Consider the following 288358-nt stretch of genomic DNA (forward strand, 5'->3'; position numbering starts at 1 on the left):
TGTTCCTATCCAACCTGTTGTGTATCAGAGTCAAAGCCAGCAGAGGAGCAAGTCCCAAGCCCATTATCGAGATGTGATTTATGTTTTTTTTCAAATGCATGAAATCGGGGAAGAAGGTATGAAAGAGGGTTTAAGTGAAGCCATGTTCTAAAGTTTGTGAATATTGAAAACAGCTGAAAAAGCAAGTTGACTATGTACTAAATTGCATACACACTTGGAATTAAGTATAAAAACACTGTTCTGCAGAGGACGTGGTTCAGCAGCAGCAATTCTGCTTTGCATGCCGAAAGTCCCAGGTCCGGTTCGCTGTATCTCCAGTGAAAAGGATAGGGCAGTAGCTGTTGTGAGAGACCTCTGCCTGAGACCCTGAAGAGTTGGCCTAAGTCTGAGTAAACAAACTGATTTTGGCAGACCAAGTATAGGGCAGCTTCAAGTATACATGTTGCTCCACATTACAACACAAACAAGAACAGGTCCTGCCTGAAGGCGATTCTAACCTAAAGTATGATGTGGGATTGCCTGTAGGTGTGACTGAAAATATACTTCCGATACCTGACAAATTTCCAATATGATTTTAGTTTTCATAGTATACTGAAAGTTGTGCAACCAAAGTGCTCATATTCCCCATGAGACGATATCCATCGTGGTGTTCCGTCAAAACAGTTACGTGTATGTTTCATCGGATAGTATAGAGGTATAATTTCCTGTAAGCTACAAAGTACCTTCTGCGGGACAAGCTACAAGTTTATGAGATCGGAACGATCCAACATTCTGTCGTCTCTTACAGTAGAGATGATGGCAAATGCACCACTTTTTCATTTAAATCAATTGGAAAGAAGGTTTTTAAAAGGCTGGATCACGCCCGCTGAATATTCTTTTCTTCACTACTGAGCACGCATGTCTCTGTTCTCGTGGGCAAAGCCAGTTGAGTGGCTACGCCTACTCCTCCTATAACATAACACGGGCTTTGTGACTTCATAAAGGTAAGCGCTCTAGCCCCGCCCAGCGCGACTTCACCCTATAAAAGCCCCTCCCGCGCCGCCTCCACTCCAGAGGAGGCTCCAGCAAGGGGGCGAGGAGGGAGCTTCGGCGCAGCCTGCGAGCGAAAGAAAAGGTTGGGGCGCTTTCAGAGCGATGGAGACGGGCAGCGATTCCGATAGCTTGGAGCGCCCCCTCGTGGCCCGTGGCTGGAGGGGCTTGGAGATAATGGAAGAAAGTCGAGTAATGGGAGCAGAGGCTCCCTGCCCTCGCTGGCCAGTGTGGTCAAAGGGTAGCAGCCTGAGATGGCTGACTCGGCCAAAAAAAGGGGGTGGCACCTTCTGAGACGGAATCGTGGCCGTGTACAAGAAGGTTTCAGGCGGCATAAGGTGGAAGAACCCCCCCCTCCCCCAATGCCCTTCGTGTTTCTCATTGGCAGATTCCCGTGTGTCCCTTCCTTACGGGAATCGGATGCGGGGACGGGAAGAGAGAAGACTGGAATCCAGTCCATCGTTACTTGATACTTTAAAATGATTACAGCCGCTTGTCAAAAGACTGTTCTTAGGATAAGGTCTTTCAGACTTCTAAAGAGCTTAGTAAATCACAACGTTCCAGAAATAACTTCAGGTTATGGTTTAATGAGTAAAATAAGGGGAAGATGTTTGACTTGTCTTGGCTACCAAGGGTTTGTTCACCCAGGAAAGTTGACAGTACTTTGAAGTATGAAAGGGCACGTGTCCTTCTACAGCGAATTTCTCCTGGAGTGTATTGAAGCAGTCATTAAGCATTGAAACTTTGGCTTTGACATTGTAATGGAAACTTAAGCAAGATGTGCATATATAGAACTAAACTACAGATTTAGGAAACTCAGACAAATGGGTGGGAACACTACATTGGTCAAAGCTTCAATGTCAAAATTCCTTATGCCCACCTCATTTCAAGACTTCAGATTCTTCAAACTATTAGAAGGTCCCAAATTCTTACTTTCTGCTTGTTCTGGGCTTTTTTCATTCCCTTTGGAAGTGGTGACTAACAGTAAAAAGTCCAGTAGCACCTTTAAGACTAACCAACTTTATTGAGGCATAAGCTTTCGAGAACCACAACTCTCTTTGTCAGTTCTCATCTGACGAAGAGAGCTGTGGTTCTCAAAAGCTTATGCCTCAATAAAGTTGGTTAGTCTTAAAGGTGCTATTGGACTTTTCACTATTTTGCAACTACAGACTAACGCTGCTAACTCCTCTGGATCAGTGACTAACAGTGGCACCCTAGACAGAATTACATCCTTTTCAAACTATGGACTTCAGTGGGTTTAGAAGGGTGTAATCAGGAGTGGTCTTTGTGAGGCTGAGACCCTGGCCCAAAGTCCAGAAAGGGCCCCCAGAATCACTGTAACTCCACTTCTGACCCCCTTTTCCGGGGCCAAGCAAGGGGTGGTTCTCTCTGCATGTGAAGTGGGCAGGAGCTGTCATTTACCTGCGAATGTCATTTGGCATCTGAACTCACTCCACTCTCCAATATATAAGGCCAGATGGACTCACATTCTGGCTGTATCTGAAGAAGTGAGCTATGACTTATAACAGTTCATACCCTACCACAAATTTTGTTAGTCGTATAGGTGCTACTGGACTGTTGCTCTTTTCTACTGCTACAGACAGACTGACACGATCACCTATCTTGATCTATTATACATTGTGACTAAAACCGTATCTTAAAAAGCATGTCACCCTTTCCAAAAAAATTAAATTTTTCATTGGTGGTTTTTTTTTTGGCTCCCCAAAATTTCCAAATTTTATTGGAAAAACTGAGGGGGGGATGTCCTGTGTGGAAAAAAAAGAATTCTGACTTTTTTCTGGCTTCTAATCTCTAAATGCAAATGATGCTATGGAAATTGACAGAAAAACTGGGATTCTCCATTGTGGAAAAGAGCTAAATTCTGTTGAAATAGACGAATGGGTAACCAAGTTTATAGCATATGATGCACAGTTCTGCCAGTGTGTTAAAATTGGCAACTCAGTAGTTTTCAGCACCCCTGGGTTTTATTGTCTTTAATTTTTTTACAAGCATTATTATACCAATAAAAACATCTACACTTAAAACTCAGAATCTGTTTGAATATAACATTGAAACCACATTTGATTTTTTAATTTCAGCTTGTGCATTTGTTGCTATTGGAACATAAAATTAAAATGGAGTGTTCCTTAAATTTTGTATACTCAACATAAATCAAAATCAATGTATTAAATCAAATCATGCTCTACTTAGAGTAGCCGAATTTTTTTTCTGAAAAGTAGTTCCAATTTTTATTTTGATGGAAAATCCACATTACTAAGCCCATGGAAATAAATGAGTTTAGACTGGAGTACCTTTGCATATAGCATACATTGGCACTGTCAACCTAACATACTGCTGTCCTCCAAAATCAAGCTCATATGTAGATGCTATCTGTGTACGTGCTGTATTGTTGTAAAGTACTGTCCCAAGTCCAAATATAAGCCAGGGCAACACCGTGGTTTTAGACTAGGATGTGGGAGATTCCAAATCCCTGTGATGCCATGGAATCCTGCTGGGCAACCTTGGGCCAGTCACACACACACTCACCCTAACCTACCTCTCAGTGTAGTTGTGAGGATGAAATGGAGGAGAGAAGAATGATGTAAGCTACTTTGGGTCCCCATTGGGGGGAAAGGCAGGGTGTACATGAAGATAAATAACAACAGAAGAGCAGTTACATCCTTCTAAGTTCACTGAAGTCAAGGGTGTAACTCTGCTTAAGATGGCACTGACAGGAAGCAATCATTTGTTATTATATTAGATTTTAGACTCGACTCTGATGTGCTCAGAACATAAGGCGCAACGGTTAACGACAGAAATAAGCTGAAATAAGTGGTGTTCATTTTTTTTCTCTTTGTAGTTGTGAAATTGCCATTTCGTCTTCAATTGACAATGATGCCTACCGGAAAGCCCAGGATGGTTGTTCCTTATGGCCTCAAGACTCTACTGGAAGGAGTGAGCAGAGCAGTTCTCAAAACCAGTCCCGGCAACATCACTGAGTTTGCTGCTCTCTATTTTAGGGAGCTGATCGTTTTTCGAGAAGGTTTGCTTTTTGCTTCTTTTATTCTAAATATTGTTCAGTAAAGCATTTGCACTTGTTGGGCCATTGGCAGCAACGGAACTGTACCCATGTAAATTGCTAGGCAACCTGCCCCGTATAGATGATAGAAATCTGGCATCAGCAATTAATTTAATTAGCCTTCTCCACCTTTTTTCCCCCCAGAACATCCTAATTTGGACATTAAAGATCTGGTTAGAGAATTTCATCTCTCTAGAGGTAAGCTACCCAAGGCCTGGTTATTAAAAGATGAGAGGCTTGTTACCTGAAAGTAATCTGGAGTACTCTGTACAAAATGGGCGTTGTGCTTCACCAAACCTGCCCTCGATGCTAGTGCTGAGGCAAGGATAGTTTTGGCCACATAATTTCTACACCACTCCAGTTTGTTGCAAAACAAAGATCCATCATGTACCACTTTCGCTCTGAATTTTGATTGTTTTAGGTTGCATCGTAAAAGTTCTAGGTGATGCTTTGATTCGAGCAAATTGGATTGCTGAAAGTTAAAAGCTTTCTAGTCGTGCTTAACGCTTTCAGACATGATTCACTGGCAATGACTCTCAGTCAAGGAGTGCAGGCAGACTAAAGCCTTATATTGTAAGCCTCCAAATATATCTGAAAATATACTCAGACAGTAGCTTAAACAAAATTCTATTCCCCACATTTTGATATTTGTGGCCCTAATTAAATATATAACAATGGAAATTTTGCAACACCTTGGGATTTAACTACTGAGCAGTTGGTTAGTTCATCAGCATTGTACTCAGATATGAGGCATTGCACAAGATAGAAGTATTCTAACATAGAGTTTCTACAGATTAACCATGTTGAAGAAGGTGAATACACTGTCATTTGTTTAATCCCTGCACAAAGTGGAAGGGACTGTGGCTCAGTGGAAGAGCCTCTGCTTTGCATGCAGATGGTCCCAGGTTCAACCCCTGGCATCACCAGAGGCCCTGTAGAGCCACTGCCAGTCTGAGTAGACTGTGTTGCCTGTGATGGGCCAAGGATCTGATTCAGTGTAAGGAAGATTCAAGTGCGGCTGTTTTTCCTCTGTTCTCCATAACTCCTTTATTCCTTGTCTGTTCTGCATGGGAATGCAAGGGTGCCTTTACTTCCATGCTCTAGCTTATGAGACCTTCTATTTGCCTACCATTACTTGCCATTACTCCCTAGTAAACCATAAAATCGTGATGCTACGAAGTGACTGATTTTTCTAGTCCTCCTTTCCTCTCAAAAATCTTGCACAGAAGATATTGGTCTTTTCAATAAAAATTCAAATGGATGATGAAAAAAATAGAGTATAATTAAGGAACAGTCTTTTTCACACCATCATCCTGGAGCATGTACTGGTACCCTAACAGTCATTCTCTCACCTGTGGGCAAATTTTGTTAGCAGTTTTCTTGCAGGCCAAAACATTACTTTTTGAGCATTCTAGCCTTGTTAACAAGTTACAGTGAATGTATGTACATACTGCGTGCATGGCCTTACATCTGTTTGTGAAAAAGAGCCAATGCACATTCACTTTACAGATGAAGCCAGGGACCAGTTCCTGGATAAATGTGTCAGCTAAACATGCATTAAATGTAACATCGACATTACTTGTGTCCGGGGTCAGCAGCCCAGCCCCCGGACTTGCTGGCAGACAGCGGCAGGGGGCAGCCGGGAGACAGCAGTTCAGCTGCTCTGTCTGGCAAACAGAGCCAGACCCTGCCTACTCCAGGGGGAAGGGGCAAAAGGCCAAAGCCTCAGAAGGCTGGAGGGAGCAGGGAGAAGCCAGCTAGTCCCACCCACCATGGGGGAGAAAGGGGGCTAAGCAGGCTAGAGGAAAAGGGCCAAGGCAAGGGGAACAGGGACACAGCAACAGCCCAGACAGAGCCCTTACCTTCCAAGGAGGAGAAGCAGCCACCACAGCCCAGAGCCACACCCTGGCTAGAGGACAGCAGCCTGGCTCAGGAGGTGCTAGGAGCCAAGCCCCTCCAGGTGGAGCTGCCACAGGCATTCTGGGGGAGGAGATGGGTAGCCCCTCCCAGCATCAATGAACAGGCAGCACAGAAGCTGGTCAGGGCAGCTCCTCGCGAGCAAGGCCAGACAGGCTCAGCAGCACAAAAGCTGGCCAGGGCAGCTCCTCGCGAGCAAGGCCAGGCAGGCTCAGCAGCACAGAAGCCGGCTGGGGCAGCTCCTCGTGAGCAAGGCCAAAGAGACCTCAGCTGGGGATGGCTCGCATTCAACCCCACCCTGCCAGCAAGGCAAGGAAGCCTAGAAGGAGGGCAGGGCGGGGAAAGGAAGCCCTATATAAGGTGGCTAGGAAGAGCTCTGAGGTGGTGGGTGTGAGTGAGGAGTGATGATGTGGAGTGAGAGCAGTAGGATGCAAGGGTGGTGGCTTGGAGGAGAGTTCTGGAAGGAGGAGATGAAGGAGGATGCAGAGGGTAAGCAGGCCAGGTTGAGCAGGCCAGCGAGTGGACTGAGAGGGAGTCTGGGTGAGGTATACCGCCCCTCCTTCCACAGAGCAGGGTCCTGCAGAGTCCCTGGCCCCCCTGTGACGTCAGGAGCAGACTGCCCAGTGCCACGCCCAGCGGCAGCTGCGGCAAGCCCTGACAAGTTGGTGGCCCGTACGGGGAAGGTCGTTCCAACGCAGGCGCCAGGCGAGGGGATGCATCCCAATGCCACTACAGAGCTCAGACCATGGCTAGAGGCACACCTGGATGAGGTGTGGAGGAAGCTGGAGGCAACCTTCCAAGCAGCTCAGGTGAAGCTAGCACAGGCGGTGGAACACCAGATACAAGCCTGCGCCCCCACAGCCACTCCACCAGTGGTATGCGCATTCGCGTGGGAAATTAACCCACCAGCCGGCAAGGCGGTGCAGGGGCTGTGCGCCACCGTGAGAATAGGACGGCAGACCCTACAAGCCCTATTGGACTCAGGGAGCGCAGTATCAGCAATTCGTTCCCAACTTATCCCAGCTGACACCCCAGTGCATCGCTGGGTCCCGGTGACAGACGTGATGGGCCGCACCCAGCCGTACCCTATGGTCTGGATCACAGTGGAATACCTGGGAGCGCTCCGCCGCCTGGAAGTGGCCAAGGTAGCCCACTTACCGCTCCCTATGCTGCTGGGGAGAGATGCCCCGGGGTTCTCCAGGCTACTTAGGGAGGCAGCCGAGGGACTGGCAAACCCACAGGTTGCCCCAGCGCTGCAAGTAGAGGAGGCCCCCGACCCGGATGAGGGTCCCTCTACCAGACCAGGAGCAGGCCCGCAGGCCAAGGAACCAGCGGAACCCCTGGCCGACCGCCACTTCTGCGAGGCCCAAGGGGCAGATGAGTCCTTACAGCGCTTGCGGGAGACAGCAGCTCGTGAAGAGGACCGAGTGCAGGATGAGCGGAGGTCCCAACGGCTTCCCCGCATTGAGAAGCAAGGAGGGGTGTGGGTCCGCCTAGCCCGTGCCCCAAACGGCCAGGGAGAGATCCGCCAGCTACTGGTGCCGGCAGCTTACCGGGCAGAAGTCCTCCGCACGGCCCATGAACACGCTTGGGCCGGGCATCTGGGGCACCACAAGACCCTGAAGAAGATCCTCGAGCAGTTCTTCTGGCCCTCTGTGAACGCGGACGTGAAGGCCCACTGCCGCTCGTGCCCCACCTGTCAGCGGGTGGCAGCCCGGCGCCCACCAAAGGCCCCCCTCTCCCCGCTGCCCGTCATGGAGACGCCCTTCCAGCGCATCGCGATGGACTTTATCGGCCCACTGCCACGCACGCCCCGGGGCCACCGCTTTGCCCTGGTGATTGTGGACTATGCTACACGATTCCCTGAGGTCATCCCGCTTAAGACGATGCAGACCCCGGGGATGATACGAGCCCTGTCCAAGCTTTTTGCCATGGTGGGACTGCCTGATGAAATCTTGACAGACCGGGGGGGGCCGTTCCGGGCCAAAGCCATGCGTCAACTCTGCCAGAATTTGGGGATCCGGCAGGTGTTCACCTCGGCATATCACCCTCAGACTGACGGTTTGGCAGAGCGTCTGAACCAGACCGTCAAGGAAGCCTTGAGGAAGATGACACGGGACAAGCCTCGACAGTGGGACCTATACATCGACCCCCTCATGTTCGCCCTTAGGGAGACCCCGCAGGCGTCCACTGGCTTTAGCCCCTTTGAACTGCTGTACGGGCGCAAGCCGCGGGGGATGCTCTCTCGGCTGGCGGAACAGTGGGGTCCCCGCACCAGCAGCCCTGCTCCCCCCATACCGGAGTACATGAGCCAGCTCCGTGGGCGGGTGCAGCAGTCCCAGGCTGAGGCCAACCGCCAGCTCACCCACGCCCAGACAAAGCAGAAGGCGGCCTATGACCGGGGCGCAAGGATGAGGACCTTCCAAGTCGGAGAGAAGGTCCTGGTACACCACTCGGTGTTCCCACGGGAGGAGGGGGACCCATGGAGGGGCCCTTACCAAATTCGGAGGGTGCTGGGCCCCACCACCTATGAGCTGCAGTGCGGGCCAGGCCGACGCCGACGGAGAACCCTGCACGTGAACCTGCTCAAGCGGTGGCATGAGCGGCCAGAGGATGGGTGCGCCTTGGCCGAAGACCCCTTAGACCTCCCAGACAGCGAGCTGCCATGGACCGCTGACGCCCCGGAGTTCGAGGAGCCGAAGGTGGATCCACAGCTCAACCCTGCACAGAAGGCCCAGCTACAGGCCCTGTGGAAGCAAGCGCCCGGGGTCTTTTCAAGACGCCCCGGGGTCACGAACCTGGTGCACCATGCCATCCCCACCCAGCCGGGGCAATCTGCACGGGCAACCTGGCGACCCATCCCCCGGAAGCAGTGGGAGGCGGTGGATTGGGAGACGGAGGAAATGCTGCGCCTGGGGGTGATTGAACCGTCCCGAAGTGAATGGCGCAGCCCCATCGTGTTGGTGCCAAAGCCAGACGGGTCGACTCGCTTCTGCATTGACTACCGGGAACTGAACAAAGTGGCCAAGTTCGACGCATACCCCATGCCGCGGGCGGACGTCCTAGTGGGGCAACTGGGGCCGGCCCGGTACTTGTCCGCCCTCGACCTGACGAAAGGGTACTGGCAGGTACCAGTGCGCCTGGAGGACCGGGAGAAGACGGCCTTTGCCACCCCCCGGGGCCTCTTCCAGTTCCGCCGCATGCCCTTTGGCCTCCACGGGGCAGCGGCTACCTTCCAGCGGCTGGTGGATCAAGTCCTGGGGGACTGTCGGGACTTTGCAATGGCTTACATTGATGACATCGTCATCTTCAGTCCCGACTGGCCCTCCCACCTACAGCACCTGGAGAAAGTCCTCACCGCACTCCAGAAGGCAGGGCTGAAGGCCAACCCCAAGAAGAGCCACTTGGGATTCCAGGAGCTCAAGTACCTGGGATTTGTCATCGGAGGTGGACAGATCCGACCCCCGCCTGAAAAGGTGGCCTCCATAGGGGATGTGCCCCAACCACAGACCAAGCGTCAGCTCAGGAGGTTTCTGGGGCTTCTTGGCTACTACGGGCGCTTCATCCCCCATTTTGCGACCCGCTCAGCCCCCCTGACGGACTGTCTGAAGAAGGGCAGCCCTAGTCGCCTCGGCTGGACGCCGGAGCGGGAGGCTGCCTTCCAGGACTTACGCACTGCACTATCGGACACCACCAAGCTCTGGAATCCGGACTTTGAGAAACCCTTCGTACTGGCAACTGACGCATCGGCCTCAGGCCTGGGGGCGGTCCTGATGCAGGAGCAAGATGGAGGGAGGGTGCCCGTCTTGTTCCTGAGCCGCAAGCTCCAGCCAGCAGAGCAGAAGTATGCCACCATTGAGAGGGAGGCCCTTGCCATCAAATGGGCCGTGGGGGCTTTGCGGTATTATCTGGCGAATAACCCCTTTACATTGGTGACAGACCATGCACCCCTCCAATGGATGCACCGGATGAAAGAGCACAACCCTCGCATCCTGAGGTGGTACCTGTCTCTACTGCCATACCGGTTCACCATTACCTACCGCCGGGGGACCAGCCATAGGGATGCGGACTTCATGTCACGGCTCTTCGAGCCAGACCCCCCCGAGCCAACGTCCAGGCTAAGAGGGGGGGTGTGTCCGGGGTCAGCAGCCCAGCCCCCGGACTTGCTGGCAGACAGCGGCAGGGGGCAGCCGGGAGACAGCAGTTCAGCTGCTCTGTCTGGCAAACAGAGCCAGACCCTGCCTACTCCAGGGGGAAGGGGCAAAAGGCCAAAGCCTCAGAAGGCTGGAGGGAGCAGGGAGAAGCCAGCTAGTCCCACCCACCATGGGGGAGAAAGGGGGCTAAGCAGGCTAGAGGAAAAGGGCCAAGGCAAGGGGAACAGGGACACAGCAACAGCCCAGACAGAGCCCTTACCTTCCAAGGAGGAGAAGCAGCCACCACAGCCCAGAGCCACACCCTGGCTAGAGGACAGCAGCCTGGCTCAGGAGGTGCTAGGAGCCAAGCCCCTCCAGGTGGAGCTGCCACAGGCATTCTGGGGGAGGAGATGGGTAGCCCCTCCCAGCATCAATGAACAGGCAGCACAGAAGCTGGTCAGGGCAGCTCCTCGCGAGCAAGGCCAGACAGGCTCAGCAGCACAAAAGCTGGCCAGGGCAGCTCCTCGCGAGCAAGGCCAGGCAGGCTCAGCAGCACAGAAGCCGGCTGGGGCAGCTCCTCGTGAGCAAGGCCAAAGAGACCTCAGCTGGGGATGGCTCGCATTCAACCCCACCCTGCCAGCAAGGCAAGGAAGCCTAGAAGGAGGGCAGGGCGGGGAAAGGAAGCCCTATATAAGGTGGCTAGGAAGAGCTCTGAGGTGGTGGGTGTGAATGAGGAGTGATGATGTGGAGTGAGAGCAGTAGGATGCAAGGGTGGTGGCTTGGAGGAGAGTTCTGGAAGGAGGAGATGAAGGAGGATGCAGAGGGTAAGCAGGCCAGGTTGAGCAGGCCAGCGAGTGGACTGAGAGGGAGTCTGGGTGAGGTATACCGCCCCTCCTTCCACAGAGCAGGGTCCTGCAGAGTCCCTGGCCCCCCTGTGACGTCAGGAGCAGACTGCCCAGTGCCACGCCCAGCGGCAGCTGCGGCAAGCCCTGACAACTTGACACGTGTATAAAGAAAAATCAAGTGTACATTGTATACCTATTGTACAAACATTCACTAACTTGTGAACAGACCACTCCTCTCAGTTACATGCCTTTGCCTTTTATAATCTGGACTTTCATAAATAATAATATAATAACATTCGATTTATATACCGCCCTTCAGGACAACTTAATGCCCACTCAGAGTGGTTTACAAAGTATGTCATCCCCACAACAAAACACCCTGTGAGGTGGGTGGGGCTGAGAAAGCTCTAGAGAGCCATGACTAGCCCAAGGTCACCCAGCTGGCTCCAAGTGGGGAATCAAACCTGGCTCTCCAGATTAGAGTCCCCTGCTCTTAACCACTACATCAAACTAGCTCTCAGTTAAAGCAGTAAACTAACATTTCTTCTTTCCTTCTGTCGAGATGTGCTTCACTGTCCTTCCCCATATGTTCACTTCTTCTCTTTGTCTTTAATAATGCTGCTTAATTTAAAGAATATCTGCACAGAGCACACTGCGACATTATTTTAATGTTGTGAAAATAGATATGTGGGAAATATTACATGGTGGGGGAGGGCATGGCGGGTAAGCAGTTAGTCTACCCAGTTTGCTCCTTTGCCTTAATTAGCTAGGCTTGATCTTTAGCTTTCACATTCAGCTGATGGATTAAAACACCTGACACCCCCACCCCTAAAGTTCACTTCAGGCTTGTGCAGGAAGCAGTTATCGTAGAAAGGCTAGGATGGTGGTCTCCTCATGACAAAACCATTCTGTGTAGTGACTCACTATGAGAGTTGGAGGATGCTCTCCATTCTGTTATATCCCTCAAATGTGTTACCATAACACAAAGGAACCCCAAATGTGTGTGTGTTTTGGGGGGCAGCAGTAATTAATTTAAAAACAACAATTTTGTGTATACTAACCCTCAAGTCCACAGGGCATGTGTCTGAGGCTTATGCAAAGTGATGGTTGAAGAAATGGTGGGACTTGAAGATGTTTGTAGGAATGGAAAGGATTTTGTCAGGGACAGATTTACTGGGAGGTGTGCAAATATCTCTTCCCAGTATCTTTCTAAAATGAAACTGGGCACAGGGACCTAATTTGGGATGGGTCTGACAGTGGAATCACCCTTCCTTTTTGCATGATTTTGCCTGTCAAGCCAGATTTCCCACCCCTTCCATTAGCAATGAAAGAGGGAAAATGTTGTAGAGAAAATGCCTGTCTTTTTTCCTGTTCCAAAGCTAATAATAGTCCAGGGTGGGAACTTTGTTTCAATCAGCAAAACTATGCTGAGGGATTCTCCTCCCACTCTCCTCCCACCATGGCCCTAATCTGATTTATGACGTGGCATGGCTGCTGTTTTCCATTAAAAATTGCGAGGAAGATTCATTCATGGATTTCTTAGGACTATGTTTAATTTTAATTAATTAACCATGTTTAATTAACCATGTTAAATAATTTACTGTGTTTAATTTGGCCTTTAGTTGCAGCTACAGTGTATAGGAATCCAGTATATCAAAAAAGTGGTGTTCAGTAGGTATTTATGTAAGGAATTTTAAAGAAAATGGTTAGTGTTGTTTGGTCAATAATGATTAGTTCTGCCATCTTGCTCACAATTCATCCTGTCTTGTATTGGAGATGGTGGTTGCAGAGAAGGATACACTTCATATAATTTTTGGCTGCATGCATATTAATTTGTAAGAAGGCCGCACATGGCCAGTTGTTACAGATAACCATCTCTTCAGTTACTACTATTAACAACAACATTTGATTTATATACCACCCTTCAGGATGACTTAACACCCACTCAGAGTGGTTTATGAAGTATGTTATTATTATCCACAACAAAACACCCTGTGAGGTGGGTGGGGCTGAGAGAGCTAGAAGCTGTGACAGACCCAAGGTCACCCAGCTGGCTTCAAGGGGAGGAGTGAGGAATCAAACCTGGTTCTCCAGATTAGAGTCCCGGGCTCTACACCACTACACCAAACTGGCTCTCGCTATTGCACCTTGTCAGAGGTGGTATTCAGTGATTCTGAGGTTCTGAACAAAAGTCCAGGCTGAGACCTCAGAGCACTGCCACCCTACCACCACCAACCCCCAACTGGTCCAAGAAAGGAGCAGCCCTTGACTTTAAATCAGCTGCTTAAGCTCCAGATGGGGGTGGGTGGGTATAAGCGGGTGACAAGACCTTGTTTTTCTTTTTCACCCTCTTTCGAGGGTTGAGGCCAAGGGCAGTTGCCCCTGCTCCTTGAAATTATAAGTAGCCATTGTGTGGCACTTGGAACCACCTATAGGTTCACAAGCAAGATATGGCCCTATGTTAGCTGGTTGGTCCCATTGTCCAAGGATCAGAGCATGAAACGTCCTGTGTAGATTTGGAGGAAGCCCAGTGCTTTTAACCAATAGTCCGTTTGTCTCGACTTGCCTTTGACTTCCTTTGCATTTGCTGTCTTGCAGTAGAGGGATGGGCTGAAGGTGCAGGAACAGCTGCAGCCCATGGGCCACCCAAAAGGGCAGATGTCGGAGATGCGTATAGGCCAGACTTAGATGGAATGGCTCCCATGTCTGAGGAACCCAAAAGGAAGGAGAAATCGACTGACACCGAAGAGGACCAAATCAATGAAGAACCTGCACATGAACTGAGCACCAAGACTACCCAATACCCATCAAACCATGAAGACCTTGTAGATAAAGCTGGGGATGAGAAGGCACGTGAACTTGCCTATGTCCCAGCTGATCCTGCCCAGCTAGCAGCACAGATGCTAGGTAACATTGATTCTGTTGCTTATGAAGCTGAATTGAAGGATGTGGCTATCTCTGTGCAGACCCTTCCTGCATTATCCCACAGCGCTGAGGATGTTGCTGCTGCACCAGCAGAAACTGCTGCTGCTGTTGAAGAAGAACCACCTGCCCCAGAAGCAGCACCTGTAGAAGCAGCACCTGCAGCTTCTGCACAGTCTGTCATAGCTGAGTCAGCCAATCGGAGTCAGACCTCCGTTGCTGGGGAGGTAGTTACCTCGGGCAGTCAGGCAGAGCTACCACCTGCTGATATAGTAGAGGAAGCTTCCTCAGACCCCTTGCAGGAAGAACAACCGCCCCCGGCACCACCACCACTTCCTCCTGATAAAGACCCTTTGCAGGCTGAAAGTTGTCCAAGTGAAATTGAGGTCACCTCAGACCTACAGCTCACACCCATGTGTGTCGAGGATCCCGATGCTGGTGGAGAGGCCCCACCTTACATAGAGCAGTTTCCACAACAAATAGTAATTCCTTTCATAGACAATGTAGCATGTCTTTTTGATCCACTAACAGCATCACTAAACACAGGTCAGTTTACATGTACTAGTATTCTAGATCCATCTGCAGATGATGCAGAATGTGACCATGACAGAATGGATGCTACAGAGCAACTGAGACCAACTGACCCAGGTTTTATTATGTCAGGTAAGAAAGTCTAGATATTTCTGAATCCTACATATATTGTATTGTGATCATACTGTAGTTCCATAACTAATGAACTGTGGTCCAGCTCCTCAAATGTGCTTGTGCTGATCAGAGCCCAGCTGAAACCAATGGGGCTGATGCCAGCAGAGGGCCTTGAGGACTGGAGACATAGTTATTTAAATGCAAGTACCCATAGCAATGCAGCATTGAGCTAAATCATTGGTCACTCTTGCTTTACAGTGTCTTCGACACTTTGCTAGCTAGAATGGGCATGTGTGGAATTATTCCCTGTAGGTTGCTTCCAGGTGAGTGGCTGTGAGCAAGCCAGATAACGTGCCTTGCTTGAATGCTGTCTGGCCCAGTTTCCTGCGGAAACCTTAAGTCCTTTGTATTGTTTCCTACAATGAAGTTGTTAGGGCAAGACAGCACTTAAGAAAGGAGTTGTGATGAGCTGCAGTGTTTGTTTTGGCTTTCCCAGAAACTGTTATTAGCCTTCTCACAGTAGATCACTCATCTTGAATCAGAATTGCATACCTGCTCATGCCAGCTAGAAGAGTGTGTGTTGTGTGGAACTGTAAACATTTTTTTAATGAAGTATCTTTCTGCCATGGCATTAATATGGGGTTTTGCATTTAAAATAAATGGTGGTGGTTGCCTGCGTTGTCCCATTAAATCCAGTCTCCTGCAGATTGTCTACAGAAAGTGGCCTAAGCACTTGTTGCTGATATGCACAGAATTCTGTGCTGCAAGAGGCCTGGCGTGCTTTCATGATGTGATGCTGTGTTTTCTCTCTCCGCTTCCTCTGTAACAAGTTCATAGCCAACCTCCTGTTCTCATCTGCAGCAGCTCTCTTCCACTGACTTGATCTGAATTTACCCTGTTATTGCCATAATGCTCTTAGGGTCACATCCCATTAGAAAGGCAGGTAGTTAAGAGATGAAAGCATGTTGGAGAGGATGTGGAAGGGGAAATGTAATTCAAAAGGTATTGGCATGGCTGGGCAGGAGGAACAAGGCTGCAGCAGTAGAAGCAAGTCTCTTGTGGTTGAGGAGATAGTTTTCCATTCCTCATTTTGGGGCACTCCTAACAGTAGATGAAACTTTATCCTGGTGGCCTAAATGTTAAACATCCCAGAAGCACTTGAAGATACAAGAGCCCAACACTAGCCCTCTAGCCCAACTCTAGCTATTCTGTTTTGTGTCTAGTGCTTTGATTTGAGAATTTTACAAAGCTGGTCATTGAGTCTTGGAAGCCATTCCCCTCTCCCCTCTTAACTATCCTTATTCTGACACAGCAGTGAGACGACAACGAAGCAAAGTTGCCCGTGGCCGCTCCATTTTGAATGGGCTAAAAAAAAATCTCACTTGTTCTACCTGTCCTATTTATGGAGTTTCTTGGGTTCTGAATCTCTTCTGTTTGGAGAATGCAAGCCATGAACTTCATTGTGAGGGGGAAAAATCAGAGCCATACCACATATTCAGCAAAATAGGGCCTTAGAAAAGCACATTTTCAATCATAACTCCAGCTTTGCTACCACTGCAGTGACACTGCTAGTCCTTTTAGCCATACCAAGCTCCTACCTTTTGCCTTTACAGATTCTCTCTCTCACATGCTTTCTTGCAGCATTAAATTGTATGTAAGGCTGTACAATATGACTACAGTTCATAGCTCCTAGCAGATGGTCATTCATGCCAGCAAATTTTCTTTAAATTTTTATTTTATAGCAATGGCAACAAGCGAACCAGGACAACCACCACCACCATATTCTAATGTATGGACTCTCTATTGTCTAACTGATTTGAAACAACAAGGTCGTAAGTCACCTCCACCACCCCTTCCAACTATGGAAACTGGTGCTCCTGTTTCCCAGGCAGCCCTATTTATATCTAGTGGTAAGGATCAGCCACAGTATCTACAGCCACAGATGATACAAGGTCAACCACCAAAAGCATCCTCTCCAACTTATGTGATGATGGAAGATGGGAAGAAGGGAAATGCACCACCTTTCATTTTAGTGGGCTCTTCTGTTCAGAATAAACAGGACTGGAAACCCATCCCTGGCCATACAGTCCTTACACAGCCGGATACTGGTGGTACCGTGAGAAGGTTTGCTACAATACCTGTACCGGTCGCCAGGCCAGCAGATCCAAAAGTGGCCAATCCCAATTTTAACTCAGCACAGGATAGTGGTAGACCTCCAACTCCAGTTTTTCTTTCAGTTGCCATACCACTGGAAGATGTAATGACTGGGAAGAAGGGCTCGGGAGCTGGAGATAAGGCACCATTTGCAGGAAGCTATGGTATAGCTGGAGAGATAACATTTACTACTGCCTCAGTACGCAGAACAGAATAGTAAGAAGGTAGGTAGATTAATTTATGCATACTTATGATCCTGGTTGAGAAGCTCTGCTTTAAGTAAAGATTCATGCTTAACAATAAAGCTACTCTGAAATGGGTATTCTGTAGCAGGTTAAATTTTTGGTAATCTGGAACAACCTCTCTAGAAATTACAGGTTTCGTATCTAAGGTGCAATCCAGTGGAACATGTGTAATGGCCAGTTGTTCCTAGAATGTTGAGTATTTCATGATTCTGCCTTTTTCACAAGCAGCACAAAGTAGATCGACTTCTGAGAAATTGCTTTGAAATTTGCAACCCTCTTGCCCAAGTCTGCTGGCATTTTTGTTATCAGGGATCAGTATGGTCTCGAATGTAGATGAAGGGTCACACAATACTTTCTGTGACTTGCATTAAAAAATCCCCCCCCAAGCTACTATTACATTTGAAGAGTGGAAGTAAGAGTCTTCAGTAAAACTGAAACTGTAGCATAAGCTGTAGGTTTTCTAAAGATATTTTGAAAGAGAAAATGTCACTCTTTGGTTCCTTTGGACTTAGGGCTTTCTGTGAGAACAATTTGAAATGCAAGCTGTAGAACCATCATCTTCTCATATTTAGGTTTTATATAAAAGAATACATTGTTGCTATTATATAGAGTGGTTTTGCTAGAGTAACCACAAAGGATCATAAAAGTAGAATGAAAAATATTGTATTGGATGGGAAATTCTAAAATGCTGGTGCCTTTAAACGGCACAGTGATTTCAAAACTCACTGCTGTGCTCCTGCTAGCTGCTTCAGGCGAGTCAAAAGCAGCAAATAAGGCCAAGACTGTTGCAAAGAGATCAGAGCTGCTGCTGCCTGAATGCAGTCTTCCATGGATGGTGTGCCTCCCCTGCAGAAACGTTATAATCATCACTGGGATGACAGTCAGTCCTAGGGCATTTTTCGAGGCAGAATGCCACAGAACAGCATTCTGGCAGCTCTTTAAAATACCCATGTGACTGGTGTCACGTGGGTATTTTAAAAATGGCATATTTTGGCCATTTTTGGCCTGGATCAGGCCCAAAACGGCCTGGATTGCGCAGCTGCCAGATAGGGAAGGGTTCCCCCACCTGGCACCGGTCCATTCGTGGCTGTTTCGGCCCCGATTCAGGCTGTTTGGGACCCTAAATAGGCACAAAATGGCCTGGAACGTTCCAGGCCGTTTTGGCCCCAATCTGGCCTATTTTGGCCATTTAGGGCACAAAACGGCCTGGATCAGAGCTGAAATGGCCAGGATTGTACGGGTGCACTCCCTCACCTGATAGTGGCCCGATCCTGGCTGTTTTTGGCCCTTTTCGGCCATTTTGGGCCCAATTCAGGCCCAAAAAGGCCAGCATCGGGCCCCTGCCAGGTGGAGGAAGACTCCTCCACTCAGAAACAGTCCACGCCTGGTCATTTTGGGCCCCTTTTGGCCATGATCAGGTCTATGCCAGGCAGAGGAAGACTCCCCCACCCAGCAGCGGCCCAATCTTGGCCATTTTGAGTCCCTTTTGGCCACATTGGGCCCTGAAATGGCCGGGATTGGGCCTCTGCTGGGTAGGGGAACACTCCCCCACCCAGCAGTGGCCCAATCCTGGCCATTTTGGGCATCTTTTGGCCATTTTGGGCCCAATTCAGGCCCCAAATTGCCAGGATCAGGCCCCAAACAGCCAGGATCAGGCCACTGCCTGGTGGGGGAGTGCTCTCCCGTGTGGCAGCAGCCCAATCTGGGCCTTTTCTGGTCCATTTTGGCCCAAAATGGCCCAGATCCGTTCACTGCCAGGTGGGGGAGTGCTCCCCCCGTGGCAGAGGAGCCCATTCCGGGCTGAATCAGATCGCACAGGAGCGCTCCCAGGGAGGCCACACCTGCATGATGACATCACTTCCTGGAAGTGATGTCATCATGCAGTCCTGGGAGCACGTGCACACTGCACGCGCATACATGTATTGAGAGGCACACCACCTCCTCCTGGGAGTGGCCCCGGAGGAAAGTTTCCCCACCTCTTTCCCCAGAAAAAAAAGCCCTGGTCAGTCACATTTCTTACTGTAATGATCCACTGAAGGTGACCAAGTGTTTGAGTAGCTTACATGTAGTGCAACAAACAAGGGGGTTGATCTGGTCTTGCTATTGGAACAAAGACAAACACACATGGCCATTTGGAATCCTTTCTAACTCAGTGGAGTTGAATTGGACCCTTCCTGAATCCAACACAGAAATCTTATACTGTACATAAACAATAGGCTTCAGACAGTAGCATTCTTTTTGCTGTATGTTACTATTGTGAAGGTTAAGTTTTAGTGAAGAAAAGACAGTATTTAAATTTCACTGAGCTGTTTTTCCCACCCAGATTGAGAAGAGGTGCTGTCTGAATTTCACTCCACGATGGAACCTGCATCTTTAATAAGAAATTGATTAACTAATACAAGCAGTCAATAAAGCAATGTCAGCAATCTGAATCAAAATGCACTTTTTTTCTCAAAAAATTTACTGGTGTAATACAGATTTTTAAGATTTTAAGCAGGGTGGCTAAATCCTTGGCCCAAAGTTTAAAATAAATTGGTCGGGATGACATAATTAATTCCTCCTCCCAAGTATTTTCCTTGGCAGAAGTTCGATTTTCAGTAATTTATCAGAATAATCAGAAGGTTTATAGAAAATGTGACTAAAGGTCTTAAGTGTATACATTGTGAAACAACACACACCCAATTATTAATTTCTGTAGCTATGAGAATAAAGCTCTAGGAGGCTTTTAGAAACATAGAGGGGCATTTTAAAAGGTTGTATAAGAATGACACAAAAGCATGTTTTAATTTATAGAGGACAAGGAATAGAACTTGATAGGACTGGCTGCTAGAAGCCAACTAATAGGTTAGAGCTTTTCAGTCCCACTTTAAGTACCAGTATATTCAGGATGGAACTAAAGAACATTGAATGCTGCTTGTTTCCCCATGTATAAATGATGAAAGTTTCTTTCTATTCCTCAAGTGAGGAAAATATTCACAATTGCAGAAAGAACTTCCTGCTATAGCCAGTGGAAGATGCGGGGCAGGGGGAAATTCTCATTGAACGTTCTGCGCTCCTCTAGCCAGAGTTTTTCTTCCTTATTAATGGTTTGATTCTTTTTTTTTACCACCCCCAAGTTAGAAAGGGAATAGATTTCCCTCCCCATAAATAGTGTATGTTTCTTTGCTAGAGAGTGAGGGAGAGATGATGAAACAAAGCCCACTGTTCTTAAGCATGTAGCTGCTTAGGTGCCCTCCGTCCAATGCCCTTCAAATATCTGTGAAAACTTGATTGTAGGAAGTTCAAAGGGAAATCTGTTTTATGTTGACATCCAGAGTGGCAAGATTTAGGGAAGTTTAAAACTTCACAACCATCTGAAGAACTGTGACAAAGTGGAAGAAAATGAAGAGCACAGTGGGGGAAAGAGCACATTAAGAATCAATGCGGCTGACTGTTGTCTGAATGCACAGTTGGTGTGATGCTCTGGAAAATTTAAAAGACGGTCTACTTCCAAGAGGGGATCCCTGATACCTATAACTAGTTGCTTTGTGGGCAAGACACATCTTGAGGTCCCCTTGTGTGATTCTAGCCTCTTCCATATGAGGCATCAAAAGCCTTTAGCTCATGTGCTCCTCAAGACCTGGTGCCTCAAGTCAAGCCCCTCTCCAGGGATGACTGAACTGCTTCCTTAAGCACTGTAAGCCAGAGTCACTGCATGCCTCATATCCCACAAGCCACTTCAGGAGGAATATGAAACGAGGGGACTGGAGATTCAAGTTGTAAGTAACACTATAGTAACTTCACCATGAAGTTGGTTTTCTTCTCATCTGTATGGCAAGTTTGGAATGGAAGATCCTCTGCCACACAGTCTGCATGGACTTGCTATATATACACAAATATCTTCAGTGCTGAATAGTTTCTAGAATGTTTTCTAGCATGCCAAGGAACAGGGGCAAGCCTTCATGCCAAGCATGAAGTGAGATACTCTTCCCCTTTCTGCGATCTATGTTGCTTTGGAAAGAAGGTCCTTGTGGTGGCTGTCGATAACAGCGTAAACTTACTCAGGCATTTTATTTGGATTTTGGATCAGGTTAGGGAAGGAAACTTGTTTTAGTGAAATAAATATGTACCTTGTGAAGGGTCCATCAATTCTATGACCAGAATCTTTGTGAGGTAAAATTGCAACCCAGAACCTGAGTGTAAGCCTGTAAGCTCTGGTTAAAAGGTTATATTGGACCTTAAATGCTGAAGAACCCTGGATCCATTATCCTCTAAGTGTTAGTGTTTGGTTAACTAAAGCTCAGTTCAATGAATTAACTTATAAGGGGAGAGATGTATAACCTTTGGGGAATGCAGCTGACAGACAGTTGTATATGTTGTTCAGTTCAATCTGTGTCTTATTTGTTAAGTCAAAATAGCTGTGGGAAGTAGGTTATATTTACCTCACCATTAATTACCATATTATTCATGTAGGGTCACAAATACCTTTAGGGAACACAAAGCTTACACACTACCAACCAGTTAAATAAAGCTCATGTTTCCCCTTTTTCTGGGCCAAAGTGTGAGATTTGGACAGCCCTAAGTCCAGAGGCAGTTTACCTCAGAAGCCCTCCTCGTCTCTCTTTTCTCTTCCTCCAACACCCTCCTCATTGCCACCACAATTGCCTTTACACAAAATGGCTGCAACTAATTACTAATTCAAGAATGAACATTAGATTTCAACAAACCTCACTGTAGGAAGAATAATTCTGTACCCATTTTGCAAAGGGGTGATACTCCCAGTATAATTAAGGAACTGCAGTACAGAGACAGTGTAAAGTCTTTATTTAATAGCAATTAAATTACTCAGATAACACTATACTTCCAAACATCAATTAAATTATACAAGAGCAGCAAGCCCTAAGGAATTGACTCGGTTTTATACAAATATATAATTCCATAAAGTTTAATGTACCCCAAACAAAGGGGTAAATCGGCTGTGTACAGTAGTCTCAGAGCTGCCTTACTGGCTTTGAAATGCACAACACTTCCTTCTGGAACATTTACTGGTGGCAACCAGTGCCCCAAGTGCAGTAGAATCCCTTTGCTTAGGAGCATTCCCCCCTCTCCACCCACTTCTGACAGTGCTCAGCATCACTCTCCTAGTGCGTTAGATTAAAAAATACTTCATCTTAGTTCAACTTAAACTTATAAAGATTTAAATGGCTCTTAATTCCTTAGAGATACAAGCATGGTAATAAAACATGAAAGAGCAAATTCAAAAACACTGCACTAAACATGGAATAGATACGGCTGAATAATGTTACCAGTTTATCCTATTTCATATATCAAGGAAAGAGGGGAAGGGTGGCTGGTGCAGGGCCAGTAACATTTCCAGACTCATTATCCATAATCCAGTATTTTATGAAATAATGGAACATCACCTTCAGAAAGTTAAGTCTTCCCAAGAATGACCACTTTTCGTCTAGCTTCATGCCAACGTGGTATTGCATTTGATGAATGTGCTTTTGGTATTTGTCTCATAAGAAATCTCAAATTTCTATTATGCCAACAAAGATATCACTGACCTAAAAGTGTTTCATTTCCCGATGACCAAATATTTTTTGTATTGCTTCCTTCAGCAAACGTGGCTAAGGCTTTCCCAAGTACAGCACCCATAATTGATTTTTGTTAAATACATACGTATATATTACTTAATATAGGGAGATAATATAGGGAAATAATTCCTCCCAAAGAACAATCTTGTGCCACCACAGCTGCTGTAGAAGCTGCTTAATGGTATATTTAGTTAAAAGTCAGTTTTTTCTAAGTATAGGAATAAGGGAAAACACTGAAAACTGATTAAGACTTATCTGTATTAGCCTCAGGCTTCCCCAATGCATTTTAATAAATATCAGGCAAGTTAAAGTAGTTTCTGTCCCAGTAGTTCCCAGAGTAAATCCAATCATGTCCTCCAGTGTAGGGATTAGGGCCTTGATGGAACCACCTGAAAGGGAGAAAAAAGGGAACACATTTAGAAAGAGGATAGACTGTTCAAGAGATATGCCAAATGCTGCATGCTCTATCTTGCACGTCTGACTTTTCAAATTGAAAAACTAGAAATTCTGCACCCTTATCCTCATCATGTCTCTACTAAGGAAGACTTAACTGAACTACTCAGTTTCTTCTAGTCACTACTTCTGATTGTATTCAGCCAAAACAAATGGCAAAGAAACAGAAAAGAAAGGAAAATGACATTTAGTTTTCATTGGAAGGGGCAAAACCATTTAAGTTCCATTTCAAGAAGCTTATAGCCAAGGAAGGCTGCAGATTTGGGAAGTGGGTTGCCTCTTCACCACTATCTACTCTCTCGCCCAGAGAACAGACAGGTGACAAGTAGGTCTAGGGTCACTCCTTGTGTGGTGTCCCATCTCACAGCAGTCCTTAATATTAGACTTATAAATAAACTAAAAAGTCATTGACATACAATGGAAACTGTCAGATATTATTTTTAATACTAGCAACAAAGCCCGTTATGGGAAAAAATACAACGGGCTCTAGAAAGGAGAGGGCGAGCAGGCGGGCATTCTCTCCTCCATTGTCACTGATCCCGGCTGGATGAAGGCAGGGGTGGGCACTGCCGCCGAGTGAAGGGGCAGGCCCTGCAGCCTGATCCCAGCTGGGTGAAGGCGGTCGGTGGGAACTGTCACCTGCTCCCCTCCTGATCCTAGCTGGGTGAAGGTGGATGGTGGGTATTGCCCCCTACTCCGCGTCTGATCCCAGCTGGATGAAGGGCAGGGGGTGGGCATTGCTGCCTGCTCCGTGCCTGATTTCGGCCTAGGATTCCTGCTGTGGCATGCTCTCTGGAGGTCTGGCTGCCTCATCTGGCCTCCCCTCCACAGCAGCACCCTCTGGGGGTGCACCAGGGTAGGAAGTGAGTTGTCTTGAATACACTTAGCCTTTTATATAGTAGGATATTTACTATTCAGGTATTCATCACCTTTGCAATTAGGTTGAATTGTAACAGAAAAGCATCAATATGTTCTGATTTGTACCTATCAACTCCTCCCCTAGTGAAGCATTCTTGCATATATAGCCAGAGAGTCAGATGAGTGGTTTGGATCCAGTGACTCACAGTTCTATTGTAAGCAGATCTTTCCTGCATTCCCCTCCCCTGCAAGCCACTTCCAACCCCAAGAAAGTTGACTCCCAGGGTCATGACACTTGCATGGTGTAATAGCCATGCCAGTCACTACACTACACTGAGAAAGGAAATTCAGGCAAATCACTTCCTCCTCTCTCAGTAAAGTGCCACAGATAGAAGAGGCATGAAGGAAGACTGTGCTTCCCTTCCCCCACTGTAATCTATCCACATGGCCATTATTCCACAGGAGGCCCATGACACCAGGGTCAGAACTGGATGCTGGGGGTGGGGAGGGGAAGATCCATGTTTGTCACTGCCTGAAGGAATCACTGGCTCCAGCCCAGTATCTAACCATACCTTGTTGTGGCAAACACAGACGTTGCCTGGATGAAGCCATGTACACAAGACCCTAGGAGATGAGTCATCATATGGAGACGTCTCTCTGTTTATTTAAAATAAAGAACTATCTGGCAGTCTACAAATAATATGGTTGTAGGGGAAATGACATGCTTCTGTTCTCCTTTTGAGATGCATCCTGAAATCTTGCATATCAATATACATGCAATGTCTACTTAACAGAAGTGGTGCAAATTTACAGCACCATTTAGAAAAGAGAAAAAGCAGAACAGTAATTTCAGCTGACTTTTAAAAACTATGCCAGAATTTTGAGAAGATGACCGAATTCACTGTTTATAGGAACTGGGCACAACTCTAAACCTTAAACACAAAGTCAAGCATGTCAGGAAAGCAAGCAAAATATGTATTAGAAAGGATCAAACCTGGGAGACTGGGCCACTGGTTGACTTTGAAAAAAGACAAAACAAAAATGCAACTTACAGTGACAAAAAGACATTTGAATTAGAACACATCAATGCTAAAGGATTCTCATGGCACAACCGAGGGAAACAACAAAGATGGTTAGCCTACTTTTATAACTAGCTAATTTCCTCCACTATGTGCCTTATTTAAATTCTGCTGTAAAGCCATGGGGAGGGAAGGATTGTTGGGGTCAAACTTCCCCTCCCCTTCCAAGGAGGGATCTAATCTAATTTCAGAGCAAGCTATGCTTTGTCATTATGGCATTACTAACAAAATACGTCAACCGAAATTAAACCATGTGCTTATGAACACATGAAGCTAAGTTCTACTGACTCTGACCATTGGTCTATTAAGGTCAGTATTGTTTACTCAGACCAGGAGTGTCTCTCCACCAAGGCTTCAGGTCTTTCACATCATCTACTAACTGACCCTTTAACTAAAACGCTGGGGGCTGAACCTGGGACCTTCTGTAGACCAAGCAGATGCTCTAACGTTGAGCCACACCTCTTCCCTCAGGAGTCTGCTCTGAACTCCTGCTTTAACAGGAAAACAGAAGAGTATTTTCCCTCCTTGGATGTAATGACAGGATGTAGTTTGCCACAAAAGCAGAAATATTGATCAGAAGCAAGAAGGTGTGGGAACCTAAGGATTCCTCCCATTCATTCACAGTTTGCCACGACATCTGATCCAAGCCAATGATTCTTTTAATCTCAAACAAAGTAGAACCTTCAGAAGATTCATTCCTGATTTTTAGTTACTGGATTACTGAAAGACACCCTGATAAGTAACCACAGAAGGAAGAGATGCCCCCTTCAAAAGGACATTTCAAATCCCCACATGATATATTGTCGAAGGCTTTCACGGCCGGAGAACGATGGTTGTTGTGGATTTTCCAGGCTGTATTGCCGTGGTCTTGGCATTGTAGTTCCTGACGTTTCGCCAGCAGCTGTGGCTGGCATCTTCAGAGGTGCAGCACCAAAAGACAGAGATCTCTGTGTCACCAAGACCACGGCAATACAGCCCGGAAAACCCACAACAACCACCCCACATGATACTTTTTTTTTTTAAAGAAGTGGAGGGTTCTCAGGCAACTGCCTAATGTAATATCAAATAAGTAAATGAATGTTGTTCATTTGTTTTCAACTTCACAATACTCCAGATTATCAGTAATTTAGGACAGAGTATTGGGACAGACTCAGTTTAAAATGAAACAAAACCAACTCCACAACCTTAAAATCACAACCTCTGCAAAAAGAGGCAATGAAACATGGAAACTTGGAGGCATCTTCCCAAGCAAAGGAAAATAAATCTTTCCCCAGCAGTTCAGTCTGCTAACTTGTTGCATGCTTGAGCCTTTGCCAAGTATTAGCCTGATGGTGACCAAGGAGCCCAGGACACTAACAGTCAAGCATTCATGTTTCCAAATGAATGAATAATGTGCCATTGTTCTAGCTGCCCACTGAGTTTCCCCCTAAAAGATGCTTTTTGCCGTACAGTCACCAGTGCAAATTTTGTGTCTGTCATTTAAAAACCAACCATCTGCTTAGATTTCTTGTTCAACAGCTGAAAGTACTTTTTTCGCTTACGAGCAGCTCATGTTGCACCATTTCAGAGTACATTTTTATTGCAAAGACAGATAAGTTGGTTTCCAAAAGGAATAGCTTAAGAGCCTCGTGACACTGACATCAACTTTTAAGTACAGAAAAAATTTGGCCCATCACATTCTTTGTACAATAAGGCCAGGGTCACTTGGGTGCATTAACCTCCAGACTGCTGCATGCAATTAGAACAACATGTTGAAATGAAAGAATGGTTGAAGAAAACAACGCTGCCAAAAAATATATATATATATATAAGCTACTTCCAAAAGGATGACATGAAGAATTAATAATGAACTAAAACTGAATGTTTGAACAGCTATTAGGGATGCACATAAAAATCTCGTGTTGGTTTTCTTATTAATTATTTTGCTATCTTAATCAATTTAGTAGCTATTTCTATTCGACTCAATAGAAAACACCCAATTATGATTAAATTGTCAGAAACTACACCCATCCACCCCTCCCCCTTTTCAGGCAGATAGTATCATGGGTCTCCATTTTACCACACATTCAAAGTCTCCCTCAGAAACACAGTGAGGAACACAGAGAACATAGTGAGGGAGGGGTGTTTCCTCTGTTCCTTCTTGCTACTGGGATCCTGATGGGGACGGTTGTGGTGTCTATTTTTAAATAAGCTGTGAGGAGCACTAAAACTTAGATGTCCACATAACACCCTGTGCTAGGTTCACTCATGTCAGTATTTTTGTTCTGTTCTGTGGCTAACTTAATTTACTTCCAGGTATCCACTGAAGAACCAACTGGCTTGCCAGGAGAAATTCAAATGCTTCAGAAAACAGAGCACAGCAAAATAAGATGTGGGATGGCACAGGCTTTTCTTTCCTTCACCTGAATGCTCTATTACTATGTCTTTGTAAACTTATATTCATTTACCCCATGACATTGTTTATGGAAATATTCTTGACACTGTATGGAAATGCTTGCCCTTGTCCTTGCCACTGATTGTACTAATCTCACACTATGTAATCCGCCTTGAGTCTCAGTGAGAAAGATGGAATATAAATAAATAAATAAATGTTTTGTCACATGACAAAAGAATACATCCACCCCTCAATTCCACAAGCGAAGACATGCTGTTGACAGAAATGCCAGTCAAGGATTACATGGTGCTGTGGGAGCACTGGGCAGCTCTCTTGGGTGGATGATGCCCATGCCCGGCAGTAAGTCAGCAAATATGAGATTCTCATCCTTTCCTGCTTATAGTGGATATGCCTGGCCAGGAGGAAATGAGCATCTGCATGTGAGATTTTACGGATGTTTTCCGAATTTCCCCAAAGCTGTTTAGTGAAACTGAAGCAAGTTCTCAGTCTGAAAAAGGTAATGTAAATATTTTAAAAATCTGAAAAATTATCTAGAGCAAAGATGTAACTGTAAGTTAGTGTGTAAAGCACATACTGTACTACGTTGACTTAAAACAAAGCAGTGGAATCCTATCCATGTGTCCTAAATCATTTGTATAGGATTCAGGCTTAGTACTCAATACAGAGAAGGCAACAATTTGGTATGAATTGCTGAGTGCACAAAAAAAATAAAGCTGATACGTTAGTTTGTACCTACTTCTTGCTTCTTTTCAGTTTTCCACCATCTTTCTACTTTCTCACATAAAATTTCATGCTTGTTAACTAAGGTGTTGCATGTGTGCACATGTGTATTACTTGGAAGAATCAAGTGTTCAAACATGGTAATTACTGCTGAAACAAAGAGCTGCACAGAGGCCAAGTTACTCCACAAATTAAAAAAAACAAAATGCAGGATCAAACAATATTAACTAAATGGTGCAAAGAAATGTGCTTTTCACAAGCTTGTGTCCAACTCTGCCATTATTAACAGAGCATTGCTAGAGTGATGTAAATTATTACCTTTCTTTTCCCCAAACCTACCTGAACTGTGAATAGCAGTTCTGAGTTTTCATTGGGAAGTCTCAAAAGTCAGATGTATCTGTAAGCTTGTGTGTACTCCCCCCCACCCCCCACCATCAACTTATCTCTCTCCTAAAGACTAGGGGTCAATGCTGACTCTAAGGCCTGATGAACTTTTAAATATGTGAACAAATTCTAGTGAGGCAATAACAATCAAAGCAAGCAGAACTCCTTCCCACTTTTATCCCAGTAGCTTGAGCTACTTGTTAATGTTAAGGACTACAGTAAGTTATTCCTGACAGAAAATTATGAACATTTTTCAGTCTCAATTATTTTGATATAGTTTCATTAGCTAAACCTGAACTTCCTCTTCAGCTGTTAACATCTTAAACAAGACATTAAAGCAATATGCTGACATGTTAAGATCACCTAGAGTGTTTAGTATCTGTTACACAAAAGCTTCACCCCACTTTACTTTACTGACCTCGTCTTCCAGTCTTCTTCTGACTTAGACCTGTTTTTACGGGCAGTTCTTTGTTTTTCTTCAAGCCTTTTCTTTTCTTCACTAGCTAAATCTAACAAAGAGTTAGAAAAATATGATCTGTTAAATTATAATATGAATTGAAGAATGAGTAGCAGAAATACTGAGAAACCAGCTGTAGCCACACATTTTTAAGCTGGTTTGTTTGCAACAAGCATTATTCTAAGAATTCTATTCCATTTACGAACTAGATAGTAACTAGATTAGCTCACTGCTGAAATCACTGAAATATGATTTCAGCAGTGAGCTGAAATATGTCTTCTTGTGTTCTTGAAATCACAGGTTGAAATATGTCTTCTTGTGTTCTTGAAATCACAGGTTGGGCTAGGCAAGTATAATCAGTAGCAAACACATAAAAGATGCATTAAACTAAGATTTTCCAGTGTCTGCAATATTTTAAACATATAATTTGCTCCTGAAATTTTAGAGTAGTTTTCTTGCTCTCAGTCTCTTATGGACATACAATTTTATTGGACAAATGTAGTTCAATTATGAATCACTTCTAAATTTATTCAAGCAATCTATTAGTGAAGGCAAGTTCATAATGAATAAAAAAACAAGTTGGAACACACACACTAAGCATGACAGCATCCTTCATTCAAGCAAGCATAAAGATATGATTTCCAACATTTTCTACTTCGCTACAGGCAAATGTATACTGGACGAACCTTTGTGAAGGTTATTGTAAAATATGCTTTACAAAACACACCTACACAAGAAGATACGCCCTGTAAAATGCCGCCATTGGATATAGATATTTTATAGTCATTATTGCATATACATATATTTTATACAGGAATACATATGTTACCTATTTCACCATTTTCCATTGCTCTTATATCTGGCCGTAATCTGCAGTCAGTTTTAGGAATAATACTTTCCATTTCTTTATCCAATTCATTCAAAGCCATTGCAAAGGTGGTGAAGTTGTACATCTAAATAAATTAATACAACAAAACCATGTTTTACAAATATTCTTTTGTTTTATTATGGAGTATCAACTGTTAGTAGGCATTTATGCTCAGAGGAAATAACAAATTGAGTTTCTGAGGGACCAGTCTTGGGACATTTTTATTCAATGTTTTCATTAGAGTGCCCTTGGAAACAAAAGCAGGAAGCTTACGAAATTTGCTCATAACAATAAGTTAACAAAGAGTCCTCTGAAATGAAGAGAAAGACTAAGATAGTGTGCAAGCTGAACAAGAAGACATTAAGGACTGGAGTAAAGAAAACTGAACAAACTTAATAAGCATAAAGGTGTGTATTATATATTTGTGTCACTGGTTAGGGGTTCCTCAACTGGAAATGAAAGACAAGGGAACATGATAGGACTTGATTTCACAAGATTACTACCTGCTGCTAACAAGATAACAAGTCTTCATTAGCAGGAATAGTTAACTTTTGCTCAGGGTGGGGACATCCAGTTTTGACCCTCCATATTCAAGGAGGTTTAATTTAACTAGGAGGTTTAATTTAACTAGCGCACACACTTAATTTCATTTATATACCACATTTCTAGTGAATGCGAACCCGAAGTGGTGTATAGCCTTCTCCCCTGGCTGAGAGTGCGTGACTGACTCAAGGTCACCCAGCAAGCTTCCCTGGCAGACTGCAGATTCAAATGTGGCTCTCCCAGATCCTAGTCTGACATGCTAACCATTACACCAAATGGATCTCCAAAAGCAACCAATACAGTACTAATGCAACTTGAACAGGCGCTGCAGTAGATATCTAGTAAGGATTATCTGGACTGAAAATTATAGTCATTGATTCCTGAATCTACAAACTCATGTGAAAATCCCAACAGAACAGAAAGCCATTGACAGAGCTGCCATAGGCTAGGTTCCTGATGTTGCTGCAACAGAGAAGTGATTCCGTTCTTTAGCTGCATTCAATATGGCTACACGGGCACTCTTGTGAGACAATGAGAGCAGAACCACAAGTGACAAAAGGCACAGGTTGGACACTTGTCAGCTTCCCTCAAGTTTTGATGGGAAATGTAGGCAGCTTGGTGGAATGTTGGACAAATGACAGTTGAAAAGTCCATTGGACAGCAGTCAGAGAGTCAAGCTGCAAGACCAGGATGCCTACATTTCCCATCAACACTTGAGGGAAGCAGACAAGTGTCCAATCTGTGCCTTTTGTCACTTGTGGTCCCGCTCTGAGTCACAATCACTTGAGAAATTACTAGGGAATGAAGGAGTTTTATTTATTTATTTATTTGCTTTATCTGTACCCTACCTTTCTCCCCAATGGGAACCCAAAGTGGTGTACATCGTTTTCCTCTCCTCCATTTTATCCTCATAGCAACCCTGGTCGAATCCACATTACTCATTCTAAGTCGCATGTTCCCCGCATTCCCCACGCAATCCCGAGTGCTGGTCACATTACCTCATTAAACAGACGCATTTCATTCGCATTTCTCCCGAATATGTGGTCACAGGTTTTCAACGGGAGTTTCACGGTGGCTGTGAACGGGCCAATGCGCAATTTACGCGGTTTTTTTTTTAAACCCCCCCCTTCCTGTCTCTCCGGCCGTTCCGAGAATTCCTATTGGCTGATTCAACTTGCAAGTGCTCCGTAGTCTGCAAAAGACTGTTTTTGACTTCATAGCATTGGATTTATTGATTATGCTGTTTCTGAATCAAATCTGGTAGTTTGAAAAATCATTTTGGGGTGAATCCATCCTCAGAATGGACTCGTGAAACTTCCTTTTTAACTGTTTTTTATTTTTTTAATTTTATATTACTGTAATATTGAAATTGTCCTGCATAGGAAATGCCCCCACATGCTTCCAAATTTCCAAAAAAGAAACGGGAGAGAGCCATCAGTGCTGTCAGTGGGGGAAAGAGAGGCATCATTATCTTCTATGATGTTTCTTTATAAGGCAAGATCGAAATAATGGAAAAGTGCGCTAAAAAAAAAATGGGTGGGGAAAAAAGGTCCCGCCCAAAAAAGCAGTTTTCGAGCGGCCGTGTGACCGGAGGGACGCGCAAGAAAGACGGATTGGAAGCAGGAATGTGAACGAAGAGGAAAAAATCGCGGATTGGAGGCAAATGGAAGATATCCGATAAACATGTGGGTAATGGGTGAATGTGGATTCGACCCCTGAGAGGTAGGTAAGGCTGAGAGTGTGTGACTGGCAAAGATCATCCAGTTAGCTTCCATGGCAGAGTAGGGATTTGAACCTGGTCTCCCCCATCCTAGTCTGACTCTCTAAACTACACCACAGCAGCTCCATTTAGTATACTTCTCTTGATCTCTTCCCTACATGCCGGACTTCAGAGATGCTACATAATTTGCTATAAGGTATTCCCAGCATTACTTCCTTAATGGTCTAGTAGTGCACTAGAAAGAACTCTTCTTAGCAGGTCAATTTAGATATTCTCAAGAGATATCCAAATGGTAGCAGCTGGTTATCAGTGCTTTACAGGGAAACCTTGGTCTAAGGGAGTTCCCAGCAAGGCAAGTCACCTTTCCCCTTCCTACTGTAATAAATTGGTAATAAAGGCAAGACCTGGATCAATGATAATAAATAACACACTTCGTAAACTGCTCTGAGTGGGGCTTTAAGTTGTCCTGAAGGGTGGTATATAAATCGAATGTTGTTGTGATGGTTGTTATTATTATTATCTTTGTATTCCCTCCCCCACCTTTCTCCAAAGCACTAATACATAATTGTTAGGGTGTTTCAGCTTTATGAGGAGACTGACAAATTGACAAAACAGATTTCCTTTTTACCATGGTTCTCTCTTACCTGTGTTGAGTTTGAAGGCCTTGGAGCTATCCTCCATAACAAAACACTTCCGGGAATAACACACACAGTTTCAGAATCTGGCAAAGGCATCTCATCTGGTTCATCTGAACCACCCATCTACAAGAAATATAGGCAACAACCCTGTCTTGAATAAGGAACACTTCAAAAAGCTCACAGATGGAAAAAACTCGCTTTACAAAACCCCAAGTATTTGAAAAGTTAAGTATACAGTAACAGATAAACCATTAGATCAACCAAAGCGTTTTCACACAGCCACGCGCCTAGAATTTCATGCGAAACTCATGGCATAAAAGTTCCCAGCATTCCCAGCATGATCCCGTTTAATGGCCCTTTTTCTGACATCATCGGGCCATTAAAGGGGATCGTGCAGGGAGATCATGCCATGAGTTTGCGTGATCTCCCGGGGCACGTGTGAAAACAGCCTTTCTCATTATTCCCCCTTCTGCAGCAAGAAACCCCTCTGTCTAAAGAAACATGCCAAAATATACACTTCCAGTATTTGAAAGGGTAGATTTCTCAAAGAAAAAAAAATCCAAATAAAATTAATAATTCCAAAGTAACTTCAGACAGCATGTCAGTCTAAAATTCTAAGATAGGACATTTGTATACCCTAACATATATCCAATTAAACTCACTCCTTCACATATTCTTAAAGCATAGGAAAAAATACTTTAGAACACTGTTTAAAATGATTATAATATAAAACAAATATGGTACTAAACAGTGAACTAATCAAAGTACTGACTTTAGTTCATCTGCAATTTCTGCTACACTTACAACTGCAGTATTCACTTTGAAAACTGGAAATGTAAATGTAAAAAACCCACTCACTAATATAATCAAGCTGTATGGGGAAAAAACACCATTTTCTACATTGGCAAGAAGAAAGATAGATAGAAAAGTGATTTTTTCTAAAATTTCCAGATAATGCTTGGGTTTCAAGCTACTGGTTAAAGAAGCAGCTACTGATGTTCTATTCTACATTTTCTTGTGGCCTGAGCTGGTATCTCCAAACCAAAGAAAAAGGTCTGACGTTAAAGTAGTCATGTTATGTATTTGGATCTAAAATAACAACATCCACCTGTATAGCCAGATTACAAGAATTAGATAACTGGTATACACAAGTTATGTTTTTCATTTCTTCACCACTTTCTCCCATGGGCTCCCCTCAGGTGCTCTCTTAAGGACAGCGGAGAATCTCCAGGGCTTTTCCATACTTCTGATAATAAAATACTGAAAACTGCATTGCAAAGTAGCAATGATGTGAATAGGGCATTTAGAAGGAAAACATATTCTGAAGTCATAAAATAAAAGGACAGAAGAATCGGTATGACATGAAGCTATAACCCATTAAAGACATAATCCTGTCCAAATTAAGAACATAAAGCACATTTGAAATCAATTTTTTCCCAATGAAATCAACAGAAAATCCTTTAATGTTATCTGGATTCTATCTTAAGCTTCAAGAAGTCTTTCAAAGGTATGAATTATGCTGATCAACCCAGTATCAGGCATAGTCTCTTGACAGTTTGAAAAATGCCACATTTTTACAGAAAATAATTCCATGAACTATTCAAGATAGCCAATGTCTCCCATTTATGCTGTTGGAAGGGGAAAGACTAATTGCTAACGTAAAGAATTTGTCTACTGAAGGAATTTGTGAAGGTGCATCTCACAGCGATACGGGATGTGCCTATGAAACCTCAGCGGGGAGGAACATTGGGGACTTTGAGGGAAATTTGGGAAAAACCTGAAGGTCATAGAAGTGCTTTGAGATCTTACAGAATAAAGAGTACAATCAGCAAAACATACTGGCCTTGCAACATGGTATTCATGCCTTTTGTACAGCATACCTTTTGCATTTCATGAAAGTAACTGGTCATTATTTGGAAATATACACAATTTCAAGCAACAAATAATGTCAAAAGGTTAGAGATGTTGGGTTCAACATGTGAATTTTCTCAGGTGTGAGAAAATTAAAATGAAAATGTAGAGCAAGAAGCTGTGGATTTCATCTTGACATGCATTTCTAACTTGAACTAGCTACTGTTTCCAAAGATACACTGACTCATACCCAACCATCTGGGCACAGAAGACATACTCAATTTCCCCACATTCCTCTGTTCCTGTAGCCTTTCTAATGTTCAGAAATATAATTCCTGGGGTTGTAGGACCCACATGGCTGGAGCATGGTGGGACAAGGGTATGAAAATGCCCTCTCTCTCAATGTACTTGTAGAAGAGGGAGGACGATAATTTCGCTCCCTTGTCTAGCCTCCTGCCCCACATGGCTATCCCTCCACGTGGCTCCCATGAGCCTAGAAATGATCTTTCTGGGGGTTGCAATGGGCTGGAGGGGAACATGGGAAGTTTTTGCATTCTGAGCACAGATTATGGAAATCTGAGTGATCAAAAAGCATGTTAGCCACGATATAGAGTGTGGATATAACAAAGAAAAATAATTTCACCTCAGTAGAAAACAAACAGCAAAAGAGTGATATGTGCAGCAAACTGAAACAACAGTATCATGTGATACTATTGTTTTTTGCACACAAGTTTTTTTTTTCATGAGCCAAAGGCAGACTTCTCATACTAGAAGGGAACCCTCAAATCCAACTCCACAACACCACATTTTCCAGATATTTTAGTTATATGAACCCCTACAGTGCAATGCATTGCAAGAAAACCCTTCTGCACTCTCCTATTCCTATCACTCAGACTTCAATTCATCAACTAGAATAAACCTTACTAAATAAAATAGTAGAAGAGAAGGTCCCTACAGAACAGAGCACTAAAAAGTCAACAGTGACCTCCCCCCAATTGCTCTGTCTTTTAAAACAATACCTGCTTATTGTTTTTTTTATCTTCGGTGTTTTTCTTGTCATTTTTTTTGTAAGCTTCAAATGTAGCAAGGTCAATACTGTACAAACAATCAGTCCATTTTCCATAGAGTGCACATAGTTTCTTTTTGCTGTTAGAAAAGAGATTTAAGGAAAAAGTCTTTTTTGACTTATTCTAGTATTCAGTTTCAAGCTCTATACAAAATTTTAAAACATTGAAAAACAATCAGCACCTCAAGTTGAATACACATGAAACTGCCTTATACAGAATCAGTCTACTGATTGAACCTTGGACCTTCTGCATGCAAAGCATGTGTTCCAGAACTGAGCCACGGTCCCCAACCCGAAAGCCCCTCTTCCCTTGTATATGCACACTTCAGAAAGGAGTTTTTTACCTTTTGTCCTGAATGTAGCCCTCAACTTTGTGTAATTCCTTCCCAAAAAGGCCACATGGTTTGAAATTTAACACACACTTTTCACCAGTCCTGTAGAAGAAGCATTATATTTCAGCTCCCTTGCAGTGCAGTTTTTCTTCCAATATTTGACTTAATTGTAGAAATCAAGCTCTAACCTCTTTAGCATTTAGCAAAATAAATGCAATGCCTCTGCCTTTTGGAGACAGGATGCTAAACAGTCAATTTTGGGTTGGTCAGTGGACTTCACTTCCATGACGATCCTCTCTGCTATCAGCACTGACAAGCCTAACAACTATTTTCATTGCTTTTAATTCCCCATCCTTCTTGTCCCATATTGTAGTAAGAGCTACATGAGGGTTTAAAAGGTCATTTAACAGGAATGAAAACAGTTGCTTTTCTGCCAGAAAATGTCCTCTGCATACTCCCTTACCAAATGTGTTGCCTATGTCACTAGAAACCATCACCTTTGTCCACTGGAAAGAGGCAAAATGGGAACATGGTTTAACTTACAGGTATGAAATTCTCCATGTCTCTACTACTTTTTCAGGCAAATAGATCAAGAGCATCTAGCTCCCCCTGCCCCCCAGCACTTGGTCACAGATATTCTGTGCAAAATTAGTTGTTAGAATTTTTTTAAAAAACTATTCCCTAGAAAGATCTAGCAGAAGTAGCAATCCCGAAACTTAATTATGCAAATTTATGCATGCCACTGTCCAACACAGAAGGAATAACCATCTTTACCAGTCAGAAAACAGGAATGTATAAAGTATGATATACCTTGCAGAGGGAAAACTTGATAACTGAGGACACAGAATTTTATTGTCTAGCATACCTAAGTCCCCATTATTTTAAATTAACACTTACTGTTTTCATCATAGCACAAACAAAATATAGTTAACTGAGAGGACTTTCCTCTTTTAATGGCATGAGTAGTTTTTCAGGTTTCCTACTAAGGCAGAACTTTACAAAAGAGCTGAAGAACCCAGGCTGAGATAAATGGGATAATGGTCAAAGGAGGAGGAGAGCTCTTCTCAAAGTTAAGGTCCTGGATTAGAAAACCAGACAACAGCTCTCTGCCCTTTCCAGCCATTGGAGAAGAGGAGAACGATGTAAATGGCTTTGGAGCCCCATTGGGGTGAAAGTCAGGATATAAATGAAGTAAAATAAAATAAAATAAGATTTGTACCAGCATGAATGGCAAATTAGCTCAGTTCATGTCACCTGCAGATGCCAAATCCTTCTAAAGGCATGTTTTACTTATTACATCAGAGTACCCACTTAATGTGTGTGTTATAGGTAGCACATGCTCTACTTGCAAAGGAACAAGAAGAAGCTTACTTGTGATTGGTTATTTCCATATTGCCATACTGCTCAATCCACAGCTTGCCAACAATAATGTTATGCACACAGCAAGTAGGATTTGTCCATGTATATGCTTCATTGTGTCTGAAGAGAAAGAACTATCAACACCAGCTGTATAGTTTTGCACATTCAGAAAACCATTTATAAATGACACTAACAGAACCTGCTTTTGTAAAAGACATAATGATCCCAGATGTAAATTTGTTCTGCCATCGTAATATATTAAGGAACACAGAATGCTCCGGTCACATAGCCCAAAGAGAAACCAAAAGAAATGTTTTTTATGTACTCCTTAACATAGCAATTCCAGTGCATTCATTTGCTGACAGAATGGTGATATTTTTGAAGGGAGAAAGCAGGTTTTTTAAAATTATAGTTACTTTATACAGCCATGCCCACACACCTCTAATACAGTCAAAATACTCTACAACAGCCAAAACACATGGAAGGGTCTGACAAACTTACTCAAGAAGTTTCAGAGTTATTATCCCCTTCGGCTCTGCTTCAACACTCTTCCCCCAGAATTTAAGCTTAGGATAAATGGAACCATGAAACACAAAGTCGTTATTCAGTCCTTCAGCATAAAAAGCACTGACTGGTGGGTGATGACTAACTTGTTCCGAGATGAGTCTGAATCCAAGATCTTCTCTAAACGGGGGGTGGGGGGGGGAGAGAACAGTGAAGTGATTAAAAAGAAGGTATGCCATATTTTGTACAATACAGGAATAATTGGCTTTCATAAATCTCTTCCTATTACAGGATATACAGTTAGCAACGTTGGAGATACTTTTATGCTAACAGAGCTTTGAATTGTATGAAACAAATAGTAAGTTCAATGTTAAATAAACAATTTAACTGTAGTTTTATCAATTTGTGACTCAAATATCTTAGCGCACAACAACATCATTCGATTTATATTCTGCCCTTCAGGACAGCTTAACGTCCATTCAGAGCGGTTTACAAAGTGTATTATTATTATCCCCACAAAATCACCCCATGAGGTGGATGGGGCTGAGAGAGCTCTGGAAGAGCTGCGACTGACCCAAGGTCACCCAGCTGGCTTCAAGTGGAGGACTGAGGAATCAAACCCAGTTCACCAGATTAGAGTCCTGCCACTCTTAACCACTAGACCAAACTGGCACCCAACAAATTATGCATGGACTAGTTTCTCTTAGCCAGTACATGTCCAATGAGAAATATTCGTATTAGGTAAACTAGTCAGTTAAGTCCATTAAAGGTTTATTACCTAACAAGTTCATACGTCTCTCCGAGTAATGGGTTGAATGGCTTTCCTGTACGTTCCCACTGAGATGCAACAGCAGAGACAGCAAAGGCAGCTACACACTGTTGAAAAAGTGATTTATATACATTATTTATACTAGCTTAAAATAGCAGACTTTAATATTTTTCCCATGTCTTCTGAAGCATTAAACTTGCACAGAGCAGGCAAACATTCAAATAGTGCAGTAAGCATGTATTTACAAGGGAGAAAAGTGCCATATCGCCATTATTTAAAGCTAATGCAGAATGTCAGATAATTAGTATATCTTACCGCCATAACAACAGTTAATTTTATTTTCAGCAAAAGAGTTTGGCTGAGATTCACAAGAGTATCCTAGATGCTTTAAAAATAAGCAGTTCTCCCATTTTTCTGTTTATGGTAAACAGTTATCACATTCACTTCTTTAGCACTGAGTACCTGCATTCTTTCAACTGGATCAGAAAGAGCGCTGGCTTTGTGAATTAAGTACGTATGCTCCATATATTCTGTCAGTCGCTGTAGGAAACTCAGAGGTTCATTAAAAATGACTGGCATAGTTATCTTGGACAGCTCCTAGAAGAATTTTAAAAGCAGTATTAATACACTGTAGTGCATTATCAAGATTGTGACTTGTTTTTCTCTGCTATATAGTAAAGCTAGCCTACTGGCAGCAGAACAAAATAGTGATATGCAGAAAACCAAAATACTTTTTAAACAAAAAGCTGCTCGTTAAGCTGAAAAGTGAATATAATGCAATTACAACACTAGATGTGGACCCAAGTTCAAATCTCCACTCAGCCATGAAGCTCACAGTCAATGAGTCACTCAGTCTAGCTTACCTTGATGATAAAATGTGGGGGAGGGGTGAAAGAGAAACCATTGTGCTCCTTGCAGAGGAATGGAATAAAAGTGTAGTAAAATAAATAAAACTTAAACAACATTGGTAAGACACAGGGTCATGCTAGAAAGAGATGGGAGACTGGTGATTAGTCACTTGTCAGGTTTTGACCTACAGTAATAAGTCACAGCTTGTTCTTTATATGAATGTTCTTTATATGATTGCTTTGAAAAATGAATACAAAAGGATCATCAATATCATCCATGGCTGAGTGGTAGGGCATGTGCTGTTCATAATTAACCAGACTGATTCACAGCGACTAACAACGAGAGTACAGTTTGTCGCACAAAATGATAATATGAATAATAATATATACTTATTTGGTATATTAGTTGGTATATCCAACTGATTTGGTATAAAGCTGACATGACAATAGGTGTATAGCCTGTTTAGGATGGGACTGCAATCCATCTCAAACAGCAGGTTTCAAATTCGGGAGTGGGTCTGAATTGCATTCCCTGGATAAAAAAGGGCAGAGGTGCCTAGCTGTGGCTGTTTCTGGAGGAAACAGACTTCATCTCTATCCCACATGCCTTAGCAACATCCAAATTTGATTACTGTAATGTGATCTATATAGAACTGGATTTGAAGACAGTTCAGCAATGTTAACTAGTTCAGAAAACTTTAACTAGGGTTGTCAAAATGAATATGTCAAGCCAATATTACACCAACTACATGGTCTTCTAGTTAAATTTCCAGGCTCAAGTCAATGTACTAGTTTTGACTTTTAAAGCCCTTAACAGATTTGGTCCAACATCCATGAAAGACTGCTTCTGCCTCCGTTAGCCAAGATAGCTTTCACAGGAAATGGCACAGGTGAATTTAACTGAGACCCATGCAAAAAATTTTGGGCAGTTAGCCCTACTCTATTGAACTCCTTTCCCTAGAAGCTTCATTTAGCTCCTTCATTAGAGGCCTACTGCTGTCTGTTTAAAAACTCATTTCAGAAAGACTGAGTAGGATTGATGCATCATCTCTGGGTTTTATCTAAACTGGTTACACTCACTGTTGGCTTTTACAGAAATTTCTTTTTTTGTTATAGTTTTTTATCATTATATTGTAGTGTTCTTATTTATAAGCTGCCTTGAGCATTTTGTCCATAGAAAGGTAACCTAAAAGTTACATAAATATGTAATACACACACACTCAAATATGTAACTTAATAGTATGTAACTTAAATTAAGCCTCAAGGATACTGGAGAGGGGCCATAGCTCAGTGGCAGAGCATCTGTTCGGCATGCAGAAGGTCCCAAGTTCAATCCCCAGCATCTCCCATTAAGAGGATCAGGTAGTAGGTGATGTGAAAGGCCTCTGCCTGAGACCCTGGAGGGCCAATACTGACCATGACAGACCAATAGTCTGATTCAGTGTAAGGCAGCTTTATATGTTCATGTGATCACAAATTTTCTCTGGGCTAGACATCATCCCACAGGTGGATACATTATCCCCTTTACCCTGAAAAACAGAGTAACTAGAGACATATACATTGTCCGTGTTGGGCTCTTCTGGAAGCCTCTTGTCTCCTTTTTCAAATTGAGTGCATTAGGGTCTACCCATGTTAAACTGGATTGTGTTCCTCCTGCAATTTCTGCAGTTACAGACCTATGGTGCATAATGATAATGTCAATCTGACAAATTTTCACATACTAAATTAACATTGCGGCCAATCCTGACTTTAAAATTGGGAAGAAATCTTTTCTATGAAGAGCTTGGACAGACAGGGGGGATGTTTACTTTGCATGAATTTACAGGTTACGTGGATGGGATATCTGGAAACCTTTTATGGATGCTAATGTGTAGATTTCTCATTATTGTTGTCATGTGTTTATTTCTATTATGTGTGAGGCTTTTTTATTCTTTTCAAATAAAATAACTTTTTTTAAAAAATTGGAGACTGGAGCTATGAACAGATATGTAAAAAAAATTGAACTCAACCAAATAAACAAGGGATTTAAAACTCCCCCAAATAACAGAAACAACACTGGTAACTTTGAGCAATGACTGCCCTCGATGGCTGTTGCTAGGCAACCACAACTGTATTGCTAGCCTCCAAGCTTGGTTTCTGTCAGTTAAAGGCAGGAGGACAGGGCAGGGCTCTTTCCAAGGCTCTTTTGTCCTGTGAGGAAGCACTCATTGTGGCTAGGGCCAGCAGCATCCACCAGGCTACTTGCCACCATGTGACTTCCATGACTCACTCATGCTCAGTTGTTTGCTACCACTCAGCAGCAGCCTTTCCACTAAAGCCAATGTGGTGTAGTGGTTAGAGTTTCAGTTTAGGATCTGAGAGATTCAAACCCCTGCTCTTCCCTGGAAGCTCACTAGTCACACACTCTCAGCCTAACCTACCTCACAGGGTTGTTGAGAGGATAAAATGGAGGAAAGGAGAATAATGTAAGCTGCTTTGGGTCCCAATTGTGAAGAAAGGCTGTAAATGAAGTAAATAAATAATAAATATAGCTGTATATGGGGGGGGGGGCAGATAAAAGGTAGGTTTCTTGGTAAGTGGGAAGGAGTGAAGGAAGCAGGGAAAGGTGAAGATGTAGGGGTTGGCAAGGGAAGAGAAAAAGGAAATGGTGTGGGAAGGGTGATAGAGGAGAAAGTGAGGTACATCCTGCGAGTTCTTGTGGGTTTCCTACTGCACAACTGGCCCAGCTGCCAGTACTGTGCAGTTTTCTCAAGGAGAGGGTGCCAAGAGTAGGGAAGAGGGAACAATGAGGACAAGAGGGGCAGATAAAAGCAGGTTGGCTAGTGAGTGAAAAGGAGAGAAGAAAGAAGGAAAAGGGGAGAGGCTGTGGGAGTTTTCAGGGAAGCAAAAGAGTAAATAGTGGGGGAGGGGAAGCAAGATGCCTCTCACAAATCCTTGCAGGTCCCAAAGTTGTGAATATCTAAATTGGGATTTCCATTTCACAGGTCATGCTCTTAGCCGTCATCATCCATTACGAGATACCAACACCTTTTAAATGTTTCAAAATAAAATTTATTGGTGTTCAAATGAAGACTTAGGGAATTCATAAGATAACTCAAAAAAGAAGTGGTGGGGGAAAGGTATACAAATGCTCATTAGTTATAGCACTGCAGCACCATCATGTCTGCCATCTTGTTTGAGCACAGAATAAGTTCTAGTATAATCTTACTATAGCTGGATAGAACGCAATGAAAGCAGAATGTGCATAATAGCTAGTATCACCAGCTTCATGTGGCAATGATTCATTACCCAAGAAAATGATCTTTGATATGACCTAGTTTCACTTTTAGTTATTTTTCTATACATACGAGGACTGGAGTCATGCCTAGATATCTAGTTTAGAATAACAAAAAAAGGAACTTGGGCCACACTTTAGCCTAGATTCTCTTACTAAGACGACTTCTGTACTTTGCGTAAACATTTTTTCCAGAGAATCTGTAAAGTCTTCCCTTTATTAATCACACTTTCTTCGGTAAAGAAAATCAAGTTCCCAAATGAGATGTCTGTGACTTGTACAGATTTCTAAGTGAATCATAGAAAAGGAAAGGATTTCACAAGGCAGTGAAGCTTGTGCTGCTTTGTATAACACACACCACACACGCACACACACACCACACACACCCTTTATTTCAGAGGTTCTTACATATTCATCACCAGTCCCAGCCTTTTATATAAAAAAGAACTGTCTGCATCACATCATGCAGCATCTTTAAAAGACAGATTGTACGTATGCAGATCTTTATCATAAGCCATGAGTCACCTACCATTCCGATGCACTTTCTTAAGATGCTCCAAATACTGAAATCATTTCTTGAAAACATTGGAGAGGGCAAGCTTGTTCTAGATTGATAAGCAGCGGAAGGGAAAAAGATGAAAACATATCAGTCCTGAATAATAAGTTTCCAGATTTCTCAAGGATTTGTAGAGGTTCATACACTGATGGAGCTAACCTCTGAACAAAATTCTAGCTACATTACTCGGAACAGTCCACCATTCCCTTCTGTAGTCCACAATGCTCTAAGGAAATAGTTTGTCTGAATCCACAAGCCACAGCAACACACCTCATTGCAAATCCTCAAAATGTGCTAAGCAGTAAATTTAGAGCAAGGAACTAAAAAACAGCTGCAGTGAAAAAAGTAGTTTTATACTGCCCCTATGTGTTTTGCTGCAGCTTCTTCAGGGGGCTCTGTATAATAATATCAGATACTTTCCACAGAAGTAGTTTCTCTGAATAAAACTTTTTCCACTGTACCACTATTATTTTGTTTCTTGCTCCATACTTGGTGCCGCTTTCTTTTCTGGCAGTGGTAAATTCAGACACCCCATTTTGCCAGGAGTGCTGTCACACACGGCAACAAAGAGTAAAAGAAGGTAAGCAGATTGATGGGTTGACCCTCTCAATTTAATTTTAGTTTTGGCTTTATGAAAGAAAGGTCTATTTTAAATTTTACATAAACAACTGAGGGAGGGGGGGGAGTCATTTAAAATAAACTGTAAAAAAGGGCATCACATTATCCTAAGTAGTATTTAAGGCTCCCTCCACCGCCCAAAGCTATGGCCAAGCAAAATTCAATTTATAAAGCAACATTTGAAACATACAATGCAATGGCAAAAAGCATAATGATAATTTCTGAAGAGCAACAGGAATGTCTGCCTTTTTAATGCTAGTAGCATGATAACTGTAATGGGGAGCCTATCTTCAGGGTGGGGGGAGAAAGTCTCTTCACTTTCCTAATCAACAGCTACTGTTTGTCATATCTAAATGGAATGATGAAATTGACTAGTCTGGATCACAAGTAGGTGTTGCTCTACTCAAATTCACATCGACGGAAAAAAGTTATTGAGTGACACCGAAAAGGTAGTCTTTGTAGACTTTACCCCACCACATTTAGCCCCTTTTCTTTCATCTTTTTTTAAAAAATGAAAGCTCTAAAACCAGTTGTAAAACTAAAAGAGGTGATTTTGATTTGACAAGTGCTATCCAATAGGTTCCCACAACAGTCATATCAGAAGAAGGCAGATATTGTAGCGGTACTAGACAAGTCCCTGGAAGCTAACGGCAAGCTTCTGAGGATACTGCTCAAAGCAAAGAAACCTGCAAAAAAAGCCTGACTAAAGACGATAATGGAACAGAAAAAAATGAACATGCATGCCATGGGCAACAGTACCACCTCCAACCCTCCGTCATCTATACACAGTCTGCATCTCTGTGACTTAACTACAGAATCTACTCATTTCGCCCAAGATATAGTTGTTTCAGCAGCACACTTTTTAAAAAAATCACAAAAAGCAAGCCACAGGTCAATAAAAATCATTTTCAGTCTTGAATCCAGGTATGCTATCCCAGGTCAAATTCTCTTCTTCCTGTCAAGTGCATTAAGGTGAATTCAGGCAAATTACTTCTTTACTTTAACCTACATGAGAGTTAATTGTAGGAATAAAATTGAGGCAAGAAAGCCTAAGTCTAAAAGCATCCGAAGTGCATGATACAGTGGGAATGAATGAACTGGTATTTTAGCTAATACCAGTTTTGTAAAGTATAGTATTTCCATGTCAAACCAATGTGAGGCCACTGAATAGCCAACAAAACAAGCAATGCATCAGAAAACAATATAAGTTTATTCAAAAACAGAGGGACATAATTTCAAGCCAGTTGGACAGTCATATGGTTTTGTACATATATCTATTCCAAGTACAATTCTCTCATTGTTACTGGGGAATCTCAGTTAAAATTCTATAATAATAATTTATAGTAGTACTAATAGTTCTTCTAGAATAGTAATTTTTTTTAAAAAATCTCTACCATATATTGAAGAATTTTATAAATTGTTTACTAGCTAATGATGATTACTGATTTTCTCCCACATAAATACTTCAAGAACAAATATGGTGTGGTAGTTAAAGTGTTGGTCTAGCATCTGGGAGACCTAGGTTCAAATCCCCATTATCTAACTAAACCTTTTACCTGGAGATGCTAAAGATGGAAGTAGGATCATCTACATGAAAAGCAGATGCTCTGGAACAAAGCTATGTTAGATAACATCAGGGGTGGTGCCAGGTTTTCTGGCACCTGAGGCCAGATAACCTGCACCCGGGGGCAGCTTCAGGGGCATTTCTGCCCCCATGTGCACACGCGCAGAGCATGCGCAGACCCAGACTGCATGATGACATCACTGAACGTGACATCATCATGCAGGGTGTGCTGCTGCGAGCCGGCCACTCCATTGGTGAGGCAGGCAGCTGGGACGGCGGGTGGGTGGCCTCCCACCCTCCTGTTCAGTTGCCCCGCACTGCCCCGACCATCTGCCATGCCTGGCTGGCCCGTAGCTGTGTGTTGGTGGTGGCAGCAGCAGCAGCTGGGAGGCTGCCTGCTCAGTTGCCCCATGCCGCTGCTGCCAGCACACACTCCTGGCCAGGCACAGCAAGCAGCTTCCAAGCCCTCCCGTTCAGCTACCAGTGCTGCCGCCGCCAGCCTTGCGGCTCACGCCCCGCACCCGGTCAGCGCTCGAGGCAGCTGCCAGCACCGCCTCAAAGGATGCGCTGCCCCTGGATAACATACACTGCAATCCTAAGAAGAATTACTCCAGTCTAAGCCCTTTGAATTTAATACATGCCCATCTAAAAAATAAATCTCTTCCAGAAGCAAATCTAGTTTGTTATCTCAGACTACATTTAAAGTTATAACCCAGATTGTTCCCATTCTTTGAGCTAGGCCTCTGGTCCCTGTGACATGTGCATACACCAACTTTCTAGATTTACCCTGCCACTCCATAGAACTAAAGAGATTCAACCTAAGGAATGAAAACTTTGGGGGGAACTGTATTGCAGTGTACCCTCCAGAGTCTTTATTCCTTAAAGGAATAAAGTTTGTTGTAGTGGTTATGAGCGCAGGACTCTAATCTGGAGAACTGGGTTTCAGTCCCCTCTCTTCCACTTGAAGCCAGCTGGGTGACCTTGGGTCAGTCACAGCTTCTAGGAGCTCTCTCAGCCCCACCCACCTCACAGGGTGATTGTTGTTGTGGGGATAATGATAACATACTTTGTAAACTGCTCTGAGTGGGTGTTAAGTCATTCTGAAGGGCGGTATATAAACTGAATGTTATTATTAATGTTATTATGTGAAGCCCTGTGTCACACAAATTCAAGTAACAGTATCTGCAGATTAACTGGGAACTTATCACCACCATCTATCCTGTAGAAGTAATCAGCAAACAGTTCCACAATGCCATGTGGAAGTGTTCAGTGCTCCATACTGTCATTGGAATCCTGCCTTCCTAAAAGAGACCTTCAGTAAACAATTCATTTATCCTTTCTAAGCCTTGCCAACTATCTCATGTTCTACTGAAACGTTTTTCTTCCTCTCTTCTCTAACTGGGTTGTTTTTTGGTAATGCCCACCCAACTGTGTATAACGCCTTGGGGTCCTTATTTTGGGTGGAATGGTGGCATATAAACACTTTAAATAAATGAGTAAATAGGAGCATCATCCTACCAGGAGTCAGAGGCCAATAATTCCTATACTAGCAATTTTCTCAGACATCCTGGTTTAGCAGTAGTTTGGGCTTGCAGCTATACAAAGAACGCTGACAGTTAATTTTCTACATCACTGTGCATCATGCATGTTCAAATGTTAATGTTTCATTATTTGAAATTTCACACACACACACGCAACAGGACAGAAGCCAAATCACCGACCCAAGAGCTCAGAGGCAGAAGGTGTAAGAGAAGTTTGTTTTTTTCAACCAAGTTTAAATTGTATGAGAATGAAGAGGAAAGAATCCACTGCACTCTGACAATAATGACAGCAACTGGTAACTAATTACATTTAAAATGGTATATTTTTATAAGACCAAGATAAACATGTTTCTAGCAAGTTGCTTGAATTTAATAGCCACATTTTTGGGAGGAGAGCGGCTGTTTTTCATGCTGTGTGAGACAAGGACACATCTACACTACATATTTGAAACTAAGTCAACCACCATGACTTTCTCTAAAGAACTGTGTGAAAATACTGAGACTTCCTTATTCAGCTTCCTGGGTAGAAGCGACCATAGTTAAACAGGGTTAAACATGCAGTGTAGATGCGCTATAAATACTGACTGTAAAAGTTATTTTAAATAAACTTTCTTCCCACCCACTCCCCTTTAGAGTTTCTACATATTTTGGAAGTGGTGATCCCTTCATGGGGTAGGCCTGTATCCAGTTTACATTTTGAATCCACGTGACAGGAATGCCTCTTTATTAGGGCTAATGTCCAGTCAGGAAATCTGAAAAAGAATTCACAAGTAAGACAAAAATTCTCCATTTCAGAAACAACTTGTATGACACTGAGCCTCCTTAAACAAATGACTCTATACATTCATTTTAAACTGATTACTAGCATTATAGCATCAATTATTGTTTTAAAATTAATGTTTAATAAATATCAAAAACAATTTAAGACTTAAGAAACTGAAACTGAAAATTGACATGGTAGCCAGCTATAAGCCTACTGGTTTCAGTGAAAGAGTAATAGGAAAATAGTACTATTTTACTAAAAATAATAGTACTAATAGTACTATTTTCTTAAAAATAGTATTTTTAAGACGTGGCTTCAGGTTCAATGAACACTTTCTTCATGAGTTATTTACAATAGACAAACTGAAGCTAGCATTTCGGCCCAATAATGCTTGGGGAGTTCATACAGCTTTTATCAATACAATTTAGAAAACAGACGCATATGTTTCTCTAAGAATAAAGTTCTAATTATCATGACTTTATTACTGTACTAAGTATCAAGATTTTATAGCAGTTCTTTCCACCTTTTAAAATTTTTAAAGTATTGTTCTAACCTTCAAAACTGCCCAGGAGAATTCAAGTGCTTTGGGAACCCATTTTTTTTTTAAATCAACATTCATGAACATCATATTAATGAAGACATTGCTGTTTAAGCTGTATGAAGTGCTCACCCCAATGTTTTGGTTTACAGGCCATGCAAAGAATCAGGAAGTCTCTTGCTTGAACGTCACCTCAGCCATACATTTACTAAGTGCTTTAAGCAAGTTACTCTCAACCTTAGGCCTCCCTCTGCAAAATAGTAAGAATAACATCAAACTACCTTTTGGTGGTGCTGTCAAATCACAGCTGACTTATGGCAATCCCTAGTAGGGTTTTCAAGGCAAGAGACTAACAGAGGAGATTTGCCACTGCCTAACCCTATATAGCTTCTGAGGTCTGACAAAGATCAGGCTTGCTTGGGCTAGTCAGATTAGGGTAAACTACCTTTTAGGGTTGTTGTAAGGATCACAATGTCATAATGTATGTGAAATTACATATTGCAAGTATCATCAGCTTCTGAGTATTACTACATATCTACAGAAAAGTGCATGTTCATCAACACCTAGGGTTAGGAGTTTTTAACAAAAATCCTTATCTGTATTTTTTAAAATCCCACCAGAGCTTCCTTTTACTCATACCTTAACTAAGCCAGATCAATGATCCATGGCCTACAAACAAGTCACGTGTTAGCTTCTATTCCATCTGCATGAGTTCATCATATCATATAATGGCCAATTTTTCATACGCTTCTGGCATTCTTTGCCGTTTCAAATCATGCACTCTTCAAGAGTATGTGTGTAAAGTCGAGAACACTACATTTCCAGAGCTGAAAAACACTGTATCTTAGCAATGAATATTAACAGTCCAGGTCAACCCCCTTTAAAAGAGAATACACAATTCTTCATATAACATTTGATGGTTATATCTACAGTTTCAGGTAGTTTGCATTTTATTAACCTTTAAAAAACTAAGTTACTGTATTTTGCATGGTTTACTGGTAAGCTTCTTTGGGTGTGCTACAAGTCAAAAGGAGTCTTAGAAATTAAATATATAAATAATATATGAAGCTGGCTTATTGCTTTACCTTCTGGTTTTTAAAACTGAGTGTATACAAGGACATTCACACATTATTAATGTCATATGGCTGAGATACCTGGCAGCCCACTAGGTATGCATATGTTTTTCCCCAAGTCCATCTATAGGAATGTATAGTTTTATACTGATTCTGTGGCCAGGCCTCCCACTCACAATTTGGGCAATGAAATTCCATTCCACTCCTTCCTTACCCATCCGGGACCAGTTTTAGTACTGTGCATTTCATCCTTTGGTATCAAAACTTCTAACAACCTTTTTATCTCCATCCAGCTTTAAGGTACTATAAGAAAGGCCCAGAGGTCTCCATACAGCAAACCCTTTCCACCAAACATTCTGTAAAACTTAAGCAGCTAGGTGCAATTTCACATACACAGTGTAGTACTTCAGAAACTAAACCTCTACTCAAATATGACTGATTCCCCCCAAGCCAGAGTCAATTAGCACCCTTCTAGGGGCTTCCCATATTTGACTCTTCCTCTTGCTCCCTTCCACTGCTGTGAGCAGGAATAAATTGAATGACTGTCAATCATTTGATGGTGACTATGCGGTACAACAACACTACATAAACAGAAATTAAGTGGGAGGGAAAAGGTGTGAGAAGGAAAAGGCATGCTCATTCCATTCACAATTTGTAAGGCAGGTGACTGCTGTTTAAGCAAAGGCAAACAAACTATCTTCTGGAAGTGTTAAAATAGAATGGAATTACAAGCCAGAAGGGCATGTCTGTCCTAGCTCCAATCACATAGATCAATATCAATGGGAGGAGAAGCTACCAAAAGCAGTGCTGCCACCATCTACTACAACTTCCTTCTATACCAAGAAGAAAAAAAGGTGAGGGCACTAGCTCACAAAATTAGAAGAACAGAAGTGATGAAAATGGCTTGTGTCCTAATAAAGCACCAAAGGAAAGCTAATTTTCCCCATGTTTCCTCCCCCACCCCAGGAATTCTCTCTGACCCCAAAAAACATATCCAGGGTTGTGAAACACACATGGGCAAAAAAGGACTCAAAGATTGGGGGCTGAAGTGAGCAGAGGAAGGGGAGTAAAATATTTCTCTTCTGTGAGGAGAGCTGCAGTGACAGAAAAGCAACATGGGATGATCTGCCCCCTTCACCTCATTGCTCAGTCAGTGCAACTCCACTCACAAAAAAGAAAGAGGTGGTGGCAATTTCCCTTGCCTTCCTCTGCTCACTGCAGCTCTTGACATGCACAGCTGATTGTCCATGTGGATCTCTTGACCCCAAGAATAATATTCTGGGAATCAAAATGGACTGCAGGCTGGGAAAAGAATGCAGGGAAAATCTGTATATCTCCTATTGGCGTTTTGTAAGATACAAGCTAACCTTTGCAGACCCAGGTTAACATAATGTGCAGGGCAGACAAACTGATATCCCTCCAGTTATTATGGGTTTAACAAGCATCTCTGGAAGTTTCCTCTACAGTTTGTAAAAAAATATTTAACGTTCCCCATGTTAGTGTTATTATCAACCTTGATTGCTCGAATTGTTTACTCCAGTTATTAACCCATTTCAGCATGATTAATGTACCAATTTAATTAAGTTACATTGCTATACTATGCAGAGTCACACCCTTCTAAGTCAATAGGCTTGGAAGTCAATTGAAGTCAATAGGCTTGGAGGAGTCTGCTTAGGACTGCAGTGGAATTATGTAATGGAAACAGTGGAGAGAATGCACTCCAGAAATATCTGAAGTTCCTTCACAATCTTCTTGTAAACTTCAAGGTAGTTTCTTAATTTGGCTTTAAAAATACGGTGACACGGAGACAAGTCCCACAACATATACTGCATAGATAGGCATATTTTATTCCCCTCCCTGATCATCATCTAGAAATGAACACAGAGTTAAGCCTGAATATAATGTGGCCCTCCTGGTGAGCAGAACAAGCTGCTTGGGCTGGGGACCGAGTTTGCTGCCCCAGATGAAAAAAGGCAGCTGCTTCTTCCCAAGCATCTGAGGATTTGCTGTGGTGGGCAGAGCCGAAGGGCATATAAGCCTGCTCCACCTCTCCAGGATGCAGCCTTCCCCTTTGCTCGGCCCACCCACCTTCCCCATGGCAGTGCAGGATTAGCTGGTTGCTGTTTTCAGGGCCAGGTAGGAATTTTTTCTCCTCTCCTTACTGGTACACAGGGATGGAGTTTTTGCCTACCTTGCACTGCTGGTTTGATTAACTGTTATGGTGGTGCTGTAAATAGTTGGTCATTGGCAGGATAGGATGGGAAATGAGTGGGATGGTGACCCCCTTGGCACATTCCCATTGGTGAGGAATTGGAATCTGTCAGGAGCAGCTGGTAAGATTCACGGCAGCCAGTTACAAGGGCAAGACTGCCTGGTGGGACCCCTGGACATGTCCGCCCCCTCCAGGCTCCACGGCAGTGGGGGGTTGGAGCTTTAAAGGGGAACCAGTTGACTAGCTGCTGGGTACCAGCCATCCTTTGGAGGGCTCACCCCTGGGGCAGCAGAGGCTTGCCCAGGCAGGTCAAAGCGGAGGTCCGGTGCGACCCCAGGGCTTGACCTGCACTGCTAGTTAGATCTCTTGCTGTATTCCCAGTTCATGTTGGAAATAATAAAGTGACCCAAAGTTTATACCCAAGTACTGTTTCTGCTTTTTTACTTTGACTGGAGGGGGGGCAAAGCATGTGAACCCATCAGCAAATATAAAAATCAGATTAAATTCCCATTCAACTCCCAAAGACACTGCTCCTGTGATGCTCTTAGCAGAAAAGTCATATACAAAACATTTCCAATCCCAAGCATTGATCAGCGTTTTTTGATATACAATATTAATGCAACTGAAGTTCAAGTGTTTTAATAACAATTTATTCACAACTTTAACCACAAAAGTATGTTCACTTTGAAGTATTGTAGTGTTATGCCAGATAAGAAAGGTACCACAAAACATGCACAAAATGTGTGCTCACCCCCACATAATAAATACATTAAAAGCAAGCCCTGGTACATTTTAAATATATTAAAAACAAGTCCCAACAATTAAAAAAGCCTCAACCAAAAACAATGACTACAACATGGTCCATGCACATTTGTTACATCTGTAGCATAGCTGTATGAAAAGATAAGCAAACAGTGTCAACAATCCCAAGACAACCCTGAAAGCTACATCCCATGAGACAGTTTGCTCCATGGCAGAATTTAGATTGGGTTTCCCACAGAGGACTGACAATGTGCATCAATTTATTTGCAGACATGACATCCCAAAGTGTCACCAAGGTGCCAGCTAACAGGTCAGATATTACAATACAGTTCACAAAAATACTTGATCCTTAATATAATATATGTTAAGTGCATGTGTACTTTTTTTTCAAAAGTGTGCCACTGCTGTGTTTAAGAATGCTACCATAAAAATCCATTTAAAAAATTGGCCAAACTTACACTTTGGCACACATCAGTGAACACAGAGGATAAAAAGAGGGCTGCAAGTAAATGGGGCAAAACTGGAGACAGGAAGAGCTGGTGATCAAAAAGGCTAATGAGAGACATCTGTAGTGGAAAGCAATGAAATACCAGGGGACTAAGGGAACACATAAGAGCTCAGAGGCTCTAGTCACCTCTTGTTTACAATTTTGGCAATATAGTTTTACAACAAGCCTTGTGGAAACCAGCCAAATTTCTGTTTGTTTCCTTTGCTTGAAACTATCTTGAGCTCATTGTTATCTAGCATAAGAGTACTGCAGACATTTGACAGAGGATCCTAACAATTCTTCTGTCAATATTGTGCAGACTAGAAGCAGAGCAAAACTACATTATGGGTTTTAAAATAATATATAAGAAGGTGGTAGGGAACTTGAACAAAAAAATCCAACCAATTTGATTAACTAACAAACAGAGCTGAGAAAATTTTGAAAGCTTAGTCATTTAAAAAGTTGATGATGCCTAAACTTTTTCAGCTCAACCACAATTATTGCTGAAGCAATGAGCCTCTTCAATCTCCCTACACAAGCAACTATAATCATATTTCGCTTTGAACAGAATGTGTTCACATTAGATTGCCCGTGGCATGGCTTGACACAATATATATGATAAAAGGAATTCATTTAAAGTTCTTCTAGTCTTACAAATTTCCCATATTCACCACCAACAACAATGAATGAGGTCACCATCTATATGCAGAGCAACAAGTGCCATTTATAGATTACATTGAAACCATGTTTAAATTGGGAAGCAACATATTAAGTTGTCCCTGCACTGAAACTTGAGAAATGAGGTATTTGTTACATGTAATTGAGGATCTATTCTCCTCCTTTACATGTAAAAAGTTAAAGAATAGATGGTGGATAATTAGAAAACTTGTCTAAAAATTGACAGAACTTTTTGCTTTTAATGCTTCTGATTAAATTTGAAATATATATTGAAAAATATCTAGTTAGTAGCCATGCAGAGAAATAACAATAATGCTAAGGAGATCAAGTTACTGGAAACTAAAAAAAGCAGCAAGAGGCACACATTAAAAAAACATGAAGAAACAAGAAACCAGTATTGATTTCCATGAGACAAATTTGAATGACTTAAAACATGCACTTTTAAGAATTCATGTACTAAATTTGCACCATAGAGCAATCACAATGTTGTAGTTAACTTTTAAAAAAAGTAATGTTAACAAAAGAAATATGTTAACATTAATGGACTGTCACTCTATCCTTATATTCAACAGAAAAGGTGCAAGCATCCACAATTATCTTTGGGGCACACCGGATGGATTTTGTCTCACTTGGTTATAAAGGTTACAGTCCACACATAGGCAACTAAGCAAAATCCTACCTGTGTGTTTTGATGCCATTTGACAAAGCCTCTCCACTGTTACAGCCTTTTTCTTCAGACATGTCAGATGTTATAGTATCACTAGAATCCACACTGTCTTCTAATGAATAAGTTGTCACAGTTTCAAATCCACTCAGTGATTTTTCAGATTCCGAATCTACAAGACATGTGAACATCAATGAGCAAACCTCAAGGCTAGTCCTTCACAGACTGATGAACACCTTTCTCATACACAGCTCTGAAACCCAAGTAGCCTCCGCTGTACCAATGGCAGCATTTGTGCAGTGAATGCTTAGTGCTAGTGGAGACAGAATCTCTGGCGGGACATGAATGAGCAAGTTGTTAAGCACCAAGGACTGGGAAAGATAGGCAAGGTACCAAGGAAACACTTTCACTCACAACTCAGGGCCAGTGAAAATACAATCCCTTAATCATGGCAATATAGTTTAATAATAAGAACATCATGGTTAAGGGATCAGAAACAGGCTCAGAGGACAGCATGGTCACTACTCCCATTCCCTCCCTCTTCAAATCCTGCTGGCCTTTAAATGTGGTTTTCAGTTACAGCAACACTGCTAGCATTCACACTAACCATTTTAACTAGGATTTGAAACATGTACAGGATTGGGCTGCAAATTCAGGCTATAAACCATATCCCTCAAAGCAAGACAAGCATATGCCTTCCTCATTGCTTAAGATGCAAACCTATCACATTTTCTAACAATCCCAAAGCTGTTCATAAAATAGCAAAAGGGGGCTACCCAAAGACCTAGTAAATATTTCTATATAATCAAGACACTTTCCTAATATTTTTATATTGAATTTTTATATTGTTTTACTGAATTTTTATGGATAATTGTGTGTAATTATGTTTATTGTGTTTTGAATGTTGTGATCTGCCGCCCACTTGTGGGGAGGGCAGAATAGAAATCTAATAAAATAAATAAATGTGAATATTATTTTGAGTCTGCACAATTCTCTAGGTTAAATCATAGAGTTCTGGGGGGATCCTAGAGTATTACTCTGATTTGATGACATCACTTCCAGATTTGCATTTGAAGTGATGCTGTGCATTGGTACAACACTGAAGAGATTGTCCCTGACTCTTAAATTTTCTCATCATCTTGCCAGCTGTGTCAATTATGAGGGAAGATAGGTAGGAAAAAGAAGAAAAAGCCAGGAATGGGGGGAATTGGCCTGATCATATTTGTAGTAGCTTGTAGCATCCTGTAGAGAGCAGGAATTTAGCTTGGGGATGTGTACTGTAAAGTGCCAGGAGGGTACACCTTGTTACTCTGGTGCAGCCAAAACAATAATGAGACATGTGGCGAAATAAAATGATTATTACATAATCTTTTGTTATTCACAGTCCACTTCATCAGATACAGGAATTTAAGAAGTGGCAGTAAGGTGTAGATATCCCAGCCCTAATTCCCTACCTCCTAGCCCTTTGAAGCCAAAAAACACTGGATTTATTAGGATTGGAAAAAAAAGAAAGAGAGAAAAAGAAGAAAAAAGTGCTTCCTCAAACGTAGACTCATTGAGGGGATAAAAGTACAAAGGGGGCAAAAATCTGTAAAACTTTTAAGTATCCAAAACAAGAGATAAAAATAGAGTAAAGGGTTATGTCTCACGAGAACACATTCCCTTACTCCCAAAGTCTACATACAGCTTAGTATAAAATATCTTCACCTTAACAAGTACTATTCAGGCTTGTGGCAACACTACCTGCTTCCTACTTACCTAGCCCCAATGCATCTTTGTTTTCAAAGAAATGGTGTCGGTACTCCTATATAAGGTTGCACCAATTTCCACCTATTCCTCCTAAGGACTTGGGAGAGCCTCCCAAAAAGCCGCTGGTACTCAGTACTGGTAAGTACCACTACAAAAAAAGCTGGCCTTAAGACCTAAATCTCAGAAATAACTGCTATGGAGAAACTCAGCAACAATCACAATAATGACTGTGCTTATATACCGCTCTTCCAGACAGATTGGTGGCCCACTCAGAGTGGTGAATAAAACCACTGTTACTATTTCCACAATACAGCTGAGGAGTTGGGGGAGAGAGGAGTGGCTTACCCAAGGTTATCTACTGAGCTCATACAGTAGTGGGATTCAAACCGGAAGAGTGCTGATTTACAGCCCAACCAACTTCCAGGCATCCTATTTGGACTATGGAAATCCACCACCATCTTCTGTAGAAGGTAAGCTGCTGGTGGTAGGAGAATATGCAGGCTTTCCTTATGATGTGTGCAGCTTATACTACAAACAAGCTTGACCAATCAAAAGAAGCAGGTCAAAGTTTTTAGCCAGCTGAACAAGCTTCTCTATTTTGCATGTCCAAATTTACAGGTTAATTCTGAAACACAGGAAGCTGTTTGGGGAAATGTTTAGGCAACAAAACTTATGGCCATAGAAAACCTCTGCAGATGGACATCCCAAACTGATAGGAGCTCTACTTTTCAGAAGCACCTCCTGCTCTGAAGAAAGATTGTAAATAGATTACTCTCGTCCACTTAAGGAAGAGAGATGCAAGAATAAGGTGACTCACAGAATTTCAAATGTTAACATATACAAGCGGCCTAAGTTACTTCATCCCCCAGAGCTGTGCTTGCATAAATGTTTTTTTGGTTCTAACTGGTCTGTAATTATTTTGGTATCCTAATTCAAGATCTTTTTTATTAAAAGGAAGCTAGCTCCACTGTCACCCAGTTATTCTTTTTGGCCCAAGCATTACAATTCCAGAGTGCTATATGCATCATTCCAAGTTTGGTTTTACACTGAAATATGAAGAACTAGATTTCTCCACGAACAGCAGCAATAAGTTAGAAGATTTATGATTAAATTTACAGTGCAATCCTAAGAAAGTAACTCTACTCTAAGCTCACTGAAATCACTGGGCTTAGACTGGAGTAACTCTGCTTAGGTTTGCACTGCAAAAGTGCCAAACATGCTTTATCAGGGCAGCTTGTGATGTATTTTAAGACACAGCTATGCACATCACTGTCTTATGATGCATACCGATATAATATCAAAGACTAACAATACAATCTTAAGCAGAGTTAGAGAACCCTGTTTAGGACTGCACTGTAAAGCAACCTCCCACCCTCCTATTTTGCTTTCTTTATTTTGTTAAAAAAAAAGAATGAGTTCCAGAATGTTACTACATTTCTTTCCACTGAGAAATGTGTTTATTAATGTTTTTGTGTTTTCTCTTTGTTTCAGACTTAACAACAAACCAGATTTAGTTATTATGAGGATTTTGAGCTTACATCTTTTTTTGCATCCCTCACATACAGTTCCATTTTCATGTCAAGCTACAGTTTTCTGTCCAAACTGACAAACTGTGCTTTCTGTTTTCCTTACAAAATAGGAAATGAGAATCTGAAATCCTGGTTTGCAGGCAATGTGCAAAACATGGTTTTCCAGTTGAGACAGAGCAATATACTACACAGTTGGCCATGCAAAGATCTCATTTAAATTACGGGACAAGAGAACATACCATTCATGCAAGCTCATTCACACAGTGGCAAATTATGGTTTGTCATTGTCTCCAAATGATACCTTTGGTTACAGGTGGAACATAGAAGCCCTTTTTTGTCTTTTGGATTGTTCTGATAGACTTCAGATTAACGTTTGGCATATTGAGAAAAGAAATTATCAACAAACCTGGAGGCTGCCATTCCGAGTGCAGCCTCCTTCATAAAACTTTCTCACAGAAGAAACAGCATAAAGATATACAGCAGGTTCATCAGTTAGATTGAAACAAAACAGCCTCCTCTTGATCTCTGATTCTGGTGATATTGCTTTATGATGCAAGGGAGCAAAAAGTATCTCCATCATTTGGTTAGTTAAAGCATAAAAACCTCCAAAAGGGAAGCCCAACTCACATTTCTTTCTGCTTAAACAAATCCACAAATAGTCATCTCCTCCTACCAATCCATCCAATGCGAAAAGGAGAGCATGTACCTTTCAACTCCGGTCTGCTCTTTAGATAACACTAAGAGACTAACTCCTTGTTTATAGGTTCAGAGCTCCAAATCATTACTTGTCAATCCTAAAATGACTTTGGAAATCCTAACCACCTGAATTGTTCCACTGGTAAAAAGTCTTTGAATACCCAGCCTATTTAACCTAATCCACTTCAATTTAGTAATGCAATTCAGCAACTATGTTGTGTTTTAAACAGGTTTTTTACACTGGGTGTTTGTATATTATCATAACCCATCCAGAACCTGCTCCAGCCTTTGTCTGACACTCCACACAAATTGTGCATAACTGCCAATAGCATGTGTCCCCATCTGCAATTAATAGATGGCAGAGAGAGAGAGAGAGAGAGAGAGAGAGAGAGAGAGAGAGAGAGAGAGAGAGAGAGAGAGAGAGAGAGAGAGCGCACAATGAAACAGCAGCAACCCAGGAATAAATATGGCTCTTGGGAGTTATTAGGCAACACAGAATATAAACCAAGGTTCACATACTTAGTCTTTATATAATTGAAAGCTCCAGCCTTTTCTATCTGAAACGTCTTATAAAGTTGCATGAACTCCTTTTGAAATTAAGCCCAAGACTATAGATCCACGCCTTTGGATTGGCCCCTTTACTATGCAATCCTAAACAGAATTACATCCTTAAAGCTATTGGGCTTAGAAGGGTCAATCTTCACCCCCAGTCAAAATTTATAACACCCTTCTTGGCTCATTCTTCACTGTTTCTGCCCCCGCCCCCCAGTACTCCATCAAAATATAGCTAGGAACTTCCTTCGGATAGGGACTTTTGCTTGAAATGATTGTGCTTTGATGGTAACAAACTGGACAAGACTGTTCCTCGATTTTCTTTTTAAAACTCACATCCCACCTGGCTTTCAGTGCCACACACACTCACCCGAAACAGCATCATAGAACTGTTCCTCGCTAAGGATGCTCAAAGGTGGTGATCCTTTGACTAGTGACTGCTCTAATTCATGGTGCTCAGTGGCTAGTGTTTCCAGGGCTTCAGATAAGATCTTGTTTTTCTCTTGCTCATGCTCCAGTTTCAGATTCCTCACCTGTAAGTAGAAGCATGGATGAATAAAATTTCATATCTCTCAAGAACGTTAGACTCAAAACTATTTCAATGATAGGCTCCAGTTTGCAGCTGAAAGATGTCAATAAGTCTTTAGAAGTTGATTATGAGCACCTACCATGTTCTTTTCTTACCTTGTACTTTTGTCTTCCCATTTTAAAGTGTCAAAAAAGTACACAGAACAGCTTTAAAGAAAATGAGTGGCTTCAGCATTATGAATTTATTTTATTTAAAGGCCACATAAGATTACAATGCAGTTAATACTACCTTTGTATAATTCATAAGATGGCCGATATGAACTTGAGACCACAGCACAACTAAGGCATTTTAAACATGAGAATTCAGCAGCAACTTAAACAATAATGTATTCACTGTGGCATAAACAGTTAATGTATTTGAACCTCCTAGAATTAAAAACTTTTCAGCAGTATCACAAACCAACCCAGCTAGGAAGATTAAACATTGCAACATTTTGCCACAATAAATAATTTGTGATCCAGTAAGTATTGACCATGACTTCTTTGATTACAGCAGTTTTTGTTCACCAAAAGCAAACACATGGGGAGAACCTTAACTCTGGAACAGATGGTTTACCAGTTCTGGATGACAGGAAAGCCAATTCCAGGTGTCCTGTTGTTCGACCCTAAATTAACCCTAAAACTTACCTGTTTTGTCCAACCTAATAGAGGATAAGAGTCCATGGCTTCACAAACACAATAGAGCATACATTTGGGTTTGTAACACCATAGAAAAATCTACAATTATACCATATGTGTTTTATACACCCATCTTGTAACACACAAGTATCCTTCTTTTAAAACACAATGACTTTTCACGAATATTTCTAATTTTCAAAGACCAGCACACTACAAGACAATGATTTGAGAGGTATTTATAATCCAAAATCTTGCAGAACTAAACTCTGAAATTCCCCTTGTCACATTTCAACCCAAACTTAAAAGCAAATTCAATCTAGGATTTGCTAATTAAAATTTTATTGTTACAGATGTAAGACAAATATTTTAAATTATAAATGTTATATAATTCCCTCATTGAAAGACATCACTCAATGCAAGTCCTAAAATAAAATTCAATATGATGCAATATTAAAAACAACCACTAGTGTAATACACAAAGTAATTAAAACAGTTAACTGGACACTCAGCCTAAAAAAAAAGGAAATCAACAAAAATATCATCTATAATAAGTATATAAATAATGAGAATATTAAAAGAGTGAATATCAGAAAAAGTTAAAACAAATAACATAATACTGCTAGTCAAAAAGACACAAAAATAAGCCTTAGCTTGCTTCCAGATCACTAAAATACTTAACCCTTAATGAACAAATGTATAGTCTTCACAAAATAAAAACCATGTTAAGAAAGTTAAATCAGATTATAGCTATTAAGTCTTGGGAGGTACTACAATGTCAAAGAGGAGCCTCTCTGCTCCAGTAGCAGAGGGTGGATAAATAAATATGTAATATAACTACACACACAAAATTAAAACTTGCTCTTCAATGTATAAGGGAGAAAATCACATAATATTTTTTCCAAAGTCACATAATATTTTTTCCAAAGTCAAACATAATAAATATGATACAAGTGACCTACTGTATTAATTACTAAAGCACATTATTAATATTTAGGTTTATTAGCTAAGTATCATTGTAGTAAACTGTTTGGAGCGCAGATCAGCACTCGAATTCCTCTTCTGCCATGAGCTCAGTAGGTGGCCTTGGGTAAACCACTCCTCTCAGCCCCAACCGCCAGCAGTATTGTAGGGATAATAATAACACTGACTTTGTTCACTGCTCTGAGTGGTATATAAATACAGTCATTATTACTGATATTTGATTTTCTTTTCATGGAGAAAAGGACCTACAGTTCTGCATACTTGGTTCTATACTGAACTACTGTGCTTGATTTCTAGTAAGTCAGAAAGTGTAGTCCTATGCAGATTTACTCTCATTTAAGCCTTAGACTAGAGTAACTATGCATATGATTGCATTTTAGTGTTGCATTTTAATCCACATTTTATTTCACAGTTGCCTCACTTCTTTTCTAAGCAGATAGCAAGTAGAAAATGCATATAGGCTGGATCACCAGAGGCTTCCCATTATGTGTTAAAGACAAGAAACTGCAAGGAAAATATTTTCCCCATCTTTACTTATCTTTTGCAGTCTTGAAAAACTATTCCCCGCCCCCACACACACAATCCATTACAGGAGTGAAAGTGCTTTCGGCTTACACAAACCAAAGTCATCTTGGGATCAAACTATATCTGTACTGGAAGTTACTTGCACATGTGGTCTTAACAATGGCAAATAAAAGTAGGGATATTCTTGCATACCTGTAAAATTTGCATATCTAGAATCACCATCTCAGCAGCCCAACCCACTGCATATTAATGAAAGCTCTTCTCTACTTGTTATATGCTGTATTTATTTACTATGCAATAACTTTTCCTGCCCTGGGATTCCAAACAAAAAGACATTACAGTCACTTTACTAACAATTTCCTTTAAAGAGAGCCAGAGAGAAGAGGAGAAACCAGTACTTAACTGAATATTCAAACTCATAATGGAGCTGGTCTTAATTAATATAGAACACCCACAACTCAAATACATTCAGCAACACTAGTAACTACTGAATTATGGTCCTCGATTTCTAGTAAGCAACAAGAAAAGAATCTAGTGTGCTTGTGTCTGGTCTCCCACTCCGCACAGACAGGTCATCTGTACAGAACTGGAGTACATGTGTGTTTACTATAATGTGACTAGGGCTAAAGTTAAACCAGACATGAAGGTTCTGTAGCACCAGTTTTTCAAAGTAGTTATCAGGTATGCAGGGCCCTGATTTTGAATTCTGACTGTGGCACAAGAGCAAAAAGGGCTTAAAGGTGACCTGAAATGACCCTAGGGTGTGCTATTTGTACTATCTGGAAAATTTCTATATACTAAGTACTGAAATGAGGAGCTTAGATCCAATAACATAGTTAATTCTGACTTAAGAGCAAGATTTAGGTCCAGTAGCATCTTATAGGCCAACTAGATTTCCAGGATGTGAGTTTCTGAGAATCAAAGCTACCTTTGTCAGATGAAAGTGTCTGAAAAAGGGAGCTTTGACTCTCAAAAGCTCATGACCTGGAAATCTTATTGGTCTCTAAGATGCTACTGGGCCTGAATCTTGCTCTTCTAACTACATATCAACTACATACCACCTGAAAAAAATCTGACATAAGTGCATTAGGATGCAGCGAGAAAGAAACGCTCCCCTAAAGATGGTGGTTTGGGAGGACTAGAAGCCTTCCAAGAACTATGATTTCCACTTGAATTACAAACAGAAAAAAAAATCAGCTAAACAGAAAAGGCAGATTTTACACTTAAATTTATTTACATACTTTCCTTGAAAAGATAACATTAGCTCAAGCTGTGATTTGAGGTAACATGAATAAGCCTTCAGTTTCTATTTCTCCCCTCCCCTTGCATGCTTTGATTCCTACTGCACTTCACAGCAAGCTATAGTTTGCCAATAAATCAGAACTGGAAACCTGGGTTTTCTGAGAACAGCAGTACAGGAGGGAATTGGAGTTAAGTTGCAGATTATTATTCAAATCAATTATGAATATTCAACAATTTAAAAGTCTAAGGTCATGAAAGAATGAATTCATACTAGAGCTTCTGAATGGTTGTTTTTTAAAAGGTGAAAGCTACAATTTTGAATGGAGGGCCCACTGTTTCCTTTTCTCTTACAGGGGGATGCTGTAATTCTTAATTAAAACTTGTTCTGAATCTGACAGCCAACGTTAATTTCAAGATAAAAATGGCTCTTGAAAGAATGGGCAATAATTGTAATTTAGTATTTAATTGGATTGCTTCTGTTCATAAAAAGCTATCCCCTAGTCTCTCAGATATTGGTCAAGCAGCTCAGTTTTTATCATGTTCAATGTGTTCTAGTTGAATCTCACATTGCTGTTTACGAAGATCTGTACCAAGGGCCAGCTCACACAAACAAGAGCACTTTTTCTTCAGACACTTACGTTGATACGTGATCACTGGGAATATCTCATTTTGATGACTGTGGATCTCCTTCTTAAACACATTTGGACTGCGGCTATGGCTATGGCTGTTCTCATGTAAGATCTCATGTGTATATCCAAGTATGTAATTGCATGGCAAAAATAAATGCTACTTCTTTGCTCTGACCAGGCCCTAAATCTGTTTTCTACAATTCAGTTAATCCCTATTATTGCCCATGCTACGCCTGTTTGAATCTCATGGAGTTCAAGATATTTATCTGCAATAGTTAAACAGCAAGGATATTAATTCCAGTATTAAATACTCAAAAACTAAATTTCTAATACTCCATACTTCTAATACTCCATACTTTAACTTATCAATGTGGATTATTTACAAGAGCTGGTAATAACAATAACTGTTCTCATATACTGCTCTTCTAAACAGATTAGTATCCCACTCAGAGAGGTGAACAAAGTCAATGTTATTATCCCTACAATACTACTGGGAAGCTGGGGCTGAGGGGAGTGGCTTCCCCAAGGCTACCAACTGAGCTCACGGCAGTAGTGGGATTCAAACCAGCAAAGGGCTGATTCACAGTTCAAACCACTATATTATCAGATCTAGCCATTATTTTGACATCTGGTTGTTTGGTTTAATATTCAAGAAGGTCAGACGGACTACAGGAAGGCAACGAGGACAATAACCAGTGAGCAAGTTACCAGAAAGGACTGCATCTGTCTTTCCCAAGTGCTGTTTAAACCGATCACAATTCTAGCTCACTGGCTTGAGAGGATGACTTAGGTTTGATTCTATACAAGTAGCAATGGCTTTTGTTTGCTTGCTATTCTGCTATTTTGTGGACTGCAAGTTCTAGGTACTCAGCAAATACTGAATCTTCTGGCATATAGGAGGCAGCAGTGCAGTAGGGAGAACATGTGGCAATGGCAGTTTTTCCCAGTAGAAATTACTTCTCCACCCACCCCCTAGCTATTCATTCCTCTAGATAAAGTATGGTACGCATTCCCCTGTTCAACCTTAAAGAAAGGGGGGAGGGGAGGAATGTACAATTAAGTGAGGAGATCTAAACCTTGCCCCTTCCTGCAATCACTGCCCATGTTTCTGTTCAGCCATGTTCAATTTCTCAACCAGCTGAAAAACACAGAGAAACCATAGTTTCATTCTAGAGATTGACGTTTGGGGTGGGGGGAATCCATTAGGAAAAGAACTATAGTAACCAAAAGCCAGTACTCTGTGCTCCCATGCCTCCCAGAGATTATGATGTTATAAAAGAGATGTTCTTGCAAGTTTACAACACTCAAAACTGCTTCACAGCTGATACCCAATATCTGGGGGCCACAACAAATAGGTCTAATATAAAACAACCCACTAATCTGGGATGGTTGTACCCTACTTGCTTTCATCCTCTCAAAGTTTTATTACAGTCTACAGAATAGCCAAGGTAAGCTAGAAATTTTTAATGGCACTTGAGACATTTCTATACTACCTTGCAATAACTCTTGCAAGGCCTTCCAGTGTACTGGAAACACTAGTCTCTGTTTAAAACAGTGGAGGAAAGAAATCTGCTGAAGGCAACATTCAAGAAAGAAAAGAGAGAGACCAGTACATAGCTATGCAAAATATTTGAAAAGAAGTTGTTTGTACAGAGCATTAACATGCAGCTGCGCTTTATACCATTTCCTAAGCTAGAAAATTGGGCATAGAGCATGGATTTCACTATTAGAGCAGAACAATTTAGAAATCCCATCTTGTCCAGATTTTCTAAGCTCTTGCGGGCTTGAGCAGGCTGACTCTTAGCTACTTTCTTCTTTTAGGCTGGGCAAAGCTGCCCTCAACATTCTGTGTTCTTGAAGCATTTTCAGTCCTTATCAGCCTGTGGTGGTTTTGGGGGAAGGGGGGGTCCTTTTGTTTTAGGTTCATTTATATTTTTCCTCATACCTAAGGTGTCCTCACTGTGCATAGAGATCTTAGTTGTGGGTGGCCCCACAGTGCAGTACTTGTCACCCACACAGAGGCCAAACAGTTAACTATTAGATATATGTTGCTGTTGATGGCATATATTTTAATTAATAAACAGAATATGCCACTGTAAAAATACTGTTTTGTACACTGAATTAAAAGGCCCCATCACAAGATAAATTTCACTGATCACTTTCAAACAGGAAGTCTGCTTTTTGCACACTTAAACTGTAATATGCGACAAATGCACGTCTGTTGCATTATACATAAATACTGGGGGATCATTTGCAACTTATCGTGACCTGCCATACGTACACATTAATATATTAGGTTTGAATGGCACATGTGATGGGATATGGTAGACATGATTTTCTACAGTGAAGTATATACATGTAGAGAATTCATGTATAAAGTGAGACAGACTTGCAAGCAAAACAATCAAGCTGAATCAGACCAAAGATTAATCTCTTCCAGCATCTTACATTCAAGAGTGGACAGCAAGACCCTTGAGAAGACCCCAAGCAGCGTCTGAAGGCAGCAGTCCACCCCTGCTGTTTGTCTTGGCCAGCAACTGGCATTCATTATAATTATAATATACCATTATAATTAATACCATTATAATTTAAGCATCATAGCTATCAAGAGACCCAGCATTTAAAAATACTTAAACAGGTGGTATAGTTAGAAGTCACTAACACACTTCTGCTTAAAGGGAGTTGCCAAACAACACCAATTAAAACTGTAGATCAAGAACTACGGAACGCTGCAACACAAGAAGTTGCAAGCCAGTCATTACTTCCCACAACCTTCTTTAAAAGCTCAGAACTGATTAACAGGACCTTAGTTCCACAAGACCAATAGTTAGAAATTATTCTCATGGATGCTCCGGTATAAGCACATTTTTCTATGAAGTACCCCTAGTGTCCCTGGGATTTGCTTTCAAAGGATATTGGTTTGTTAAGATTTCATTTTGTTCAAATTACATCAATAATTTATCATACTTTTTTTAAACCTTTCCTCCAAGGAGCTCAGAGCAGCATAAACCATCCATATTAATTTTCAATCTTTTAGTTTTAAGTACATCAAAGTCTTCTTTCACATCTTGGACATTTCAAGGATCAATGTTAAGGCCCTGTTTATATACACTGAGTTTTTAAAGCTTTGCAAACTTGTAATTCTGGTGTCTAGCATCAATTCACCCAATGAGATAGCTTATCCAAATCTATGCACTTGCTACAGTTGAAAAATTATGTTGACTTAAAAAAACCAGCTTTAGAATATTTTCCACTTGAAAAAAGATGAGTAATATTAACTATGGCAATAAAACTACATTTAAATGCCAATGAAGCAATTTCATCTTTTGTCAGTAATTTCTACTGAAGCTTAATTTGCAAGTGAAAAATCTGGTTTAAAATAGTCTCTAAAAAAACAAACCAAAAAAACCCTACCCAACATATTTAGTCATCACAACGGGCTTTTCAAGTTGTACTCCCAATTGGCGAAAGAGCAAATGCAAAGGTTTTCCTTATCCCAATGTCAAAAGAGGGGAGGGAAGCTATTAACTTTCTGATAGTGACACAAAGTTCCGTCTAAGTATCAAAATATCAATATTAGTGAGAGTGGCTAGGTTAGGAAACAGCTCCGGTGGATTCTTACAGTAAACAGAGGAATTAAAGCCTTGCCTTGCCCTGTCTTCTGGCACTGGTACCAAATTCCCTTCTGTCCTTTCCTCCCTCCAGCTCTTCCGCTTGAAGAGCGCTTCCCCTCATGCAACCACACACGCATCCCTCACCTCCGCGTAGACCCACCTCCCGCCCCGGTCGCTCCTCACCTTGACTGACCACGCGCAGTGCAGAGCAGCTGCTCCTCCGCGCCCAACGCTGCCCCGTCCGAGGCAACTGCTGACCTCGTGCGCAGCGCTGCAAGGTCTCCGCGGCAGCCTCCGTCACCTCCTCCTTTTGCCCGGCGGCTCCAAAGCGCACCCGCCGCCGCCGCCGCCGCCGCCGCCTTTCAGCAGCAGCTGCTGCTGCTGCACCAGCACCTCTGCAAGGCTTATCGCGAGAGCCAAACTGGTCCCTCAGGCCAGCCGCAGGCTCGCCGCTCTCAGGCGGGAGGGAGTTTCAGCAGGCGTGCTGCGTCCCAGCTTGCGTTTTCGGCGTTAAACCCTAATCCAAAAACGGGGAGGAGGGGAGGCGGCGATGCAATAGAAAGCAGCGCCGTCGAAGGTGCCTGCCTGCGCTTGGACCATACTGGGGTTGCCAACTGTATCTTTAGCCCTTTTACACAGTAAAACCTTCACATCTTTCCGAGCAGTCAACGGTACCCGCGGAGCTGGAAAAGGGCGAAAGGACAGGAGGAAATCTGGCACAACGGACCCTGGAGGGCGAGGAGCCACCGAATGCATCAAGAAACGAGACCCCCAGAACTCTGCTGGAGTTGCTATCCTGCACTCCAACTGAACTTATTACCAACTGCGACCTTCCTGCTGGGTCCTAAAGACACAAACTTCCACACAGCAAGCCACATCTTTGCCCAGTATAATACTGAGTATGTTGGTTTATACTCTTAATAACAAGGTCACATTTAGCTACCGATTTTCACCCTAACCCAAATACTGAAACTTACTTGGTATCAATGTCATCTCTCCCCAACCCACCCCATTTTTGGTAGGAATTCTGTGCCTAATTTCAGCCAGGCTGAAATTCAGCAACAAATTTTCTCATTCCTGCATTTCTTGACCACAAAATGCTGCTCTTATTGAATTAACTCCAACCTCAAAGTTCTTAGGCACAGATGCCCAATCAGAAAGAATGTTGCAGTGTCCACTTCTCTTTAAAATTAGAAAGATGTAAACATAAGTCACACAAGCAGATGCTCAGAAAGCAGGGTATTGACATGATCAGCTCCCAGTTCTATATTCTGTCAGCAGTGCTGTACACACACAACCCCACCACTTGGGTAGACTGAAATTCCACTCAACTGCAGCAATGAGAACACTTGAACTCCATTCCAATAAAGGTGCTCTGAATTACATGTGAAGTACCAATCACCACCACACCAGCCCCCAAGAATGTGTGCCATAGCATTAATACTTCTGATATAATCTGATGCACATGTTGAAAAGGGATTCAAATGCTGATAAAATTGATGTTCAGTAGCAGTCACATCACTTGGAGAATACCCGAACTGGGCCAGGCATGGACAAGCCACAATACTGCCCCTCCCCAGTTTGAGTTCTACAAAGAGAAGCCCTGCCTCACCAACTTTGTGTTTTTCAAAAAGGGGTTAACAAATATATGGATAAGGATGATCTGGCAGCCATTAAATAGAATTTCCAAAAAGCTTTTGCCAAAGTCCCTCGCTGAAGGCTCCAGAATAAACTTAGTAATAAGAGGATGGTTCCTCTTGAGGATTACTCATAAGAAACAGAAAACAAAGGGCAGCAGTAACTAGTCAACTCTACAATGGATGAAGGAATCAGTGATGTCCCCAAAGGATCTATACTGAGACTGGTGCTATTTATCAGTAAGTGACCTGGAACTGGGAGGTGAGCAGTGAAATGAACAAGTTTGCAGTTGTTACCAAATTATTCAGGATGCTTAAAGCTGGATTGTAAAGGACATCAAACGGATCTCTCCCAAATGGGTGAGTGGGCAACCTGACAAATTAGGTTCAGTGTAAAGTGATGCACACTGGGGCAAAAAATCCTAACTTTACATAAATTGACCGTGTTCAAACTGGCAGTGACTGACAAGAAAGAATTCCTGGGATTGTAATGAAAAGTTGAATGAAAAGGCTGACTGAATGGGGGACTTACACAGTTCCTATAATCTGTCTCTTACTCAGTTCATATAATCTGAATACAATTACATTCTCCAACAAACATCTGGAAGCATATTTCATATCCTTTTTCATTAATTAATAAAACATACAAACAAACTCATTTTTTAAAAAATATATAAAACTGCAAGTGTAATTTTTTCTATTAGCACATGGTTTGTGCATTCAGGAACCAGCTACTTACCTGAAAATGCTATAAGGTGTTTTTGCAAACATGACCAGCAATGCTGTTTGCAAGGAATCAGGGAACAATGTCAATGTGTGTCCAACACAGATTTAAATAGCCAAACCCATTAACTGTTGCACTTTATTGTTCTAATAACTGTTCTCCATACATTAGAAACTCAGTATAATGGGTACAAAACAGCAAACACAGAATTACAGAGCTGACTGAAAGGTGGGAACAAAACTGACAAAAAATTCATCTGTATGCACATGATATAATGCCTCACTACACTAGTGTATGGAGAACAATTTTACTAATTCAATGTCATCCAAAATATCCAGAATTAAGGTCTAATTTAAACTTCAAAACACAGCATGCTAACCACCCTAGAAAAAATCAGCATATCTTGATCTCTATCCCACATACAAGCAACCTGGCTGGATCGATCAAATGGTCTATATAGTCCAGCAATCTCCCCCAGTCTCCTAATGGCCAACGAGACCTCTACACAGCCTATAAATAGTGGATAGAGGTCAAAGCATTCCTCTGTTGTTACTCCCTGCAAAACGGCAGAGGTATGCTGCCTTTGAAAACAGGTTCTGTCTAGCCATCAGGGCAAACAATCAAAGAACTTTTTCTTTTGTCTATTGAGCTTTCCAAGCCATCTAATGAAGCAGCTACCATTTCATCTTGTAGTAACCCACCACACAGCCTTACTGCTCAAAATTAATTTTGTATAATATTGGACTACTCAATGGGATCTTGAATTTTGCAGTCTCCGAGCACCTCATTTGATACTTGGCTTTAGGCTATTTCCAAACCAGTACTCTTCTTAGCTATATTTCATCGTTTCATGCCAAAAGACTGAGGAAGACTCTCTTTCCTCCATCCAGTACTAATTTTCCTTTAAATAATCATTCACTACTAAGTTATAACAACTCATTTGGAGTATACACTTACTCAAAACAGGCTGTTTACATATGTATTTTTCTCAGTTACTTATGAAGGCCAGAAACATTCTTAAAGTTTAAGCATGCACAACTTCACCCCACACAATTCTTCACAAACCCAAGCATGTTGGCCAAGATATAAATTAACATTTTCATCTCCCAAGACATTTCTCAGAGTCTACAATGGGTTCACTGTGCTGGCTGCATTATCATGTAACTGGTGCGGCGAGTCACGATCAACACAAGCTTCCTCATTTGCAAATATAAGTTGCTAAGGAAAAACAAAGCTCAGAAGAGATCTACTATCCACAAAAATACTATCAGTCACTCATAACTTGATTTTAATGCAATCTTTATACAAGTACAAATTTTTGCAACTTTTCAGTACCATAATAACTTGACATTTTATTATAGCCTTCAATTATATTACATTCTGCACAGAAACGGATAGTAGTTACTGTTACCAATCATGGCAAAGCGGGGGACCATGGGGCCAGCACAGACAAAAGCTATGTGGGACAGGAGCGGTAGCAGGAGAGAATTAGGTGAAATTGAGTGAAAAACCTGACTGGATTCAATGCCAACGGCTTAAGCAAGGATACACCAGAATTTCAATATCTGAAGCCTGGAGATACATGTGGTCCCAACTGATAAGAGAAAAGCAACCACAACCAACTCTACTAGAATTTATAACCCAGGGCTGAACCTAGAGAAAGGCTCATATCCAAACTCTGATCTTGTAATTTTCCTAGATAATACCTGCCACTGTTCTGACTGTGCATGCCACAGACAATATACCTACTCCTTCTTGCTTAGTGAAGAGTTTGAGGCAGGTATTCAGGGCTTCACAAGTTTCTCTTGATGTTTCGGAGACCACTTCAGCTTTCTTGAGAAATGAAATGGGCATTCCTTTAAAGGAAAAAAGTAAGATAGAAGACACATTTGGTTTATCAGTTTCTTCCAACTTCTACTTATACATTTTAGCATATGTAAGTTAAATTGCCTATAGTTAAAGTGCATCACAGTCGAGCAAAGCAGAGAGTCATAACCTGTCAAAGCTTTCACAGTCTAAAAACTGCAGGGGAAAAGTTTTATATCTGTTGCTTGAGAGGCAAAAGGCATTACAAACTGGAGAAGAAACTAGTTCCCTCTAATAAAGGCTATATAAGATCTCAGACAGGAGATCATGGTTCACAGAGAAGTATAATCTGTGATTAAACAGCAGCAGGAGACTCAGGATTATGACAGGTCACCCTATTGAATAATATCACAGGACACAACAGAACTGCTGCTACAAGCAAGAATAGCACTCTTTGTTTTTGTGTCCTTCTGAAAGTCATTTTTTCTGAGCTGTTTTTTAAAATCCCAAATGGTGAATATTTTCAAATATTCATTACTGGGGTGAGAGATTAGGTTTTCCTGAAAAAAAAACCTGTCCTGTTTCCTCAAATAATTAAATATTTGAGAAATTCAATCATTTTGCCCTTTCCCTTGTGTTTCTTGTTACTCTAGATAGTGAGCTATCAGGGCAGAGATTTTTTTTAACCTTTGAAAAATTATTATTAATTAAATAAATTAGGAGAAAAATCAGGGTATAAATCTCTAAATAAATAAATAAAATTCTGTCACAATATAATGGAATTAACTATAGTGGCATAAACAGTCTAGAAAGGTGTCTTTTGGAGATAACTGGGCAGGCAGAGTAGCAGCAGCTCCTTATTTATAAAAAAACTGGGAAACTAATTTTTTTGCCAGCTTGATAAAAACAAAACCAACCAGTTTTTGAAAGCAGCAAAATAGTTTCTTACTAATTAAAAGTTACCTTGAGAAGTGTCATAGGACTTGATCAACGAGACAAAACTAGAAATCTCTTTATCTAGTCTTTGTTGACATGTCTGTGCTTTCTGAGGAAAAAAATTGAGTTATTATCATGCTATGCAAAAAGCTTCATACCCGAAAAGTAAGAATTCTTTGGTTTTCTTCAAGTGGAAATAGGAAACTGTTTTAACAAGAATTACATGATAATAAAATTTACACTGAAAAAGATAGCAGCTTACATGTAATGTATTTGGATAATTTATTTTATTATTGTTTATTGTATGTTGATTTTAGAATTATTGTTTTCTTGTTTTTATTGATTTTAACTGTTGTTCACCGCCTAGAGCCCCTGAGGATGGGCGGTTTATAAATTGAAATAATAATAATAATAATAATACATATGAACAATTCTTCTGAATATTACCAATTGCCATGTGAGTTTTCTTTTACCAAAAAGATGCACAGTCTGATTTGAAAACTTAAATCTGTCCTATACAGAGTCAGACCATTAGTTTATCTTTTTAAATTTTTTTTTTTTTTATTTTTCAGTATACTACACAACACTACAATAACACTACACAAGACTATCACAAGGGAAGGGAAGAGATGAAGAAAAAGGGAAGGGACCATTAGTTTATCAAGGTCAATATTGTCTACTCTGACTGGCATCTGATCTCCAAGGTCTCAGGCAAGGACTTTCACATTACCTAATACCCAAAAAATTTAGCAGGAGACCTTCTGCATGCAAGTTGTACATTTAAAGCATATATCAACTATATTTTGACTGAAGTGTGTTTCATAAATTCCTTGGATAGTTATCTCCTTAATTTTTGCTATTTAAGAGTCTTTTCTTTTTACCAAAGGATAAATGAGGAACTTCTTATTCAGCCAAACAGCCTATACCAGTTATTACATTTCCTATCTGACAGTGCCATGAAACTGAAAAGCTAGCACACTCTTCTGGATGCAGGTTGGTGCATGAAATGTGCCAAACCCATTTGCATTTCTCCTAAGGCATGATCACTTCCTTTGCAATACTAGCTAATTGAAGTTAATTCTGAATTTACCATACTGATCATTCTTAGCTTTTTATTAAACACTTTTATCTATATATGCCTTACTTCTTTTCCCACACAATTCCTTCATATTAGAGGCATATTGGAACATGCACATGACATCAATTTCTGAACTGAAGCTCTCTATTGTCAAAAGTATGTCTCCCATTTACAGAAGCACAATTGTTTCAAGGTGACACAGCTGATACTCAAATATCACAGCATAAATTTTTTAGGAACTGATGAAGCAAGATAGACTCAGAGCAAAATTATTCACTAGTTGCCCTAAAAATGAGCAATATGCAATAAAGGTTTCTCCTGAAACCATTTGCAACAGTACAACATGTAGAACTACAAGCCAAGCACAGAATTGGGGCATATTCAGTTCTGTGTACATTATATATAGTTGTGTACACAAGTGTGTGCACTGAATTATTTGTGAAATAGAAAGAAGGGGCTGGTCAGGAAGAGGACAGAGCGGACAACAGGAAGTAAAGTGGTATAGGATTAATCTAAGACTAACAGAGAAAGAGTCATACACACAGCAATAGATGTACTATAATACCTTTTACCAGAACCTCTCTCCTTGGTTGTCAGAACTTTCTATAGGCCCTCTTCGGCTCACTGATTGACTAACTTTGCGGATCAGATGGGAAACTAGCTTTTCATATCTGAGAGATCAGATATGCACATCATCTTTGTGTAATGCGTTCATTCATTGCAACATCAAATCACCATTAAATGTTTGGATTAGGTTGTTCTTTCATCTCAATTCAACACCTAGACAACTCATTGTAAGCGCAGAAAGAGCACTTGATCCAGTCTTTAGAACATGTTTCTTAGTCTCTTCATGTACACAAATTCACTCTTTACTTTTTCCAGGAGAAGGAACACATTTGAGAAAGGGCAGCTCAGTTTCCATATCAATGGACTTAGCTTCTTTCATGCTAGACAATAACTGGATAATATAAATTCAGATACTTTGTACTATTGCCAAGGGATGTGCAAGTCCAGCACTTATGATGCCCAGCAGCTGACAGAACTCCATCACAGCTTGATAGGAAGCAGAAAATCAGGACAGAACAGTTTATAAACTTCTCCACAACCTTGTTCTAGGTCTCTGCTTCCACCACTACAACTGTGAAAGAAAACCTGTTTCCTTTCCCCCCCTTAAAGTTGTTTTGCTGTTACTAGCTGGTTTAAATAAAATCACAAGGGGCTGTTATCAGTAATTATAGCCCACTGAACTCATGAATGAAGTTAGCACAAAGTGATGAATCATCTCAAGAATATATTGAAAATTCTAAGGTTATTTGGAAGTTTAAACTGATGTAAGTAAGGTGTTTCTTCAACTTTGCCATTTGCTTCTATAGTATATATGCACAAGTAAAAATACCTATTAGAATTTAGAAATAATATTTAGTTGTACATGATCAAATTATAAGGATTAAAGAGTTCCTTTCTCCTAAACTGATAAAACTCATAGGACAAGCATTTCACATTTTTACCATCAATTTCTCTCTTCTACTATTTACTTACTTACTCAAGCTTTTATGCAATTGAAAAACAGTCTTTGGGAACCTAGTTCTAGAGGCAAATACCAGCCAAACTCCCTCTCCTGGTTAGAAGCAGGAAAAAAACGTCACCCATTTACTATCATTCCCTTGCTCTTCATATTTTCTTTAAATGCAACATTCTTTCTGCTAAGGACATACACAGGCTACATAGCATTTTTATTTAGGTAGTTAGCTGAAGGACTTCAGAGCGTTGAAAGAAAGAGTTAAAAGTGGAAAAATGATGGCATAGAAAGCAAACGTTAATTAAGATGTTTTAGATTAAATCCCCTCATGAGAGCACTTCTATGCCTCTAGAATTTAATTTAGAATTTAAGTAGCCATGCCTGGGGATCTACATTTTAAAGACGTTTGACACAACCCTCTGTTAAATTGAGCCAGAGAACCATATCCAGGAAAGAGATTTTTAACCCCATACTGTTTCCACAGGCTTGTCCTCCACTTCCCATCTGGCATTTGCATATACCAGTTGTGGAAGGCAACACAATCTAGACTGAGAAATAAGCACCACAAATCTAGAGAGATCAGCATCACAAGAAAAGACTTTCTCTTCCAGAAGTCCCTCTCCTCCAGGGACACTTCCCTGGCCTTTAATTGGTGAGGAACAGCGAGGATGATTTAAACTTCAACACACACAGCCATGAGAAATCCCGATCACAGATTTCCCCATCACATCTAATTTGTTTCTTACAATCATTCTATTCTTATTTGTGGAACTCCATTCATCTTAGAAAACTGGTGTGTGTGGGTTGGTACGGGGTGGCCAGAGAGGAACTACAGCAAAGGACATGCTATGTTTGTGAGGAACATATCCTGTGATACCAAGGAGATATCTATCAATATAAACAAGCATGTACATGAGACTGGAATGATGGTGTTCTGTAAAAAGGTAAATATGGTCTTTTTGTTTTGTTCAAGGTGATGACTCAAGTGGAGATTATTTAATCTACAGTATATGCAATCTCTCTCATCTTTGGAAGGTGACACTATTCAGCCTGTGAGATGCAGATAAAAACAGACTATGTTTACAGTTTTACACTTACATAGAATGATCAAAGAACTGTGAGATGGTTGATGGTAAAAATGCTTGTAGATAGAGTTGCTTTCTGCACATTTAATACAGTACTCTGGTTTAGTACTCTGTGTTTCCAGCATGCTCTGCCTATGCATTTGATACAAATATGGCAATTAAGTTTCCATAGTGCTCTCTCTTATCTAACAGAAATTAATGCTACTTCTAGACTTCTCAACACTTGGAAGTGGGGAGCACTTTAATATAATAAAGAGGTAATAAGAAGGGGTCTAGTGTAATGAAGTGGCTAGAGCATTGTACTAAGACTTGGTAGACCCAGGTTTAAATCTCCACTTGGCCATAAAGCACATTGGTTAACTTTGGGGTAGTCGTTCCCTCTGAGTTTCACTTCCCTCGCAGGGCTGTTGTGAGGATAAAATGGAGGACGAGAAAAACCATGCATTGTGCCCTACACTCCTTGAATGTAAAATAGGATAAAAATTTGATAGAGATAATATCCAGCATTCACATTTGTGCCCCCACTTAGGGTAAACTGAAGCATTTGAATATTTTAATGGAAGGGCTCCACACATTTTGGCTAGGCTCTCTGCAGGTTATATATTCTCTCTCCTGAATCCTCAGAGAGCTCAGAGAACAAAGTTGTATTTGCCTTTGATCTGAACGTTTTGCAGACAGTTGCAGTAACACTTAATGGCTGTTACGTATTATAAATGTCTAATAAGAAGGGAGAGAAGTTGCTCCTCTTTCTCTCTAACAGAGAACTGAGGAGGAGGAGGGGGGAAGGAAGAAAAGGAGCAGGTTCTCTCTTGGGAACAGACTTTTGCAGAAAGGATAACCAATGCCTTCCTGCTGCCATCACTGCCTCCTACAGAAGTCCAAAAGGAAGGTAGGGGAAAAAAAGTTCCCTTCTCTGGCATCCCTCAAGTTCTCTATGGAAGGAGAGGCAGTTTCTTTTTCTCCTCCTGTTTGTGCTTTCTGCCAAAGGGTAACTCATGCAAGGAAAGGCACCTCTTTTCTGTCTTAGAAAACGGTGGGAGGCAAGGAGACATACCCTATCTCCCATAAACAGGGCTTTTGCTAGAAGAGAAAAGAGCACTTACTGCTGACAAGCACATTTAGAGAATCTTCTTTTAGTGGACAGATCCACATTATGTAATTCTTTATCCTGCAGAGAGCCTTGAGAGTTCTATACACCATGAGAATAAGAAGGCTGCTACTACTCATACTTACTTTAAGTGAATCTTGCAACTCAGCAACTGATACTGGATCATCCTCTTCATCATTGTCACTCAACTGTTCCTGACTACAGTAGTGTGTGCTGTATGCTGAATGGTCTTCTATAGCCTGTACCCAGTTCTGGGGAGGGGGGGGGGTCAGAAAGGGAGAGAAAAATACAGTTTTACTTCTCTTTAATATGCAGCATGCTAGGCTGAAAATGAACCAGTCCCTATCTAGACTACAGTGGCCAAGAGACAACTAGAAGGAGTTTGTGATGAGTCAAAGAACAGCAGATGGCCAAATAGAGTTGGATTGTACAAGAATGGCATTTTTTCTTGGTCATGCATTATAACAGAAAATGCAGGATTCAGCTAACTATTATTACTACTAATCACTGATAAAACCATCATGAATTTGTCTATCTCATCTTAAAGACTAACACCTAAGCCATTACTATATCTTAAGGCAATGAATGCCGTAAATGAATTATGGTGGTGTGAAGCAACATTTGTCTATCTAGACTTCCAAGAAAGTCTTAAGACAAAGGAGCAGATGTCCAAGCACATCCTACTATATAAAAGGATAACCATGTTCCAGATAACTCACTTCCTATCCTGGTGCGCTTCCAGAGGGCGCTGCCATGGATGGAAGCCCAGAAGAGGCAGCCCATCCCTCCAAGAGCGTGCTGCGGCGGAAAGCCCAGGTCAGGATCAGGTGTGGAGCAGGGGGCGATACCTGCCCTCCCGACTTCACCTAGCTGGGATCAGGAGCAGGTGGCAATGCCCACCCCCCACCATCACCCAGCTGGGACCAGGAGCGGAGCAGGTAGCAATGGCCACCCCCCTTCACCCAGCTGGGATCTGGAGCAGAGCAGGTGGCAATGCCCGTCCCCCTTCACCCAGCTGGAAGCAGGTGGCAATACACACACCCCACCTTCACCCAGCTGGGATCAGGCGCAGAGCAGGTGGCAATGCCTGCCCCTGCCTTCACCCAGCTGGGATCAGGAGTGGAGCAGGTGGCAATGCCTGCCTGCTCACTCTCCCCTTCCTAGATCCTGTTGTATTTTTTCCCACAATGGGCTTTGTTACTAGTGGTAGATATTTCTTTAATAGAACTTGTGGATTATGAACAGGCTATACTCTTGAGTATATTCACCTGTGAAGACCTATTTCCTGATTTCACTTGTAAAGATTTGTCCCTCACAGCCATTTTCTGAAACATCAGCTTTGATTACGCATGCATCAATGATCATATGATGCACTAAACTGTTAACCTTCCTAGCAAATGGCTAGCTGAGGTTACGGTGAAATTAAGAATACTAGGAGGAAATGTTTGAGGGAGAATCTGAAGAGTAAAGTCTTATTTCAAGGCAATTCCATTTGTGTTGCTTTAAGTTTTTGCATAGAAGTAAAGATATTTAGCACTAAGAGAGAGTTGATTAGCCAGGCAGTGGCTTGGTTCAGACATAATGCCATTCTATACTTTGGTGCTAGATGAACAAGCTTGGGGGGAACCTCAGGTTTGCACACTCTCCTTTCTCCCCACGCACCACATATTGTTCCAAGTTTGCAGCCATGTTGGTCTGCAGCAGAACGTGGCATAACTGAGATGGTATAACTAGTGTTGTTAGGTCCAATGTTTTTTTTTTTTTGCACCAGACCTAACACCACCAGTGACACCATCTCAGGTTCATTTGCTTGTTTATCTTTCAACGTTAAATACACTACCAAGTGTTGGCAATGCCCTTCCACTCTCTACATTGGACCAACAGGTCAGTCTCTATGCAAAGTAAATGGACATAAATCTGACATTAAAAATCACAACACTCAAAAACTAGTGGGATAACATTTTAATCTTCCAGGACATTCCATTGCTGACCTAACAGCGGCAGTCCTCAAACAAAGATGCTTCAAGTGCAGATTACACGAGACTGTTGAACTTGAGTTCATTCAGATGTTCAGAACAATGGAAACTGCCCTCCCCCCATGCTGAAGAAAGACATTGGATTCTCACTTCCGGAATGGCGTGGCGGCGTCACAGCAGCTGAGTTTACAAGCTCAGTGCCGTGATCTTCCTGACTCCTTGGGACTCAAGGATTTGGACCCCCAAGACCCCCCATGGAGAGGGGGGGCAGGCCAGAGCAAGGTGGAGGGGCTCATGGAGTCTGGCAACCCCTGTTGGAGCCCTCACACTGGTTCGAAGGCAAGGACCGAGGGAGAAGCCTAATATGGCTCGCAAGCTACGAACTCCGAGATTTTAAATAAGCGAAAATAAAGCGGAGATTCCTGACAAGATATAAGTAAAGACAATTGAAAGACCGAAAAAGAATGATTCTACCTGACATCTCTCCAAGTAAGAGAATTGTTTATGGCTTTACGAGGGCTAGCCAGCTTGACGAGGGGGGCTTTATTATCCCCCAGAGAGGCAGCTGCTTTATAAACCAGGAGACTGTCACTGAAGAGTAATTGCAAGGAGAGGTTTCCTGGGGGAGAGCTGGGGAGCAAAAAATTCAGAACTATAAGCAGCAAGAGCAAAGGAGCTTTTAACTAGTTTTAAGAGACCTTTGATTGAACATTTGAAAGTGAGTGGATAAAATGGCGCTCTCTGAAGAGATATTGTTAAAGCTGCAGCAAATCTCTAAGCTGATGGATGACGTATTAAGAAAAGCAGATGAGACGTTTGGATTGAAAACAGACAAGGGCACCGTGTTAGACGCCAAATTAGAAGAAAACTTTGATGGGACAGATTTGAAAGAAAACTGGAGGAGAAACAACAACAAAATGGAGGAGAAAACCAGTCTTTTTCTGTGAAAGTACGAAAGGTGAAGAAGGGGGAGAAGCGTGGAAAGAAAGCTGTGAGGAAGAGATCTAGTGTATTTCCTCTGTATGAAGCAAAAAGCGCACAACATACTTCAATTAAGAAACACATCATAAAGATAAAGACAATCAGAGACATAACAATGTATTCATCGACACCTTCCAGGAATGCTTAGAAGGCAAGAAGAGCCGCTTATGGTTCATCATCGGAAAGAAAGAGTTGCAATACTATTCTAGAGGGAGAAAGAAGAAGAAAGAAGATGGAACTTAAATTATGATCCTGGGGCTCTGACAAATAAGGAGGGTATATGGGATATATTGCGATTTATATATGTTCTGAATTCTACTTAAATTGCTTTGATATAAAAACCTAGAGAATCGGGAAAGAAACTAGACTCATGTGCCCCTTTTTGCTTTATGAACCTCAGCATAGACCTAATATAACTCTATATGTTTTTTTTTCCTTTTTAACCTGTTAGACATTGTTTATGTTTTGCTACTGGATTAGAAGGAGTGTGGCAAATGGGTTCTTAGAGTTTTCTACTCTCCTTATTTTTCTTCTTATTTTCCATCTGCGAGAGCTCTTTTCTTTCCTTTAAATAAAAGTATTGTAGGAAAGAAGGAGCTATAATACTATTTCTAGAGGGAGAGAGAAGAGGAACAAAAATGAAACGTAAAGTATGACCCGGTAAATGGGTCTTGGGTGTCTCTTATTTCCCCTCTTACTTCTTACGTTCTTTATTAGAATTTTTTTTATTTCTTTAAATAAAAGTATAAGAATGATCTTGAGATAAGATAGCTTCCAGGTCTAACAGGGGAAACACTAGGGAGGTAGAGGGAACCTCATAAATGTGTTAAATTTTAAAACCTAAACTATTGGTTAAGCTAAGTCTGCCTATACATTTGTTTTGTTTTTCTTCTGCCTTTTCACAATGAAAACACAAGTACTAAATCTCAGATGGCTTGAGATCTGATATATGAAAGATCGAGGGTAGGCTGTTATAAAAATCTCATTGTATACTTCTCTCCTTTAAGAAAATATTTAGTTAATGACATATATAAATAATGGGACTAACAATAGAATGTAATGATGTGGATGTTCACTTCTTTTTTCTGTTTCTCTTTTCTTCTCTGCTTCTGGCATGGCTAAGGGCTTAGTACCCTAGGCTTAACAACTAAAGGACTGTAATGTGCCTTAAGAAGATGCTCATTTAAAATATAAATAATTGTAAGAAATGAGAAACTGAATAGGTGGGTAAAAAAGAGCAAGGAAAAAATCCTTGGAGAGATCTAAATGGACTGTGTACTGTACAAAGAGAGAAAGAAGGGGGAGTTCAGTTTCCTTTTCTATGGATTGATGTCTGTATTGCAAATTTTCTGAAATATTGATCATATAATGACTATCTTGTACACGAATCTGATACTAAGTTGTTTTCTTTTTATTTTTTTTGAAAAACCTAATAAAATTTATATTAAAAAAAAGAAAGACATCGGATTCTTATTTCACCAGAGATGCTAATTTCTGCTCTAATCCAAACTGCATTGTAACATTGTACCTTTACATTCTGACTCCCTGCTTTATTTACCCCTCCCACCTCCTGTGTGTGTATGTGTCGTCAAGTCACAACTGACTTACGGCAACCTCAGCAAGAAACTGTCAAGGCAAGCGAAAAGCAGAAGCGGTTTGCCAATGCCTTCCTCTACAGAGTCTTCCTTGGTGGTTGCCCATCCTGCTTACCTTCTGAGACCTGATTAGATTGGGCTATACTGTACTGCCTTCCCTCCTCCTGACTGGAATATAAAGGCTCAGGGATCTCCACTCCTCCTTGTATCTAAAGAAGAGACCTCTGACTCCGCAAAAACCTTGTTTGTGTCTAAGGTGCCACTGGACTCTAAGCCTGCTATACCACAGATTATGCACTTGCCATTTTTTGGCAAACTATAGCTTGGCATTACATCTCTACGGGCAGTGGCAAACTCTGGGTCTGTGCTTTTTTCCAAACCAGATATGCAATCCACTGTTTGTTCAAGCTAGTTCAAATGAAACCATCTAAAGTTTGCCAGAAACTAAGAAACAATCAATTTATTCACAGACCGTGTATAAAGGAAGGAGGAATATGAGCCCAAGACACCCACAAGCTTGTTCATGAAATAAACTCCACACTTTGGTGTTACATCTGACCCAACCTGTAGATAATGGTTTTGCTCCAGACTTGGGTCTAAAAGCTACTAAATACTCAATAGAAGCTTACCTCTCTTGATTGCTGAGGATTGTTCTTAGGGACTTTAAAACTGTGAATTGTATTATCAAAGCACTTGATAGAGAAGAGGCAACCATCTGCACTTTTTACCTTTGGTAGAAATCAAAGACAGCAGATTTGTAGCTGAGCAGTGAGTCATATAAATTAGGTCTGCTGAAATTATCTGAATTGCAGATTTTTAATTCTATGGGTATTTAGTTCAACATTGCTTGAGTCCATCACTGTGAGTAAGGGTAAAAGATAATATAAAATGAAACTTTAAGTTGTTGGTTTTTTAATTAGAAACTAGAATGTGTTATTTGTTTGATGTCTAGGAATTAGAACTGTCACATATCTAAGTTTTAACATTTGTTTTGTGTTAATTAGCTTTCCCAACATTAGTCTTCCTGTATGCTAGACCAACAGGAAATCAGGCCCACCCTGGAAAAATAAACCTTAAAAAAGTGCAGCATAAGAGACTTTTTCAAAACTATTAACAGAAAAAGAAATCATATAACTAAACAATTTGTTTAAACTACTGTGTGAGGGGGTTAAATTAAGAGGATCTACATAGGTTTCTTAGGTTGCTTCCACCTGGCAACAATTCTCTGCTAAGCTCTCATTACCACTGCAGATTCATAGACATTTGTAGCAGCAATGCAACACCCTCTTGGGGGGCTTTTCAGTGATATTCAGTGTCTGCCATTTCTTCCCCTTCTTGCTAGTGTGATGTTTGCCTGCCAAAAAAAACTCCCAAAGGTAGTAAATGTATGGCTATGTTTTGGTCGAGGAGGAAAGTGCTGTTAAAGCCATAGCTGATTTATGCCGACTCCTGCTGGGGTCTTCAAGGCATGAAATGGTTGGAGGTGGTTTGCCATTGCGTACCTCGTCATAGTGACCGTAGTCTTTCATGGTGGTTGCCTATCCAATTACTAATCAAGACTGATCCTGCTTAACATGATGAATTCGGGTTAGCCTGGTCTATCCAAGGTCAAGAACTATAGCAAAATATCTATACCTACTACCAATTTTTAAAAGCCTAGTAAATATCCCACTGGTGGTGGGAAATAGTAGATGTGGGCAAGGAGGTTTGAAAATCTAGACTTTCGCTATCTATATGGTGGCAAACCTGCTTTGAGTATGATCCTTCAGGAAATGCAGCAATGCCAGGAAAACTTGTAAGGTGGACAAGTGCACAATATTGGGTAAAACAAAACAAAACCCTAATACAGTTTGGTGTGTGTTTTGGAGTGGGAGGGGAGGGATGCAGCGCAGTCCGTTAAAGTTCTACATTTAAACCTAACTCTTTCACCAGTTTTGTTTGTATACAACAGTAATTGCGGAATTCCCAAATTTGCTTACAGTGCAAACGGCTTGTGTTAAGTGCTTGCATCCTTGGCGTCGATTGCCATTTCCTATATCAACCCTTCAAAAGACAGAACAAGAAATTAATCATACTCATTAGCATCACAGCTATCAAGAATATGGCTTAATTTAACACTTACTGTTTTTGGTACCAGGAGAGGACACCATGTTCCAGTACCACCCAATAAGGTTTCCAGCCAAAAAACCTTGAACTCTTGAAACAAAGTAGTAATAGTGAATAATCTGGACATCATGTGCTAGCTTTTTTATAAAATCAATTTAGTCCATATCATTATGTTTAAACAACGTATCTGCAGAATACTTCCCATTCAAAGTTTAAGAAAAATTTCATTTCAGGAAAAATCCTTTCTAAAGACTACTAGGATAGAAACACAGCATCATTATTATATCTAATAGAAATGGGGGAATTTGGCCAGTTCAAGTCCCCTAAGAGTTTATAGCATCCTTGAGGGGGATTTGGGGTAGGGTGGATAGATTTCTTAACAGTTTGTCCCTCTCTACAATTCCTTGTAAACCCTAAGTTTATATTCCTTCTAATAGCCACTCAGCCATAAAGTTTACTATCATAAAGAGGCACACTCACAAACAGTGTAAGGTTTCCTAAATTCTTGAGGAACTTTATAGGTATGCAGAAAAACATTTTCTTTATCCATCTCTCTGCCCCCAAATATGAGGCCACTCACTGCATGCTCATTTCCCTCAATGGAGTTAGAACAGGAAGATGGGATCATCAACTAATCGATAGGATCAGACTGTTGGTATGATATCTTTTGGGATTTACTGCACTACATTATTTTAGAAAGGAGAAAGAAATTATAGTTGAAACAAAATTATGTGAATAAGAACAAAGAAAAGAAAAAGTAAAGCACCTTCCACAGTAGACCTTCATATCGTTTCAAAGGTTTGTTGATCACCTATAAGAAAATGAGATATTAAAATACAAATTTATCCTCATGAATAGTAGCAATACATGATCTTTTATACCCACCTTCCCAATTCCCCCTCCAAGGAGGTGTTTCATTTCTGCTCCTTGAGCTAAAGCCAAGGGTGTCTGACCTGTTAAAGAAGATACATATTTCAGTAGATCTGAATCAGAATTAAAATATGGTAACACTATACATTTTATGTGACACAGTGCTAAGTCTGGGTCTTATAATAACAAGCAGGTCTACTCTGTTCAATTGGTTAAGCAGGAAGGGAAGATTGGGAGAAATATACTGCAACACCTGAGCTGAGCATTATTTTCCTTTTTATTTCTAAGTATAAAGCTAAGGCATGGCCAGCTGCATCTGGATCCAAGACCAGTTCAATATATGATAATTTTTAAAATTGTTGTAAATTGCTTTGTGTCCCTCCAGGGAAAAAAGTGAGCAACAAATATTTAAGGATGGATGGGCATGAACCAGAAAAAAACGAACCAGCCTAAAGTTCATGGCGGTTCGTCAGAAATGAGATCTGATGAACTGCTGGTTCACAAACCACGAACTGGCCTGTTTCGTCACAAATTTTGGTTTGTATTTCGGTTTGTGCCCATCTCTACTTACAGGTAAATGTGCATACAACTGCATTGTTAGTCTCTGTTCGTATGCACAGCTTAAAACCTGCTTAAAAGTCTGCAAAACCAGGACAGTGTACTAAGTACACTTTTATAATACTGAAGAATTGTAGGCTCAGCTTGATAAAAAGAAGTATCACTTCTATGATTTTCACAGAAAAGGAATGCTTTGAATTCATTAAATGAAGCTATTTCACTTACCATTTTTATTTTTCATTTTGGGGTCTGCTCCAGCTTTGAGTAGTTTCAGAGCACAGTGCTTGTGGGCCCGATATGCTGCACAATGCAGCGGTGTATTTCCCAGTTGATCTGTGCAGTTAATGTCAGGAGGCTTTGCCCTGTTTAACTAGAGAGTCACAGAAATTTCACTTATTTTTACATACCTCTGTAATTCTTTCATGAAATTTCACAGGCAGCTTATTTGGATTACAGAGTAGTATTTCTCCAAGATATTTTACCTGGCTGGAAAACTTCTCCACCTCATTCCCCATCTATTAAAATTTAAATGAAAAGCTGAACCGATACTGAGCCGGATGTTGGCCTCCACCATGACTAACAATAGGCTTGGATGGGGTGTGTGATTTCTATCTGAGAACAACACCCCATCCCCCACCTAGTGCTACTGCCCTGATCTGAATTGATACCCATCAGGTATCAATTTTATGTATTTTTGATACATAAAAAACACAGGAGATAAGTCAATAAATCTGTATCTCTCCATACTGGCCGCCATCTTCTCTCTCTTTTCAGGCTTCTTCCTCCAACCCATTTTCTCCCTCCCCCGTTTTCCACACTCTCTCTTTGCAGGCCTTTATCCAGTCCCTTCTTCTCTCTCTTTCCCCTAAAGTTTTCTCCTCCCATTTTCCACTCTGCCACCACTATTCCAGCCCCCCTCCCCTGCTTCCATTTTCTCTCATTGCAGTCATTTCTCCATCCCTTGGTTTCTCTCTCTCTCTTTTAAAGACTTTTCTTTCCCTTCCCATTTTGCTCCCTCCCTCTTTTTTTGCCCAGTATTTTCATCCTTCATTCTCTCTTCTCTCTCCTCCCTAGATTTTCTACTCTGCCTTTTTACAGCCTTTCCCGTACATCACCCCATTTCCTCTCCCCTACACCTCTGAAGATGCCAGCCACAGCTGCTGGCGAAACGTCAGGAACTACAATGCCAAGACCACGGCAATACAGCCCGGAAAACCCACAACAACCATCGATCTTGTGAGATTTCACAAGGTATCAGTTGGTATTCTCTACTTTGGAGAAATTACAACCCTCCATCTTTTAAAACTTTTTTGTATTTTTATGCAAGCCTGGGAATCCACCTCCCACCCTCGTCTGTAGAAACATGCCCCATCTCCATGTACACATTTTTGATATGGATTTTTTTAATCTACATTTTTGGCTGTGTTCAGACTTAGATATAATGTGGGGACCTCATAAGGACTTTCAGAGATCAGTTTATTTTACCCCTGTATTTCCTTCCCCATGCTATTTCCTCATTCTCTTCTCCTGGTAACCTCTTTCCCTTCTTCCTTCTCTCCTTCCTACTCATCAACCAGCATTTCTTTCATCTGCCCCCCCCCCAATCTTCAGATTTATTTTTATGTAATTTGTTTATAATCCCCTCACCTTTCTCCCCAATGGTGGCCCAAGGCAGCTTATATCAATCTTCTCTCCAACATTTTATTATCACAACAATCCTGTATGGTAGACTTGACTGGGCCCAGGCAAACAGTGTGGCATCAAGTCATCTGGTAGCTACCACTGCACCTGGGTCAATCATGCAAATCGCATGGTAGCAAACCTCATGATTGATGCTTGGTCTGGCTTCAATGAGTCCTCCCTCCAGGGCAGGAAGGAGAAGAGCAGGAGTAGACTGGGAGGCCAAAATAGCCCTGGAAAGGATCCTCCCTCTGCCTTTTACTAACAGAAGCCAAGGCTTGAAAGCTGACAAGATTGTTGTAGTTGCCTAGCTATCCCCACAATGGCTCTCAGAAGACATTCATTACTTAAAGGTGCTGCTTCTATTATTATTATTATTTTTAATAAACGAATATATATTTTTTAAATTTCAGGGTTTTTTTTTTTTTTACAAACTTGGAGAATTGCTCAGGTTTGCATAAAGATCTGTCATGTCTGTTGATGGTTCCAGTCTCTGGATTTAAGTATTTACCAACTGGACCATGCTTGGAATTATATATACCAATTCTGTGAGTTTTCTGGTCTCGCCTTCCCTTGCAGCTCCTAGGAGGATTTCTTCAAGTTTTCTTTCTTGGGTCCTTTCTACAGCTGGTTATGAAATACAGACAAACATTTGATCAAAATAATGTTCCTTAAAAAAGTGTTTCTTTTAGTACTAGATTCCAATTAAAAAGTGACATTATGTGAGTTTTCCCCCAGAGCAGCAACTAAAGATGTATTTACTTTCCCTGTGACTGGCATTTGAATTTCTCGAATAACACAGGCCAAGATTTGGTGACAAAACACATGCCTTAACACATGTATGGCCCCGGATTCAATATCCTGCTATAGAATCATCATAGCAGAGCTGGGAAAAATGTCTACCACACATTTGCTTGTGTAGATGGGCAACTTGCATGAAACCTGCTTTCATGTCAACAATCAAGAAAACAGGTCCATTTTTGATCAACATGTGTAAATGATTACACCTGGATCTATACAGCATGAACCAGCCATATAATGCAGACTAAAATAATCGTCCTTACAATTTAACTTTGCAAAAAGACAAATGCCATGGCAAAACTGGAAAAAATACCTTTAAGGACAATACTGACCCATGATATTATAACTTCTAGATTAGACTACTGTAATGAACTTTATTTGGGGCTACTCTTAAAGATAACTCAGAAATCTCAATTAGTGCAACATGCAGCTGTTTAGCTACTACACCAACTTGTCTCCTGGCTGCTACACCAATTTGAACATTTTATCTGCTCAAGTAAAGTTCTGTCATTTGCCTACTGCTGTTTCTAGGCTCGGTTTAAAGTATTTGTGACCCATTATGACCTGATGTACCAGTTGCACTCCTCTTTTCAGACTGTGCTTTGGTCTTCAGCCAAATCACATCTCTCCCTATCTGTTATCACCTAGTACTTCAGAATTGTCCTACTATTACAAAATAATAACATGGAGGAGGTTAGGTGAGTTCCCTTGCCACTTGGAAGACTGTATGTATCTCAGGACTTCTTTATGATGCTATGAGGGCAGAATGTCTTTGAATTAGTTTTAGTTTATTAATGGCTTAATAGTGTATGGACAATTTTTATAATCTATTCTGAATTTTTGGCATCTGAATAGCAGGTAGACAGTTTGTATTTATAAGCAAATGTTGTATTTTTAAATAGTTCTCATGGTTTTAATTAATATATGCCTTAAAGGCATGTGGTTTTTCAAGCCACCCTGAGCTTTGTTTAAGAAAGTCAGGACAAAAATATTTCAAGAAAGTAAAAAAAAAAATTATGGAACAAGACTAGGAAAACAGAAATTCCAAAATGCAATTCAGATAGGATGAAATTTCTATCCTGAATAGTCTTCAGAGTATTCTCAGTCCTATGCTGTAATATTAGGTGTTCAAAAAAAGAGTGGTTCATCATTATTTTCAATCATCAATTAGACAGTACATTATAGTTCCAAGATGGCATTCTTTATTTTATTGTTTTATTATTTATTTTGAAGATTTCTGTGCTGCCTCTTTAGAGCCCTGCTTGATGCAGGTTACCTTTAACATAATAAATTACCACTATCAAAAGAACAGGCCATTAAAACAAGCCAAGGGTCATAAAGATCATAAAATAGACCTCGGATCAGAAGCAGACCATTAAAAACTGGAAAAATAAAACTACTAATTAAAAGCCTGGATAAAAAGATACATTTTGGCCTGGTGTGTATATAAAAGATAGTAAAGTAGGTGCTAGGCAAGCTACAATGGGAAGAGCATTCCAAAGGCAAGGTGCCACAACAGCCAATGACCTATGTGTAGTTGCCACCCACTCGCTTCTGAAGGTGGGGACACAGACAGCAGGGCTGGAAAGACAGATCTTAATTGGTGGCTGGACAGTATGGGAACAGAAGGTCCTTCAGGTACCCTGTGCTCCAAGCCGTTTAGGTTTGCTCGCTTGAAGCCGCAGAAGCATGGAACCATTTGAAGGTACATCCACGTGACAATCATCTGGTGTACAAAGAATTGCTCCTGCTAAACATTATCCTCATAATACAAACATCATAGAACAAGTTACACCAAAAAACTTTGGAGAAACTGGAGTTATGCAGATAAACTAAGTAGCAGGAGCTAATCCTTATGGCAGCCAATGCAGACAGTTTCAAACAAGGCATACAGTGCTCATAACTGGCAAGAAGAAATCATCTCAGTCATTCAAGCAGATAAGAATTCACCATTTTTATACTAAAAAAAATGAGACTGAGCTAGAAACTGCCCGTGGGGCACCTTTACTAGACTTCAGTCCAAACTGCCCAAAGTTCATACATTTCACAGAACAGATACCTTCTAGCATCTCTCTTATTTCTTTGTTATGAGTAACATCTTTTGCAGTTTGCCCATTCCCATTAACAACTGAAGTATCAGCATCATATTCTAAAAGCAGCAGAGCCACCTCCTGAAAGAGAAATTTAGCTCCATTATAGGTTGTCACTATTATGAAACAGGTATTTTTGCTTTAATTCAATTTTGCTTTGCTTTGCAACTTGTATCCTGGAAATGAATGCCTCATAAAAATTAACAAGAACCCAGAAAGTTTTACAGGGAAATCCACAGGAGAATATTTTATACATGCCATCATCAACTGATGCCCACAATGACTAAGAACAAATTACAGGAACAACGGGTGTACCTCTGAAACAAGCCTTCTTCCAAGAAATTTAAATGACATTACTAAAAGTTAATGTGTGCAGAGTTCACATACATGTACAAGAATCCAGAGAAAGGAGACTAAATATTACTAATCTTCTTCAGTAACAGGTTAACACTCTTTTAAATGTTTTTAATATACAATACAAACTATTAATGACTCAATACATACACATACATATATATCTATCACAAACATAACTTGTATTATAATATGAAAGTATTTATTTTTTGCTTTTCCAAAAGAAATATGCTGACTGTTTACAACAGAATAATCACTATAAAATTACAATATAAACTATGAAAACACATTTCATTGAAGAGATCCTTGGCCCAATTCATAGAGGACCCCTTATATATAAGAAGCCTGAATTGTCCCTGGCCATACGCATGCCTTGCCTACCATTATGTGTAAAATCTCTGGTCTAATATAGATACAGTTACACATTTTTCATCGCTGAGGTAACATTATTTTTCCTGTTGCTACAATTAGATATTGCCAGGAGTATCTGATTACCACATAGTTCACACTGATGTTTGTCTTCACAGGGCTCTTTCCAGAGACAGCACAGGCTGCTTATGTGTAGGAGAAAGTCCTATGTAAAATATCTTGTAAATCCAAACAAACAATATAGAAAGCCTATTCACTGAATATAGTTACTTTACAAAGCTGACTAAGTTGGAAGCTCCTCTATTCATTTTGGAAATGTTTGTCCCAGTAACAGACAGTATGTCTACATCATTAAGAATGATGTACATTGAACAATCATTAAGAATAGCAAGACAAGTTGGTGCCACCTGTATGCCATTCTGTGTCACTGACTGACCAGTTAATTAATACTGCATTTCATGGTTAATTTATATAAAAGCTAGTATCTTTTGTGTATATGTGTGTGTGTGTGTGTGTGTGTGTGTGTGTGTGTGTGTGTGAGAGAGAGACAGAGAGAGAGAGAGAGAGAGACAGAGACAGAGACAGAGACAGAGACAGACAGACAGAGACAGAGAGGGACAGAGAGACTTCACCATCCCAGGGAAATGTCTCAAGACTTCCCTTCTTTGGGCACATCAAATCAGTTTTCATAGATGGGTGTCTGCACACAGTCCACCAGTTTAAGGATATGTTTGTTTCATAAATTAAAGAAACATGGTGCTATACACAACAAATCCTAGATACTAAATATGACACACTTACTTTACCTTGCGTCCAGTGAAAGCTGCACGATGCAATGGAGTGTCTCCCATGTCATTTAGCACATTTACTTCAGCACCGGCCTGTAAAGAGAAGACTTTTTAGCAGCATTTGCATCCTTGTCAATATTACAAAATATGATTTTGAGACCTCTTATGTCACTCCTTTAAAAGGCATTCTTGAAATTAGGTAGGCTTTTTGGCATCCTAAATCGTTCAGATCTATAAACCTGTGATGATTTGTTTACCTTTGGTGGAAGTCTAAATTTTTAGTGGATGTATTTTTAGGGATGGAATTTTTCCAAAGTAAACTTGGCAATTTTTTTGAACATCCACTTCTATTCACAAAGCAGCTTCCAGAAATATAAAATTAAAAATGTGAGTATACTAGATCCAAATGGCAGCCTCTTTCAAAAGTTGAAACAAAGTCATTTGGACCAATTATTCCATCATAAGACCATTTTGCTGTGCCTTGGCCACATGCAAATGAATTTAGTTTTAACTCGGGTGCTATTGCAGGCTAGATTGAAATTTCCAATCCAGTATGGACAAATGGCTCGCTACTTTTATGACTTAGACCATTCTCCTCATCTCAGAGCGTTTACATTGGCCCGACTAAACATATTCCCTTCAAGAATGGTAATTGGCCGATACAATAAAGTCTCTGTCCACGAAAGACTTTGTACATGCCCTTTAAAATCTCTTGACTCAATTCAATATATTATTTTAGACTGCCAATTGCATACAGCCCTGCATAAGGAACTTCTCCCTCCCTCATTATACCTTAACCAGCATACTAATAAAGACAGAACAATACAATATTTATTAAAAGACACAAATTCTGAAATTACAGTTTTGGTTGCCAAATTCCTCGCTGAAGTACCTAAAGTTAGATATAAGCTTTTAAAATAACTGATCTTACTTTTATTGTTTTATACTATAACCTGTACTAGTTATGTGCTCTGTGCCACATTATTTATGTATTCTCCTACTTTTATGCCATTAAAGGTGTTTGTTGTTGCTGTTGTTGTTGACTAGAGTGCTAGACTTTTTTTGGCCTCTGCATGGGGGGAAAACAGCAATGCCACTGTGCCAGTCTTCTGCGTCATAGCCCTAATCTAGTTTATTCAGCTTGGCTCCAGCTCAACCTCTTTCCTCAAATGGGTTACAAAGAGATCAGAAAAAGCTAAACATGCAGCACTAAATGGGATTATGTGGTTTAACAATTACATAGTCTTAGAGAATTCACATTCGAGAGTCCAGAGACATGGATTCTATTTCCTGAATGCTGCTGGTGGCCCAAGAGCCTTTGGATCAACAAAGTTAGAAGGTGCCCCTATCCACCGCAGATCTTCATTGTTCACACCAGAGAATAACACTAAGAAAAATGTAGGGGCACCTTCTTGGACCAAAGTCCAATCTCCTTGAAAACTGAGGGACCTTGAGAGGACAGGTGGGAGTAGGTCTCTGGCTAATTTGGTGCATTTTGCTTGCAAAATGCCACCCCCAGCCACCTAGAAAGCAACCCTAATGGAGATTGGCAGTGGATAGGGGCACCTTCTTTGGAGGGCCATAATCTTTCTTAAACTTGGGTGGTCATGAGAGGAGAGTTAGGAGAGGGTCCCCTACAGGTTTGGTGCATTTTGCTTCCAAACTGCTACCCTGAGCCACGCCACCTAGGGGAACCCCCCCCCCCATTTTCCCGATAAGGAATAATGGAGATCAGCAGTGGATAGGGTACCTTCTTTGTAGAGCCATAACATGGACCCCTGGAGTCCAATCTCCCTGAAACTTGGGGAGTCATAAGAGGAGGGTTAGAAGAGGGTTCCCTGCAAATTTGGGGTTATTCGGGGGGGAAAATGCCAATCCAGGCCCCCAGATAGCCAGGAGCAGTGTTTCCCATTGGAAACAATGGCCAAATCTTCCCCAATAATCCCAAAGCAGTTTAAATATCCGAACCTGAAGCAGCTTGCCGCTTCAGGATTTGAGTTTTCCCAAATTTTGGGGGAGTGTACACCCCTACACCAACAAACACAATCACATGTGTGCTGGTGTCAGAATGAGCAAGCATATGGAAGTTACAAACAAACAAAACATGCATACCCTAGACTAAAAATCTTCTTTCCATCTCTCTCCACATTGCTTTGAGAAACATGTAACCTCAAGTCTTCTTGCAGATATGCAATATGTATGCATGTTGAGCAGGAGATAGTGACTGTAATGTAACTATAACCACAATGGGTTGCAGGTGGTGGGATGGCCTCTGAAGACTGTTTGGAAGTTTCAGTTGGCACAAAACACATTGCTAAAGTTGCTGATGGAGCTTAGTTAGCCCAGTCAGAAGAACTTAATTAGCTGTCTAGGGCTATCACATACCGTTCAAAGTGCTGGACCTTTAAAATCCTAAACAGCCAGGAACCTGGTTACTTAAGGAGCTGTTTGTTCCCTTAACTTAACCACCAATCTTCCGTTTAAAGCCATGTGTTTTTATTCGCACTGGAATTAGTAATGGGGGTTGCTGTCAGTCTTATCAATTTATTAGTATTATTGCTACTATGCTAGTTTTTACTACAGTTTCTCTAGTTAGCCACCTATGAATCTGCCAGCTGTGAGATAAGGCAAAAATTAATTAAATAAATACCTAAACAATGTTTGCAAGTCTCAGCATAAGTGAATGTGAAATACACGTTCTACACATAGCAAAACTGGCACGCAGGGAACACACATCATGCCTACAAGTAAGGATCTACATGCATCAATTGCATGTTATTCAACATATGGCTTTTTGGTGTATAAACAGCCACCCCCTCCTCAAATCACATGTGCAGGGCTTCAGTCTCATTAAAAGGACCAGCATCTAAACTTTTTGAACTTCAAGAAAAAGTACTTAAGCATTTATTTAGGTATTTGGTGCCCAACTAGAGGTCTCTTCTTGAAAATATCCTGCTTTTGGTTGTACAGAAAAATGAATCCGTTTAAAAGATAACAAGTGAAAAGTTATACCTTTAGCAAGTCCTTCACAACACTGGTATGCCCAAAATAGCATGCAAGATGAAGAGGAGTCCAGCCCAAGTTAGATTTGCTTCTGCCTATACGGCACAATATAAACATGACAAATATTGGATTTGGCAACCAAAGATGACGTTGAAAGTCAAGTTGCATTCATCACCTACCCAAATCACTCCTAATAAAGAAAAATACTATGTCTATACCTAGTAATTCAACCAGGATAGCAAAGACAATGATTTCCCATTTTTGTATGTATACATTCTCAGAAACAGCATTTTTCTTCCCAAAATAATCTTTTATAATAAGAATTCTCCTGTTAACTTTCCCAACCAGCAGGAAAGGATTATTACAATGAGGCGGAAAACTTGTGACAAAAGCAGCTGACTAAAAATCCAGACTTCACCATCTCTTCAGTCAAGCAAAATTATTATATGTTCACAAATAGCAGGAAGAGATCCTTCATAACTCTCCACTAAACAAAGTTAAGATGTGCCCACCCTGTTTACAAGGAGTGTGCAAGAGAAGCTGTGAACCTGCCCCCTCCCACACTTTACCTCACCCCAGCTTCTTGTTTCTCCACTCCATTCTAGCTTATCTCAGTAACCAGAAAGGATATGGGTAACAAACAAGTGATGGGAACTAAGGTATGGGAGGGGGAGGGGAATACAACGCCTCTCTTATATATTATTTTGACTATTAGACACTCTCTCTGGTTTATATGCAAGTTGAACAGACCTATGAAGTTTGGCCCAGATAGAAATTGAACTGTTTTTCTCTAATAGCTATATCAGAGCGGGAAGGCATCATGTGTTTTAGGTAAGATTCCTTTGAAGTGTAGTAGTTTTTTAGGAGATGCATGGTTTTGTTGGGAAAAGACTTCTACATGCTTGTTTTGTGCTCACTTTTAAGATACTATTTTACAGCAACATGTCCCCAAGATTTTATCTCGAGCCTTAAAGCGTTTTAACACATTAATTATTGCAAAACACACAGGTACAAATTTCATAAGAAAAAAGAGTAAGACTATTCAGAACATCAAAGCTCAAAGGAGATCCTAACGATTTCTTTAGGTAACTCATGAAGATATAGATAAGGATTATCTATACCAACCTTTGCAGTTGATATTAACAGCAACCTCTCTTTTCTTCAGGGATTCCAATAGTTGCCGGACTTTTTCAGAGTTTCCATTTCTAGCATTATGGAGGAGCTGTTGTTCTGCTTCTATATTCATCTCTGGTAACACAAAAGTATGGTCTAACAAATCTTAGAACTAATGAGCCAGTTCTGGCATAGAATGGTATCTTAACATGTTGTATTAGCTGGTATCTGAAACATGTAATCACCAAATGCTTGAAAATATTTCTAAGCAGCAGAAAAAAATAGGGTGCAACTTAAAAATATATAGACGAGAGCAAAGAATTCACAAAAGCAGTATTTCTTATGGCATATTAAGAAATCAATTGACTGATTCTAAATAATTTAGTTCAGTTAGAGGAGCCAGCAAATCCTTATATTATGGGCATGCTTTGGTCCCAAATTAAAGGGACAGCATTTTTCAATCTATCTGAACTCTGACACAGGCCCTTTTAAACCTCTTCTACCCTTTAAGGTCCCCATCCAGTCAAGCAGTTATACAGAGAACCTTGCATACAGTAGAGTGTGTGCACCCTGTTGCAATACATGAGTGACTGTGGTTTGAGGCACAGGGATATCAGAAGATAGTCCCCTCCTTCTCCTCACTCCCGTTTTAGTAATTCCAACTACACTCACGTCACTCAGCACCACAGAACCTGACTGCTTTGCTCATCAGGATCTACCTCACAGAACCCTATTGCTTTTGTCACCACAATCTACCATAAAGTTAGGAGCAGAAAGACAATTCAAAAGTTGCCTCTTGTGCAATTCCATATAAGGGAACAGAAAGCTGCTTGCATCGTTGTGGCTTCAGGTGGGTGTGGCCTCACTTGTACTGACTGGGACAGAGAGAGAAAATTTAGAAATATTTCTATCCATAAGACCCTGGTTGTTACAGAGCTCAGTGGCAGGCTAAAGGATAATAGACCAAAATACCTGGGGGGAGGGATGGGAGAAAAAATATTGAATAATAATAATATTTGTTTTATATACTACCCTTCAGCACAACTTAACACCCACTAAGAGCAGTTTACAAAGAATGTTATTATTATCCCCACAACAATCACCTTGTGAGGTGGGAGGGGCTGAGAGAGCTCCAAGAGAGTTACGACTGACCCAAGGACACCCAGCTGGCTTCAAGCAGAAAAGTGGGGAATCAAACTTGGTTCTCCCGATTAGAGTCCTGCTGCTCTTAACCACTACATCAAACTGGTGTAGAATGATGGTCTTGGCTACTTAGATTCTGCCTATCATTCTGTAAGCTCTTTGGGAGCTATGTCAATGTTTGATTGTGTCTGAAGGTCACCTTCAGATCTATTGGAGGGTTCTTATACATTGTTCTAAAATATATCACCACATTGACTAGATTATCTTTAAAGCTTGGCAGTTCAGGGCTTTTGCATAATCAGGTCACACTGGCTCTCTCTCTGTGTGTGTGTGCTTCTAGAAAACAGTTCAAAACTTTTATCTGTTAAATGGCTACAGATATTTCATCCTGCCTGCACTAAGGCACAGCATCTTTGGAATTGTATTCTTGGCTATACAATCAATGCAGATGTCTTGTCTTTTATTGTACGGCATAAGATTAGAAAAAAAAAGAAATTGGTTCTATCCCTAGAATATGTTAATTCACTGAATTCGATCTTTCAGGATCACAGTGATCAAATAAGTAATAATAAAATATACAAACATTATTTTCAAGGTTTCTTTTTCTGAAATGACAAAACAGATACACTGAAAGTACTCCTGCTTTATATTTGCGTTTCTTTCCTTCACACCAGTCTCAGAAATGCGGCCTCGGTTCTTTTTTACTGGCTCATATTGACTGACCATAATGTTGGCTAAATAGCACAAGAATTTTCAAGTTTTGTATTCCTGGTTTTTGCTTCAACTTTGCATCTTTGAATATCTTTTTTGTTTATCTGGAAGTTCATTTAGGTCTCAAAAAGTTCTTGCTATAAACTTCTTATAAGTATGCATTTTTGCAAAAACAAGTAAATGGGCATGCAAAAAATAAGCTGAAAGCAAAATGCAGCTGAAAATGTAGTAAAATACGTCCTCTATCTAGATCCTTACCCTGCCCTCAGTGGCCCAGCCTACCCCGACGTCATCAAATCTTGGAAGCAAAGTAGGGTCAGCCCTGGTTAGTACTTGGATGGGAAATCCAGACTTGCTAAACAAAGGCAACCACCTCTATTCATCTCTTGCCTTGGAAATCCTACAGGGTCACAACAAGTCAGCTGTGACTTGACAGCACTTTCCACCACCATCTAGGCCTCTTCTGTCTCACATTTAGGCTAAAGGATAGCCTAAGCAGGAATGGGATGGACTGGAATGTCTAAACTTCAACACAAATTTCTGTAGCCTCAATTATTAAGCAAATAGAATTGCTGAATCTGGCAAGAGGGATCTCAGGGTACTACCTTGCAAACTATCAGTATTTAGCAATATGATGCTGGCTGAATCTACACGTACCAGCATAGCGCTAAACTGTCGGAATGCCAGCATCTTTCCTAGCGTAATTTCTGACATCATCGCACCATGATGTCGCTGGCATTCTGACAGTTTAGCGCTATGCTGGTACGTGTGGATTCAGTGAAGAGCCGATTATAAATGTAGCTTTCTACACATTACATTCTATATAAATGCTTCCTTTTTGCAGACATTTCTCCATCGTCTTAGAGATTGTGCAACATTTCACAGAGCAGGACTGATGATGAAAGATCCTTGCTTGATGTAAGAGAGATCCTACAGTACACTAACACACCCCAGCTGGTAGAGCTCTTAGCAATTCTGCTTACCAGTGCTCCCTTTTTTCTTCCAAAGCAATATTTCTAGTCACTGCAGAACGTAATATGTAATATGTATTCATAGGTAATAGGGGAAGATACTGAGTATTGGACAAAAGCCCGAGACTGCAAACCAGTGCCTTTTTGATGTAGTAAATAGGGATCTATGCCTCACCCGTTTCATCCTATGCCCCCAGTAAAGGCTCAGGGGAAAAAAATTAAAAATTACAAAATTAAGAGTAAATAAATGTATAACTCAGTTTACTATTTTTTTCAGGCACAGTGTCAGTTTCCCTATGCTGTTCATTGTTCCTATTCATGGCAACTAAGTAGGATCGGCTCTGGTTAGTGGGATGGGAGATATGAAGATACAAAGAAAGAGGGAGACCCCATAGCACTGTGTGAATGCTGGAACCTGAATGCATCGTTTATATTGTCAATAAACTCTGCCCTCTTCATCTGCACATGCTCATCTGTAATGTGTACACCATTTTTAACAGATTTGTACAAGGTGGAAAAGCAACAGCAGCCAATTCATTTCTATAAGGAGAAAATGACAGCAGTGATCATGGGAGCACAGAGGAATTGTTTTTTTTTTTGAAAAATTTTTATTGGATTAGAAATCAATCAGTATTATGCTCATTACAATCCATTTCCTTTAAATATTCCAGTTCTAACCCCCTCCCTTCCCCCCCTTTTGTTGACTTCCAACAGTTTTCCAACCCCTTATCCATTTTCCCCCTACTCATTTCATACTTATTTTATTCTAATAAACATATACTTTCACTCTCTTCTAAGCTTATCTATTATAACACCGTGCTGTCTCTGTTCCCTTTCCCACTTAACTTATCAACTAGACATTACATTCCTGGCATATACCCTTTAATAATAATAATCATTTATCTATTTTTTGTATTCTATACTCTATCTTACACATTCTAGTCTCATCAATATGGGACAAACAATTTGTCTCACATTCTACATGACTTTAAGTACTTCTATAAACATAATATACATTCAACATAAGTCAATCAATTTAACCTATACTCTATATGTTACTCTTTACTTCCTTCTACCTATCTTATGTTCATTATATTTTAATTATATAATTTCTCCATTATACAATTATCTGCCGGCAATGATCAATCAATTTGACCCATACACTGCATATTTCTGAGTACTTCTATGAACACAATATACATTCGGCACAGGTTAAACAATTTAACTCATATTCTGTATATTACTATATATTTCTTTCCACCTTTCTTATATTCATTCTGTTTTGATTATATAATTTCTCCGTTAAACAGTTATCTGCCAGAAATGAAACTAATTAATTTCTATCCTTATAATTCTTTATAATTATTATAATAACACCTCTATTACTTAATACTATATTTAATAGTCAGATAATATAATTGCTTAGAATTTCTCCTTTAACTTTCCTCCCCCCAGTAAAGTCACTTCCCTCTTCTTTTGTTGTATTTCAGTAATTTTCAAACTGCCACAGTTCTCCTCCCACCTCCCATTTTTTCACCAAATATTGTTTCAACTTCTCCCAGTCCATATTAAACTGTCCTGGATCAAGGTCCCTCAGTTTCCTTGTCATTTTGTCCATTTCCGCCATGTACAGCAATTTGTAAATCCAGTCCTCGATAGTTGGCACTTCTTGTACTTTCCACTTTTGCGCATACAAAAGTCTAGCCGCTGCTGTCATGTAACATAACAATGTCCTGTGTTGTGCCGGAATATCCTCCATTCCCAAGTTCAATAGCAGGAGTTCTGGGTTCTTATTAACTTGAAATTGTAAAATCTCACTTATCACTCTTATTATTTCCCTCCAGTACTGCCTAGCTACTTCACAAGTCCACCACATGCGGTACAACGATCCTTCATGCTTTTTACATTTCCAGCATTTATTAGACATGTTCAAATTCCCTAACGCAATTTTCTTTGGTGTCAAGTACCAACGATAAATCATTTTGTAGACATTCTCTTTAATATTAGTGCATGTCGTGATCTTCAATGTGTTTTTCCACAAGTATTCCCACGCCTCCATTGTTATTTCTTTATTAAAATTTATAGCCCACTTCACCATTTGCACTTTGACTATCTCATCTTCTGTGTACCATTTTAACAACACTTTATAAGTCTTAGAAATTTCCTTTTTATCCTCTTGTAGAATTACCTCCTCTAATTCCGAATTCTCCATTCTTACCCCTCCCTTCGCACAGTCCAAATTGTAGAGATCTCTAATCTGTCTATATTGAAACCAATCGTAACTTGGAGACAGCTCATCTTGCGTCTTTATTCTTAATTTAGAAAGTTCTATTCGTATTATCTCCTTGTACGTTAAGCGTTGTTGTTCATTATCGACAGTTCTCGGATCTATTACTTCGTAAGGAACCACCCAGGAGGGAATTCCTTCCTGTAGGTAATCTCTGTACTTCTTCCAAATTGTGAAGAGGCTTCTCCGAATATAATGGTGTAAAAACATAGAGTCTGCTTTTACTTTGTCATACCACAGATATGCATGCCATCCAAATATTTTTTTATATCCCTCTAAGGCCAGTAATTTTCGGTTTTTCAGCGTCATCCAGTCTTTCAGCCACACCAAACAGATTGCATCGTAGTAGAGTCTTAGATTGGGCAGTTGCATTCTACCTCTCTCTTTTGCATCCTGTAATACTTTCATTTTTACTCGAGGCTTCTTGCCTGCCCAGACAAAGTCCGATATTTTCCTCTGCCATTTTTCAAACTGCTTAGAGTCCCGGATGATTGGTATTGTTTGTAACAGAAACATCACTCTTGGCAACACATTCATCTTAACTGCTGCAATTCTTCCCAACCATGACAAATTCAATCTATTCCATTTAATCAAATCTTGCTCTATCTGAGTCCACAATTTTTCATAGTTATTCTTGAATAGATCTATATTCTTTGCAGTCAGTTCAATTCCCAGATATTTCACCTTACTTGTTACTTCGCAGTCGGTTATTTCCATTAATAACTGTTGTTTTTGTTTGGTCATATTCTTACATAATATCTTTGACTTCTTTTTGTTTACATAGAATCCTGCCAAATCTCCAAATTCCTTAATTTTCTCTATTACCTTTGGCATATTCTCAATTGGATCTTCCACAATTAACATTATGTCATCCGCAAATGCTCTGACCTTATAGGAAAAGTCTTTTATTTTTATTCCACGGATTGCATTATCTTCTCGAATCTGTATCATCAATATTTCCAAAACCAAAATAAACAACAGTGGAGACAACGGGCAACCTTGTCTTGTACCTTTACCTATAATCAATTTCTTAGTCACCTCGTCATTCACCACAATTGCTGCACTCTGGTCTCTATAAATTTCTTTCACTGCTCTTATGAATCTTTCCCCCATTTGTAGCTGTTCCATGGTGGCAAACATAAAGTCCCAGTTCAAATTGTCAAATGCCTTTTCAGCGTCCACAAAGAAGAAACCAACCTCGTCGCAACGCTTGTCATAATATTCAATAGCATTTATAACTGTCCTTAAATTATCTTTGATTTGTCTGTTTGGTAAAAAACCTGCTTGTTCCTCCTCAATAACGGAGCACAGAGGAATTGTAAGTGGTTGGCCTGGCCTCCGCCATTTTAACATGGTTGCTAGTGATATTAAAAATATCACCAGGTCTCTAGATTTAAAATGGCTGCTGTATTGCCACCAGAGAGCCTCCAACAGTTGCTGAATCCCACCTGGGAGAACACGGCATGCATGGAATGCCACACAGGAATGCGGAGTGATTAAGAGGTGACTGGATATGCAGTCCCGCCAGCCCCATAGGAGTCTAGTGCAAAAAAAGTCTTGCAGAGTCATCCCCACTTAACACATTCCTTTCCCTTCTTCCATGATGAGATCTCCTGTCCTTGACTGAGGAGCTAATCAAATGACATTCATAAGTTTATACAGTTGTTCCTGGGAAAGTACAGTCCCCACCTAAAAACCATCGACTTAGCTCCGGTGGAATTCACTAACAAACTTCCCTTTTGTACAGCACTAAAACATGTTTTGCATTTGCTTTCACACACCCCGGCAGCTACCCATCAAGGTGATCAACCCTTTTGTCAAACCCAGGAACTGACCGTTAGAGCCTTTGTTTTAATGGCTAGGTGGGCTCTAGCCTCATTCAAATTATGCATGTTTCCTGGCTGCTCCCTTAGGGTCACTTTCCTAAGCCTCTCTGTCATCGTACACACTTCTGGATCTACAAGCGCTGTTCCCTTGAGGTCTGCCCAAGCCTCTTACTCTCCTAGCCAAGGATGCTGGCGTTTGAAGCTACTTTCTTCTCCCGCGGACTGGACCCCCCCTCTCTCTTCAGGATAGATATATTTGCTCCCTCCCTCTCTCTTCCCAATTTCTGACTAAGCTTCCTAGGACTCTGTGTATGTGTGTGTAATTATTTTTCCCCATAATTGCGAGTGTATGTGCATGCCATTTTGTTCTTAATAAACGTTGGACTTGAAGAATCAGCCTCGTTTGTTATTTTGGGAAGGGACCTGGTAGAAATTGGTGATAGATCCCTGCAGTTACTGGCCTCTTGCATAGCCATTCTCCTCGCTTGCTAATTCCCCCACAAATCATTTTATTGCAAGGAGACCAGTCCCGGTAACAGAATGTGTACATGAACCTCAGCTGGCCAGGCCAGGCTTGCATATGTTCTGCCTAACCCGTGTTGCTAGTCAGCTGTACACGTGGACTCAGTACCAAGTGCAAGGTACATCTTCCCCTGACAGCTAAACATGAAAGATGAAGGAAAAATAAAGTTTATAAAAAGAAAAAACCTATGCACAAACATGCAATAATCTTGTCAAGACAACTTGTACTTCTTTAAAGGCTGTAGTGAGACTGCTTCAATGGTTAGTCAGTGACTATTGTGCCCCACGACTAGTTATTCAGAACAGCCTGTTGCTTGACAGTTTTGATTTTGGCACAAAGCGCAGTGCCCATTCACATAACATTTGAAAAGACAATTTGTGTGCTGAAGTGGCTTTTTAGCAGTTTTGAAACAGCCACTCCCCAGAATTTGGTGGTGCCAATCACAACATCAAAGTGTAATTGCTTCACCATTTTCTCTGGGTAACAATACATACAATGACTGTGTCACATGGTCTCTCCAAATGGGACTGGATCTGCAAGTTATGATCCCTAGCTTGCTGTAGCAGTACCGATGCTGCTTAGCTTCCAAGATCTGACGAGATAGGGATATGCCATGCTGCCTTCCCTCCCAGGTAATCACAGAATGCATAAAAATGAAGTAATGTTACATTATTACAAGATGATATGTAATAAAAAACAAAAGTAATGTGGAGGCCACACTTTATACATTTTTTATTTTCAGCCCATTAAAAAGAATCACTTTTCAGTTTAGGACATCTGAATTGCTTGTTTCATCACAATTCCTATTAATTATAATTGGACTCTTATTGGCAAAAGACTAGCTTTTCTGAATGCAGGTGAAGAGAAGGCTCTGTACACACACACCTTTTGGGGAAGGCCTGCTGGTCAGAGATAACACAAGAGGGAACCCAAAGGTCAAACCTCTTTGCTTCTCCCCATCACTCCCAAAGCTGTGGCTTGGCAGCCCAAAGAACGGCCTTTCAGCTGACCCTTCTTAAAAAAACAAGGCGCCACAAGGCAGATGCTGTGAGGAGCACATGCATGAACATAAAGTCTTCAGGTAGGAAGCCATAGTGTAGCACTGATGATCTGGGGAGGAGCCTGTTTTTAGAATTTTTTTTTGTTTCATAGTTTATATGTGGACACTATTTGGTATTGCAAAATACAACCAATGCATATTTCATATTGTGTATTTAGGCTGTAAGCCACACTGAAAAAGACTTACTTATAAGTACAGTCCCAATGTAAGGGACTGAAACAATTCTTTCAGCACACAATCCCTGTGATGAGAACACAAAAGATGTTTCTGCTGGTACTGCTTCTCTGTTGGGCCACATTGACAAAGTAAGCTGTATGGAAATTATTTGGATAGAGTAAGTTGCAGAGCTGACTTTCTTTGGAAAGGCAGCACAGAGAGTTGCAGGGTGGGGTCATGGGGAAAACATGCCTGCATTTCCTAGGGCTGTTTCCCACGCACTCAGTCATGCATTGCAGTGTTGAACTGGGAGAATGCAGACATGCCTCAAGGTGCATGCCCTACTAAATGGCACTATTTAATTCAGCATCACAAAACAGAAAAGTGAGCACGTGACCAAAGTCATGTAAGCCATTTTCAGTTTCAAGGGGTGTCTGCAACTGAAGCCTGCTTTCTCATAATTATGCTACGTGTTCCTATTCCCAAGAACCAAAATGTTTTTTCCAGATTCTTGCATGCTTCTGCCCTACCCCACCCCACCCCACCCCGCTACCAGTCTGGCTATTTTAAACTGCAGATTTTTAAAGGGTGCTGGAGCATATATCACACGTTTAATACTTTCATTTGAGGTCTGAACTGGTGTAGTAATATTGTGTCATTCAGCTTGGTACTGTGTTCTCTTTGATTGCACATAAGTCATTACTTGCCCATCCCTATACCACTTGGTTTTCTACAAGGACTATTTGTCTGCTAAGACTTCAAATTGTAAGGAGTCCCATCACAGTTACAAACAACTGTAGTGAAGATATATTGTAGAAGGCTTTCACGGCCGGAGAACAATGGTTGTTGTGGATTTTCCGGGCTGTATAGCCATGATCTTGGCGTTGTAGTTCCTGACGTTTCGCCAGCAGCTGTGGCTGGCATCTTCAGAGGTGTAGCACCAAAAGACAGAGATCTCTCAGTGTCACAGTGTGGAGAAGATGTTGGCAGGTAATTTATATCAACTCAGGAAAGTGGGTTTGGGCTGAGTCATCCTGTAGGAGTTTCCCAGGGTGTGGAATGCTAATGGAGGGAGGTGTCACTGTATCCTGAGGAGGTTCTTTTGCATATGGATTGGTGCTTGATATGCTGATCTTCTCTGCAGGGCTATTGTGGGATGTGGAGTATTTCGTTGGCCTGGTGTTTTGCAGGGCTGGAAGCCATGCTCTATTCATTCTTAAAGTCTCTTCTTTCCTATTGAAATTGTGTTTATGCTTATGAATTTCAATGGCTTCCCTGTGCAATCTGACAAAGTAGTTGGAAGTGTCTTTTGGTGCTACACCTCTGAAGATGCCAGCCACAGCTGCTGGCAAAACGTCAGGAACTACAATGCCAAGACCACGGCTATACTGCCCGGAAAATCCACAACAACCAACTGTAGTGAAATTGAGAGTGGGGTTAGGTAACTTTTCCCATGAAACTGTTGCAAGACTTGGTACTTATTACACTTATTAATTAAGATGAGAACTGTGTATAATTTCATTCCAGAGTTTTGGATGGTAAAAATAAAACTGGCAACATCTCTTCCCTTTACCTCTATTACCAGGTACAGGTGAAGTTGACAAACTCTTTGTTCAAGTTTACCTCGCTGTATATTTTTCTACCGTGAGCCACAGCAGCGGCACAGGGGTGCTTACTAGAAAAGGGGTCCCAGCTGCAGTGGCTGGGAGGAACTCTAAGGGGAAGTGACTTGTTCTCTTTCAAGAGCATAAGCAACAGAAGCAGACGAAAGAATGGAAAGTTGAATGCCTCCAGCAACAGGCTCTTGGACATTAGCCTCATTCACAGGACACAGTGTTCCTCACCACTCAATCCCTGGTACCCTAATGTCATCTAAAGGAAGAGTTCTTGTATATTTAACTCTTAACACTCCCATCTTCTAAAATATGAAGGGATCTAAATGTCACCTATTAATGGCAAATTCTGCTTTTTTGACTGTAGGGCTCCTCAATCCAGGTTAAAAAAAAATCCACAAACATCAAAAGCAGCCTAACAGAAACTAGCACTATGAAGCAGCCGGTGCTGCTTTTTCAAACATGTGGCATTTATTATTTATTTACTGCACTGATTGCTTGCCTTCCTTGTTGAGATTCAAGGTGGATCATGAAGAAATCTTATAAAACGTCCCTAGAACTGCTTCAAGCACAGGACGGCAAGCTGTGGACAGAGAACTACATCCAACATCCATACTACCATTAGTTGGATGAAATCCAGTGTTTTTTTGTATATAAAAAAGTTGGCAGTACTTACAGATTTTCACCAATTCTCCCCTCAGAACCTGGAAAGTGCCTCCCCCCCCCCCGCAGGTGCTGGTACTTGGTACCAGTGAGTACCATACAAAAGAAGTTCTGGTAAAACCTAATTAGCAGGCCCAGCTTCCCTACTGCGGAACCACATGAGGACAATGCATGTGCAACAAATAGGTCACAGGCCACTCTCCATCTCCAAGAACACAAACCCACTCTATAGCATGTTGATAAAAGCCAGACCACCTTCATTTTCATTTTAAAATATCAGTTGCAAAAAAAAGCATAACAATCGGTGGAAATATTTCTACTTCAGGTTTTATATACATTGCATGTTTGGGGGAGAGGGTCTTTGTGGTTGGCAAACTCAGTTTATGTAGGAAGCTTTCTGCATTGCAAATTTATTATTCCTGAAATACTACATTTATTTAGGCGTGTAGCCATGTTGGTCTGCAGTAGAACAGCAGAATTTATTCCAGTGGCACCTTAGAGACCAACAAGATTTTCAGAGTGTAAAATTTTGAGAGTCAGAACTCCCATATTCAGAGCTAAGCTACAAGACATGACTTACATGAAGAGCACGTGAAGGGAGTCGCAATGTTAGCCAGGAAGCTGAGTTTTAAATAAGATTGGAAGGCTTTGTCAATTTTCCCTCTCTACAGAGCCAAGGAGATCCCTGCTCAGAGGGTTTATTTCCTCTTTGTCTCTTAGAAGGGGAGGTGAAACTGACAGAGCCTTCCTGAGGCAAAGAGGAAATTAACAAACCCTCTGAGTAGCATCTCCCTGGCTCTGTAGAGAGAGGAAATTAACAAAGCCTTCCAATCTCTTTTAAAACAGCTTCCTAGCTAACATTGCGACTCCCTTCTCGCGCTGCTCCTCATGTAATTTGTCTCTTGCAGCTTGGCTCTCAGACACCAGAATGAATGGAGATCTCTGAGCCTTTATATCCTAGCCAAAGGTGAGCTCCCTTCTTCAAACACAGAAATGGAGATCCCTTGGTATCATTCTGTCTTTGTTAATCTGTTTCCATAGCACTATGGGCACCGTAATTTCACAAATGTCTGTTGTAGACCCTGCAGGTGAGAATCTCTATGACAGGGATAACCTGCTACAAGACAGGCCCAAACGCAACAACAAGGTGGTCACATACAGCTCTCCCCTCCTCCATTTTATCCTCATAACAACCCTGTGAGATAGGTGAGGCTAAGACTTTGTGATTAGCCAAAGGCTCCCAGCAAGCAAAGCTCCCAGAAAGAATGCAACACATTCAGATGGCATTGCCAGTGTCTTGTATGTCCAGGATTGCTCTGAGAGATGCTTTGGTAAAGGGATAGGGGCAGTTGACAATACTACTGTGCACTGTCTTTTGCTTGAATTATTCTCCTACTGAATAGTTTCACCACATCTATAGGTCATGTCAATTTGCTTATGTTTTGTTTCAGCTCTGTATCCAATTTCTGCTTATTTCAAACTCCTATTGTATTGTTTATCAAGTGCCTCAGTCATTGATTGTATTGACTTACACTGTGTAATCTGTCTTGAGGCTCAATAATGTAAAATAAAAAATAAAAATTTAAATTCACTGCTTTTTTAAAAAGCAATTAACTGTCCCAAAGGTTTTACAGATTACGGCTAGTAAAGTCCTTTATATGATGTATTACACAGTGTAACTTGCATTCTCTTCTCCTAACACTGGGAACATATATAGATATCCCTGCATGCTACTTGGGTATAAGATTCTGGTTAACTGTAACAGAAGAGCAATAAGTATTGCAGTTATAACATTAACTAGAAGTCATCTAAATAGTTTCTGCCAGTTTCTTTTTGGTTTGCAGATCCTATCTATTTTATATTACACTCTCACTTTTTTAAAAAAGTTTGTTTTTAGGTTGTTCCTATTATTTCTTTCAAAAGCTTCCAGATTTTGAACGTGTTTTCCTACATCCACCATAGTAACTAACCTCTTTTCCCCACCACAATGCAACATGCATTTTGTTAAGATTCGCTTTTCTATAGTTGATTTGTACTTTCTTTCCAGTTCTTGCCTTTCCATCTGACCCCAAGTTCTTATTGTTGACTGACCACTTTCTCCTTAAGGTTCCCTAAGTCTGTTGTCTCTTTTCTCTACCTTTCTCTCTTACACCAAGAATAGAATGTTTGAGCACTAGAACTTGCTTCAGCCTTCTGATATACAATTTTGTTTCCATGACTGTTAAAAATAATATTCTGCTCAAGACTACAATTGTTTACAGAATCCTTCCAATAACCAGTCACCACCATCATGGATTTGGATACGCTTGTCACCAACTGGACTGATGTCACAGGAGCTTCTTTGCCAGACTGGGTAACCTACAGTAGAATTCCTCAGAGATGCTTCTGCTTCCAACATGATCAGAACTGTCATCCTTCTCAAACTAGGCACAGTTGTAGGAACAGTTTAATTTACAACTCACACAATTACAGTATTAGACAGCTGGCACAGAAGGGGGGTGCTTTCTTTTAACTCATTATGAGGGTAACAGTAGCTGCTTCCATTAGTTCATAACCAAGGAATTATTAGACAGAGTAGCTGCTGGATACTGTTTCCATCAGAGGTCAGCCACAAGCTTTTGGGAAACCCCCAAAGAAAACATAAATGTGTTTATTTAATAAAATGTCTACCCTGTTGTTGTGCACTCACAAGGATCACCAAGGTAGTTAACAAATTAAAACGTACATAATAAAATCACATTTTAAAACTATTAACCTCCCAACCCATTATTAAAACCAGAGCTAACATACACACAAAGATGTAAAAACAACAACTAAAACATTGGTCAGGAAGATGAAAACATTTCTTCATCCACTGGCAGAAGATGGCAACAGAAAGGGACAGATGAATCTCCCTGAGGAGGGAGTTCCGAAGTTTTGTTGCCACTCTCCTTGTTTGCCACCTACCTCATCTCAGAAGGCAGCACGGCCACTGAGTATTACCATAGTGTCAGGTAGGTTCATAAGTGAGTAGGCAGTCCTTCAGGTATCCTGGTCCTAGACATTAAAGGCTTAAAACTGAGCACCTTGAACTGTGTCCAGAAACAAACTGGGAGCCAGTGTTGGTGGGCCAAGACTGGAGTAATATGGTCCATACGACCCACTCCAGTCAACAGCCTACCAGCTTTTCCAGACAACAGCTCTTCCCTGTTGCTCTTCCAAGCAATCATCTGACAAGCAACCCAAAAGAGGCATTCCCAAACAAACAATGGTAACTACAAGAGCTATAAAAGCTAGGGAACCAAATAAATCAGTCAACTAATCCGTTTGTCCAAAAGTTATACTATACCTATGTAATTAATAACTTTCAATATAATCAGTATACTCTTTAAATACATATATGAATGGATTATGTCATGCAGTATAAGGTATGTACATTGTTACATTCATATAAGACCGCATTCCCTCATCCAAGGCTCTCAGTGGTATGAATCAGTCTCTTATATAAGTCCAAGTCTAAATATGAAATATTTCTCAATGTCACCAAACACTGGAGACCTCCGCAGAGGAGACAGATGAAAAAAGTAGCGGGACTGATGAGGGGTCCAATCCATAGGAATAATCAAGGAGAGACGGTAGATGGTCCCATGTAGGACACTAATCTTGATGTTGTTATGTCAGTTGCAGGTGGAGTGCAGAAGATGAGAAGAGGACCCCAAAGGGTCCCCCCGCTACAAGCGGCCGGCTAATTATTGGCTTGTTTCATGCAATCCACTTCCTCAGGGGACGTCACACAATCCACCTGAGTGACGTATGTGTCGTTTAGGGAAGGACAGTTAGATATACACAGACTTATTAAGACGGGAAGCAGAGTGGATATACCGACTGGGAATGTTACAACCTAAGGGACTTAATTCTGAACATAATTTGTCCTGCTTTTTAGACTGATGATATCACTGTATTCAACTTTTGTCACTGTCTCTTTAAACCTCGTATGAGCTGCCATAAGTGTAGATCTCTTTAAACCTTAATGATGCCGTGAGCACTTAATGCTTCCTGTTGGTGGGGCAATTGTAGGATGACTGTTCCTGAACGTGCACTGAATTGTATGCATGAGAGAACTTCTATGAGAGTTGGGTAAGCTATTTTACAGCAGAGAAGGTAATACTAACATTTATGAGACAAAAGTATCTGTATAAGAAATTTCCTTTATTTTATTCTTAGAACATTGTTCATTCAGGTGGATTGTGTGACGTCCCCTGAGGAAGTGGATTGCATGAAACAAGCCAATAATTAGCCGGCCGCTTGTAGGATGGGGGGTGGCCCTTCGGGGTCTTCTTCTCATCTTCTGCACTCCATCTGCAACAGACACAACAACATCAAGATTAGTGTCCTACATGGGACCATCTACCGTCTCTCCTCTATTATTCCTATGGATTGGACCCCTCACCAGTCCCGCTACTTTTTTCATCTGTCTCCTCTGCGGAGGTCTCCAGTGTTTGACGACATTGAGAAATATTTCATATTTAGACTTGGACTTATATAAGAGACTGATTCATACCACTGAGAGCCTTGGATGAGGGAATGCGGTCTTATATGAATGTAACAATGTACATCCTTATATTGCATGACATAATCCATTCATATATGTATTTAAAGAGTATACTGATTATACTGAAAGTTATTAATAATTACATAGGTATGGTATAACTTTTGGACAAACAGATTAGTTGACTGATTTATTTGGTTCCCTAGCTTTTACAGCTCTTGTAGTTTCCAGCAATCATCTGGGGCATGCTGCCTTTGAAAAGAATCTCTATATAGCCATTGTAAACAACAGGTATTGATAGACCCATCCTTCATTAACAAGTCTAAGCACCTTCTAAAGCCATATGCTCATAATGAGTGAACAGTATACTATTCTAGACCAAAGGTGAGAGATGTCATTTTTGAACAATATTCCATGAATTTTTAAAAATCGTATTATAGGGAAGATTTAATTAAAGGGTGGGGGTTTGTTTTTTAAAACCCACAATATTTATATTGCTTTTATGCTGAAAACTGTTAAATTTATTTTAAACCCCTCAGAGTTTTATGTTCTGGTTGGGCTTTTAATACAGGATTTTAATTAACAACTGTTAATGTTTCGTGTTTTTATGTTTTATGTTGGAAGACACCTCAGGCAGGTTCCTGGAGTGGCAGCATAAGCATTTAACCCATCTTAGTCCATGCTGTGCCAATTTTTTGCTTTTAGGAAGTGTTTTACACAAAGGACTATTCACACATAGTATTCTCCACCAGCAATCTAAGTGATACAATCTAAGTTTACACCTCAGTAAACTACCATCTAAGATACCAGCCACCTTGTGGCAATGAATTCTGTAATAAGTTTACAATGTGCTGTTTTAACTACTATCATCTGTACTGAATATGTTGCCCATCAGTTTCACCACGTGAGCCCAAGTTTTAATATTGTGACAGAGTTGAAAAGCAAACACATATACTGTTTTCCATACCATGCCAGCATGGTGTAGTGGCATGACAAGACAGGATCTGGGAGACCCAGGTTTAACACCTCATTGTGCCATGGAAGCTCTCTGGGTGATCCTGAGCCAGTCACACTTTCAGTCTAACCTACCTCACAGGGTTGTTGTGAGGATAAAATGGAGGAGAGGAGAATGATGTACACCACTCTGGGTCCCCATTGGGGAGAAAAGGCAGGGTACAAATAAAGCAAATAAATAATTTAATAAATTCCACACATATCATGTCCCCACTTAACTGTCTTTTTTTTTTTTGCTCAACAGAAAAACAAAGTACTTCAACTCGCTGACCATTTTGGTTGCTCTTTTCTGCATCCTTCCAACTCTGTAATATATTTTTAAAGATAGAGTGACCAGAACAATACACAGTATTCCAGAACAGTGCACTATGTTTATGAAGGCTGGTATGCAGTTTACTGAAAATGGTGATTTTTGCCCAACTTTATGTCAGATTGTTTCACTGTAACTTTCTGCCATCCCAGTTAGCTATTCAGCAGGATGCGGTTACATCAGAAGCAAGAATCTTCGCTGGAACTTATGAAACAGATCTTAGCAAATCAATATCATAGATAGCAGGATACCAATATATTGCAAGAATCTGCAAAATGATCCTAAAATGAAGTTGTAGTTAGTCTGGCAAATTCCTATAGTCAACTTCCTTTGGAAATTTATCGCAAAGTGGCCACAAACAAGATAAATAAACCGATTAAATCAGATACACTTAATGAATTTAAGTGAGTGACCACTGGAACTATACATTTTGATTAGGACAGTAAGTCACTCACTGACCAGTTCATCATTTCAGCATTGCAGGGATGTTTGTGCTATTTGTTTGCTTCTTCTAATAAGGTCATAGCTGTAAATCATGTTATACATGTTCTAGAGAAACACTAATGAATCAGGAGGCCAATCTAGGTTAAAACTGTGGGGGAAATCTGCAACAGCAACAGAGTTTTGGCAATGGAACTGGCCGTTGCTTTGCAGCTAATGCAAACACACCTTAAGAAAGTTACCATATTTGGAGGAAGATGACTTGATTCCACAGAACAGCATTTAAATTGATGTTAGCATGTATTTCATCTCTGTTTCAACACTGACTAGAAAATACATTCTGTTTGAACATGATCTAACATTTCATAACCTGAATTAACATCACTTACAGTTATCTACAAATAGCAAAAAACAGACTCAAATGCGTGCTGTGCGTGATGCTCATGTATGAAAAATGAGCCCATGCTTTTTTTTTTTTAACCAAATATTGGAACATTCTGAAGTTCCATTTGCATGTATGTTTATCACTATGATATCTGCAATTTGGACTTCATGCTGACTTCATCAAGTTCCTAGATGCTATCCCCTCTATGCATAGATTTCTCATTCAAAAGGCACCAAACCATAGTATTTCCCAAATCATCCCCTACTGGCCAGCTGTCAATAAGGGACAAACATGAAAATGCTATCCTGATCAGTAATTCAAATAAGCACAGATGTTCTCATCTTGACACCACAAAACATATGGTTAGCGATACCTAAGTCCAAGTACATAGGATATGAGAACCCTGGATTTAGCAGGAACTACATACAGAACTGGTTGTGGTTTGTTTTGGGAAAAATAAGCTTCTTGGTTCTTTTATAATAAAGTTATGACAAAGCCAACGGAGAAAATTCTGCACTTTATATAAAAATAGCTACTGTGGTATGAGTGGTTAGAGAAGGGCTGGGGAGGCCTGGATTTTTCCTACTCAATCATGAAGCTCCATGGGTTACCTGAAGGCAGTCTCTAACGTATATAACACAGAGTTACTGAAAGGATAAAATAGCTGGGGTAAGAAACAAGTGCAATCAACTCCTTACAGGAAAGGCTGAATAAAAAAAACAGGTTAGCTGGGATAGTGCCACACAGAAAACCCATGCTCTGACTGGCAGCTGTTCTCCACGGTGTCTTTCCCATCAACTACTACTTGACCCTTTCTGTCTGGAGATGCCAGGGTTGACTGGTACCTTCTGTGTGCAAAGCAGACCCTCCACCACTGAGCCACAGCCCCACCCCATAAGGCCATTCAATTCTAGACTGCAAAAACTTTCTGTGACTGAACCTACATTTGGACATTTTTAATTTAAATTGTCTCTGATGAACATGTGCTTACAGGTAATGTTGGCAAAGAATTTTGTGGCACCACATGTGAGTACATCCCGTGGACTGCAGATTTCCAGTGGTAATCCTTATTTTCAAACAATGCCTGTGTTCCTTTAAGACTTGCATGACAAGACTGGGGGAGCAAAACCCCACTCCATTAATTTTACTTGATTCCCTTGGGCCAGTCACTATCTCATCTAACTTTATGGGAGAAGACAACAGAGAAAGGAAGAACACTGTCAGCTCCTTGGGGGAATGGCAGGTTAAAAATCTGACAGATGTGTTACAAAAACAAACGAGCAGAAGAAAATTTCCCTAAGGGAGGACAACTTGTACCTGCTGAGTTTCGTTATGCTGTGCTAACGTTCAGGAACCCTTGCCAGGAGAAGGAAAGCCGTGAGTAACTCTAAGCTTTCAAAATCATTTAAGCAACAGAGCCAATTTGGACAACTCAGCAAGCCTAACAGAAAGGCTGAAGTCATAAGAGACACCCGTGACTTTTTTCAGTGGGAGAGCGAGCTTCCTTTCCCAGACAGTAAAAATCAGCAAGCCCCGGAGAACCGCTTGCAAAGGAACCGAAGCGCGCACAGGTGAGCCAAGCAGCTACGGCGCCCGTCGCCTCCCCTCCCCTCCAAGCAGCGCGGCTCGCGGGCACCCCGACCAAGTCTTGGCCCCGCCAGAGGCTTGGAAGGACACCCCACCCTCAGGCTCCACAGCGAGGCTGCGCATCCCACTCAGCAGAGCCAGCGCAGCGCCCTGGCCCGAGCCCAAGAGGGAGCCCCCAACAGCGTGTCACACGCCCGAGCGAAAAGCGCAGCTCACGCCGATCCTCCCCGAGAGCCTGAAGCGCCGCGCCGCGCCGCGCCACCCGCCCCGAGCTCCCCGCCTCCCTCGCGCTCTCTCCACCCGCCCACCCGCGAGGGAGCCCCTCTCACCGCTTCGGACGGCGCCAGGCCGGGTAGCAACGCCGCTTGGCCAACCGAGGTCCCCTCCGCCGCGCCGCTGCCACTCACTTCACCTGCCCCCCCTTCGGCCCCGCCCTCCTGCTCCTTTATAGCCCGCCCTCCCTCCCGCACGTGACTGCCGAGCCGGCCCTCGCTCAGGGGCGCCCGAGCCCCTCCTCCGGCGCTGGCTGCCGAGGGAAGAGCAAATGCCCGAGGGGCGGCGGAGCTGTGCAGCCCGGCCTCGAGGACTGCCCTGGCTTGGCCCGTGCAGCGTTAACGCGGGGGAAGAGAAAGGCCAGCAGGGAATCACTCTCTGAGGTGTAGATGCTCGTGCAACCTGCTCTTGGTTGGCAAGTTTGCCTTACAACGCGCCGTGTTTCAGGCAGGCGAACACTGATGTTAGCCAGGGCCTCGCGGATGAAACCAGGAGTGCATTGTTAAATGTTTTAAAAATGTTAACCTGACCTTTATTTTGTGCCACTGGGCCCTAGTTATTCTCATTTGCAGCTTAATCTAGTGTACAGATAGGCTCCCTAAATCCATTGTTACCGTAGATTTAAGGACATCTTATTCTGCACAGGATCAGAGTTTCTGGATACCATAAACGTGTTCTGTAAGACTCCTGAAGAGAGTAGCCCTTAGCGGAATTACATCACTAGGACTTGCCTATGCAGAAAACCTATAAATTCACCAGATGCAAAAGCTTCCCACGCTGATAACATAATCCGGTCTCAAGCTCTATATATGAATACACCCTTCTCCAATATTAAGACATTTGAAAGATGATGCTTTTTAAAAAAAAAACAGAAATAGTGTGCATGCAGACTGAATTTAATATACATTTTACACACAAACCTGTGGTATCTCATCTGATTAAAACAAACTTTTGACTCCAGAAACTCTTCGTAGGAATATCTCATAAGGGAAAAAAATCAAAAGTAATGAGGATGACTAACAAGATGATGCTAAGAGAATATATGGAAGAGTGGGTGAACTGGTTTAACTGGTAAAACTATACCTTTGTGGATGTGCAATAAATATTAAACATTTCTTCCTGATCCTGCATCTTTTTATCATAATACTGGAGTGTGGACTGAAATCTGAAACTGATGGCATAAATTAGCTCTGGACTCTTCTTGATGTATGGTTTCTACCCTAACTCAACTCAGCCAAGTTTCAGTTTTGCCTATTGCCTTTAGCACCTGAAAATAATCTTGTAATATATCTCCACAATACAGTGGGAAATATAAAACAGCATATTTCAGAAAATGTTAATATAGGCATTATGCACATCCTAATAACATTTGAAGTGCTGGAACAATGTAGTTTCTATTTCTTATTAGGTTAAATAGGCTAAATAAGTCAGATACTTCAGTACAGTGAGAAAGAGTACTATTTATGTCATTTATAGTCCGTCTTTCTCACTGAAGCTCAAGGCAGATTACAGTGTGTGAGATCAGTACAGTCAATATCAAGGACATTTCAATAAACAATGCCTTAGGGTAAATAAATGCAAGTTTACAAAGACATTAGCAAAAATCTAATGCAGAGATGGAGAAACACTGAAACAGCGCATAAGCAATTCTAGAACTGACATTAGATAACAGAGAACTACCCAGGTCAACAGCCAAATTTTGTGCACAGGTGATTAAATTGCACAATAAATTTCAGTCAGGTGCACTTGAGCTCTGATCTAGATCATATTAGGTGGCTATCATATTGTTGTTGTTTTTAGGTCCCTATTTCCAAATTTTAAAATGTCTAGGTAGGATTATAAATGTTATTTTATACTCACTTTAATTATATGATGTTATTTTAATCAGATATTTTAACATCTATATTTATACTCTTTTAACCGAAGACTCTTTTAACTTGTATATTGTTTACCTAATAATGAAATGTTTTGTTTTATAAGTTCAAATCTGGTTGTGGACCATAAATAAAATGAATGAATGAAAATAAATGAATGAACTACCTAGTAGGATCATACTTAAAGCAACAGGTAGCACATAGGGGAACATTCTTAAAACAATAGATAGTACATAAGGCAATGTAGTGGTGAAGACTATAGTCCTTAATTCATTAGTGAAGCATCTCTTTGAGACCACCTCCCTACAATTCAGCCCTCCTGAGTAAAAAGCCCTTTTGAATAATTCAGTTTTGCATTGTTTGTGGAAAGCCAGGAGAGTGGGGGCTCTCTTGACTTCCTCAGGCAGGCTGTTCCATAGGGCAGGAGCCACCACAGAGAATGCACATGTACAGGCAGCTGCTGATTTTGCCCATGTGCAGGGTGGCACCTGCAGGAGACCCTGTTCAGATGAGCAAAGCTGCCATGGAGGAACATAGGGAGAGAGGCAGTCCCATAGGTATGCCAGGCCAAGGCCGTAAAGAGCCCTGTATGTGATAGTCAATATCTTGAACTGAGCACGGTACCTGACAGATAACCAATGAAGTGACTTCTTGTCTTCCTACCCACATGCTCTCACCTGCACACGTCCTTCTTTTGTCCACTCACAAGCTCTCCCACCACCTGCAGTCACAGCTGCCTACGCTGCCTGCACGTCCTTTCCCGAGTGGTGATGGGTGTACTGTAGCTAGTAGTGCCAGTGCCATGGCCACCAGCAATGCTGATGCATGAGTATGGAGTCAGAAGCAGTGGGCTCCACCAGAAGCCATGAGCCTTGGCAGCTGCCCCACCTTGGCATGTACAGACACTAGCCCTGCTTCCAAGGCTAGACGTCTAGCAACTATTAAGACACCAGGATGACACACAAAAAAGATGGGATAAGTGCTAGGAAAGTTTATTGGTGAAAAAATAGAATATAAAAAGTACTAGGAGATACTGTAGAAAGTTAGGTGAAATGCTAGAACAGAACTTAGTATGTTTATACGGTGTAGCCTTCATCCCAAGTACTGTGTTACTTGCTGCATTATCATACAGAGGTGTAGATAAGGGCAACAAATTTTCAAGGATGTAAAGTGCCCTCCACAGGAGAGCATATAGTCCAACCCTATGCATGTTTACTAGAAAGAAAGTCTTAAGTTAAAGAAGGCTTGTTATCAAGTAAGTATGTGTAGGGCTGAACTTGCAAGCTTAACAGGATCCCAGCTCTTTTGTCTGAAGATAGAGACAGTTAAGAATATGATGCATGAGTGTGAAAAATGAACTGGGAATAACAAAGAAGGACTGTCTCCATGTACAACTGCTTGCTGGTTGTGATCTTTGTTAAAGGTCCTGCTCTGAGCACCTACAATGCAAAAGAGAATATTCAGAAAGACAGGATTACTTTTTTATCATACTATTTGACTGGAGTTATACCTTCCTGCAACCAGCCCTCAATTCTGATCAACTCAAATCAAAGCCAACAAATTAAATTATAGAAAATACAGTTGCAGAAGATTATAAACCACCCATATTAGAGGACGTATTCCTCAAAGTATCTTCAGAAATTTCTCAAACTATCAGAGCAGACTATGTCATTAACCCACTGTGTTTTGACTTCTTCCATCTGTTATTCTAATGCTGCATAAGAATCCTCAGACAAATTACCATTTCTTCTTGCTCTACCTGTATTACCTGTTTGCTCCTAAACTGTCATCAAACTTGCTAATTTACATGTACAATACATGTGTATATAAACTAATCCTACCAGATATTTTAACTTTTATATTTTTTCCAATGCAATCCTTATCTCAGTACACAATTCTAACAGTGCAGTCCTAAAGGGTGGGAGGCTGAAAGTGCACAGGGAGCTAACTAAGACTTACACTAGCGTATCCCAGATTTACGCTGGCATAACCCACCCTATGCCAGCCAAGCGGCCCAGGTGCTCCACCTGGTGCCCGGCCATGGTGGCTGGCTGCTGATGTAACTATGGTGTAAGTCCCCGCTACCAGGGGTATGGGCCGGGGTGCGAGTCAGCCCTCTATGTAGTTTTGAGCCTAGGAATCCCCCCCCCCCACACACAGTGGCAGAAAGTTACATCATGTAAAATGACAGTGTAGCCCATAGATACCCATTGTATGAGGGAAAGTTGTCCCCCCACCCCATGTCTGGCTCTGCCCAAGTGGCCTGGTGGAGCATAGGATGCTGACTACCATGGAGGTTAATCTGCTTAGGCCCCTGTGGTGGCTGAGCCCCCATCCCCGCACCCAATCGGCTCCTGGGGCACCCTACATAACCTTTGGCTGGGATGCCCATTAACCTAGGTAAGTAGGGAGGCAGCTGGAGGCTGGACCTGGGAACCCCCTGCTGTGGGGACTTAGAGCTTGAGGTAGGAGAGAATGTTTGTGGTAGTGGAGCAGGAGTGTGCAGGGGAGACTTTGCAAAATTTGGGGCTTGCCGCGCACTCACATCCAGGGCCATACCCAGAATGTCTAACTAAAAAACACAATCTGAGTTCCCTTGCAGGTTACCAGTCTCCTGAGTCCTGGCTCAGGGAGGGGCAAGGGCACACCAACAGGTAAAAAGGCATTGCGGAGGCGGCTGCCCCAACTTGCTCATTCACACCAGCCTCCCGTTCCCTCTCCCATGCCCCTCCAAACACTGGCCTCTGTGGTTGAAGCTCATCGCAGAGTGGAACTTGAGTGTTGCCTGTGTGTGTCCATTGGTGTGTGTGTGGGGCAGTACAGAGTTCTCTGACAGCGCTGCTGGCGTCTGATAACCCAGGCAGAAGCCAGGCTGCATGGGGGGAGGGGGCAAGGCTTATGCTGGGATGTGGTGATGGGGGATATGGAGCAACATCCTGAGACCTCTGGGGCTCCTACCCCACAAAGCCTTACCTCTCTGTGGAGATACGGATGGACTTCGGGAGTCTTGCACTTGGGGATGGGATGATGGCCTCTGGAGCAGATTTTCTGGTTCCAGAGGTGGTCATTTCACTCTGGGGGCCATCATCTTGTCACCTGAGCACTGCTCTTGAGGTCCATCCCCATTCCCCTCACATCTTTTTGATGCAGTAATGTACTTAGATGGAGCTACTGGATTAGTGGCTCCTATCATATCCAATGGACCTTCCAGCCTCTCTTGTTGTTTCCAATGGACTCGCTTTTCATTCTTCGGAACTTGCCCCTGCTTGCCTTTAAAGAGCTACCTGGACTTGACCACCAAGGCAGCTCTCCCACCAAAGTCCTGAGGGAGTGAACCAGCATCACTGCAGTTATGTGGGCGCCAGGGGCGCTGCAGGCCTCAGGATTTCACTGTGGACTTCAGTGTGTTTATTATGCATTTTGCACTTCTACTCAGGACTGCAGAGTTAGAAATGTACCTTAAACGTTATCCTGATTGGAATTTTTTGTTGAGTTCCATTCTGTTTTCTTCAGTGGATGCATTTATGAAGTTTTACTGTGTAATGGAAGTTGTGTTTGTCCTTGTGAGTGACTGTGGGTCTGGTTCTTAGTGCTGATTGTGTTATCTGTTCCTGCTGCTTGTATATTCAACTGTTACATGCTTTAGGTTTGAAATTATTTTTACCTGTTGTAGTTTTATGATGTTAGTCAGCTTATTTTAATGTTTATTGCAGTTTCTCTGGTTTAAAACTATATTGTAAGTTGCCTTGGATAGGATTTAAGATTAAAACTGTATGATATAAATATGAATATAGTGTTAGATCTAGAAGACATCCAGTCTTCCTAAATCAGATTTTAAACAAAACAGAGACAGTTCACAATTTATGTTAAATGGAAACCCTCACATCAAAGAGCTTACAAATATAAAACCTTTGCAACATAGACAATTTAAAGGAAATTGAAGGCTATGGGCAAGACTGTGTATAAATGAGAACGATTTGTTCAAGATTGTAAGAGCAACTAGATAAGAAAACAAAATCTTGCATTTTTGTACCTCAAAAATTCCTAAACCAGAATGCAGAAAGTTGTGTTGCAAGGACTGATACTGAGTGAGTGTCTATCTCCATGCATCATATGACCTGATTAATACTAGTTCACCTGGTCTGTATGTTTTTGATGGGGTATGTGTCTACCTCTATGTTAATCCTATAAACTCTTAAAATCATGCCTAGCTCTCATGCTGTTACATTTACCACAGGCTTGGCATATAATACAATAAAATCTTGGCAACATATATATTTATTTCAGTACCTGGTATTATAGTTATAATTCTAAATACATTCATGCCCTGTTCTTAAGATTGTATGACAGTATTGGGAAATAGGTGGAAAATTCATAGCACACCCATTCTTCAGTCACGCCACTGGTTACCAGTTGGTTACCAGGTTCAATTCAGTTCATGGCCTTGGACCCATATACCTGCAGGCCCACCTCTCCTACTATACTATACAGTGTGAGCTTTGTTCTTTTGAACAAAATCTTCTGAGGGTGCCACTCTGCAACTGGGCATGATTGGCAACAGGATGTACATGTGCATTCTGTGGTGCCATTCTTGTGGACTGGCCTGCCTGAGGAGATCAGAAAGGCCCCCAAAGTTCTATAATTTCACAGAATCTACAAAACAGAAATATTCAGGAAGGCATCTGTATAAAGGGATTTGCATTGTAGTATGTGGAACAGCTCAGGAAGACACAATTACAAGAGACCTGGACTGTAGCCTGTTGCAGTTTTTATTGTACATATCACCTTGCTTGTTCTGCCTTTGTAATCCACTTTCAGTATTATCGTATGTCATGCCTACAATAGCCCCCCCCCCAATTCTATAATCCTGGTCCTGTTGCAATGTTTATTGGCTGTCCTATGCTGTCTGATTGAATTTTTTAAAAAAAATTCTGTGATTTGAGTCTCAGCAAGAAAGGCACATTATAAATGAAATACAAAAAGATAAATAATGAGTGAGTCTGTGGATTTTTTTTGGAGTTTTGTGAAAGGGTAGTGGGTGCCACTCCAAAATACATGCCATGTGGAGTGGGCAGTTACAAAATGGTGGAAGGTTCCAAGCATCCTGTTAATATGGGATAAACAATTTATTAATACAGATTCCCTGCTGAATCCCTTCATCGTCGGGTCTTAATTATGTACATATTTCTACTCTGCTTTTTGCCCCTCCTCTCTCTTCTGAAGAAACTTACTGGAGGAACCCCCCCCCCCAATTCTGCAAACAGCATCTGAAGAATGGGTCCGTACTCTAGGAAGGCTTATGGTGAAATAAAATATTAAGTTTTAAAGTTCCAATACACTTCCTTTTTATTTTTATGCTTAGAAATGTTTTTAGATATGCTTGTCTCCATAGCTTTGAACACTATAAACTTTCATCTGCTTAAGGCTATATTTCTCATATATGGTTCATCAATATGAACACCATTAATTTCAGTGCAATGTCTTCTGACATAACTCCCACTTACTATATGCAATGTAATTAGCAGTAACATCTCCCCCCTAAAATGTTATGAGGGATAATATATTGTAAAAATATATTTAGATATTAGAAAAAGAATAAGGAAGTTTAATTGTGAATTAGAGCAGTGCCCAAACCTCTAAAGATGCATTAATGTCAATACATTAATAAACCATAAGTTATGTGTGAAACAGCCGTGTGAGTCTATAAAGTGCCATCAGGTCATAGATGACTTAGGGTGACCCCTGCTGGGGTTTTCAAGGTAGTTTGTCATTGGCTGCCTCTGCAGAGCGATCCTGCTTTTCCTTGGTGGTCTCTGATTCAAATGCCAATCAGTGCCGACTCTACTTAGCTTCCCAGATCTGATGAGACTGGGCTAGACCTGGGCCATCCAGATCAGAGCAAAGTAACTATATGAATCATGAAAAACAATACGCACGGGTAAAAAAAAACACCTTTATAGCTGACCTGAAAATTTAAAAGTAGGTTTATAGTTCTTAATGACATTTAAATTACTTTTAAATAAACTTACAAAATGTTGATGGTAAAACGTGGTTCTCCTACAGAATCTAGGCATTATCTATGACTGCAGTAGATAATGTAAATAAAGTGCTCTAAATTCAAGGAAAAGACATCATTTCCAGGAAGACTGAAGCCCTCATGTGCCTTTATAATTAACCACTGCTGATACAAAGCTCCCGCTGATAGACAAATGCCCAATTTTGAATGCCTGAAATGAAAGTATATTGGAAACTATTTTCAGATAAGAGATGACAATCTGGCTGGTTCATATGGGCTGAAATAGACTTGCCAATTACACATAAAGTGCTTATGAACATGATGCTTCATGTGCACCACAAGTTTTGACTAATTTACATACAGCATTAGCATACAGAAGTGAACTTGCACTAGACAACAACAACAAATGCATGTTAATATGACAGGGTGAGTATGGAAACTTTACATGGATATATATTCAAGTCATGGCTGATCCCCATGTTTGTTTTAGTTTATAAGCAATTCTAACACAAAAGGGCTTCTAGAAGCACTTTGGAACACTAGTAGACTCAGGCCGGTTGGGATAGTGTAGAGGCTCTGATTGCATGAACTGGTGCTTCCATGTGGGGCCTGTACATGCAGGACTGAAATAGATGTGACGGTGGCCACTACGGCCACAGGTAGCTTAGCTGCATAAGCATTCCATGCACACACCGTCATGTTAAAATGCACTAGGTTACTCACATGTAAGTATTCCAGCAACTGATGGTCTGGATGGATATGCTACTGGTGTGGAAACACCTCATGAAAATACATTATAGTTGCATTTAAACAATAAATCCAATATTAAAAAGAAACCTTTCCCCATGATTTCCATCACATTTCAGCATTGAAGCAATTGCAGTAATCCTTTTTTGCAGTGTAAGGATCACTCAGATTGCTAAAGCAGTGCGTGTTCCACCAGCATGTGCAGGAGCAAGTCTGATGTAGCCGTTAAGAGCGGCAGGACTCTAATCTGGAGAACTCCGTTTTCCCCCCGTTCCCCAAGAAAACTTGAAATACGTGTTTAGAATTAGGATGCTAGCTTATTAAACTCCATTAACCCCTTTTGCACCATTCTTTGCAATGAAACTTTGTAAATAGTTGTTGAATCGCGTTACGTACAAGTCAAAAGCATCGAAAACCGGTCCAGAGAATAATCGACGCCTGGCTTCTCTGCACTGTCCTCCCTCCCATGCCCCGCTCCACATCCTCCTCCCCACCCTGCTTTTGCTCCAACCCATCTCCATTGGCGGAAAAGGGCCAGGGCGTCCAGGACACTCCACGACCCCATCGCTGTGTCTATGAGGAAAAGGTGGGCTCACCAAGACTATTTGATGGAAGCATGGGCTGCAGTCTCATTAGTGCGCATGCGACAGCGTCTTTCTCGCGCATGCCTTCTAAATCGCTTTTCTATCTGGGTTGCGGAGCCTACCGGAGAGAAGAATTTAGCCTCTTTACTACCCAATGGCGGCAGCTGACCCGGAAACGGCCCAAAGACAAGTGAGGATGTGACTCCCTGCGTCAAGAGAGGCAGCAGTTAAGCGTGCGGTGCTAGTCTGAAGGCGTTAGTGCGAGAGCTGCCTTCGGGTTGAAAGAGGGAGAAAGGGTGGTTTTAGGACGGAAATAAGATATGTAAGACACCCGCTGTGATTTGCAATGACTTACTCTGGAGTCATGGGGAGCCTTCAGGGCTATCAACGTTTATTCTAGCATAAGCTTTCGAGGGTGAGAATTTACTTCATTAAAGGCCTGAAATTTGGACACGTTCACACGTTTAGGTTTTGTTGGTAGAGGAGATGGTTATCACGGAGCGTAAATGTGCATTTTTATAGAGTTTTGCTGTTATCACAGGCCTGCAGTCTTTTTGTTGGTGGTGGTGGTGGTGGTGCAAATGAGTATAGGGGACAGCCGCTGTGTCATATCGCAAGCCTGGTTTAGATTATCCTGTTCATAAAATCTTATAAGGCTCCTGTTTACTTAAAATGGACTTAGGGTTGCCAGCTCTAGGTTGGGAAATACCTGGAGATTTTGGGGGTGGAGGCTGGAGAGGGTGGCGTTTAGGGAGAGGAGGGACCGAAGATGGGTATAATGCCATGGAGTCCACCCTCCAACGCAGCCATTTTCTTCAGGGGAATTTATCTCAGGGGCTGGAGATGAGTTGTAATTTTGGGAGATCATCAGTCACCATCTGGAAGCTTTGGTTTGAATATCCACCCAGAGTGGATTCAAGACATATTCAAGAAAAATTCAAGACATACATTTGCTGTTAGGCTATTCACTGTCTCTTAGTCTAATCTACTTGACAGCGTTGTGAGTGAGAATAAAATGGAGAAGCGGATGATGTTAGCAGCTATGTCATTGGGATTTCTAAGAAAAGTTGAACAGGGTTGACTTATAAGAGTGTGAGCCATGAAGTTCTGAGTTCAAGTATTACCATTGTCAAGTAGTTTTTAGGTAAGCTGCTTCAGTTTATCATCTTCTGGGGATAGTCTGCCTTCCCTTTTTAACTGGCTCAGCTTCTTTGCCTTTAGGAGCAGAAGCAGCCTGACATGCAGAAGTTAAGCAAGAGATTCTTTTCCTATGGCTATCTGTGTATTAATAAAAGTTCCAGCTCTGCTAGTACTGGGTTGCTGTGAATGATAATAAAAATGGCTAGACAATCTATTCCCCTCCCCTATCAGTTGCCTTTTTTTGTTTCTAAAAATTCAAGACATACATTTGCTATTTAAATGGCATGCAATTTTTGTAGTTATAGGTTAATCAAAGCCTATAAAAGAATGTCAACTCAAGTTTATTCAAGCTTAACAGCCCATAGGCCATACACTATAAAAACAGAATTTAAGGATTGGAAATCACAGTAAAACAAAAGTTTGCCATGATGTCCACAATGCAGCTTTTGCAGAGGCTATCCAGAAGTAAACTTATTCTTGAAGTGTCAGGGATAGCTGAATACTTCAGTAGCCATTTCCTAAGAAATCTCTCTCTGGGTGTTATATACTTTGGACAGTAGAAAAAATAGGGGACAATGAATCAACCACTGCCAGAGAACTGTCACGGAAGTGCTCATCTGGAGGTGTCTTTGAGAAAAGAGTCCTTCATCTGAGCTGTTGGCAGCACACTGCAATGTGCAATCATGTAAGGCCACCTTTGGAACTGCCAGCTTATTAAGGTAGTGAAACAGATCAAGGTAGTGGATCAACAGATTAAGGTAGTGAAACAGTGGGTACAGGACTTACTTCCCAAATGGAGCGGGGAGCATTTTTGTGCAGCATCTTTTTGGAGGGAGTTCCAGTACTGTTTAAGCAGCTTCTCTATAAGTAATGTTCATCTTCTTTCAGTTAATTTTGCTGTGTGAATAACAATACAAGGTAGAATAATTCAACATTGTTTCTGTCAGACAGAAGAAATTGAAGCCCTCTCTGCTATATATGGTGATGAATGGTGTGCTGTTGATGAAGATGAGAAGATATTCTGCATTAAGATTAGTGATTGTTTGGAACAGCCAAAGTGGACTCTTTGTTTGCAAGTAAGTTTGTTGTTACATAATTTGCCTTAGAACTTGCAATTTGAGAGTCTCACCTGGGGATACTGGCTCTATTTAAGATTCAGACCTTTTGGTACCTGTGTACACCACAGTCTCTAAACATTTTCTTTTAAAAGGTAAATCTTAGTTCTTCAGCCAAAGGACTATGAAACTTGCTCTGTTATTAGGGTTGGCAACAGGCCTGGAGAGGATTTTTCTGTCACTGTAGTAGAGGCTTAATGTGTAGCAATGGGCAGCTGAAGTTTTTCAAGGCATTGAGGTAAATAACATCACATTTTAAATAACATACCATTAAGCCTTTGTTAAAGAGACTGGACATTTTCCCCTCCAGGTCTTTTGCCACACTGTCTGTAACCCCAAGGTAGTATTAAGCAACTCCTACTGCAAGATAGTAAATGTTTTAAAACTGAGGGGAACTTCAGAAGCAGTCTGTGGTATGCTAATAGTGGATCAGTAGTTCAGTGGGAAAAATGAAGAAGTCCACTGAGTTGTTAATTCCTTTCGTTTTGGATTCTGCCCTGTATCTTTAAAACACTGACTTCAAAAATTCATTCCAATCCTTTTTTTTTCTTTTTATCATACATTGATTATGCACACTAGAACAGGCTAAACTGGAAGAGTTGTTTTGCTTTATGTATTCAGTTAATTTTGGAGGAAAAGGACCGCAAACTAAGTTAGCCAAACCTAGTGTAACTGAATGAACTTTGTTAGATGCAATACCAAATAACCGATAGGCATTATATGAACAAGCCTTTTACTTTTCTGCTCATCACACACTGAGGTTCCCTGAGGTTTGTTTGTTTATTTATAGTCCACCTTTCTCACTGAGACTCAAGGCGGATTACACAGTGTGAGATTAGTACAGTCAGTATTAGGAACATTTGCTGTGTTATTAGTCTGCTGCTACGTGCAAATTCATAGTCTTCCTGGACACCAAAATTGCAAACTGCAGTTATCTGTGGTTTGTAGTTCTGGTTTCAGAGCAAGTTATATTTTATACAAGAATGCTGAACTACAGCATTTTAGAAACAGTAAAGACAGAATAGGCACTGTCCAGAATTCTGCAGAATTTTAATGCCCATTCAGATCTTTTAACATAAGATCTTTTAACATAAGGGTGGAATCAATCTGAAACTCAAAGATGACAGAACAGTTCCTGCTCATGTGAAGTTCTGTATGTCTCACATGAGTACCAGAGCTACTGGGATGGACCATGTGACCACAAACCACATTCCCATAAGAGATGTGGGTGTGCATCTGTTACTGTGATCTAACCAGAATTGCATTTATTGTGAGAAATTGATGTCTGTCTTGGAAATCAAAATTTTCTGTGATACGTGTGCTTTGGTATTGCTTGTTGTTTATAGGGTAGTATAAGCTGTCTTTTGGGGAAAAACTGTATGCCAGTACATTTGGTTAGTCCTAGGGATGTACAACAAAAAAAGATTAGGGTTTCTTGCTTCGGCATTTCCAAAGCAGGAAAAAGAGTTGGAAATTGCTTATTAACCTGCTTCGGTATGCTCTGTAAAGATTCAGAGCACACCAGAAAGCAGCACTTTTCTTGCCGCTTGCAAGGGGCAAGAAAAGTGTTGCATTCAAACTTCCTGCCCCACTGCTTATTTCACCCGAGGGAAACCCCTCATCCCTCTCCCGTTGGGTGAAATAAGTGGTGGGGCCCAGGGCGCCCCACCTGTCATTTGAAGCAAGCGATACAGGGTTTGAAAGCACCCCTTTCTGTGCCAGAAACTTTCAAACTTCCCACTTTCAAACTTCCTGCCGTGCCGCTTTGTTGCTCCATGGGAGGGGGAGAAGGGAACCCTCCTCATTGGTGCACAGAGGCACTTTGACTGTCATTTTCCTAGAATATCAAGCCAGGTTTAGGAAACATTGTATCAAAGTGGGACATAAGGGGATAGTGTTATGTGGCTGTTCCAAAAAGCCCCAGTCCAGAAAGCCCCAAACCAGAGCAAAACCTCTGTCTGAAAGCAAACCTAGTCTTAATGATATATTTTAATCATTGAATTTGGACATTTTCAGTGCAGTCCTAAGCAGAGTTACTCCAGTCTAAGCCTATTGATTTCAATGGGCTTGAAGTGGAGTAATTCAGTTTAGGATTGCCCTGTTAGTTTCCTTCGCTTGCTTTTGTAGCACAGCATTCAAAAATGTCTTTGTGTAAACCAATTATTTTCATTTGGTAGAAGCTAAAATACAAGTGGCAGCAGACTTGTCAAATGGCATTGTATGTTTGCTATGCATATGCTTCCTCTACAGTTAATAGCTTTTTTGCTCAGGGTAATGTTGAACTCCTTAAGGCAATCCTAACCTCACTTCAGTCTTATATAACTTCTCAATTTAAAAAAAATTGTGTAGTCCACTAGAATATTCTTAAGTTACAAAACAGACATATACCTTAAGAATCTCTTCTTATGCACTTTGTCAGCTCCTGCACTGAGGTCATCAGAGCCTGGGGTGGGTATGTCCTCCAGGTTAGCTCCTAAGGTGGAGAGATGCCCTTTTGACTGGTCTCAGAATTGGGGGGGGGGGGGTACAGCATCCTCGAACCCCTTTATACAGGGCTCCTACTCTCTGGCTTGGGTGCTTCTCAGCCAACTTCCTCCCCAGCCTGCTGGGGCTCTCTCCCTTTATAGGGGCTTCCCTGGGTCTGGCCTGCCCCTCTCCCAGGTTCCACCCCATACCTGCCCCCACCTGTGTCGGCAGGTACCTGGGCCAATGCTTGGCTTGGCCATGGGATCCTCCTCTCCGCCTTCCCCCTTCCTACTCCAATGGGACGAGTTCCACAGGGTGGGGCTGGTGGACTGCTTTGGGACTCCGAGTCCACCCCGCCTTGCCAGAGCTTCTGCAGGGGCCTTGTCTGTTGGGGTAATGTCTGCTCCATTGCTGCCCTTCCCTGGCCCAGCAGGCACGGGCTGCCTGTGCGCTAGGCCCTCTGAGGCATCCGGGGCTGCCCTGTGCCAGTGGCATGCTCCTCCATGTCCTCCTCCTCCGCCACCTTCCCGGGGCTTTCCTGGGCTGCTGCCTGGGCAATCCCGCAGCCAGTGGCTCATTCTCTGGCCTCCTCCACCACAGCCGCCTGCTCCAGGTGCCCAGGGCTTCCCCTGGTGTCGATGCCCTCCTGGCTCTCTCCCTCTGCCACGGGGCCCACTGCTGACTCCAGCTCTGGGTTGGCAGGGCTGCCCCGCACACACACCACGGTTTCCATCAGTTCGGGAGGCCATGGAGGAGGTAAGTTCAGGGGAGGGGGCTGCTGCCACCAACGACCTCCAGACACACTTATTATGTCTTGCCTGTTAACTGATTGTGTGTGTTTTCTTGCTTAATAACATAAGTGCCTTGTTGGAAGGATTAGACCAAAGTCCAGCATTCTTTGCAAGAATGCTAGTAATCAGCGAGCTCTTAGGAAGTCTTCCAGAAATTGATCTGTGATCCATCAGTGAATCTTAAACTGCATACTTCCCTCTGCTACCTTAGAATTGCTAAATTGACAGTTTCTACTGATTGCCCATTACCATTGCAGACACCCATTGTGTCATTCCTCTGGGTTTGTTGTCCCCCAGAAGTAGGATTTCATGGAGCTCAGTGAGAAGTAGGAGATAGAAGTGCCTTTAGATAGTTGCTTAACATCCTGATTCTTTGTGTGTTACTCAAATTAAGTTCCCTTTTTGTTCAATGCAACTTACTTCCAGGTAGACTTTGGTGTGTTGGTTTTTCTTGTTATTAAAGAACCTATTAATTTCTCAGATCTGTTCTGAATGCTCAGATTCCCCCCCCCCCTCAAAATACAGAGAGTGGGACAAACCCACCTGGGAATCACAACAATTAATCACACAATTAATAATTCTGCTTATAATAAAGTGTCCAGTGCTCATGCAATTACTTATACATATCCTAGCACACAATTTCATAGAGGTCATATAATCAATACCTATGAATCAGTCCTTGTAATTATATACCACTCCCCCGGTGCGAGACAGACTCAGGGAGAGAAACTCCGGTACCAAGTCCAAGGTAAGAAGAAATTAATTCCTCTCAATTTGTAAAAATATGTATCTTCATTCTTTACTTTTCAGTTGACAAGTGAATTGTAGTACTGGATAAGGAAACGTACATCAGAGAAGTAGAAAGGCAGTTGAGCGACAAAACAAGTTACCTCACGATTTCCAGTGACCCTACATTGCACATTCAACATCTTGTAAAAGTGGTGCTTAATGAGGCTGCTGCGATGGGGGAGATCAATGACTCCATTTATCATGCTTTAAGGAGTGAATCCTCGACAGTCCAAGTATTCTATGTCCTCCCGAAGATACACAAGAATATCTTCCCCCCTCCCAGGAGACCTATAGTATTGGGTTGTAGATCAGTACTAGAGCCATTGGCAGTCTATCTAGACTCCTTTCTACAACAGGCAGTATTTCAGATTCCATCATATATTAAAGATAGTAGGGACTTCATAAAATTAATAGAGGGCACGCCTACTGGATTAGATCAAATTTTGGTGACCATGGATATTAATTCATTATATACTTCCATCCCCCATGAGGCAGCTAGGGAGAGGATAGAAATTACATTACAAGCTAGACCAGATCTTGTTCCACCTACTGAGTTTCTCCTGGAACTATTAGACTTGATACTGGAGAAAAATGATTTTAGGTTTTTGGATGAGTATTACTTCCAGGTTAAAGGAGTCGCAATGGGGTGCACTGCAGCCCTCAGTATTGCGAACCTTTTCATGGCAAAATGGGAAGCTGAGCACATTACTAGCCAGGCCAACCCCGTTCACACAGATGTCTTCCGACGGTATATTTATGATTTGTTCATTTTGTTTAGAGATTCCTCTCTGGTAAATAGATTTTGTGAATGGCTGAATATTCAGGATGTTAATATCCAATTCACGTGGCAGTTTAGCAATCAAGCCATTAATTTTTTGGATGTGACTGTGTACAAGAGTTGGAACAATGCACTTCAGATACGTCCCTACAAGAAATCTACAGACCATAATTCTTATTTAGATTACAGTTCATTCCATCTGGCGCACTTAAGATGTAATATACTTTATGGCCAATTATTAAGACTCAAACGAAACTCCTCCCTTCAAGAAGATTACAATAGGGGGTGTGAAGAAATGACCAGAGCCTTTTCACACAGGGCTTATCCTAAACAAGTGTTACACACAGCAAGGGAGAGAGCTTTCATTGTACCCAGAGAGAGTTTATTTGCAACTAAAGTTAAGCCGAGAGTAGAGAGGATCAGGTGGGCTGTAGACTATACACCCTTGTCGAAACCACTGAGCAAAATAATCTTCCAGCATTGGTCAGTTATATCAGAGATAAAAGGGTGTGAGCTCCCACCAACCATCGGCTGTAGGAAAACAAGGAGAATTAAAGATATATTAATTCATTCAGATCTGGTTGTGCCAACTGTAGGGGGTAACTGTCATGGGCTGGGCCCGCCCAAGCTGGGAGTCCAGGTACTAGCACGCAGCCAAGGGGTGTTCAAAAGTCACAAGCCAGGTCCAGTCCGTAGTCAGAGCACAAGGTTAATGCCAGGGTTGCCTCCAGGATCCAAAAAGCCAAGCCAAGTCCAGTCCGTAAGTCAGAGCACGAGGGTATCAAGTCAAGGTGCAGGCAAGAGCAAGACACAAGGTACCAGGGAGTGGTTGCAGGTAGTTGACACGTTGCTTCCACGCCTGGCAGTTGCTCCTGACTGGCTTTTATAGCCAGGCGTGATTTTCAGCCAGCTGCTGGGGCTCCATCCTGATGCTACTCATCACTCTCCAGCAGCTGGCGTTGGCTCAGGAGAGAGCACTGCGCCGTCTCTCCTGCAGTTCCAGTCTCTGGCGCTGCCTGCGGCGCTCTCTAGGTGTGAGTGAGCCTGGGGGGGTGGAAGCCCCTGGCTGGGCTTCCCCTGTGGTGCTGGCAGTCCCTGACTGAGCCTCCCCTGTGGAAGTTCCTGGCTGAGCTTCCCCTGTGGTATTGGGGCTAGAGGGTGCTGGTGTCTCAGCTGCTAGCTGTGAGCCTTGATCAGCCAGCAGCTGCTGCTCATGATTGCTGGCTTCTGCTGAGTCAGGGCTAGGGCTGGCTACACAGAACTCTTCTCCTGAGGAGTCCTGGCTGGCTACACGAGGCTCCTCTCCTCCAGAGGAGACCTCACTCTCAGACTGGGCTATGACAGTAACTCCCCTTTGGAGATACTTAATTTTGTGCTCCCACCGTAAGCTATATGTTGGCAACACGATCAGGCCACTCCACACCCAGATCTTGGAACATATTTCCAGGATTAGGAATAAGGTTTTGGAAGTCCCCCTGACACAACACTTTATTGAACAGCGACATGCAGAGACTGACTTTAAAGTTGTAGTTTTATATGTGGCATGCGAGGGTTCTGGTCAGCGCTTACAGAAAGAACTATTTCGTAGAGAGGCTCAGTGGATACATTATTTAGACAGCATGAAGCCACGAGGTCTCAATAACGAACTCTTATTGAATTGCTTTTTGGGATGAATGGTTCATAATTTGTTTCTGTGCCTTTAATTCTTAGCTGCATTTTGTTAGCTACATAAGCGCTTGCAATTTCACTCAGGGCACGCTGGACGGATTGTGTCAGTGTCACCCTCTGGATTGTATGAATGGATAACAACAAGTATGGGTAAGCTGCCTATGTGAGCAATTTCTTTATTATGATTTTGGAAGTGAAACGTTTATTGAATTCTTATTCTGCATCTTTATGCCCCTGAGGAAGTCCGCAAGACGAAATCTGAGTGATAGATAGCTGGCCCCAGTTTGGGCACAGAGTTCGGATTTCCACCTTCCATCTTTCTGCCAAGTCGACTGAAAAGTAAAGAATGAAGATACATATTTTTACAAATTGAGAGGAATTAATTTCTTCTTACCTTGGACTTGGTACCGGAGTTTCTCTCCCTGAGTCTGTCTCGCACCGGGGGAGTGGTATATAATTACAAGGACTGATTCATAGGTATTGATTATATGACCTTTATGAAATTGTGTGCTAGGATATGTATAAGAAGTTTGGATTAATTGCATGAGCACTGGACACTTTATTATAAGCAGAATTATTAATTGTGTGATTAATTGTTGTGATTCCCGGGTGGGTTTGTCCCACTCTCTATATTTTGGGTTATACCGGGTCCAGCCTTGCTAGATAGTTGTGACAACGGATTTTTTTTCTGGCAGCTAGTTTTTTTGGGGGGAAATAACTATTTGAACATTAAAATCTTTTAGGTGAACCTGCCCCCTGAATATCCAACTGCAGCACCACCTATTTATCAACTTAAGTAAGTGATAACTTTTCTTCAGCATATCCAGTTTCTTGTGCTTTTTCTTCACATTTTCTTCATGTGACAGTGCTGTTATTTTACACTCTTATGATGATCTAGAATTTGAGTAAGGGAGGGTGACCCTGATCCTGCCTCCAGCTGTACCCAGTCTTCGGCTCCCTGTCCAACAAGGACAGCAGAAACTGCTTTGGTAGGCCTGGTATAATTTCACTGGACTGTGAAGAAGAGTGTGCTCCATTTTCTGTGAATCATTTTCAAGTTTGGGGTCCCCAGTGAGGGATTACAGGGCCAATAAGCAATTTGAATATTCTATGCATGCATCTCCTGTATCACAATAGCACAGCATTGCTTAGCTTCTGGCCCAGATGAGAAGTTTCCTGCTCATCTTGCCCCAAATTTTACTAGGAATAAGCACAGGGGCCTCAGATTGGTCATTGGGAGGAATGGTCTGGGGGAGACAACATGACATCCTAAAGGGGCATATAGTTTTGACTCTTTTTCAAAACAAAAACAACTTTGTGAAGAATAATTCAACAAATCATAAACCAGAAAAAGAGAAGCATGCAGTTCACATATGGTCACACCATGTTTGCCAAACGGTGGCTAAAGTTCTAACTCACACTCTGTCAATGCCTGTTCTTCTTTGCACTGGCATAACCGCTTTTACCAAATCATTTGCTGTTCCTGTTTTGCTGAGATGGTTGCTATCTTCACGGGGAAAGGCAAGGCTTCAACTCTTACCTTTCCTCTTTTTGGTCTACTTAAATGGAAATGTGTGTTAGAAGTGTTAAAGTAAATTGGCATGTTCATTTTTATTCTAGCGCTCCTTGGCTTCTTGGACAGGAGTATGCAGAAATAGCAAATAACCTGGAAGAAATCTATGCGTAAGCAGTCGAAGTTGAAAACCTTTTAAACTGGATAACTAACTCTTAAAATACATATTTTATTTTCAGTGTATGTGTTTTGTATTTCACAACAGTTCATATTTCACAACAAGCCTGTGAAATTATTGTGCCCCATTTATCAAAGAGGCTTGAGATTGTCATGTTGCCTTCCCAAGTGCTGGACCGTACTAAGAACACTTTCCCAGGAGTAAGCCCCATTGAATAGACCCTGCTTAGGATTGTTTTCTAAAGCAGCTAGATCAAATAATATCTTTGTGTTTCAAGCAGTAGACTATATAACTGTTTGAGTTATAGATTTGGTTATAATGCTGTAAAGTTGAACGGAGATGAGATTCCAAGAAAGAGTAGTGGTTAGGAACAGGGAGACTCACATTTCTCATGCAGCTCGCTAATCATTGTCTCCCAGAGTAATATGCCTCACGGGGCTGGTGAAGATAAGAAGGGGGAGGGGGAGAAGATAAGACCCTGTAAGCATCCTGAGTTTATTGGGAGAAAGATGGGATTATAATAAACAGGTAATACATATAGCTTTTGTTAATCAATATTAAGATTTTTTTGTAAAGTATACTTTACTACCAAGCTGTTTAAAATGTTTATTGAATATGGCCATGTAAGGACGTAGTCTTAAAACCGCAGTCCTGAACAGAGTTATACCCTTCTAAGTCCCTTGACTTTAGTGGATGTAGAAGGGTATAGTTCTGCTTAGGATTGCATTGTTCATTTAGACAGTATGGCTTCATCTGCAACACAGAACTTCCATTGTTGTCTGTGACTGAGAGAATTCTGAGTGTGCATTCACCACTCTTGCAGATAGAAGCGAAAATGCTGGTTGTGTGTTAGATCTAAACCAAATAGTTTCCCTTGATTTTTTTTTATTAAAAACAAGCCTCAGTTTCAAAGCTACGTCTGGGCAGAAATTCTGCAAAGTGCACCATAGCTTTTTAACAACATTTTTCATTTCAAGTATCTGGCTATATCTCAACAGCAGCAACCTACTAGGATTCTATTTTTAAAATGTAGATTCTGTAATGAAATGTCTTTCATGCAGGAATCCAGCAGATGGCAGTAATGTGGGGGAAGTATTTTAACATGTGAGTTTGCTGGGAAATGCAAGTACGTGGATAGTTTTAGGTGGGCAGCTATATTGGTCTGCAGTAGAACAGAAGGATTTGAGTCCAGTGGCACCTTAGGGACCAACAAGATTTTCAGGGTATGAGCTTTCGAGAGCCAGAGAGGTGAGCTCTGACTCTTGAAAGCACATACCCTGGAAATCCAAGTATGTGGGTTTCACATACTTGATAGGGTGATCTCTTTTCTAGTCTTAAGGGTATGGTGAGGTGGACAACTCTAAAATACAATAGTTACGCTTAAGGGTGTGAATATCGTTGGTGGAGTATTTTTAAATGTTAGCCTCAAATACCAATATTATGGACTGTTTTCTGAAAGCCCCTCAATTTCTAAAGCAGTTTTGCCTCTTTGCTGAGAAGGCTGCTGCAAAGCTCAAGGGCTCTTGTGAATGCAGAACTAGTAGTGTGATTCTTTAGATCCTGCCCAGGGTGTGTTAAAAATGATGGGAAGAAGAAAATGCTCAACATCACCATTTCCTAGGTTAAAAGTGATTTAGTATTGCATATTTGAGTTAAGAAAGTGCCTAAAAACATTTTACCCTGTATCATTTTTATAATACACTTCTTGCTTCCTCCCCCTCCCCCAATTTCCAGACAGAATCTTGGTGAAAATATCATTTATCTGTGGGTAGAGAAGATACGGGAAATTTTGACAGAAAAATCTCAGTCCTCTGCTCCAGGTAATGTGCCAGGGCTGCTTCCAGGTTTTGGTGCTCAGAGTAATATGCTGCCTGGCAGGTTTCCCTGGTTCTTCCACAGAGGGCTGTCATGCTGCATTGATTGTGATGACCTAGTCCCAAGGCAGATGAGTGGGCAGCTGAAAGGAGCTTCAGGGAGGGCAGCTGCATCGTTATTTTGCCTGATTGCTGTCTGGCAGAGGAACAACGGAGTGGGCTGTGTACTGCTGCAGAGGCATTTATGCTCACACAGATGCACCAAGGGAGAGAAGGGAAACCAGTCCTTTGGGGGAGCCTAATCCAGTTACTGCAGTAGTGACTAGATTGGACCCCCTCCCCTTTGTTGTGAGTTGGCATGGCTGCTAGCTGTGATGATATGTGGCCCTTTCTCTTTTTCTTTCCTATTGACTGTTGAATGGGAAGGAATCAGATGTTTGCCCAGTTTTGTTGATGATGAGCCTACTTTAGGTCATCACAGCTGCCTGAAGATGCCATTTTCAAACACCTGTAATGTATTAGACATGCACGATTATAAGCACCAGTATTGTTTTAGCGGTTAGTGTCAGACGAGGATCTGGCAGCCCCAGGTTTAATTCCCCACCCTGTCATGGAAACTCCCTGTGTGACGTGTCAGTCGCACACACTTAGCCTAAACTATCTCACAGGGGTTCTGTGAAAATAAGACGGAGGAGAGGAGAACCATATAAACTGCTTGGTGCCCCATTAGGAAAGGTAATGTAAATGTAAAGTAAATAAATAAAATACTAGTAGACATTTTCAGTTCATTTCAAAGAGCCTTCAACATTTTTTCTTAGGGGTGAACTGGAAAGAAAGAAAACTTCAATACAGCAGAGACAGCAAGGAACATTTTAAACTCTGGACTCTGATGCCAGAGTTCAGATCAACTATGCACAAGTACACACACCACAACCTTTTAGTGCGCTGTATTATGAGTTTACTGTGCATTAATACAGAGATACAATCTTAGTGGATTAGATATGATTTCATCATAAGATGCTACAGGAGTAAGTCAACACAAATTTCAGTTTGTTATATTGACCCCAAAATGAATAGCATAGTTGTTCATACTTATGTTTCTTGCTGAAAGGTCTCACATTTAAGAAAGCTTCAAAACTTACGATGTTTATAATAGGTAGGATTTGGTGCAATACGTTTACTGTGAGCTTGGCATTTAAATTTGGTATGTAGCCTGGTGTCCGCTCTGAAGTATTGTTTACACTCAGTCTTCATGCTATTAGATTAGAATTAGCTAAGCCCACATGGTCCACTGCTTCCTCATAGTGGGATTTCAACTGGCAGGGGATCAGCTTGTGACTAAACATGAAGAGAGTTTCCTCAGAGATCAAGCAGGCACGCAGCAATGAAAGGGGCACTGTAGTAGTTCAGGAAATACTATGCAAGTTGCTTTGCTCAGCCATAGGGCATTGCTGCACTGCCTGAACCTCACCTGCCTGAATATGTGATTCGTGATTTGTTGTGTTTCATGAACCACAAACTTTCATGAACTTGCCCCGGTTTGTGAAAATGTCACTTCCGGATCAGCAGAAGGTCTGCAGAGAGCCCATCTCCTCAGTTGCCTAGGAAACTGATTGATCGGCGCCAGGCTGTCTGCAGTGATGAACCGAAATATGAACCAAACGAACTGGGCTAAAATTCATCAAATTCGTGAGAATGAAAGATTCCTTCTGTCACCCATTTTCTAAATGTAGATTTTTTTTTCTTTTTAAGGCATACGTTTATCAAAGAAGTGTTAGCAGTGTGTAATGTGTTTTATTTTCATAAGTAGTTGTTCAGGATGTATTGAGACAGAACTATATGTTAATTTCCTCACAGCTGAAGGTGCTGTATAGGGAGCTGGATCATTGGCCAGTGTACTTCATTATTGTCTACTCTCACTGGCATTATAGTGGAAGATCTTTCTGACACCTGTTATTTCAGACCTTTCCTATCAAGTGATGCCTGGGATTAAATCAGTGCGCTCCTGCATATATTACATGGGCTTTCCTGTGGAATCATAGCCACCTCACAAGCTTTTGGCTCTTTGTTGAGTGTTTAAGAGCACACCCAGGCTTGTGACTCTGTAATACTTTAGAGAACCACTGTGAGTCACAGACCCATCCCACAATTCTAACTGTTTAAATTGCTGTATCAGTGAAAGAGAGCCAGTAAAAGTGGTATGTACTCTTATATCAACAGGACCAGATATTAAGAAAATTACTGAAGAAACTATTGTGGACCAGCATGAAGAAGACTTTTCACTGGAGCGTCAACCGTTTCAGCAATATACAGCCATACCTCTGAATTTTCATCTTCCTGAAAGTGAAGAAGGTAAAGCAGTGGATGCTGATATTCTGTCATGTTTCATTGGTTGCTTTTTGACCTTTGCCAAGGGTTGTATTGAAATATTGATGCAGATCTAGTTAATCAAATAAATCATTAGAAACAAGAAGCAATTCTCACCCCCTTTTTCTTCAGTATGCCTTTATACAGATCATAGAATAATCATTGCCCAAAGTGCTTATAGTATGTACAGCTACACAGTATATACAAGTTCAGTCATTTCTTCACAGTACTGAAAAGTGCTCCTGATTGAGTAGATAAACAATGATCTCTAGGAGAGAAGTGAGGGATAGCAATACCTTGTTTCTTCATAGGGAAGGATACTACTTGGTTTGAAAAGCACTGCACCAGCTGAAAAAGAACATTCCTATATCCTTCCTCATTCCTGCTGCAGCCTCTGTTTGCCTGAAATCATGCCTCTAGGGATTCATGGACCCCTGGAAACTGTTTGGGGAATGAAGTGCAGAGGGAAATAGTTCAATACTGCCTCCCCTGCCAGATGGCAGGCAGTACTTTTTAACAAGTAGAAAATGATTTAAGATCCAAGCTAAAGTCTTTTGGGCATAATGCATATCATCACTACAAAAAATGCATCAGGCTCAGCAACTTGCAGTTATAACAAATAAAAATAGTAATTCTAGTTTTTGAGGTATTCATCTCTCTTCCTCCCTACCCCCTCTGAGATATGGTGTGCAGATTGGTGCTGCCACTTTTTTCCTGTCAGGTTTAACTCTTTCCCCTACTTCAGAGCCAGTGTGTTATAGTGGCTAGAATGACAGACTAAGATCTGGGTTTCCTGCTGTGCCGTGGAAGCTCACTGGGTGACCTTGGGCCTGTCACACACTCTTAGCCTAACCCACCTCCCTGGGTTGTTGTGAGGAAAAAATTAGAGGAGAGGCGAATTATGTAAGCCACTTTGAGTCCCCATTGGGGAGAAAGGTGGGGGTATAAATGAAGTAAACAATTTTAAAAAATCGTTTTCCTAATCTAGATTTGTTCTTCCTCCCCTAAAAAAATACATTTTCCCAGGGTGGGTGGGAGAGTTTCGAACATGATTTAGATTGAGAAACACCACAGAGGGAAAAGACCTTCTGTCACTGCACCCTGATTCAAATCTCTTTCTTCCCCACAGCTATTTCAAAGAAAATATAAAAACACAGGGAGATCCATGTTGTTTGTCTGTTAGAGTAGGGAAGACTGAGTCTGAAATTTTCCATTATAAATTTACAGATGAAGAGTTACCTCCGATCTGTCATGGAAACCCAATCACAGACCGAAGGAGCACTTTCCAGGCACATTTAGCACCTGTTGTGACCCCTAAACAGGTCAGTAATGGCTTCCTTTAGCTCGCCCTTTCCTTCTTTTGTCAGCTGTTTGATATGTATGTAACATTTGTGTGAAATAGGAATTTAGTTATCATAATTTTGGCTCACCTTTCACAAACAGATTACTACTTTCAGAATCTATTTATCCTGTCAAATATACCAGTGAAACTCATTTGTTTCCAAGAGTTTTATTAATTTAAGTGGTTCCGGAAGTATGTGTCAGGATCTTAAAATGGATTGTGACTGTCACTGTAGTGGCTTGTGTGCCCACTGTAGAGGGAGAAGAGGAAGCCCTATTGAATAAAATTGGACCTACTTCTGAGTAAACATGTTTAGATTTGCTCCCTGTGTTAAGTCTGCACTCTTTGGCTAGCATGGTTAATAACATTTCTCACTATAATGCAGCAGCTTCAAGCTATGTGGGCTTGGAGAAAAGCCTTGAATAGAATACCTAGACATATTTTCTCACACTTATAGCCCCATGCTCTCCCTGCAGCTTTTCTAGAATGAGATGCTTTGGGAGGGGTCCAAGAAGGAGAAGAGAGAGAAGTACCTCATGAGCAACTGAAGAGGATTCCTCAGACTGGCAGGTTCTTTTGCAGTGATAGAGAGGACATAGTGACTTCTGTATCTGCTTCCATAGCTAGCTTTCTTTTGGTACCTATGAGCCCCTGCCCCACTCACCGCTCCAGTCTGTCCTCTGCCATGGCTGGCTCCGCTCAGGCACTCCCTCAGCCTCAGATGTGAATGGGGTAGGGGTTAAAGCCACCCGTCTCCTCCTCCTATCCTGCTGGGCTCTGGCTGTGTTTCCCTCTCTCTGTGCCAGCTCCAGTCACCTCTGCCATCTCCTCCCCAGCTTCCCTGGGAGCGCCCTTTATATCCCCTTTCCTCCACCATCTCAGCCAATCCCTCCACTTTCCTTCCTCTCCGGTCCTCTCAGCCTCCGCCCCGTCCTTTGCCCTGTGCCTCCCTGATGGGCTGGGCTCCCCCTCCATCTTGGCCTCCCATTTTCTACCCCACTCTGGGGCTTCTTTTTCTCCCTGAGCCCTCCCCCTGAATCCCTCCCCTGCCCATCCCTTTGCCTGGGCTGGGCCCGCCCCTCACTGGTTGGGCGAGGCTACTTCTGGCTCCACAGCGGGCCTGCCTCAGTGGCCAGGATCAGGCCCGGCCAGCTATTCCCCACCAGGCTGGCCGCTGTGCTGCAGGGTCAGGCAGCAGGTGTCGACACTGGGGCCTGTCCTAGCTTCCTGCTTGCTGTTCGCTGGGACTGCTGCCTTGCCACTCTGCATGTCAGCTGAGCAGCGGCATGGAGCGGCTTCGTCAGGGCTGGCTGCTCCCAGCTTGCTGGCATGCAGCCCGGGCTCCTCAGCTGCCGCCGAGCCTCTTCTTTGGCCCGCAGGCTGGCTGGTTGAGAGATAAGAGGGGCAGCCAGGCCGCAGCTCTCGCTAGTCAGGTTCTCTGGGTGGAAGGGTGGCATCTCTGGGCCCTGGGCTGAGTCCGGCCGTGCCGGACAGTACCATTCCACTCCTCTGCAAATATCTTGGGTCAAAGCCTCCCTGCATTCTATTAGAAGCTAGTTGTTACGGGCCAGTGTAATATAGCTGATGCCACTGCAACAGTAGTGAAGGGTTGAATTATTGATGGTTGTTGTGGGTTTTCCGGGCTGTATTGCCGTGGTCTTGGCATTGTAGTTCCTGACGTTTCGCCAGCAGCTGTGGCTGGCATCTTCAGAGGTGTAGCACCAAAAGACAGAGATCTCTCAGTGTCCCACAACAACCATCGTTCTCCGGCCATGAAAGCCTTCGACAATACATCGGTTGAATTATTTGTGGATGCTCCACTTAAGCTCTTGAACCAGCAGGCACTTCTGCAATTTTTAAACAGGTACTGAGCACCACAACAAAATTACTAGCAGGAGAGGTGAGTCCAGTCACAAAATACTAACGGTTCTACAAAATGTTAAGCAGTTTCAAGCCAAGCATTCTCTTATGATGCACGTGGCTGTTTCCCAATGGTAACTCCTTATAAACGTGAAGCTAAGATGCAAATGGCCTTCCTGGGCTCTTCTGCTCCAGGGAAGTGTAGGAAATCCAGGGCTAGCTCTTTACTTTTGAGGAAGAGATAATATGGAGAAGAAGTACCAGGGTCCCTTCTCAGAATCCACATTTCCCATAAAAGACTTTGCCAATCCACCAGTATTGTTTCCCTTGTCCTTTTTTTGTGCTACCAGTTCTTTTCCTCGCTCTTCTTCTCTGCTCCTTTACCAGCTCTTGTCTCCTCCCTTGGCCTTTGTCCTGTTCTCAAGAATCACATTGGTGGATGCCATAGCATTCATGAGCGCCATTTTGGGGGTGACTGCCCTAACCTGTATCAGTTCACTCTACTACATCTAAGTTGGCAGTAATCATGATTTGCTATGAAGTCCAAAACCTAGTTTGTGATTGGTGTTTGGAAATGTAATCTAGGCTTACTGTAAGCCAGGAAGTGAGTAAAAGTATTGGCACACAGAGGGGGAGAAGGAAACACTCAGACCCACAACTCGTTACTGGCAGCCAAACCATAGTTAGGACCATGATGTCTGCACTGGACCTGAACTGTACATATGAAGCTGCCTTATATTGAGTCAGACTCTTGGTCCATCAAAGTCAGTACTGTCTGCACAGACTGGCAGCGGCTCTCCAGGGTCTCAAAGCAGAGGTCTTTCACATCACCTACTACCTGATCCTTTTAACTGGAGATGATGGGGATTGATCCTGGGATCTTCTGCATACAAAGCAGATACCCTGCCACTGAGCCATGGCCCTTTTCCCCTAACAGTATCTTAGTCCTAAAAATAAATCTTATTTTTACAAGTAGTCATGTAATCAAACACAACAGTTATTGTAGCAGATTTTAATTCAATCTCTTGTCCCAGTTGTGTCCAACTGAAAAGATTTTGCAGCATCGCCCTGTTATATGCATATGTCTAAATAGCTGTGGAGTCTCATAATTGTCACAAAGAATATTGTGTATAATATACTTTATAGGTTGATACATTTATGGGAAACAAATTGATGCCCCTTGTAGCACATGTTGATGGATATAGGAATAGAGTGGTGGTGGTTCAAGTGCAAAGACTATCATGTGGTAGAGTGAGGCATTTTTTGCAGGCAGCTGTCCCATTGCACTTACATGATAAATAACCTTTTTCCTTTCCAAAAGAAGATTTGCTACTTCAGCTGACAAAATATCTTGAGCCAGCCCTATCAATGAAAGAGAAACATCAGTTCAGTGAGCATCCTAAGAACATGATTACTTTTTCAGATTGAGGAATGCGCTTCTGGGAAGGAAGCCAGTGGAAGTTAATCACACAGTGAAGTCCCATGGAAATTAGCTGTTACAAACTTCAGCTGGGTTCGTTCCCTGGAGCGAAAATTGAAACTACTGATAGTTTGTGTTCCTGTAGGTCATTTGGGCAGGTGAATGTATGAAATGGTGCGCCTGGAACAGTCAATAACTAGAAATGAAACTAGAAGTCAGGTTTTTAGCACTCTTCTCCTATGGATAATGCAGTAACAGTGAACAAAGATGCCCAGACAATCACTTTCGGTCTCTGTTCTTGACACTTGTTACTGCTTTTTATAGAGTTTCAAATGGATTCTTGCTATATAGATGCACAGATGAGAGAGCAATCGATCACCAGAGTAGCTTGCTCAACTTTTAGTTTAGCATCTCTGTGTTTTCTACCAAAACTGATTAGAAAAGTTACAAACTCATAGAAGAATCGAATTTTGCAACTAGATAAGATCTGAGAATGATTTAGTCTAAACCTGAGAACAATTTAGTCTAAACCGTCTTAAATATTGCTCCCTGTAGAGCTCAGAGAATAGTCTATTCTTGAAGTTAACAAAGTATCATTGACTGCATCTCTAAATTTTTAGTGAATTCAAAAGTCTTCCTGCACATCCGCGGGAAAACTGAAAGAAGGGAGTGGAAACTAAACTTAATCCATGTTTCATCATATAGTTCTAAGATCTGTACAAAGCATTTATGATTTTACGTCTAGGTATAATATGTATTGCTTAGGACCTTTTACTTATCTTGGGGCCGGGGGGTGGGTGGAGTGGGACTAGAAGATCTGGTGCAATGCCAATTTCTTCTTGGTTGCTCTTGATTTATATCTTGTAGAATCCTGTCCCAGCCTTTTTTTCAGATGAATTTCTGCATTGATTGGGGATGAGGGGCCACAGGTCAGTGGAAGAGCATCTGCTTTGTGTGCATAAGGTCCCAGTTAGTCCTCAGCATCTTCAATTAACAAGGCCACATAGTGGTTGATGTGAAAGATCTTTGCCTCAGATCCTGGAGAGCTACTGCCAGTCTGAGTACTGACCTTTTTTTTTTATTTTTTTATTTTTCATAGCTACAAAACACTACACAAGACTATCACAAGGAAAGGGGAGAGGGAAGGGACAAAGGGGGTGGGAAAAGAAAAGGGGGGGAATGAACTACAAACACTAAACACTACACTTCAATGTTTCCCTTCATACTGTCATAATACAAAAATAGCTCCATAGAATAATGATGGAGTGGTTAATCATACAGAGAATAAACATTTCAAATTCTGATTAAACTTTCCTCCCCCTTCTAGGTCCCGGACGCAATTCTCTCTGTGCAACTGCTGTTGCGATGCTGTCCTCCCCCCGCCCCCTCCGGCTCCTCCTTTTCTTCGTTCTTGGTGCAGCAGAGTTCTGGGTTTTTATTCTCAAAATCCTTTAGTTGATCTTCTGATAATATCTTATAGGCCTGATCTTTATATCTGAACCATATTCCTTCCGGGAATAACCATTTGTACTTTATTCCATGGTCCCTCAGAAGTGCTGCAAACTTTTTATATTTAAAACGCCGTTTCCGGACTAGAAATGGAACGTCCTTCAAAATCTTGACTTTCAAACCCATAAAGTCCAAATCCGCATTGTATGAGTTATATAGGATGGTGTCCCGAATCTTTTTAGATGAAAAGTCAATAATGATCTCACGAGGCAACTGTCGCTTTGTTGCATATTTTGAAGAAGCCCGACGGACCTCCAAAATGGCGCTTTTGACCTCTTCTTTAGTCGTCCTCGCGGGTGTCGCCAGTAGTTCCAAGACCAAATCCCACAGATCCTCATTTTCCTCCTCTTTAACGTTTTGGAGACGCAAAATTGTCTGCGTTCGTTCCACCTGTAGCCCGATCAGCTGGTTCTCCACCAACTTCAGCTCCTTTTTTGTAGCCTTCACAAGTGACGCACTTTCCAGAGCAGACTTTTCTGCCCCCCCCCGCTGCTGCCTTAATGGTTTTCACCTCGCTTTCAATTAAGCCCACCCTTTGATCAGTTTCGTTCAGCTTGTCAACAAAGGGTTTTATAGCTTCCACCACCGCCCTGCGTACCAACTCTTCGAGCGACTCCCCCTTCTGCAAGGTAGCCGAGATTGACTTACCGAGAGCGGGACTTTGCTTCTTTGCTGCCATTTGGGGGGGGGGGCGCCAACAAAATTCTGGAACTCAACGAAGGGGAAGAGCGAGTCTTCTTCAGATCAACCTCTCCTTCACAAACGCTTATAGAACAGAAGGGATTCGCTTGTTTACAGGCTTCCGCCTGTTTCTTTTACTTGCCGTTTCTCGTTGCCCAGCGGCACTCGAGGCGCCGCGCACATCTGCCGGCCTCCATAGGGACAAACGGGCAATTCCCCCCCCCGCATTGATTTCGGGGAGTTCTTCCCGCCGCGTCCCGGACCCTGGCTCCCTCCCTGGGAGTCCTGGGGGCTAATCCTTGCGGATCAGCCGCCCGGTCAGGGTGCCCGGTCGTTTCCTCCCGGACCAGCCGAGAGGAGCGTCCGGCATGGCTGAGAAAACGAAACCGAATCAGTCTGAGTACTGACCTTGATGGATTAATGGTCTGATTCACATCGTGTGTGTGTGTGTGGCGGGGGGATTACTCTCTTTAGCTGGCATATACAGTTGTTTAAAACATTCAAATGGATCCGAGAATGGCATGACATTGCAGCCTACCAGCTTTTGCACTAGTGCAAGAAGAAAGAGGGGTGATCTTGTCTGATCCTCTTCCCATTGCCTGATGGCATTTTGTCCATGTGGATCCTACAGTTCCTGGATGGTTGTGGGAGATCTGGGAAGGATAGGATCCAACCCAACAGATGCAATATATGTGCAATGTATTTAACAACAACAACAACAACAACAACAACAACAACATTCGATTTATATACTGCCCTTCAGGACAACTTAATGTCCACTCAGAGTGGTTTACAAAGTATATTGTTATTATCCCAACAACAATCACCCTGGGAGGTGGGTGGTGCTGAGAGAGATCCGAAGATCTGTGACTGACCCAAGGTCACCCAGCTGGCTTCAAGTGGAGGAGTGGGGAATCAAACCTGGTTATCCAGATTAGAGTCCCACTGCTCTTAACCACCACACCAAACAGGCTCTAGTTGTGCCATGCTTTCCCCCTTCTGTTTCAAATGAATTTCTGGTTAACTAGGATCATGGTTAGTTATTTACATTGATTCCCTTTTTGTCTTTGGGGGTTTACTTGTGTTGATTTTTTTAAGCAAGGGAAAAGTATGTATAAGTGATTTGGAGACATGTTTTCAAAGCAAAATTCTCATTAGTGATGCTATGAATTTGAGGTATACTATAGCAGTGTTCCTCTCTCCAGCATAGTAAATGAATTTGCTGTGAAAGAATGGGAATACTGCAAAGATAAATATTGAAGATGTATTTTGATAACTCTAGAGAGATGGCTTTTTTTTCTTTTGAATTAAAAGCAATTTGCTTGCCAGGCATGTTCTCTCTAACTCTCACGGCTTTAATAATGTTTTGCTTAAAGTGGTATTAATTATGCATTGTTTATTAAAACAGTTTCTTCATCACAGTATTTATCTAGTACAGGGGAACATGTGCCATCTGATAAGAATAGAACAATAGTTATTACATTTAAAGAGAGCGACAAAACAAAAACAACTGCTAATATATTCCTAATTGCTTATTGAGCTCTTAGTACTCACAGTTATAGACAATAGATTAAAAGTGTAAGAGAAGTACTGGTGGCGTCTTGCTGGATTCCAGAGATTAACATTCTGGAATCTGGAATCTATTGGGTACAAGGCATCCAAAGTTAAAACCATTTCTGGAAAGAAAATTCATTTAAGAAGCAGGATCTGGTCCGACATTAAATGAAACCATGGTTTGGACTTTAAATATGAGCCAGGATCTGAAACCATGGTTTGGACTTGGATTATTAATTCTAGCTAGCTTTAACTGTAGTTTTGCCTGTGCACATGCTGACCTAATCTTGGCTAGATCCTTGGCACTGCCATCACTGCAATGCAAGCTGGGATAAGGAGATGGAGAAAGAACGAAGGCAGTGAAGGCAGTGTCAGGGCAAATAAGGATTTGAATGAGAGTTGAATTCTGGTTTCGCAAATTAACCACAGTTACAATAAACCACGGATTCAGGTTATGATGATTGAACCAAACCTCAGGAAATAGCATAGAAGTCAAGACTGGAAGGTCATAACTGCCTAAGTGCACTCTGTAGGTCAGATGGTTAGTTTGTCATCATGGCTTTGCGTTTGAGTTTCTTGCTGATAAGGAGCCTTGTATATCAGGCAAGTTTTCTTTCTGGTGCCTGATCAGCATTTGCACATTGCTTTAATAATGTATGAAGGAGCAATTTTTCCCCTTGTTGCAAGGAACTCCAAACATATAAGACTGGCCCTGTGTACATCTGGCTGAGCATGGGCAGCTACTATTGATCCTAAACGCACCAAAATATTCTTGAGAACCTTGAGGTGCTGGTCTTCCCTTTTATATTCTAGTTTCTCTTCTTTGCTTTGTTTCAGTTGCTTCTTCAGCTTCTTTTCTTTCTCACCCATCTCCTTATAGAGTGTCTCAGCCCTGCCTGTCACACAATTGTTGAGGTAGTCCTTTGTAGTCTTGGTAATGATTGGGGCCAAGAGCAAGTCTTTGCTATACACCTTGCACTGTGAGTTTGTGGGAAGCATTCATATCCATGGACTTTCAGAGGGATGGATTCAGGCATATTCATTCACCAAAGGTGGCAATGAGCATTATTGGTTTTCTGTATGTTAAAATGTATTGCACTCTGATCATTGCAATCATATCTTTTAGAATAAGCGGTGGGTAATCAAGCTTACTTTGCAAAATCTTGAAGTGAGGTGCATGTTTTTTAGTAATTGTCAAAATTTTCCCATCCAGGTGAAAAATGTTCTTGCCAAATTGTACGAGAATAAGAAAATAGCCAGTGCTACTCATAACATATATGCATACAGGTGAGTAGGTAATTCTCATTATTTATTGCCAAACTGTGAACAAGATAAAAATTTGGTACTGCAGTTGATTCTTTTCCATGAATAAGATCTAGAAACACACAGAAGGGAACTGTAAGTACTAATGGCAACTCTGCTTACAGTTTTTGCCTTTGCAAAAGAGACAAGCCACTTACAAAAATGAAACAGTGGCTTGTCTCTTCAGTAGAAAATGTAGCTTATAAGGCTTGCACCATTCTGTCACACATGTATGTATCCTTTATTTTGATCTTGGCCCATTTCTTTTTTCCTTTCTATAGATTGGATTGCACTGTACATTTAACGAATTATTGTGAATAGATGTATAAATTAAAAACAGTTAAATTAAGATGTGTGAAAAATGTAATCTCCAGAAAATAGTGAATAATGCTGTATCAATGGTTCACAGATGGATTACTTACTTACTTGTGTTACTGTTCATTCAACCATTGTCTTGAACAGAAAACACAACTAGAATACTAAAGGGGTTTAGGAATCTGAGCTATTGGTAGTATCAAGTATTTTGCAACTTGCAGTGTCATTTGTTGTTTCCCAGTCATTTAAAAACCATGAGACATTAGCCTCCACAGAAACTAGATTCTTTCCAATCAGAGTAAATATCAGCTCATTTTTCACATCTAAAAACCGAGGACATTCAAGAAGAATGTGATCTATAGTACCAGTTTTCTCTAATCTGCAGGCACACAACCTATTAGGAAAAAATATACTAGAGTATTTTCTTGTTGTAACTACTGAAAAAAAAGCATTCAGACAGGCCAACATAAAAGCACTTGTGTAGCTTGGTACAGTCAAAGTCCAAAAGTACTCTGGAATCTTCAACGGAGGACATATTCCAATGGCAAGGAATGAACAAACCCTATGAAATCTAGTAACAGTACTACTATAATCTAGCTCTCTTAGGCAGTTTTTTGATCAGACAATATATATTCCAACGTCATAGTGTGTTTAACAAATCAGCAGTGGCATTTAGACACATCAGCCTGCATCTCCAGTTAGTATTCTCTACTTCAGTGTGTAGTACCGTGCCAGCTATGCAGTTTGGGGCACCCAAAATACAATGGAGATAGTATAGAAGTGGACGAACTACACTTTCCATGATCATGGTGATCCAAACTGCTATTGCATAAAAAAGATGGATTGCCACTAGGGTATATTAGCCCCCAGTAGTAAAAAAAAACCCTAAAAAACCCAAGAAATGGCTTTAGCCAAGCTGACTGCAGCCCTCATGGTACAATGAGCTTTAAACTGATGCCGCAAGGGGAAGGGGACGATCGACATGGCGACTTCAATGATGAAGTGAACACAGTGGGGACCTACCTGGGTAGGAAAGGTCAAACAAAGGTACAAGGCTACAAGTGTCTATATACCAATGCCCAAAGTGTGGGCAATAAGAAAGAAGAGCTTGAGCTTCTATTGCAGACAGAGGGCTATGATATAGTAGGAATTATTGAGACTTGGTGGGATGATTCCCATGACTGGAATGTGCTAGTGGATGGGTATGAGTTGTTCAAGAAAAACTGGAAGGGTAGAAGAGGAGGTGGAGTGGCGCTGTATGTGAGGAGAGGGCTTGATTGTCAAGAAGTTATGGAGAATGGGGCGGGCAGCCCGGTGGAAAGTATATGGGTAGAAATAAGGGGAGGAAGGACAAAGGGTATTATTGTTGGAGTCTGCTACAGACCACCTGACCAGTGAGAAGAAATGGATGCTGCCCTCTTTGAACAGATTGGCAGAGTATCCAGACATCAGAACCTTGTAATTATGGGTAACTTCAACTTCCCTGATGTGTGCTGGGAGACAGGCTCAGCAAAGCGTCATGAATCACGCAATTTCCTGACTTGCCTGGCCGATAACTTCCTTTTTCAAAAGGTGGAGGAAGCTACAAGGGGTTCGGCCATACTAGACTTGATATTAACCAACAGGGAAGAATTGGTAGATGAGATGAAGGTGGTGGGGACCTTAGGGGGAAATGACCATGTCCTTCTTGAATTCCAGTTGCTATGGGGAGCCAAGGAAGTTCGTAGCCAGACTTGTAGGTTAGATTTTCGTAGGGCCAACTTCGATGAACTCAGAGGCTTGATGAGAGTCATTCCGTGGGGGAGTGTGCTGGAAGGGAAAGGAGCGAGTGAAGGGTGGGCCATTGTCAAACACGAGCTTTTGTAAGCTCAGGCCCTCACTATCCCAGCAAGACGGAAACATGGTAAGGGCTCCAAGAAACCGATGTGGATGCACAGAGAGCTCCAGAATAAGCTAAGGGAGAAAAGGGAAATGTTCAGGAAATGGAGAGAAGGACAGACCTCTAAAGAGGAGTATATGAGGGTTACTAGGTACTGCAGATCAGCCATCAGAGAGGCCAAAGCTCAGTACGAGCTGGGTCTGGCCAGGAGGGCTCGCTACAATAAGAAAAACTTTTACAGATACGTGAGAAGCAAACGCCAAGGTAAAAGAGGCAATTGGACCGCTGTTGGGAGTAGATGGAGAAACTCTGATGCAGGACAGAGAAAAAGCAGACAGGCTTAATGACTTTTTTGCCTCTGTTTTCTCCCTGAAGAACTCAGGCACATCTAGAGATAGTAGGAAATGTGGCAGGACACCTGAGTGGCTAATTGACATTGACAGACAGGTAGTAGAGAGGCATCTGGCTGCACTGGATGAATACAAATCCCCTGGGCCAGATGGGGTGCACCCAAGAGTGCTGAAAGAACTTTCCAGAGAACTTGCAGAACCCCTGTCCATCATCTTCAAGGCCTCCTGGAGGACTGGGGATGTGCCACAGGATTGGAGAAGAGCGAATGTTATCCCAATCTTTAAGAAAGGGAGGAAGGATGACCCAGGAAACTACAGGCCGGTCAGTCTGACTTCTGTTGCTGGGAAGATATTAGAACAGATTTTAAAGGGATCAATCTGTAAGCATCTGAAGGACCACTCAGTGATCTGGGGAAGTCAGCATGGTTTTGTTCCTAACAAATCTTGCCAGACCAACCTAGTTTCCTTCTTTGATCGAGTGACCAGCTTACTGGATCGGGGGAACTCTATTGACGTGATTTATCTGGATTTCAGTAAAGCTTTTGATAAGGTTCCCCATGACATTCTGATGGGCAAACTGGAAGACTGTGGAGTAGACTATAGGACAGTTCGGTGGATAGGGAACTGGTTGGAGGACCGCACTCAAAGAGTGGTGGTCAACGGCGTTTCATCAGATTGGAGAGAGGTGTCCAGTGGGGTGCCGCAGGGGTCGGTTTTGGGCCCGGTACTTTTCAATATTTTTAATCAATGATCTGGATGGAGTGGAAGGGCGGCTCATTAAATTTGCTGATGATACCAAATTGGGAGCGGTAGCAAACACCCAAGAAGATAGAATTAAAATTCAACAAGACCTGAATACTCTGGAGAAGTGGGCAGCTGTGAATAGGATGCAATTCAACAAAGACAAGTGCACAGTATTACATCTGGGCCACAAAAATGAGAAGCACAAATACTGGATGGGGGATACACTTCTGGGCAGTAGTATATGTGAAAGGGATCTTGGGGTAAGAGTGGACTGTAAACTGAATATGAGCAGTCAGTGTGATGCGGTGGCAAAAAAGGATAATTCAATCCTGGGTTGTATCAAAGGGGCCATAGCGTCAAAATCGCAGGAGGTCATAGCCCCTCTCTATACTGCCTTGGTCAGGCCACACCTGGAGTATTGTGTGCAGTTCTGGAGGCCTCACTTCGAAAAGGATGTGGACAAAATCGAGAGGGTGCAGAGGAGAGCGACAAGAATGATCAGGGGTCTGGAGACTGAGCCTATGAGGAAAGGCTGAGGGCCTTGAGAATGTTTAGTTTGGAGAAGAGGAGGTTGAGGGGGGACATGATTGCTCTCTTTAAATATTTGAAAGGCTGTCATTTGGAGGAGGGCAAAGAGCTGTTCCAGTTGGCAGCAGAGGGTAGGACGCGAAGCAATGGGCTAAAACTACATGCACAAAGGTACCGGCTGGATATTAGGAAAAACTTTTTCACGGTCAGAGTAGTTCAAAAGTGGAATCAGCTGCCTAGGGAGGTGGTGAGCTCCCCTTCACTGGCAGTTTTCAAGAAGAGGCTGGATGAAGACTTGTCAGAGATGCTTTAGGCTGATCCTGCACTGGGCAGGGGGTTGGACTAGATGGTCTGTATGGCCCCTTCCAACTCTATGATTCTATTAATTCAAATGGGGTTTCCATGGGAGATTAGCCTGGAACACCACCCCCATGTCCGGAACAGCCCTTGCCTGCCCCTGACAGCTCCAGCAGCCACCCCCGGGCAGGCCACAGTGCACCCACTCCCGGAGCTGTTCCCCCTCCCCATTTACCAGCAGGCCAGCGGGAAAGGAGCGCAGCCAGGCCGGGGGCAAGATGGAGAAGGAGCACAGCAGCCAAGCCAGGAGCTGTTAGGGCAGTCTGGAGGGGCCTGCCACCCTGCTGGGACACGCAGCAGTGCGGCAGCACCCCATGGGCCCTGACAGACAGCTGAGTTCCCTGGGAAGCCGGAGGTGAGTGTGTGGGCGTGAACTGGCTAGAGAGAGAGCGGAGGTTCATGACCCAGTGGGCAGGAGGGGGAATCAGGTGACACAGCCTCCTCCCCTGTCCCACTCTGAGGCCGAGGGAACACCCCCACCAGGACACCCGGGAAGATGGTGGAGGGCAGGAGCAGTGTGGTGGGCGGCGCGGCAGCTCACACCTAGATATCTAAATTGTTTAACCTGTTCAATACTATTCTCAGCAAGTGACCACTTACAGTTCTTGTAGCTTCTCTTTTTATGATATAGCAGTACTTTTGGACTTATCATAATTAATAAACAATCTTTCTCTGAAGCAATATTCTGCAAATGATTTCAAAAGCCTCTGCAGATCAGCTACTGAGAGTGCCAGTAGAACTGTATCTTCCTCATACAAAAGAATTGTAAGCTTCTAAGATGACAAATATGGAGTATGAAACTCATCATAGGAAAGAAAATATTAATTTATAATATATAAATTGAATAACAATGGTGCCAGTATACAAGCCTGCTTCACTCCCTTATTAAGCAGGATCACCCTAGACAGTTGACCAGAAGGGCTGCCTCTCACCCAGGCTGTCAGTGACTATACAGCTATTTGATCAAAAATAAAAGATACTTATCAACTGATAGCACATTCAAATTATCCCATAGCCACTAGTGTACTTAGAGTCTAAATGATAAAGGGTATAACAGTGATCAGTTGTGCTCAGACCTATGCGAAAACCTGCCTGTTCACAGCTGAGTACTGATTCTTCTTCCAGCCAAGATTGTAGTTTATTATGAAGAAAGGAAGCTTATCATTTTCCCACCATTGAGAGAAGGCTTATTGGTCAGTAATTGTGAAAGGGTCGATTGAGTCGTCTTTTTTATATATTGGCACAGTAGTTGCATGCCTCCAGACTCCTATTTATCTGTGAAAAAATAGGTGACATAACTTCTGCCCAGCAATCAGGATTAGATCTAAGACGTTCAGATGGAACCAGATTGGGCCTGGGCCCTTTTCTGTTTTCAGTTTACTAATCAGATTAGTAAGATTAGTAAAATTCAGATATTGTAACTGATGACCATTCTTTGTGTCCAGTGCCAAGGCTGGCCTTGGAGCCCTCCATGAGGGCACTCCCCCTTAAGTCCCCTTGGAGCGCCTCCACCTGTCAACACCGCAAGCTCTTACCCAGCGAAAATGAGGGGCACAGGCAAGCTGAGTGCTGGGGAAATGGCAGTAGGATTGGCTGAGCTGCCACCCTTGGCCCTTGGGGGCAGCAGTCCTGCAGTGGTGATGCCAGAGGTGACAAGGCCAGGTGGCCTCATGGCTCATTGGCAGGCACAGACAGGGCAAGGCCAGAGCAAGCAGGCAGCCAAGGCGAAAGGGCCAGTGTAGGCCACGAGCCACCCCAATGAGCCCCAGCTGGGACCGGGGCAAGAACATAGACAAGCGTGGCTGCCTAGGGTAACACAGGTGGTGGTTCTGCTGCTGGGGGTAGGATCAGGGAGAGGGGACTGGGAATGGTGAAGGGATAAAACCAAGAAGTCCTTAAGCTGAGGAGGAGAGGATAGTAACTAGTGAAAGAGCACAGAGGCCAGAATCTAACCAAGAGAGGACCGAGGGAAAATTGGGCGACCCCACTCTCTTTCTGAGGCTTGGGACTTTTCTGGCAGATCTGGCGGCAGTAGGGCTGACTGCAACAGCCAAAAACACAGAGAAGGTGGCAGCAAAGGCTGGGCTCCGAAAATTTGTGCATGGTCCCCTCCTTGACAATTGATGCTGTAAACAATGTCAAAAAATTATTCTCCCAACATGCCACAGGAATGTGACAAGGAACCATTGTTTATAAATTCATATTGCTAGCGGTTGCTAGTGATTGTATCTCAAAAAAGTCTGTTATCTTTTAGGTTAACTGCCCAAATCAAATGATTCCAGCCCTCCTTTTTGAGAGCTGTTTATTGGTTCTAATGATAGCTTTATATCCACACTTTAGTGCAAGGAGCTGAGCTAATGTATACTCATTATATAGCCTAAATATACTATACATATATTGTATTGCCCTCTTAATTAATCTACAGTCAGCATCAAATCAGCTTCCCTTCCACTTGGCAGATCTGCAACTTGTGTATAGGCTGAACAAACTATCTGAACGATTTTCACTAATTCATCCTCCTCTGGAGATTACTATCTAAAGAGGAAGAGAAAGATGGACATTCATCTGTATAACCTATTTTCTAGCCATCAATCTCTGAGCCTTTTTATTAATTTCTTGATTCCATCTTATAGGTCTTACCTTAGTACAATTCTGGCTCAGGATAAGGTTTGGAAGAGGCAAAAGAGAATTTTTACCCTGTATATTAACCACATTCTGAAGTGCTAAATGATCACTACACATATATTCTTTAACACAGACGTTTTAAACTAGAGGTAGTAACTTTGGGGGAAGCAATAAAATGGTCAGTGACACTCGCACTCTATTGATTGATGCAAGTGAAGTCACCTTCACAGCCAAACCTTGGGCACCCATTCAGAATGGTTAACCCATGATAAATGAGTAATGTAGCCAGTTTCTTCCCAGCATTAAGATGGGTAGCCGAGTTAGTCTTTCTGTAGCAGTAGAAAAGAGCAAGAGTCCAGTAGCACCTATAAGACTAACAAAATTTGTGGTAGGGGATGAGCTTTCATAAGCCACAGCTCATTTCTTCCCAGCATTGTTTATCTTAGTATCCTGTGATTTCCTCAGTTCCAAGAGACATCCTATTAAGTTATTAGATAACTCTCCTTTGAAGCTTTTTTGAAATAGTGCCTCATTTGTTCCTCCCTTTCTAGCATTCATATCACCCCCAATCAAGAATATAGCAGAAGGATATACGGAAGTAACCTACTGCAATTACCAAATTATTCCAATAATTAGCCTCTGCAGAGCTAGAAGAACCAAGGGGAATTGTTTTCCATCTGCATATATTTGATATTACTGGTCTTTCTGAGCTGATTCATAAATTTCTGGACTGCTATAGCACAACTGAAGCCTGGGTCTGTAAATCCTTTTATTTATAACAGAGGAAGGAAAATCTGCGCACCTTAAAAAAAGTTATAGTAATTAGTGCTCCCCTTAAGCTTTGCAGTTTTTAAGTTCTAAGTGAATTTATATAGAGAGCCAGGATGGTGCAGTGGTTAAAGTATTGGACTAGGATCTGGGAGACCCAGGTTTGAATCCCCGCTTTGCCGTGGAAACTTGCTGGGTGACCTTGGGCCCGTCTCACACACTCTCAGCCTAAACCTACCTCATAGGATAAAATGGAAGAGAGGAGACTGCTGCTTTGGGTCACCATTGGGAGGAAAGGCAGGTTATAAATTAAATAAATAAATTAATTTACGTAGAGAGTCAGGGAAACAGACAGATGTACACTTTAGTATGTAAGCATTTTACTAGTCTCTCCAAGGGAACCTGGAAGGTGTTGACTTTAGCGCTATTGACACTTTTTAAAAAAAAAAATCTGCTGTAAACCCTGGCCTTGTTTGCTGAGATGTCAGTCTACCATGCAACTGCTGCAGTTCTTCTGTACACATTGCTAATTGTTGTATATTGGTTTCAAGCCATATGGCAGTTGACATAGAGGATGTGGAAGTGACTCCTCTCTTGCCCAGAAGACTTTCAGAGAGCTGGTGTAGTATGCTGACAGGCAAATTGGAATCAGCCTGGTTCAAAACTCACATTTACCATGAAATCTAGGAGGCCTTAGCCAAGCCACTGAGTATTCAAAACCGTTACATAAATGTTATCTGTTAATAATTGAAGTGTAGATATCCTAGAGTTTCCCATCTTAAAATCAGTTCCAAACTTTCAGCAGACTTTATCAATGCTAGACTTTCATATTTGTTCCTTTTCTTTCCTCCCATCTGAGTCTTAAAAACAGATCCTGTTCTTAGATGGGTCTGATGACCTGTATTTCTCAAGAGACTCCTAATAAACTCACAGCTGCTCTTCCCATTTGGAGTTGGGTAACAAAAGGATTCTATTGTTGGGATAAGCATTTGGGCACCAAGTGATAAGAGGGCTATGCAGATGGAGCAGTGGCTGTAGCTGAACAATCTGTCGTGCTGTCAGTCCATTTTGGGGTGCAGGCTGGGTCCAGGTCCCCTGTATTCCATTTCCTCTTCAAAGCAGCGCCAACATTAGTTGTGGCCTAGGGTTCCATAGGTGAAATGCTGCAGAATTGTCCAGCGAGCCGTGGCTCAGTGGTAGAGCACTGCCTTTGCATGCAGACAGTCTCAGGTTCAATCCCCTAGCATCTCCAGTTGAAGGGATCAGGTAATAGTTGATATGAAAAACCTACACCTGAAAGTCTAGAGAGCCGCTGCCAGTTAGAGGAACAATACTAACTTTAATAGAGGGTCTGACTCAGTCTAACGCAGCTTCATGTGTTCAGTGCTGAGGATGTAGTTCTAGCCAAGGAGTGCAGTAGAGCAAGAAATTATTAAGACCATAGTGTCAAATGTAATTAATTAAATAAATGAATAAATCCTAGGAATGATGTCTGATGATCTCAGTGCAGATATCATTGTAGGTAGTGAAGAACAAGGTGGCTTTAGCTACAAGTGTAATTCAATACAATCAACAGCATTCAATAAACAATAAAATCAAGTATAGATTGCATACATTTGAAAACACGCAGAATTCTCATATAGGGCTGAAAACTATGTTGAACAAAACACAGACAATTTGGCATGACATGATTAACAACAGTATCAGACAGTGCACAGTAGTAGTATAATCCGTATCTTCTTGAACCATTTTCTTATAGCACAGCCCTATTACCTGTGTAAGAAAGCCTTCCTGAATAATAAGGTTTTCGCAGTTTGTGGAAAGCCCGGAGAGTGGATGCTTTCCTGACCTCTTCAGGCAGGCCATTCCATAAGGTGGGGGCCACTGCAGAGAATGCACATGTAGAGGAAAGCTGTTGATTTTGCCATTTTTAGGATGGCACCTGCAGAAGGCCCTGTTCAGGTGAGGGGCTAAGCATAAGGAGAGAGGTTCTCTCCTAGATAAGAGGTACCAAGACTATGAAAAACTTAGAATTGAGCCCTGTAATTAATGGGCAGCCAATGGAATGACTGCGGAATGGGAATAATAATGCACGTTCCACCTAGCTTTTGACGTATTTGAGCTGCAGCTTTCTACACCAACCGGAGTTTTTGATTTAACGTAAGAGGGGAGACCTATAATAATAATAATAACATTCAGTTTATATACCACCCTTCAGGACAACTTAAGACCCACTCTGAGCAGTTTACAAAGTATGCTATTATTATCCCCACAACAATCACCTTGTGAAGTGGGTGGGGCTGAGAGAGCTCCGAGAGAGCTGTGACTGACCCAAGGTCGCACTGCTGGCTACAAGTGGAGGAGTGGAGAATCAAACCCAGTTCTTCAGATTAGAGTCCCACTGCTCTTAACCACTACACCAAACTGGCTCCTGAATCCAGTTCAAAGTATTGGTTCTATCGTTCAAAGCCCTAGATGGCTTGGGACTGTCCTGTCACTTTTAACCACTACAACAAACTGGCTTTGTAAGTGGCTATGTAATGTGCATTATAGTAGTCAATCTTGATGTGAACATGGCATGGATCCAGGCTGTGTCAAGGAAGGGGCCATATTTTGGGTTAGACTGAATTTGTGGAAGGCATTTTTTGCCACTGCACTAACTTGCTTCTCTAGTAGCAGCACTGGACCCAGATAACCATGGCTCTTTAACCAAGTCTAGCGAAAGTAGAGATTACAATGTTCTTCAATATCTCCACCTTTCCAACCAGCAAAAGTTCCATCTTGTCTAGGTTCAATTTCAGTTTGTTTGTAATCAGCCAGCTGACCACAGCGGTCAGGCAGTGATGTAAAACCTCTATTGCATCTCCAAGAGATTTGGATAGAGATACAATAGCTGGGTGTCATCTGCATATTGATGATGTCTAATTTCATAGCTATGAATGTTTTCTCCTATAGGTTTTATATAAAGATTGAATAACATGGCAATGATTGCACCCTGTGGAATCCAGCAAGGTAACTCCCACCTTGAAGATAGCTGGTCTCCAACGTAGCCTTTTGAGTCCATTCTATGAGGAACAATTTAAACCAGTCCAAGACACATCTCCTGATACCCATTTCTACCTCTAATGCCTCAACAGAATGGCATGATCATCTGTGTCAAAAACTGCAGATATATCCAGGAAGAACAATGATGAAGCTTGGCATATGTCTACGTGGCATATTGATACTATTGCTTTAAAGATAACTTCCAGAAGCCCTCCAGAAGGAGAGGTCTAGATCTTGTGACCATAGCTGGAAGAGGGGTTAGAGTTGTAGAGGTCTAGTCTTGGCCTGTTCAGTTAGTTGCCTGTGTGTGTTCCAATAAATGTAGTTCTTGCAATCGCTGCTGCCTCCACTATTGATGCTTTCCCTCCCCTCAGATATGACAGTCTACATTCAGATGGAGGTTACTGTCAGGCTGTCTCCTGTCATACTCTGCAAAGCCTGTTTGATTCTGTGTGACTCTGATGTTAGAAGCTGTTTGCTGCCTGGAATGGGACAGCCTGCGGTTATCTCTTGCAGCCTGCTGTTATCTCTTTCTCCTGAAAAATTTCTGGCCTTGGAGTTTCTGGGTTCTGCTATTCATCTTTAATACTTAGCTAACTGATCTCTGAAGGGCGATGGGGCTGGTTCTGGGCTTAGAATCCTATATACGTTTTGTGCTTGTAGAGAAAGGCCATTCCTACCAAGGAATGTAATAGTGTATGAACTAGTAGCTTATCAATAAAATGCTTTAACTCATGCAGTTCCTGGACTCATGTAGTGAAGTATTTGAGAGTTAACTTGGCAGCACCTTACAGTTATTCACTAAAGTCATCAGAGCATCTCCGTCCCATAGCTCAATCTGAAAGCAGTCTGAAAAGGGTCTAGAGCACAATAGTTATCCAAGAAGACTTTTAGTTGGTCTGCTAGTGCTCTCTCAGTCACTGCCCAGAAAGGGCAGATTAGAGACTGGAGAATAATTGGCCACATCATTTTTGTCTAGGGATTTTTTTTTAAGTGATGGGCAGGTAACTGCTTCTTTGAGGGGCTGAGAGAAGGTGCTTTGCGTTAGTGATTGACTTATGATAGACATCAAAGGCTCCTCTAGGTGGTCTTTACATGATTTTAGTAGGTGGGCAGTGATCCAGTGCCCAAGTAGAGATGTTCATAGATGCCAGGATCCTGTCAATGTCCATCACTGTAGCTGGGTCAAAATGGACCAGACAGTGTATTAGGCATTTCTTCCACCTTGCTTAAATTACAGTCAACATCCAGATCACCACCTATTCATGCTATTTTGTCATCAAAGAACTTTGTGAAAGTGTCACAGCTAATAGTCTGTTCCTAAGACAGTAATGGTTCAGATTTAGGAGTCTGTTGCGATACCTTGAACAGTTGCGATGGATATGATCCAGCTGATGGAGTGGTTGAAGAGAAATAACCTTTTTCTGCAATAACATTGTAACATTGAGATCTTGCCTGCAAATTCCTTTCTGTAATGTTTTGCCTCTGTGTTGTTGTAAAGAATGGAACAGGAATGTGGCCTCTCTGTGCCTGTTTCAACTTGTTTATTCAGATATTTCATAGCATTTGGGTAACAGCAAGGGACTCCATGATAATAGCAGACGTGTAAGACAAAGTGACATTGTTCTTTGTTTTCAGGATATACTGTGCAGACAAGCAGACTTCCTTACAGGATTGTGAAGACGATGGAGAGACAGCTGCAGGTGGTCGTCTTCTCCATCTCATGCAGGTAAAAGGAACTATTATAAATATTTTTGTATTTTGAATCCACAACATGAAAACAAGGCTCATGGTGTAAATCTCTGTGAATGAATATCTAGCCCTTTTTAAAAGTATTGTGTGTTGCCTAGAGTAGTTTGACAGCTGGGGCATAAATGAATGAAAAAAAAATTAGTATTGAAGATAAAGAAAGTGTTTAACAAATCGAAAAATAAAATAACTTCTCTTTTTAAAGCAAGAATGCTGTTCTGTCCACGCAATGGATACTGATAATATGCTAGATCCTCTGCAGTAGGGGTGCACAACTCAAATAAGTTACGTAGACCATAACAGATCTTGACTGAAGCTGAGTGGCACCTGGTTCCATAAGGCCCACATGCTTGTTCAAATTTGGAAGTTTCTTGTCTTAGGAGGGATCTGTCAGAAAGCCACCTTTCTGCCCCCCCTCCCCCCGGTTATATTTAATTAGTTGATTTGAAATGCATGCTTCCAGAATACAATTGGAAATTTTTCTGTTACAGGACCTAGTGAAGTTAGAGGTGCACCCACTCACCAATGGGAACCTCTCCTGAAACTCAATTTCTCCTATTATTGAAACATAAGTTCCTAGTATGCAACAGAGAAACTGGGGTGGGGGTGGGGGGCGGGTCATCAGACCTTGATGATCAAACTCTCATCTACCCTTCAAGCTTCTTGATGTATCTTAGGAAAAATGTGAGCTATTTCCTTGTGAAGAAGGAGAGAGATGAGATCCGTCCCTCTCCAGCTAAACTGCTTGCAGCATCCCTGCTGGGATATAATGAACAAAATGGGTTCCCCAGTCTTCACGTTGCCCATCCCAGCTCTATAAACCCTCTTCAGCTTTTATTATTTTCCAGTTCTGTACAGGTAGAATCCTCGGGAGTTTAGCTATCAGTGATGACCCCTTATCAGGCAAAATTAGGAGGAACTGCTGGGCACAGATTGATATGGGGAAGTCAAATTTAAATTGGCCCAAACTGTGCAAGATTTACCTAAATTTTCTGATTGAATGGACAAGCAGGCAAAAAGGTTTTATTACCTCTGAATTTGGTGCAGGGTGAATAGATTGGTTGGTGTAAAAAACTAATGTGTAATATTTCATAAATATATTTTCCTAGGAGTGCTTGTGTTGAGTTGACAATAACTATTTCTTATTGCATGGAACATCTTATGTAAATATTTGTCTGTATTTATGCAGATCTTGAATGTTCGCAATGTCTTGGTTGTGGTGTCTCGGTGGTATGGTGGTATCTTGCTTGGACCAGATCGTTTTAAGCATATCAACAATTGTGCTAGAAATATACTGGTGGAACAGAACTACACTGATTTTTCTGTAAGTTTTTCTAGAAGAATGACCGTAATAGTACCTATTTGCTTTTAATTTCTCAAACTGTTGCTCTCAAATGCGCACAAATATTAAGCACAGTCACAATCTTGAAAAGAATGCTCATGCTTTAATTGATACAAACCTTTCCCTTTTAGAAGCTACCCCCTCATAATGTGCAAACTGATCTTTTCCTCATATTTAAAAGCGATTTGATAGAAGAGTTTCTTCAAGGAAATATTGTTTCCCCATTAATAATCATTTGTCCAAATTGCCCATCTGATTTTTGAACCTAAGTGAAATTTGGTGCAGAGCAGTTAGAAGTTTCCATGAGATCACCTTCTGAGGAGCAGACTCTCAGGGCCTAATTACAGTTTGTTTTCCTTGGGGAAATCCCTGGGTTAGGTGAAAAGGCATGTTCTAAAGTCCATGCTCCTATTGGTACTACAGGATGGGGGTGGGGAGAGCTTAAACCTCCTTGCTGCCATTTTCTGTTCCTAGAACAGCTCCTAGGGGGACTGTGGGCTGCGTGATTGCTGACGAGCTGCATGTTGTATTTCACAATAGGGCGAATAGCGCTTTCAAGGCCATTTCAGGTTGTGAAAACATCCTCTGAGAGGGATAGATTTAAGATCCCTGTTTCAACATATTACATTGCCAATTTAGGTCTGCATGCTTGAGAAATGGGGAATTTTACAACACACCTTTTCACTCAACCCAGAAATGTCCCTAGAGAAAATGTAATGTGTATGAAGGCCCCCAAATGTATGTAATTGTAGTGGATGCCTGTGGATTCTAATATTTTAAGGTGCTTCAATAGTCCTATTTATATTGGCTTCAGCAGATTAAAATTGCTATCTTTCTGAAACCTCCAGCTTTCTGTTCTGCTTGGTGAGAACTGTGCTTGGGATATTATGATCTCTACTCAATGAGAAGAGGACAAAAGCTAAGGGAGAGGACAGGAGTTTTTAAAGGAGAAGCAATGACATTTTAGAACTCTGGCAACAGCTGTATTGTTTAGGAGAGCATTTTGACTCCTCAGATAAAGATACTCTCTGCTTTTTGATCTCTTGTTTGTCTGTGGCCTGTTTTTGTTGTTGTTGTTGTAGATGTTCTTCTGATTTATTGATTATAGTTTTATTTTTTAAGCCGTTGTATCATGTAGGCTTTAATTGTTAATTTCTTTTATTAGATACCATGGTACACTTTGGCAAGCTAAAAAGCAGAATATAAATATTTTAAATAAATATTGGTTTACTGAAGATCATTAATACATTGATGTCTTTCTGGAGTTGGGCCCATATTAACAACAAGAAAAAAGCTTCTTTTGTGGCATGGAAAATTAGGACTAAATTCAGTGCTCCTATGCAGAGCTTAATCAGAACTTTCTCCATATTGTCTCGCATTTATAAACTTTTTACATCATTTTACAGATGTTTTCTGTAATACTGTCTAGATTAGACAAATCTTTTTAGAATGTTTTCAAGGGAAGCATAGGTATGTAAAATTGAGCAGTATACATCGTAGGTTCAGTAACTCTGAATGAATTACTTGTGGTGCTCAGAAAAGCAGGAATGGTCTATGCTAAAAACACTATGAAATAGTGTTAATTTTTCCCCTTTTTCTACCCTGCAGGAAAATGTTTCTAAGCAACCGGGAAAGAACAAAAGAATACGGAAAGACAAAAAGAAAACCGATTGCTAATTCATTTGTACAGCCAGGTTTTAACTTTCACTTCATTTGACTTAATTAAATATAACTGTTCAATTGCTAAAAGGAATTTTTGAAAGTCAAAATATTTTCACTCCAAGACAAGAAACATTATCTGTTGCTACAAAATATTCCCTTATTGAGAAAAATTTAGCAGCAGACTCAGGAAATCTTTTCAGATTTGCTCAGGTACTGAAATCTGAAACAAATATGTTTTCCTGTAAATTCTGTTATTTTAATTTAAGAATCATTAAACCAGGCATATTGTAGATTCACTATCATCCTTTCCTCCCTAGGGAAATTGTGATAACATAGGTCAGTAAGTACCCATTACACCAAGAAGGAATCTTCAGCGTTTTTGAAAATACGCAGTTGGATTTGACAAACTTGTCAAGTTTGAGTCTGTACTGGTATTTAGTTTCTAAATTCTCTGATTGGCAGGGTTCTGTGCTATTGTCAGGTAGCCAAACTAGCTCTTATGGGTAATTTTTTAAACAGCATATAACTTGTTTCTGTTGAAAATAATGAAATGTAAAATAAATTAACTCTAGATTATGCACTTTATTTGGTTCAGATTTATATTTTTACAAATATAAACAAAAGAAACAGGCAGCTACAAGACCTTCTTTTCAATTCCATTCAGTGTTACCATTTTATTTCACCTCCACTAGTCATAAAACATTGACAGCCACTGACAAAGACAAGATCTTGTGAACAGAGAGAAGGTGGAAGCTTTAAAAAATATGATTACTGTAGTGACTCAGGGTTTCGTTATCAGTAAAAAAAAACAAGCTTTGATTTTTGTTAATATTGGGCAGTATCCAACAACTCTGGATATGGAAGGTATCATTCATTGTCAGTCTTCTGTGCAGTCCCACATGGGATTGCTCATGTATAGGCCTGCCGATCGGATATGTTGTGCATCTTTTAATCCACAATTTTCCGTTCAGCATGGGGCCTCAGATATATGGATGTTGGAGATAATTGAAAATGGTTATAAAGTTGAGTTTGACAGTTTACCATGTCTGAGTCTTCCTCCTAAATTTACACAGAACACTTCACTTGCTCTGGTCATAGAGCTGAGATCATTATTAGAGAAAGGGGTAGTTCAGCAGGTCCCTGCATCCAAATCCTAATTGGAGTTTTATTCCAGGTTTTTCCTGGTCCAGAAAAAAGGATGAGTTTCAGACCCATATGAGCCAGTTTGGTGTAGTGGTTAAGAGTGTGGGACTCTAATCTGGAGAACCAGGTTCGATTCCCCACTCCTCCACTTGAAGCCAGCTGAGTGACCTTAGGTCAATCACAGCTTCTAGGAGCTCTTTCAGTCCCACCCACCTCACAGGGTGATTGTCGTGAAGATAATAATGACATACTTTGTGAAGTCCTCTGAGTGAGCATTAAGTTGTCCTGAAGTGCAGCATATAAATAAAATATTTTTATTATTATATTAGATTTAAGAGAACTAAACAGATGATTTCGGATGATGACCCTTAACATGTTTTTTTTTCTTTTTTTCTTTTTTCTAAATACATTTTATTTCAGTTTATAAACTCAAAAATATAAGCATATAATCACTAAATCATACATCTTCTATCATCTACTTCTACATTTATCTACATAAAACAAACTAGGCATTTTAAAATAAACATAAACTAACATCATTCAAATAATTCTAATCGTATAGTTCACATATCAGTATGGACTTGGCTTATATATTCCTGATTTTTCATTTCTATTTCAATATTTCTATTCTATCTTTACTGTTTATTTTCATCCCCACTAAAGATTTTGTTATAAACATGTATTAGAAACATTTTGCTGATCTCTTTACCTATTCTCATTTAAACTTAAAATTCTTACTTATTCTTGATTATTTCCCATTTTTCTTGAAATTCTGAGGTTGGTCTATTATGTATATAAGATGTTAATTTTGCCATCACATATTCATCTAATTTATTCTTCCATTCCTTCAGATCTGGTCATTTATTGCCTTTCATTTTGCTGCAAAAATCTCTCTTGCCACCATCGCCATATACTTGAATAATTCACTATATATTTTTGTAATACTGCTTGGTATAACATTTAACAACATATTTTTGAAGTTTGTCACAAATTTAAATTTTAATATTGTTTGCATTTCTTCATGTATTTCTATCCAGTATTTCCTTGCTGCTTTACACGTCCACCAATGTTGAACAGCAAGGCCTTGGTGAGTCATGCAGGCTGTCTGGTAGTTACAGCCAGGCCTGTTGAGTCTGTCTTCAAAAGCCCAAGCAGCCCTGGAAAAAGAGCTCTGTTCCTTTCTGCCTTTTACTGACATAATTCAAGGCTGGCAATACTGTTTTGGTTGCCTAGCAACAGCCATGTAGGGCATTTTCTGTTCATGACTCAAGTCTCTATATGTAAGTATCCACAAATGGGGCAGGTTGAGAATTAAATATATTAATGCCACAAAATTTCCAGCACATGGAAATCTCATGTTGACCTTGTGAACACTTTTTTCTTTTGAAGTCCAGGATGTTATCCCATAGGAGCAAAATCCTAGTAAGTTTTGGTCTTAGAGAAAAATTAAAAGTTCCCATTTGAAGAGATTGCTCTCTTCTTTGATGACTGAAATATATTTAAAATTGAAATAGAAGTATGAGGAAACTGGATTATCTTTAAGAATTGTTTCTTCCCAAAGATTAGGTCTGTCTTTTCATGGATTGCAATTTTTATGTACCAACCCTGCTGTAGGGTTGTCGCCACAGAAAAATAGCAGAATGTAATCTGCTAGTGTTTGGCTTAACTATATCACTTTAACATTTACTTGTGGGTGGTAAAGTCTCCTACTGTGAATTTATTTCTCCTTTCATCTGTTTTAATTTATGATCCAATTCTGCAAAGTGACATGGACACAGTGATATTGAATGAGTTAGATTAGATTTTTTTTAATTTATGGCACTTTTGCCAAAATCCAAGGGAAGCAATCTTGATAGCTGTTAACCACACAAGTATAAACACAGTCTCTGACAGAAACTCTATTTTAAAAACCATTAAATTTTTTTTTGAATTTTGTTCTTGATATTGAATAGTGTAAATCTGTTCTCATTGTTGAAGGGGAAAAACTGCTTATGTAAGGAGTATTGGAAGGTTCAATACTGGATGGAGCAGAAAATGTATATATCATCCTGCAAAGCATATTGCAAAGCAATTAGATTCAAGGGTTCTCATAACTGAAAATGGAAAATAGTGTAATGGATGTTAAGTGCCTAACTTCTGTTCCTCAGGATTGTTTCCTTAACAGTCAATCTACCTGCAGAGTTGGAGTCTACAGAGTCCATCTACACATTACGAAGTCCCGAATGTCTGCCTGTCTAGCTGTTCCTCCATGGGGAACAGATAGTTTTTCTGAAAACATTACCTTACTTGAAGACTAAAATTCCACAAGGCTGTTTTCATAAAACTGCATTGCCACGGACTCAAATGACTACACTTCTAAGTATGCTTAGCCAACCGAATGAGAAGAGGATATAGCCATAAAAGACCTGTTTTAAAGATCATACCTGATCTTTAAAAGTGCTGGCAGTGTTTGAAGAATTAAGGAAAAGAGGTGGTAAATCAGCAACAGAAGAATCAGTTGAGTTAACTGAAGACACACATGACAATGGTCAAGCCTTCCTAGGGATTACGAAGAATAGACAAGAGGGCTCCTCCAAGTCGGAAACAACCAATATCTAAGGAAAAACCTTGAAGGTCAAAAGAAATTTTTAAATTTTTAAATATATTTTTGAATGCAAAGTGCTGAAGTGTCAAACATGCAATTTCTATTAAATATTACACATAAGTATCAATAGATCATCCCATAAATATCCAATAAATATCCAAATATACAATTATATACAAATACAGTCATGAGTTCAACTGGTAAAGTTCAATCTTATGAAGATAATGCATTTCCGCCACAATATTTGTGGCAATACTACTTTTTGTACATCAAGCAAAGAAGGGTCAAGTAGGATCTGCACATAAAGACACACCATAAAGAATGGTGATAGAAAATGGGATGAACTGGATGAACTAGGAATGGTAGTTTAAGAGAGGAGCTGGATGTATTTGAGCCAACTCTGCTTCTTTTCTGATTCAAGGCCTGCTTACAGAAGCAGAACAACAGCCGTATTTAGTCCTGTCCCCCCTCCTTCTTTTCAGTGTCTCAGGCTCAAAGAATGGCATGTGAGAAAAAGCTAGCATCCAGAGTTATACCTTAGAAACTTCAGACTTCCTGAGCTAAGCTAAAGACACAAGGGAGTTACAAAGGGAACAATAGAACCTTGACTTTTTTAGTGTTAAACGTAACATCACAAGCTCAGCAAGACTATTCCTTAGAGATGGAAGGAAAGACCAGCCTCCTGAGTGATGTAGAGAGGGAGGAAATTGAGAATTTGGGAATATATTAGCCCTCAACTGAGGGGCAAAACAGGTGGCTTCTTCTGCATGAACTTCTCTTCATTGGTCTGCTCTACATGCTAGTTTTGGGTAAGAATTAAGTGTATGTTTTGAGTGTAGTATGAATTAGATTCTGGAAAATAATCGCAGAAGTGCAGATGGACTCCTTGCATATGCCTTCTGGGCAGAAAGTGTGTCTGGATGATTTTAGGGTTGATCTTCGTCTGTTCTGCATATCTTGTACTCAACAATTTTGGTTAATTTTCTAGACATGTTAAGGTCCACACAGAGTCAATAAGATCCATGGTGTCCTGAAATTCTCAAGACCAGATCAGTCTGGTGGGGTTGGTGATTGGCTTGAGATAGGGATGAGTCAGAGTAGAAATCTTCCCTATAAATCCTGTTTCTGACAGATGTAGAAAACTAGAAAAAAGGGAGATTTGGATGGGTATCCTGTCTAGATAGACCCTTCAAAGCAGAACTAGAAATACCCAGAAAGCAATGAATGATTCTGTCCTTAAAACTAAGGTAAAACCTTTACTCCTGTTGCAATAATTGTATTATTTTGTATTGTATTTAACATTCTGGAAATTGCAAAACAGTGGGATGTAAGGTATTGATGATCTATATTCAAACACATTCTGAAGTCTTACATTTTCTTCATTGTGAGGCTGGATGCAAGCTAATAGTTCATTGGGCCATTTATTCCAATCTAAAAGCTCTTAGGTACAGCCGTAAGATCTATATAACATGACCTCTTCTTCCGTGCCCAGCTTCCAGGCATCCTATCAGTTCTTAACGAGGGATGATGTCCAAGGCTGTTGTCAACTTGCTGTATGGATCATGGAGTTCTTGTTATAGACGCCAGCAATTTATTGGGAGCAAATGCTGAGCTGCAGTATATGATATGAAGACCGTCTCAATGGCTTCTGTAAGGAATGGCATACCTTCCTTTGTGTTTTCATCTTGAATGGTAGTCTATTTCAACGCATGGATTTACTGCCAACATTTTTAAACAAATAACTAGCAGTGTAGTCTTCCAGTCTCAAAGAAATCACTTAAGTCTCCAGAAAGCAGCTGAAAAGGCTGAAGAGTCATCCTTCATTGAATGAGCCTGAAGAGTGAAAAAAACCAAAACATTTAATTAGACAACAATGTCCAGAATGCTTCCGAGTAGGGCACAGTAAATCTCTTATGCTATGTTCCATTTAAGCAATAGCTAACTTATCTTTAGGTGGATGATTGAGAGGAAAAGAGGCAACCATCATAAAAGGACAGTTTCACATACTCAAGATTTCAAGCGATATTGGTAATCATATGAATAACTTGTGTGAATTTCCCTTGAGGAAAAAAAGTATTCAAAAAGTGTTGCTCTAATTCTCTGCTGCTTACCTTTTCACAGGAACAAGATTTAGGAGAATTCAGGCAACTAGTTTGATATTATAAGTCACATGAATAAGCTGATGTGGGGTGCTTTCTTAACTTTTTGAATGGATTTACAAGCCACAAATGTTTGATACGAGTGGGATGTATCAAGCCTTGGAAAATTTACAAAATGTGTGTTAATCTGTAACATCATAACACTTGTTAACTAATGTGTCAATTCAATCAAAGCTATATACATTCAATTTCAGGCGACTGATGTAACCATGCTGTCACAGCCTCAAGACCCTTGGCCAAGGAATCTGGAGTGAGATCAGACTGGCCGTCCATCAGCAGATAGAGCTGGGTGTCATCTGCATACTGGTGACAACCCAGCCCAAAGCTGCAAGCTAACTGGGCAGTGGGGCACATATAGATGTTAAATAGCATGGGGAGGGGAGAATCGCCTCCTGAGGGACGCTGCATACCAAAGAATTGCCAAACGTGCCCCCTTCGAGCCTCAGCCAATCAGTTTCAAATAGTGGATTGGAATGTTGAAAAGGGAAAAAAAGAGTTTGGCAGTTTTAACTGTTGGCTAGCTGACAGATTTAAGGTAGGGTTGCCAGCCTCCTGGTGGAATCTGGGGATCTCCTGGAATTACAATTGCTCTCCAGACTACAGATCAGTTCCTTTGGAAAAATGGCTGCTTTGGACTCTGATATTATACCCTGCTGAGGTCCCTCCCTAAGTTCCACCCCCAAATCTCCAGGAATTTTCCAAACCGGAGTCAGCAACTGTTGAAGGTTGTTGGATTTTGGTAGGAGAAGGGTGAGGAGGTCTGCTGGTTAGGCAGGGATTCCATTAAGGACTTTAGGGTTTTTGAAGTTAGGTAGAATTTGGGTGCTGTTCTTGTCAAAAACAGTTAACTGTTCCATGTTTCCTTTCTGTTCCATGTTACAAGTCTGAATCAGTCAAACAAGAAATCTGCTTTGTAAATATTACATTTCCTCAGGCCCCAGCTCCCCAGTAACTAGGTTGTTGTAATACTGAGAGGGCTGGAAAAAAGTCAAACAACCAAGCCATGCATATCACTGAAACAAACCTGTTTCTTGTTTTCATCAAGCCTACTGTGTGTTTCCTTCAGGCCTTCATAACAGGTCAAGTGAATGCTGGGTGGCACCCTGAATTCAGGCATTGCCCTCACTGAGAACTAGGAGACTAAGCAGTCCCCAAAGCATGTCTGTCAGTCTGTCTGTCTGTCTGTCTCTAAAGTTTGTAAGCTGTGAAATTTTAAGTTCCTAGTCTGAAGATGGGTCGTTGTCATATAGACCAAATCTGCTTTACACCAGAGGTGCCTGTGCTAGAGAGCAAATATCTTGAGCTTCAATTGTTCAGATCTCTTACTGGAGATCTGATTCTGGAAATTAATAGTATCTTTAGAAAAATCTGATTAATTCAGTTTATGAAACAAGGGAGTCCACTATTGGTGTAATTTTGTGTGAAGAGTATTGTAACCTATAATTTTCAAATTAGACATGTTTCAAAGCAATTCACCTTACTGTGCATTATCAGGTTCATTTATGACATTCAGCTGCAGGCGCAGAGAAAAATAAATAGTTCTTGTTGCTTGTTTAGAAGTGGGGAACTGGGACTTCTCTCAAACATCTCTTCAAAAAGAAGTACTTGGAGGATTGCATTAGGTAAGCAAATGAATTTCTGGGGATTTAAACAGGCCACAGGCATCCATCAGTAACTATGATTTAAAGAGAAGGGAATTGAACAGCTATGTTTTTAAAGGTCATAGAAATTGTCCCCAAAGGACCAGGTACATTTTCTTTGCAAGGATAATATAGATGCAAAGACAGGTACTTAAAATATCACATTTGTTCTTATGGAGGACATTGATTAAGTACCCTAACAGGTATTTTTTCCATTACTAACTGAAGTATTGTGAGTTCTAGTTTCCTTTATTAAAGCAAAACTAAAAAAACAAGCAAATGTGGCAGTTTGCCCTTTTGATTTACTGCTGCTAACATTCTTGGAAAAGAATCAGTTTTCTTGATAGGAGAGGAGAGCTGAAGATTTCTAGCTGGGGTGAGTAGAACTGGGATGCAGGTACAGCTGGGCTCCATGAGTCCAGCCTTGAGGATCTGAAGCAGGGCTAGTGAAAATACTGCTTGCTTTAGCAGTGCCGGATCACTTACTAACACCTTACTGATGAAAATCAACATGCATGTCTGGAGAAATGACCCCCCAGCGAAGGATGTATCCCAATATTTTGGTAATTGTGACTGCACTCTTTCCATGAACAGGGACTCAGCAGCAAATCAATAGTTGGCAGAAAGGAGGGAGTTGAAGCACCAAGCACAGAGTACTCAAATTCTAGGTTTTTCTAATTCCTGCTGGTAAGTCACACACACTTGGAGTACTTTACTTTAAATAGGTAGACCTGTACTGTTTTGAAAACCAAGAGGAATTTTGTTCTTTTGGTTAAAGTACTAGAAAAAATGTAAGTGTCCAACAGTTCAAAGTTAGCTTCATCATGTGAAATGGCATAGTGTGCACTATAGTGTGCCTTAATGCTAATGTGTGTTCATTTATATCTATGTCTATTAGAGACAACACATCCATGCCCTTCCCCTTTCCTATCTCAGCCCTAGTTAGGAAACTGAAGCTGGAAGAATTCCAAAATCAAGCAATTATTGCTAACAAGATTTTTAAAAAGCATACCCAAAGGTAAAGAGGTGGTGGTGTTTTAGCAGGGACAGGGACCAGAAAGCAAGGATTGATACTTCGGAATGGTTGTAGTGTACACAATATGCTCTGCTTGTATATTCATAAATAAAGGCAACCTAGATCTCCAGCACTGCCCCATCCAAAGGAATCCTCCTTCCCAAACTTCTCATTGATCAAGGGGAGTAGATTGGGAGAAACCATTATGAAGACTTCCAAAGGTGTGTCTAGTGCAGCTAAATGTGAATGTCTGGCATAAAAGAAAGAAACATCTGTATTCAAACATGAGATAAATCCAGCTTGTATCAGCACAAACCATAGCCAATCTGAATTCCCTGAAGGCAAATCTCACCCCCGTCTCTTTCATCGCTTTCTTTACCTTGTATGGATTAGTCTACAGCCAAAGTTCCATTAGAGGGAATTAACTACATAGTCCATACCAAATAAACATTTTACAGGTTAATGATTATATGTCTACACAGCTGTGTTGAAATTAAATGTCATACAGGGCTAATTATGTAATAAGTTATCATTTTTTTGCAAGCACTTCATTTATATGGAGCTTGATCCTTGGGCTTGATCCGGAAACTGCAGCTGGTTCAGAATGCAGCTGCACGGGTGGTTGCCAGAGCACCAGTCATGGCTCATATAACACCTGTACTCCGTCTGCTGCACTGGTTGAGTACCGGGTCCGGTTCAAGGTTTTGGTGTTGACCTATAAAGCCCTATGCGGACTGGCCCCAGCATACCTTCGGGACCGCCTCTCCCCATATGTTCCCCGGAGGTCGCTTCGATCAGCTACTAAGAACTTGCTGATGGTCCCTGGCCCCAGGGAGGTCCGCCTGGCCTCTACCAGAGCCAGGGCCTTCTCAGTTCTGGCTCTGACCTGTTGGAACTCTCTGTCTGAGGAAACTAGGGCCCGGCAGGATTTGTTATCTTTCCGCCGGGCCTGCAAGATGGAGATGTTCCACCAGGCATTTGGTGGGGGCTAGGCTGTCCTCTCGCTGGCCATACCACTGAATACCTTCCACCAGCCATGAAGGACAATGCTGTATTTTAGTATTTTATACCCAGCAATTTTAATTGTTTGATATGATGTTTTAATGTTTTTATAATGTTTTTATTTTTTTAAGCTGTTAAACCGCCCTGAGCCCGTCTGACGGGGAGGGCGGTCTAGAAATGCGATTAAATAAATAAATAAATATATGCCTCTTTTTGTAAAATTACCTTTCTGTTGTGCATATAAATGGATCAACCTAATGCATGTACATGTATGATGAAGTAAACTCTGACTCTAAATTGCCACTGGACTCCTGTTTTATTTTGATGCTAGCATTTGTTTTATTTTCATGTAAGCTTTATTATATATTTTATTTTGATGTTACAGACTAGCTACTCATGGAATTCTCTTCACCTATATTTGTCTCTTTCCAGTAGATGTCAGTAGAACTCTGTTAATATATACCAATCTATTGGCTCCAGCTTGAAAGTTGGTAAGTTTCTTACAGTGTGCAGAGATCATCGATATGTTCTGAAATCCACTCTCTGTTTTGATGTACATTGTTCTATATTTGTAAATAAGTTATGTGGAGATTTTTAGTTAAAAGAAAAACTGTTTCAGTTCACATCTTTTCACTCGCAGTAAGAGTAGCCAGTCTTTCCTCTCCTTTGACTTCGTAAGCTTGGAAATGAAGGAAAGCTACCAAGAATGAGAGAAGGGATGGGTTGCATCTAGGGATGAGACCACATTTCAAAATATCTTCAGTTCAATTCCAATATCTACATACTTATTTCATTTCTCCATTATGAGAAACAAACCCTTATTTTGAGCCAGCTTCCTTTTCCTTGTGCCATTTCCCTCTATTATCCCAGTTTTTTGCATTATTTTGCATAAATCGCATATAAATAGTTTGTCTTAGTGGTACAACACGGTGTAAAAATGGCAAAAAATAAAACAGTACCATTAGATACAGCAATAAAATAAGGTGGACTGAAATTGCTAACAATGACAACATAAACAAGCAACAGAAATGCCCATATAATCTCATTCTAGCTCAGCAGTGACAGTGCTAAAAAAAAGCCAGGTTCCACCACATATCAGCATCTCACAGGATAGTCCACATAATTCAGATCAAAGTGTGTCCCAAACAGAAAACAAGCACAAACAAGAGTCATCACAACAAAACTGACTGTGGACAAATTCTTCAATTACATACATTTTCCTGTGAACTGATTTTAAATATATTTAAATTCAAGAAAAAAAAACAGGTTCATGTTAAAAGTGATTTCATGGGTCAGACTTGCTACCTGTAGTGCAAGAAATGTTTTTAGGACACTTACATTTGCTTCAGGAACCTGCTTGTATGGACTGCACAGCCTGCACTACTCTCTGTTACGTAGTTGACTGGGGTGGTGGTGGCAATGAACATAATTTGAAGCATGCAAAATTTGTTGATGCTGGGAAGCATGTATGCATAGGAACAGTGCTCCTATTGTCTGGTTGTAGTATAGATTTTTAATTTAAAAATAAAAGGATACATCCTCCTCCTGCTCTGGTTTTATTAGAATATCATGAAAGACAGAAGCAAACATTGTCATGGATTGATTGTGTTAACATAAATTTAGCTGTTCCGCAGCCCCCTTTCCAGTGGTACTGTTCAGGAACAGCCATCCTACCTTAGTTTCTGGTAGAACAGTACCAGCCTCACCTGTCGCCATCAACTTGCTCTCTTCAGGGCCATTTTAAGATCTTCATAAGGTCTAGGAACTCGTACTTTTGAGAGCCCCACCCCACATAATACCAAACATATTAAAATGCACCCTCATATCACATTAAATATAACTTTTGCTGGAAAAAATTGAAATATTATAATTTTATAACCATATAAGACTTGAGTTGAGTTGCATTGACTAGTTGACATAATGTTACGTTTTGTAGACATTTTGATTTTGCAGTTTTTGTATTTTTGAGTCAGTTTTCCCCCAAGTCTCAAATGTTTTCATAGGCCCTTGAAAAACTTGCTGTCCCTAGGCACCGGACCTGCAGTGTCTAATGGACAAAATGGCCCTGGCTCTGTTCCTTCCTCCCTGAGAACAGTTAAGAGCTCAACAGCCAAGGATTTCATTTTGAAGGTGAGGTCCTGATGCAGCTGAAGAAGACCCTGTGTGCTTGTAGTTTTGTCTTATGGCTTTCTCCTGTTCAAGACCGTCACTGTCACTACATTTGAGAGAGTGTGATCTCCGCACAGAAATAGGGAATAACGCATATATACAAAGGGGATTCACAGTGCGGAAAGAACATCTTTGTTAAGTGAACTTACAGATGAACATGCCAAGCTGTTGATCTTTCCTCCCATCCCATTCCTTCTCTCCTTTGCTTTCATCTCCTTGCACTCTTCTTATACCAGTTGCAGAAACTTAAAGCACCTGAGTACATAAAACAGGAAGCTTTTCTTTTGATTGTTGTTGTGGGTTTTCCGGGCTGTATTGCCGTGGTCTTGGTGTTGTAGTTCCTGACGTTTCGCCAGCAGCTGTGGCTGGCATCTTCAGAGGTGTACCACCAAAAGACAGAGATCTCTCAGTGACACTGAGAGGTGTAGCACCAAAAGACAGAGATCTCTCAGTGACACTGAGAGGTGTAGCACCAAAAGACAGAGATCTCTCAGTGACACTGAGAGATCTCTGTCTTTTGGTGGTACACCTCTGAAGATGTCAGCCACAGCTGCTGGCGAAACGTCAGGAACTGCAACACCAAGACCACGGCAATACAGCCCGGAAAACCCACAACAACCATCGTTCTCTGGCCGTGAAAGCCTTCGACAATACTTTTCTTTTGAGTTTGTTTTTTTAAAAAATAGGAGAGCATGGATGGGGATTGGAAAAAATAATGGCTTAAGACAACATTCAGTTTGATGCAGTCAGCTCAGTAGCTGAAAACCTAGTCATAATCCACTGAAGTAAGACTTCTCCCATCGGATTACATTGTTTGTTTACATTATTATTAGCCAGCCATTCTCACTGAGGCTCAAGGTGGATTACACAGTATTGCTAAATTGCTTGTTTGGTAGTTACCACATCCAGAAATCATCTTGTTTTCTAGTGTTTGGAGGGATTTGGGTACAATACATCTTTCCACATGCTACTAAAGCCAGGCAATTAAGTTGATAAGCAGCAAATGTCCCTTTCTGGCCCAAATCTTTGCCAATAGATCTGTTAATTACTGTAAGACAGCATTTCAAAGTCCATGGCACACTGCAATATAATACTTTTGAACCCTGCCATAGAATAAGTTATACACAGGATACATGAATCGCATAGCCACATGAAGGTGTATTCACAATATCATGTTATCATATGAACATTGTGAGGAAAAGACACATTGCAGTGACTCTTCCATAATACTTCAGAAGTTCAAGCAAAGCGGCAGATTCTAATTGCCTATGCTTAATAATTCTGTAATTATAATAGAAATGTACCGTTTTACTCCAGATAATCCAGTAAATATATTATGCACTATTGCACTTGATGTAAATGTACTATTGATGTTCTTGCTCTCTGAGGAGAAAATAATCCCCAGATTTTATATCATTCTGCCAGTGTTCCTTTTTATTATTTAATCAATTTCTTTTAATGATAATAATGGGTAATAGCAATTTGCAACTTGCATTAGGGATTTCAACAAATAGCTTTAAGATCAATGGAAATTTTAAGCAAGATGCTGAATATAAAGTTAGGGTTTTTTTAAAAAAAAACCTGTGAAATTTGTTATCTAATTAAAGGCAAGCAAAAATGTTGGAAGCATATTGTTAAAATCATGAAGACAAATAATAAAACTTTCTTTAGAGACTGCAAAGCAGGAAATCAGCCAGAAAAAGGCTACTTCATTAGACAGCAAAGGAATAAAAAATGGCTAAAGGAAGATGGGGAGATTATATAAAGACTGAATTAATTATTTATATTGATCTTCACTACAGGTATTGAACATAGAACTATGCCAGAACTTATCTGAATTTCTTAAGAAATGAGTGAAATAGAGATTTAAAATGCAGTGCTAAACAGTTACACCTTTCTATATCCATTGAAGTCAATGGGCTTAGAAGGCTGTAAGTCTGTTTCGGATGGCTTGGTAAATTCTAGGACTACTTAATAAATTCTAACCACCAGGTCTGGATGGCACATTCAACAATTCTTTAAAAAAATGTGAAACATTTTTATTTCCTAAGAAAAACATGCATCATGTCACTAAAACTGGATTAGAAATTAAACATAATACTCAAGTTTGAAAAGGGATCCAGGAAATGTACAGGTCAGTTACTCTAATGTCTTTTTAGGTAAATTAGTGGAAATCATTATTAAAGCTATAACAAGTGGGGACCCACAAGGACTTGCAGGGGGCATCTCATTCCCCTCCCCCACCATGCCCTCTTTCCCTTCCCTGCACCCCACAGCCTCCACCCCTTTTCCTGCTTCCTTCTTCCCACCTGCAGGAGAGGTAACCCCCAGGAACACTTGGAGAGAAATCAGAGGTCTGCAGCAGGTGGGGAGAAATCCCTTTGTCGGCCTGCCCTCATTTTCACACACATCCCTAGCAGCTTCTCCCCTATGGCCCAGTTGCATGGTGCCAGCTGAGCTGGGCCTAGTGGTACGGTGGGGAACCTGTGAAGACTTGGTCCTTCACTTTTCCCTGGCAGCCTCCATATGCTCACCTTTCCCTATGTCCTTTTCTCCTTCAAACCTGCTGAACAACATGCCTTTTATCTGCCCCTCAGCATCTGTATTTATTAATTTACTTCATTCATATACTGCCTTTTCACAAATTGGGGACATTACATCATTCTCTTTGCCTCCATATTATCCACAGAACAACTCTGACAGGTAGGTTAGGCTGAGTGTGTGTGACGGGATCAAAGTCGCCCAGTGAGCCTCCACTGCAGAGAGGTGATTCGAACCTGTGCAGCTGATAGAAGTAGAGAAACCCTAAGGCCATCCCTGTGAGAGTTAATGTCTCAACACATTGAAGAAAAGGTCATCATTGCTAATAATTTCTGAAGCATCATGGCAGCCGCAGTCACGTGGCTGAGGTCTGCTTTCCCTGGATACAGACCGTTCTTGCAGTGACTAGAAATAGTAGGACAAATAAGTGGTTCCTAGAGAAGATATGCGAAGTCTGGACAGTGCCAACATTTCCTTGAAGCCTGCCAACATTTCAAATAGACATGTTTTCATACATTTTAAGACTGCATCTGAATAATTGGAGTTGTAGAGCAGCAGTAGAATGTGCTTGTTTAAACAGGAACACCATACAGCAGTATGATATATCACTGATGCTTGTTTGACACCTTTTGTGAACCTGTGAAGATGAATGTACAGTGTGCTTGTGACAGGTGCAGGGAGCATACTTATCTCCCCTAACAGTAATATGGGAAGCAGCCCTAATCCAGACTGCAGCAACATACAGTATGAGACTCTGCAGGTCATAAACCCCAGCTCATAGAGAAACATCAGAGAATCCCAGCTCTCTGGAGTACTAGGCAAACAACAGAACTACATTAGTTCAAGGATAGTCCATTCCTCAACATTAGAGCTCCTCCAGGACTTTTAATATTTGTGTAGAAAAGAAAATTTCAACCACCATACCCTGTCATGTTACAGTACTATAGGGTTTTGAAAAACTTCTTGCTGAAAAATACTCACTCAACAGCTACTAAGGAACAAGAGTCATACTGTAGAAAGTTTGGCTTTGGCTACTTTGTCTTCCATAGAAGCTGCATCAGAGACACATGACTCAGAGCCACCAATAACAGATTTCCATTGCCTTTATAAACCCTTGGTCTTCAGTCTCCTGCTGTAGAGAAAGGGAAATTTTTGTTAGGAGTGTGTGTGGATTTCTTTTTTAACAGACAGCAATATCTCTGGAAGTAAGAAGCAGATAGTAGCCTAATTTTCCACTCTCTAGATAGCTGTTCCTTTGAATGATACTACTACGAGTTGCAGCTAAGAGAAAACCTATGGTGAGTGTTACATTGTTCATCTTTTGAATTTATTGTTCACTGTAAATATGATAAACCTATTTCTTTAGCTTTAGCATAGATCTAGAGGGAAATGTTTACCAGAACAGAACATTCTGATGCATGTTAAAGAATATTTGATGAAGCCCATCTATGAACAGGTATTGTGAGCAATATTGGAAAACTTGACCAGAACTTCATTGGAATTATTTATGAGCTTGGCCAGATTTTAGGCCCACATGCCTCTGTGTTCTCAGGTTCTTTCCCTATTGTCCAATCCAGGGCTCATTTTGAGGGGGAACGCACAGGAATGCAATTCCGGTAGTTCGCCAAAGAGGTCACATGTCAGGTGGCCCCGCCCACCTGACTCTGGGCCATTTGGGGCCTGTTTCGGCTTGGATTGGGGCCAAAACGGCCCAGATTGGGCCTCTGATGGGTGGTGGATCACTCTTGCGCTCAGCACTGATCCTGACCATTTTGAGCCCCTTTTTGGCCATTTTTAGCCCCTTTTTGCCATTTTGGGCCAAATTTCAGCCCTGAATGGCCAGGGTTAGGTCCAAAACAGCCAGGATAGGTGATGTCAGGGGGTGTGGCATATTCAAATCAGTTATGCTAATGACACATTTTCCATGATGTCAAGGGGTGTGGCATATGCTAATGAGTTGTGTTAATGAGTTATGCTAATGAGTTCCTCCAGCTCTTTTTCTACAAAATGACCCCTGGTCCAATCTATTACAATATCTTACTCAGTTATTTTCCTTCCTGTTTGTTTTTACAGCTTAATTGTGCCTTTCTAAGCAGATTTTCTCAGAAACATACTAGGTCTATTCAATGCAGTTTACACCTAAGAAAGTCTAGACTCTTGGCCCACCATTCTGCTGATGACCTCAGTTTGCTTTCTGTTCTTTGTGGATTGAACTAATGTCCCAGTTAAAAAGCTCTGGCATTTGTGACCTCAGTGCTGATTTAGCTGCACCTCCACTCCTTAATTGTCTGATCCATTGCTATTTGGGTTCCTGAATGGCTCCTACAGATATTTATTAAGCTATCAATCCTACAAAAGATTGCCTGACCCTCAAAAGGCTCTTATAGCACACCTATGCACAGTTTGCTGTAGCTGAACCTCAAAAGGATCTTCTTGGATAACTCTAGTGCCTTTGACCATTTTCAGTTTGGATTCAGACCAGGTCATGGGACAGTAGCATTAGCAGATGATCTCCATCTGAATATAGACATACTTCGCTATTGCTCCTCCTGGATCTCTCTGCAGCCTTTGACACAGTGGACCAGGCCATCCTGTACAGGCATTTGGAGACAGAAGTGGGTATCAAAGATGTATCTTTGATTGGTTTAAATAGTTTCTCATGGAATGCTTTCAAAGAGTTGCTGTCGGAGATCAGCTATCTTCCAGATTTCCAAAGGGTGCAATCTTATTTCCTATATTATTCAACTTCTATGTAAAACCTTTAGGAGAACTCATTCACAGTTATGGAGTGGGATGCTATCAATATGGGGATGATACCCAACTCTGTATCTCACTATCCAGATGACCACAGACACCTGTGATCAAATGGTTGAAAGCAAACAAATTGAAATTGAACCTATACAAGACAGAATTGATGCTCGTTGAGAAGGCAGAGATCTTGAAGGACTAGATGGCGTTTGTCTGATCCTTGCAAGCTCAGGTGAGGGCCTAGGTGTTATACTGGATCTGGTGCTACTACTAGAAAAGCAAGTTAAGGCAGCTGCAAAAAATGCTTTCCACAATCTCACTCTACCCTTGAAGATGCCCCCCTCAATATCGCTGATCTGTACACCAGGGTCCATGTGGATAACATTGATAATTGACTATTGTAATGTGCTATACATAGATGTTCCTTCTAAGTCAACGTGGATACTCCAGTTGCTATGGAATGCTGCAACTCAGTTATTATTGGAAGGGAGCAGGAGCATGAATTTTACTGCCTTTCTGCAGTCACTCCATTGGCTACCTATAAGTTACCATGCTCAGTTCAAGGTATTAGCTACCACATATGAAGACTTTCATGGCCCCTCATATCTTCAGGACTGCCTCTCTCCCTATGCTCTGCCACTCATCTGAACAGGGCCTTCTGCAGCTGCCACCTTGCAAATGGGTAAAATCAACAGCTGTCCATACACGTGGTTTCTCTGCGGCAGCACTCTGAAGAGGTAGCCTACCTGAAGAGGTCAGGAAAGCACCCACGAGGGGGGCGGGGCGTCAGCGTGTATGCTAGACGCGTGAGTTTCAGGCTCCTGGATCTTCCCTTCCCCCGACTGAATTATTAGCTCCTTAAAGTGATCCTAACAAGCTACAACTATGGGCAAGACAGGAGGAAATAAAAATAAATCTTCAGAGCCGATTTCACAATCAGTAAAAACCTTTTTTTCGGCGGGAGAGCACAGAAACAGCGCTGCAGCTGAACCCCACTCTACAGCCAAAATGGCCTCCGTCATTGCTGAGGAAATAACTGACACAGAAACCCAGGTACAAGAAACAAACCTAAGTATTAAAATAGATCAACTGGAAGATAAAATTGCCAATAGAATGGAGAGACTTCTGAAACCTATGAAGGATCAATTGACTGCAATATCTGAGTCTCTCCAGCAAGTAACTCGCACTGCAGACTCTGCTTTAGAGCTTAGCTTGTCCTTGCAAAAAGAAACACGCACTCTGCAGGCTAGCGAGAGCTGGATGAGAAATAAAATCATGGACCTGGAAAATAAATGGAAATCAAATAATTTAAAATTTCGCGGATTCTCAGAATCAGAAGAAGGCTCAACTGAGTTAATAGTCTTCCTTTCAGGATGGCTGGCTCAGGAACTACAATTGGAAGACGGTGTGGCACCAAATATTGTAGCTGCGTATAGGATGGGCTCCCTCCGCAACTTAAGAAAAAACACTAACAGAGATATTATTGTTACGTTTATGGACTCACGTACTAAAGAGAAAATCCTTCAAGAGGCTAGAAAAAGAGGCTTTTTCCTTTTTCAAGGGCAGAGAATTCAAGTTTTCCAGGACTTGTCAAGCGAAACCCTTTTGCAGAGAAGAGAGCTTAAACCCATAACCACTCAACTAAACAGCGCAAACATCAGATACAAATGGGTGGCCTCCTCTAAACTCCAAGTAGTACATCAGGGAAGAACTCTTCAAGCAACGGATCTGTTATCTGGCACATCTCTTCTTAAGGAACTGAACTTATCCTCACCGGATCTGAACAAAAGCTCTACTGTCGCACAGAAATCCTCCACTATGACGGGATGGGCCACGATACCGATGAAAACAACTGCCTGAGGGAGAAAATGCATGCAAGCAACCATCATTTCTTAGTGTTTTTCTCTAGCGTTTCTGTCTGTCAATATTGTTCTTGCCCCTAACATTTCTTCTTCTTCTCTATCTGTAGCTTCAGACCTTTCTGTAACTGTAGTCCTCATCTCTTTTCTACTTCTTCAGTCGGGGGGGGGGGGAGGGGGGCTAAACCTGGTACTCATTTTAGTTCCCAGTTGTATAGGATCCTCCAGAAAAGGGGAGAACCTAACCATTCTCCTTATTTGTGTTAACACAGGCAGTTTAGACCTGTGCCTCTGGAGAGATTGCTCCTTCACACGAAGGAGCAGTATTATGTTAACTGGTGTTTTGTTTTTGTTCAAGGGGGTGGGATGGGGTTATTGTATTAATGTTACAGTTCTGTTTGACAACATATATTATGCAATATTGGAGGAACCATACAGAGTAGCTGAAAATAGGTTATCAAAGACTCAGAGGATGCCTTATTTCCTCATGCTCACAGAGTTTTATCTGTCCGTTATATCATTCTATTTAACACATAACTAATGACAGATAGAATCAAAATTATTACTCTAAATTGCAGAGGATTAAACAATCCTATAAAACTTAAACGTGTTACTACAGCTTTAGTGAAGCAAGGGGTAGACATACTGTTTTTGCAAGAAACCCATTATAGGAAAGAAATGCCTCAGGTATTAAAGTCTAATCGTTTCAATGTGCACTTTCAAGCCCCAGGCTCATCCAGTGCCAGGGGTGTTGCAATCTTAATCTCAAAGAATGTTAGATTCCAATGTGAAGACTCAAAAATAGATCCTAGGGGACGCTTTATTTTTGTCAAAGGGGTTCTGGAAGAAACAAAAATAACCTTGGCATCTATTTACGCTCCAAATGACAAGCAAATTGAATTTCTTCATGAAACTCTATCTAATTTAAGGTTGTACGCGGATGGTGAAATTTTGGCAGGGGGGGATTTTAACTGCATAGCAGATTCAAACCTGGATCGATCCCAAAACAACAGGGTACGTCAGAGAAACAAAGTAAATCGATCAAACCTCAATTTACTATTTGACAAATTTGAGTTTAAGGATGTGTGGCGCTCACAGCACGGCCTAGAGAAAGACTTTACCTATTTTTCTGCCCGTCATCAAATCCATACTAGAATAGATTACATATTGGCTTCCCCCAAAATTTATCATAATATAATCTCTTCCACCATAGGCAGTAAAATCTGGACGGACCATGCCTGGGTAGACTGTTTTTTGACCTTTCCGGAAAAAATAAAACAAGACACTCACTGGATACTGAACAAATCTCTTTTATTACACCCAACAATTAAAAAAGAAATTGAATTAGAACTGGAAAATTATTTCAAAGAGAATACAGAAGGTGAAGTCTCTCAAGCAATAATTTGGGAAGCCATGAAGGCTGTAGTCAGAGGTAAAATCATATCATTAGCCTCATTCTATAAAAAAGAGAGAGAGAAGACTAGATCAGAAATTATATCCAAAATCCATGCTCTTGAAAACAAACACAAAAAATACTGCAATAAGAAAGACTATAATCAATTGACTTTAGAAAGGAAAAAGCTGGAGGCACCTGAGACATCTTCCATACAAAAGAACCTACTGTTCTTAAAACAGAGGTACTGGCACAAAACCCCTAAAACGTTACGCCTCCTAGCTTGGAAAGTTAGAAAGAAATCCTCTTCCAACCAAATTTCTTTAATTAAAAGAAATGGTAAATCTCACACTTCCAATAATAAGGAAATCCTAGATATATTTCGTGACTTTTATTCTACTTTATATAAATCAAAGAATCCAACACCATCTGGTATTGAGGACTTCCTAAGCTCTCTTACAACCTTGAAACAAATTACTCCAGAGCATAAAGCTTCCCTAGATCTACCAATCTCCTCTCAGGAAATCACTGAAGTCATCAAAAATCTCAAACTAAATAAAACTCCCGGCAGAGATGGCTTCCCTGCCAAATTTTATAAAAAGTTTATACACATTCTGACAGAACCCCTTCGCCAAACTTGCAATGCAATCCTTTTAAAAGGCAACTTCCCAAAAACATGGTATGAAGCTACAATTATTGTAATCCCTAAGCCAGGGAAGGATGCCACCCTCCCATCTTCTTACCGTCCCATATCATTACTAAATCAGGACGCAAAGATATTTACAGCAGTACTGGCTAATCGTCTGAATAAAATCATAAGTCATTACATACAATCTGATCAAACTGGCTTCATACCAAACAGGAGTATTACAGATAATGTAAGAAAAACTCTAAACATTATCAGTCACTGTAAAACCAATCAAATAGAGTCGATCCTGCTCTCATTAGATGCTGAAAAAGCCTTTGACAGCTTAGAAACAAATTATTTAATAAGATTGCTCTCTAGGATGGGATTTGGCCATTCTTTTATTCAGATTATCAAACTATTATATGCTTCTCCTAAGGCCCAAATAAAACTCAATGGATTGAAATCAAAAGACTTTGAGCTCACAAGAGGAACCAGACAGGGATGCCCGCTTTCCCCATTATTATTTGCCTTATCCATAGAACCTCTGGCTGAGGCTATACGGCAAAACAACGCCATTAGTGGCATCACTATTGGAAAACGCGTTTATAAAATTTCCCTGTTTGCGGACGACATGGTCCTTTACCTTGCACATCCATGCACCTCATTACCAGCCCTGGAAAAAACCCTGCATGATTTTGGTTACATTTCAGGTCTTAAAATTAATAAAACCAAATCAGAAATTTACCCTATTCACCTAACTCCAATCATTAGGTCAGAGATGGCTTCTAATTTTACATATCAATGGACCCATAAGCAATGGACTTATTTAGGCATTAAGATACCAGTTGATTTACTGGATATAAAAGAAGCTAACTTTAAACCGTTACAAAAAAAGATAAAAGACAAAATTAAAGAGTGGGCGGAAATGAAGTTGTCGTGTGCAGAAAAGATTAATCTGGTAAAATCTATGATTCTCCCACAATTTTTATTTAATTTCCGCATGCTACCAATTAAACTTACAGATCAAGATTTCCAACATTGGCAAAAAATTATAAACAGTTTTATATGGGATGGCAAACGCCCTAGGATAAACTATTTAACCATGAAACGGTCTGCTAAGAAAGGTGGATTATCAGTCCCAGACTTAAAACAATACTACATAGCTGCCCAACTAGCAAACATCGTAATACTATTAAATACTGTAGAAGGTTCAGGTTGGCCACAAATTGAATCATCACGCATCTACCCACACGACTTACAGGATGTGATATGGGCTGAACCTAAGAATAGACCACCTCAAATTCATACTAACCCCTTTCTAAGAACCACCTTAGACATATGGGACAAGTTAAGGCAACATCTTGCTCCAACCATCTCGCCATTATCATCTTTTATAGATCAGAATTGGTTCCCACCTGGCATGGACTTAAATTCTTTTAAATTATAGAAAGTAATTAAACAAAACAGGATTATTGATATAACCAAACATGGGATTATCCTGAACAAGGCTCAAATAGAAAAGGATACAAATGCTACGATCCCATGGTTTCAATACCTCCAAATCAGACACCTACTAGAAAGTCAGCCACTTGTAACCTCATTAAAGCGTGAACTAACTGACTTTGAATATTTACTTAAATTAACACAATCTCATAGGAAAGGTTTAATAGCTAAAATATATGCTATTTTAAACTCAAGGAATGATCAGCTCACATTGAAATACCAAGCAAACTGGAGCAGAGACTGTAATACAATCTTATCTGATGCTCGGTGGTCTTCCATCTGGTCAGGAAACTGCTTGCAATCTAAAGCAGTGAGCATCAGAATGACATCCTTTAAAATAATGGCGAGGTGGTACCTGTCTCCCACTCTTCTCCACCACATTAATCATGAAACGAATCCACTATGCTGGAAACAGTGTGGACAAAATGGAGACTATATTCATCTATGGTGGTCTTGTCCTAAAATTCAGTTGTTCTGGGATCGAATCATACAAAAAATTAAAACAATAACAAACTATGCAATTCCCAAGTGCCCTGAAGTAATCCTGCTAGGACTCTGGGAGGATCAGACGGTCCCATCAACTAGGAAAACTCTGATATTTTTATTGATTGCTGCGGCAAAATTGCTTTTAGCCTCAACCTGGAGACAGGAAAAAACTCCAAGTGTATCACAATGGCTCAGAAAACTATGGGACATTTTCATAATGGAAAAAATAGCGGATCACCTTAAAGGCTTAGATAATCCACAATATCAATCGTGCTTTCTTGTACAATGGCTACCATTTTAACCTATTGTCATAATACCAATCAGTTACCTAACGTAGATTTACATACACTTAGCTTCTTTGCTATAATGTGACTTCTTATACTCAGTGTATTGTTTTCAATGTTAATATTGGCTGTTTGTTAAAACATCAAGGTTTTCATCTCTTCCATGTATTGCCCATTATGCTGTTGTTTAATTTGGTTATTTGTAGTTTTGGAAAAAGTTATATAAAATGCAAAATAAAAAGTTAAAAAAAAAAGGAAAGCACCCACTCTCCTGGCTTTCCACAAACTATGCAAAACTGAATTATTCAAGAGGACTTTCTTACTTAGAAAGGAAGGCTGTACTATAAGGAGGTGGCCTCACATAAATGCTTCACTAAAGAGATTGGGACCATATGCCAATCTTAGAATTACTTATGCTTTGTTTCAGCATTTCTTCAACTCTATTGGATTTCTGCTAATGTTATGTTTTGGCAAATTTGCATTTATATAACCTATTGAACTGTTTATTGAAATGCCCTTGGATAAATTTTACTGTGTTTATTCCACACTATGTAATCCACCTTGAGACTCAGTGAGACAGGTAGATTATAAATGACACAAATAAATAAATAAATTTCTCCAGGGCAGTTGGAAGGCATCACAATTCAGATAGCAATTTAGTTAGTAAATTTTCCTCTATGAAATTGTCACTGCGATTCTACAAAGAAACCATGAGTATAGGGGGTGGGGTTTCACTGATTTCTCCCCTCCTGCTGCAGACCTTTGACTACTCCCCAAGTGTTCCTGAGGGGTTCCTTTTCCTGCAGAAGCAGCACTTTTGTGTATTTTGGGGTTAAAGTGGGAGTCATGGTTTGCGGATGAAAATCCCTTCCACCCACAGAAATTCTCTGTTGGATCCAAACCTATGGATCTTTAAGCAAGATTTCCTCAGATTCAGCAAATAAGTCCAACACATCTATTTCATGTTTAAACCTAGTTTTTACCAGAAACCACTGTTATTTTTGTTTCTCAGGAACAAAATTCAAACAAAAGAACAGAAAACTGATTGAATGGAAAGAACTAGACAAAATACATCTTGAAAGGTATATATTTGGCTAGAATATTAATCTTTAACATATATGAATATGCCCCATGAGAGTCAATGAAATGTCCTGCCATCTCTTATTATCTGGCTTAGTAGACTGAGTATATGTATAATTCAGCTAGGAAAGTTTTCCAGTAATATATCACCAAGATTCTAAACTATTCAGAAGCCATCATGAAATACTGGGGAAAGGAATCCAGCCCCCATTGCTCTAGTGACTATGGCAGTAATGGGGAATAAATCTGATTTTTCTCACTTAACCGTTAACACCTGAGTAAGTGTCAAATATCTTCTGCTAGTATCTTTAGCACAAATGGTAACACAGATGCTTGATTTAGGGGCATAAATTAGCATGTCATTTCCACAGAGGCAGCTTACACATGATGACGGCTCGCCAGCTGGAGTCTCTCTGGCCCTAGGGAAGATTCAAATTCAACATCAAATCGGTTAATTTTCCAGGTGAATAGGAGCCACAGAAACATAAAACACAGTTAGTTACTTGGTGGTGGCTCTGATGCCCACAAACACAAGATCCAAAGAACCAACTCAAGCCTGCCTAGTCCATAAAGAGTGACTCTGAAAGGGTGTGAGAAATCCACTTTGACTATAGTGATTGTAAGGGGAAATGAATCCATACTATCCTATGTATAAAGGGATGATAAAAGGTGGAATGGTAAGGTTGCTAACTTTTTCCCACTGGTTTTGCTCTGCTTGACCAGAAGCAATTTTATCTCCAAACATGGAAAAGCTTCACTTGCTGATATTTATTTTTATTTATTTATATTATTTATAGTCTACCTTTCTCACTGAGACTCATGGCAGATTACACAGTATAAGACAATACAATCAATGACTAGTAAATTCAACAAACAATACAATAGGGTATGGGTTGCAGAAATCTGAAAACAAGCATACAACCAATACAGATATGAAACACTGGAGAAACAAAACATGAACATATTAAATGATGCAGAAACTGCCAGTAGGAGCATACCTATACCAACTGATAGTACCCACTAATATAGTCTACAAGCCCTGTCCCTTTACCAAGACATCTGTTTGATCCATTTCTTATAGCGGAGGTATATTACCTGAGTAAAAAGCCATCCTAAACAATTCAGTTTTGCACAGTATGTGGAAAGCCAAGATAGTGGGAGCTTTCCTGATCTCTTCAAGCAGGCCATTTCATAAAGTGGGGGCCACCCCACAAATGCATGTGAATGGACAGTTGTTGATTTTGCCCATTTGCAGGATGCTATCTGCAGGAGGCCCTGTTCAGATGAGTGAAGCTGCTGTGGCAGAGTATAAGGAGAGGGACAATCCCACAGATATGAAAAGTCAAGGCCATGAAGCGCTTTGCATAGGATAGCCAAAAACTTGAACTGAGCCTGGTAACTGATGGTAGCTAATGAAGTGACTGTAGAATGAGTTGTGGCATTTTGTACCAGCTGGAGTCTCCAAATTGATCTCGAGGGGAGGCCTATGTTGAGGGCATAACAGTAGTCTAGTCTTGATGTTACTATGGCTTGAATCCAGGTTGCCAGATTGGCCATGTCAAGGTAGGGGGAGCATCTACCAGGCTTGATTAAACTTGGAGAAGGCCTTTTTTGCAGCTGCATTGACTTGCTTTTCTAGCAGCACTGCTGGATCCGATATAACTCCTAGACTGTTAACAGACCCTGCAAGGGTCAACTTAACCCTGTTGAAAGTGGAAGTACAGTCAAAATCTCCGCCTTACCAACCAGTATCAGCCATTTCACCACAGCTGTCAGGCAGCAACTCAAGACCTCTACTGCATCTCCAGAAGATTTGGATAGTAGGATGTACAGCTGGGTATCATCTGCATATTAATGATACCCAATTCCAAAGCTACAAATGAGTTCTCCTAAAGGTTTTACATGGAGGTTGAATAACAAGTGCAATAAGAATTGGCAACTCTATTTTATGTCTTGTGTATTTGCACTTGACAACCATCATCTCAACTAACAGTATATTTCTATTTCCATTATATCAGACCAAGGAAGCTTATGCTTTAAAGGTGCAGCAAAAGAGGTAAACTCAACTTTTCCTGAAAAATCTTTGAAAACTTCAGCAGTGCTATCATAAGCAGGGATGGAAAGTGAAACGTCTCCATCAAATATTTCTCCTAGGTTAAGCAGTCTGTCTCTTTCTAACCACTGCTGAGTAATCCTCTTCCCCTATGTGGCCTGTTTGTCTTAGCATGGAAATGAAGAGGTAGGGAATGGACTATATTACCCTTCCCCCTTTAAAGGCCTTATTTTTGTGGCTTCATGTGTCCTGACCAACCTGCTTGACTTCCGTCCACCTAAAGACTAATGTGTGGGGATGGAGTGGATGGACTAAATGATTTGAGTAGTAATTATAGGAGGGTAAGTGGGAAGACACTGGATAGACACTAGATAGCTCTGGCAAGCCTGATCTTGTCAGATCTTGGAAACAAAGGGTTAAAGAGCCAGGTAATGGCAAACTGCCTGTTAGTCTCTTGCCATGAAAACTCTACCAGAGGTCTCCATAAGTCAGCTATGACTTGATGTCACTCTCTACCACCAGCAAGTGGGAAGATGCTTCTGAGATGGTGCAAACGCAGCATCTAATGACAGGAAAAGGTTGCTTCCTGATGGGAGATTTTTTTCCTTTCAGAATATAGAAACTATCAAGCAATTGATTACTGAGACAGCTAACAAAAACAACAAACTCCATAATAACAATATAAGAAAACATAAGCTGTAAATATCTGAAAAATTAAAAAGTTAAATAACAATAGTAAAAACATAAGCAGTACATAATTAACTGATCAGCTGGATACTGTAAAAATTAAAACTGGTTTTTAGAATATATACCTAAATAAAAGCAGTGCAAAATTTTAAAATGGATTTTATGGGTATGAGACAACAATCAGTATAAGAGTTAAAGCAGAGCTTATTTCAGAAGTTGCTTCCTTTGTGGATCTATGATGACCTGGAGTCATCAGTGACACAGGGTAAAGGATACAAGATTCATTGCAAATATCATAAGAAGAATCCTGTTGGATCAGACCAGTGGTCCATCCTATTTCACAAAGCAGTCATCCACTTGTCTTGGTTTAGCAGGGATAAATCTATTTTCAAGACCAAGTTTATGTGAACTGCTGCCTCTAAACATGTACAGAGTATGCCTTCTTTACCACTCCACCCTCTAGAGGTTTTGGATTAAGAAGCAGAGCTTGCAGAAAGCAACACTTGTGGGAAAGAAATCTCTGGCCATTGTGGGAAGGAGTCATATTGGATCTGAACTCCAGCGCCTCTCAATGTAGAACTGAATTGGGGTGTGCACCAAACCAAAGAACAGGGGGATGGGTGAAAGGTGAGAAATCCTCAAGCCGCTGAAGATGACGAGCGGCACAGAGACTTGTGCAGTGGTGGTGAAAGGAGGACTTCAAAGAGTCCAAGACTGGAGTCCAGTAGCACCTTGGCAGAAGCTTTCAAGAATCAAAGCTCCCTTTGAGTTCAGTGGGGCTTTTGCTTCCATGCAAAGAGCTGCAGTCAACAGTCCTGTAAGTGGCGATTTAGGGGAATGCCGCAGGCCACTGAACGCAGTAGGAGGTGCTCCAGTTAGGCATGCTTAGGGATAGAGCTGCATAGCTTCCTCCAACCCACAGCAGGAATAGCAAGTCCTATTACAGACTGAATTGGACTTGCCTTGAAAAAAATAACACCCTCCTCCCAGTGCCTGCTTGGAAGCACCGAATTTAGGCTATACTCCTCAATAAGTGTACATTCTTTAGGCTACAAAACCATAGGCCCAGTGCTTCTGGCATCCCTGACCACAACTGTTGCTAGAAAGGAATCTCAAGAGAGCCATTTGCTACCCACTGTGTTCCTGGCTTGCTGGATTTGGGAGGAGTCTGGGATGTGACTGGCTACTTGGGGGCTTCTGCAACCCTGAATCCTTCTCAAGTAGCACAATTGTAAATCATCATAATGAATCATCATAATGAATCTCCACCTGAGCAAAAGGTGTTCTGAACTTCCTTCTGTTCAGCGGAAGGAGGAGCAAGACACTGAGGAAGCTAGAGAAAAGGCTGGGATGAACAGCAAATCCTACCTCCTTGTGGCTCAGTGATACTGGCTATTAATCAAGAATCTGCTTGGGGTTCGTCTGCCTGCTTGCATTTACAACCAATTTTATTCTGAGACTCTATCTCCCCCGCCTCCATCCCAGCTCTGCAAAATTGTGACTGTAATTGGGGGAAAGAGAGCTGTAAATCAGGCAGGCACTTTTAGTGTCCCAAGGAGAGAAGCAGCTCCTCAGCCAAGCAGGAACAACTGGGTGGGCGATAAAATGCCACTGCTGGGCCAGTAATTGTTGCAACTTGGAGGAAACTGCTTGTGGGATGGAGAGTAGGGAGAGAGTAGGGATAATGGGAGAGACTGCAAAAAAAAAAAAAAGAGTTGCAAAGACAGACACAGGAAGCCAGTCTCTTCTGTTTGCTTAGTTGTCCCTGTTGGCAGAACTGCACCCCCTGGCCAAAACTAAATGCATTGACTGGATGCATGATTTATTTAGCTTCTAAGGCCCTCAAGAGCTGATGGGGCTCTGGGAATTTTGTCCCCCATGTTCCTGTCTCTCAGTAGCCCTCAGTGGTCCTTCAGCTACCCTTGTCCCAAGCCATCTAGGGCTTTGAACAATAGAACCAATACCTTAAACTGGGCTCAGGAACCAGTTTGGTGTAGTGGTTAAGAGCGGTGGGACTCTAATCTGAAGAACTGGGTTTGAATCCCCACTCCTCCACTTGAAGCCAGCTGGGTGACTTTGGGTCAGTCACAGCTCTTCCAGAGCTCTCTCAGCCCTACTCGCCTCACAGGGTGATTGTTGCGAGGATAATGATAACACACTAAAAACCTCTCTGAGTGGGCATAATGTTGTCCTGAAGGGCAGTATATAAATTGAATGTTGTTGTTGATATCATCATCATCATGGCTTTTTTTCTGGGAAAAGAGGTGGTGGAACTCAGTGGTGGAACTCAAGACCGCACAATGACGTCACTTTGGGTCAGCTGGAACAAAGGAGGAGTTTTTTAAAGTTTAAATTGCCCTCGGCGAAAATGGTCACATGACCAGTGGCCCTGCCCCCTGATCTCTAGACAGAGGGACGTTTAGATTGCCCTCCGCGCCGCTCGGCAGCACAGAGGGCAATCTAAACTCCCCTCTGTCTGGAGATCAGGGGGCAGGGCCACTGGTCATGTGACCATTTTTAAGAGGTGCTGGAACTCCATTCCACCACGTTCCCACTGAAAAAAGCCATCATCATCATCATCATCATCATCATCATCATCATCATCATCAGTGGATTGATAGCCAGTGTAATTGCTGTAATATTGGCGTCACGTGTTCCTGGGCGATGGCTCGACAAGCAGTCTAGCCACCACATTCTGCACTGGCTGCATCTTCTAACACTCTTCAAGAGCAGCATCAGCCCTCCATTAATTCCTTCCTAAAAGATGGGTCTTCTGTATTGCCATGTATCTTTTAAATAACGTTATTTGTTTAATTGGACAAAACCATCTTTTCTGCAGCAGGACTCCTATAACCTTGGCATAATATGTGAGCAGCTGTTGTTCTGTGGCTGCCAATAATTCTAAGAGATGAGGTGCTGCCAGCGCTCCCCCTAACAGATAATAGTCAATATGCAGCCTTGATTTTAAATTCTGAATTTTGAACACTACCCGAGTCAGTTCTTGTAAAGGCTACATTCTGTGAACTGGTCTGTTTTATGTGATCTGAGACTGAAAGATGAAAGCACAAACTGTTCATATTAATTGAGCCTATGCATAAGAAGCTGAAGTTGGGGTAATATTTTTAGCTTCACTTTCCCCACTTTGCACTACCTCATTAATGCCAAGAGCCAGCTGTTTTTTAATATTTCCTTTCCCTCTAAATTTAAGTAATTTTTAAAACATCTATGACTCTTAGCATGAAGAATTTTAAATACTTTTGACTCTTTGTTCTTGAAATGGGCCAGAAAATAAAGCATTGGAACAAACTTCACTGGGAATGCCTCCTATACAGTCATATTTTGCTATGCATCTATCTGACCAGTAGATGTCAGTGTTGTTCTATAGTAGTTTACACAGCAGCCAGCAAGGCGACAACTGAGGCTGTTTCAGCACAGAGGAGAAAATATAGAGATATCATCCTTTATAGGACACTTGTGAATTAAGCAGGTATGACAAATTAAGTTATACAAACAGGACACATGTAAGAAGATGAGAGAACTATGCTTTGTAAGTGGAAGACACTTTTCCAGGATATTTATCTCAGTTCTCTTAAATTTAAAGGCAAAGTTGGCTTTTATTTTTTCTAAAACTTCTAGTTGTGAGGATATTTTGCTTCAAAATACGAATATTCAACAGATAACAACAGTGTTACGATGAGGAAAAGAGTGATAGGAAAGTGAGACAGATAAAAAAAGCACAGGGATAGGTGTGGGGTTATACTCACAAGCTAGCCGACTGAGGGGGCAGTGCTGCAACCTATTGCTAACCTTTGATTTACAGTATCCTTTTATCAAGTTAACAAGCAAGGGGTGAAATTAGAGACACCTGCAAGTACAGCTGGCATAAAACTTAGAGAGCGCACACTCCAGACTGTACAACATCTGTACTGCAGAATGGTATGGAAATTTAAGGTAGCTACTTACAATTAGCTTGTAACATGGGGCATTATTGAATTTATGAGTGCCTCAACTCTTCTCCTAGACATTTTATTCATTCATTCTTATTGCAGAATATTGTTTTAGACCCTGCCAATTTTTCCACTGGCAAAAATGAGAGAAGGAGCTGCTGTAGCACAGTGGTTAAGTGGTTTGACTGCGAAGCAGCATGCTACTGGTTTGAATCCCACTACTGTCATGAGCTCAGTAGGTGGCTTTGGGAAAGCCATTGCTCTCAGCCCCAGCTCCCCAGCTGTATTGTGGGGATAATAATAACACTGACTTTTTCACCATTCTGGGTGGGGCACTAACCTGTCTAGAAGAGTGGTGTATAAGTGCAGTTATTATTGTTATTTTGACCATTGAAAGGGCAATGCCAAGGAGCATGGGGGCCACATGGACAGAAGCCCCAGGAGACAAGGACTGCAACAAGGAGGGGCACAGGGTGAGACTGGGCAGAAAATTTGGTAGAATCCACACTTATATTCTGATCCTACGTACATAGTTTTTGGTTATGGTCATACGGTATTATGTCAGTGATCACTGAGAATTAGTTCATTATTCTTTTTAATGCGGTTTGCCAGTAATGTAGACAAGCAATGTAGAAAAGCAGTTGCAGTTTTGCAGAGAGCAAGCGTACAGCTTTCTCAATCCACAGCATTTGTTACCTGACTGGACATCCTGGTATATAGGCATCTGTTATGCCACAGCATGTAGAGAGTTAGTTGTCTGTTAGTGTAATCCTAAACAGTGTTACACCATTCCAAACCCACTGGATCAAGAACGGTGTAGCTCTGTTTAGGATTGTACTCATTGTCTATACTCTCATGGTGGAGTTTAATTAGAGCAAAGTGGCTAATTTATTCAAAGCACAGGGCTGTTGTTGCCCTTTACAGTATCCTATAATACATTCAATTTAAAACAAGAATCATTTTCTTTTATTTATATTCATTGTCCCAGATGACCCCATAGAGTAGAATCCAGTAGAGAATGTGTTGTTTTAGAAACCCATGGAAATCCAAGTTGAAACCCCTCTAAACTAGATGTGATGGGGGGAAATCGAAGTTTATTTATTCACATGTGCTCCAATCTATACATAAAGCAGATGGTGGACTCTATTCCTCTCCCTCCCACCCCAGAAAATGTGTTTTCCTTAAATCCATACTATTTGGTATATGCATACACAGTATTTACCTGAAAGGAGGAAAGATTTTTTTCACAAGCACTGTGACTTAAAAATTGGGGATCATCTTAAAACGAGGGTCGTCTTCATGTCAGATCAACATGGTAAACACCCACATATTCATGTGTACATTTTCATCATGGTGTATTTATTTCACTTTTTAGATTTTAAAGCCATTGTTAAGGAAGGATCTTCCACGATAACTCTCAGTCCTGAGTGCATTGAAACGGCTGACTGAGGAGGCTAACGTAACCTTAACTGTAGTGGCATGAACAACATACCACTGTAATAATTCATTTAGAGTGATGACACCTGAGACCTAATTTAAAAGTCCTAGATGAATACTGTTCTCACATTCAAGCCTCAAGGCTGCTGCAAACATGCCTACGAAATCCTAAGAACTGTAGTGAGCCTAATTGAATTGGACTTAAATGGACCGTTGAGGTGGCCTCACTGAGCTCCAGGGAATTTATATTGTCTATACTGTATCAGAATCACAGCTTGAACTGAATAACTGGTTACATTCAATCATGTTACTGTAACTCATGCTTGAGGTAAAGGGGAAACCTTTAGCTATCAGCAAGGCTGTATGGAAAACAATTTCAAATCACTTTAAACCCAGTTGGCAACGACTTTGCCAATTACAGCGTCCATTGGGAGAGGTGTGCGCTAGGGCTCAGGACTAAATGATTTATGTCAAGCACCCCGTTCTCTGAGGCATATGTAGGAGCCTGCAGAGGAGGTGCTTGTGGCTAATTATTTCTCCTAAGAATACTTTAGCAAAGGTAATTTGTGCTTGCAGATGAGTCACACACTGAATAAAAAAGACGAGGGGGGAAACAGTCTGTAGTGAAATGGTGAACTGAGAGATGAAAGATAAAATGAATAGGGATCTTTGAAAATTCTCAATCCGGTGTATAAAACTGAAGAGCAAAGGCTCAAATTTGTACTGGAAAATCAGAATTCAAGAGCAACGTAAAATGCATTCTAACATCTGAACTTAAGAGCTGAGTATATTATTTGAAATGCAGCTCAGGCATATTTCCCAACAACATGTGTACCATACTCCTTGTAAAATCAGGAGCAGTTCAAACAAAATTGTCCCAAATATATTTCTGAACTAGGTGGATGTATATAACTCTATAAAGACTTTAAAAAATATTTGCTACATGTTATTGGGAAATTCTTCATTTCCCCCCCTTCCTATTAGCACCAAGCATTTTGGAGCTTCCATTTTTTTAGCACCAATGCCAAATGAGACATTGGGTCTCATCTCACTAGACTGCCCTTCACTTCTAATTAAAAATAATACTTCAGGTATATATAATGCTCATTTTAAGAGTTCAAATAACTTGAAATAGATTCTCAGTAAGCCGCTCTACAACCATATTGAGAACAGCATAGGGATGAGAACGTTTGAGATACAGGCTTGGATCCAATGGAGAATTTCCACGAGTGGAACAGCTTCTGCCCATAGAACATGATTATTTTTTTTGCCTCTCCCTTCTGCAGTAGTTCAGCATACTCTCCGAAACATTGCTCCTGGGAATCCCTTGTCCCCCAGAAACATGATTTTGGGGGAGCATTTTGGACTGCAGGGGGAGGGGGGGAATGAGGAAGTCATGCTCCATGGGCAGAAATCCTTCTGTTCTTGGAAATATGCCTTGCCTATGTACTTTCAACTACCCAGTGCCATAAATATGAGGATAATGTTATGGGTCTACCTTACAAGGTTGTAGCACTTTAACATGGTTCCCATATTAAATACACTTAGCCACTGCATTATCATTCAGTTGGACTTCAGCTGATTGTTCTTGGAGTTACTTTCTTCTCAGTAAAAAACACAGAATTCCCCCCTTCTGTTTAAATGACATAATGAGTATGAATAGTCTTGCTGCTTCCTGGATCAGACACAACCATCTGCCACACCTCTCAAACCACAGAATTTTTTAAAATGCCAGGCACAAGACCCCTTCAAAAGTCAGGCACATGAACCTGTCTTATGCTGATTTAGATCATTGGTCGGTTGAGTCAGTACTGGTGGCCAGCAGTGGCTCTCCAGCCAGAGGCCTTTCATATCATCTGATCTTTTAACTGGAGGCGGTGGATATTGAACCTTAGACCTCCTGCATGCAAAGCGGATGCTTTATCATTGAGCCACAGACTCCCCTCCCCCCATGTCACATGGTAGTGATATGATATTCTATAGCAGAAGTCTTATTAAATACTTAAATGGAATATTGCATTGTGTAAGGTATGGTTCTTGATGCCAGGTATAGGTCTTGAGTAATTGTGAGTTCACAGATTTTAGAACTGGCTTCTCAGAGATGTGTTTATTCTCCAAAAATGAACATTCTAAAACATTGGTTTGGTTCAGACATAACACAAAACCATTTTAACTACAGTTAGTATGGAAAAGCAGGATAAGATTTGTGGACAATCGTTCAAACCCTGATTTGGCTTGACAAATGTGCCAGGGGCATTTGTCAGGATGGAAAAATGGCATGGAGCCCCCCCCCCAGTGCTATGGTTCCAACCAGAACTGGGCCTCCACAGCACTGTTAAAAGGAGGCTGTTTCCACACGGCCAAAGCCTCCTGAAGATCGCGCAAAACTCACGGAACGAAACGTCTTCCTAGTGCAATTTCCCAGCACGATCCCATTTAATGGCATGATTTCTGACATCATCGCACCATTAAAGGGGATTGTGCCGGGAAATCATGCTAGGAAGATGCTTCATTCTGTGAGTTTCATGTGATCTTACGGGTATGTGTGAAAACAGCTGGAATTTCCTAGTGGTAACTCACCCTACAAAATGGAGGTGCATCCCAGGGTGAACTTGGGGACACTGTCTTTTCTAGTTTGGTCCTTAAAGGAAATAGTGTAGCTTGGGGTTTCACGTGGAGTCCCCCACAATAATCTATAGCAGCCTTTAGAGTCCGGCACAGCTCCATCCAAATCTTGAAAATAACAGAACGGGATGTAAAACAGGACATGACGGGTGGCGAGAGACTACAAGTCAACTTGAAATGTTCAGTTCAAATCAGCAATATTACTTGACGGTCAGAAGCAGGCTACCACTGCTTCCACAGAGTCCTTCATGGACAGTGGAAAGCCCCGGCAGTATTTGGGAACATCCAGATGACATTGTGACCAACTGCAGCATGGCATGTTCAGCTCCTATATTTTTCCACTTTGAGCCAGGTCAAAAATTAATCTCCTTTGGCTCAATGGGGAAAATGTGGACTGGCAGCTCAGCATCCCCCCCACCCATAAAAAGTGTTTTTTTCTTTTCCCAGCTGAGCCATACTGTAGCAGGACAGAGTGGCTCGAAAGGGAAAGGGAAAAGGATGGGAAAGGTTTTTTTCCAGGCCCTGGGATGTGTGTGTGCCAAAATCTGTGCTGTGACTGTGCATGACAGAAGAGGCATGGGGGCAGGGGGATGGCAGCAGTGATTGCAACAGGGAGGGGAGGGGTATGTGCACACGCCGTTAGCATCTGCTTGCTGCTGCTGCTGCTGCTGCTGCTGCTGCTGCCTTGGTGCATTCCGGTGTCCCTGTTTGGAGGAACTCACCTAACCATTTGTCAGATGGTAGCATGTTTACTATAGGTTTGGAACTGACTCTTGCATATTCCTGTCTTGGGCTAATACAGAGTAAATCTGTGATGTGTGAAAACTCCTTTAAAGTGCCCTTACCCATTTTTTTGGTTATAAAATACAGTACAGTTTTATGTCATTCTGTCAATGAGAAGCAAGGTTAGGTTAAAGCCTCAGCAAGTATAATAATGTAACATTCCAGAAAAATCAGTATAAGAACATTAATTGTCATACTGAGTATTTGTCCTGCAGTTAGAGAGAATGCATTTGATATCAACTTAGAACCATGATTTCTACTAAACATTTAGCACAGCGTCCACCATCAAAATCCTATCTGACCCCAAAGAACACAATTGCATTTGGACCTGCCTGGAGAATATCGAAAGTCAGATAGCAGTGGGGATTGAAAAGCACTTCAGGCAGTCCCATTAAGAAGTGCTCAGATACCAAACATGAAGTCAACTGTAGAAAGAGAAAAGAAAATTGCAAGATGTGCAAATAGCAGTTGTCTTTACACAGTTTGTAGGAAGAAATGATAGAGTGTCCATGAGAATATTTGCTTTGTAGTAATATGTGCTACAGAAAACATAAAAGCAGCATTCATTTTCATGCAGTAATAAAATATCTGCAGATAAGAGAAGGTTGCAAACCATACACAGAATATACAATTAGCCAATGGGGTCAAAGGCAGACAATTAACAGGTTAGTAAGGATCTACTGTGCCACTGTAGGAGCATCTTTCACTTGGCTTAAAGGCCTAGGTAGAGAGAAGATCACTGTAGGGTAAACCAGTGGAGGGATCCGGGTCCTGGTGCAGCCACACCTACAAGTGCTTCGGTGCTGCCTCCTTACTGTTGTGTTCAGTTCTGTTCCACGGGGACCCAGAAGGAAACGGTGACAGATGAGAGTTGGGAAGCGGGCATCTTCCTATGGCATGTTATGGGCCTTTCAAGCTGTTCGGAGCTGTGACTTACTTTGGGAGCAATCCGAAGCAGGTTTGCTCAGAATTCTACTGAAGTCAATTCAATAGGAAAGTGTTCTTAGGGTTGCACTGTTGGATACTTAAAAAACAAAGGTGATTTGTTTTTGCAGTGCTGATTTTTAAAGGGATTTCTCTGCATGTTTTCCTACCTCGTCCTTTCCTTTTGCTTGATTGAGCTTTGCTGATCACAAGGGCAAGCAGATTGAAAACACATGGGGCTGAATACAGTAACTGTGCCTTTGACCTTTAGCTATTCCTCCAAGGGAGCATTTAATTTTCTGTAACCTAAAGAATTTTTAACAGAATATCCTTTGCCTGCAGCAAAATGCACGGATGTATATCAGACATGTTTTAATTTCACTGGCTTGTAGAATAGTATGTTCACTGGTTTTGATATACATCTGGAAAATTTTAAACTCAGCCCTGGATGTTTTTCTTCTAATGAGAGCCCTGACTTCTGTGCAAGGTGCAAACAGTGAGCCACCTCTTCAGCTTGAGTGAACTGGTATAACTTAAAATCAGGCCAGTCATATGGGAAAAGAAGACAGTATGGTCAGGGCCGGCGCGCCCATGGAGGCCAGGTAGGCGGTGGCCTCGGGCGCGCGGGCACTGGAGGGGCGCTGGAGGGGGTGTTGGGGGCAGGGCCGCCTGTAGCTACTGCTGCAGCCAGCCAGCCAGCCAGCCCCTTGCTGCCGCCGCCGCCGCCACACACCTCAGCCGGGCGCAGCCTCTGTGCGCCGCTCGAGCAGTGGCTCGCGGCTTCTGCGCCCAGCTGGGGCGCGCGGCGGCGGCAGCACGGAGCTGGCTGGCTGCAGCAGCAGCTGTAGCCAGCCACGCCAGTTCAGCTGCGCGCTCCTCCGCCCCAGCCGGGCGCAGAAGCCGAGAGCTGCTGCTGGGGCGGTGCACGGAGCAGCCTCCGCGCGCCGCTACAGCAGCAGCCCGCAGCTTCTGCACTCGGCTGGGGCATGTGGCGGCGGCGGCACGGGGCTGCCTGGCTGGCTACAGCTACTGCTGCAGCCAGCCACGCCAGCTCAGCTGCGCGCTCCTCCGCCCCAGCCGAACGCAGAAGCTGTGAGCTGCTGCTGGGGCAGGGCACGGATCAGCCTCCACGTGCTGCTCCAGCAGCAGCCCGCAGCTTCTGTGCTCGGCGGTCCGCGCGCAGCCCAGCCCCCCTGTGGTGCGTGATGACGTCTGCGATGACGTCATCACGCCTCCCGTGGGGCGCGTGCGCGCCCGCCGCCGCAGGCGCTGAAACCTCTGGCGCCGGCCCTGAGTATGGTTAAATCTCATCCCACTATTGCCACTGCATTTATTTTGTGCCATCCTTTTATCCCATTGATTTTTACAGTTCCACCTACTATGGCTGTAAGAATGTCGAATCTAGCAGACTAACTTAGTCATAGAAAGCTATGTGTTCTCCTTCATTGGTGCTACAACACAGATCTCCCTCACAGCAAGGTTACTTGTTCCCTGTTATGTGTGTACTAGGAACAGAACTCATTGTAAAAACAAATACAACAGGCTGTAGCAGCAGGGCTTTGGGAGAGCCGTGCCAGCATGGCCCTCCCAAGGTCCTGCAGCCGGCGAAGGCAGTGGGAAGGCCGTGTGGGGAGGTAGCCCCCTGTGATGCGCCTGCCTGCTGGCTCCGCAGGCAGGCCTCTGAGGGCTGCAGAACTGGCAGGGAGGTGTAGCGCAGTCCCGCAGCTGGCAGAGGAGGCAGGAAGGCCCCATGGGGAAGGAGGCTCCCGTGCTGCACCTGCTTACCGGCTCCACAGGCAGACTCCGCTGCCCCCCTTGCACACGGATCAGCTGGGCATAGAGAAAGCCTTCTCCCTGCCCAACTGAGCGGCAGGTGGGCAGGCTCCACCACCGTCTCCTTACCCATGGATCAGCTGAGCAGGGATAAAGCGTTCTACCTGCCCAGCTGAGCAGCGGGCAGGTGGGCGGGCTCTGCTGCCATCCCCCCTTGCCCATGGATCAGCTGGGCAGGGAGAAAGAGGCAGTTGGCCCGCCTTTTCCCTGCCCAGCTGAGAAGCCCCGAGGCAGCAGGAAGGCCCAGTGCCATGGCGCCAGGCCTTCCTACAGCCGCACTGAGCCTTTCCAAGAGGTGGCGGGGAGGTAAGCCGTTTTAACCCCACTCACTTCTTATTCTGGAGTTCTGCACATGGGCAGGAATAAGAAGAGCGTCATCGGCAGCATGGTTTGCCTTTTATGTTTTAGCATTAGGTGAATGTTAGAGATTATGAGAGTAGTGTGTGAGCCACTTAGAAATGGTGGCTTGATCTGTTGCTGCTGCCTTACAGTTAAAAGCTCCACATCAGGGAGATTTGCCTGGCCCTTCTATTAAAGTGTTCAGCTACTTGGTGAAGACTTTTCTGTTTTGCTTGGCATTCCATCACTGACCTTCCTTCCAATTTATGTTCTTGTGTGCTTTTGTTTAATTGTTGTTTTTAATTGTTTTATACATATGTATTTTAAAACTGATTTAAATTGTTTTTTAATGTTCACTGCCTTGTGGGCCCTAAGTTGGGTGGAAAGGTGCATAAAATATTTTAAGTAAATAATTTATAAATAAGTATCATGCATGCAATGGGCCTTGGGTGTGTGATAATGAGCATCTTGAGTGTGGAACCTTCCTGTGCAAATGCCTTAGCCCTATATTACACCTTCCAGCAATAAGCAGGAAGTACTTGTGCCATTTGCTTCAACAAGAAGTTGCCAGACCAGCAAGAAATGAAACTTTGGAGAAGAAGCTCTTTCACAACTTTGCCATATAATCAGAAAACAAACTCAAACAGGAGCCCTGTGAGCTACACCACCTGCTTAATCTAATGCATCTGACAGAAAATTATGCTTTGGTAAAGGGTTTTTTTTTTTTTTGAGGTAACAGTCATACACAGTTACGAGAAGTGTTTCCTCAATATTATGCTACTGTCTTTGAAGGAGGCCTAATCTGTGCTATAGTTGGTGCACATGGTCATCTGGATAAACCCTTACAGATTTTTTAAATCCAGTTTCATGCTATCCAACCATGCACAGTCCCTAAATAGGATGCCATAAATAAATTTCAAAAGCAGGGCTCATTAGATGTGCTTTTCATAGGACTGGGTATATGGCAGATACTATGTTTATCTGAAACTATATTCAAATTTACTTCAGAAATATGCATTCTAGATTAACTAGAGGTTACATACAAAGGTTCCTTCATAGCTCCTTTTACACAGGAGCTACTTCAGAAGGGATGTTTGGGATTCGAGAAGTGGAAGATGTGTATACTTTCTTCATGTAAAGCACTTTCCTATGACAAATCACCAATCCCAAGCAACATTTTGAACTCTGAGGTGAGAGGGAAGCTGATTTGGTATGTATTGAGAAAATGAAATGACAGGCAAAGAGAGGGTTGAGCGTTCCCACCATTTCTTTAGTCTCTGGAAATTGTAAAAATGACCAAATAATGTCACACACATCTGCAAGTAAAGTCTAGTTTAGCCCTCATACAGTTCTTATTGTTAGAAATGTCATAATTCAGATCATGCCAGGTCTGATTTTGAGGTAGAATTCTGACATCAAGAGAACATGACAACCCAACATGACAATGCCAGAGTGGCTGTCGCAATATGACAAGCCAGAATTAAAAAGACGTTTATATGCACAGGCATCTCCATTCATCTTTCATGGCCTGAACCATTCTTTGGAGGGACTGCTTCTACAGGAGGGGCACACTCCATCTACAGGTTCTCCTTGGCAAACTCCAACGAAATTAACAGGAACTGTACAAGAGTGTGATTCAATGGGCTGGTGAAGCTGAACTTCCCAGAACAGTGTGCCCAAAAGACACCTTTTCTTTGGACTGTTTTGGAATTTCCACTTTGTTTTATCCAGTGAAGTGTTTGTGGAAAATCAGAAAAAGGAGCAAAAAAGGGGTTGAGTAATTTGTAGAGAAGCACCATTTTGTATTTTCTGTGAAAAATGTGACACACTTCCCATTAACCCCTTGTTTTGACAACCTACCAGATGACACTATCCTAGCAACCATGGATGTGGAAGCTTTATACACCAATATCCCACATGCAGATGGACTGCAAGCCATAAGGAATATTATCCCGGACAAAACCACAGCACACCTCGCCACTGCCTCTTCTCTCTCCTCCCTCCCTCCTCTTCTATATTTGACCAGTTTCTGTATCATGCATCTGACAAAGAGAACTTGATTCTCGAAAGCTTATGCTACAATAAAATTGGTTAGTCTTAAAGGTGCTACTGGGACTCTTTTTGATTTTGCTACCACAGACTAACACGACTAACTCCTCTGCATCTTGTTTTGATTTGTTCAGCAAATCAAAAATGTACTGTTTTATCATGTTGTCCAGGTAGTTAAAAGCTGTTCCTTGAGCAACACTGACCATTTAATGTTTCTAGTTTGTTTACAAAGACATTCAGTTTTACAGGTATAGCTTTTTTCCCTCAAAGGGAATTTCTATTTTTTGGAGTTTATACACTAGAGTAGATCATTCACATGAATAAAACAAAGCTATCTCATGGATTTAAAAAACTGTATTGTATTTCTGGGGAAAGGGTTCCAAATTGATTAGGCTGTCTTTCTGTCTGTTTTGGCTTCTCAGGGAACCAAGCAAACTCTAGATTCTGAAATCAGTAAGAATTATGTTAAACAAATTTTCAAGCCTTTCTTTAATTTGCACAATCTGTTAAAATGTTGGGGTTTTTTTTGCCTAATTCATAAATACCTTGGCAAAAGTTACTTTGGTAAAGGCAAGCTAAAAGAGTATATGTTTCAATGGATACTAGGGACACAAGGAAAAGTCTAAAAAAATCACTGAACGTGAGAGCAATCTACACATCCCACAAGTTCTGCCCTCTGACAGCTTGGAACTTTGTACCCACCCCCACTGAAGTCCGTACTATCAACAGATGTTGCCTATAAATACATAAAATACATGAATTAGTATACTATTGACTGTTACATGTAAGTAAGTTTACAACTCTGGCACAATCCATGGCACCCCACTGGAGAATGTTAACAAATGCTGACTTTGCCACAGAAATATGACATGACCTTGGTATTGCCAGGTTGTGTTATAGAAAAAGCTTTCTATATAGTAAGCATATCTAGTAAATCTGCATTATTTTATGACATATGTGCATCATGTTAACGTTGATTGCTTTTCTACATCAGAGCTGAAAATATAGTGTTCAATAGTAAACGAAATGTGTAATACCGTATTTTGAAACTTTCCAGCAGATTTTTTCTTTGTTTCCCTGCAGTATAAACTGCATTATGCAAAATGAGATTCTGATCTTGCAGCTCTTATGCACGTGAGTAATCTTTTTTATTTGATGCTAGGCAAGTATGACTGGGCCCAGAGTAGTGACTTGGAAGAAGCTGAATTAAATTGGTAGCCTGGGGTGTTCCAATTATCCAGGTGACTTTAGGGAGCCCAGTACCAGATTTCTATATTAAAAGGTGAGGATCTCACCTGTGTAAATAATGAAGGGAGCGATTAAATTTCGTTCCAGCAGAGACCTTGCCACTCAGAGATCTTGTTAATGGCAGTTGAACTGGTAAATAATTTATCAAAGTCCACAGTGAATAAATATATACTTCCACCCACACAACTTCATCCCAGCTCCATGGACCCAGGCAATGAGTTTCTTCTTTTTTTGAACAGCCTGAGATTATTAAATTATTCAGTAGCTTCTCTTCCATTTACAATAGGATGTATAATTTTAAACTGGCTTGCAAAATCTTTGGCTTCTGATGAAAACATGTTGGTCACTCACAGAACTCCAATATGATCCATGAAATTCTACTTACTATTATTATTCACATTTTTTAAAAAAAAGTTTTTAAAAAAAGGTTTTAAAAGATCAAGTAAGTTGACAGCTCTTATCTGCATTCTAAGGCAGAATGATATACACTGTGATATGAATTCTAATTATCTATATGCTCCTATCAAACATAAGTTTGCATACCAATTCAAAACACCTAATGTTGAGTGAACACAGGAAAAAACCTGTTATGGCAAAAGTGTCACATAAACTCAGCATGTGGAAAAGAAGTCAAAAGAGCTAACTTTAGCCCCAAATACTGTCTGCTTGGAACTAATAACATATGTGCTCTTCATAAGCAAAGTTGCAAAACCCTTTTAGATTTCATGCTGTGTTGAAGCACTCACCTCTATTGAACTTTGCTAACTATAGAGGCACCAAGAAAGAACTGAGGTGCCTTCTGAAAAACCAGAGAGGAATACAATTTAACAGACAGCTGAGAAAGCAAACACTCAGTGAAACCAAGTCTATCATAGCTAGGCAATCAATCATTTGCTTGAAGGATCTGCATGTTTCCACTTATGCATTTTAAAGCCTATATACTCATCCAAAGCAATGATATAGGAACAGTGAGCGGCTTTTGCTTCTTTCCATCACTTCCAGGTCCTAAGAGATTCCCCCCCACCCCCAGTAACTGGTACATTCTGTGCATGAGGAAGTCAACTTTGGGTAAAATTTCGGCCACTAAAAACAAGTTTCTAAGATCATTATCTGATCTATTCAGAATAATTTATACAGATGGTTTTTAATTGTTAGATTGCTATTAAAACTCTTAACACCAAGGCTGTAATTTCTCCTAACTTAGCTTTGGAGCTCTGATCTGAATTCCATAGCATCTGATATATATTTCCAAAACCATTTAAGCACAATTATGTGTCAAAACTCATTGTGGTCTTTGGGATGTAAAGTTTCAAACACAGATCAAATTTTTTAGAGTTACACAAATATAAAAATAACCATGATTGCTAACACCAGTAGATCAGTTTTAAGCATGATTAAGTGTTCTTTCCTCTACAAGGTTAAGAGTTCCTATTTGTTCTAATGTGTTTTCTTAAGGAGTAAAGGTGCTATCCAACATATAGAACAGTGTTCTGACATAAATAATGGACATACTCCTGTGACCTTATGATCTGCTTCCTTAGGCCAAGTGTCAGAAGCTGGACCCAGTCCCAATGAAGACCTCAGTTTATAGTATCATATAGAACAACTTTCATAGGAAAGCCTAGATACCAACACAAAGTATGCCCTGAAAAAGAGAAATGTTGTTTTATAGTTTTATAGCCTCTCCAATCATTAGAGTTGTAGTTTAGTGATTCCAAAACTCTGTTCTGTATGGGAAAGAATGATTATGGCTGGTTTTACTTCTTTTTGATTTTGTATCTTGTTATAGTTATCATTTTTGTCACTATTTGTTGATGGTTCTTTTGTTTGTTTTGTGCCAATTTTACATTGTTTATCAATCAATATATCTATGCCAATGCTAGGCAACCACAACAAAATTGTTACTTTTCAGGCCTTGGCTTCTGTCAAGAAAAGGCTGGTTAGAGGCAGGGTCCCCCTTTCCAGAGCTGTTTTGGCCCTTGTAGGAGGACACATTGAGGTCACACCTGCAAGCAACCACTGGGAGATTTGCTGCCACTTCACTTGCAGGACTCACCCAGGTCCAGCTGCTAGCTACTATTCAGCAGTGGCTACTCCACAATAGCCAATGAGCTGGAGTGGTTAGAGTATCAGATTAGGATCTGGGAGACCCAGGTTTGAATCCTCATGCTGCTGTGGAAACTCAGTGGGTGACTTTGGGCCATTCATACATGCTCACCTTAATCTGCATCACAGGGCTTTAGTGAGGATCAAATGGAAGAGAGGAGAATGATGTAGCTGCTTTAGGTTTTCATTGGGGAGAAAGATGGGATATAAATCATTGGGGAGAAAGATGGGATATAAATGAACTAAATTAATCATAAATATACCTGAAAATGGTGGGAGGGGGGGAGAGATAAAAGGTAGATAGGTTGGTTGGTGGATGGCAAGGAGAGAAGGAAGCAGAGAAAGTTGAGGATATTGGGGCTCCCAGGAGAAGGGAAAGAAGAAATCGTGTGGGGAGGGGATACAGGGGGAAATGAGGTATTGCCTGCAAGTTGTTGCAGGGTTCCCACTGTGCAACTGAGTCTGGCAGGCACTGTGCAACTGGGCCAGAGATTTCCTGGGGAGATGCTGCCAGAGGGAGAGAAGGTGGGAAAGATGGAAAACAAGCAGGGAGTCCTTGCAGGTTCCCTTTTTGTCATCATCAGGTTATTTAATTCTTAACCTGGCCAAATCTGAGGATACTTAAATCCAGGGAATGGAGCTATGAATAGACAAGACAGATCTTTCTACAACCCTGATAAAAGTCCCTGGTTTGTAGAAAAAATGTTAGAAAACAGTTTTTTTTTTAAAAAAAAAATCAAAATGATTACCTGTAGCTTTAATAAATGACTGCCCTCTGTGACCATTACCAGGCAATCACAGCAGTTTTTCCAGGCTTGGTTTCTGCCTGTAACAGGCAGAGAGAATGAGCAGGGCCCATTACAGAGTTGTTTTGGCCTTTGATGGAAGAATCATCAGGGCCAGACCGAGCAGTAACCACTAGGCAACTTGCTACCATTTGATTTGCAGGACTGGCTGCTTGCTACTGTTCAACAGCAGCCACTCTATGAAGGCCAGTGTTGTGTGGCAGTCTAGAATCCACATTCTGCCATGGAAACTCACTGGATGACCTTGAGGCAGTTACACTTTCTTAGCCTTAATTTACTTCACAGGCAAGGGAGAAATGGCCATTAAGAGCACCAGAATACCAGCCCCTCTCCCAACACACCTGGGCTTGTGGGCTGGGCTTGTTTCTCACAAGCAAAATGAACTAAAATGGGAACTGAACCAGATGGCTTGAAAGATTTGGTTCACTTCTGGGCCCCTCTAGTGTATTGCTAAAGTGGCTTGAAATGTGTCTTTAAAAAAATGAGTCAGCAGCATCTTGGCTTAAGTCCCAAGCTTATACCATTTGGAAGTGAAGAGGCCCATATGCAAGGAATCCCTTGACAAGATATGGCCATGGATACCATCCTATAAGAAGAATACTCTTGAGTCTCTCTGAGTTGTAATTGATGAGGGTATAGGAACCTCCAAAGCATCATCTTGTCCAGAAAGCATCATCCTTTCCTGACTGAGTTCAGGGCAAACAAACTTCCAAATGTGAGGACGCCTACCTGGTATTCTGGGAGCCAATGGGTGAAGAATTATCTTCAAAGTGAAATATAGTTTTCCAGTTGCATCCCTAAAAAAATAGTAAATATGAAAAGTTTGAATATGTTTTAGTAGCTGGAATAGCATAATTGCTTAAAGAATGACCCACCTTAAAACTCACTAGCTGGCTGCAGACGAGCCTCTCTCTTTCCTTCCTCTGTTTGCAATATACAGATAATAATACTGACCTACTTTACCAGGCTGTTGTGATGTTATATAAAGTTCTTATGAACACTTTAAAGTACCGTATATTGTTGGTAGTGAGAGTCTAGCTTACTTTTCTATATTGTACTGTCAACTGGAAACCTGCAAGGTGTATTAGTAGTGAACAGGTAAAATTTCATCTTTTTTTTCCTGTGGTGGCTGGAGCATATTTTTGTGCAGTTATTGCTGTGGGAGAAGAATGGGAGAAAAGATCTGGCAGGGAAATGGGTATCAGGTGGCCAGAGGAGGTGCAGCATCTGGATGGTTTGATTTCTACAACAACCAAAATTAACCTCGAGAAATGTATTATAACAATTATTATTTGTTAAATGCTGGTGAAAAATATGGTCACATGTACAAGCTACAAAAACAAGCTCACAGGAGGCAATGCTCCTGGTAGCTCAGTGGGAAATGTCAGTGCAACGGGAATTAGAAAAGTATGGGCTTGAGTTCCTCCCACTGTGTGTGTGTTATATGCAGTCAAGTCCCTTCTGACTTATGTTGACCCTATGGATGAATGACCTCCAAATTTTCTTATTATAACAGGTCTTGCTAAGGTCTTGCAAACTGAAGGCTGTGGCTTCCTTGATTGAGTCAGTCGTCTCATGTTGAGTTTTCCTCTTTGCCTACTGCCTACAACTTTTCCTAGCATGATTTTATTTTATTTTTAATTTCATTTTATAAACATAACATTTATAATCTATAATCTTTTATAATCAACTCATACATTATAGAACTAACTTAAATTTACTTCTTAATATTTCACTTCTGTTTAAATAACTTTATTCTTCTTTCCCATCTATCTTCATATCTATTAATATGCATTCCCAAGCCTTTGTTTCTGTCCTTCTCTGTTTTAATTTTAATCTTGGTTTTTCAGCTATATAATAAAAAAAATCTTTACATTTTTTTGCAATTCTAAAATCGGTGTATTTTGCGTAAGAGATGTAAATTTTGCCATTGTCACATATGCGACATCCGCAGCATTCAGTTTATTCTTCCATTCCTTCAAATCTGGACATTTTACTGCCTTCCATTTTGCTGCAAATATTACTCTTGCTGCCGTCACCATATACTTAAATAATTCACTGTGTATTTTTGTAATATTGCTTGGTAAGATATTTAATAGCATGTTTTTGGATCTATTGCAAACTTAATTTTTAATCTCTTTTGCATTTCTTCATGTATCTCTCCAATATTTTCTTGCTTTTTTACATATTCACCATGTGATAAAATGTTGCATATCCAACACTTTTAATTATATTCTTTGTTTGCTTTTGCAATGTCTTTAGGGGAAATATACCATCTATAAAACATTTTATACCAGTTCTCCCTTAATATTTGACATTCAATAAACTTAATTTCTTTTAGTCCAAAGATTTTCTATTGACTCGTGTGTATATTTTCTCCAAACTTTTGCATCCATTTTGTCATTTTTTTTACTTGTTCTGTTTCAATGTCATATTGTAATAACAATTTATAAATTTTTCCCAATAGGTATCTTAAATCTCCAGTGATTAATTGTTCAAAAAGTTGTTTTCTTTCTTAGTCGGCCCCCTTTAGCTATTTTGTTCTTTCAATTTTAATAACATTTGATTTATATAACATTCGATTTATATACCGCCCTTCAGGACACCTTAATGCCCACTCAGAGCGGTTTACAAAGTATGTCATTATTATCCCCACAACAAAACACCCTGTGAGGTGGGAGGGGCTGAGAGAACTCCAGAGAGCTGTGACTCGCCCAAGGCCACCCAGCCGGCTTCAAGCGGAGGAGTGGGGAATCAAACCCGGCTCTCCAGATTAGAGTCCCGCACTCTTAACCACTACACCAAACTGGCTCTCTTTTGATACCATTTGATAATATAATATTCATGGAATGTTTTTTCCTTCATTTTGAACTAATATTTTATTTTTCCTTGTTTATCCATCATATTCTTATAGGTTATATGGTCAAATTTCTTTCTTATACTCTTATCACAATAAACATCAATGGGGGATGTCAATGGCAAAATTGGCAGAGTTATTCTATTTCAACATTGAAACTCTATTCTTAGTAGGCTGACTCTCAGAATATGATTGCCATCTTGCTTTTGAATTATTTTTAGTGATTTCTTAATCAATAGATATGTATTCCGGCTTTAATATCAATTATCTCCAATTTAACTTTCCTTCAATTTGAATTTATAATCCAGTCTGACACCCAGATTAATGCAGCTGCTTGGAGATACAATGTAATATTTGGTACAGCTAAACCTCATTTTTTCCTCTTGTAATACTTTAAACCTTATTCTTGGCTTCTTTCCACTCCATTCAAAATTGTTTATCATTTCCTGCCATTTTTAAAAATAAAAAATACACCATCTTTATTTTGAATCCCCTACAACTATGTTGGGGGTGGTGGTCTGGGATTAGTGGATAAATATTACAGGGGAAAGAACCGCAGATTTACAGCATGCAGATGGGAGTGGAATAGGTGAAGGTCAGACATACCCACACACACTCAAGGAAAGCAAATGCACTAGGAAGAAAGGGAAGAAATCAATGCCAAGAGAAAACCTTGAGTGCAGCAGGGGAAGTGGGGGCAGTAATGCTATAAGTGTCATGGAAGTTGGAAGTCTTGGGGAGGAAATGAAGCACAGTGGGTCGCTTAGAAGTTTTGGAGGTTATTCCAGGCCAGAAATAGTGTAAGCTGCCATCTCCCTTCAGGAGTCATATCATCCCCAACACTCCAGGGTAAAGAATCTCCATGCTCTGCCTTGTAGGATGTCAACACAGACAGACACCAATTGTCTTCCTCCTCATAGCAGCTGTAAACAGAGGCTTCCTTGATGGGTGTGGAAGTTTCCAGCCACTCCCATATGACTCGCACCCTCTCATCAGTCATGACTTTGGGATACCTGAACTGTAATAACTTAAGAAGCAAGTCATTCCCTCTGTTGGACATTATATCTTCAGGAACCGTTGTAATGATCTCATTTTGGTTCTGTGCACCAGCAACACAGGTCCTTGGTACGTGCAAAGCTGTTCTGCATTGTTAAGGTCCAAATGCTGCCTCACTGTCCTGGTAACCAACCCCCTCCAGCTTTCCTCTTGCCCCTCCAGCATAACCTTGAGGGCAAGAGGCATGAGATCATTGAAGGAGGCATGCAAAGTAAGGGCACTGATGTCTGGGTATTACATGGCTGCTCAAGTGGCTGTAAAGCCCCCAACGGACCAGGCATAAACAATGATGTCTTCTTGGAGGAAATCCAAGTGGTGCACCACCACATATTGCATCACCACATCCATAGCATTGGCCTTGTTCTGTGGCAGTGGTGCTCCCATGCTGCCTGCGAAACCACGGTGATTCCATCCCAGCACAAAATATCCAGCACTCAAGGGGGTGAAGAGGCAGCCAACTTCATAGAATCCCACATTGCCTTCACAATAAATCACCAGCTTCTTGCCTTGGGGCTCTGAGGTCTCTCTCAGGTCCATGAACATGGTGTCAATTTCATTTCCATCACAAGCTGCAAGCTTTGCTTGTTTCCCATTGCGCTTCTCCACCAGTCGGGCCTGCCCTTGAAGTAGCATGGGAATCAGAGCTTTCTGCAGTAGATATACAGAGCCTGGATACAGCATATGCTGGCCAATGGTGTGAGCAACTAAGTAGCTGGCAATCTGGCAAGGCAGCTTCTTGATTGCATGCAAGAAACCATTGACTGCACTTCAGCGCTTCGGTTATGTCCACAACAGGGGAACATGGTGTGAATCTGACTGGCTTGTGGCCTCATCCCATCGAAAGTCTACAGGCCAACTGAAGTCAAAATTGTAACTGGAAAGTTTCTTCATGTCTTCAGGCTTGCTGTAACAGTGTGCGTCCTCAAGAACAGGGATGAACTGAATGTACTGAGGATTAGTCCAGTGACCAATGCCTCTGAGACAAGCAATGCCAGCCAATAACAATAGCATAGTCCCAGCGTAGTGAGAGATAGTTAAATATCCTTTTCTGTAGAGTTAAAATGCAACAAATGGGGAGGAGTAATATGAAATGGACCACAGTACGGAAGCCAGCGCAAGGATGCTATCAGCACGCTTTTCAAGAGTCTGAGGCTGGTAATATGACTCCCAGGAAGGTTCAACGCACCCTGGGAAGACTTGATGGCCTCTGGCCTGGAGCGACGGGACCTGTTAAGAGTCTCACTCCCTATATATCTGATAGAGCCGCGCCCTCCCCCACAAAGATCTTTTTATCTATATAGATAGGTAAGATATTCTTCCTAATTATGTAATTTCAACCGTTCCCATCTTTGTAAATCTTTGATAACATTTGCCCCAACTTTTTGATAATTATCTTTATAAAGATTGTCATTTTGTCCTGTTACATATATTCCCAAATATTTTATTAGATTTTTAGTGACAACACATTCAGTTATTTTTTCTGTCTCTTCTTCTATTTTGATTTTTGCTAATAACAATATATTTGTATTCTTTTTATTTAATTTATATGTGGAATAAGCGCCAAACCGAATTTAAACCTAATTTATTTAATTTATATCTGGAATAAGTGCCAAACCTCCACGGGCAGGGAGGTGTGCTACCACGGGTGGGCTGCTGCCTGTGGCCATGCTGGGAGGCCGTACAAATATGTAAGTGAGGTACAAGTCCCTGCACTGGCACTGGAAGGGGTGGGGTGGGGGCGCATCGCAAGTTAGTCAGCTTCCTAAGCTTCCCCAGGCCCGGAAATGCCCCCTGCAGTGGAGGAAAGTTACACCACGAAAAAAGCAGGCATAGCCCATAGGTGCCCATTGAACAGGAAAACTCAAACCCCTCTCCCTGTGCCCAACCCTGCCCCCATGGCCTGAACAGGGCATAGGATGGCGACTACCGGGTGGACCAATCCGTGTGTGCTTACGGGGTAGGCAAGCCCCCCTCCCCATGCCCAATCACCTGCCCATATACCCTACAAAACATCTGGCTGTGCCACTCATGAACTCAGGTAAGTAGGTGGCTGGGGGCTCTGGCCGACAGCCTCCTTCTGTGGGGACTTTGTGCATGAGGCAGGAGAGTGGGTACTCACAGTGGTGGGCCATGAGTGCACTGGGGGAAACATAGCAGGAAAACTGGGAGAACTTAGCACTTGTTCAAGGGAAGAAAGGCAAAGTCCAGGATGTCTGACTAACTAACAGTAACCACCCAGATCCCCTTGCAGGTTCTCTGACTCTGGAGTTCCAGCTCAGTAAGAAGCGAGGGAGAACTGACAGGTAAGAAGGAGCTGGGGGGGGGCGGCTAACCCAGCTCGCTGATTTGTGCCAGCTGCCCCCCTTACCTGAACTCGCCTGACGGTCAGTCTCTTCAGGTGAGGCTCAGTGGGGGAGGGGGCGGTGGCAGCAGCCTCTGCCTGTCACAGAGGCAATTGACCAGAAAACTACTCATGACACAGCTAGTTTGGGGGTGGGCAGCTACCCATGCGGGTGCTCTGATCAGATTCTCTCACCTAGGGCTCCTCCCAGCAGAGGAGGAAGTGCGGCCAGTGATTGGGTTGACTGAGTGTGCATAACACCCTGTTGCTGGAGGGTGCTCAGCCACATGACTTTCTCCCTTATGGGATAAGATCATCCCATGGCAGAGCACTTTCTCGCCAGAGGGTCATGCATTATGTGGTTGTGAGTTGCACCTGTGGAGCTGCTGCCACAGCTCTCAACCAATGGATACCTTCCCAGACATCGCAGATTGGGCTTGACCTTGGCTGTGCAACACTCGGCTGCGGCCTGGGTCACGTGCAACACTTGTGTCTTTTTCCCATGCAGGCAGATTGCCACTCCTTCCAGGCAGATCGCCACTCCTCTGGGAGACCAAGGATCATGGCTGTCTGAGCCCCCCTGTAAGCCTCCGCGAGTGCCATTCAGGTTCTGCCCAGGCAGCAGTTTGCCAAGGCAGCCCGCGGCTCAGCCACATTGGCAGGAAATACTTCCAGAGAACCTTTGCACCTTTTGCAAGTCTTGCATTTCGCCGGGCCTGTAAGACAGAGCTATTCTGCCAGGCATATGGCTGACGCCGGGCAGTGCCCGCCCCCCCCCGTGAAGGGGGGGGGTTAAACCATCACCCCCATGCGAACACAGAGGCATGTATGAACCACTATGCAGCATGAATTGTAATATGTAATGTTTTTAAATGTTTTTAAATGTATTATTTAATGTTTTTAAATGTTTTTAATGATGTTTGTATTTGTTATCCGCCCTGAGCCTGTGAAAGCGGGGAGGGTGGAATATAAATATAATAAATTAAATTAAAATTAAATTAAATTAAGTTTTCCAGTTTAATAAAATACGTGTTGAAAAACAAGAAACTGCTGTCTGTTCACTCGCTCCCTCGACATTGATAGCAGCTGCCACCACCCCCAACTCCCCATCAGGACGTCTTCTTACACAGCCTCGTAAATTTTTTCTGGCTTGGGGCTGGGGTCGATGGGGGGGCTCTGCTGCCAGGAGGAGCAGGTGTCAAGTGGCGCCCTGTCCAGCTACCCTGCCCCCTTCCCTCTCCTCAATGTAACTTCAGGCAATGGGGTGGGAATTGAAGTGTAGCCCATGAATGTCTGGCAGTGTGTGTGGGAGGTTCCACTGAGGACATTCATTCTTTGACAGACTGAGCTGCTGGTGTCTGATAAGCCCGGCAGAGGGGAAGGTGGAAGTTACTGCCTAGAGATGGGGGCTGTGGAGGAACATCTTAGAATCTCTAGGGCTCGTCCTCCAGGTGGATGGACCACCCTCCATTTCACTGTTTGCGGAAGCAGGGATGGATTTGGGAAATCTGGCACAGGGAGGGGGTGAGTGGTGGCCCCCAGAGCAGTTTCTCTGCTCCTGCGGGCTGTCAGTCTACCCGGACTGGGGTGTGGTTCCCGAGGTCCAACCTGAATTCTCGCATCATTGTGATGCAGTGATGTGTTCAAATGGTGCTGCCGCAAGTCTGTGGGCACTTTGCACTCCCTTCTGGCCTCTCGCGTGCTTTCCAATGGCCATTCCTGTCACTCATTGAAGAACTCGCCCCCCCCTGCCTCTCCAGATCCTGGGGGCTGCTCCCAAGTGCTGCAGGCTTTCTGGTCCCCTTTTCAGGGAGGGGGAACCTGTTTCTTGCGGTAGCGGCAGTGATGGGGGGGATTTGCAGGCGTACTGAGCTGCAGCCACCGGCCTAGCCCTCATCTGAAATGGCGGCTGGACGGGCAAGAGGGTGGGTGTTCGATCTGGACCTTCACTGTCACCACTGCCCCCCTCCCCGGCACGGATGCCCACTCCCTGATGGGGAGGGGCTGTTGGTGGGCAGCGGGGATCATGGCATCCCCATTGGCTGCGCTGCCGCTTGCCCCTCATCTGCCTGTCAGGGGAGCGGTGTGGCCATTGACTGGTGTGAATGGACTTGTCAGGGGAACGGCGGGTGGGTGCATCTGGCGGTGGCCGCACCTCGCTTTGCTGCACTTGAGTGCTGACGGGACTCTCCTGCACAAGTCTATAGGAAGCAGTGGACTGGCGCCTCATTTATGTCGATGCATGAACGGAGGTGTTGACTTGGGCCTTAGGATTGAGCTGTAAGTCTGGAACACATTTTCTTACATCTCTCAGCCATAATTGCTGTAATAATTAAATAATTAAATTTCATTTAATAATGAAATTGGTCTGTATGATTGTGGTAGTGATGGATCATTCCCTTCTTCATATGTGTGTTGTGTGTTATGTACCGTCAAGTAGCCTCCAACCTATGGCGACCCTATGAAGGAAAGACCTCCAAAATGTCCTATCATTAACAGACTTGCTCAGACCTTGCAAACTGGAGGATGTCACCACTGTTATTGAGTCAAGCCATCCTGTTTTAGGTCTTCCTCTTTTCCTACTGCCTTCTACTTTTCCTAGCATTATTGACTTTTCCAAATAATCTTGTCTTCTCATAATATGACCAAAGTATGATAGCCTCAGTTTTTGTCATTTTAGCTTCTAGAGAGAATTCAGGCTTGATTTGATCTAGTATCCACTTACTTGTCTTTCTGGCTGCCCATGGTATCCACAAAACTTTCTTCCAGCACCACATTTCAAATGGATCAATTTTCTTCCTGTCAGCTTTCTTCACTCTCCAACTTTCACATCCAAACATAGTAATGGGGAATACCATTGTTTGTTAGTTATATTCACTTCTTGCCAAGTAGTTTGTATATATTTTCTTTCTTGTATTTCATTCATTACTTTTTGTAGAGATATTGCTAATATTTCTTCCAAGCATTTATAATAAGTTGCTGTCAAGCCATCTGGTCCAGCTGCTTTATCCTTCTTTAGTTTTTTTTTAATAGCACCATTAATTTCTTGTATTATTAATGCTTGATTCAAAATTCTTCTATGCTGCGATGTAAATCTTTTAATTGATTCTTCTGATAAATATTTCTCCATTCCTTCCACATCTGTGAAGTCTTTTTTATAAAGATTTCAGAAAAAAATCTTTCTTTGTTCTTGAACTTCTTGCTCTGCATAAACTACTGATTTCCTTTCCTGATCCTAGGTATCCTTTTTCCCCTCTTTATTTTCTTAGACAATGTGCTATGTATATATCCCAGGCTTATTTGCAAATTCAAAATGTCATTGCTTTAAATATTTTAACTTCCTCTGCATTTCTTCTACTTCTAATAGGTACAATTGATTCTTTAACCCACATATTTGTTTTTTGGGCTGTCCACGGTATCCATAAAACTGTCCTTCAAAACTACATTTCGAAGTCTCCATCTCCTTCTGATTTCTTGATTGCAGTCTCCCTTTAGGTCCAAGGAATAGAAATTTTTTCACAATTTCAATTTCTTCATTGAGGATAGTTTTAGGTGGGTAGCTGTGTTAGTTTTTCTTAAATTCCAGCTACATGATATGATCTCATCTGTATGTCTCAGACTGCTGATGTTCTTTTCACCAATTTTAACTCCACTTTAATCTAAATCTAACCCAGCTTTCCTTATGCTATATTCTGCATATAGGTTGAAGAGACAGGAAGATAATCCTTGTCTGACACCTTTGCCAATTGGAAACACTCTGCTTCCCCATATTCAGTCTCTTGTCCAGAGTACAGGTTGTGCATCAAAACAATCAGATGTTGCGGCATACCCACTCATAGCTTTTCATGATCCACACAGTCAAAAACTTTGCTGTAATCGATAAAACACAGGCTGATTGGTGAATGAGGTCCTTCCAAGGGTCCAAACTCCTATTTGGCACCCTGCTGTCATAATTCTAAATGGAAAAGGGGTGATTCAGTGGAATGAAATGAAGTCCTGTTGCTCTAAGATAAACATTTTAATCATGCAATCATAGACCAAAGGAGATCCATGATGGACTTGGTGGTTCTTTCTCACTACTTCCCCAACCCAGACTGATGAGCAAGGTTCAAGTCCAGTGGAACCTTAAAGACCAACAAGAGTTTCCAGCGTATAAGCTTTCAAGAGTCAAGCTCCCTTTGTCAGATATGAGTACAATGAAGATCTCTGAATCTGGGTGTTGCAAAGAAGTAAGATAGGATGTGGAGGAATAATGTGAAATATAATTATCTTTATTAGAACAGGAGAGGAAATGCAGAAAATTAGCATCTGTAGTGAGAGAAGAATCCTATGCCGTTATTGATACGTGCGTCCATTGTTCTGAATTTGTGAATGAACTCATTTCAGCAATCCCATAGTCTTGCATGAAGGTGGAGCTGATAGCTTCAGAGTCGGCTCTAGATTTTAGGAGACCTTGGGCACCATGCTCTTCAGCCCTTCAGTGCCCCACAGCAAATATACCAGGGCAGTGTCTCTTTGTTGTCCTCCATCTCTCCTGTCATTCCGTCTGAGGTTGGCAGATGGTGGAGCCCGCTGCTGCTCACAACTGCGACTGCTTTGCCCAGTAAATGAGCCATAATGGCTGTGCAGCACAGCATCATGCATAGGGTGGTTCCATAAGTCTAATTTGACCAAGAGAGACCACTCATGCTGCCACTTCCTAGAGAAAAAGGACAGGCAGCGGTGGCTACTGTTACAATTCAGTTGTTCAGGGGCAGGAACTCTAGTGGCACTCAGGGCCCTGGGATGCTGTGCAGCCATGTGGCCCTTGACATCAAATCTTCCCTAAGTGCAAAGATAGTATGATGTTGTAATTTCTCTGCCAGAGGAATATTAAGCTCTCTGAATTTAAAAGTGATCCTGTGCTGCCAGGTGGGTGTAACTGTTTTGTAACTTAAGGGCATTTTTGTGTGATCTTTACTTAGGGCCTCATTCTTTGGTGGCCCTGCCTTTCAATGGTCACTGGCAATAAAATTGTGATAATGGATTACAGAAGATGGGGAGTAGAGAAGAGCATTAATAAGGTAAGATTTTGTAATTAATTTTTCAAGTTAATTAAAATGTCCAAAAGCACAATAAACTGCAGAAAAAAAATCTGGCAAGGGAACGTCAGCCTGTCTGATTAATGCAAGTCAACTGTCTTCTGAGGGTAATAGTAATAATGATGAGATTATGGATATGGAAGAAGCTGCTAAAGAGATGTGAAATGCATGTGGAATACAAACTGTGTCCTAGTTACTATTTTATGGTGCACAATGGATCTTATTAAGGAGGAATAGCAGTAAGAATTACCACTGAATTGCTCCATAAAAGTATTGTGTAATTAACAGTGCTGCACCAGCAGCTGGAGCCCAACCTCCCATTGATATTCCATATCCTCAATTTACTTTCAGTTTTTAACTAAAGTATGTGGGCTTCCACTGCAATTGCAGACAGCTTGAAAAATATGTTGCATTGCCTAGTTAACGATAACACTTGAGAAAAGAGAGAGAGAGTGCCACATTATTACTCTTACTGATAGAATATCATGCTCTGGTGTACCCCTCAAAAGGTCTGTAATACATTCTGAAATCACTGGGGAATTTCCCTGTGGATTCTGTGTGAACAGGATCAAGCAAGTGATGCATTCAGAAATACTGACAAGATGATGACGGGAAACCCCCACCCTTCATTTTTCCATCTTGAGCATTGCTCTGGTGTCAACTATGTAACATTGATTTTGCTTTACTATATGACCAAGTTGGAAATTTGACATTACTTGGGTGGCTAATTGTACCTGAGTTGTACAGAGTGGCCATCAAACTTATCACTTTCATGTGCACTTACATGACAAAGCTGATTCACCCTCGACAGCATGGAGATGAAATTGATAACATATTAATAGATTAGGGTGCCAATACTGAAAAGAAGAGATAACCTATTTCACCCTTTGTCCAAGGAACTATGAGGAGAGGAACACTGGCAACATTTCTACTAGTTGTCTGAGGTCTGGGCAGAGCTTCTGCTTCCTACTTTCCTCCCCTATTACTTGGGGTGCCTTGTCATTTTAAGTTGCACAGATTTGTTGAAGCCACTGAAGAAGTTCTCGTGAAACAAGCGGTTTGAATAGCCAGTTCCCTGTTAGGCTGAGGGCACTTAGATTCAGTCCAGTGTCCCTGAGATTCTGGTCCATCTGAAAGAGACAAAGAAGAAATACCTTGATTATTCATAGTTTGTACAGAAATTGACTGCTCATGACTTGCCTTCCTTCGTTGATTGTTTATTCAAGCAGTTTATCTACTGCGCACCTAAAAGGAAAAGAATAATAATGAACTTGACCTTAGTGTATGGCTGATTTTTTATTGTGATGTATGTACTTTGAATGTTTAACTTTATATGATATTTGTATTTATTGGAATGCCATCAGATTCTGTGTCATGTCTGTACCCCTACATCCATGTCATTGTTCTATGTGGTGAACCATTACTAATGCTGTACCTTGGTTTCATTTTGCAAATGCTCTAACCATCACTTTCATTTCTCAAGCAGCCTGAGAACACAGCTGTCTTACCTCTTTTCTTTGAAGCTCGCAGAAGTGACCTTGTACTGTCTAAAATGTTACAGTTTACTCTTATGCCTTTTGTCCTGTCTAGGCTGATGTATAAACTTTAGAAGAAATTCCCAGACCCTTTCCCGCACAAACCTGTGGTCTAAGTGGTGGTGGGGGGGGGGGAATGGTTGAGTATTTAGAGCTGTACTTTCTTCAAGTTTCTATTCCTGTCAAGGAAGCTTGTACTGCTTAGATGCTTTCTTGCCTCTAGGTAATTCTATGGACACATATATGGAAATGATTGGATTTCTGAATAAAACCATTTAACCAAGAGCTTGGACTTCTTGTTGCAATGGTACAGAGACCTGTCTACCATATCCTGTCACCCATAGCCTGACATTCTGTATGAATTTTAGGAGTATTTATTATAGCTATTTACATAAGCACTTTGTCACTTTATACACATGGTTTGAGCTATATTGACAACTTAAAATTTGGTAATTCAATTGTGTTTAGTTATACTTTGATTGTTGTTCTGGGGTATTGGTCATCTCCTCACCTCCAGTTGTGGTCAATCCATTCCTTGTTCTTCTGATGTTACTGAGGGAGCCTCTCCTTCATCTTCCTTCTTTTACCTGCTTTTCCAGCAGAAGGACTGGATCCAACAGCCTGGATCCTACAGGAGTCTAACCTGGAGATGACCATGGCTTGAATCACTGTGGCCAGGTCTGACTGAGACAAGTAGGAGGCCAGCTGGCAAGCCTGGCTGAGATAACAGAAGGCCAACCTTGCCACTGTGGACACCTGTTTATCCAAGAAAAGCAAGATATCCAACCAAACTCCTAGGCTGTTCAAAGAACAGCCTAGGTTTACCCGGTCTTCTTCCCCTCCTGGAGAGGAGGGGACCCGTACTCACCTTCTTTTCCCACTTAGCATATGCACGAAGCATGCACACACTCCTGGACCTGTGCAATAACATCACTTTGCACTGGGCTGACTTGAGCCCCAAATAGGCCTGATTCAGCCCATTTGGGCCCAAATTGGTCCCTTGTGAAGTGTGGGAGTGCTCCCAATGTGGCACAATAAAGTCCCAGGAGCGTGTCCTGGAGGTTTGTTCCCCCTTCCCCCCACTGGCAATGTGAGTGGTGGCGGATCCCCCTGCCCCCACTGGGGGAACAGCAACCCTAGAATCCACTAATGATAACTGGGCCCTCTCAAAAGCCAGTAGCTGCACTCCTATCAGAGGCCCAGTCCTCCCCAACCACATGGGGGTGGAGTTGCCAGGAGCAGGGAAAGAGGAAATAGTGCAGAGAGGGATATACAGGGGAAAGTGAGGTGCCCCCTGCAAGTGGGTGCCCTGCTTGTAAATATATAAACCTCAACAACAGTACTAACATACTTCACTAAGAGACTGCAAAAAACATCATAGACAAGCTATAAACTAGCCATACCTATTCCCTTCAAACTAGAGTTACCAACAGGCCTGGAGAAATATGTCCTGTCCCTCTAAAAGAGGCTTAATAAATAGAAATGGTCAGGCAAAGCTTTACCTGGCAAACATCTCATCATGCTTCTTTTAAAGAGGCAGGGCAGATTTTTCTTTTTCAGGCCTGATGATTACCCTACCTCAAACTTGCTAGTTTGCAAGGGAATGGGAGAGATCTGGGTAAGACCACTTGAAATTTAACTTTGGGGAAGGGAAGGCTGTGAACAGAAGCTGTGAGCCAAGCTACAAGTGACGCCTGACACAGGTTGGACACTTGTCAGATTCCCTCAAGTTTTGATGGGAAATGTAGGCGTCCTGGTCTTGCAGCTTGGCTCTCCATTTAATTGAAGTTTACAGAGTGGCAGTCTATGGGACAGAGAACATGTGGTCAGGAGGGGAGTGCAGTCTTCAGGCTCTCGCCGGGCACCCCCTTCTCCTCCACTGTGTGTGTGTGTGGGGTGTGTGTGTGTGTCTGTAAACTTCAATTAAATGAAGAACCAAGCTGTAAGACCAGGACGCCTACATTTCCCATCAAAACTTGAGGTAAGCTGACAAGTGTCCAACCTGTGTCAGGCATCACTTGTAGCTTGGCTCTGAGTCTGGAATACAATGTGTTGTCAGAGCCCAATTGCTTGGCTGATGAACAAAGGGGAATCTGAAAGCAGGGGAAGGACTGGGTTTTTGTGCTTATGCACCAACATTTGAGCACAGGGCCTTCTACCCTGCTATTAAATCATGGCTAAAATTTACTTTGTATCTGTGGTTGTTTGATGGGATATACATTTTAGAAAAAATAAAATAAATATGGGTTTTCCCTTGTGCTATTTATATTAGTAACCTCATTCATCTATCTTACTTAGATATTTCCCAAGTGTTCAAGCAAACGAAAGCCCTGGTTTTATATATTATATACTGACATGGTTACATGTGAAATACTTAGAGAATTCAGATAACTGGATTTTTCATCCCACTAATTTTTTAAAATAGTGGCCTGCTGAAAATATTTACAAAATGATAGACAGGAACATCTTTCAATTATCTCTTGCTCCTGTCATCTTCCAGAGGCAAAACCCCAGCTGTGTCACAGGACCAGCAAGCACGGACTTTATTTACATATGACTTTATCTACATGAAGGTAACGTCAGTCTAGGAAAAAGAGAGCAAGCCACAGGATGAAAACTGCCTTTCCATATGTCTTATTTTCCCCTGTGATCATTACACACATTTGGAAGACATCATGTAATAGCTTCCAAACGTACATAATGATAGCCAAAGAAACATTCACATAATTTTCATACATAAGAAGTGCATAAAATTATTTTCTTAGAAACTAGCTGAATGTCAGGTGTGAACTGTTGCTATTTATCATGACAATTAACTAGTTCTGATGACAAAAAGCAGTACGATTAGTTGTAGCCATTAAAAAAAATGACTCTTGCACACAATGATCTTATTTCAATAAAACTTCAAAATCATTTTAAGTTTGTAGAGGCACAAAAGAGGCACAAAAACAAATGTCTTACTGTTGATAAACTTTTAAAAAATGTAGATGCATCGTGGTATTCAGACTTTATGAGGTGAAATCCTAAAAATGGAGACTTTCCAGGATGTTTTAGTTTAGAAAACCAAAAGTTTTTTATCAAGGGATTTTCTTTAGTCATCTGCTTTAATCTGAATTGTTGGGCTCCTGTCAGTAATATCTGACATTGTACATTGTTAATTGTACAAATTATCCAGGCTGCTCTTCAAATAAAAAGAGCATCTAGAGGGTTGGAGACTTGACAAAATAATAAAATAATATACAAATTCCTCTTGTCATGAATTTTGAGTAGATACGTGAGAGGCTTGCTTCATTATTAAAGCTCAGATCCCACAGTAAATCTCCACTTATGGAAGAGATTTCCACCAGCAGAATGGGAATCCTCCTCACACCCCCTCCCCCTGCATCTTAAAACAGAGAACCTGCAGAAACAGCATATGGGAGGAATAGGAGGTCTGTTTTGCAAATAGCCGAGGCAATTGGCAAAAATCTCATCTTTTCCATTAGTGGATATTTTCCACAGGTTCCAACCTTAAATGTTGATCAACAGACTGTACTTAAATGGAATATTCTCACTTTGCTCAGACTAATAATGAACCATGGTTTGTAATGGGAATGAATTTAGGGGATCATGCAGCTTTGAGTTTGAAATATTATCTTTTTGCATTTATTTTCTGGATTCTCTCTGACATACACAAACTTCCCTCCTTCTTGTGCCTGGCCCCATTGTGCCGTTTTCATTATCCATATAGGCGTCAGGCACTTCGCTAGCAGATGGTGTCATAATGGCTTGTCTTAATGGGAAAGCTTATATTGCTGAGCTTTGTTTGAATTTGGGGTGGGGGAGACGTGGTATTTTTCTAACATAATCCCATATTTGTGCAAAGTTACTAAACTATTTTAGAAAAAAATAATCTCTTTTAAATATTTTCTACACCTACTTTGGCTAGTCTATATGGGTCATCTTCCTCTTTATATTCTACCATAACAAAGTCCAGAAGCGATCAAAGGATAGCTGCAGTTCATTACCTATAAAAAATATCAGATCCCACATTTAAAATTTCTCAGTAAGATCACGAATATATAGGCTTGTGGCTCCAGGTTGGAAAATTCCTGGAGATTTCGAGGGTGGAGCCTGGAGAGGGTGGGGTTTAGTGAACTGCAGGACCTCAGCAGGATATAATGCCATAGACCCCACCCACCAAAGCAGCCATTTTCTCTCAGGAAACTGGTCTTTGTCAGTTGTCATTCTGGGAGATCTCCAGCCACCACCTGGAGGCTGACAACTCTATGCTTTTATTTGCTGCAATTATATATATAATTAAAATGGATTTTTTTTTTAGAAATCTTGGGATTCATCATTCTTCATTCTTTTTCAGAGGAGAACATGGTACAATGTACCAAATACAATGAAGATCTAATGAGGAATACTGGTCTAAGTGTTGGACTGAGGAAACCCGGATTTAAATCCCAGCTTTGTTATGAAGCATACTGTGTTCCTGTGGGTTAGTAATCCCCTTTCATCAGTGCAGCCAATCTCCCAGGGTTGTCGGGAGAATAAAATGGCACAGCTGAATACCATGCTGCTCTGAAAATGCAAGATAAAAATAAAAGAAATCCCTATTTATTCTGGACACTTATACCTCCTCCTAACAAAATGATAACCAAAGTAGCCTGTGAAATGAAAAACAATGACAAAAGAAATTATAACATTAATACAACAACAATAAAAAGCAACAAAAAATCATAAAAGTCAAATTGCAGTTACCGTCTTGGAAGCCTCTTGAGTTCCTTCTCATGCCAATGAGAGCTACTGTAGCATCAGGACTAAGTCTGACCTGTGATCAAGAACTATGTAATATTTTGCATCTAAATAGTTTGGATTTTATTTCTGCATGTTAATGTGGAGTTTTTAAAATATTTGTTACTGTGGGTTATAATTAGAGATGGGCATGAACAGGAAAAAAAACAGCGAACACGATTCCATGGGTCTCCCCCTTTCATGTCATTTTCTCTTCACAGTGGCAAAAACTGGACTGTCTTCTGAAAGCTAATTGAGGAGTTACAAACTGACCTTCCCAATGTCCAATACCCTCCACATTTGCAGGGAAAATAGTCCTCACTGTCCTCTGAAGACCCCCAAATTTCAGAGAGATTGGACCCCAGGAAAGCTATGATCCATGGGTCCCTCCCTTTTCTGTCATTTTCTTTTCACAGTGGCAAAAACGGGACTGTCTGCTGGAAGCTACTTTGAGGGGTTACAAGCCAGAAGAAAAGCCAGAAGGAGTTCAGACAGAGTTCAGACAGTCCATGCCTATGTTGCCAGGGGAATTGATTGAAAGGCGTCAGACTGTCTGGCTTTACGAACAGCTGACGAACGCCACAAAGAGGGCTTGGAACGAACACATGTTCCCTGGGAATGGGGCCTCACAAACAGCAGATTGAGCTGTTCGTGGCTTTGTTTTGTTCGTATTGCTGTTCGTGCCCATCTCTAGTTTTAATGCAAGTTTCTGAGGAAAGGAGGGGGGGCTGGATGGGTGAGTAGAGTTTACTCTGATTAGATGGTAGCTAATTCTTTTGTTTGAGAAAAAGAAGATTCCTTTTTTATCTCAAAGTCACACTCAGGGCCCTCCTGAGGTAAAAGTGTAATGTAACACAAGGAGAAGCTGAACTTAAGGCAAAGGTTATGGTTAAAAACATTTAAAAACAAATACAAATAAGTTCATATTTTGCCTTTGTTATGCACTTATTAGACAAGCTAGTTTCAGCTTCAGTTCCGCGTGAGAAAACTCCACCAACAGGGCTGTCATAAGGGTTGCTGATATGGGGGATGTTATGAACATAAAAAAAAGAGCTGCATATAAGTTAAGAATTTACCATCGTGATATTCTTCAGCTCAAATCTATGTATAGCTCTTTTGAATGAGGATATTATACGTGATTAGTAGCACCAGAGAATGTAAGGGAACCTGCATTTGCAATGCACATCACTACAAACAACATGCAGTGCCTACAGTAATGCACATTTAGATTTCATTTAGATATGCACCAAATGTACATCCAAACCGCTTGCTCAGAATGCCTGCTGTATGCACAGATCACCCTGGCTGGATCAAGGCAAGCTAGATCAGACCTGAGGTTGTGTCTGATGATACTCTCTAATTCCTTGGTTAATTAAACGCCTCCAGGCAGATAGAAAACACTGAAATGATATAATCCACCAAGGACAAGAGAAAGAAGATCATCCACTGGTGTTAAGAGCTGCAGGACAGAGGAGTTAATTTTGAAAAAGTAAAGTGGGAGAGTCTTTGAAAAATATAAACCACATCTCAATAGAGGAACATCTGGTGACATAAGTTGAAGTTTTGCAAACTCTCCCCACAGTCTTCATAAATGCAGCAATTTTTATAAAAAGAAACTGTAATACATTTGAGTTTGCTTGTTGACTAGATTTATTATTATATGTGCACTTGCATGTGTACACAGATATCTTTAAACAGTAAACCCTCTTAACTTGATAGTTCCTTTCTAGAATGGGGAAAGAAGGATGATGATCAATTTATTTTATTTACAAAGAAATGACTCCATCCAGGTTTCTTTCTTTATTTCATTATTTATTGAGTAAGATAATAGCTTATGGTACATACACAGAGCCAGCTGTTTGCAGGATGCCAAGAGCAGGTGGTCGGGGAGGCCTCTGATGAATTGCAAAAGACACTTACCAGCTGCTATCACTGTGTGAAATGAGCAAACCTGCACAATCTTTATTTTCAATTGGATTGTACTTTTAAGTAAGCAAGGGAGACAGCCCGTATAACTACAGACCATGACCAACAACCTACAAAAATGGTGTGCAAACATGAGTGATTAGTGTACCAGTATTTCAAAACACTGTGTGGCTAACAAATCCAAAGTCAGAGAAAGAAAAATGAAGTTATGGAAGATGGGCTGGGTGCAGGAGGCAGGAGCAGTGAAAGCAAACTAGGGATGTATATGGCAGCAGGGAATTATCTGATTGGCTTTAATGGCCATCAGTTGAATCTTAACAATTCCCATACATTCACTTCATCAGCCATTCAGACTAGTAAACAACAAAGCTGGGCTTTGAACTTCTTCTTTTGCATTTAAGTAGGGCACTCTTGTGTGCTGCCTCACCAGGGCACAATCCTTTGGTGATCACACCACATCCTCAAATGGTCACTGATGAGATGCAGGGATAATGGGTTACAAAGACAGACATTAATAAGGTAAGATAAGAGAGGGGAGGTTTATTAATTTTTCAAGTAAAGTTAGGATGCCCAAGGGCACAGTAAAGCTGCAAAGAATCTAGTGAGGGATGAGGGAGGCCTAGCTGATTAATGCAAGTCAGCTGTCCTCAGAGGGTGATAGCAATAATGATGAGATTATGGAAGAACCTGCTGAAGACAAATGAGATGCAAGTGGAATAAAAACTAAGTGTCCTAGATACTCTTTTAGAGTACATGATGGATTTTATTAAGGAGGAACTGCAGTATAAATGATTGCTACTGAGAATCCAAAGCAGAATGATTCAGTTTGCTTTGCTGGAGTGCCTCCATCTCCAGTCTAGTCTTGCACATCTAGGCCACTCTCCTCCAATGGAGTACTCTATTCCTCCCTACAACAGAATGCTTAAAAAATTGATACTATTATTTTTGTTACTCCCCTCCCTCCCCCAGATTTATACATCTTGTTTTCTAAAAGAAAGAGATTTTTAGAACTAAACAGCAAAAAGACCCCTCACTTTCCCCCAATTAGTTATATTTGGTTGCATCATTTAGTATTTCTCAATTACAAATTACAAATTTCCACAGCACCACCTGGACAAATCTTAGTAGATGGAACTTGTCTTTCTTTCTGAACCTTTTATAGCAATCATGCCATTTTAGATTATAACAAATAAATAAAGGGTGAGGACTCCCCTTCCGCAGAGCCAATCTGAATCAGGCCTATGTATACTTGCTATTTTAGGAGGAAAAAACCCACTGGAAGTACCATTCATGGGAAGTCTAAACATCAAAACTGTCTCTTAGCTCTTTCCTATCAAATCTAACAACTAATGAAAAATGCTAGAGTGCTTTCTAAGATTGAGCATTCCATAGAAAAGGAGTATGTATGGTGCCTTTCACACTCATTCTTTACACCGTATCTGTACCTGTTTCATGTCCCATGTTTGCAGAGGTTTCACACTTGCAAGCTAGTCATGGGACACAGTGCTGCTCTTAGTCTGCAGTATCCCCGATCCCCCCCCCCACGGACATACTGCTATTTTAATTTTGAAGCCGCTGCTGACTCGTGGCTGACCCAATTAATGTCAGTGTGAACACTTTTGTCCCCTTTTTGCTTCTCTCCCCCCTTCTCCTTTTCCAGCAAGGCCTCAGGAGCTGATTGGGCTGTTCAGATCAGACCACACCCACTCTCCTCAGCTCCCCGGCTGCTTTGTCCACCCTTTTAAAAAATGTTTCAGCTTTTGGTGGCGTTGTGGCGAAGCGTCCCCAGCCCACCCAGCTGGCTGGCAGTAGGGAGCTAGGCACCTGCCTGGCTGAGCCCGAGCAGGGAAAGCAGAGTGCAGAGTGGGAGGGCACGGCTGGGGTAATGGAGTGCAAGTGTGCGTGCTTGCCCTCTGTGGCATGGTGCCTCTGTCTGAGCAATGCCCCCAAAGAACTCAGGCTTGGCTTAGCAGGCAGCCCTGGTGGGGGAGGAGGGCTTTGGCTGTGCAGCACATGAGGTGCTCAGTGCGAGGTCTGAGGCTGAGCTGACTTTAATCTTCGCTCATCTGCCTCTTGCTCTTGCCAAATTCCAGTGAGTTTGTGAACCGGGGATTATCTGCGGCCTGGACCAAAGGAGGGTAGAAGGCTGGGAATGAGCAAGGGGTGCGGGGGACTCTCCCTCCAGCAAGGCCTCCACTCAGCCTCTCCTCTCTTCTGGCTCCCATCCTTGCTCCCCCCTCTGCTCCTGCATCCTGCTGCCGCAGCTTCCTTTTAAGCATCCTCATCACATTTGAACTGTTTGCTTTTCTGCACTGCCCTCTCCTTTTCCTTGAACTGATTAGTCTGTGTGGATCTGTCAGAATGTCAGTTCTCAAGCCACAGCTATGCCGTGTTCTCCTGTTATAATCTGTAGTTATTTAGTTCTCTCCCTCCAGGCCCAGGTGCTGCCCAGGCCACCTATATCCATGGGAACGAAGAATTCTTATCAGCCCGGCCGACCTTGATGTCCTCGCCTTCCCAGGCCTTCTAGACAGAACTAAGGGGGGAGGCTGGGAAGGGGTGTTTGAAGTGTTGTTACTTTCATTTTATGTGTCATTCTCAACAAAGCCTTGGTTCAGCTAAGGACCTCAAGTCCTTAGATCATGGACCCCTATATCCTGAGCATAATCTTCCAATAAACCTTTTGAAACCAAGAGACCTTGTGCTTCTTGCAGAAGGGGGGAGACGAACTCTAGATAACTGGGATTCCGTAGTCTGACATTTTGTTGAGAATCCCCTTTTTACTCCCCCGACCCCTCAACTGGAAGAGATGGATACCGGATTATCTCCGACAGACCCGTCTGATGCAGGCACAGAGGGTGAGGGGCCGTTTACACAGCCTGACGGTGGGACTGACCAGGCGTGAGTGAGCAGGGAAGGAGCCAGGCCCCGGACCAGCGTGGGATGAGGTGTTACCCCTCAGACGTCCGGGCCTATGCCCCTGCAGGGGGCCCCGCGGACCCGGGATACCAGCGTGGGACGAGGATATACCCTATAACATCGGTGCCTACACCCTGGCAGTGGGGCCCATGGCCCCGGAATACCAGAGAGAGACGTGCCGGCACTATGTTCTCTCGCTCCTTGATGGACCTAGCTCCGGTGTCAGAGGGCCTAGGAGCAACAGGCGGCCTGGTTTGGGAAACCGACAGGAGGTCCACTCTCTCCGCGAGAGAAGCCCGGGCCAGTACTCGACCATGGTATCATTGGGACGAGGCAGCACAATGCCTGGTGGAAGTGAAACTGCCAGAAGCCACGACCAGCCTCCCAGATTGGACTATGCCGCGCACGGAGCCCTTAAGCTCGGACTATGCGGATTTTGGTTCAGTCGGAATTTGGGAGAGTGATGTGGAAATTCCTGAAAGACAGGGACGTTTGGCCACTCTGCAGGGGCAGGCCCAAGTGCTACAGTACGGAGTACTAGCAGTGACTGGAATTGCAAAGGGTTGGGTGGCTAGCATGACTGAGATGTCGAACCAAGTCCCTTTGGGGGCGACTGCGATGTCTGGTCCCCAAGCCCAGTTGCAAGGAGCCCAAACCACGGAGGAAGTGCTGGAGAGAGCCGACCGCCAGCAGAGAGCTTGGGAGGAGAGCTTGCTCCAGCAGCCCGGAGAGGAAGAAACGCAGCCAGACCTCAATGTAGAGGAGGAGAACCGCTGCCAAGCCTTAGAAGCACAAATGGAGGTGATGTGACCAGATTTAGCACAAGCCACCTACTTGATTGCGTTGCTAGTCCAAGGGGAGGAAGGTGTGGGATGCACCGGTGCCCATGCCCCAGCGGGACTACATCAGTTGCTTGAACTAGCGGCGGCCAGGGGCAACACAAGACCGGCTGCCCCGCCTGCGCAAGGCCCACCACTCCCGTTGCCACCGCCACCAGGAGGAGTCGCATCCGCCGCAAATGGTGTGCAAGGAGGGGTAGCGCCCCAGGGACCAGCAGCAGGAGTCCCTCCAGTGGGGCCCCCCCGGCTCCTACCACCAGAGGAGCAGCCCCTATGGGACCAGGGCCTGCCATTCCTGCAGCAGTAGTACCTCAACCTCGAGGGCCGGCGCCACCGCTGCAACCAGGACCAGGGGGAGTAGGGCCACCAGGGAGACTCCCTGTTCCACCTCCACCTCAGCTGCGTCCGGTTGCTCCAGGAGCGTTACCAAGACCTGTGCCGTTTCAGCCGTGTCCCCAAGGTATACCTCCTGCGCTGCGACAACCACCTGCACAACCGGTTGACTTGAGAGGAGCCAGTGAGGGCGAACTACCTATGGGATGGATTAAGCTGGAAGTTACCTTCGATGGGGATCCTCGCAAATTAGGGTTCTTTGTAGTACAAGCCCTGCAATTCTTCAATCAATGGGGTTACCTATTCCCCAATGAAGAAAGTTGAGTGATGCACCTTGCGGCCTGCCTGGAAGGCATAGCAGCTGAGTGGTATGTAACCCTCTACTATATGGGGGCCCCAGAGCTGAGAAGCCTGCAAGCCTTTATTGCCGCGCTCAGAGCCCAATACGAAGACCCTCTAGAAGGAGAACAGGCCTGCACAGAACTGCAAACCTTGCAGCAAGGGTCCCAGTCAGTGAGAGATTATGCAGCCAAGTTCCGTCAGCTGGCAGCCAAGTGCCCACATCAAGAGGAAGGAACCAAAATTGTACTCTTTCAGAACGGGATGAACTCTAGGTTACTGGACAGGGCGCTAATGCAAGATGATCCACCAACGCTTCTGGGCTGGATACAACTGCCTTGCAAAGTGGAGAATCGCACCCAAGTGGTTCAAATAGTGGAGCAACAACAGGCCACGAGGACCCGAAGAGCCCCGCCAAGTCAGCGGGGAGGATGGAGTGCTCCCCCTGCGTGCGAGAGGAGCCCATGAGACAAGATGGAGACAAGGACTATACCTCCAATGTGGAGACAGCGGGCATTTTGCAGCCCAATGCCCTCTTCAGAGGCAAGCGCCGGCGCCCCTGGCGCGTCCCACTCCAGCCCCACGATCCAGCAGAAGCCGGGGTTTACCTAAGAAGGGGCGCTCAGAAACCAGCTTGGAGGCGGAAGAAGCGTGCATGGAGTTTGAAGCACAGATCTCGGAGGCCGATGAGCTCAGCCCATCATCGGGAAATGAGATGGATCTGTCGTGAAGAAGCCCCAATAGCAGATCGAAGAGAAGACCACCCCGGAGGAGGTGAGAGAAAGAGGAGCCATATTTTTCGTTCACGTTATGCTAGTAAATCCTAAGAGGGGGACCCACATTCGAGTTCAAGCCTTAATTGACTCAGGATGCTCCCAGGATATTATAGCACCAGTGTTAGTAAACGGAATAGGGCTAGAAATGCATGAACTGAAAGTCCCAATTGTCTTTGAACAAATGAACGGATCTAATATGAACCCAGCGGTTCTAGAAACAGAACAAGTGCCCACAGGCATGGGCAAACATTGGGAAGTGCGTCCATTTATTGTAAGCCAAGCAGCCAAATACCCACTCATCCTAGGCAGTAGGTGGTTGTGGGATCACAATCCCTACATCAACTGGGCCAAAGGAATGATAGTGTTTGATCCGGAATATTGCCAAAAACACCGTTGGAAAGTAGAATGGGGTGCGGTAGCCCCCACAAATTCAGAGGTCGCTCTGCTAACCGCTGAAGAACTAAGTTTAATCCCTCCAGAGTATCAAGACCTGGCTCAAGCCTTTAGTGAGGAGGAGGCGGATAGCCTGCTGCCGCACCGGAACTCGGACTGTGCTATCGAATTAATCCCAGGAGAGAAGCTCCCCAAAGGAAAATTATATTCCATGAGTCCAGCAGAAAGACAAGAACTTAGAAAATTCATAGACAAGCATCTGGAGAGAGGATTCATTCGCCCGGCTAGCTCCCCACATGCAGCTCCTGTGTTGTTCGTGAAGAAAAAGGATGGGGGGCTCCGACTGTGTACAGACTTTCGAGACATCAATGCTGTGTCTATGACCAATGCCTATCCGATCCCGTTAATCCGTGACCTGCTAAGTGAAGTGGCACAGGGTAAGATCTTCTCAAAATTGGATCTCAAAGATGCATACTTTCACGTTAGAATAAGGGAGGGGGATGAATGGAAATACCCCCTTAGGCCAATATCTGGGGCCCCTTCGGTTTACATGTCAATGATAAATGAGGCCCTACATGAATTTTTGTACAAAGGAGTTGTTGTTTACCTTGATGATGTGCTTATTTATTCAGAAAATAAAGAAGCACATGTAAAATTAGTCCGAAAAGTCCTTGCCACCCTGATGTGCTGCAAGCTCCCAATCAAGCTGTCCAAATGTGAATTTCACAAAAAAGAATTGGACTATTTAGGCTACTGCCTATCAGGACAAGGACTAAAAATGGACCCAGCAAAGGTCAAAGCAGTGCAGGAGTGGCAAGCGCCCACCACATGCAAACAATTACAATCGTTCCTGGGCTTTGCTAATTTTTACAGACAGTTCATTGAAGGCTTTGCCCAGATAGCTCTCCCCCTTACGGAATTACTTAAGACAAAAGGGAGGGGGGAGCAAACAGCCAAACCCACGGCCCGACTCCTTTGGACCCCAAGCTGTCAGCTAGCATTCGAAACGCTGAAGGATCGGTTTACTACCGAGCCGGTTCTACAACACCCCGATGAGAATAAAGTTCATAGTACAAGTGGATGCCAGTGACTCAAAAGGGGGAAAGTGGTCAGGTACGGCCCTGTGCATATTTGTCCAGAAAGTTTACAGAAGCAGAAAGGAATTGGAGTGTGTGGGAAAAAGAAGCGTTTGTGGTTAAAATTGCCCTTGATTCTTGGCGCCATTGGTTGGAGGGGGCACGACATCTCTTTCAGGTCTGGACTGATCACAAAAACTTAGAAGCGCTCAGAACGCCCCGACGCCTTAATGCTAAGCAACTGAAATCCGAAGAGCAATCAAACCCAGGATGAATCAAACAACCAAGGAAAAACAGTCACCTACAGGAAAAGTGTTTTTGCCATATATCAAAGGAATTACTGATCAGATGGGAAAGCTTATGGAAAAGCATAACCTTCAAGCAGTATTCAGACCCACCCGAAAAATACAACAGATGCTACGATCAGCAAAAGACAGCAGAGACCCCCTCACCTCTGCAGGAGTATACCGTATACCCTGCAGCTGTGGACAAGTTTACATCGGGACCACAAAGCGTAGCATCCAGACAAGAATAAAAGAACATGAAAGACACTGCAGACTTGGACAGCCTGAAAAATCAGCAGTGGCTGAACATAGCCTAACTCAAACAGGGCACAGTATCTTATTCCAGGACACCAAAATACTGGACAACACTTCCAACTACTTTGTCAGACTGCACAGGGAAGCCATTGAAATTCACAAGCATAAGCAAAACTTCAACAGGAAAGAAGAAACCTTAAGAATGAACAGAGCATGGGCTCCAGTTCTGAAAAACACCAGGCCAACAAAACACTCCACACCCGACAATAGCCCTGCAGAGAAGATTAGCACATCAAGCACCAATCCATATGCAAAAGAACCTCCTCAGGTTACAGTGAAGCCTCCCGCCATTAGCATTCCACACCCTGGGAAACTCTTACAGAATGACTCAGCTCAACCCCACCCCTCCTGAGTAGATACAAATGACCTGCCAACATCTTTTCCACACTGTGACACTGAGAGATCTCTGTCTTTTGGTGCTACACCTCTGAAGATGCCAGCCACAGCTGCTGGCGAAACGTCAGGAACTACAATGCCAAGACCACGGCAATACAGCCCGGAAAACCCCCAACAACCATCGTTCTCCGGCCGTGAAAGCCTTCGACAATACAAGGAGGAGACTATTGACACAGTATTTCCCCCTACTCAATTTGGGGGAGTGGTTACTACTCGTAGCCAGGCAACCAAACAGTCCGACGACCAAAAGGGGTGGAGAGCTAAAGTGAAAAGCGAAGTGGAAAAGGAGGGGGAACAAGCGCCCACAGAAAAAATGACACAAATGGCGGCTGGAGAATGGTTTAAGGGAAATCAGCTGTATATCCCTGCTAGTTTGAGAAGACTGGTGCTACAACGTCATGATGCTCAGACCGCCGGCCACTTCGGATACCTAAAAACCTTACATTTAATACAAAGACAGTTTTGGTGGCCCAGTATCCGAAGGGATGTGTCTCAATATGTAGCTTACTGCCCTACGTGTGTCATGGCGAAACACAGAAGGGGGAAGCCCCCGGGACTACTACAACCCTTAGAGACCCCCAACAGACCCTGGGAAGTGATTTCTATGGACTTTATTACTGATCTTCCCCCATCCAAGGGTTGCACCTGTATTCTAGTTGTGGTGGATTTGTTCTCCAAACAAGCCCACTTCATCCCATGCTCCAATATTCCGTCAGCAAAAAGTTGGCCAGTCTATTCATGAAACATATTGTAAGACTACCTTCTTTTCCTTCCAAGGTAATATCGGATCGCGGAGTTCAATTTATTGCCAACTTTTGGCGGAAGCTTTTACAAGTGGCGGGCATCGAACAAGGAATAAGCTCCGTCCATCACCCCCAGAGTGATGGGCAGTCCGAAAGAACTAATCAAGTACTAGAGCAGTTCCTTCAATGCTATATTAATTTTCAACAAGATAATTGGACCCAGCTCTTGCATCTTGCCAAGTACGCGTATAACAACGCGGTACACAGCTCAACAGGAGAAACTCCCTTTAAAATCATCCATGGCTACGACGGAGTAGTGTTCTCCTTTGAAGAACAACCTCCTAGCGACCGCTCAGGAGACTTGAGCGAGTGGTGGACCGCCCTAGCAAAACAGTGGGCGGAAATCCAAAAAACTTTGAACAAAGCCAAAGCTGACTACAAAAAGTATGCAGATCGCTATCGTGTAGCACAATGGAAATTACACCCATGAGATAAGGTTTATGTCTCCACAAAAAACTTCAGAACAGAACAACCTAGTAAAAAGTTGGGCCTGAAATACTTGGGACCCTTCCCAATAAAGAAAGTGATCAATGATGTGACTGTAGAACTAGATTTACCAAAAAATCTACGCCAGGTCCACCCAACTTTCCACATCAGCCTACTCAAGAAAGCACCACCTCCTGATGAATGGCATCCCAGCAAATTGGTGCCACACCCAACCATGATAGACAACCAAGTTCACTATGAAGTTGAAGAAATACTGGATTTCAAACGCAGATACAATAAGCTCTTTTACCTAGTTAGGTGGAAAGACTTTGAGGAGGGGTATCGTAAATGGGTGGAAGCTTCTCATGTAAATGCTCCTAAACTGGATGCTAAGTTCCATAAAAAGTACCCAGAAAAAGCAGGCGCAGAAGGGTGAGGGGAGGGGTCTTAAAGGAGGCAGAATGTCAGAATGCCAGTTCTCAAGCCACAGCTATGCCGTGTTCTCCTGTTATAATCTGTAGTTATTTAGTTCTCTCCCTCCAGGCCCAGGTGCTGCCCAGGCCGCCTATATCCATGGGAACGAAGAACTCTTATCCGCCCGGCCGACCTTGATGTCCTCGCCTTCCCAGGCCTTCTAGACAGAACTAAGGGGGGAGGCTGGGAAGGGGTGTTGAAGTGTTGTTACTTTCATTTTATGTGTCATTCTCAACAAAGCCTTGGTTCAGCTAAGGGCCTCAAGTCCTTAGATCATGGACCCCTGTATCCTAATAAAACTCACTCTCCTCAGCACCCTATCCTCTTTTTCTGTATTTGTTTTTGTATTTCTAAAGGACAGTAACGTTTCAGTGTTGTGCATCTTTTTTTGTTTATCACGGATAGTAAGCAACACTCTTACGTTACTGCTGCTTGGGAAAAAGGTGCCTCGGGAAATCACCACCAGTAGATATGCTTTCTGACTCCGCAAAGAACCACTTCTGTTCATTTGAACGTTGGACACATTCCCCTTTTGATTTTAATGCTCAATATAAATGATAATGATGGCCTTAAAAATACTTGTAAACATACTGTGATACAACCCTACTAACATAGGTCCGCGACCAGGGCAGCTGGTAGTCTACAACCCATCCAAGTGGGCATATGATGGATATCGAATGTAGGCTCCATAGTTCCTTAGTCTGCATGCCTGTCAGTATGCCTATATTATTTAAAATTTTTACATTCTACCTTTTTACCTTACAAGGTTTTCAAGGTGGCTTTCAATTTGACAATCAGTTGAAGAATACGGAACACAATAAAGCAAGAGCAACAAATTAATGGCAATGGTTGTATCAATCCTCACTAAAAGCTTGACTCAGTGAAAGATAGGTGAGTCACCCTAGGCTAGGTCATGATACTGGGATACTGATCTTGTGAAACTGGTGGACATGGGTAGCCAACTGCATGACACTAATGTGGTCTCTGATGCTGAGTGGTAAGCTTGGGAAGCCAATGGCCACCCTCCCCCCCATCACTGCTCAGACCTTCCCTTCGTTTGGTGGCATGAACTAGGAACTCAGTTGCGGAGCGGTTTGGGTGCCTGCGGGGGTTGCTAGGCAATGGTGGGCAAACCCCTCGGGAGGAGGAGGCCTTCTTGTGGTGATGGTTTCCTTTGGCATGATAACCTTTGACCCCAGACTGCTGCCTGCTCCCTGCTTGTTGCAAAAGATGCATATGATATGAAAGACATGAGCTCGTCAAATCTGATGTACTTCATATCACAGGAGCACAACGTGTCCAGCAGGACTAGAGCAAATGGAATGCAGGGCAATTAAGTTTATTACACTCTGCCTTTCCAAGCCTCACAAATTGCAGCTTGGCAAGAAAGGTCCTGAGAAGATTCTCTCCTGACACCTCTTCCCCTTTCATCCCCATTTGGTGCAACCCTATCCAGATATCAGGAGTCATTTGTCACCTCTGGAGAGTTTTACTTCTTCCTGGAAGAAGATTTAATTAAAACTCTGTAACACATCACCAATCTTTAGTGATATTTGGTGAATTATAGTTTTGTTGGACACCTGAATAAGCAACTGCCTCTCTTGTTCCCATAAACTATTGTTTTATTGGCAGGATCCTAAAAAAAAGCAATTGCATCCCTTGTCTCCGGCCAATTGCCTTGGACAATTCAGCTCCAAGGTCCTTTCCATCCTATAAATATATGGAATCTGATCCAGTCAGGTGTGCACATTTATCTGGATCCAAGAGTATCACCCTCAGATCCTGATATGAGCCCCTCCCCAAGAAAGCTGGATGCTGACTTCTTCTGTGGACCTCTGATAGGTAAGTATTCCTGATACTATTCCCTCGCTTTTCTAGCTGTATTCCTAGGCCCTTGTATGCAATTGTGTTTGTCTGTCTCTCTGTGTGATATTTTTCCTCTTTAATACCTTTGTTTCTGGAAAAAGCATCTGTCTTGTTTGCATCCTCATGAGAGGGACCCCGTAAAAGTTGGCAGAAGATCCTTAACTACTTCTCGTTGCTTGTTTGCTAATTTCCTCTACTTTTGCAAGGAGCCCCCATCTAGGTAACAATGTTTGTAAGAGTAGCAAAAAGGAATAGTCAAACTTTGCTCTTCTAATTCTGCGCTGTCTTCTGTTTCTTCTTGGTTGGCAATAACAAATCCTGGCACGAAATTCTCACCGAAATCAGTGGCAGTTGCTGGGCAGCATCTTTCCTGATTATTGCCGTGGATGCATGCTGCTAGTGTGCTTGTGTGCAAACTCAAAGTCTACCTGTGTGTACTAACAGGAATTATAGAGAAACATTCCAGAGGGGATGGATGGGTTAAAATTCCCCAAGGCAGGCTTTGAGAACAGGGTTGCTCGTAAAAATGCCACATTGGAGCCATTGCCAATATAGAAGTTCTGACCAGCAGAAAAATATCACAGCCAAAAGGAGCACCCACTTTCACTACAGTCCCCTGCAAAATATTCCCTGGCTCAGCTGTTGTGGTAACTGGAGCGGGAAGCAGGACTGTGTCCCTTCCTTTGGATGGGTTGCGGAATTGATTTGAAAGGCACCTTATGCAGTTCTTCACTTTCAGTAAAGAAATGCTCCCTTTCAGACCCCATCAAGAGTCCCCTGACTCCTTCCTGTAGTTCACAGCACCAACTGATTTTGGTGCTGTGAAATTCAAAATTTTCAGGGGAGCAGAAGTTCCACCACCACCACCATCAATTTAATTATTTATAGTTCACCTTTCTCACTGATATCCAAGGCAGATTACACAATGAAAATACAATATAATTAACAGCTAGGACATTCACCAAGCAAAGTACTATAATGAACAACAGTTAGGACAAACAGTATGGTATAGTGGCAAAAAATCTGAAAAACAAGCATAAAGCCAAACACAAAGATGAAATCTTTCTGCAACAAAGCAAACGAATTTATGTATCATGTTTAGCAACATTGAAAGCTTCCTAGTAGATTGATAAAAGTGAAAGAAAGAGAGATAAAAAGAGAAAAAAAGTAGTGCTGAATGGGAAAGGTGTTGGAAAACTCCAATGGGATGTTTTGTGGGCTTCCATTTATTGTAGTCATCATGGGATCCATGTTGCTCATAACAATTCTGATTCTTCTTTCCTGGCCACTTCAGTGACCATTTTAAAGCATGTACTATCTCTATGGTAACATTCCAGCTGGGATCTCACTATTATTGCTCTTAAAGATGTTAGGAAGCTGACTTTTGTGGTAACCTTACTAGGATACCATGTCCTTTGTAGTGGACAAAGTGCTGGAAATACAAACTCCTCAAACTGTGGTGAACGCAAGACATGTGCATGCGTGTACACACACACATACGCACACACAAAAAGCATAATTAGCAGTGGCATTGCAGCAGTAGCATTACAATATCTTATATTGATATTTCATATTCTGAGTCTACTTAGTTCATTAACTTGCCTATATTTGCAGGAAATCAAAGAATCACAACAGTAGCTGTTCACAATTCTTTGCAAAGTCAGCATTTCTATAAGAAATTCTGTTTTTAATATATTTATGTTATAAAATCACATTCCAGGAATTAACTTGGCATGTAAATGTCTTATATAATACTGATTTTTAAATTGAACTCTATAGATTAATTTAAATACATCTGACTCCTGCATAGTTATCAAATATTGATTATTTAGGCATCTGTTATTCCCTAATTTGTTTAGTAATAATTTCATGCACTTTTCTGATATTTTTATAGAATGACTGGAATGCCAGTGTTTGAAATACAGGCATTTTTTCAGAAAAGATCCCCCCCCCATATGGAATAATAAAATATAATATTGAAATGAGTTTGCCAACCACATTTTTATCTACTATCATGCTATGCTTAATTTTTGATTAGTAATTATTTCATGATGCATTTCTTCAGTTATTTTAGATTTTATTCATGAACATGGCTGACATCTTTTGAAATGCAACCCATCTCCAAAAAGCTTTTTTCCAATGCATATTTTAAATATATAATTACCTGATAGACTAACAACTCTGCATTATTAAAATGATCTAAATACATATTTATGCAACAGACAATAATGGCTTCATTTTAAGAACTCCTCTTCTCTTTATTTATCTGACAGACATTGTCATATCACGTCAGGCTCCATAATCTCATTTCTGAACTACATGAAGCTATAACTCTCAGCTTCTGGGATTTTTTATTGTGTGGTACTAAATCAAAGATTATTGTCATTTACTTCTGCATAGGAAGGATTTTAAACCATTTTGAAAAATAGAGAAAAAATTAACTAGAAACAAAACAAAATTTAAAAGGGAAAGAAAACCCTTCTGAACCAAAATAGCAGCCCTGAAAGGTTGTATGAGTACCATGCCTCTGATTCCCTACAGCAGATGTTTGGGGTATTGAAATTCCCTTCAGAACAGCTGCAGAAATGTAGAATCACATCTGGGTTTGTGACACGGCTGCATCATTACCCACTGACAGCAAAACAGCCAGATGCCTCCAATTCATTTAAGGGACTGAGTTTAAAGTTTGGGCTTCTGAATATCTTTGCTTTTAAAATCAGCTACTTGCCATTTGCTGAATCAATTTATGAAAAGATCTTCAAACCCCCTTCAGACAGGGGGTATCTATTGTTTAAGTACCCCAAAGATCATGAATGAGCACCTCTCCATGAACTATGCAAGCGACTCTATTGCTATGTGGTTATGAACAGGCATCTGCAAAAAGACAGAACAGAGCTGTTGAATGTGCTCTGAACACTATCTCCAACACAAGAAAATAGCAACTTGAAGCAGTGGTAGCAAAGCAGTGCTCCCAATCCACTTCTATTCCCTCTGGGGTACCATGATTGCCAAAAGGCAAGAGCAGTGGGTGGCTTATATCATCATTTTCATATTAGATTATCCACTGAGCACAAACACATCTTATGTTCACATGTCCCACATATGTTACTTTCCAGTCTATTCTGCTTCAGCTTTTGATTTTCAAGTTCTGTTTGGATTATTGTGAAACATCTTGGATCATGGTCATGCAGACTTACACCTGTTTCTCAGACTGAACTGCCATTGGTTTGCTTGCTGACAACATGACCATTAAAACTCTGCTTAAGGGTAGCCAATATAGGCCCTGACCAGTAGACACTGGTCTGTTAAGAGAATGACAGGCTGTTAGTTATACAGTCAATTCCTAGCCATTTCTCCACGACTTAAAAATTATGCAACACTCATGGAATGCTGGCAGCTTCATGGCACAATTTCTGACATCAGGCAGTGATTCCATTTTCATGGCACCATGACGTCAGAAATCGCACCATGAAACTGCCAGAATTCTGTGAGCATCACGTGATTTTTAAGATGTGGAGAAACAGCCCCTCTCTTGTCTTTGCTTAACTTGGCACTACAAGAAAGTAAGACCTTACACAAAGGCATAGGCAGAGTTTTTAAACCTTTAATCTCTAACTTGGCCTATCCACATAAGTACACTCGTTCATAGAGCAGGGGTAGCTATCAAAACTCCCCCTGAATCCCTAATTGGTCAATGGACCCATAAGAATCCACTGAGCAGTTATGTCAATGTTTCTTCCTTTTGGGGAAGGAGGAGAGAGAAATATAAACTGTCCGATCAAGGACTCTTTCAGATGGAAAAATATGGCTACCAATATGGCTTTTATAAAATCCTTTTTATTTCCAAGATTATTATATATCTTGAAGTCCTTACCTGTTAATATACCTAAGTCATTGTTATCAAGATGGCAAGCCTTATTATTTAAATTCATGTGGAACTATAAGGCTCCAATGATTGCTTTTAAGGCATTAAGGCAGCCAATGGAATCAGGAGGTTTGTCAATTCCAGATATTAAAACTTACCATGAGGCCATTATTCTTACAAATGTACTTAAATATAATGAGGTTGGGATGTGCACTGATTAGAAATATATTGAAGAAACCTTTACTGCTTCTTTTCAGCGGAGAGAAATTTTGTGGATACCACATAGTCAGAGACCAAAGATAATCAATGCAAATCCACATTTAGAGATCATTTTGTTATCTTTCCGCTGGGCCTGCAAGACGGAGATGTTCCACCAGGCATTTGGTGGGGGCTAGGCTGTCCTCTTGCCGACCATACCATTGAAGAATGTCCACCACCCATGCAGGAGCTCACAAAGTCTGATGCAGGGCATTTTGCAAGACCTAGACCCTGCATTTAAAATGCTGAATTTTAATTATTTATATCCGCCACTGAGAAATTTTATTGTATACAGAAAAATGTTTTAAATGTTTAATGTTTTAAATGTTTATTTATAATGTTTTTACTGTTTTAAATTGTATGTGTAAATCGTTGTTGTTACACCACCCTGGGCCTGGTTGACGGGGAGGGCGGTTTAGAAATGTAATATAATAAATAAATAAATAATTTTTGAAGGTGTGGGATAACTTTAGGAAAAGACATCTACCAAAGGTTTCCTCTTGTTCCACTTTTACTAACCAGGTGTGGTCCCCCCTGCGCTGAGTAGTACCTCATATAAGCTTTGGAAAAAAACAAACAACATAAGATTTATTGATATTGCTAAAAATTGAATAATATGCAATAAATTGCAATTAGAACCTAAACTTCAAGAGAAAATCCCCTGGATAGAGTATCTCCTGTTACAGCATTTATGTAATACACCAGAGATTAAGAAAAATTTGCAAAAATCTGTCACCCCTTTTGAAGAATTGCTTAGTACTTCATTGTATTCTTCAAAAGGCTTGGTCTCAAAAATGTGTAAGTTATTAATTAACTATGGCAGTTCTAATTAATTATCTTTTCATAAATCTTGGATGCGTGATTGTGAGAATTCTTTAACAGATTCAACTTGGGAAAGTATTTTTCATCTCATTCCCTCTATACCAGCTCTTTAAATTTGATATATCAAGCATATAAATTTTTTACTCGATGGTACTCTACTCCAACTAAAATAGCGCATATCAATCCAAGATATAGTTCTCGTTGCTGGCGATGTTGTGGAGGGGAGGGAACTTACATTCATTGTTGGTGGTCTTCTTGTCCAGTGGTTTTTAAATTTTAGAAAAAGATTGTGCGTTAAATAACTTATATTACTGGACATACAATTCTTTTTTTTTTTTTTGGACATACAGTTCCATTCACAATACAATCTATATTGTTGAATGTTTTGCTGGATTTAGACATCCCTGATATACGGAAAAAATTAATAGTAATGTTACTATTAGCTAATAGTAACGTTACTATTAGCTAAAAATCTCATTGGAAGGCCCCCCCAACTGCCAGAGATAAAGGAGTGGTACATGTGCCTGTGGGAGTATATAATTTTTGACAAAATAGCAGATGTTAGGAGGTCATATGAGTATCCTATGTCAGAGTCAAATTTCCTGAATAAGTGGTACCTGCAATCATCATTTCAATTACATGTTGTTAACTTAACGATTAAGATTTGTATAAGGAAGTATGGTAATATGCTCTGCAAGATAGCCATTTTGTTTCTATTAGTGTTTTAAATAAATTTTTAAAAAATCTTCTCAGCTCTCAGAAGGTAAGCAGGGTCTGCCCTGATTACTATAAGTATCTAAGACCACCTAGGAAATCAAAGATTGCTACACAGAGGCAGGCAGTGGTAAACAACCCCTGAATGCTTCTTGCCTTATAAACCCTGTAGGGTTGCCATATGTCAGCTGTGACTTGACAGTATAAAAATAGGCAAGAAGAATGCAAACCTACTGAATAAAGGTAAGAGATTGTGCTTAAATTCAGTTAGATGTTAAAATGTGCCACGAGACAGCGCTACAGAGCTTGTTTTCTGATATTCTTATCAGGGTGGAGAATAGGTACGAAACCAGAATTGACTCTAGCTCTCCCAACCATTGACCTCTCTGCTGTCTATCTTGCCAACTCCATTTGGTATCAGCTGCCACTGACTCTGACACATTCTGATTGGTTAATTTTTATACAATAAAAATGAATGTGTCTGGAAGAAGGCTACACTGGGAATGTATAAATGAAGAAGCATTTATTAGTAACTGTTAGTAGTACTTGTACAGTTAGCTCACTGGATCTGAGGCTTCTGAGGTTGTTTCAAACTGGGAAAATGGTACAAGCAGGAAGGCTTGAATGACCCTCTATGAGCATTATGACCCCAATCTTAATTGGATCCCAATGCCAGAAAAGGGGACCCGGCGTGCCTTGAGGCGGACTGGCGCTGCAGCTGGATTCAGGTTGAATGAGACGGGCGGGCCCTTGTAGCAGCCGAGGGACCCATCGAACACGCCGGGAAATTCTTCGCAGACTGCACGGATACCTGATTGGCTGACTTGTTGGACCCCGGTGACGTGGATGCCCAACGCCTCGAACCAATCAAGCCCCAGCAAACTGGTGAGGCGCCCCTTGACTACAACCACACGGAGGGGGCCCTGGAACTGCTTGTAGCTGACCTTGACTAGGCCAACTCCTGCCACTGGAACCCGTCGTCCCTGGAAGTCCGTCAGGATCAGGTCGCTTGGATCTAGGCGCTTGCTCCTCCCGCCGGTGCACACTCGGTCAAAGAGGTCCTTCGAGATGATGGATAGTGCTGACCCGGAGTCCACTTCCATCTCGCATGGCGTTCCCTCGATCTGCACTGTGACACGTATCTTTGGCTGTACTGTCGCCTTCGTGCTCAGGACGAGAGTCCTGACTGCGTGATCCTCTATGGCATTGCACTCGTTGGACCAGCGCAGCCCCTTCTCTGCTGGTCGCCTCGGCGGCGGGGAGCTTCCCTTCCTGGCTGTCCTGCAGGCGCGTGCGATGTGGCCCTTCCTCCTGCATGCTCGGCATTCTGCATCTCTGAATGCGCAGTACCGCCTCTCATGGGTCCCCCCACAACTGGCACATGGAGGCCCCCTGTACTGCTGCTGCTCGGAGCACCGGGATCTGGTGGCTTGCGTCCGGTTGACTTCATCCTCCTCCTCGGTGTCGCTCGCGAGGCCCTCGTGGTGAATGGGTTCTGCTCGTTTGGCCAAGGTCGGGCTGCGCGACTGCCGCACCTCCTTGGTGGACCGCTCGGCCGTCTCCGCCGCGAGGGCTTCCTCCAGGGCCTCTTTAAACGTGAGCGTCTTCTTTGCAAACAGGCGCTGCTGCAGCTTCTCGTCCCGCAGACCGCACACCAGTCTGTCTCGCAGAGTATTCTCGAGGTCTGGGAAGTTGCATTTCCTTGCTGCTTTCCGTAAGGCGGTAACAAAATTGCTAACGGACTCGCCATGTGCTTGGTCTCGCTTGTGGAAGACGTGATGGCTGGCAACTTCCGACGGCTGCGGTGAGAAGTGGTCTCAGAGCTTGTCTTTGATCTCGCTGAACGCCAACGCCTGGAGCTGTGCTGGCGCTACGAGCGCCCGGGCGATCTCGAACGTGGTTTTCCCACAGACGCTGAAGAACGTGGCCCTTTGCAGCTCAGCGTCTTTCAGCTTATTTGCTTCAAGGTAGAATTCGAACCTCGCAATGTAGGACTCCCAGTCCTCGGAGGCTGAGTCAAAAGGCCCAAAGTGGCCCGCGGTAGCCATTGTCCCCTTGTGCTGGCGGAGGGGCGAGCAAGTGCGGCTGGACAAGGCAACAATTCCTTGCTGGGCGTGATTCAGCTCTGTGGCGCGGGGCTGCTTACCCGCATGTAGTGATTTCGCTCTGGGCACTCCTCTTGCGGGGCTGCATACCCGTGCTGGATTCCATCCTCGTCGCCAGTATTAAGTACTGGGGGAGGCCCCGCAAGTGATTCAGCCAGGCAGTGACTTCAGCTCATAGTATAGTTTATTGTACAAGAGAAGAACAACTGGCCCCGAAAGGGCCACAATATATACACTCCCAACTCCACCCCATATCCATAACAACCCAATAAGAACGTGGGCTTTAGGATCCTTCATTTGCATGCACACAACAAAAGACATCCTGTTTACTTGATTGCAATTGGCTCCTGTCCAAGGAATAACGATTGGTTGCTGACATCCCAATTCCTGATAGGATTGGTTACCTTAGGAGCCTAGTTCTCCTTGAAGCTAGCTCAATACATAACAACTGGTATCCCAAACACTGAACTTCCAGCACTGCATATCTTACCTTCATTTCTTAGTTGCACTGTCATGATAGTGTCCTGCAATATTTCTTTCCCCCATTATTTTTCAACAGTTGGAATTTTGCCTTAAAAAAAATTCTTATTATGTACTACTATTTCATTTTCACTGAAATGCTAGTGTTTGAGCTGGTAAGCATAAATTAAAAAGAAACACAGAAATGATGGGATTATTATGGCTGCAAGGAGGAAACCAGTTCAAGAAGTGAGTAATTAGCTTTACTATTTTTAATGGCCAAGAGAAGTAGGAGTAGGGATAAGACTGGTTTAATGTGAATATCCCCTTTTGATTTTGTTTTTCCCTTCTGAGATGTGAACCTGTTTTGTACCAGTTTATCATGCCCAACTTTTTCCTATTAAAATTAATTGGATCTCCCTTTGGGAGGAAAGCAAGAAAAATACTTAAACATTTTCCAATGTTATTTTTGCATCAGTTGCATACATAGGATAACGTATAAATACCACGTATATGATGTATACATGATGTCAAAGAAACAAAGGAATCATCAATGAAAATGAAGCAAACAAATGAAAACATTCAACATTAAAAATAACTTAAAATGGCTATATTGGAAAATCCATAAATATGAGGAATTTTAAACTCAGATACTTCTATTGATTAAAGGCTGAAATCTTGAGTACAGTTCCTCGGGTGTCTTACTGACCCAGTGGAACTTCTAAATAAGCATTCTTGATCTCTGCCTAAATGCAGACAAAGGCCATGTTTCTCTGTTGCTTCTCCTGGATATACCTGCAGCCTTTGATACAGTAAACCATGCCATCTGGCTGAAATATTTGGAGGCAGGAGTAGATATTGAGGGATGTGCCCTGGCCTGGTTTAAATCAGTTTTACATCACAGACTCAAAGGGCTACAGTTGGATACCATCTATCTTCAGAGTGGGAATTATCTTGCAGGGTTCCAAAGAGTTAACAATTCTTATCCCCCATGTTATTCAACCTCTATGTAAAGCCTTTAGGAGAACTCATTCATAGCTATAGAATTGGATGCCATCGATATGCGGATTATATGCAGCTCTATATCTCACTATCCAAATCACTGTGGGATGTAGCGGAGATCTTGGGTTGCTGCCTAACAGCTGTGGTAAAATGGCCGAAAGCAAACAAACTGAAACTGAACCCAGACAAAAATAGAAGTGACGCTGGGCCATTTCCACACGGCTTACCTTATTCTGCAAAATAGCGAAATCTTGCATGAAATCTCGTGAGAAGACGATAACAGCGTCTTCTCGCGAGATTTCGTGCGAGATTTCGCTATTTTGCAGAATAAGGTAAGCCGTGTGGAAACGGCCCTGGTTAGGAATACAGAGAACTTGAAGGACATTGTACTCCCAATTTTGAGTTTGTCTGGCCCTTGCAGACTCAGTTAAAAGCCTGAGAGCCAGTTTGGTGTAGTGGCGAAGAGCGGCAGGACTCTAATCTGGAGAGCTGAGTTTGATTCCCCAGTCCTCCACTTGAAGCCAGCTGGGTGACCTTGGGTCAGCCACAGCTCTCTCAGCCCCACCCACCTCATAGGGTGATTGTTATGAGGATAATAATACACTTTGTAAACTGCTCTGAGTGGGCATTAAGTTGTCCTGAAGGGCAGTATATAAATCGAATGTTATTATTATTATACATTGGATCCAGCACTACTGCTAGGAAAGCAATTTAAGGCAGCTGCAAAAAACGCTTTTTACAAACTCAGTCTAGCCTGGAAGATGGCCTCCTACCTTGACAAGGCAGATCTGACCACCTAGATCCATGCCAGGATAAAATCTAGACTTGACTACTGTAATGCACTTTATGTAGTCCTCCCCTCCATGTTAACTCAGAGACTCCAGTTGGTGCAGAATGCTGCAGTTCAGTTATTATCAGGAGCTAGGAAGAGCATGAATATCACTCCCATTCTGCAATCACTCCATGGGCTACCTTTCAGTTACCAAGCTCAATTCAAAGCATTGCTATCATGTACAAAGCTCTTCATAGCCTTGGTTTGTCGTAGCTACTGGACCACCTCTGTCCTATGTTCCACCACGGCAGCTGCGCTCATATGAACAGGGCCTTCTTCAGGTGCCACCTTGTACATGGGCAAAATTAACAGTTGCCCATACACATGCTTTCTCTGTAATTGCCACCACCTTGTGAAATGGCCTATCTGAAGAGATCAGGAAAGCTCACACTCTCCTGGCTTTCCACAAACTATGCAAAACTGAATTATTCAAGAGGGCTTTTTACTCAAAGAGGAGGGATGTACTGTAAGGAAGTGGTCTCAAAAAGATGCATTAGTAAAGGGATAGGGACTATAGACTTTACTGTTATGTGTCATCTGTTGCTTTAAGTATATCCTACTGAATAGTTTATACATTGTTTAATAAGTCAGTCTTAGAATTACTTATGCTTTGTTTCAGCATTTCTTCAACTCTGTATTAGATTCCTGCTAGTTTTATATCTTCGCAAATATGCATTTAATACCCTATTACATTGTTTATTGAAATGTCTTAGAAATTGACTGTAAAGAGGGAATACTCCTGCCAAGTGGTGGAATCAGCTAGGCGTAGGGCCTCAGAGGTGGCATGAACAGATCTGTTTAAAGGGAGATTCAAGACTCAGGAACAGAAAATACATTGGAGGTGGAGTACACACCACTGGCATCTTCCATTTGCTGCATAGTTAAGCAGCACTGGTGCCTTATACAACATTTACCTGGGTGTGCAGAAGCACCATTTATAGGTTATACATGAACTAGCAGCCTTAGAGATGTGATGGTGTATTCTGATTTGAAAGAGAAAATGACCATAAGAGATCTGTCCCAGGGCTATTACCGCTGCGGCCATTGCAGTGTATGCACACTGGTCTCTGAGGGAAGAAGTTTTACAGAGCAGGGGAAGGGCAGATTCATTAACCTTAAGCATTTTTTCCACTTGCTCCATCATGGGAGTGGTATACATTACAGAATGTTCATGTCCCAAAGTGTATGTAGGGAGTACTATATGCTCAGGATCAGAATCCAGGATCACTTATCTAAAATCAGAAGACAGCAAGAGGAGGCACCCCTCACAGCACATTATTTACAATATCATCATAGCAAAAAGGAACTCAATTTTTTGGTACTAGAGGTAGTTAGGGTGGAGGGAGGAAGTGAGATCTACAAAGTGAGATCTGCAAAGATGGCTATTTCAGAGTCTTTTTGGATATTTGAACTGAAATCCAGAACTCCAGAAGGGCTTAACCAGGAGTGGGATTTATCCCTTTAATAGGAAGGATGATTAGCCCTCATTTTGGAAAGGATATAAAATGTAGGTGTTGTACACCTTTAATTCACAGAAGCACTAGCTGTCATTGAGCAGAGCAGACAGCATTTGGTTTGATTGAAGAGATATATGGTTGTGTGAGTAACCACACACGAGACTTATTTTTATTGTATTTATTAATGTAGTTATGAGTGGATTGTGGGATATCTGTCATGTGATATATGTTTTTATTCAGGAATATTAGAACGTTTAAAACTACCCCTTGAAAAAGCACTGCAAAGCGAAAACAGAAGCTAGCAGTCAATGTTCCCTCTAAGCTTTTCAGTGTTGTGAGCTAAACATCTACTTTGTGAGCTGAAACAACAACTTTCATTAAAGTTTTGAGTGCACCTCCTTTTAAAAAAAAATTACAATCAAATTGTTTTGATTACAATCAAAACAATTTAACAATAAAAGCCATTAGGTGAAAGGGCCACAAAAATCAGAGTATACTTCTGTATAAAAATGGATATGTCCATGCTGATTACAAAGGGGTAGTTGTATTAGTCTGTTGCTACAAAATAAAGCAGACACGCAATGGCACCTTAAAGACTAGCACATTTATTTCAAGATGAGCTTTTGTGAGTCAATGCTTACTTTTTCAGCCTCCTTCTGCACCAAGGGCAAGTTAAATGATGCCTTCACCGTGGTGGCGGCTGAGACACTACCTCCTCTCCACAGCTCTCTGCGGCTGAGGGGATCCTAGCTATTTCAGACTGCATGAGTCAGGCTAGACCCGATCACTCAGCTTTGCTCTGTTCCCCAGCTAGAGCCAGCAGTGGCTGGAGGCACTCTCTGGCACCACCCTGGGGGCCAAACCAGCCGCAGACAGGAAGGGAGGAGAGAAGTGGGATGAGGCTCCATCCCTGCTCCATCCCTATAGGGCCCACCTGCAGATGCTGGCTGACTGGGAGGGCGGGGCCGCCTGAGGGTTAGTATATGTGAGCTACATCTGAGAAGCTGTGAGCGGAGGAGTCAGAATCTGTGAGTGATTGCTCACGTGCTCACATTAGCGGGAACACTGCTAGCAGTCTGTTGGGATGGGGCTTAAACTGTCGACGTCCCAGCAATGGGCAAGACAGCTGGAAAATAAGAAAATAGTGTTAAACTGATGTTATTGTCTTCAACAAATTTGTCAAAGACATTGCACTTACCTTGAAGTCCATCGGGACTCTTCGGTGAATTCTTATTTATGGACCTGAAAGCAAAGAAATAACAGCATAAGATTTCTTTTGACAGACTTGGCAGGGTTCTTGAGCAATGGATTAAGGAAAGGAACAGCTATTGATTGTATTAATTATTTATTAGATGTATGATTATCTATTAGATGCTTATTTGTTACTATTTATTGTATTTATTATGTGCACTAGAGCATGATGTCACTTAAAAAATTTAAAATTTAATTTTTTCAAAAAAATGTACTGATATAGTATTGGATTGAAATAGTTTGATAGTTTGATTCTACTCTGGTGTACATGGAACTTATTCAAGACTGGATGGTATCTTAATTTCTCAGGAAGTAAGGAATTGGGTAAACGATATGGATATTGGAATGATTAAGATTACAGACCATGCCCCTGTCTCAATGTTTTTGCAAGTAGGTCATTTTAATAGGCCTTATTTTTGGAAGTTTAACCCATGGTTAGTTGCAGATGAAGTAAGCAAGAGTAATATTAAAAAAGCAATAGAATGCTATTTTGTGGAGAATAAAAAATCAGATATGTCATTGACAATAAGATGGGAAGCAATGAAAGCTACTGTTAGAGGAGTATGTATGCAGAATTTGGTGAGATTGAAGAAAGGTAAAGATAGGAAGATTAAAGAAGTAGAAGAAGAAGCTAGGGTACTGGAGGAGAAATTTAGGAAATCTAAGAAGAAGAAGGATAGGGAACAAGTAAATAGGAAAAGAGAAGAGCTGAATGTATTAGATGTTAACAGGACCACCTTAAAATTATGGTATAGTAAACAGAAGTATTATGAGTTTGAAGGGAAATGAGGGAAAATATTAGCAAATAAAGTTAAGAATCTCCAGGTAAGAAAAAACATAAGGGCAATTAGGGATGATAAAGGGGAGTTGGAAACTGAACCTAAAAAGATATTGGAGAACTTTTCAGATTTTTATAATAAACTGTATGCAAATAAAGGAATTAAAAATTGTGATATAAAACAATTTTGCGAGGGAATGGAATTCCCAGAATTAAGTGAGGAAAGTAGATGGGAATTAGATAAGAATATAATGGAAGAAGAAGTAAAGATGGCTATAGACTCTATGAACATGCAATCGGCACCTGGATTAGATGGGTTTAATGCGGTGTTTTATAAGCATTTTAAGGACTTATTGGTGCCACATGTGACTGAAGTGTTTCAGGGAATTCTGGATGGATCCGCTACCCCACCTACATGGTTAGAGTCGAGGTTGGTGTTAATCCCTAAATCGGGAAAGGATCAGACTCTAAGGGATTCATATAGGCCAATTTCTATCACCAATATGGATTATCGAATATTTGCAAAAGTTATGGCAATGAGGCTTAAAAAATGTATAACACAATTGATAGGGAAAGATCAATTTGGGTTTATGCCTCAGAAGTATTTGGTAGAAGCTGTTAGGAAGGTGATAGGTATGATCTATTTAGCTAAAAATAAGGGATTGCCTCTTACGCTTATGGCGTTGGATATTTATAAAGCGTTTGATTCGGTGGATTGGATGTATATGGAAAATATATTTCAAAAGTATAAATTTGGGGTGAAATTTCAAAACATGATTAAGGCAATATATACCAAGTCCAAGGCGATGGTAGGAGTTAGTGGATCAGCAGTGGGGTATGTTCAAGTATTGAGTGGTACGAAACAGGGCTGCCCTCTATCTCCTATGTTATTTATTTTAGCACTGGAGCCGTTGATGCTTAAATTAAAAAAGAATAAAGGAATAGTAGGTTTTGAAGTCCCATGGAAAGGGAAAGTAGATGGGAATCTGTTAACATTGTATGCAGATGACATGATGGTGACAATTAAGGATTTGGAGTCTGCAATGGTCCCGTTAAAAAAGGTATTACAGGAATTTGAAGAGGTGTCAGGGTTGAAAGTGAACTTTTCAAAATCTTCAATGATGTGTTTTAATGTTAAACCGAAAATACAATTAGCAGCTTCTAAAACCTTGGGGATTCCTATAGCAAACAAAATGGTGAAGTATTTAGGGGTTAATATTCCTAGGAATGAAAAAAAATATTTGAGTATAATTTTAAAAGAATTTGGAGTGGAATTCAAGATAAAATGAGAGTTTGGGGGAGGAGGAAAAATTCAATTAGTACAAGGAATGCGATGGTTAAAATGTTTTTAGTTCCTAGGTTGACTTACCTTTTCTACGTACTACCTTGGCATATACCAGGATATACATTGAAGAAGTGGCAAGGAGCTATAGATAGATTTGTTTTTGCATCTAAGAAACCAAGGACGGCGGGTAGGTATAGATATTATGGAATAAAAGATGGGGGATGGGGGATTCCCAATATTAGTTTGTATTACGATGCATATCAATTAAGGCATCTAATGACTTGGTTGGAGGGTGAGTTAGGAGAAGACATTGGTTGGATAGAACAGGAAAATTTTGAGGTAGTAGGGGGAAAGGAAAGCTTGTTTGATAGGAGGAAAAGGAGGAAGAAGATAGGCGACAAATTATCAACTTTTCAGGGACCCTGTTGGGTATGGGAGAAGTGGAAAAAAGAGCTCACCCCAGGGATATTGCCTCTTACCAAAATGTGGTATTATGATAAATTTGCCCCATTGAGGGGATCAATGTCAAAGGAGGTAGGAGATAAATTAAAGAAGATGACGATTACAGAGTTGAAAAAGGTGTGGGGAACAGAAGGGATGGTGGAAGAGGAGAATAATAATTTAAGTAGGATTAATTGGCTGCAAAAAACCCAAATTTCCTCCGTGTTGAAGGAGGAAGAAATTAACAATATTGGTAAAAGATTAATTACTCCCTTTGAAAAATTGGTGAAAGAGTATGGAGAAGATAAAACAAAAATAGTTTCAAAATTGTATAAGGTTTTATTAGGCACAGGGGAGGCACCGAGAGAATTCTTGAAGGAATATTGGGAAATAGATATTCAAGGTAAAATTAGGGATGAAGAGTGGGAAATGATGTTTAGGTTACCTCCCTTAGTTGCTACATCTAGGTTAATGCAGGAGCAAGGTCTGAAGATGATACAGAAATGGTATTATACACCGGTTAAGTTATATTATATTTCAAAATCGGGGAGTAAAAATTGTTGGAGGAAATGTGGAGAATCGGGAACGTTCAGTCACATGTGGTGGGACTGTCCTTTAGTAAAAAAAGTTTTGGGATCAAATTGGTATGGAAATGTCGAGGATATTGAGAAGAAGGGTAAACATATCTAAAGCAATGGCACTTATTTATTTGGATGGAATAGGGCTAAGGTTAAGAGAGGAATCTAAGTGGATAAATTTGATGTTAGTAGCAGCAAGACAGGTTATAGCAAGGAATTGGAAAGAAGCTGAGGAATTGACGATTAATCACTGGAGGGGAAATATGAATAATATAATAGTTTTAGAGTACCTTACGATGAAGATACGTAGAATGAATGGGTTAAAGGTTAGGGAACAAGAGGAGAATTGGTTTAGAAGGATGGTGGGGTACTTAGAAACGTTTAAACAATTTGAGATGATTAGTCGGTTAATAGGAAATTGAGAGGTTAATTTAATTATAAGGCTAAGTGGAATGAGTTGTACAGGGAGTAATTGTGAACATGAAATAATATTGTATGGAATAATATTTATGTATCTACCGCCTGGAGGTCCCTACACGGGTGATGTCGGTGACGGGTTGTTATATTCGGAATAAAACAATAAAGTATTTTATAAAAAAAAAGAAAAGAAATAGTTTGATATATCCTTGCGGAAGGGGATACTCTTTATTTTTGTTGTAGTTATTCCCAGGGGAGCCCTATCATAGTTTGCTTCATAGGGCTAATGCCACAGTGATAGGATCTTTTCCTCATGGTTTCTGAAGGCCAGTCCTGCAACGAAGGTCCTAGATTGTAGAGAAGCAAAGGCTGTTGCTATGCTAGAAGGGTAGAACTGATGGGATGCAAGCCCTTTCTAGACATACAATGTTCAGTTTCATTTTATATTATCTTGGATAGAAGTCAAATGGGAAATGTAAAAGGAAGCCTTATGTTTCTCCAGAGGATTTTTTTTTAGGATACACATTTCTGCTTTGGAGAATGAAAATAACTCAATGAATAGCCACCACAACATTTTATTTGAAACTTGTATGAAGAATACTTTAACAGTGTAATCCTAAGAAGAGTTACTCCAGACTAAGCTAATTGATTTCAATGGGCTTAGACTGGAGTAGCTCTTCTTAGGATTGCACTGTAAATGTAGTATATATCTGAAACAATAAGATCATTGAGACAAGTGGATATAAGAAAATCAATAGTATTGCATAAACATGAGATCTATAAAGCACAGTGAGATATACTCAGGAGAATTGTTCACTTTTTAACTATCTTTGTAGCCTTCCAGGAACTATAACAATTAATAATGTAACTAGTAATTAATAAAATGTATTCCAGAAAGGCATTTGGAGTGATTTACCAAAGATAAACAAGGCCTTTAAGAGGAACAACAAAGAAAAGGGTAGCATAGGGAGAAAGAAAAAAAGTTGAAAATGGTAAAACAACAAAATAACAACAACAACAATAACATTCGATTTATATACCACCCTTCAGGACAACTTAATGCCCACTCAGAGCGGTTTACAAAGTATCTTATTATTATCCCCACAACAAAACACCCTGTTAGGTGGGTGGGGCTGGGACAGCTCCAGAGAACTGTGACTAGCCCAAGGTCACCCAGCTGGCTTCAAGTGGAGGAGTGAGGAATCAAACCCGGCTCTCCAGATTAGAGTCCCACACTCTTAACCACTACACCAAACTTCCCCCCAAAGGGGGAAAGTCTGTATTCATAAAAGTACTGTAGAGTAAGATTTTAAAAGAGCTCAAAATATGCTTAATTCTGATGGCCTAAACATGCTTACATGGAGGCAATGTTCCACTGATGTCAATAGGACTTAACTTCCATAAACAGAGAAGAAACCCCCCAAGGAGACTTAGGGCACTATAAAACTAACATATTTGTTGAAGCATAAGCCTTCATAGACTAAAGCTTCCTTTATTAGATGTGTTAACCATCAGCAGCAGAATATACATGTAGCAGAGGGGGAAAAGATTGTGAAGAGTGGATTAATGGGCTGTAAAATGCAAGAGGTATAGTTGATATATTTCTATGTGTTGCTTAAAAGTATACAAGCTGAGCACAATAGCCTGGTCTGGAGTATAAGCATAGTGGCCTGTAAAATGTGGTGTTGGAGAGCTGTTGATCTCCTATATCAGGGTTTCTCAGTCTTGAAACTCTGGGACATTTCAGAATTTTGATAATGGGAACTGGGTGCCACTACAGAATGGCTGCCGTTTGGTACTGGGGTCATAATGAGAGGCTACAAGCCAAGTATCCTACTATGATGGAGCCCCCTGAAGATCCAAATTAGATATATGCTGTTTTTTTTCCGAAACACCTCCTGCTACAATGAGGTGGAGAAAAGCCAGGACTGGTTATTTGATTTGGGAAATAAGCAAATGGGAACTAGGGAAACCAGTAGTGGGCACCATGGCACCTATGGGTATCATGTTAGTGACCACTGCCATCTATAGTTTATCTCTTTAAAAGCCTCTTTGATTATTATGTCAAAATGTTTTTTGAGGCTGTTTATTATTATATTGGTTATATTATACTGGGTTATATTGGATCCAGTGCTACTACTAGAACAACAATTCAAGGCAGCTGCAAAAAATGCCTTTTACAACCTCACTGTAGCCTGGAATATGGCTTCTTACCTCAACATGGCTGACCTGGCCACCTGGATCCATGCTATGGTGACATCAAGACTTGACTATTGTAATGAACTATACATAGGTCTCCCATCCAAATTAACTAGGAGATTGCAATTGGTGCAAAATTCTGTGATGCGACTGCTATCAGGAACGAGCAGGAGCATGAACATCACGCCCATTCTGCAGTCACTCCATTGGCTACCTATCAGCTACTGTGCCCAGTTCAAGGTTTTGGTTATCACCTACAAAGCTCTTCATGGCCTTGGCCTGGCATACCTACGGGACTGCCTCCCTCCCTATGTTCCTCCATGGCAGCTTTGCTCATCTGAACAGGGTATCCTGCAGGTGCCACCCTGCACATGGGCAAAATCAACAGCTGCCCATACATGGGCTTTCTCTGAGGTGGCCCCTACCCTATGGAACAGCCTGCCTGAGGAAGTCAGAACCCCCACTCTCTTAGCTTTCTGAAAACAATGCAAAAGTGAATTATTCAAAAAGACTTTTGTATTATAGGAAGGGGCTCTCAGAAGCTTTGCTAATGAGTTAAGGACCATAGACTTCATCACTATATTGTCTTAAGTACTACCTGTTGTCTTAAATAAGTGCCTTTTACAACCTCACTGTTGTATATATTCTATATTAATGATATCCTATATTCTGTATTAATGATATCCTTTTACAACCTCACTGTTGTATATATTCTATATTAATGACATCCTATATTCAACTATATATTGGATTCTTACTAATGCTGTCTTTGTAAAATTGTTTCTTTATCTTTTAGCATTCTTTATGGAAATGTCCTTGAAATTGACTGTACTAATCTCACACTGTGGGATCTGCCTTGAGTCTCAGTGAGAAAGGCGGACTATAAATGACATAAATAAATAAATTTATTGCATCATTCTTGGCAGCTGAAATTAGACATGGGCACGAACAGCATTACGAACGGAAAAAACCCACGAACAGCCCACTTGTCTGTTCGCGAACAAGCCGTTTGTGAGGTCCCATTCTAAATGAACAAGTGGTCGTTGCAAGCCTCGTTGTTGCCTTCATCAGCAGTTCATCAAGCCAGACAGTCTGGCACCTGCAATCAATTCCCTTGGCAACTAGAGGCAGGGACTGAACTCTGTCTGTACTCCTTCTGGCTTTCCTTCTGGCTTTAATACTTCAAAGTACTTCCAGCAGAGAGTCCCATTGCAATTGCTTCATAATATTCATTATTATTTGACAATGCTTCTTGACTGCTGTCATTTTTCAGGTATCCTACTTCCATGGGTGTTTTTTCACTTTTTTTGCATCTTTCATTCCAAAATGCTCTAGCATACTTTTGTTTCTGACTAAAGAAATCAGTTGCTCTTTCTTTCAAGGTAGTATGAATTGTCTCCCAGTTGTTTCACTTCAAAATTTTGATTCAACTGGTGTATTATCCTAATTTGATTCAACTGGTGCATTATCCTATCACAGTCTCCTTCTTGTGTCATCCACATAAATCAGGATGTATGTCCATTGGTTATCTTCTCCAACTCCTTCATTCTATAATACAGGAGAATGGAAGCTGTTTGGCAAAACACTGCTGGTAAGTTGAGAAGATAGTGATTTTGTCTTACTGTAGTGGAAGTAGCAACTAGAGGTGTACACTGAAAAAAATTCCATTTCTGTTTCATATCTGGGGGTTTGGAACAAACACTGTTTCGTGATTGGCTTTTCTGTGTGGGCCAGTGCTAGTTCAGATCAAATCGATTTGAGTTTTTTTGATGAGTTTTGGCTTATTGTGCACACGCAAGGCAGGTATTGGTTGTGCATGCACACATGCATGCTATTCTTTTCAGGTGGGTTTGGGAAAATGAGGTTCTGGGGCAGCTGTTATTGTATATGATGGCACTACAATCGCACAAAACACAGTCCTCCCTTCAAATCATTGACCCACCAAGTTTTAGCACACAACAATGGGGTTCATTGTTTATTGGCACTGGAGAATGCTTAGAGAAAAGCATCAAGGCAAGTTTGGGTGGCTGTGCATACACACACTGTTCTTTTCAATGAGGGGGCTTGAGGAAATTAGGTTCTATTCATGCTTAACCAAAAACTGCATTGATACCAACCATTAGTCCCTCTTCCTAGTCCAAAAACCCATTGATCCAATGATTTCTCCTCAAGCACAAAACATACATGCACAACAATGAACCCTGAAGAAGACAAATGTCAGCGTGCACATACAATACCAGGAAACTGGCTGGCAAAGTGATGGTGGCAGGCCAGTGCCCAAGCAGGAGAGTGCTCCATTGCCAACCTGCACAGCACAGTGAAATTTTTAAAAAAATCTTGCTTTATGATAGTGCCAATAAATTAACTTTGTGTCCTGCTGTTGTCTGTTGATTCCATGATTCTCTGCACTTTGTAGTTGCATTCCCACAATGAGGGGCAAATCTTTAGTTTCAACACTCAGGAGGAGCTTCCTGCCAGAGCTGATGTAGGTGGATTTGACTGAGCTCCATCCTCAGCTCTGATCTTTGAACTCTGGAACTGAAAATCACAGAAAGAGCATTCTAGATCTCTTCCCAGGCTTCAAAATTAAGGTCGAAGACCTTCATCTCAGCATCAGATTTCTTATCACAGTAGACCTGCTGTCACAGTTCAGAGACCTTCTGGAACAGTGATTTCAGCACTTCATTGAATGCCCTCTGCCACTGAGCCCCTGTTGTTCTTCAAAAGTTACTGTGTTTTGACTAGAGTAAACCATGCAGGCCGTATTACCATAATCCTTTATGTTTGGGCCTCAATCCATCTTCACTTGGCACTAGGCCATGATCATGTTTCATGCCATACCCAAAATGTGATAGAGCACTGGCAGAGAAATGTTGGGAGGTCAACATGGGAGTCAGTGCTATGTTTCAGTCATAGCCTCCTACACCAGTGATTCCTCTCTTGCACAAAACAGTCAACTGCAATGAGATTTGGTGTGTGTGTGTGTGTGTGTGTATGTGATCTTTTGTTATCATTTTGGAGTTGTACAGACAGACAAGCTTCTGCATTGAGTTGAGTAGACTTTGATGACAGCCTGTTTCATTGAAGTCCAAGAATCATCACAGAAGAGTGTTGAAGATCCATCTCATCTGGGCTTGTTTTTAAAATTCTTATTTATGTGATTGTATAAGTTTGAGGCTACTGTTATTTTTATTTTCCTGACACTGGAGTTCTCAAGAACTGTTCCCTACTGCTTTTTTATTGTTAAAAGTAGTTTTATCCTGTTTTAAGTTGTGTTTGTGTTTATATTTTGTAAGCTGCCTTTCAAAGCCCCCTTGAGGCTGGTAAGAGGCAGGTAATTTTTTTAAAAAATCTGAAAAATAAATAAAGCAGGATGCCTTGAATTAAGTCTGCAAAATGCTAAATAAATACATAAATGGAGCAAAGAATCTTTCCAGATGACATTTTATTGTAGAAAGATGATAAAATGAAGAGATGAGTACACTGCTGTTGGGAGGGATCCAAGTAATAGTTTCAAAAGTAGTATTTCTGTTGCAATTAAACTACTGTTCTCTAGGAAAAACTTCAACTCTTTATTGATGGGTAAATGCCATTTCTCATTCCATACAATATTTCAAATACAGTAGTAAGCGCAGTGGGCACATACCAGCTGAAATCTATGTTGTCTTGGTGATAAACACTGTCCATGCTACCCCCAGGTATGTTACAGAGACTGACCCTTTCTGGAGTGAAAGTCTAGCATAGGAATACTTACATGGCCTTTAAAAAACAGAGGCAGGGGGGAAACTTCAGCTGAATTCCAGCAAGTAGTATTGCCAACCACTTTTGAATCCCGTGTCCATCGGGGAAGACAGTGCTCCACAAAACTAAGGGGACTTGTGCACCACACCCCGAGCACCGAATGCCTTGCTGGGGATGATCAGAAGTTGAATGCCCCTCCCAAAGGACCAAACTAAGACCCCTCGCTTGACTCCACAAAAAAGACTATATACTCTCTATTCATTGACAATGTTCTATACATGGTGATACTTGCATTAAATGTGGACTAGTGGTACTTCAGTACACTTTCTTCTTTCTGTCAAAGCCCAACAAGAGGAAGAACATCCCTACAGTTTGTTACTATGAGAATGAATGTTGATGGCTGCCTCAATGAATTGTGTTGTTAAAATAACACCATCGCTCTGAGCCAAAGTCTTTGTGGTGGTGAAAGGTTTGGGCTGGCAAATACTGTAACCTACACAGAACGGCAGGTTGATTGAGAATGGCCAGAACAGGTATTAGGCTGACATTTCTGTTTGTCTGGTCCTTTATCAAGACTGATGGTTTGAAACATTATCTCTCTGAGCATTCTGGCTGCTTTCATGTAGCTTTGTATTACTGAGACTTCTTTTAAGGATGCCTATTTCCATTTGTAAATGTGCTATCTAAACAAACCAGGCCATCCATCAACAAATGCTCATCTTGAGGCTCTTTCTTTCGTTAGATGTACATATGATTTTTACTAGAAATTTTATGTACCACTGCTATGGTTAAAAAGTTTTTTAAAATGCAACTTAAAATTGGTACCAGTACAAGCTAGGGTACCAATTCATCTTTCTTGCTATGAAGTCTCTTGTTTCAAAGTATAGATTTGTCTTTAAATTGCTTAAAAGACTGAACTTAACATAAATATTGCTCTTGGCCCAAACTATTTAGCAGTGACAGTCTGCCACTCAGTCAAAACTCTCCATGCTACTTACACAAACTCCTTCAAAGTGCAGAACTATCATGTCAAAGCAGTCCACTCAATGTTTATTCTCTTCTGTGTTGTGTGGGCTCAGGAAAAATCCTGTTTTTCTGATTTGCAGCAGAAGCCAGACCTGCACAGCATATGTGTCAGTCATGAAGCCATGATCTTGAAGTAGAGCTATGTACAGAGGTGATGGGCTATCCTTCCATGAGATCACCTCCCCAGTTCTGAAAACAGTTGTTAACATATAAAGATGAGGGGTCTTTTAAAAAAACAACAACATTTGAGTAGATGATTCTGTCAGATGTCTGAAAATCAAACAAACAAAACCCCAAAGTGGAGGGGCGCAGCCTGAGCACAGAGTGGAACGAGAGTGAATTTAGGGACATTTATCTACCATTGCAGAAGCAAAGGCAGAGGCAGAGCTCAGCCCAATGTAGAAAAGCCCATGCCTGGTCTTGTTTGGTGGTACTGCAGGTAGCTAATAGAATTTTCTGTATGACATGCAAGTTTTGTCTACGCAAGAGGACAGGCAAGCATTTGACCTCCATCACATAATTTGGAGTAACATAGTCAAACAACAGGTATATCATATAAGTCTGCTGATTTAACAGAACACTTCCTGAGAATGTAGTACTTTGATGCATCCACACACTTGCCAGTAAAACAGTACAAAAGACTCTGTGCTGTTGTTTTGATATAAGAAGCTTCAAGGGGACCCTATTTACCACTTGTTATATATTTTTTCACCACCAAATGATGGAAGAGTAAGGGTCACTGGGAATAAGAATTAAGGACGACAAATTATTATAATTTAGCTCCAAGTAAGAGAGAAGAATTGAGTTACAACTGGGTTAATTCAGACAACTGAACTCTTCTCCCTCTTAGTAGGTTTAGAATGCCCGGCAGGGAGGGTAGTAAAAGTACTCCTATTGGCCCAGACACCTGCATTTGCACAACACAACATATTAGAGCATGATTCAAGGCTTCCCAGAGCTGGGAGTGTTCCATCATAAACTATACAGGATGGGAGGAGCAAAGTGAGGCGAGCAGATCCACAAGCAGCTTTGTGGTCATGTATGTTGTGGAAAAAATGGAACATTGTTTTGATATTGGAACCAGGGGTCATTTTGTAGAAAAAGAACTGCAGGACCTCATTAGCATATCTCATTAGCATATGCCACACCCCTTGACATCACCGGAAGTGTGTCATTGGCATAACTGGTTTGCATATGCCACACACCCTGACATTGCCGGAAGTGTGTCAGAAGGCAACACCCACCCCTCAGGCCCCTTTCTCCAAAAATCTCCAGGTATTTCCTGAAAATAAAGCAGAATGAACTCAAAGCAGCTTACTCGCCTTTGGAGAGCCAGCCCCAGCAGCCCTGCTTGCACTCACTGAGAGCCAAGCTACAAGTGACGCCTGACACAGGTTGGACACTTGTCAGCTTCCCTCAAGTTTTGATGGGAAATGTAGGCATCCTGGTCTTGCAGCTGTAATGGAGAGCTAAGCTGAAAAACCAGGAAACCTACATTTCCCATCAAAACTTGAGGGAAGCTGACAAGTGTCCAACCTGTGTAAGGTGTCACTTGTAGCTTGGCTCTCACTCACTCTCTCTCTCTCTCTCACTCATGAGTCACAAATGAAAATAAAGCAGAATGAACTCAAAGTAGCTTACCCTCCTCTGGAGAGCCCTCACCGCTTGCAGGCCCGAAGGACGGGCCACGTGGCCACCACCCCTGCATGGCTGCCCCCCCATGCAGCCACCACCACCCCGCACGGCCATCGCCCCCCATGCAGCCGTGGCCGCCCCCACTCTGGGTTCCTACCAGGGAATTCAGGAAGCGGTGATAGGGTGGGGGTGGGGGTGGGGTGGGGGTGCTGCCTCTGCCGCTGCCTGCTGCTAAAGACACGGGCATCAGGGTGGAAAAGAAACCATGTGGGCGGGCCCAAAACCCACGTGATCTCTTTTCAGATGTTCCGGAACACCATTCCGGCGCGTTCCCCCTCCAAATGAGTCCTGATTGGAACACACCCCTAGAGCACTATGTTCTTGTTCCTTGTAAGATAATAATATTTGTTGATTTAAATCAAAGGAAGTATTTTTTCAGAATTTTTTTAAGTATATGCAATGCACACACAGAGACACACGTGTAAGCTATTAATTAAAATTCAGATGATTGATCAACTAATGATAGTGGCAGCACTAATGCAGAGTCTATTTCATCCTTCACTACTCTATTCTTTTTCAAGAAAAAAATTGAAATGGTTCTTTGTAAGGATTTTACATTCTGTTCAGATAAGGGATGGGCTGGAGCACTGGCACTATAAGGGCTTGAAGCAATTATGGGAAAATAAGAATGCTCTTAGACATCTGTGAAAAACATGACCAGAGTTGATATGGCACCAAACAGAACCAAGACCAGAAAAAAAGATCTCAGGGATGATGGAGACATACAGGGGTCCAATAAAACCAGAAGTGCTTGCTAAGCACAAGATGCATGATGAGAAAGGTAAGAACATATAATAATATGCACACTTCTGTGGCCAAGGTAAGTGAGCAAAAAGAAGTAGAAAAAGAAATACTATCTTGTTTCAGTTCTTTGGTCACAGGTGCAGCACGCTCTGCACTCTGACTGTGAACCAGACTTCTGTTGAAGTTAATGAACTCAGATATAAACACATCAGTGTCATACCTAAGACAGTTTGGAAAATATGGCAACCCTATTTATGTGTTCAAGGAGCAGAGCTAAAAAATGAATCTTGCATTTGCACACACTGCATTAGACTATGGGGAAAGAGTCAGAAATCCAGCTGTAAGGAAAGAAACAAAAAACTCTCCTTATTGGGAAAGGAATAAGACCAGCACTGTTATCACCCGCTCTGTCCTCTCCTCATCCTGTGGATTAGTCTGTTGATGTAAGGTAGATTTGTTGTTAGGCAACTTGTCTTTAATTGTAAGAGCTGAGGATTTTTTCTGTTGATTTAGCTAATGCACGCTGTCCTCCAGCCCACTCCCTAAGAACAGAGAAATTATGCTTCCTTAAGCACACAGATGGTTCTTCTCTGTATCATTGGGGGCGGCGGGGGGGAATCAAGCAGTATTTCTTTGCACTCAGACATTGCTAATGTTCACAATTACTGTTTGTTTTCATAATGACATATTAAGTTTTTGCCTACTTATGAGCTCTGTAAACATTAATATTACTTTACTGCCTATCTCTGTCCTTTCTCGCTGTACTGATTCTTCCTGACAATCCACTATTCCTGAGCATATATACGTGAGAACTGGGGTTCTGGTCACCTCTGTTTTCTCCATTTTTTCTACAAGCTTTGACATTGCTCTCTCGCTTCCTAGCCCATCCTGTCCATTCTCCATTACATCAGCTTCAGCACACTTTCTCCTTGTGCAGTAGCAAAACAGATGCTGTGATATGTATAAATTCCATGCCCTGTGGTGTTGCAGCCAGTCACTGTGCAAAATGTGCTCCACACTGTGCCAAGCTCTGCATGTCACGTTGCAGAACTGTGATTGGATTGCTGACATTGGCTTTACTCAGGGCTTTTTTTCTGGAAAAACAGGTGGTGGAACTCAGTGGTGGAACTCAGGACCGCACAATGACAACACTTTGGGTCAGCTGGAACGGGGGGGGGGGGAGTTTTTAAAAGTTTAAATCACCTTTGGTGAAAATGGTCACATGGCTGGTGGTCCCACCCCCTGATCTCCAGACAGAGGGGAGTTTAGATTGCCCTCCATACCAGTGGTGCAGAGGGCAATCTAAATTCCTCTATGTCTGGAGATCAAGGGGCAGAGCCACCAGCCATGTGACCGTTTTCGAGAGGTGCCAGAAGTCCGTTCCACTGCATTCCTGCTGAAAAAAAGCCCTGGCTTTACTAGTGGTCAGCAATTTTAGGGTGATTTGAATCAGGTCCATGGTGTTGGGACGGGATGGATATATCCTTTTGTTCATACCACTTCTGTGGTGAAAGACCATCCTTCCTCCCAAGTTGCTATTTCACCAGTAAGAGAGACAACAAGACAAAGTTCCTATATTGGACCTGTCTTGTTTCTTCATTGGGGTTATTAATAGCAGCTTGGGAAAGATTTTTATTTTTTAACCTGGGAAGTGGTATGGGGGAGGGATACCTCCACTTCCATCCCTTAAGAGTCCAGGGGTGTTTATGACCCTCACTCAGCTGGCTCTAGACTCCAACTCAGGAGACTCAGAGTCTCTCTACATGAGGCCTCTTACATGCAGATGATCAAGTGAAGAGAGACACAATGTTAGCCGGGAAGAAGAGTTTTAAAAACAGATTAGAAGGCTTTGTCAATTTCCCCTCTCTTCAGAGGCTGTAAAGTTTGCTCCTCAGAGGGTTTGTTTATTTCCTCTTCACCTCCCTGAAGCCTCTGTCCCCTTCTGCTCCAATCCATGAGCTGATGCAAGGGGGCAGAAAACAGCCCCCAGGGAAAGTCACCGTGATGTCTGCCTTGTACTGAGCGGATTCAGTTTGCGTGAGAATGGTGGTTTTAGAGTGCCTTCTTCCCTCCCGCCCTCTCTTTCTCCACCCCTCGTAGCTATTCGCTAGCATCGTCCACTCTGGTGAAATGTTCATTCAAAGCAGGGGGGGAATCTTTTTAATGTGACTGAAAGACTGAAAGACAGTCTGTCTTGGCTTGGATCACCACTGGCTGGTTAAATAAGGATGTGCTTTTGTAAAGTTTATTTTGCTCAGAGATAAGTTGATGGAAGAGCCAGAAACAGTGTGTGTGTGTGTGTGTGTGTTGTTTTGAATTGGCTACAGCAGGAGCTGGCTCTCATGCAGACTTTTATGCAGGAAGTTGCTCCCCCATCCAGTTACAGAAAAGGTGGGAAGAAGAGCCACAGACCCTTTGTGGCACTCCACATGTTCTTTCTTGCCTGCAAAGATCGCTTCTCCGAGGGTTTGTTTATTTCCTCTTCACCTCCCCTTTGCCTCCCCTTTTGTAGAGAGGTGAAACTGAAAGAGCCTTCCGATCTGTCTTTTAAAATTCAGCTTCCCAGCTAACATTGCATCTCTCTTCACTTGAGCATCCATGTGTAAGAGGTCTTGTGTAGAGAGACTCTCAGAGGAGGAACCAGAAAGATGGCCTGGAAAAAGCAGAAAACTGTGGGAGACCCCTGCATGGTAGAAGACTCTGCCTCATCTGTTCCAGAGGCTGCCCTGAGGAGCCTGCAGTGGAGGATCCTCTACCAGTACTTTCCTCCCTCTCACCAAATCCTAGAGGAAACGAAGGTATTTTTCACACTAGTACTTTACAGAGTATCCGTACCTGTTTCGTGACCCATGTTTGCAGAGGTTTCACACTTGCAAGCTAGCCATGGGACGCAGTACTACTCATAGTCTGCAGTATCCCCGATTTCCCCCCCTGTGGACATACCATGATTCTAATTTTGAAGCCATTGCCAACTCGCAGCTGATCTGATTAATGCCAGTGTGAACACTTTTCCCCCTTTTTGCTTCACTCCCCCCCTTCTCCTTTTCCTCAGGAGCTGATTGGGCTGTGTGGATCTGACCACACCCACTTCCCTCAGCTCCCTGATCGTTTTGTCTGCCCCCTTTTTTAAAAAGTCTCAGCATTTGGCAGCAGTGCAGCAAAGCATCCCTGGCTGCCCGGCTGGCTGGCAGCAGGAAGCCAGACACCTGCCTAGTCTGGCTTGAGTGGGAAAGCAGAGTGCAGAGCAGGAGGGAGGTGGGCAGGGCTGGGATTGTGGGGTGAAAGTGTGCATGCTTGGCTTCTGTGCCCTGGTGCCTCCATTCAAGTGACACCCCCGAAGAACTTGGGCTTGGCTTAGCGGGCAGCCCCAAAGGGGGGGGGAAGCCTTTGGTTGTGCAGTGCGTGACTTTATCTTTGCTCATCTGCCTCTTGCCCTTGCCAAATCTCAGCGAGTCTTTGAACCAGGGATTATCTGCAGCCTGCAGCAAAAGAGGGCACAAGGCTGGGAATGAGCAAGGGGCATGGGGGACTCTTCCTCCAGCAAGGCTCAGCCTCTCCTCTCTTCTGGGTCCCATCCTTGCTCCCCCCTCTGCTCCGCTCCTGCATCCTGCTGCCGTGGCTTCCTATTAAGCTTCGTCATCACATTTGAGCTGTTTGCTTCTCTACACCACCCTCTCCTTTTCCTTGAGCTAATCAGTCTGTGTGGATCTAATAAAGCCCACCCTCCTCAGCACCCCATCCGCCTTTTCTGTATTTTTTTGGTATTTCTAAAGAACAGTAATGTTTCAGCATTGTGCATCTATTTTTTAAATCAATGGATAGGAAGCAACACTCTTACATTACTTCTGTTTGGGAAGAAGGTGCTGTGGAAAATCACCACCAGTAGATATGCTTTCTGGCTCTGCAAAGAACCACTTCAGTTAATTTGAATGTTGGACACATTTCCCTTTTGATTTTAATGCTCAGTATAAATTATAATTATGGCATTTGAACAAGCATGAGGAGTCAATTTTCTCCAAAAAAATCAACCACACCCCACCCATTCAGGGCTCACGTGATCGCGTGAGACCAATGGTGGCTGGAAAATTTGCTGGGCAGGGACAATCATCTCTCAACACCCCTTGGAGCTATTTTCAAATGTGAAACGTTAGCGTGTGAAAATGGCCACACAGAGATGCAGTATTGATGTGTATAGGGAGGGGTGGGGTTTCAAGTGGTAACGTCACAACTTGAATGTGCAAACTTTTTAAAGAAAGGGTGATGTGAATTCCAAAGCCCACAAAGCCTGCAACAAAACTGAGACTTTGAAGGAAGTGTGAAACAAAATGCAGGACGCCAATTCAAAACTTCTTGGTCAGTGTGAAACGCATGGGTGCCGAGCTGAATCTGTTGTGATTGTGGCGACTCCTTGGAAATGGCGTGTTAACCCATGAGAGTGAAAAGTACCTCTAAGTGCCAGTCTAAATCTCAGCCCACAAGCCCACCAGGCTCTACCTCCACACAGCAGACGCAGCAAAGGCAGTGGGTAGCTCAGAGGAGACGCAGTGCCATGTTAGCAGCCTGTGAGCCAGCTGTGGAACCAGACTTGATTTAGTTCTTTCCAGGATTTAGGCCCAATAACTGACTAGGGGAGCACCCAAAATTGCCTCCACAGCTGGAGCTGCTTCTGCTCAGTCTGTTTAAGCTAAGGACAAAGAAACTAGCTCTACTGAATCAACTGGTTCCACAGGGTCATCATAACCTTTGTGTGCTTGCTCATGTGAGGCAAGATTGCAGGGTAAGTCCTGGCTCTCGAGGAGACTGGTGGGCTAGGAAGCCTGAGGCCAGAATAAGGAGTGTTAGAAAAACATTTTCTCCATAAGGTACTTTAAAAGTGATAGCTTTTTGTTTTATTGTTTTGTTGTGTTATTTTTATTAGCTAATTAGCAAGTTAATAATAGACAAGATGCAAAACAATTAATTGGTGCTTGATACCATAATTAATGTACCCACTGTCTTCAGTGTGTATGGAAAGATTAATTTCGTTCACATTCTTTCCAATTGAGATTTATTTTTCTCTATATTGCTTTGCTATAAAATACACATTTCATTGTTTTCTTACCTTTTGTTTTTCATGCCATTTCTGTTTGTTAGTCAAGGCCATACATTGCTTCATTCCACCCTGGAGGGCATTCTATGTAGGGGAATGCAGCCCTCATAGAGACGTTTGCATGTCATAGTTATATTTGGGGTTTCCCAGCATGAACGTTCAGTAATTATATGAACTATTTAGTGACAGCATGATTCTTCAGCAAAATTGCTTATCAGTGATATCCTAAGCAGAGTTACACCCTTCCAAGCCTATTGACGAATACTGGATGGGCAAGAGGTGTGAATTCATTTGTTTGCTTCTAGTTTAGATCTTGTGCAGCTTGATCAAACACGTGTTTATATTGAAGAACTCCATAATAAATATTGCACTTATTTTTCATTTAAATGGCAATCTATGAGATGAGCCAAGAAAGGAAAGTACCCTTGTTAGAACTCTGAAGGGCTTTTGTGTTGCATTAGCAAGCTTTTCTCCCCTTAGTGTAATAATATCAAAATGGCATATGCAGCACAGAATGAGTGTTTTTAATAACTTTCCTAAGTGTTCAATTAACAACCATGTATCACACAAATTGGATGCTGAAGCCTACTGAAATATTTTCAGCCATTTTGTAAAATTTCATACAAAACAGTTATGCTAATCAACATGGAATATTTGCAGTTATTGAACTAATGAAGGTATAGTGTTCACTATGGTATCTTTTCATCTGAGGGACAACCTAGAATATGTAGGAGGTGCACGGTGTGGAAGAAGGCAGCAAGGGTGGCAGTTGCCACTCGGGGGTTAGTGGGGGTTTTCATACTCACAGCAGTGTTTTTTGCTGCCGTAATGTTATGCTGGTGTCAGGGGTAGTACATGATATGGGGCGAGGATTGGCATACTGACTAATTTCTTCTCTTCCAGACCTTTTTTTTCAGGGCCCAGTACCAGGACAGCTGTGCCAGTGCTGGGTTTACACTGGCAAAATACCAGTGTAAACCAATACCAGTGACACCAAAATACTGGACAACACTTCCAACTACTTTGTCAGACTGCACAGGGAAGCCATTGAAATTCACAAGCATAAGCAAAACTTCAACAGGAAAGAAGAAACCTTAAGAATGAACAGAGCATGGTTTCCAGTTCTGAAAAACACCAGGCTAACAAAACACTCTATACTCAGCAATAGCCCTGCAGAGAAGATTAGCACATCAAGCCCCAATCCATATGTAAAAGAACCTCCTCAGGATACAGTGAAGCCTCCCGCCATTAGCATTCCACACCCTGGGAAACTCTTACAGGATGACTCAGCTCAACCCCACCCCTCCTGAGTAGATACAAATGACCTGCCAACATCTTTTCCACACGGTGACACTGAGAGATCTCTGTCTTTTGGTGCTACACCTCTGAAGATGCCAGCCATAGCTGCTGGCGAAACGTCAGGAACTACAATGCCAAGACCACGGCATTACAGCCCGGAAAACCCACAACAACCAAAAAAAGAGCATGTTTCCGCATTGCATCAACATAAGGACTGAACAGCAATTTAAAGGCTGTCCTTAGGATTTCCCTGTAAAACTCATTTAACAAATACGATGCATTTATTAATCTCTTCTTCAAAATTAGTAAGGCTCTTTTCCTTTCACAATTGTTCTAATAATAATAAGCAATAATAACATTTGATTTACATACTGCCCTTCAGGACAACTTAGCACCCATTCAGAGCAGTTTACAAAGCATATTATTATTATCTCCACAACAAACACCCTGTGAGGTGGGTGGGGTTGAGAGAGGTCCAAAGATCTGAGACTGACCCAAGGTCAGTGGTGTCCTCACTTGAAACAGTTGGCTTCAAGTGAGGAAGTGGGGAATCAAACCCAGTTCTCAAGATTAGAGTCCTGCACTCTTAACCACTACAACAAACTGGGCAGCTACTCCTAATTTTCTGGGTCTAATGTCTGGTTGAGCATGCCTTTCTAATGCCCTTGTTTGAAAATTTACATGAGAGGAACTTTGAATGGGGAAGTGGCGTTGAAAGGAGGGGTTCTACACATGTTCTCTGCCCACACTGCATTCGTTGCAAATTATTTTCCCAGGTGAATAATTTTCTGACAGCAAGCACCCATTCTGAAATCCACGGGGGTGGTCATTGGAAGGCTGCTTGAGTGATATAATGGCAAGCAAGGAAATCACTGTTCCTTCCCTGCTTTTCTGCACTGGGCTTTTTTGCCGCTTCTGGCCCCATAGAGGTTCAATGTATCTTCTGAGTTCTTTACGCATGGTCAAATACCCCGGTTCAGTCTCCAAACTGCTTCCTAGATTTTTTCGGGGTGGAACCTTTCAATAGTCAGAGCTCTCTTCTTCAGAGCTTCAGAAGGGAGCTCTGAAGTTTATGCCCTGAAAATCTTGTTGGTTTCTAAGATGCCACTGGACTAAAATCCTGCTGTTTTATTGCAGGCCAAAACAGTCACCTACCTAAAATTAACTGGACTTTTTTGCATTCTGTACAGTGAAAGGCTGCATCAGCTGCAGAACTTATCTTTTTCCTCCAGGGTTTCTGTGGTTTTCTCCCTGTGTCCGTACCTTGATTTTTTTAACAGCAAAATTAAACAGCAGCTTCTTTGAAGTACAGACTATTTTCTCCAGTGTCAGCCCTAGCCCTGCCTTTCACCTTTTGCCCTCCCCTTTATCCTCCTGCATCCTGATTGGTTGAACAGCAATGTGTAACTACACCTCTCCCTTTCTCCCCCCACCACTCTTGACCCTAATGTCAAGTTATGTGACCTTGGCAGTAAATTTGCCCTCTTGCCAACATGAGGTTGTATGAGAGTGTGCTATGTTTTCTTCTTTTTTTAGTCCAGGTAGAATTTTCTTTTAAACTTTGGAGCTCAAATGGGGTGAAGTAAAGGTTGACCACAACCCTCTCTGATGTCCAAACACTGAAATGCATGTACAAAACAACAACACCGCACTGATGAAACCACTGAAATTAGTCTTCCTCTGGAAAGCCCTCAGCAGAAACGAGGCATTTTTTAAAGTGCAGAAATAAAAACCAGACACCACTTAGGTTCAAATCCTTCAAGTGCAGAATTACAGAATCTGAAAGCAGACAACTCACTTAGACAACTCACTGTAAGTATGCTTTGCAGAAGAGGCTGTATTCCAACTTTTCTTCTCCCATGATGGATTTTGATTTTTAACAAAAAAATGGAGTTGGATTGCCAACCTCTAGGTGGGGTCTTGCACTCTCCCAGAATTACAACTGATCTCCGGACCTCAGATCAGTTGCCATGAAGGAAATGGCTGCTTTGAGGGAGAAGGACCCTGCTGCAGTCCTTCTCCTCCCCAAAGCCCACCTTCCCCAAGCAGCCACCCCCAAATCATGAGGAATTCCCCAACTCAGAGCTGGCAGCCCTGTTCCTCTCCCGAAATGCTGCGGATCACCCCACCCCCAGTTCTCCATGAATTTCAAAAGCTGGAGTTGGTAACTCTTGGATCTGAAGGACATGTTGGCCTGTAACTGCTACTTAATCCTTTAGGCTTCTCAGGGTTATAGACCCTTTTTGGGTTTCCAAACCTGAAACACAATCACAGTCATTCATGGGACTGAGTTTAGGAGTTTATTATACGGGCAGCAGCAAAAGGAATAATTCTGCACCTGTGCTCTTGCCCTTTGCAGTACTGTATGGGCTTCAAAGTACTGTTTTTATAGTTACACAATGATCAGGGTTGCTAAATGTCCAGGAGAAAAATGTCCTGTGGGATTTTATTTACTTCCATGCCATGAAAAACTTCAGCTGCCCATTCCTTTACATTAAGCTTTTTTTTTTTTGGAAAATCTAGTATATACTTTTTCCAGATCAGTTGGCACTTAGTATGGATTTGGAGAAACAGCTATTGGCTTAGAGCTTTAGGATTAGGCTTAGAAAAGAATAATTTCTTCATGATCCTGCCTGCTGATCATAGCTCCACTGCTAGTTTCCATTCATTAGCCATTTAAAATGTACTGTCATCTTATTGTCTGTTTATAATATTTATGTGACACTTTTTTGCCAATCACAATTATCTGAGATCTCTAATAAGATAGAAAATTGAAACACCATGACAAGGAAAAACAATAATAAAACCAAAGAAGTCCAGTAATAAAAGCAGGTTGCATATATCAACGATTTTTAACAGGATCAAAACAGCAGAAATCCAGTAGTTGTGACAGTGTGACATCACTTCTGGGAAAACCAGGAAGTAATGTTTTGTCTCTCTAAGAATTACTCTAAACTCTATAGTAGGACCATAGAGTTTTCAGCAGTTCATAGAAGGTACTGATATTGATTTTGAGGAGGAACCATAGAAGTTTTACCATAGAAATTGCTGCTACCTCCCCACAATGTTTCTACCCCACGATGTTTCTACTCCACCTGGTCTCCCAGGCTGGCAACCAGCAACCAATAATTGTGACAGGCAGCAAGAATGAGCTATCCTTACCTTCTGAAGGCCTTCCTAAAAAAAAAGGTCTTCACCTGCAATCAGAAGGAAAGAAACTGAGGCACTATATAGGTCTCCCTGGGAGGCAGTTCTATAGACAGGGAGCCACTGATGAGAAGACCATGTCTTCTGCTTCAGTATATGATATAGAAAAATAATACAATTTAGAAAAATAATCTTATTAATAAGAGAAACTGCCCATTATATGGATTTAAGTAACATAATATTTCAGGAGGACCAACATGCTATAGATCTGCATATGGATTTGATAATGAAGTATGCTTGAAGGAATAGTTTTTCAGTGTTTCCATGTACATAATGAGGGCTCAGTGTGAATCATCTCCAAGTATCTCAGAGTGTAGAACCTTGCAGTGAATGGTGAAAGTGAATTACCAATATTAATTTTAGAAGTGCCCCAGTGTAGCTGACATAATGAAAATAAGGATAGGGTACCATCTAGTGGATAAATAGTAAAATGATCTCTGTGGCATTTAACCTGTCTAGTCACTTTAATAAGGAAGTCTATAATTGATATTTAATAACACAAATCTATGTGTAGATTATCATGTATAATAGCTGAAGTCATTGCAAGTTAATCCCTTAAAAACAATGATCAAACTTTTCTGTCCTATTTCCTTGCAATGTACAAATTTGGGTACTGCACATATATATGGGTCTTTATAGCAGGAGTCATGTTTTGCTTGCAGATCAATAATTCCCTAATGATTGGTCAGGGCACTCAAGCAATTCACAGAAACCTGGTGATTGTTTTACCAGGTTGCTAGAAGCAGATATTCTGATGAATGTGAACAGGTGCGAGCTAACAGAATATTTACCTGTATATGGTATAATGACTGCATAGGAAATTAATCACAAGTTATAAGGTTTATTTACCTTACAGCTTCACAGAAAGTACAACACACCATAATTTTCCAATCAATCTGAGATTTCTTTCATATATCTAAAGTACAGCTACAAGCCCAAACACTGGATTTAATTTTAATTTAATACAAAGTTCACTAGAAAGATTGTCAATTGTTGGAAGAAGAATCAATTATTTCCAGAAGATATCATATCTTATTGATTGTTTCATTAATAGCTTGTTAAAATACCATTATTCCTAAAAACACTTTGTACATAGATAAAAAATAAAGCTCATCAGGTCCACTAAGGGCAAAATCACAGAAATGTGTCCAGTTGCTGGATGTCTGCTGCACTGAGGGCCAAGCTACACATGACGAATGACACTTGAACGGCAAGTGGATTGAGTGGAGGGCAAGTGAACAGGGAGAAATACACTTGCCATTCAAGTGTCATTCGTCATGTGTAGCTTGGCCCTGAGTGATGAGCTGCATGAGTGAATCAGCCGCTCGAGGCCATAGAGCGGAGAGATGTTTGCCAATCTCCAGGTGGGGCCTGGAGATCTCCCAGAATCATCTTCAGATGACAGGGATCAACTCTCCAGGAGACAAGGACTGCTCCGGGGGACAGACTGTATGACATTCTGCCCCTCCGAACCCCACCTCCTATTGGCCCCAACCTTAAACCTCCAGGAAGTTCCCAAGGTAGAGTTGGCAACTTTATTGTGAGATGATTTAATAAAGGTTTGTTGTTGTATTGTGAGATGATCTGAGATTCTTATACCCAATACTTGATAGCAACAGAAGCAGATCACATGTTCAGCAGCAAGTTATTGAGTACTGAATAACAAAACACATACATGAATCATACTGAACACTGTTTGTAATGGCAGCCCTAGCATACAAGTGATCAGTTATTGGAATTAGGTCAGCTCCAGAGAAGGAAGACAAAACTTCTCTAGCTATTTGATGCTGGGAAATAGTTACCAGGCTAGTAATCTGCTAGGTTACAGAGCCAAAGAGGTTATCAAAGAAATTCTGAGTAACAGGATGATAATTTATTATGGAGCCAGCCAGGAAGTCTCATAAAGTCTCCAGTAAGTCTCCTACTTACCCATAATAAAGTACAGATGGGAAACAGATACTTGGACTTACGCAGTGCTTTTATCTGAAATCTCCAAAACTAACTTCATAGACATTAATGAAATTTCACATCACAAAAATTCCTACATTCAGGAACAGATTCTCAAGATTCGGAGGAAGGGGGACATTTAAGAAACTGCTAAATCAACTGCATTGAAAGCATAGGAAATATAAATTCAGGTGACAGAAACGCAAGTCTTTCATAAAAACGGTATGAAGAGGGCACAGAAATATAACAGCAGGGAAGTTTAAAGGGGGCCAGAAATGGGGGAAGATTTAATCAGCTCCTGGAGTCTTATAGGCCTAGTCTGACATGTATGTCTTTTCAGCATAAGATAGAAAGGCTTCTTTTGTGATTCACAAGATTTTATATATCAGTGGTATGCTAAAGTGTGAGAATGTGACATAATTGCTTGGGCTAAAGTTTTTTTTTTTTTTTAACCAGAAGGTGATTTCAATAATCCCTTCCACCCAGAAGACACATTCTCGACCCCCACTGGGGGAATGGCAACTCTAGGTTAAATAAAGCCAATGTGGTGGTATGGTTAACGTGTTGATCTAGGCTACAGGAGACCAAGGTTCAAATCCTGTTCTGCCAGGGAAGCTTGCTGGATGACCTTGGGTCAGTCAAACACTGTTTAACCTACTTCACAAGATTGTTGTGAGGAAAAATGGAGGAAAAGAGAATGTAAGCTTCTTTGGGTCCCCATTGGGAAGAAAGAGGGTATAAATGAAGTAAATAAATACACAAACAAGATGTACATAAATATGTAATATTTCTTTGAACATTCTGAGTTTTGCCAGTGATCTTGCAGATAGTGGGTTGAAGCCAAGCAGCTCTTCAACTGATGAAAAAGCGATAGAGTTGCCATTTGCCCTCTGCTGGCCGGCACTCACTATTCCCTGCCCTTGCTAAATGGAATTAGTGGGAGGAAATTGGGGGGGGGGAGCAATGTCGTGCAATGCACTGATGTCACTTGGAAGTGAAAAGCAGGTTAACAAGGTAGCCAGGAGAGCAATCAATCAGCTGCATCTGGTTTGCCAACTCTCACGTTAGCTAGACTCAGCCAATGTGGTCACACTGATCCATGCTTTTTGTAACCTATCAGTTGGATTACTACAACATGCTCTATGTAGGGCTGCCTTTGAAAATAACCAGGAAACTACAAGTGAGCCAGAATATGGCAGTCCAATTACTGTCGGGGCTAGCCTCTGGTAACACATGTTACCCTTTTTAAAACAACTACTTTGGTTGCCAGTCTGTTTCTGAGCACCTTGAATTGAGCTGGTTATGACATTTGAAGCCTGGGACCCACACATTTGAAGGACTGTCTCCTTCCATACATCTGTGAGCTCCAGCTATGGTCTTCAGGCAGCCATCTGCAGGTGATCCCACCTTTCAACATAGCATATCTGCCATTGACTAGAGCTCAGGCCTTTTCTATTGAGGCTCCTGCTCTGTGGAATGGGCTCCCTGGGAAGGTGAGGGGAACGCCCACCTTGGAGGTCTTTAGGAGCCACTTTTCTATTTGACAGAGTTTTTGAGGGGGTTTAAATGACAGACATCTTTTAAGGGGATTTGGGAGTTATTGTTTTCATTTTAACTGCACTTGTTTTAACTATTATTGTAAGCCACCTTGAACCACAAGGAAAGATGGGGTAAAAATGTTTTAATAAATTGTTTAAGCTTGTCTGTTGTGCTATTGTTGCTACATAACAGTAAGTAAAAGTAAGGAAGGATTCATGCACTACTGAAAAGTTAAGTGTGATGTGGGGGTTGGGCAGGGAGACTGTTATGGGCCCAGAGTGCATAGCGAACATGCCAGCCATCAAATAAAATGATGCAAAACAGCATTTGTGTGTTAGTACAACTTGTGCACAAGCCCTCTGATGCTCTTTCACAAAGCAGTGCCAAAAATTCAGAATGGTGAAAAACCATAGAGAGGGAAGAATCCATTAGAAAGTTTCCTAACTGTAAACTTGTGGAATTGAACTGTTCTTTTGCACAGATCCTACATACTTCAATAGAATTTGCACAGGAAACATCCTCAGGTTGTGTCCATAGACAGTGAAAGAAAGAACCAGGCAGTGCCCTTTAATAAACAAACATACCACTTGCTACATGTTTGTAGAGTAATAGTGACATCCTGTGGCCAGTTTTGATTAGTCCAAGAAATGGACAGTCTTGCAAAATCACAACACAAAATAAGAAACCTAAGTTTGCTACTGTTCACATAAAGGAGTATATAAGAAGAGATGAGGGAGAGGAACAGGGCAGGAAAAGGATAGATATATTTGTTCTTGGTTCAGTTTGAAAATTCAGAAATCAAATTAATTAAAAAGAAAATCTAAGATAAAACTAGACAGCTATTCCTATCCTGCACAAGATGTTCAGTACCTTCAGTTTAATTTAACTGTCTGTAAGGCATGTGGGGAGGAAGTGAACACAGAAGCTTCAGTACTTCTATGAAGAAGAATTTATTCAAAACTATAAATCTATACCATCAAAAGTCCAACGCATGGCTGCAAGAAAGGACTAATCACACACACGGACAAATGTAGTACAGACTCCTGTATGCCACAACTATAGAACATCTCAACATTTCTGTACAACAGATTCCTTGAGACAAGTCATATCAGTGACCCAAGCTTATGTTTCAGGGAAAAGCAAATGAAGAAGATCCAGAAATAAGGTTGTGACAAGAAATACTTCACATCATCTTTGTTCTTTGGTAAATTTGGTACATCTTTGGAAAATTTATGAGGTTTTCTTGAAATAATACAGGGTTCCAGGCATAGAGTGGTTCTTTCATTTACCAGGAGATCTTAAAGTGGGCTTCTGCTCTGAAGGACCACCATCATTTGCAGCTACCTGGTGACACTATTGCCCACCTTCTGGTAGCAGTTTCTTTACCTTTAGTAACACCTAGGAAGGTTTAATGAAACCTTCCCCATTTTTATTTTTTCGCCCTGGAGACAGCCATTAAGGTTTTTTTTTTTCAGCAGAAGTCTGCATCCTGCCCCAGGTATGTCTCACAGTATAATTGGGCTACACTCCACCATAGTTGTGTGTGCATCTTTGGATCCAACACCTGCCTTTAGATGCCCGTCTGAGCCTCTCCTTGTGTTGCAAAACCCTATTAAACTGAAAGCCACTTTCCAGCGGATGACCTCTGCCTTCTACAGCAACAGCAACAACAATTTATATACCCCCTTTCAGGACAACTTAACACCCACTCAAAACTGTTTACAATGTATGTTATTATCCTCACAACAATCACCCTTTGAGGCAGGTGGGTCTAAGAGAGCTCTGAAAGAGCTGTGATTGATCCAAGGTCACCCAGCTGGCTTCAAGTGGAGGAGCGGGGAATCAAACCTGGTTCTCCAGATGAGAGTCCCACTGCTCTTAACCACTGCACCAAACTCGACTATCCTGAGAATTCTCCAGAGAATCCCAGAGTTGGGAATTCTCTGCCCTTTAATCTGATCTGGAGCACATGGGCCAATCTGATACCTCCTCAAGAGCTATTTTAGTAGGGTTGCCAACCCTGGGTTCAGAAATTCCTGGAGATTTGGGGGTGGCAACTGGGAGAGGGGTTTGAGGAGGGCAGAGACCACAGTGCGGTGTCATGCCATAGAGTCCACATCCAGTCATTTTCTCCAGCAGAACTGATCTCTGTCATCTGGAGATCAGTTATTCCAGGAGATCTCTAGGTACCATCTAAAGCAGTGATGGTGAACCTATGGCACGCGTGCCACAGCTGGCACGCAGAGCCCTCTCTGTGGGCACGTGAGCCAAGTTGGATCGCTAGGTCCAGGGATCATTTGGAGGGGGAATGCACTGGAACGGCGTTCCGGTAGCTCTGAACAGAGATCACATGGGGTTTGGTCCTGCCCACATGATTCCTTTCCCTCAATGCTGCCTCCCTCCTGCCCGTCTCTTTAGCAGCAGGAAGCGGAGGCAGCAGCTGGGCTGCTGGGGCTGGCTTTCTAAAGGAGCTTTGATTTAACTTGCTTTACTTTCATTCGTGGCTCCTGAGTGAGTGAATGAGAGAGAGAGAGAGACACTGACTGACTGCAAGCCGGGCTGCTGGTGTAAAGAAGGGCAAACTGCTTTGATTTCACTTGCTTTATTTTCATTTGTGGCTCCTGAGAGAGAGAGAGAGTGCTTGAAAGCCTGGCTGCTGGTGTAAAGGAGGGCAAACTGCTTTAATTTGCTTTACTTTCATTTGTGACTCCTGAGTGAGTGAGTGAGTGAGTGAGTGAGAGAGAGAGAGAGAGAGAGAGAGACTGACTGACTGACTGACTGACTGACTGCAAGCCAGGCTGCTGGTGTAAAGAAGGGCAAACTGCTTTGATTTCACTTGCTTTATTTTCATTCGTGGCTCCTGATTGAGTGAATGAGAGAGAGAGTGCTTGCAAGCTGGGCTGCTGGTGTAAAGGAGGGCTTTGATTTAACTTGCTTTACTTTCATTCATGATGAGTGAGTGAGAGACTGCCTGCCTGCCTGCATTCGTGGCTCCTGAGTGAGTAAGAGAGAGAGAGCGAGAGAGAGAGAGAGAGTGCTTGCAAGCCGGGCTGCTGGTGTAATGGAGGGCAAGCTGCTTTGATTTAACTTGCTTTATTTTCATTTGTGGCTCCTGAGTGAGTAAGAGCGAGAGAGAGAGAGAGAGAGAGAGAGAGAGAGAGAGAGAGAGAGAGAGAGAGAGTGCTTGCAAGCCGGGCTGCTGGTGTAAAGAAGGGCAAACTGCTTTGATTTAACTTGCTTTATTTTCATTCATGACAAGTGAGTGAGTGAATAAGAGACTGACTGACCGCAAGCTGGGCTGCTGGTGTAAAGAAGGGCAAATAGCTAAAATTTCACTTGCTTTATTTTCATTCATGGCTCCTGATTGAGTGATTGAGAGAAAGGAGAGAGAGAGAGAGAGAGAGAGAGAGTGCTTGCAAGCTGGGCTGCTGGTGTAAAGGAGGGCAAGCTGCTTTGATTTCATTTGCTTTATTTTCATTCGTGGCTCCTGAGTTAGTGAGTGAGAGAGACGGAGAGAAAGAGAAAGATGTTAATTAGTTCGGATAACTGTATGAGTTGTTTTTTCTTAACTAAAACCTCAGTATTCAGGTTTAATTGCAGTGTTGGCACTTTGAAATAAATAAGTTGGTTTTGTGTTGCAGTTTGGGCACTTGGGCTCAAAAAGGTTCGCCATCACTGATCTAAAGGATGGCAACCCTATGTTTTAGCTTCCTAATCTTCCCTTGTGGCATTCTAGGGGTTTTTTTTGTTGCTGTTTCCAAACCTTACACAGCCTTCTAGTTTAAAAATTAATATACAAATTGGGCCTTGGGTGATGGTAACAGTATACGGAAGAATGCTCAGCAAATGCTAAACCGCCTTGAACATTTATATGAAAAAATGGGATACATTTTCTTTAATTTTTAAAAAATGAAGAGAAATCAATAATCCCCATAAGACCTAAAGACGGTTGGCAGTATGGCAGTACAGTCTGCACTGTGTTCTTGGCTTAAAATAATATTTTGCACATAGTAAAAAATGAGAAGAAATGTCAGACTTAACATTCTAAAGTTCAGATGTAATTAAATCTCTCTCTGGAAATATGAGTGGAATACTTTAAAAAACCTTGTATCTTAATGAGTACTGATTGGTATTGAGGCAATAACAGGGAAACATCAATTTGTTAAATTAAATACACAAGAAGATGTCAAACAGAATCCAGTTATTGCCTGATTTCTACTGTGACTGATACTGTCAACTACCTTAAATTCTTGCCACTGGTTATTCAAATAGTTAAATGTGGAACTTCTGCATGTACTCTGCAGTTAAGCTGTGGTGTCTCCCACGTTTACACTGAAGAAACGTGTGCTTCTAAATAAATTCTGCACTAATTGACAATGGCAATTTTGAAAACTGTTCAAATTTTAAAGAATATGAATTGAAATTTTGGCAAATAAACCATGATTTAGTCAAAGTTAACCACCTGTAACTCTAACTGATTTCAGTGGAAGAAGTTTAAAGTAATCTTTAAAGTACTTAGGATGACAACTAAGCCCAACACTGCAACATGCTGATGTGTCGCCTGTTCTCAATGAAGTTGCACTGTCCTTGAAGAAATAGGCCGGTAGTTTGGGTAGGGTTGCCAGGCCTCATTACCCTCCCAATGGGAGGGTGGGGAACCCAGCACTCACCTTTTTAGATTCCTTGCAGGGGCTCGCACCCAGAGCGGAAGCAATGACATCATTTCCAGAAATTACATCATTGTGCCTGCCTGGAGTGCACCTACAGCATGCTGGCCTGGAGGTGGGGGAGGTTCTTGCCTCCTGGGCCCATTCTGCAGGGCCTTTTCCTCCCACTGGTCAGGTGAGTGGCGATGGAGGTCAGAGGCTGGGAGCGGAGGATCCCCTGTCCCTACCAGGGGCTGGCAACCCTAATTTTGGGGTGCTTTTGAATAGAGATGGGCACAATCCAAAAAAAAATTAATGATCCAGCTGATCGTGGATTGGGGCCAGCAACAATCCCAAATAAATGATCCACACCGATCATCTCCCATTCCCGATCCGTGGATTGTGGATCGTGGAGGCAAAAGCGGAGGGGTGCCCCGCTGTTCCCAGCAATACAGGAGTGGTGGGTGATGCCGGCGGCATCTGTGTTTGTGTTTGGCCATCTGTGTTTGGCCATCAGAGCTGCCTATCAGGGTTTGCAGGGATGAGATTGGAGTGCCCATGGCTACAGAACACCCCCTCCCCCCTCCTTCTCCTGGCTGTCTTCTCCCAGCTGGTGGCTGCTTTGCTGCTCCGTGGTTGGAAGGAAGCCCTGCTTATCAAGGAAAGCTGGGCTTCCATTTCGGTTTCCAGGGTGACAGAAGGAGGGCAAACACAGCTCAGGCATTCCCCTGGCTCCGTTGCCAGGGGAATAGATTGCTGGCGCCTGAGTGTCTGGATCCCCGATCCGAGCCCAATCGCCCTGATCCAGGCCCCTCCCGATCGCTGGATCGTTGGCCATGGACGATCATGATCTGCCGGGTCACGATCGTGCGATTGCCATTATCTTGGGTTTTTTTCTGATAGTAATGCGGATCATGCCCATCTCTACTTTTGAACCTATTCCTACAGATGAATAAGCAGATGGCAGATGTGGCCAGGAGTTCCTTTTACCAACTTTGACTCTTAGCCATCTGTGACCATTCCTGGGCAGGAAAGATCTGGGTACTGTGGTACACCCTGGTTACATCTATATTTGATTATTGCAATGTGCTCTCTGTAGGGCTTCCCTTGAAGAGTATCTGGAAATGTCAACTGGTGAAGAATGCTGCAGCCAGGATGCTGACTAGAGTGGGCTGTAGGGAACATATCACTCCAGTCTTGGCCCATCTAAACTGGGGTGGGGGGCAAAGTGGAGGTACAGGGGATACTTACCCCTGCCTCTATGCTTTGTGTGTGTGGGTGCTCCCATGCTCCACTGTCACACTGGATACTGATGTTATTACTGAACTGGGTTTCAGTGCACTCCATGGCTCCTCCGTTACAACAGGGAAGCATGGGAACATGTCCATGCACTCCCCCACCTTGTCAACTAGGTGAGCATTTCTGGGGCGCAGCTGGTGAGAGCCAGGGGGATATCAAGCCTAAGCAGTATTTGCTAGTACAGAGCGGCTGATGGTCTTGGCTCTGGCCTGCGTGCCTGCACCTGCCCTCACCCCTGTGATGCAAGTGAGACATCCCTGGAATATATTAAAGTCATTTGTTTAGAATTAGTTCAGGAGGATACCAAAGTCATTGGACCTTTACATTTTGTTACGGTAAGCATCTCCAAAGCAAGAGCTAGAGGTGGAAAAGCCTCTTTTTCCTCTTGAGGAGGAGGAAAGCGTAATGTGTTCTCCCCCCAGTGTTTTATCCCTGGATCTAGCTTCAAGCTTTTGGAACAAACCTCTCCCAGCTTCTACCTGAGCCCTTTTAGTGAGGCCTGGCTGTCTCCCACACCTTGAGAACCAGTCACAGCAAGAAAACAGCTTGTAAAACATCAGCTGAGACAGAAGGTTTGTCTCATCGGAATGCTACTTATTCTATGCTTGAACGGCTCTTGAAACAGCAGGAACCTGAGCATGCCTATGTATACAAAAGACAGGCCTAGTAGGTTTTAAATTGGCATTCATTGAGTGGAATCCACTTTGGCTCCTTTTCTCATTTCTCTCCTGGGAAGCCATTGTTTATGGTAACTGGGAATTGGATATTGCCATATTTCTAATACCTATCCTTGCTTAATGCACAGTTTGAAATAAATAGGGACAGTTTTGCACTAAAATTAATAAGAATGCTTCAGGAAAAAAGTATGCACCTTGTCCATTTAGCAGAAAAGATTGCCAGTGTTTTTAAGGGTAAAGAGAAACCCTGGGATGCATACTTCATTCTCTGAAAAGCCATTCCCTGTAAACAAATTCATAGCACTCTGGTCTACTTGTTCAACATTTTGCTTCTCTTCGAGTGCAGCCTATTGATTGATATACCTCAGGGAAAAAATTCCTCCAACTTATCCAAGCAAGCTCCTAAAGAAAATATCAGTTATAAAAAAGGAGAAGGGAAAAAGAGCAATGGTGGCAAGAATGGCTAATCTTTCATTTCACTGAACATCTGGATAGTGCAAGGCTGTTTTAACCTCCTGAGTGAAAGGAGAATTTAGCACCAAAGGGTAACCATGCAAGGCTGTGCTGTTAATCTGACGACAACAGAGAAATCTGTGTTGCACATTCATTGGGCCATATGGATATCAGTTTGCACCTGCGGAGAGTACTGAAGGGAATTTTATCTACTGGAGACAATGCTACCATAGGGGCTAACAATGAAATTTAATTTAGAGTCTTACCTCTTTAGTATGTGATTGGGACTCTTGTTAAATACAATGAAGCGTATTATTTTGAATTTTTAAAATATCTGTATGTATCATTTTATTTTAAAAACATTTTAATGGATTGATAGAATTATATTCTTGTAATGCTGAAAGCAGAAGGAATGTAGTTTGTAAGAATCATTATACTAAAATATTCTTAAAGAACAAGCAGATCCAAATTAAAAATGAGAGAGAATGGAGTAATAAGATGATTCCATAAAGATTCCTTGGAAGAATCAAATACTTCTTAATTGAAAATTAAGATGCATATGATCTTTTTTATGATACTTGACATCTGAATTTAACACAGCAGTAAGATTTTATGTCTCAGTATTTGAAAAATAAACACACACGTGCACACACACAGTATCGAATTAAGTTACAAAGAACACCAACACCTTTGCAAATGGGATTTCCCTGTGCCCATTGTTTAGTGAGTTGCTGACCATTAAACCTAGTAGGATTCTGAAGGAAAAAACTTAACAATGCTGCCTATCAGGAATTTGTATGTATTCCTTCCTCTTGTTGGCTGGAGCAGTGGTTGTCTTGCCCTGCTAGCTATAACGTAAGTTACAGTTATACCTAGAGGTTTCAGAGAATGGGGGCAGAAAGCATGGGTTCTATATTAATTAAATCTGTAGGTCAAATAGGTCAATAAGAGCATATCCCTCCACTGAAGTCATTAGCCTGGGAAATTGTGTGCTGCGGTTAACTCAAAAGAAATTACTCCTGGTTTGAGAAATTACTCCTGGTTTGAGAATAAATGTTCACTGAACAGTGTTACTGACTGGGAAAGGAAAGGATATGATTATTTTAAATACCAAAAAAACCCCAAAACTGTTTGCTAGTATTGATGTGCTACCACCCTCACATGACAGCAGTCTGGAGAAATTACCTCGGTTGTCCCCTCTCTTACAAAAGGACCCACTGGAGAACACTAAAAAAATGTGATGGTAGGCACATTTTCTTTTAGGCAAAGTACAAGGTTTTGAGAGACTGACTCCAACTCCGTGGCAATTTAAAACAAATAAAAACCTGACATCTGAATATGGCAAGAGAACTTTTTATTACATTTCGATCCACTTTTCTTCTGTCACAAAACTTGATGTCGTTTACATAGGAGGCTTCCTAACTAGCAGAAAAATATATGTTGAACGCAGACACTTCATCAAGGTGTTATCATGTACATTTCCATCATACCTTGGGTTCTGTTCTTGGTGCAACTTCATCTGTGACAAAAGGAATTTTGATTAAAATCGATTCCTTAGTAAAGCACATGATGAAATAAGGAACTCATTTATTTCTTTACACCCTGCCTCCATTTATACTCCTCTCCAATGGACCCAAAGCAGCATATGCACTTCTCCTCTCCTCCATTTTATTCTCACAACAGTCCTGTGAGGTACATTAGACTGGCAGTATGGGATTCTCTCATCATCCAGCAAGCTTCCATGGCAGAATGGGGATTTGAACTGGGGTCTAGGGGTGTACATAATGGAAAAAAATGAGCCGAAAATCCACACAGAAATCACTGGTTTGGCTTGCTAAAGTAGCTTCTGGAATGCTGAACCAAATCTGAACCAACTCTGGGAAACTAAATTGTAACAAGTCCCTTCCATCATAAAGTTTACTGTTTTGTTTTGTACCTTCCAGCAGCAGGCAGGCACTGGGAATCCTCACAGAGTAAAGCACCGAGTCATTACTGACCCATGGGAGGATGTCATATCATGATGTTTTCTTGGCAGACTTTTGTTACAGGGTAGTTTGCCATTGCCTTCCCCAGTCATCTACACTTTACTCCAAGAAAATTAGCATCTTGTTTTTCCTGAACAGTGCCAATCAGATCCCAAGGGGAGAGAGACATTACATTATTAATTAACTCCATTGGCAGGAATGGGGAATAAGACCAGTGCCTATGAGTGCATCTTGCCCCCTGCCATCGCTTCCCGGGAAATGGCATTGCCTCCCTCCCTGCCAATCAAGTCCTCATGGGGGTCATTTTGTAGAAAAAAAACTGCAGGAACTCATTAGCATATCTCATTAGCATATGCCACACCCCCTGATATCACCAGAAGTGTGTCAGAAGGCAACACCCACCCCTCAGGCCTCTTTCCCCCAAAATCTCCAGGTATTTCCTGAAAATAAAGCAGAATGACTCAAAGCAGCTTACCCTCCTCTGGAGAGCCAGCCTCACCATCCCTACTTGCACAGATGCACTCACTCACTAGTCACAAATGAAAATAAAGCAGCAGAATGAATTGAAGCAGCTTACCCTACTTTGGCGATCCAGGCCCAGCAGCCCTGCTTGCATGCACACACTCACTCAATCACTAGTCATGAATGAAAATAAAGCAGCAGAATGCATTTAAAGCAGCAGCTTACCCTCCTTCGGAGATCCAGGCCCAGTAGCCCGGCTTGCATGCACTCATCCTCCCTCCCTCTCCCCCTCCCCCCTCCCTCCCTCTCTCTCTCTCACTCATCATGAGTCACAAATGAAAATAAAGCAGCAGAATGAATTTAAAGCAGCAGCTTCCCCTCCTTTGGAGGGGAGGCAGTAGGGAGGAAAAGGAATCATGTGGGCGGGGCCAAAACCCACGTGACCTCTTTTCAGATCTACAGGAATGCTGTTCCAGCATGTTCCCCCTCCAAATGAGCCCTGAGTCCTCACAAGGAGAGACCCCCTCCCCTCCTCTCAGCTTTGGAAATGTTTGGAGGGCAGACTTCAATCATAGGCTGCAATTTAAAGGACGCTTCCCTGGGAATAAGCACTATTGAATAACATGAGATTTTCATCTGAGTAGACTTGTTTAGGATTGCTTCCATAGTATTTCAGAGCTCTCTCTTTTTCTGAGTCAAATGGCAAATGTGTACCTACTCTACCCTTTCAAAAACAATCCTGCCTGCCCCCACAGCAAAAAGGAAAGTTTATGGGGAAAATAGAGGTCTGTTTGGGCAGCAGGGTGGGGGCAGGCAGGG

General features: G+C 41.9%; 3 protein-coding genes and 1 pseudogene across 7 annotated transcripts; 2 read left to right on the forward strand and 2 right to left on the reverse strand.

Moving 5' to 3' along the window:
* Positions 1 to 3921: 3921 nt before the first annotated feature.
* CABYR (calcium binding tyrosine phosphorylation regulated) lies at positions 3922 to 16941 on the forward strand. The gene is made up of 4 exons (XM_054985567.1): positions 3922 to 4072; positions 4253 to 4306; positions 13602 to 13910; positions 16313 to 16941. Exons 1-4 carry the CDS (start codon positions 3922 to 3924, stop codon positions 16939 to 16941), a joined length of 1143 nt encoding a protein of 380 aa, XP_054841542.1.
* A 4808-nt stretch (positions 16942 to 21749) lies between these two features.
* On the reverse strand, positions 21750 to 114653 carry OSBPL1A (oxysterol binding protein like 1A). Of its 3 annotated transcripts, XM_054985320.1 has the most exons (28): positions 114567 to 114653; positions 95032 to 95154; positions 93916 to 94001; positions 90922 to 90996; positions 89362 to 89473; positions 87043 to 87128; positions 85047 to 85191; positions 84279 to 84346; positions 84160 to 84204; positions 83410 to 83483; positions 83267 to 83330; positions 81917 to 82015; positions 76861 to 76986; positions 71973 to 72054; positions 70953 to 71059; positions 59016 to 59178; positions 54135 to 54291; positions 43193 to 43268; positions 39004 to 39138; positions 38551 to 38648; positions 37770 to 37952; positions 37281 to 37388; positions 35922 to 36011; positions 35531 to 35657; positions 32667 to 32783; positions 29721 to 29844; positions 28853 to 28943; positions 21750 to 22934 (listed from the first exon to the last, which is right to left on the reverse strand). In XM_054985320.1, the coding sequence occupies exons 2-28, from the start codon at positions 95150 to 95152 to the stop codon at positions 22832 to 22834; spliced, it is 2862 nt and encodes a 953-aa protein (XP_054841295.1). In that variant the 5' UTR covers positions 95153 to 95154; positions 114567 to 114653; the 3' UTR covers positions 21750 to 22831. The 3 variants fall into 3 exon arrangements, with proteins under 3 accessions (XP_054841295.1, XP_054841296.1, XP_054841297.1); XM_054985321.1 differs by lacking the exons at positions 83410 to 83483; positions 85047 to 85191; positions 87043 to 87128; ... (3 more) ...; positions 95032 to 95154; positions 114567 to 114653; XM_054985322.1 differs by lacking the exons at positions 70953 to 71059; positions 71973 to 72054; positions 76861 to 76986; ... (10 more) ...; positions 95032 to 95154; positions 114567 to 114653 and adding an exon at positions 67026 to 67078.
* Positions 114654 to 123832: 9179 nt separating this feature from the next.
* Positions 123833 to 173226, forward strand: IMPACT (impact RWD domain protein). Of its 3 annotated transcripts, XR_008597430.1 has the most exons (12): positions 123833 to 123921; positions 125819 to 125947; positions 133222 to 133274; positions 134099 to 134161; positions 135904 to 135989; positions 138204 to 138335; positions 139578 to 139672; positions 147930 to 148003; positions 160268 to 160358; positions 161568 to 161702; positions 163329 to 167138; positions 168602 to 173226. XR_008597430.1 is itself a non-coding variant. In XM_054985323.1 (11 exons), the coding sequence occupies exons 1-11, from the start codon at positions 123886 to 123888 to the stop codon at positions 163395 to 163397; spliced, it is 963 nt and encodes a 320-aa protein (XP_054841298.1). In that variant the 5' UTR covers positions 123833 to 123885; the 3' UTR covers positions 163398 to 173226. The 3 variants fall into 3 exon arrangements, 2 of the variants coding, with proteins under 2 accessions (XP_054841298.1, XP_054841299.1); XM_054985323.1 differs by having other exon boundaries at positions 163329 to 173226; XM_054985324.1 differs by lacking the exon at positions 134099 to 134161 and having other exon boundaries at positions 163329 to 173226.
* Positions 173227 to 212073: 38847 nt separating this feature from the next.
* LOC129333937 (phosphatidylserine lipase ABHD16A-like) lies at positions 212074 to 215132 on the reverse strand (annotated as a pseudogene).
* Between the last annotated feature and the right edge of the window lie 73226 nt (positions 215133 to 288358).

The sequence above is a fragment of the Eublepharis macularius genome, chromosome 7 (assembly GCF_028583425.1).
Source record: "Eublepharis macularius isolate TG4126 chromosome 7, MPM_Emac_v1.0, whole genome shotgun sequence".
NCBI classification, from domain to species: Eukaryota; Metazoa; Chordata; class Lepidosauria; order Squamata; family Eublepharidae; genus Eublepharis; species Eublepharis macularius.

What these genes read in the sequence shown, in the direction of transcription:
- IMPACT (XM_054985323.1), top strand. Translation starts at nt 123,886, where the DNA reads ATGGCGGCAGCTGACCCGGAAACGGCCCAAAGACAA. An exon ending in AACCTGGAAGAAATCTATGC is followed by an intron (nt 134,162 to 135,903) that starts GTAAGCAGTCGA and finishes CCCAATTTCCAG; the next exon opens with ACAGAATCTTGGTGAAAATA. An exon ending in GTCTTCTCCATCTCATGCAG is followed by an intron (nt 160,359 to 161,567) that starts GTAAAAGGAACT and finishes GTATTTATGCAG; the next exon opens with ATCTTGAATGTTCGCAATGT.
- CABYR (XM_054985567.1), top strand. Translation starts at nt 3,922, where the DNA reads ATGATGCCTACCGGAAAGCCCAGGATGGTTGTTCCTTATGGCCTCAAG. An exon ending in GCTGATCGTTTTTCGAGAAG is followed by an intron (nt 4,073 to 4,252) that starts GTTTGCTTTTTG and finishes TTTTCCCCCCAG; the next exon opens with AACATCCTAATTTGGACATT. An exon ending in AGAATTTCATCTCTCTAGAG is followed by an intron (nt 4,307 to 13,601) that starts GTAAGCTACCCA and finishes GCTGTCTTGCAG; the next exon opens with TAGAGGGATGGGCTGAAGGT.
- OSBPL1A (XM_054985320.1), bottom strand. Translation starts at nt 95,152, where the DNA reads ATGAATATAGAAGCAGAACAACAGCTCCTCCATAATGCTAGAAATGGA. An exon ending in CAAAATGAAAAATAAAAATG is followed by an intron (nt 84,347 to 85,046) that starts GTAAGTGAAATA and finishes CTTCTTTAACAG; the next exon opens with GTCAGACACCCTTGGCTTTA. An exon ending in GAGACGTATGAACTTGTTAG is followed by an intron (nt 37,953 to 38,550) that starts GTAATAAACCTT and finishes CCCCCCGTTTAG; the next exon opens with AGAAGATCTTGGATTCAGAC.